This window comes from Xenopus laevis, chromosome 2S (genome assembly GCF_017654675.1).
Source record: "Xenopus laevis strain J_2021 chromosome 2S, Xenopus_laevis_v10.1, whole genome shotgun sequence".
Taxonomy (NCBI): Eukaryota; Metazoa; Chordata; class Amphibia; order Anura; family Pipidae; genus Xenopus; species Xenopus laevis.
In genome coordinates this window covers 59,265,517-59,553,874 of record NC_054374.1, presented here as the reverse complement: position 1 = coordinate 59,553,874, position 288,358 = coordinate 59,265,517, and the positions used below count along the sequence as shown (strand labels likewise).

General features: G+C 38.9%; 3 protein-coding genes across 13 annotated transcripts in view; 2 read left to right on the top strand and 1 right to left on the bottom strand.

The window, feature by feature from the left end:
* Positions 1-107,558, top strand: part of LOC108709452 (plasma membrane calcium-transporting ATPase 4) — a 118,266-nt gene extending 10,708 nt beyond the window's left edge. The window contains exons 2-22 of one of the 3 annotated variants that reach the window (XM_041583843.1): positions 47,168-47,633; positions 53,492-53,689; positions 58,732-58,989; positions 59,156-59,281; positions 59,645-59,773; positions 60,610-60,645; positions 70,458-70,619; positions 72,869-73,083; positions 74,197-74,439; positions 75,884-76,125; positions 77,293-77,527; positions 84,892-85,071; positions 85,662-85,749; positions 85,825-85,931; positions 86,070-86,261; positions 87,655-87,868; positions 89,898-90,109; positions 90,639-90,746; positions 92,457-92,639; positions 95,439-95,555; positions 102,418-107,558. In XM_041583843.1, the coding sequence (XP_041439777.1) occupies positions 47,438-47,633; positions 53,492-53,689; positions 58,732-58,989; positions 59,156-59,281; positions 59,645-59,773; positions 60,610-60,645; positions 70,458-70,619; positions 72,869-73,083; positions 74,197-74,439; positions 75,884-76,125; positions 77,293-77,527; positions 84,892-85,071; positions 85,662-85,749; positions 85,825-85,931; positions 86,070-86,261; positions 87,655-87,868; positions 89,898-90,109; positions 90,639-90,746; positions 92,457-92,639; positions 95,439-95,555; positions 102,418-102,723 (3,747 nt within the window). In that variant the 5' untranslated portion in view covers positions 47,168-47,437 and the 3' untranslated portion in view covers positions 102,724-107,558. Of the gene's footprint in view, positions 1-47,167; positions 47,634-53,491; positions 53,690-58,731; positions 58,990-59,155; positions 59,282-59,644; positions 59,774-60,609; positions 60,646-70,457; positions 70,620-72,868; positions 73,084-74,196; positions 74,440-75,883; positions 76,126-77,292; positions 77,528-84,891; positions 85,072-85,661; positions 85,750-85,824; positions 85,932-86,069; positions 86,262-87,654; positions 87,869-89,897; positions 90,110-90,638; positions 90,747-92,456; positions 92,640-95,438; positions 95,617-102,417 lie in introns of all 3 variants that reach the window. The other 2 variants (XM_018249303.2, XM_018249301.2) reach the window with 2 other exon arrangements.
* An 11,435-nt stretch (positions 107,559-118,993) lies between these two features.
* Positions 118,994-179,137, top strand: zc3h11a.S (zinc finger CCCH-type containing 11A S homeolog). Of its 8 annotated transcripts, none has more exons than XM_018247925.2 (21): positions 118,994-119,156; positions 121,727-121,804; positions 122,156-122,236; positions 122,533-122,561; positions 123,598-124,029; positions 128,014-128,144; positions 129,503-129,622; positions 132,542-132,665; positions 137,058-137,252; positions 137,659-137,784; positions 140,650-140,730; positions 142,732-142,809; positions 143,958-144,032; positions 144,577-144,678; positions 154,505-154,570; positions 161,732-162,406; positions 165,686-165,741; positions 165,830-166,013; positions 166,588-166,751; positions 176,400-176,467; positions 177,574-179,137. In XM_018247925.2, the coding sequence occupies exons 6-21, from the start codon at positions 128,091-128,093 to the stop codon at positions 177,788-177,790; spliced, it is 2,385 nt and encodes a 794-aa protein (XP_018103414.1). In that variant the 5' UTR covers positions 118,994-119,156; positions 121,727-121,804; positions 122,156-122,236; positions 122,533-122,561; positions 123,598-124,029; positions 128,014-128,090; the 3' UTR covers positions 177,791-179,137.
* Positions 179,138-184,490: 5,353 nt separating this feature from the next.
* mapk14.S (mitogen-activated protein kinase 14 S homeolog) lies at positions 184,491-280,792 on the bottom strand. 2 transcript variants are annotated; one of them, NM_001086831.1, is given in 12 exon segments: positions 184,491-185,898; positions 188,701-188,874; positions 195,358-195,436; positions 211,636-211,715; positions 220,089-220,160; positions 226,954-227,068; positions 241,079-241,126; positions 242,074-242,103; positions 243,932-244,043; positions 244,654-244,712; positions 252,033-252,162; positions 280,542-280,737. In NM_001086831.1, coding segments are annotated over 12 exon segments (1,086 nt in total). In that variant the 5' UTR covers positions 280,661-280,737; the 3' UTR covers positions 184,491-185,830.
* Between the last annotated feature and the right edge of the window lie 7,566 nt (positions 280,793-288,358).

Below are 288,358 nucleotides of genomic sequence, written 5' to 3'. Positions count from 1 at the left end.
CCCCTGTTTTAGAGGCAGTTGATCTTAAAAGATAAAAACATAAAGCAAGAAAGCAGATTAGTTTTGACTGGGTGGATCCCATAATAACAATGGTGTAATGCTTATGACTTTCTAAAGGCATTTGGAGAATTCTTGAAGTTGTAGTTCACTGTAGCAAAAGGGCAATATGTTTGACACTCCTAGTTTAATATGTAATGGAGGTCATTGCTTTGTGTTTGTGTTTACAAAGATGATAATACCTTCCTGTGTTGTTATGAACTGTGACTCACAGCTGGCTAATATTTTAAGAGCAGACTGAAATTCTAGCAGTAAAGATATAAGTAAATTGTCCAGTATCTAAAATGTTTGGGACCTAGAGTTTTCTGGATAAGCTGTCTTTATGTAACATATTGTCATAGTATATTAGGTTTAAAAAAAAACCAAAAAAAAACACGTCCATAACATACTAAAAGTTAGCGATATTCCTGCTCAATCTGACCTGACAGAAATATTTAAACATGCACAATTGACAAGCCTATCATGGTACATGGTATCCATGGTCGGGATTGTGTAGCCAACATGCATACCTAGTCAGCAATTTAGCACTTATGAATGTTGAAAAAAGAGATGGATACCAGGGCCGGAACTAGGGGTAGGCAGAGTAGGCATGTGCCTATGGCGCAAAGCTGGGGGGGGGGGTGCCAGGCACATACCTTCTCTGGCTCCTACCCCCAGTCCGTTCCTCTCTCTCCTGTCTGTACTGTCCGCTCACGTTGATTAGCGCATTCGATTCCGCGTCAATTGGTGCATGCGCACTCTAGCATCTGTTCAAGCATGCGCGCCATCTATTCGCCCATGCGTGCCTTTCGGCGCCACAGTCGGCCAGGTTGCCTAGGGAGCCTGCTCGCGCTGGCCCTGCTCTGATGGATACTGCTCACGGTAGGGCTGAAATCAGCTAGTTTTTTGTATAGCAGGAGTGTCTATACTGTACTTAGGAAAGGTCTATTCTTAGGGGCATATTTATCAAGGGTTGAATTGAATTTGCATAGTTTATAAAAACTATGCAAATAGAAGTAGTCCTGTATGTCTTGGTAACTCACCCAATAAAGGAAGAGGCCGTCCTGGGCCTTCAGCGAGGAGAGCCGTTCAAACCAGAGAATAGTAAAGCAGGCACTCAAGTAAAGACAATCTTCCACCAGGCAGTAGATATAGGTAAAATAGTTTATTGTCACATATAGATACACAGCCTTAAGCGTTTTGTGTTTCCAACACAACGACGAAGTAAGGTTGTGTATCTATATGTGACATAATAAACTATTTTACCTATATCTACTGCCTGGTGGAAGATTGTCTTTACTCTAGAGAGCCTGCTCTACTATTTCCTAGTTTATAAAAACTCCCATAAACTCGAAATTCGAAAAAAAAAACCAACCAATTGAAATCTATTTAAAAATTTGAATTTTTTACATTTGGGTGAATAGGATCAACCTGCAAACTCGAATCGAATTTGATTTGAGTTTTTTCACCAAAAGAAAAAAAAATTAGATTTTCAAAAGTCCACCAAACGACTCCAAATTGATTGTAGGAGGTCCCCCATAGGCTAAAACACCAATTTGGCAGGTTTTTGAATTCTAATTCTTAAAGGGACAGTACATTTCAAATTAATTAAATTTCAAATTTCAAAAAAATGTTAAACTCAAATCTAATTTTTATTCCCTAGTCGAATTACACTAAATTAAACTCGAAATTCAAATGATAAAATTAAAATTTTAAATTCGATCCTTGATAAACCTGCCCCTTAGTGTTGATGCCCCATTAGGATCTGAATCCATAAAAACATTGTTAGCATTCTGTTCCATGGAAAGTATTACTTAAAGGAGAGATTTTGTGTAAAAAATAAGAATGTACCAGTGGGTACAATAGAAGAATTGTGCTTTAAAAAGTAGTGTTTCAGGCTGATTTATTGAATATTTCTGCAAAAACCCTTATAATCCCCCCCTTCCACTTCCTGCTCCCTGAATTCCCAGGCTGTGCAGGGTAGCCGGCGGTGGTGCTCACTGTACTATAGGACATTAACCAATCAGCAGCTAGCAGGACCTGATAGGGAATTGAAGCCTGTCTGTGCTTGTGTGACTGTAGGGCTGTGATTGACTGTCGCCTTCCAACTGTGCTTCTGGCAGGGACCGTTAAGACACGCCAACCCCTCATTTGAAACAGGGACAGGGACCAGTGAAGATCTATAGGGAGCTCAAATAAAGGGGCTATTTTTTTTTTTAACATATCTTTTTTTTATTTCGTGAACAAAATGGTAACAGTACAATCTTGTCATTGCGTCATTTTTCACATTTGGTGCTTCATATGTAATAGACATTGAAAGACATTACAACAATATGAACTTGCAAAAGCATAAGGTAAGTATTACAACTTCACTTAAACAACAGGAAAAGGCAAAGAATATAAACCAAAACCAATAGTAAAATAATAAAAAAAAAAAAAAACAAAAAAAAAAAAAAAAGGGGGGGAAGAGTAAGGAAACCTGCATAGTTAAATAGGGCAGGGTAGGCAATAGCGCGACTACAAAGAGAATAAACGGGTGGCTCTCTAATTGCTAAGTTTTCCCTAACTGGGAGACCGGTGTGTTATGACAGGTTGTATTCTCAATGACTCTGAAAAAGTAGAATTACTCGTGGGAAGAAATTAAGTTAAGGAAACAAAAGCAAAAAACCAGAGGATTTCTTAAAGTTCTCCCAAGGTTGCCATATATCGTCAAAAACTTCTTTTTTGTTATCTGCAATGGCTGTTAATAAATGCATTTCCTGAATGTAGTTGAGTCTAGAAATGAATTGAGTTATTGAAAGCGTAGGGGAAACCCAGTTAAGTGCAACAACCCAGCGCGCCGCTGCCCATATCTGAAATAGCAAAGCATTGGTAACTTTATTAAAATCTGGATTAGGGTGATTCAGTAAAAGATGTTCAGGGGTTCGTGTAATAGGGGAATCAGTTAAGTCACCTGCAATTTGGACTACCCTATTCCAAAATTGCTCTACTACTGGGCAGGACCACCACGAATGTTTATAATCACCTAGTGCTCCACAGCCTCTAAAGCACAAAGGAGAAGAGGAAGGAGAAAAATTGTGTTTACGCATTGGTGTGTAATACCATCTTGAAATTACTTTGTAAGCCATTTCCCGTATGGCAACATTGGGAGAAAATTTATGAGAGAATTCCATTACTTTGGACCAATCCTCTGTAGTCCATAATAGGTTGAAATCCCTGTCCCAAGCTTTCATATACATAGGTAAAGAGGAAGGTGGAGCCTCAATTAATATGGAGTATATAGTGGAAATATGACCTTTAGCTCGTAGGGCATTTTTACAGAGATTTTCAAATAAGGATCCAGTTAATGTAGGTTTCTTTTGTAGTTGTGAGAAATAAAAGTGGGAAAGTTGAGAATAACGTAAAAACTCTCGTGGGTGGATTGTGAGCGACTCTTTTAATGAGTTCCAAGTTCTAAACCCATGCAGGGACAATAGATCATATAATTTATTGAAATTTTGAGAGGCCCACCATTGAAAATCGCTATGAACCATCCCTGGGGGGAAATCTGGATTTCCTACCAGAGCTTGCATGTAACTATTAGTAGCCACTGGTAACAATCTCGGTTTAAGCAATTTCCAAAGTTGCATATGAAATTTAACAATGGGGTTAGTAATAGGGTATTTTGTATATTGTTCGTAGTTAACCACAGTAGTGCTCTAACTTGCAAGGGATAAATTGAATCATTCTCAAATTCTACCCATCTGAGCATTCCTGAGTCATTATGCCACTGTATTATTTGTGCGATTCTAGCTGCCCAGTAATAATTTCTTATGTAGGGGACCTTAAGACCGCCTTGCAGTCGTGAGCGATACAATACATTTCTATTAATTCTATGGTATTTATGTTGCCATATAAATTGCCATATTTGCTTCTGTAGCAACATAAGATCCTGGGACTTTACAGCAATAGGAAGGGCTCTAAATAAATATAGTATCTTAGGGAGGACAATCATGCGCACCGCGGTTATGCGTCCAAACCATGAGATATGCAAAGCATTCCAATCTGTTAAGAAACGTTGTAATTTTTTATACATTGTAGGGAAATTAAGTGAATATAACGTTTGATATGTTTTCGTAATTTTAACCCCAAGATAGTCAACCGTAGTAGTTCGCCAGTGAAATGGAAAGTTCAGCTCCAATAATTTCAGGTGAGGTTTTGAGATATTAATCGGTAGGGCTTCTGTTTTTGAAACATTAACCCGGAGGCCTGAGATCTTGGCAAAAGTATCTAAGAGTGAGAATAAGTTAGGGAGACTCGTCAGGGGTTTGGTTAAAGTTAAACATAGGTCATCCGCATAAAGATTCAGCTTGTGGGGTTGATTATTTTTGACATATCCTGTAATGTTTACATCATTGCGGATAAGATGGGCTAATGGTTCCATTGCTAAAGCAAAAAGTAAAGGGGATAAAGGACACCCCTGACGAGTCCCCCTGTGAATTGGTACTTGTAAAGTTTGACGGTTCAAAAATTTAATGTATGCTATAGGGTGTTGATAGAGTACTCTAAGAGCCTCCAAAAAGGGACCAGAAATGTTAAATTTAGGGAGAATATGGAAAAGATATGGCCAAGTCACGCTATCAAAAGCCTTTTGTATGTCCAACATCAATACTAATAATTGAGAATGGGAAGTATTCGCATCTGCTATTATGTTGATTAACTTACGAATGCTATCAGTTGTTTGTCGGCCAGGAATAAAGCCTGTCTGATCTGGGTGTATCAAACTTGGTAAATATTGGTTTAAACGCGTGGCTAATATCTTGGAAAACAACTTAATATCCACATTAATCACTGATATAGGACGGTAGTTCTGGACTGATGAATGGTCTTTCCCAGGTTTAGGAATCAATGAAAGGTTGGCATGTACCATTTCTGGGGGAATTGAATGCCCTTGGAGCATATCATTAAACAATACAATTAAGTGTGGTAGAAGGAGAGCTTTGAATGATTTGTAATACCGAGCCGAAAAACCGTCTGGGCCTGGGCTAGACGAGTTTTTTAAAGATTTCAAGGACTCTTCAATTTCTAAGGCAGTAATAGGGGAGTTCAAGGTAGACTGCTCTTCCATTGTAAGTTTAGGGAGGGTTACATCCGAGAATAATACCTCTTTATTAATTGTGTGGTCGGGAATGGGTATCTCATATAATTTGGTGTAGAATTTCTGAAAGACCTTTATTATTTCTAGGGGGTTATGAACCACCTCTCCTGTATCTGACTGGATAGAATGAATAGGCTTAAAGCCTTTTTCAAGTTTAAGTTTTTTGGCCAGAAATTTGTCAGGTTTATCTTTAATTTGGAACAGTTTTTGCTGAAACCATTTAAGTTGTTTAGCAGCTTTACCTTGTGTCAGTGTATTTAACTGGTGTCTGGCTTCTGATAGCTGTAAATGAATTGCAGAGGATGGATTTTGTTTATGCAAGGCGTCCAGTTGTTGTATTGTGGATTCTAATGCGGATATCTGATCAGTAACCATTTTTTTATTCTGGGTAGCAAGTCTTATTATTTCCCCCCGGATGGTGCATTTATGTGCAGCCCATAGCGTGCCCATTGATAATTCTTCATCAAGATTCTCTTTCCAATAATTCTCAATAGATTGTGATATCTGATCTCGTATCATGGAATTAGCCAACAAAGAGTCGTTTAGACGCCAAGAGGGCCTGCCTGGTAAAGTAGAGGGCAGCCGAATCGAAATGGTTATAGAAGCGTGATCTGACCAAAATATTGGGTCTATTTCTGCCGCAGTTAGATGAGGTAAGTAACCTTGAGATAGGAAAATGTAATCGATTCGTGAATAAGAGTGGTGTACAGGAGAATAAAAGGTATAGTCTGTTTGATCTGGGTGAAGGTGTCTCCAAGTATCAATTAACGAATCCTCAATCAACATTCGTTTCAAAAATTTTGGGGAGGCCGCTGACGTATTGGCAAGTAGTCCCTTACGATCTATAGTGGGGTTCATTACTAAATTAAAGTCACCCAGTAAGACTACCATCCCTTTGGCGTGCTGTTGTAACAGCTTGAAAACCTTGGAGTAAAATGTCAATAAGCCAGAGAAAGGCGCATATACATTAACTATCGTGATGTCAAAGCCCAGTACTGTCCCTTGTAATAATATATATCTACTCTCTGGGTCCATTATAGACTTGTAGGGTATGAATGCTAAATGAGATCGAAAAGCAATGGCAACACCTCTCTTTTTTTCAGCATAAGATGTTGCATAAATTTGAGAATAAGATTTGTGTAAATAGGGAGAAGGTCCCGAGTGTTGCCAGTGCGTTTCTTGGAGTCCTATTATGTCAGCTTTATGGCGCAAATAGTATTGAGCTGCCATTTTTCGTTTTGTAGGGGAATTAAGGCCTTTAACATTATGCGAAAGGATAGTTATAGCCATCTTAAACACCAGATATTCAGGCCTATGTAAACAATCGTAACAATCATAGTGAAAATCACCCAAACATCATTAACGCTTAAGCAGTGTTTGAGACAAACTTCAAAGTCAACATGAAAAGGCAAAATCTCAGTGTCACAGTATACATAATGTTCGGGAAACCCGGTAAAAACTTACAAACTGCAGTATGAGTTATTAGCTTTATCGCCAATAGCTGGTCAGCCATATGCTCATGATAACCATATGAGTGTAAGGTGTAAAATAGGCCATGCTTGAACCAATCATTGAAGTCAATCATAGTACGTATAGCTTCAAGATCTCTAGGAACAGGATGCTGAACAGTAAACGAAAAAGTTTGAAGAAGTGCAGCTAAAACTATTAGCCAAATCGGGAATACAGGTACAGTTAATGTCTCATAGAAATTGTCCCTGAGCGTCGGTTTCATTGTAACAGCAATAAAAACAAGAATAAAAAATTTCAAATTGTCAAAAAAAGAAAAAAAAGGAGAAAAAAGAAAAACAAGAAAAAAGAAGAAAAATCGTGATAAAAGTATCAACAGTGCCTGAGGATACCTGATCCTCAAGTAGACCATAGACCTCGCTGTGTGGCTTCGCTGCAGCGATCCATGGTCGTGTAGGGGGGAGAAAAAAGCCAGCCAACCGGTATATATGAACAAAGATAGAACTTCCAGTAAGGTGAACCAATATTCACATTCCGAGATTAACATGTAGTGGGCCACACAGTGCTAGTAAAGCAAGGTGGAAAAACTATGTATTCCTGATGTCGATTTCAAATAAGCCATTTCTGGGGATTGCTGCGACTGTGGTTGTCGAGTAGCACAATCAAGAAATGAGCCAGTTCAGGAACTTCTCAGCTGTTTCGTTTCCCAAATAGGATGCAGTGTTGGAGGAAAATTTTTCTTCACAGGAGAAGAAAGTTCTGTATCAGCGAGACCAAGCCGAGTCAATAGCGATGGGCCTTCAACAGGATCAGTTATTGAAAAGAGCGATCCGTTTTTCAATACGGTAAGGCGAAAAGGGAATCCCCATCTATATTTGAGCCCTGACTGTTGCAGTAGCAGGGTAATAGGACGAAGCTCGCGGCGTTTCTGCAATGTAGACGGTGCTACATCTGGGAATAAATGGAGCGTCTCCCCTTCCAGTTCTACTGCTGGGTGTTTTCTAGCAGAAGCAAGCAAATCCTCCTTTGTTTCAAAGTAATGAAGTCTGGCGATAACATCTCGTGGGGGTTCGCCTTGTTGTGGCTTAGGGCGAAGGGCCCTGTGCACCCTGTCGAGAATAAGTAAATCTGGGCTATATTCTGGTAGCAGTTTAGAGAACAGTAAGTCAAAAACTTTGTGCAGGTCTGTAGCAGATTCTGGTACATTCCTAAGGCGAACATTATTACGCCTTGATCTGTTGTCTAGATCTTCTATGTGAAGATTAAGCGCTGTAACATTACGTTGTAAGGAGTGTACTTGCTCCTGAAGTGCGTCATGGGCCTGCACCATCGTGTCATGCTTCCCTTCTAGTGTGTCAATACGTGAACCCAATGAAGTAATTTCTTTGGTAAGATCAGTAACTGCTGACTTGAGCTCAGTATGAAACGTAGCTGATAATTTGGTAAATAAAGATTCCAAACCTGTGTCCAGGTCCTGCTTTTTCAGGCATGAGGCATGAGAAGTAGCCTTTTTCTGTTCCGGACTACTAGAAGGGGAGCCAGCGCCATCTTGGTTTTTATCCGGGCCAGGTGCTTGGCGTTTGAAAAAGTCTCTCTGTGACCCACGTTGCTTAGCACTGGACATGTTGCTATCTGCAGGGTCCTCTGGGGTCGCTGAAGATTTGTGGCGATGTTTGAAAGACAGGAGGCCCCGCAATTCACCGCGGTATGGCTTCGCTACACGGAGCGCTCAGATAGTGCGACCGATCAGCATGGCGGTTAGCTCCGCCCCCTAAAGGGGCTATTTTTAAAGACCATATTAATTTTTAGCAACATGTAAAAGCAACATCATATATTACTTATAATTGCCTACAAAATTAGGTTTTTTTTCATTTATCCTATATGTCATCTTTAAATCAGGGGTATGCGAAACGTAGATCATGATCTACCAGTAGACTTTTAGCTGATGATCAGTAGATCACAAGACACTGGCAACAAACAGCTTGTCTAAATCACGTTCCTATTTCATGCTATTCATTCAGAAATTTACAACATTATGGTTACAGAAGAAAGTTTTGTAAATATAACAATATACATTTTGTCATAAATCAATATTTAAGTCAGGAGTGCCCATACGTTACTAATGTGAGATCTATTTTTAGTCACGATTACCCTTTATGATCTACATCCATTAAAGCATTGTTAGCATTCTGTTCCATGGAAAATATTACTTAAATATTGCTTTATGAGAAAATGTATATTGCTATATTTAACAAAAAATTATTTCTTATGTAACCTTAACATAATAAATATCTGAATGAAAAGCATGAAATAGTACAGTGATGCTGATCATCAGCTAAAGGTATACTGGTAGATCCCGAACTACCTTTTGGGCACCCCTGATATAAACTGTCTGCTGTACTGTCTTATATTCTCCTTTCCTATATTTCCACCTATTAATTTAGAGACTAATAAATGGCTGTATTAAGGAACAGAGAATTGTGGCTACATTCACAAATAATGTATATATATGACTCAAGGTGTGTGCATACAGTCATGTGTATTTTGGTTGAAAAAAAGACACACGTCCTTCAAGTTCAACCTTTAATATCTATATATAACTTGCCCGATTGCTTGTTACAGTGCAAGTATGGGACCTGTTATCCAGAAATCTCCAAATTACAGAAAGGCCGTCTCCAATAGACCCAAATAATACAGATTTTAAAAAATTATTTCCTTTTTCTATGTAGTAATAAAACAGTACCTTGTACTTGATCCAAACTAGTATATAATTAATCCTTATTGGAAGCAAAGTCTGCCTATTGGGTGTATTTACTGTTTACATGATTTTCTATGAAGTTATGAAGATTCAATTTACTTAATCTATTATCTGGAAAACCCCAGGTCCCCAAGCATTCTGGTTAACAGGTCCCATACCTGTAAGATTTTGATGGGGGAAAAAAAAAGAAATGTAAAAGCATGCCGGATATGTTGGTGCTATAGAAAGAAAGGATAGTAATAAAAATGGAATAGATGATTCCGAATCGTGTTGGCACTGCGTTACCAAAACTGTTTCATGCACTGTTTGATAAAATCTACAGTAGCTTCTCTTTCTTGTCGTTCCCTCCTATTAATTTTTTCACTTTAAATCAGAACATTACTCTTGGATTCCCATATGCTCTTTCTGTTGCCCCCTCTAATTATGTGTTCCTCTGTTGTCCTTGGGGTCATGAATATATGAAGAATGGCACTTGTTTGGGACACATGTCCCCTCATCTGCCTACTTTTTTGCATTCCCACTCAAGAAAAAGAGAAGGAATGGTGAGAGATCCTGAGATTGTGAGCAGTACATATGGAACTGTGATGTACACTGCTTTACAATCTTAAAGTAAACACTTATGTCATGGGTCAAGTAATTCCTTTCCATGGCAGTATTTTATATCATGAATGTGCTCACAGCCACACAGTGTTTGTCATTTTGGTTACACCCACCCTTACACTTTGAACCCATCCCTCCCTCCCTCATTCAAGGAAGCACTGATTACTGTATATACTCGAGTATAAGCCGAGGTACCTAATTTTACCTACGAAAACTGGGAAAACTTATTGACTCGAGTATAAGCCTAGACACAACTACAGCCCTGTCTCCCAGCAGCGCACATTCCGCCAAAGCGACCCCCCAGTGATCAACCGGACTTCTTTGCAAAGTTGATGGTGACAGAGACCGGGGACCGCCATATGGGGTTTACCTTGACGTGGTATGGTGGCTTTTCAACTTTATGATCATAACTTTGCAACTAAAAACCCCTGTCTTTGTTAACACATGCATTTGCATATCTACTGAATTACTTAGACAGGGGCCCAGGGAATGTGCACTGACCCATTTGGATATGCCAGTAGCACTTTCCCTTATACTTATATATATTTTTACTTAGCAATGCGGGTGCTCCCACAACCCCCCTTGTGTATTTGCTTTTACAGCCTGTAGCTTTGGCTAAGCTTCTTGTGGCTTGTAGCAGCCCCCATACCCACCCCTATTAATTAATAGTGGCCCTATGCTTTTAACTGCACCATATTTATACATTTTTGTCAAAAATGGGCGTTGGTTTGGGCAATCACTCTCTCTTAAAAGCTGCAATTCAGCAGCGGGGAAGGATTTAGCCCTCCAGAAACCAAGGTTCAGCAGACTTTTACTTTTTACTTTACTATTGCTATTATGCAGAGAGACACAGGATCCTCAATACTATGACTGGTAGGTAAACAAGTTAGGGACCGCCATATGGGGTTTACCTTGACGTGGTATGGTGGCTTTTCAACTTTATGATCATAACTTTGCAACTAAAAACCCCTGTCTTTGTTAACACATGCATTTGCATATCTACTGAATTACTTAGACAGGGGCCCAGGGAATGTGCACTGACCCATTTGGATATGCCAGTAGCACTTTCCCTTATACTTATATATATTTTTACTTAGCAATGCGGGTGCTCCCACAACCCCCCTTGTGTATTTGGTGACAGAGAATTGCCAAACAGATTACTGTGTGCATTGTCCCACTGTCCCACTACCATGTGCAGAGGGTGCTGTGTGATATTGCCATCACTGTTAATCTTTCGTATAACCAACAGAGGGCGCTGTGTGATATTGCAGTCACTGTTATTCTTTCATATAACCAACAGAGGGCGCTGTGTGATATTGCAGTCACTGTTATTCTTTCATATAACCAACAGAGGGCGCTGTGTGATATTGCAGTCACTGTTAATCTTTCATATAACCAACAGAGGGCGCACTGTTATTCTTTCATATAACCAACAGATGGTGCTGTGTGATATTGCAGTCACTGTTATTCTTTCATATAACCAACAGAGGGCGCACTGTTATTCTTTCATACAACCAACAGATGGCCCTGTGTGATATTGCAGTCACTGTTATTCTTTCATATAACCAACAGAGGGCGCACTGTTATTCTTTCATATAACCAACAGAGGGCGCTGTGTGATATTGCAGTCTCTCCCCAAGCGAACTGTTGGTATAGGAATGATTAAAAGTGACTCTCGGCTACCCACTTACTCGAGTATAAGCCGAGGTAGACTTTTTCAGCACATTTTGGATGCTGAAAAACTCGGCTTATACTCGAGTATATACGGTATTCCTTTAGCAGAGGCCACCAAGGCTGGGCCTATGGTGGCAGGATTTTAGGGGGTGGCATGCTGCCCAATCACACCTACATTGGTTCAGAAACACCGGGGATGTGCAGGAGATATGATAGTTTTTTAAACTTTCTGTGTGCCAATCCCCATTGCTCTGGTTCCGATGAGGAAAATTTGAGCGAATAAAAGGGAGGCGACAGGGGCAACAAACAACAGCGAGCCTCGGAGTGCCTGCTATGTAAATCCAGCCCTGTCCTTTAGTCATTATCGGAAGGAAAGGATCCTCTTATTTGCAGATCATGTCGGCATATTTCCCTTATACCGATGCCAAGGTATTTGCAAAAGTATTGGTCTCCAGACTAAAACAGGTCATAGAGGAAATCATAAAACCAAATCAAACCAAATTCATGCCTTATTGGTCTACCAATGTGAATATCAGCAGATTATTTACAAATCTACTTGCAATGCATAGTAACCAGGGCTCACGATAGTAACATAGTAAGTTAGGTTGAAAAAAAGACATGTGTCCATCAAATTCAACCTTTGAAGTCTATATATAAACTGGCTAACTGCTAGTTGATCCAGAGGAAGGAACTGGGAAAACCCATTTGAAGCCTCTCCAATTTGCCTCAGGGGAGGGGGGAAATTCCTTCCTGTCTCCAAGATGGCAGTCGGACTAATCTCTGGATCAACTTGTACTACAAACTATCTTTCATAACCCTGTATTCCCTCCCTTGCTAAAAAACTATACGACCCATTCTTAATGGAGAAGGAAACCCTTTTGCAAAAAACCTGTACCCCCACCCCAGGTAGACTCACCTCCCTTCTCCCCCCAGGCTAACCACCCCTCCCGGGGAAATACTCCATAGTTACCCCTCTGTGCAGATTCTTCCAGCATCCATCTTCCGCGTCCTCTGTAAGCTGACTGGGAGATCGGTATTTCTGCGCATGAGCAGTTGGAGCAGTTTGCGACAACTGCGCATGTGTGGAATTACACGGAAATTGCAGATCTCTCAGTCAGCTTACTGGGGACGCGGAAGATGGATGCGTGGAACTCCGCTGGAAGAATCTGCGCCGAGGGGTAAGTATGGAGTATGAGGCATTTCCCAGGTGTAGTTAGCCTAGGGGGAGGAGGTAAGGGGGTCTACCTGGGGTGGGGGGTAAAGGGTATTTTTGCAAAAGGGGTTCCTTCTTCTTTAAAGGTATTCTCCTGCTTGAACATCCCCAAATTGGCAGGCTTTCGTGATAGCTAAGATTTTCCATAACTTTTACCAGCTTAGTTGCCCTTCTCTGTACCCTTTCTAATTCAATAATGTTTTGTTTGAGCGCTGGAGACCAAATCTGTACGGCATATTCTAGATGGGTCCTTACCAGTGCTCTGTACAGTGGAAGAATAACCCCACCTCCCTTGAATCTATGCCCTTTTTAATACAGCTTAAGACCTTATTTGCCCTTGATGCTGCTGACTGGCATTGCATGTTACAGCCAAGTTTATTATCTATAAGGACTCCAAGACCCTCTTCCACTATGGATTTGCCAAGTGCAATCACATTAAGGGTATAAGTGGCTTGGATATTTTTACATCTCAGGTGCATGAGTTTGAATTTATCAAGATTGAATTTCATCTGCCACTTAGCTGCCCTGATTGCCAGTTTGTCAAGTTCCTGTTGCAAGGATGCCACCTCCTATACTAGATGCACCATGACCTGGATGAATGAAAACCTTCATAGTCTCCTGGATGGAATTAATTGTCCTGCATAGATGCCATTCACTAGGACAAGCCTTCAAATAATTTGCCTACCACTGGCCTATAATTGCGAGGACAAGATTGTAATCCCTTTTTTAAATATTGGAATGACAGCTTTCCTCCAATCCATAGGTACCATGCCAGATGAAAGCAAATCTGAGAAAATCAAGAGGCCAGTCTAAAACTGAACTAAGTTCTCTTAGAACCTGGTGGTGTTTTCTACCTGGCCTTAGTGCCTTGTTCACATTCATTTTTATTAAAGCTTTATGTACCATATCCTAAATCAGCCACTGACTAGATTGAGCTGAGCCAACAGTGCAGCTATGTGGGCCTGGGACCTCTGACTCCTCTTTGCTTTCCAGATTGCGGTTTTACAACATTTATTATAGTAGCTGAGCAGGGAAAGGAGCAGTGCTGCCCTAGCAGCTGGGAAGGAAGGTGTGGGGGGTTGTTCCACATGGAGGTTAGCAGAGAATGGCAAAGGTTAGCCAGGTTAGACAAATAAAACTTAAAATAACCCTGAAAAATGCTTCCCTACCATTCCAAAGTGTGATTGTTTCCCTGTTCAGCAGTGGGCGACCATCTAGAGAACTGTGTCTGCAGAAGTCAGAGGGAGTACAGTGAAGGGGAATAGGACTGCATAAATTCAGCTTTTTTTTATAAAAACTGTACCTTTTTTTTATTGACAGTATATTAGAGACATATTTCTTTGCAACTAGGGAACACTATATAAAGGGTTTTATTTTTTGCCTTTACATGCCCTTTAGTGAAACTTGGGGATTATGCTTAGCAGGGCCAAAGATAAGAAATGCATCAACTAATGTATTCATTGAGGACAGTGTTCAGAGTTGGTGAGCCCCCCCCTCAAACTGCTTTAGAAACACTTTAGGCTAATGCCAGATGGGGCTGAAAATTGGCCTGCTGAAATATGCAGGCCATGAATCAGCCCCTACATTTGCATTAGCATGCTGTCCTGCCTGCACTCAGAACAAATGTTTTGGGCCAGGTGCAGACATGCGTAGCTGATTTCAGCGACAAAATGGGAGACTTTGCAAATAAGCTGCCGGATGCAGGCAGAACAGTATGCTAATGCCAACATAAGGATTGATTCTTGTATTTTAGCAGGCCGATTTTCAGCCCCATCGCCTAGGAATGTAAAAAATTTAATTTTGAGTATCAATATTAGAAAAACGGTCACAAATAGAGTTAATTGACAATGTATTTATTTCTGGTGAAAAAAGTTGGAAGATGAACAACTCCTTTAACCCCTAGCTCTTTAGTTTCTTGTCTCCAATGCTGTAAATTAAGAGTTAATATAGGAAACTAAAATGTTGTTGCTTGCCTTCTGTTTACAACTCAGAATTCAAACAATCAGTGTATTGGAAACCTATCCTCCTTGGTAATATATGTTAGGCTTTCTGTTGTACTAAACTAGAACCAAATGAGTCAGTGTAGGGATTCCATGTGATTCCTTTCTTAAATATAAATACAAGACACATGCACAGGGTTTGGGCTTTTTAGAATTTGCATGCACTGCCCAGGGCTGAAGGGGGGAGCAAAGAACCGTGTTATGTCCTCTAAATTCTAGAGCAGGGGTCCCCAACCTTTCATACTCGTGAGCCACAGTCAATTGTAAAAAGAGTTGGGGAGCAACACAACCATGATAAAAGTTCAGAGGGATGCCAAATAAGGGCTATAATTGGCTATTTGGTAGCCTCTATTTGGATTGTCAGCCTATCTGTTTGGCCGTACATCTTGTTTTTGTTCAACCAAAACATGCCACAGAGCGGAATCTAAAAATAAGCACCGGCTTTTGGGACACTGGGAGCAGCATCCAAGGGGTTGGTGAGCAACATGTGCTAGTGAACCACTGGTTGGGGATCACTATTCTAGAGGAATCCTTTTCAATTATACAACTTTTCAATTGGCCTTCATATTTTATTTTTATAGTTTAAAAAGTATTTGCCTTATTCTTCTGTCTTTCAAATAGGGGTCACTGCCTGGTTACTAGGGTAACATGGACCCTAGAAACTAGATAGATGCTGAAATTCCAAACTGCTGCTAAACAGATAGCTAAATAAAGGTGGCCATAATACATGGCAGGGCCGGTCTAAGATGACCGGTCGCCCCCCCCCCACGCGCACATGTGTGAAAGTTTCTTATTTCATTATGATGAAGCTTATATAAAATTTTCATTTTCGTGATATTTCCCCTTTAAGCTGATGAGATCATACAGTACACAGCGTCAACGAAGTCTACCTGTGTTTGGCCAGCTTAATTCAAAAACCATTAAAAATAAAGACCAATTCAAATAGATTTTTTATTTTATCCATCTTAACTTTAAATGCCTTTGTTCATATCTATCATACCACCTTGTGCCACCTCCTCTTTTTAGGTCCGTTTATTAAAATATTTTCAAACACTTTCATTTCTTTCCTTTTTTATTCTGCTCTCTCTCTCTCTCTTTTCGCTCACCAGACCTGCTTACAACATGGAACAGTTTATAAAAGGGTCTTGGCCTCTTATTCTTAGCAGCAGTGTATTCTGGGAGCTAATCTTTATGTTTTCCAGCCTGTGGTTTGGGTTTGTAACCCTTTCAAAGCAACAGGACAGGGTGTGGTACAAAGACATATGATACTAAATGAGAGTACACATTGAGTGTGTCTGTACTGCGTATGTATGTAACATGTTAACTCATTCTTTGCAAACGGATCTCCCTGTATATAACATGTCAACTTTTCTCTTTCTAGTATTTCTTTATATTTCTAATATAGGTAGGGGGACGGCACCCTTCCATTTCCTTTTCAACCTCTCTCTTTTTATTTTTTTTATGTACAGGGTCGGACTGGGCCGGCGGGACACCGGGGAAAAACCTGTTGGGCCCCCGCCAGCCCAGACACGATCTGCCCTCTAAAGTTTACATGCAGGGGGGCACAGTTAGAGTCCGGAGTTGGGAGGGTGCCCCGGTGCTGCCAGAGGGTGTTGCAGCCCCAGTGAGCCCCCCAATGCTTTGGTCCAACCCTGGTTTTGTAACTCGTCCCCCTGCAACTCTGTGGCCCTAAAGCGAGAGATGGGATGAAAGAATGTGGATTTATATGATGGTAAAATACTAAGTAACATAGTAAGTTAGGTTGAAAAAAAAAAATCACGCCCATCAAGTTCAACCTTTTTCATCTATATAAAACCTGCCTAACTGCTAGTTAATCCAGAGGAAGTTCTCCCTTATATACTTTTACATAGTTATATTTGCTTTTAAGCGCCTCTGTATCCTGTAACCAGCTTTCTATCCATGTGCAAACAACCAACCAGGAGACCTTAGTTTAGAAAGCAGTCATTTGTGGGGCACTGTATCAAATTTGTTTGACATGACCTATCCCTCATAAAAGACATGCTGAGTAATGCTCTTAATGGCATTTTCCAGAACATAATTCTGAATATGATTCCTTAAAGGAGTGGTTTGCCTTTAAATACATTTTAAGTATGTTATAGAATGGCTAATTATAAGCAACTTTACAACTGGTCTTCAGCACCCAGATTGCTTAAATTGCAAAGTGGAGAGTTGTTGAATAAAAAGCTTAATAAATCAAGAAAAAATAATACAAAATTAAGACGAATTGCAAATTTTTTCAGAATATCACTCTCTACATCGTACTAAAATTTAATTTAAAGGTGAACAACTCCTTTAACCAGCCTTCAAATAACTGACACTTAGATGGCAAATTCTCTGGCCTATAATTGCCAGTCTGAGATTGTAATCCTGTTTAAATTTAAATTTAGCAATTGTATCAGTTTTTCTCTAAACCATAGGTACCATACCAGATGAAAGTGAATCTGAAATCAGAAACAGAGGCCTGTCTAAAACTAAACCGTTTTGCTCTGGTGGCTTGTTCACATTAATTTTGAACCTTTATGTATCGTACAGAGATAAAATTCTACAATGGTCTATATTAACAAGCCACTTTGTAGCTATGGGGGTAGCCATTCATAGTTGAAAAAGGAGAAAAAGCACACAATGGGATTTTTCAAAATGTATGTTATCTACTGTGTAGCCCGCTTGAATAGCTGCACCCATGGCTACACAGCAGCTTGTTTACATTAACTATAGTTGTGCTTCTGAAACAAACACACCTGCTTTACCAGTGCAGAACAACAGTACATTATATTATAATTCCTTCAAAATACTCTCATTGTTTTGTGTTACTGTGCCTTTAAATGAAATTATGGTCACTATTACCTAGGGGTGGAAGTACATATGGTTTATTTCTGTATGGCATTTAAGCTAAACTTTCTGTGCTGTGTATGTGATCCAGAGCTTTTGGGACGAGGTAGAACCCTATTGCAAGAATAGCCTTCACATAGCTCCTTACAACCCAGAGGCACACATCAGACATCCCCAAAGCAGACAAAGGTTTTATCATGCATTAGAGATTAATTTATGCATACATGTATAGAGAACTGCAGCGCCAATCCTGAGGCTGCTGCCTGAGGCAGCAGCCCAGATGGCATTCCCTCCTTTCCCGCTCCCTGCTTAAAAATCAGCGCCGGAGCAGGTCAGAGGGGGGCAGCATCGCTAGTGCACTGAGCACAATAGCGCTCTCTGCACTAGTGCAGCCGAATTTCCGGGTTAAAACCCGGAAGTTCGGCTCTTAAAGTTACAAGAGGTGTCTTTCTTCCGCCCCTTGTAACTGCCCGCTCGCTGCCTCCTGAGTCAAGGCTCTCGCCTTGCCTCATCGCAGCAGCTGCCCTGGAGAACTGGCTAAAGGGTAGATTACAAAGAGTTGTGGTAAATGGAACATTTTCTAATTGGACCAGTGTTGTCAGTGGAGTACCGCAGGGCTCTGTACTTAGTCCTTTGCTTGGGCATTGAAAGCAGTATTTCCTATCTTTGCTTATGATACTAAATTGTGCAGAACTATAGGTTCCATGCAGGATGCTGCGACTTTGCAGAGTGATTTGTCTAAATTGGATAACTGGGCAGCAAACTGGAAAATGAGGTTCAATGTTGATAAATGCAAGGTTATGCACTTTGGACAAAATAATATAAATCCATTATATACTAAATGGCAGTGTTAGGGGTTTTCTCAATTGAGAAAGATCTAGTTGTTGTAGATAGCAAGTTGTCTTATTCCAGGTGGTATCACTCTGGCCACTAAAGTAAATAAAGTAGAGTCTTTCATAAAAAGTGCATAAACTCAAGGGATGAAAACATAATTTTGCCTCTTTATAGATCACTGGTAAGGCCTCATCTGCAGTATGCTGTGAAGTTTTGGACTCCGGTATATATATAATATATATATAGTATATATAAATGAGCTGGAGAGAGTGCAGACACATGACACTGAGCTCATATGTAAAACCCTGCTTCATGTAAATTAACTATTTTTATAATATACTTTTTAAGTAGTAGTAATCATAAATAGAAATTGCTATTTTAAAAAGGGATGGCCCTTGGGATCCTAGGATTCATGTTGCACACAAACAAACCATACATTTTAGGTCATGTGAGCCAATTAACAGTTCTCTCTTTGGCTTCCTTTTACAGTTAGAGTTGTAGTATTTCTCGGAATGTGATCTCTGAGGCAGCACACAGACCACCACAAAATGGTGGTTCAAGGCAAGAGATGTAAAATATATATATATATATATATATATATATATATACACACACACACACACACACACCAGTTTGGTAAGATTCTTTAATATACCACTTAGTTTGCTAAAAGGAACTGTAACACTATAAATTGTTTAAGTGAAAATCCTTTCTACCATCCTCCAATAATAGTTCTATCCAGAACAAAGTTTAGAATTCTTAATATTTTATTAAAAATACCATGCTTAAACATTGCTTCCAGTCTTCTCAGAAAAGGTGACAGGGCGACATTCACTCTGCAAAATCCAGCTTGCTTGTGGTACTCCATTTCTCCTCCTAGCCCGACTCCTGCAAAAAGTCAACTGTCAACCTCTGTATAGAGGATTTTTCATCCTGCCGTGTGTAATTTGTCAGATATATTTATGTCTGTAAGGGCCCTGAGCAGTACACAGCATGCTGGTGAGCCATAAATGAAGAACCACAGAAGATCTCAAGCCAGCGTGCTCTTCACCGCTTGCAGCTCTCACAGAAAAACTCAGAAGAAGTAACGCTTCCCACAAGCCCTCTCTCCCAGAACCTAAACTAAAGGAATTTAGAAGACAGAGAACTATTAGAAGGCAGTTAGAAATTCATCTGTACAGCGGCAACAATTGGCATCTGGCCGTGCAGGAGTCGTGCTAGGAGGAGAAATAGAGTACCATAACTTGGATTTTGTTGAATGACGCTTTTGCAAAAAGCTCTGAATTACTGGAATGCCATCTCCTACAGAGTCAGTTTTAAGCAAATAATTCTAAATTGTCTGTAATATTAAAACAGTAGCTTTTACTTGGCCCTACATAAGGATCCATATTTGTGGTAAAATAATCCTACTGGGTTAATTTAATGTTATAATTATTTTTAGCAGACTTAAGGCATTTCAGATAATAGGCAGTGGATGTGAATGGTGTGAAGAGAAGGTGGCTCTGAGAAGAGCGGAGAAGACGACCAGGAACGTATAGTGAGACGAGATTGCAATAGTCTAAGGGGGATAAGATATGGGCATGGATAAGTGTTTTGGAAAAAATTTCATCCGACAGTCGGATCAATGTAGTTGTAACATGCGATTTCTCCTTCACTTCCGTTTTCAGTAAACCATCCGACACGTCTCATGCGTTTAGTCGCATTGTGACATGTCGGGTCAGAACACATCATAGAGTCCTGCCCTTACATATGAACTTTAAAATGGGACAATTGTTTTTTCAAAGAAAATATAACCTAAAAAAGTCACCTAAATGACTAATAGGAGAGGCCTGTATAGAAAGGTCAGTAATAAAAAGTAGCAATATCAATACATTTGTAGCCTTACAAAGCATTTGTTTTTTAGATGGGGTCAGTGAGCCCCATTTGAAAGCTGACAAGAGTCAGAAGCAGAAGGCAAATAATTAAAAAACTATAAAAAATAAATAATGAAGACCAGCTGAAAAGTTATTTGGAATTGGCCATTCTATAGCATACTAAAAGTAAACTTAAAGGTGAACCACCCCTTTAATGTAAAATTGCTCCGGGTGATTTTACAAGCACGTTTGCAATTTACATTATTTATGTATTTCAGTTCCAGAGTTATTTAAAGGAATTATTCCGTATAAAATTAAAAACTGGGTAAATAAAAATATTTGCAAAATAAAAATATATTCAGTTATCCAAAAATCTAATGTAATCTAATAGGCTGGAGTGACTGGATGTCTAGCCTAATAGCCAGAACACTACTTCCTGCCTTGCAGCTCTCTTGGTTTCCACTGATTGTATACCTCCCAGCATTTTGTTAATAGAAAGGGGGACAAAAAGATTTGCTGTGTGGAGTGCAGCAAAAAAAAATATTTTTGACCATGCCAATTTTTGTGACCACACCCATTATTTACCATGTTTATTTTATAAAATTTGACAGGTTATGAAAGTTTGAACACATTTCTGTGTTTTTTTTTTCAGTTAAGACAGTTTTGCCAATGAAGGTGAATTGCTCTATAAGCTGTACGTCACAGTTTCCCCAAGAGATCTGCGTATCTTAAATTGTTACAATAGTTTCATTGCCTATCTTAAATTGTTACAAAAGTATCTATAAGAGCGCCTGCCACATATGCTGGGCTGTTTGCCAAAAGCCAATTTAATTAGAAACATTGTGGGGCCGATTGATCAATAGTCGAATATCGAGGGTTAATTAACCCTCGATATTCGACTGGGAACTAAAATCGTTCGACTTCGAATATCGAAGTCGAACGATTTTGCGCAAATCCTGCGATCGATCGATTAAACGATTAAATCCTTCGAATCGAACGATTCGAAGGATTTGAATCCAACGATCGAAGGAAAATCCTTCGAACAAAAAATCACAGGCAAGCCTATGGGGACCTTCCCCATAGGCTAACGTTGACTTCGGTAGGTTTTATCTACCGAAGTAGGTGGTCGAAGTATTTTTTAAAGAGACAGTACTTCGATTATCGAATGGTCGAATAGTCGAATGATTTTTACTTCGAATCGTTCGAATTCAAACGAATTTAACCAATTCGATGGTCGAAGTACCCAAAAAATACTTCGAAATTCGAAGTTTTTTACATTCGAATTCTTCACTCGAATTTTGTAAATCTGCCCCTGTATCTTTTTCTGTCTGTTCAGTGCAGGAGATCAAAGAGAACTGCGGGTTGAGCTGTCAAAATCGGAATTGTCCCGCAAAAAACGGGACAGTTGGGAGGTATGTGTTGGTTACCAGGCAGTAACCAATCAGTGACTTGACTGGGGCCCACATGGGTCAACTGTTTGCTTTTGAATCTGACCTGCATGCTAAGGATCAGTTGCAAATATGTCTCATGTGACCCCCCTTCAAGTCACTGACTAAGAGTTAGGGAGCTGAAAAGCAGGAAGTTGTGTTCTGTTATGTTAGACATACAGTCACTTTATAAATTATATTTTTGTCTAACTATATTAGAAAAAAAAAAATTTCACAGCCTATTTATCTATTCAATCTATTCACCCAGTTTTTATTTTTACACTGAATTGTTCCTTTAAGGTTTTAATTAACTGCCAAAGTGAATATTGTAACAACAGCACCACCTGCTGCTCCGTTTGTGTAACTGTACAGAAAAAGATATATACCTTCATGAGAAAAACAGAAAAGTATCCTGATTTGTCTTTCATCATCATCATCATCATCATTTATTTATATAGCGCTGTCAACATACGCAGTGCTTTACTGCAGTTATAGCAAACAGGGAATAAATGGTGGCTAACAGACAAGGATTACAGAGTACAATGGGGTTTACAAACTAAAAGGTTAGGGTACAATTGAGACATTAGGATTATATAAACACTTTGTCATTTTTGATACAGCAATGATTAATTAAGGTACAACGAATAGGCCTCTTTAAACAGATGGGTCTTTAAGGAGCGCTTGAAAGTTTGGAAGGAAGGAGAAAGTCTGACAGCTTGTGGCAGAGAGTTCCAGAGAAAAGCAGAAGCCCGAGAGAAGTCTTGTAGACGAGAATGGGCAGAAGTGACCAGAGGAGAAGTGAGGCGAAGATCAGAAGCAGAGCGTAGGTTTCGTGAAGGAGTGTATTTGGAGATTAGAGATGAAATATAGGGAGGGGTTTAATTATTAAGGGCCTTGAATGTGAGTGTAAGTAATTTGAATTTGATTCTAGAAGAGATTGGGAGCCAGTGAAGGGACATACAAATGGGAGCAGCTGATGTTGAGCGGCGAGCTAGATGAATGAGTCTAGCGGCCGCGTTTAGAACAGATTGGAGTTGTGAAAGGTGACTTGTTGGAATACCTGTGAGGAGTAAGTTGCAGTAATCAAGGCGGGAGATGATGAGAGACTGAATCAGTGTTTTAGTTGATTCTGAACTGAGATAGGGTCGTATTCGAGCAATGTTGCGCAGTTGAATACGGCAAGATTTTGCAAGTGTTTGAATGTGTGGTGAAAAAGACAGATGAGAGTCTAAGATAACTCCTAGGCAGCGTGCCTGTGTGGTGGAATGAAAGGTGGTGTTGTTTACGGTGAGTGATATCTGAGGGACAGGGGAAGATCTTGGAGGAAATATGATGAGTTCTGTTTTAGAAAGGTTCAGTTTCAGGTGGCGCTGTGACATCCAGGAGGAGACAGCAGAAAGACAGTCTGTGACTTGGGAAAGGACAGAATTAGAAAGATCAGGAGTAGACAAGTAGAGTTGGGTGTCATCAGCATAAAGGTGATACTGAAGTCCAAATGACTGAATGAGTTTTCCTAGTGAAGTTGTATAGAGCGAGAACAGCAGGGGGCCAAGAACAGAGCCTTGAGGAACTCCAACAGAGAGTGGGAAAGTAGTAGAAGTAGAGTTAGAGAAGGAAACTTTAAAGGAACGGTCAGACAGATAAGATGTAAACCATGAAAGAGCAGTGTCCCGAATGCCAGCTGAGTGTAGAATGTCAAGGAGGAGTGCGTGGTCAACTGTGTCAAAGGCTGCAGAGAGATCTAGTAGAATTAGAATGGAATAATGACCTTTAGACTTTGCCAATAGAAGATCATTGGTTACTTTGGTGAGGGCAGTTTCAGTCGAGTGTGATGGGCGGAAGCCAGATTGCAAGGGGTCGAGGAGGGAGTTGTGAGTGAGATGCTGGATCAGGCGTTTATAAACAAGCCTTTCTAGTAATTTGGAGGCGAATGGAAGAAGGGAGACCGGTCGATAGTTAGTGGGAGAGCTGGGATCAAGGGAAGGGTTTTTGAGGATAGGAGTGATTAGTGCTTGTTTGTATAATGATGGAAAGGTACCAGTAGAGAGTGAAAGATTGAATAGGTGGGTAAGTGCAGGAGAGAGTGTATCAGAGATTGGGTGGAGAAGGCGAGAGGGTATGGGGTCAAGGGAGCAGGTGGTGGGTTTTGAGCTGGCTAGAAGTTTGCTGACTTCCTCTAGAGTTGCAGGGGTGAAGGAGTGCAAAGTAGATGTGAGTGGACTGCACGTTGGTCTGAGATTGTTGTCGGACGGTATGCTCAGCCTAATGAGATCGATTTTTTCATTAAAGAAATGAGCAAGGTCTTGGGCAGTAACATTAATAGGTGGAGGAGGTGGAGGGGGGCATAGGAGTGAGTTAAATGTGGCAAACAGCTGCTGTGGTTTGGAGGACATAGTAGATATTAGATAAGAGAAGTATTGTTCTTTGGCTAATGATAGAGCTCGGTTATAGCAAGAGAGCATGAATTTGAAGTGGATGAAATCAGGATCAGTTCGTGACTTTCTCCATCGTCGCTCAGCTGATCTACTACATCTTCTGAGGTACCGTGTTACACTAGTGTGCCAGGGTTGGGGTTTAGCTGGCCGGCTGTGACGGGTGGTAGAAGGTGCAAGGGAGTCAAGTGCTGTTGAAAGGGCATCGTTGTAGAGAGAAGCTGCCATATTGGGACAGGAGAGAGTATTAATATGAGATATGGATTGTGCTGATACTGTTGATAATTGTTGTGGTTCAAAAGCATTAAGGTTTCTGTACGTATGGGTAGAGAGAGATGGTTGTGAAGGTGCAGGTGAAAGCAGTATCTGAAAGGAGAGTAGATGATGGTCAGACAGAGGGTAGGGAGAGTTTATTAAGTTGGATGGGCAGCATGAGTGGCAGAATATAAGGTCAAGAGCATGACCCTCGATGTGGGTAGGTGAGTCGGTCCACTGAGAGAGACCAAATGAAGCTGTTAGAGAGAGAAGTTTAGAGGTGGCAGCAGAAGCAGAGTTGTCAATGGGGATGTTGAAGTCCCCTAAAATGAGAGCAGGTGTCTCACTGGAGAGAAAGTATGGAAGCCAGGCAGCAAAGTGATCCAAGAAGGTGGAGTAGGGACCTGGGGGGCGATATATGACAGCAACACGCAGAGAGATTGGAGAAAACAAACGTATGCTGTGGACTTCAAAAGAAGTGAAGGAGAGAGAAGACGGTGTAGTTAGATTTTGAAACCTGCATTTGGGAGAGAGAAGAAATCCAACCCCACCGCCATGACGGCCATCCGGTCTAGGAGTGTGAGTAAGTGAGAAGCCTCCATAGCAGAGGGCAGCAGGTGAAGCAGTGTCTGAGGGTGAGAGCCATGTTTCAGTGATTGCAAGAAGGTGAAGGGATTTAGCTATAAAGAGGTCATGGACTGCTGTTAGTTTATTGCAGATTGACCGTGCATTCCAGAGGGCACATGAGAAAGGTATGGAGGGTGCTGGTTTTATGTGAATTAGGTTTGCAATATTAGAAGTACGTAAAGTCTGAGAGACTGGAAAAGACCTTGTTGAATGCCTGAGAGTAGGAATAAGTGAGGGTACAAATGAGTGAGTTGGACCAGGGTTTGGGGAGACGTCCCCAGCTGCAAGTAACAGTAATAATGAGAGTGAGACAAGGTGTGACCTAGATTTGACAGTGCGAGCAGTGTATTGTTTGATGGAATGAGAGGGGATAATAGATTTAACAATACAAGATAGTGTGCTTAGATTGAGAGAGGGTGATGGGAGCAGTGAAGAGGAGATTTCAATTTCAGGATAGTTTGATGGATGTTGGAGTGCAGAGGATATATGCAGAAGTATAGAGGAGAGAGAGAAAAAGAAAGCAATCAAATTAAACATAGTTAGACAGTATAATCCGGCTTATCTTGTTGATAGAAGAATTGATGAGCAGTGATGTCCAATGTTTGCTTGGAGATTCCAATTCAACTCTGATCCAACTGTTGTCCAACTCTGTCTAACTCTATGGGGCAGATTCATTAAGGGTCGAATTTCGAAGTTAAAAATACTTCGAAATTCGACCCTCCAATTGAAATCCTTCGACTTCGAATATCGAAGTCGAAGGATTTAGCGCTAATCCTGCGATCGATCGATCGAAGGATTTTTCATTCGATCGAACGATTAAATCCTTCGAATCGAACGATTCGAAGGATTTTAATCCAACGATCGAAGGAAAATCCTTCGATCAAAAAATCACAGGCAAGCCTATGGGGACCTTCCCCATAGGCTAACATTGACTTCGGTAGGTTTTACCTGCCGAAGTAAAGGGTCGAAGTTTTTTTTAAAGGGGAAGTACTTCGACTATCGAATGGTCGAATAGTCGAACGATTTTTCGTTCGATTCGTTCGATTTCGTTCGAATTCGAACGAATTTAACCAATTCGATGGTCGAAGTACCAAAAAAATACTTCGAAATTCGAATTTTTTTCATTCGAATCCTTCACTCGAGCTTCATGAATCGGCCCCTAAATGTTGTACTTAAACTTCTGTACTTTAACTTGATGGACTTAAGTTGTTAAATCTGCCATGGCTCTCCTGCCATGCTCACCCCTGCTATGCTTCCCCTAGAATGAATGTCCTGATATACAGCAAGAGGGTCACATGGGTGAGGGCCAGCAATTGATTAATTAAGACAAGTTAAAGACAGAAGAATCTCTGAGTCTGGTCATCTAACAGACATCGATAGCAATAAAATGGACATACCAAACTATTCACTAAAGCAAGCAACAAATTGCTAGATAAATGTTAACTGATGCATTTTAACACCTACCCCACAATTGAATAATTGGCAATGGTAATACAAAGATTTGCAGCAGAGTTGGATGGTGAGATGCAGAAAGCTAGGAGCAGTACGTTCAATTAGCAGGAATTAGACATACCTGGAAGAGATGAGAAGGAGAGGTGCAGTTCAGCAGGTATCCATATATGTAAGTTCTTAACTCTGTCTAACTCTATATGTTGTACTTAAACTTCTGTACTTTAACTTGATGGACTTAAGTTGTTAAATCTGCCATGGCTCTCCTGCCATGCTCACCCCTGCTATGCTTCCCCTAGAATGAATGTCCTGATATACAGCAAGAGGGTCACATGGGTGAGGGCCAGCAATTGATTAATTAAGACAAGTTAAAGACAGAAGAATCTCTGAGTCTGGTCATCTAACAGACATCGATAGCAATAAAATGGACATACCAAACTATTCACTAAAGCAAGCAACAAATTGCTAGATAAATGTTAACTGATGCATTTTAACACCTACCCCACAATTGAATAATTGGCAATGGTAATACAAAGATTTGCAGCAGAGTTGGATGGTGAGATGCAGAAAGCTAGGAGCAGTACGTTCAATTAGCAGGAATTAGACATACCTGGAAGAGATGAGAAGGAGAGATGCAGTTCAGCAGGTATCCATATATGTAAGTTCTTAACTCTGTCTAACTCTATATGTTGTACTTAAACTTCTGTACTTTAACTTGATGGACTTAAGTTGTTAAATCTGCCATGGCTCTCCTGCCATGCTCACCCCTGCTATGCTTCCCCTAGAATGAATGTCCTGATATACAGCAAGAGGGTCACATGGGTGAGGGCCAGCAATTGATTAATTAAGACAAGTTAAAGACAGAAGAATCTCTGAGTCTGGTCATCTAACAGACATCGATAGCAATAAAATGGACATACCAAACTATTCACTAAAGCAAGCAACAAATTGCTAGATAAATGTTAACTGATGCATTTTAACACCTACCCCACAATTGAATAATTGGCAATGGTAATACAAAGATTTGCAGCAGAGTTGGATGGTGAGATGCAGAAAGCTAGGAGCAGTAAGTTCAATTAGCAGGAATTAGACATACCCCACAATTGAATAATTGGCAATGGTAATACAAAGATTTGCAGCAGAGTTGGATGGTGAGATGCAGAAAGCTAGGAGCAGTAAGTTCAATTAGCAGGAATTAGACATACCCCACAATTGAATAATTGGCAATGGTAATACAAAGATTTGCAGCAGAGTTGGATGGTGAGATGCAGAAAGCTAGGAGCAGTAAGTTCAATTAGCAGGAATTAGACATACCACACAATTGAATAATTGGCAATGGTAATACAAAGATTTGCAGCAGAGTTGGATGGTGAGATGCAGAAAGCTAGGAGCAGTAAGTTCAATTAGCAGGAATTAGACATACCTGGAAGAGATGAGAAGGAGAGATGCAGTTCAGCAGGTATCCATATATGTAAGTTCTTAACTCTGTCTAACTCTATATGTTGTACTTAAACTTCTGTACTTTAACTTGATGGACTTAAGTTGTTAAATCTGCCATGGCTCTCCTGCCATGCTCACCCCTGCTATGCTTCCCCTAGAATGAATGTCCTGATATACAGCAAGAGGGTCACATGGGTGAGGGCCAGCAATTGATTAATTAAGACAAGTTAAAGACAGAAGAATCTCTGAGTCTGGTCATCTAACAGACATCGATAGCAATAAAATGGACATACCAAACTATTCACTAAAGCAAGCAACAAATTGCTAGATAAATGTTAACTGATGCATTTTAACACCTACCCCACAATTGAATAATTGGCAATGGTAATACAAAGATTTGCAGCAGAGTTGGATGGTGAGATGCAGAAAGCTAGGAGCAGTAAGTTCAATTAGCAGGAATTAGACATACCCCACAATTGAATAATTGGCAATGGTAATACAAAGATTTGCAGCAGAGTTGGATGGTGAGATGCAGAAAGCTAGGAGCAGTAAGTTCAATTAGCAGGAATTAGACATACCCCACAATTGAATAATTGGCAATGGTAATACAAAGATTTGCAGCAGAGTTGGATGGTGAGATGCAGAAAGCTAGGAGCAGTAAGTTCAATTAGCAGGAATTAGACATACCTGGAAGAGATGAGAAGGAGAGATGCAGTTCAGCAGGTATCCATATATGTAAGTTCTTAACTCTGTCTAACTCTATATGTTGTACTTAAACTTCTGTACTTTAACTTGATGGACTTAAGTTGTTAAATCTGCCATGGCTCTCCTGCCATGCTCACCCCTGCTATGCTTCCCCTAGAATGAATGTCCTGATATACAGCAAGAGGGTCACATGGGTGAGGGCCAGCAATTGATTAATTAAGACAAGATAAAGACAGAAGAATCTCTGAGTCTGGTCATCTAACAGACATCGATAGCAATAAAATGGACATACCAAACTATTCACTAAAGCAAGCAACAAATTGCTAGATAAATGTTAACTGATGCATTTTAACACCTACCCCACAATTGAATAATTGGCAATGGTAATACAAAGATTTGCAGCAGAGTTGGATGGTGAGATGCAGAAAGCTAGGAGCAGTAAGTTCAATTAGCAGGAATTAGACATACCCCACAATTGAATAATTGGCAATGGTAATACAAAGATTTGCAGCAGAGTTGGATGGTGAGATGCAGAAAGCTAGGAGCAGTAAGTTCAATTAGCAGGAATTAGACATACCCCACAATTGAATAATTGGCAATGGTAATACAAAGATTTGCAGCAGAGTTGGATGGTGAGATGCAGAAAGCTAGGAGCAGTAAGTTCAATTAGCAGGAATTAGACATACCTGGAAGAGATGAGAAGGAGAGATGCAGTTCAGCAGGTATCCATATATGTAAGTTCTTAACTCTGTCTAACTCTATATGTTGTACTTAAACTTCTGTACTTTAACTTGATGGACTTAAGTTGTTAAATCTGCCATGGCTCTCCTGCCATGCTCACCCCTGCTATGCTTCCCCTAGAATGAAAAAAAAAGAGATCAGAAGCACCAGATGCCCTTTCTCGTAAAAATATATATAATAAATATACATTTCGAAGCCTGAGCACTATTATATTCAGTTGTTAAGGTTCATGTGTCCTTTACAATTAAATATTTTTTTTAATAAATTACATTTTACACCTGCCTCTGGCTTTTTAAACAGTGTTGCAGAAGTCAGGTCCCCTCCAGCAAAGACAGGTATGTTTATCAGCTGCCTTTAGTTACATTGGTTCAAAAGTCAGCCACCAGGGCAGAGAATAAAAAAGGGATAAGGAAATCCTGCTTTCAACGGCAATTAAAATTACAAATAACTTTAAAACCATTCATGTTTTAATGAATGTACAGTGAAACCCTGGTTTTACTTAGCCACATTGTATGTATTCCCATATAATGCATTTCCTCTTGTATTTTCCTCTTTTGTCTTTCATAAGGCAAATTGTTATTTTTGGGTTGACATCCCCTTTAAAGATTTGTATTGGCAGAATATGTAGCTAGCCTTGATGGAGTTTCAGATCTATAGGCACCAGCCTAAGGCAAAAGAGTTTGTGTAATTCCAGGAAGACTATTATGAATATAAAGGAAATGCAAAATTATCAAGGGAAAAAAAAACGTATTGCAGAAAAAGACAATGTGTGTGTGAATTTGGATTTTGAGAGATAAAAATTATGCAGTTTACTAAAATGTTATAACCTTTCTGTCTAGATGCTAATTTTTTAATATTTATTTTATTTTAGGTACAGTAAGGGAGTGGTTATAAGTTCATGCAACATTATTGAATAACATCTTTATGCATCACATCTTTTTTGTTACATACATAAAAAGTAGGGTTCTCTTGCATAATACCGTCAGGAATATCTGTTTCAATAGGAGAAATAACATACATATTAGGTATACATGGAAAAACTTTATGAAAGAAGAAAAAGGGGGGGAAAAGAGAAAGGTCTGGGACCCTCATTGCTTACATCCTTTTAGTTTGTAGGCAGGTTAAGTATCGCATACCACAAAGTGGTGAGAAAACAATTGTGAATTTATGTTTTGTGTTTCAGTGGCAGCGTGTCAATGTAACTTTCCCATGTTAGCAAAGTGTACTAGTATAGGTTTACTTTTGTAAAGATGCATGAAATAGCTTTTTCTGAGAGGTGGGTTAGTATGTATCCACCATTGTACAGCCATGGGACCTGTTATTCAGAATGCTCAGGACCTGGCTCTTTTCAGATAACGGATCGTTTTCTTGATAATGGATCTTCATACCCCGAGTCTACTAGAAAATCATGTAAACATTGAATAAACCCGACAGGCTAGTTCGGTTACACTAAAGATTAACCCTTTAAGTGCCAGCAGAATTTCACATTTTGGTTACGCGAAATGCCAGCCGTTTTTAAGCATTTTGTGCTCTCTCACTTTAGGGGCATTTTCTGAGGGGAAACCTATAGTTTACCTAGGAAAATTATACATTGTTTTTTTCGGTAGAAACTGAGCTTTCTAAATCTGCCTGAGTTTTCATGTATTTCCACCTGTGCAAAAAAATTTATAGTGCTAAATAACAAAAAAAATGAAAAATTACCATTTTTCATTGTATATCAATTTATACCAGAAAAATATTTCATTTTACAGATGAAAATCCAACGTATTTGGAAAGCCTTATGTCTCTCGAACGTGCCAATACCAGATATGTATAGTTTTAGGGAGATTTAGGATTTCTGTACAGCAAAAACTCCCGGCAGTATATTACTGAATTTTGAAAGCACTAAGGCAGAAAACGGCATGCTTTAGATTCCAAGGCAAAAAATCCTGAAACCATAGGTTTACCCCAGAAAACCATACATTTTTGAAAAGTACACATTCTGCCGATTACAAAATGGGTAACTATGTCTCTCTACTCCCAACTACCAAACAGAAAAGCTTGTCTGAACATAGCGGTTTTTCAAAATAAAATTCAAAATTTTGAAAAATCATTTCAAAGGTTTTATTTTGCTGCTCCGCATATCCCAAACTATATTACGTACCAAGAAAAAGCACCTGAAATATGATTGCCAGGGGTCCACTGAACAGTTTGATACCCATTATGCATAGGTTTACCAATGTATCTGGCATTTAGAGACACAAATATGAAGTTAGCGCATCCAAATTGTTCAGGACTTTACTTCAGCTACTGAGAAATCAAAACATTGACTGCATTTTTTGTGGGGTAAAAACACAGAAATATATGTTTACCCCCCAAACCCATATATTTTTGGAAAGAACACATTCTACAGAATCTAAAATGGGTACCCATGCCTTTCTGCTCCAAACTACTGAGTCGCAAGGCTTTCCCAAAATTGTCGGTTTTGGTGAAATATCTGAAAATTGCCTCAAAGCTTCAACTTCCCAGCACCATATCACCCATGTATCATTACGTACTAAGAAAAAGCACCCTAAATATGATTGCCAGGGTTCCTCTGAACATTTTGGTGGCCATTGTTCATAAGTTTACCAAAGTATCTGGCATTTAGAGGCCCCAAAATGAAGTTAGCGCATACAAACAGTCCCGTGAGTAACTTCAGCTAATGAAAAATCAACACATTGACTGCATTTTTGTGGGGTAAAAACACAGAAATATATGTTTACCCCCCAAAACCCATATATTTTTGGAAAGTACACATTCTACCGAATCTAAAATGGGTACCCATGCCTTTCTGCTCCAAACTACTGAGTCGCAAGGCCTTCCCACAATTGTCGGTTTTGGTGAAATATCTGAAAATTGCCTCAAAGCTTCAACTTCTCAGCACCATATCAACCATGTATCGTTACGCACCAAGAAAAAACACCCTAAATATGATTGCCAGGGTTCCTCCAAACAGTTTGGTAGCCATTGTTCATAGGTTTACCAAAGTATCTGGCAGTTAGAGGCCTCAAAATGAAGTTAGCGCATACAAACAGTCCCGTGAGTAACTTCAGCTAATGAAAAATCAACACATTGACTGCATTTTTGTGGGGTAAAAACACAGAAATATATGTTTACCCCCCAAACCCATATATTTTTGGAAAGAACACATTCTACAGAATCTAAAATGGGTACCCATGCCTTTCTGCTCCAAACTACTGAGTCGCAAGGCTTTCCCACAATTGTCGGTTTTGGTGAAATATCTGAAAATTGCCTCAAAGCTTCAACTTCCCAGCACCATATCACCCATGTATCATTACGTACTAAGAAAAAGCACCCTAAATATGATTGCCAGGGTTCCTCTGAACATTTTGGTGGCCATTGTTCATAAGTTTACCAAAGTATCTGGCAGTTAGAGGCCTCAAAATGAAGTTAGCGCATACAAATAGTCCTGTGGGTAACTTCATCTAATGAAAAATCAACACATTGACTGCATTTTTGTGGAGTAAAAACACAGAAATATATGTTTACCCCCCCAAACCCATATATTTTTGGAAAGTACACATTCTACAGAATCTAAAATGGATACCCATGCCTTTCTGCTCCAAACTACTGAGTCGCAAGGCTTTCCCACAATTGTCGGTTTTGGTGAAATATCTGAAAATTGCCTCAAAGCTTCAACTTCTCAGCACCATATCACCCATGTATCGTTACGCACCAAAAAAAAACACCCTAAATATGATTGCCAGGGGTCCTCCAAACAGTTTGGTGCCCACTGTGCATAGGTTTACCAAAGTATATGGCAGTTAGAGGCCCCAAAATGAAGTTAGTGCATACAAAAAGTCCAGTGGGTAACTTCAGCTAATGAAAAATCAACACATTGACTGCATTTTTGTGGGGTAAAAACACAGAAATATATGTTTACCCCCCAAAACCCATATATTTTTGGAAAGTACACATTCTACCGGATCTAAAATGGGTACCCATGCCTTTCTGCTCCAAACTACTGAGTCGCAAGGCTTTCCCACAATTGTCGGTTTTGGTGAAATATCTGAAAATTGCCTCAAAGCTTCAACTTCTCAGCACCATATCACCCATGTATCGTTACGCACCAAAAAAAACACCCTAAATATGATTGCCAGGGGTCCTCCAAACAGTTTGGTGCCCACTGTGCATAGGTTTACCAAAGTATATGGCAGTTAGAGGCCCCAAAATGAAGTTAGCGCATACAAATAGTCCTGTGGGTAACTTCAGCTAATGAAAAATCAACACATTGACTGCATTTTTGTGGGGTAAAAACACAGAAATATATGTTTACCCCCCAAAACCCATATATTTTTGGAAAGTACACATTCTACCGGATCTAAAATGGGTACCCATGCCTTTCTGCTCCAAACTACTGAGTCGCAAGGCTTTCCCACAATTGTCGGTTTTGGTGAAATATCTGAAAATTGCCTCAAAGCTTCAACTTCTCAGCACCATATCACCCATGTATCGTTACGCACCAAAAAAAAACACCCTAAATATGATTGCCAGGGGTCCTCCAAACAGTTTGGTGCCCACTGTGCATAGGTTTACCAAAGTATATGGCAGTTAGAGGCCCCAAAATGAAGTTAGCGCATACAAATAGTCCTGTGGGTAACTTCAGCTAATGAAAATCAACACATTGACTGCATTTTTGTGGGGTAAAAACACAGAAATATATGTTTACCCCCCAAACCCATATATTTTTGGAAAGTACACATTATACAGAATCTAAAATGGGTACCCATGCCTTTCTGCCCCAAACTACTGAGTCGCAAGGCTTTGCCAAATTTGGCGGTTTTGGTAAAATATTCTGAAAATTGCCTCAAAGCTTCAACTTTCCAGCATCGTATTGTCCATGTATCATTACCAGCATAAAGCATCCTAAATATAAACATAGGGGTCTACTAAACAGTTTGATGCCCAATGTGCATAGATATACCAAACTATGTGGGGCACAGAGACCCCCAAATGACAATATGTATAGACATTTTCACGGCTGACGCGCTGGCTGCTGCAATATAACCACCCGGTGTGTGTATTATGCGACATTAGACCACCTAACAGTACAGAGACCCCAGAAAACCATATATTTTCAGAAAGTACACATTCTGACGAATCCAATATGGGTAAATAAGCGTTTCTACTGCAAACTGCCAAACTGCAAAGCAATGCTGAACATAACGGTTTTTATCAAATTTCTGAAAATCGTCACAAAGCTTGAATTTTACCCCATTATATGCCCCACATTTCGTAACTTATCAGCCTAAAACATCCTGAATATGAACGCCAGGGGTCTACTAAACACTTTGATGCCCAATATGCATAGATATACCAAACTATGTGGCGCACAGAGACCCCCAAATGACAATAGTGTATACATTTTCACGGCTGACGCGCGCTGGCTGCTGCAATATAAGCACCCGGTGTGTGTAATATGCGACATTAGACCCCCCTAACAGTACAGAGACCCCAGAAAACCATATATTTTCGGAAAGTACACATTCTGACGAATCCAATATGGGTAAATATGTGTTCCTACTGCAAACTGTCAAACTGCAAAGCAATGCTGAACGTAACGGTTTTTATCAAATTTCTGAAAATCGTCACAAAGCTTGAATTTTACCCCATTATATGCCCCACATTTCGTAACTTATCAGCATAAATCATCCTGAATATGAACGCCAGGGGTCTACTAAACACTTTGATGCCCAATATGCATAGATATACCAAACTATGTGGCGCACAGAGACCCCCAAATGACAATAGTGTATATACATTTTCACGGCTGACGCACGCTGGCTGCTGCAATATAAGCACCCGGTGTGTGTAATATGCGACATTAGACCCCCCTAACAGTACAGAGACCCCAGAAAACCATATATTTTCAGAAAGTATACATTCTGACGAATCGAATATGGGTAAATATGTGTTCCTACTGCAAACTGTCAAACTGCAAAGCAATGCTGAACGTAACAGTTTTTATCAAATTTCTGAAAATCGTCACAAAGCTTGAATTTTATCCCATTATATGCCCCACATTTCGTAACTTATCAGCATAAAACATCCTAAATATGAGCGCCAGGGGTCTACTGAACACTTTGATGCCCAAAATGCATAGATATACCAAACTATGTGGCGCACAGAGACCCCCAAATGACAATATGTATAGACATTTTCACGTCTGACACGCTGGCTGCAGCAATATAACCACCCGGTGTGTGTGTATTATGCGACATTAGACCACCTAACAGTACAGAGACCCCAGAAAACCATATATTTTCGGAAAGTACACATTCTGACGAATCCAATATGGGTAAATATGTGTTCCTACTGCAAACTGTCAAACTGCAAAGCAATGCTGAACGTAACGGTTTTTATCAAATTTCTGAAAATCGTCACAAAGCTTGAATTTTACCCCATTATATGCCCCACATTTCGTAACTTATCAGCATAAAACATCCTGAATATGAACGCCAGGGGTCTACTAAACACTTTGATGCCCAATATGCATAGATATACCAAACTATGTGGCGCACAGAGACCCCCAAATGACAATAGTGTATACATTTTCACGGCTGATGCGCGCTGGCTGCTGCAATACAAGCACCTGGTGTGTGTAATATGCGACAGACCCCCCTAACAGTACAGAGACCTCAGAAAACCATATATTTTCAGAAAGTACACATTTTGACGAATCCAATATGGGTAAATATGTGTTCCTACTGCAAACTGTCAAACTGCAAAGCAATGCTGAACGTAACGGTTTTTATCAAATTTCTGAACATCGTCACAAAGCTTGAATTTTACCCCATTATATGCCCCACATTTCGTAACTTATCAGCATAAAACATCCTAAATATGAGCGCATGGGGTCTACTGAACACTTTGATGCCCAATATGCATAGATATACCAAACTATGTGGCGCACAGAGACCCCCAAATGACAATATGTGACATTTTCACGGCTGACGCGCTGGCTGCTGCAATATAACCACCCGGTGTGTGTATTATGCGACATTAGACCACCTAACAGCACAGAGACCCCAGAAAACCATATATTTTCAGAAAGTACACATTTTGACGAATCCAATATGGGTAAATAAGTGTTTCTACTGCAAACTGCCAAACTGCAAAGCAATGCTGAACATAACGGTTTTTATCAAATTTCTGAAAATCGTCACAAAGCTTGAATTTTACCCCATTATATGCCCCACATTTCGTAGCTTATCAGCATAAAACATCCTAAATATGAGCGCCAGGGGTCTACTGAACACTTTGATGCCCAATATGCATAGATATACCAAAGTATGTGGCGCACAGAGACCCCCAAATGACAATATGTATAGACATTTTCACAGCTGACGCGCTGGCTGCTGCAATATAAGCACCTGGTGTGTGTAATATGCGACATTAGACCCCCCTAACAGTACAGAGACCCCAGAAAACCATATATTTTCAGAAAGTACACATTCTGACGAATCCAAAATGGGTAAATAAGTGTTTCTACTGCAAACTGCCAAACTGCAAAGCAATGCTGAACATAACGTTTTTTATCAAATTTCTGAAAATCGTCACAAAGCTTGAATTTTACCCCATTATGTGCCCCACATTTCGTAACGTATCAGCATAAAACATCCTAAATATGAACGACAGGGGTCTACTGAACACTTTGATGCCCAATATGCATAGATATACCAAACTATGTGGCGCACAGAGACCCACAAATGGATATATAGTAGATAAAATTTACATAGGCAAAACAAAATAACACAGAACAGTGTGAAATGCAAATAAATCACCAAAAACTAATAAAACCACAAAAATCAATGCTTTTTTTTTTCACACTAGTGTAATCGGCCACCAGAATTACCGTTTGAATATTTTAGCTGGGCCAAATCGATTATACGGACAGAAACAAGTGAACAACACAAATGCAGAGCTGAAAATGCAATAAAATGGCTAAAAATTCAATAAAATGGCTAAAAATGCACCAAAATACCCAAAATTGCAATATAACCACCAAAATAACATACAAATGCTATTGCACAGTACGGTTAGCGAATACGCTATTCGGAACGGCAATAAAACATTTTTTTTTAGCCCAAAAAGAGACGATGCGATAAGAAAAAAAAAAAAAAAAGCCACAAAGCCATATATGTACATATGCGTGTGCACAACGGGTAAATTGCATGTTATTTGCGCGTGTGCAAGTGTACATGGGTGCTGTGAGTGTGTGTGACCCCCCCAATCCCCAAAAATCTATGTGTGAGTGTGTGTAAGTGTGAATGTAAGTGTATATTACTGTAATAAGTGTGTGTTGGTGTGTTTGTGTGTTTTTGTGTGTGTAAATGTTACACTTACCTGGGGTAGATGCCTCAGATCGATGAGAGAGGGCTCCACGCAGCAGATCTGCAGCTCCAACGGTCATCAGCCATGTGGGGGCGGAGCTGGGCGGAAGTGCAGCGCAGGCAGCAGCAGGACGCATAGGAAACGCGTCCCTGCTGCTGCTTTGGGGCCCCTGGGCGATCGCGCCCCAGGGGCCACACGATCCCCTGCTCTGCTCGTTGTCTAGGGGCAGGGGATCGTGAAGGAGCGGAGCGAGCGGCTCTAACAGCCGCTCCTCCGCTCGCAAACCCGGAAGTGCTGCAGAACGTAGAATCTACGATCTGTGGCACTTTGGTCCTTTGATCCACAGAACGTAGATTCTACGTTCTGTGGCACTAAAAGGGTTAATTACAGTATATGTTAGTTCGGATCAAGGTACTGTTTTATTATTGTTACTGAGAAAAAGGAAATACTTTTTTAAAATTTGGATTCTTCTGATAAAATGGAGTCAATGGGAGACTGCCTTCCTGTAATTCAGATCTTTTGGTATAACGGGTTTCCGGATAACAGATCCCAGCATGCAAATGTCCCTTGGGGTGTGATTGGCTATTTGGTAGCCCCTGTGCGGACAGGCAGCCTACAGGAGGCTCTACTTGGCACTATACTTAGTTTTTATGCAATTAAAAATTGCTTCCAAGCCTGGAATTCAAAAATAAGCACCTGCTTTGAGGACACTGAGAGCAACATCCAAGGGGTTGGAGAACAACATGTTGCTCACAAGCTACTGGTTGGGGATAACTGGCATAGAGTGTATGAGTTAAATATTGCCAACTCAGGAGGCAATAGCCCATAATTCATTAGGATAGTTGTGGCCCACTCTCTTGTATACAAAAAAGGCTTTTATGTATGGACTATCCCACAGGCAATGAAACAAATCTGCTAGTGTATTGCACATTTTGGGCAAGCTGAAGTAACATTTGGATATATAAATACAGCATGGGGACATATAGCCTCTATGTCATTTCAGTAGCAGCATATAGAGAGGATATTGTATATTGTGCTGCTTATAAAATATCAATATTTTTAAAGGGACAGTAACACCCAAAAAAAATTAATTGTTTTAAAGTAATGACAATTTAATGTACTGGTGCGCTGTACGGGTAAAAAATAAAAATAAATAAATATATATATATATATATATATATATATATATATATATAATACACAAAAGCCGTGAATATCTTGTAAATTATATCCTTATAAACGGTGAGTAGTGATGTCATCAGTTATAAACGGTGAGTAGTGATGTAATTTCTGTCACATGACTCACTAAAATTTGTGTATTATAATTAATAAAGTACCCCCAGTTGTAAAATATGAGGATATTATAAGTTACCTCGGAGTTCCATGACCTGTATAAAAACACTCGGCCTTCGGCCTCGTGTTTTTATATGGCCATGAAACTCCTCGGTAACTTATAATATCCTTATATTTTACAAGAGGGGGTACTTTATTCACTATATATATATATATATATATATATATATATATATATATATATATATATATATATATATATATATATATATATATATATATATATATATATATCCTATAGGTCCTTTCTGAAGCGCAAACACAGTAGATAACATCTAAATTCTAATCATCTAAGAATACCATTGAATGCTACCTTGATTATCTGTTATATGCTGTGTATCCTGTGCCTGTCTTCTTTTTCAGCTTTGAATGGCTACCCCATTGGCTTCAAAGCAGCTTGTTTATATAAACTATAGTAGATTTTCTGAAGCAAACACACCAGTTGTACCAGGGCAGGGCAACAGTATTTTTCTGTGTTACTGTTCCTTTAAGGTTGAAAGATTAGTTCGCCATTGTGATATGCCCAATAAAAAAGTAATTTATGGTGGCCATAGATGTTAAGATTTTTAAAAGATCATTTAAGATTTAATGATTTAAAGATCTATTTCATACGATCAAGCTTAGATAGATTTGACTGATGAAAATCTTCTAACCTGAATAATTGATTTTCTGGCCGATGCCAGATGAAAAATTGTTAGATGCCCGCTAACATTAAGATCATTTGACGAATCGCACTAAAATCAGTTGTTAGGGAGACAAAAATCTTAATGTCTATGACCACATTAAAGGAACAGTAACACAAAAAAATGTATGTTTTGAATATAATGTACAGTTTCCTTGCACTGGTACAACTGGGGTGTTTGCTTCAAAAACACTACACTATAGTTTATATAATAAGCTACTGTGTAGTCATGGGGGCAGCCATTTGAAGCACAGGTTATATAGCAGATAACAGATGCACTCTGCAGAATACCATAGTGTTTTACTACAGCTTATCTTTTATCTGATTAAGTGTCCTGTGCCTTTTCTCCTTTTTTAGCTTGAATGGCTGCTCCCATGGCTACATAACTTTTAGCAATGTAGAGCAACAATACATTATATTTTAATTACTTGGAAATGATTGCATTTTTTGGTGTAACCGTTCGTTTATTTTTTGTCCCAGTTGAGATCCACTACGGCATGCTTAATTTTAAACACATAGCTCTTAGCCTTGTAATACGAGAATGTGTTTGTATTTGTTGTTGGGAATACAGTGATCGCCTCTTTTACATTCAATGTTTTTTCTAACTTTGGAGAGGAGTTGGCCTACATGAGTGATACTATTTCACTCCTACCATTGGAAAATTCTGTTAGCTGCACTGTGCATAAATTCTGGGTTGCCCACAAATGGGAGCTAAATTGAATGTGTGGTTTTGAGGCCCATATCGGTTCTGGATTGTCTCCATGTTTTCCATGCTGTGTGAAGGGATTATGCAGTGTTTCATCTGCCAAGTTGTGGGGTGGCATGTAAAGTAAGGTAACAAGATATATGTGTGGTATTAGTCGTTTGTCTAGCATTAAGTTGGTCAAGGTTTCACCTTTGTTTAGCCAGTCTATATATCTGATTGCGCTGCTAGGTTATATAGTTTCACATCTGGGAGATGGAAACCTCCATTTGTCTTAGGTTGACATAGATTCTGTAGGCCTATCTTCTCTGTTCCAAATGTAGAAAAGGAATTTTGCTCTAAGCCATTTCTCATCTTTAGGTTTTAGACGTAAGGGTTTAGCTTGAAGAAGATATAGCAGTTTTGGAAAAAGGGTCATTCTAATTATTACAGTGGTTTCCAGGTAAAATAATCAAAGCTGTTTATAATTTCTAAGTTCTGTGTGAATCTTAGAGAGAATTGGGGGGGGGGGTATATTAAAGGAAAACTATACCCCCCAAACAATGTAGGTCTCTTTTAAAAGATACTGAGTAAAACAGCTCATGTGTAAAACCCTGCTTCATGTAAATGAACCATTATCATAATAATATACTTTTTTAGTAGTATGTGCCATTGGGTAATCATAAATAGAAAATTGCCATTTTAAAAAATAAGGGCCGCCCCCTGAGATCGTAAGATTCACTGTGTACACATACAAACCACATGTAAGGTCACATGAGCCAATTAACAGACAGAGTTCTGCCTTTTGCTTCCTCACTTCTTCCTGTTACAGTTAGTGTTGTAGTATTTCTGGTCAGGTGATCTCTGAGGCAGCACAGATAGAGTCACGAAATGGTGGTTCAAGGCAAGAGATGTAAAAGGGCAATATTTATGTAAATATACCTGTTTGGTAAGATTCTTTAATATGTCATTCAATTTGATATAAACTATATGTTGCTTAAGTATTCATTTTGGGGGTATAGTTTTCCTTTAAGTCTGTATAATGTATGTGTGTTTTTTGGGAGGTGATTTCCCCTTTGAAAGTGCCCCATTTCAGAATGTATTCTGTGTAAGGTCATGGCCATGGATTTGGTCCAGTTAATGGAGTTACCTGATATTTTCATAAATTCTGAGAAAAGTTTCAGAATGGGGGGGGGGTCTACAGTTTATCTATGAAGACCAAAAGATTGCCAGCAAAGGCTCAGCTTTGATTCCTTAAAGTGAGTGGATGATTTCGGAATTCCAGCAATGGGTCCAGTGCTAGGTTAAATAGGAGTGGGCAGCCTTGACGAGTACCCTTTTGTTAAAAGATTGTGGGTTTGGGCAAGTCCATTTATGGAAACAATAATATTGTGTGAGGTGGTTTATATATTTGATAAAGTTTGTGAAATAGGTGCCAAATTGGTATTCCTGTGAAAGAAAGGTAAGATTTGGCCAAGTAATGCTTTCAAAGGCTGTTGCAGCATCTAAACTTAAGATTATAGCAGACATTGACAGAGATGTAATAATAATTGCTGTTCAAATGCCTTTGGTGTTGTCGGGTATGCGTAAGTGCTAGTTGGTGTGTTTCTAACCATGTTTCTATTATAGATGTTAAAAGTTTAAAATCAATGTTTAAAAGTGCATCTAAAATTGGTGGATCTTTGCCAGCCAGTGGCTATTGTTTCTGCAGTGGTTAACAGGTGGCCTGTTTTTGGATGTTTTATTTGTGTTATATTGGTATTTGGTTTAGGCAGTTTTGATAGGTTAGCTAGGAGTTCCCCATGCCTTTTACCTTATCTATGGGATTTCTGTTTTGTGTAACCGACTCACATTTTAGCTTTCACCTTCAGGAAAGGCCAAATAATTGTTTTGCATCTATGTATTGCTAGAGTGATTGCAGGGATTTCTGTTGTAAGTGGTTAAGGTGCGACTTCTGTACAGCTGTTGAGTGCGGTTTGTATTTAGTAAGGTATGCTTTTTTCCTAGTAACAGTGCAAGTGAATATGTGCTTCCAGTGGCAATGTTCCAACTCCACCTTAGACAGCAAATGAGTCACCAGGGGTAGCAAAAAGCAGCTCCTGGAAACTTAAAGAGCCCAAAAATTCCCATTTTTTAAACCAGTGATGCACCCCCACACTCCCTCTGGCACAGGAAAGGTAAGGGCTTGAAAAGGGGTGCAGCATTTCAGAAGCCTCAGGCCGGCACAATGTTAAAATTGTCCCTGTGTGCCCCCTCATCAATGCTATTCGAGGTTTGCCAAAGCGGTGGTATTGTAATCCCAGTGGTGTTGGTAATCATCCATTCATCCAAACCTGTTCTAGAAACATTTTAAACTCAACTGATTCTTTTAGATTTGTTCTATGTGGTTGGGTCAGTCCCAGTGTGAGCTGAATCAGGGCATGATGTTAGTATTGGGTGAACTGTATTCTCTGGAATAGGCCTTGTTACAGTTGAAAAGTTCTTGTTCTAAGAATGAATTGTGTACAAGAGTGAATTGTAAAATCTAGTTTTTTTGGCTTTAGTATTATTCACAGATCTATCACATCTAAGATTTCTTTAAAGGTACAGTAACACCAAAAAATTAAATTGTATTAAAATAATTAAAATGTACTGTTTCCTTGCACTGCTGGTCAAACTGGTGTTTTTGCTTTAGAAACACAACTATAGTTATTTATAAACAAGCTGTTGTGTAGCTATGGGGGCAGCCATTCAAGGTCCAGGTTACTCCGCAGATAACAGATACACTCGGCGGAATACCATTTCAGAGCTTTTAACCTGTGCCTTTTCTCCTTTTTCAGCATAAATGGCTGCTCCCATGGCTACACAGCCTAATCATATAAACTTTAGTAGACTTTCTAAAGCAAACACATAACTTTTACCAATGCGGGGCAACAGTACATTATAGTTTACTTGCACATTTATTTTTTAAATAAACACGTTTATTTTTTTGGTGTTACTGTTCAATCAAGCCGTAAGATCCAACTAGTCCCCTGTCGGCATCCTGTTTGTTGCAGTAATTTGGTGTTAGACGAAGGTGAGGCAGGCCTATCAGAGGGCTGGGATTTCTTATAATTTGTGTCTTCCCATCTTTGGGTTTGAGGTTTGTTCCAAGAATTTATCCATAAAGACCGGTAAAGAATTTTGTTTGTTTTGAGGAGGCGGCTTGGATGATGGCCCAGGCGAGACACAATGGTGATTGTTACATCTGCTAGTTCACATCCCACAGTGTTCACCACTAGTTTTTATACCTGAAAAGTAGTGTTGATGTTTTTATGTGACCCATGGAGAGGAAAAAATGGAGATAAAAAGGCAAAAAAAAACCTCCCCAATTTTTTTTCTTTCCTTCCTTTAAATTTTACTGTTCACTTCCTGAAGCAGAGGCAGTTTTGCTCTATTTTTGTGTAAAAGTTGATTTGTGGCTGTGAAATGTCTCCTTATTTGCGGTTATTAATAAGCAGCATCAAAATCTGTGGAGCCTCTTAGTAGCCACTGTATGGCTTTAAGGGTGTAGGCTACTTATGGCTCCTTTATTGAGCTATGTCAGAGGTGGCCACGGTGCTATGAAGTCTATCAGTATAACAGTGTTAAGGTTTATAAATATTACTGATGTAGTTTGTTGGTATAGATTTAGTTCAGTGGTAGTGAGCTTCAGTTCCCTCACAGCATTTGGAGGGTACAAAGGCATTTGGATGGTCACACACCACTATGCCTGGGTCTGATGGTGCTTGGAAGGAGGTATAGCATGTTGTTGGTTGTGAGGAAAGCAGATGCTAATTAATAAAACATAACATAAAGATCTAAAATGATTACCTGCAGTTCAACACTAGAATTATTCCCATCAAATACGTGTTGTTTATAATAGCTATAACACTGCTTGATATGTTTGATATTAATTTATTCTATATTTGATTATTTTCTATTTATGAAAAATGTGCTTGATTTTCTCCCCTATAGCATTATCCTTCTTGTACAAGGTATGGGGAAAGTCAGGAGCAGAATTTGCCTGTGCAGGGTTTAATATTCTGAGCAGGTTTATCTGCAGTGCTGTCTGAGGCCTCTCCATTAATCACCCCCACACCCTCCCTCTTTCTATCTTTTTTTTTTCCTCTCACTCTCTGGCCACCTACGCCCATTGTCTCTGTTTTCTCTTTTGCACTGACATTTTGTTACTTAACAGGAGTAATAAGTTGGGATTTGCCAACATTAAAAAGGCATAGACAGAATTGTTTGTTTTAGGGGCTAGTGTTAAAAAAGCATTTTAGACTTATTGACCATTTAAATGCTACATGATCACATTTCATTACAGATACAGAATACAGATTTTCTAAGCAACTGTCACAAGGCATAACGAAAATTACAAATGGAAATTTTAGGGCTGGGTGCACCCCCAAAACATCATATTACCTACATACCGTAAGTCTAAACATGAGGGAAATTAAAACTAAAAATTTTGTGTCTGTTCTCTTAATTGTCCCCTACTTTTTCAAGGAGGAGATTAAGCATGAATGAGAAAATGTCCCATGTTCCATAGCTTTAAAAGTAAAGTGAAACAAAATATTTTTTACAAAAAAGGCTACTGAATGCAAATGGAACATGACAATTAAAGGGTTAATTTGACTTCCCTTATTAAAACCCCCTGAACATTCAGACTTGAGACACTTTAAAGAGGCATACAGGCATTATACTGTTACATTCAAACCCTAATGTCTTCATAAGGAATCTCTGTGTCTGAATATGACAATTTCTCACAGCTCATACAGAGATGCCATGTAGGTCAGAAAGTACCTTGTTACCACAGAAGTTGGTGAGCACTGAGCTATGGCATACCACGCAAAAACTAGGAATTCGACAGGAATGCTTGCTGCAACCATGGGCTTAAAAATTAGCATTGGAGTGGGTCATAGGGGGGCTCCTTCTCACCTTGCCACATGGCAGAAGCGGCCCTAGCTGCAACTAAAAATATGAAGAACAGTAGTGACAAGGGATAAAAAGATCACAGATAAAGATTTTTAAAAGATAAATTAAAGGACAGCAAGTTGAATTTAATTATATATTAGGTTTGCCTACGCTAACATCACTAGCAAGATGCTACAGTGAGCATGCAATTTATTATACCATAGGTCTATACAATTTAGGCTTATCACAAAATTGGGCTAAATGGTATGTTAAAAATACAAAAAAAAATTGCATTTGCCTCTGTTATGATCCAGTTGTAGGTCCTGCACGTAAGTGGCCAAATAGGGCAGATCACTTTCTGTTCTATTCTTGAATTATTTGCCTTCCTCTTCTGACTCTTTCCAGCTTTGAAATGTGGGTCACTGACCCCAGCAGCCAAAAAACGTATTCTGTGAAGCTACAATTTTATTTTTATTGCTTTGTATTACTTATCTATCTAATTAGGCACTCCTCTGTTTTATATTCCTGTCTCTCTTTCAAACCACTGCCTGGCACAGACAGAGCAGTTTAGTAGACAGGGAAACTTATCATGACCATAATAATATGAATAGTACAAACTGTACTATGTTCAGTGGCACAATACCAATGCTGCTCCTACAGTCTGTCTGAGTGAACACTGTGGGTACTGAAAACATGAGTTGTGAACAATTTAGGGTTTTAGAGGTGTGAACAATAAAGGGGATTACAAGTGTGAGCAATGCAGGGTTTTTACATCTTAAATCTGAGGTGTGAACAATGCAGGGGCCAGTTCTGATACTTTTTGAAGTTTACACAATGGTAAGCAATCACAGCAGCCAGACTTCAATGGAGGGTTTGACAAAGGGGTGTTTACCCCGAAATGTTGCCCTGCTTGAACTTGCTGGGATTGCCGGTGTATTGCTTATTCTAGTATTCAATGGAGCATCGTGTAATATCTAGCTACTTTCTGTTGAATGAATCTTTTTAACTTAGGGCATATACTATGATACTCATAGACATTATGCATATGGTCAGCAAAAAATGATTTAACCTTGTACTTTTGTGCTTTGATTTGCACATCTTTCATTTTAGGCTGTATGTACCTAGCATGCACAGCCAAGCACAACCTAGCACACACTATGTAGATTTAATTTACTGTTTATAAAATGCTTTGTAATTTTACTTGCTGTCAGTACAACTACAGTGTACTACTGAACATACAGGTAACAAAGCCTGTTCCATTCAAATGACAATTCACAGTAATGCAGCAATACAGCAAAAATGCACTGATGCTTTTAGCCTGTCACACATGGGGCAGAGAAGGGAGCAAAATGCACTTGTGCCATTTGTCGTTAATTTAATGAAATCTACTTGTCAATAGCAGTGATCGGCAGAACTGGCCAAAAAGACAGTTTGGTGTTTTTAGTGAAATCTGCCTGTGACTGCTAGTAACAGACAAGTTTAACTGCATGTACATGTCTCTGTTGACTGGTAAATGGTTGCAAGAGAATACTCCATGTTTGGACCATAGGCCATAGACTTGTAGTCTAATGTTAACTGCCAAACCTGTATTTATGCTCTTTTTTGTGTATGTGTGTATAAAACTTTCACATGACACTCATCTTTTACTTCTTTTTGTAGTGCCTGCTGTGTTTCCAGGATTTTACCCACTCTTTTGCCAGTGTTGTACCTAGTAAGATGTGTACCTTGTTTACTCTTGGGGCCCCGACACGCTGGCAGGAGAAATCTGGAAGGAGATTGGAGTAGCAAGTGGCAACATCTTTGAGTTGGATTGGAAAGGTACAACACAGAATTCAAAGTAAAATAAAGGAACTAAAGGACATCAGTCAGCTGCAACCGAGTCAGAGAACAGAAAAGTGTTAAAAGAAGTGTGCAGAGCTTTATCCAAAAATGGCTAATAACTCTACAGACCACCATCCTGCTAACTCTGTAAATGAGGGCGGCTATGAAGGAGATTTTGGTTGCAGTGTTATGGATTTACGGGAGCTTATGGAACTACGCTGTGCAGAGGCTGTCGGCAGTATCAGGGATACTTTTGGAGGGGTACACAACATCTGTCGCAGGCTAAAGACATCACCAGTAGAAGGTAACTTTTCCAGGAGTCATCAGAGATATTGTACACCCTGATGAGTGATTTTGTTTGTGCTTACAAGTAAAATCAGAAATTTGACCATAAGCCTTATTTACGACCATAAGTGTAGTTGTAGTAAAATTTATACACATGTCGGCCATATTGGCAGCATTCTTTACAGGTACTATACAAAAATGGGCATGCACAATTGTGTTTGTTCGATGCATTGGACACAGTTGCAGCTGATCTGATCAGCTTTTTTATTGATGCTGGGATTTTTGGGAAAAATGCTACATTCTGTAACTGGAAATTGCACTTTGCACACTGCAATGCAGATGAGTTTTAGACAGTCTGCGGACAGAATTTGCAGATACACGTTTGTTGGCATGTAGAGTGTTTATAACCTATCACACAAAATTATACAGTGAATAACTTCAATAGTTCTTCTTCAATAGTTTGACATTGGTAGACATATAGGATGACCTGTGTATGGATGACTTTCAGGCTTCATACTTCTAAGCCAGCAATTGGCCTTAATGGTTCCTTGAATTTTCTGGCATTTGATGGGCTCCTACAAATGCTGTGCTTGCTAATATCTCTAAGATGGGAGTTGTAGTTCATCTTCAGTTTTGTTACAGAGTTGTTACAGAGTTTTGTTACAGAGTTGTGATTGGGACTGGTATTCCCTTCATTAAGGATAGGGCTACACAGGGCCGAAATCAGTCTGCTGAAATCCGCAGGCCGGTTTCAGCCCCTACTGCGGGCAGTTGTCCAACCATTTTGTCGGCTCCAGGACAAATACACTCTTTGGATTTAGTTTGGTTTTGTTGTTTCTTTGCTGAAATCTGCTAAGTCTTGTTTGCACCAGAGCCGACACAATGGTTTCAGGCACAAACAGAAGAGGGAGGCTACTGCCAGCGGTAGCGGCTGAAATCGGCCTTCAGATTTCAAGAGGCTGATTTTGGCCCAGTGTGGCCCTAGCATAAGAGGGGAGTTGCAGTTTATTTTTAATGTTGTTTATGGAGTCTGCATCTTAAATTTTTATATAGTCACCAGCATCTCTTGGAGTCAGCTTCTGTGTTGTTTTTATTTTTCATACAAGTTGTAATAGTAGTATAGCAGTAGTTCATAAACTGTTGGTCTTCCTCCCTCCCCAAGGCAGTGGCTGGTGGGCCTGACTGAATGTTAGTCATGGTTTGATTAGGGTAGAATTTCTCAGAGCTATGAAGTTGGAGTCTCGGTGTCGTTGAGTCTGAGCCAGAAGAAATTTTGGGTATCTGGAGTCCAGAGTCCTCCAACTCCTAATAATTTTAAATACAAGCACTGAAAATGATCAAATCAGATTTAAGGGCTTCTATGAAGGACAATACGGCAGAAGCAATTCTTCTTCTAAGAACAATACTTAATTTTGCATTTTATTTAACAGCTATTATACAACTATATACCAGGTTCAATTAAAATATATGTTGTTTTAGTTTTAAAAATTGTTTTTGGTTTATGTACTTTAGCTTTGATTTTGGTTTAGGATTACCAAAGGATGTTGTTTATATTTTTTACCTTGGGTAGTGATAAAATGCCTTTTATGTTGTGTACATAACTTCTTTCAATCGACATGTAGGGGCTGATTCACTAAGGGTCGAATATCGAGGGTTAATTAACCCTCGATATTCGACTGGGAATTGAAATCCTTCGACTTCGATATTCGAAGGATTATTCCTTCGATCGAACGATAAAATCCTTCGATTCGAAGGATTTAAATCCAACGATCGAAGGAATATCCTTCGATCAAAAAAAGTTAGCCAAGCCTATGGGGACCTTCCCCATAGGCTAACATTGACTTCGGTAGCTTTTAGATGGCGAACTAGGGGGTCGAAGTTTTTTTTAAAGAGACAGTACTTCGACTATCGAATGGTCGAATATTCGACAATTTTTAGTTCGAATCCTTAGATTCGAAGTCGTAGTCGATGGTCGAAGTAGTCCAAAAAAAACCTTCGAAATCCGAAGTTTTTTACCTTCGAATCCTTCACTCAAAGTTAGTGAATCGGCCCCCCAGTTTACATTAGGAATAGTAACACCAAAAAAGAAAGCATTTTAAAGTAATAAACGTATAGTTAGCATACACTGGTAAAAGCTGTGCTTTGCTTCAGAAAGACTACTATAGTTTATACAGGTATGGGACCTGCTATCCAGAATGCTCGGGATCTGGAGCTTTCCGGATAATGGATCTTTCCATGATTTTGGATCTTCATGCCTTAATGTCTACTAGAAAATCATGTAAACATTAATAAACCCAATAGGCTGGTTCTTCTTTTAAGGATTAATTATATCTTAATTTGGATCAAGTTCAATACAAGTATAAAGTACTGTTTTATTATTACAGAGAAAATGGAAATCATTTAAAATTGGATTATTTGGATGGAGATGGCCTTTACGTAATTCAGAGTTTTCTGGATTATGGTGTTTCGGATAACGGATCCCATACCTGTATGAATAAGCTGCTGTATAGCCATGGGGGCAGGCATTCGAGCTGCTGAGATAAAAGGAGAAAAGTCACAGGTTCTATAGCAGATAATAGATAAGCCCTGCCCAACACAATGGTGTTTTATGTGTTATCTGCTATGTAACCTGTGCCTTTTCTCCTTTTTTCTATCTTGAATTGTTGCCCCCATGGCTACACAGCAGCTTATTTATATAAACTATAGTTGTCTTTCTGAAGCAAACACACAGCTTTTACCAGAGCAGGACAGACCGTACATTATATTTTAATTACTTTGATACACTTTCAGGTTTTGGTTTCTACTTACACACTTGGATAATGAAGACTCAGATTTCCGTTCTTTAAAAAAATCAGGGCCTATCTCACTCGCATTTGATATCCCATTGATTGAAAGACCTGACCCAAATTTCCCATTCAGGTGAACTGAGTGCCAGAGTTTCACATACTTTTGTCACACACAAATATGTAACCTTGAATAATTCCCTTCCATAAATAAGCAAGCAATTATGTTTTTGATTCCTTTGTTTAACTGGGTTCTCATTATTTAGTTGTAGGTCTTTTTTATTTAGAATATTAAGAATTTAAGAACTAGGAAGTGCAGATTTTGAACATTAAAAGACGAGTCTGATTTATCAAAATGTGAGATAAGTATTACCTAAAAATAAGTGTTTACCAGTAGGGAACGTTTAAAAGTAAGGGACTGATTCATTAAAGGACCAGTAACATCAAAAAATGAAATTGATTTAAAGAAATAAATATATAATGCAGTTTTGCCTTGCACTGGGAAAACTGATCTGTTTGCTTCAGAAACTCTACTATAGTTCATATAAATAAACTGCTGTGTAGCCATGGGGAAAAGGCTCAGGTTACACAGCAGATAAGCTCTGTAGAACACAATGTTATCTATTATCCACTATTTAACCTGTACCATATAGCCTTTTTTCAATTTCCACCATTGCTATTCAGCAGCTTGTTTATATGAACTATAGTAGTGTTTTTGAAGCAAACACACCAGTTGTGTGTGGTGTGGGCAGGACCGGTGACGTCAGGGCGGGACTGTTGATGTGGCGATCAGTGATTGGTTGATCGCCATGTCATTATTTTCAGTGTCCTGTCTGGAATTCCTAATTTGGAAATCCGGAGAGGAAAGTTTCATCTGTACAGCCCTTCAAAATACCAGGCTGTCTGGGTGAAATCCAGACAGATGGCAACCCAAATTTGGTTAACTTTTTATTTTATTTGGTCACTAAACTGTGCAGGCCATTTAATTTCATCCAAGATATGTCAACTGAAGGGGGATCTGAACAAACTGGAAGTGTGGGCAGCTAAGCTAAATGGCCAGCCCTGTGGACGCAGACCCGCTCCGCACCTGACTTCCCAACTCACTCTCTTACCTCCCCTCATCATTGCAGCTGTGGATGGGGGGAGGTAACAGAGAGAGGTGGGAAGTTGGGTGCGGATCGGGTTTGGGTCTGCAGGGCCCACCAGGTTTTTTCCTGGTGTCCCACTGGCCCAGTCCGATTCTGTAAGTTGCAGATGAGATACAATGTTGTTGTGAATTTTTGCATTTGGGATTTAAAAATATGCAAGCCATGCATCTGTACAGGCACTACGTTTTTATCCCTACTGAGCCTAAAGCTGGCCATAGATGCAAAGATCTGAGGATTGGTACGATTTTCGCACAGTTTGTAGAGTCGGGGTGGCAGTTTGGGGCTATTAGAAGTCACCCCAAAGAAGAGGAGATTTATAGCCGGGCGACTAATCTCCCCCAATCTGCCCGTGTGTCCCTGCCATAAGAAATAAAAACTACATCATAAAAATCATGACATTATCCCTTTAAATACCTTTCTGGAGGGTTCATGCATAGAACACAATATTTCCCCAGTTTACCATTAATATCTGGAGCGTTATCAAGTTGACATACGTGACTAGAATGTGTGGCAGCCATTTCATGCTGCTATCTATTGTTCTAGAAAAGACTTAGAATAATGTCTCCTTGTACTTATTAAAGGAATTGTTCAGTATAAAAATAAAACTGGGTAAATGGATAAGCTGTGCAAAAAAAAAACGTTTCTAATATAGTTAGTCAAAAATGTAATGTATAAAGGCTGAAGTGACTGGATGTCTAACATACAGTAACAGAACACTAGTTCTAGCTAACTTAATTAGAAACATTTTTTATTTTGCACAGCCTATCTATTTATCCAGTTTCTATTTTTACACTAAACTGTTCCTTAAAAAGTATAGTTTCCCCACTTCTATTTAAAATGATGTTAAAGGGGTTGTTCACTAACTAAACCCAAAATAAATATGGCTAGAAATTCTGATACTAATCGTACTGGTTTCTGAGCTGTAATGTGCCAATAATTAATAATCAGCATTATCTTGTGATAAGGAGCTTAGGGAAAAAAATGTGTGGCTAAAGTCTTTAGGAAGGAAGGGTTTGGGTTCCTAGAGCACTGGGCTGATTTTTCCTTGGGGTACAATCTTATAGTCATGATGGATTGCACCTCAATGGAAGGGGTTCGGCTATGCTAGGGGAAAGAATGGCAAAGAGGCTGGAGGAGTGTTTAAACTAGGCAAGAATTGGGTGGGTGAGCCAGAGTATTATAAGGGGTCATGGGGGAGGAGTGAGGGCCATACAATTTACCAGTTGGGGAGAACCCTCTGTTACAAGAGGAACATACTAATGGTAACTTTTAATGTAATTCTCCATTAAATAATGTAAACATCAGAGGGAAAAGTAGTAACCTCCGCTGGATGCTGGCAAATGCACAGAGTTTGCAGGTAAAATGGGTGACCTGGTGGGATGAAACATGTGACTGGGCAGTGATTTTAGAGGGACTGGGGGATTAAAAAGGGTGTCTTTGTGTAAAACCTAAATTAAATAAATAAATGTTCTAGACGATCTCCAGCAAATCCAGCAAATGTTAGCATGGATTATTTGTCACTGAACTGACGAAAGCAACCCAAAGACAGTATTTGTTTTTATATTCTTACTGTTCTTTATTATTGACTAGTCATAAACTAGCTAATTATAATAATTTTAAGAAATTTAAACATCACATTAAACCATATAGTATAATAGCTTATGAAATGGTATGGTAGACTTATGGTACCTTATTCATTATTACATAGAAAAGAAGGTAGTTTTAAAGAGCTAATTTCCTAAAATCGATTTTTAATCCATTGCCTTCTCATGATTTGGAGCTTTTTAGATTTTTTTCCAGATAAAAGATTCAATACCTATGTCTTCTGGAGGGAAGTTAGACGTTCTACATAGAAATATAGTTTACTAAAAGGATTTACAATGCAGCTGTATTGTACTGGCAGATGATAATCAATATTGTACGTTGTTTTTTCTTTTTCTTTACAGGTTTGTCAGGGAACCCCTCAGACCTTGAGAGAAGGAGACAAGTATTTGGTAAAAACTTCATCCCTCCAAAAAAAGCCAAAACTTTCTTGCAGCTGGTGTGGGAAGCACTGCAGGACGTTACCTTAATTATCCTGGAAATTGCAGCCATAATATCTCTGGGTCTTTCTTTCTACCACCCACCAGGAGGAGATAATGAATGTAAGTATAGAGTGGAGGTGATAACTTTCTTTATTGTTTCACTGCATACCTGGATTCTATTTTTCTAAATATTAAGTGCATTTTTTTCAACATGAAAAATAATCCAAAAGCCTGAGACAAGCTTAAAGGAGTCATCTCAAGTTTAAAGAGTCATCTGTCAGTTAGCTTTTAGTATGTTAGAAAATGTCCTATTCCTTGCAACTTTGCATTTGGTCTCCATTATTTGTTTAATTTCCGAAAATGTTGTTGTCTTTTTCTTGCAGCTTTAAAGGGGGTGGGGGGGTGATGATCACTGACCCAGGCAGCCAGAAAACTGTTGCTCTGTAAGGCTGTAATTTTATTGGCAATTTTAATTTCTATTATTTAACTTCCTATTCTCCTCTCCTATTTATATTCCGGTCTCTCATTCAAACCACTGCCTTGTTGCCTGCATATAAGACCATAGCAACAATACAACTGCAGAAATATCAACCTAGAAAGCTGCAGAAGGCTAGATAACTGCAAAATAAACAAAAACATTAAATATATAGCAGAATGGCTTAGAATAGCAAAATAGCAATGTCTACATTGTACTAAAAGCAAATTGGTGAACAACCCTTCAAAAAAAATAAAAATAAAAAGTACAGCACACATGATTACTAGGAAGGTAGTTTAAACAATGATTTGTTTGTTTTATTTCTTTTTTTTTTAAATTAAGAAAGTGTGCAAAAAAAAAAGTATATGGCTGTGGTATGAAAGTCTGAAAAATACATTTATGAAGCATGTGGTGCTCTCTAGAACTGTTTATTTTTTAATTTCTACACTTCTTTTTCTTCAGTTCTTTTTTGCGTTGGTACTTTTTTTTTTTTTTTGGTTCAAGTGAGATTTATTGAGTAAAGAAAAAGACAGTTGTACAGACAATATCACCGTTCAGTAAACATAAAAAAAAAGGGACAAGATCCAATACGCAGATTGGACGCAAACCGTCTGCAAGCACAGAGTTTTGATTGAGTATATAAATACATTTCTGACGTATGCAATGTACCTCAAGACAATGTACCAGGATAGTAAAGTTATCTTTAAACACTGATCATCTGAGCATTGTAAACACACATCTTTATTGACAGTAGTGACATAGAGAAATGGCAATGCCGTGGACCACACTGTACCTAATAATTCAATCATAAGGCCGTTAGGTACTGAAAATTTTCTGCATTAACTAGTAGCGTAGGAGAAATGATATGTACCCTAATCTTGTATTAGCTAATTCCCACCGATGCCCCAGGCTGTTCAAACCTGCTCCAGAATCCATAGCTGCCAAATAGCGGTGTTAGCCTTAGTAGACCCCCGTCTCCTGGCAATCAGATCCTCCATTTTTTGTAAGACCTGAACCGACTTCAGCCACATCTGATAGGTAGGGGGATCTGTGGCCTTCCAGTGCTGGGCTATCAGTTTACGAGCTAAGAAAAGTAACTTGTGTACCATAGTGTGGGCTGGCTTCGTTAGAGGAGTCGGGGGGTCCATGCCTAGTAAGTACCATTTGGGATCTAACTGTATTTCAAACCCCAGCATCCCTGTGATACGGGTCTGTACCATTTCCCAAAAAGGCACAATTTCCGAGCAAGCCCAGAAAGTGTGCAAAAGTGTGCCCTCCGCCACACCACATCTCAGGCAGGCAGGTGAGATCCCTGGGTTGATTTTGTGTAGAACTGTTCTGGAATAATAGGCCCTATGCACAAAGTAAAGTTGCAATATCCTATATTTATAGCGTTGGTACTTTTTTAGTTTATAGGGAAAAAAAATCCACACAATTGATCATGTTCTTATTTACAGTGACCCTTCAGTTTAAAAAGTTAAAAGGGATTCTGTCATGATTTTTATAGTGTAGTTTTTATTTCTAATTTACACTGTTTACACTGCAAATAATTCACTCTACCATGTAAAATTTAAATTCTAACCCAACACGTGTATTTTTTGTTGTTTTAATATTGGTGTGTAGTAGGGTTGCCACCTTTTGGCCCATTTAACTCTGGGTAGGGGGCAGAGCAGTGGCGTAATGGGGGTGAGGTGGTGACGTGTAGGGTGCTGGGTCATGATGTCAGGGGCGGGGCTCTGATGCGGAGTTGAGACAGTTTTTTCATAATTTAGAAAACCAGGAAGCTAGTTTTGACCCGGACAGCCCTTCGTAAAACGGGTCAGCTGGCAACCGTAGTGTGTAGGCAGCCACTTCAGGTCATTTTGCTTGGTCATGTGCTTTCAGAAAGAGCCAATGCTGCATTATGGAACTGCTTTTTGACAGGCCATTGTTTCTCCTGTAACTTAAGAAGTCGCAGTGGGACATGGATTTTTACTATTAAATGCTTTTCTTCTATCTACCAGGGAGGTGTTATCTGGTTACCTTCCCATTGTTCTACTGATGGGCTGCTGGGGGGGGGGGGGTTGTGATATCACTACAACTTTCAGTAGAGTAACTGAAGTTTGTCAGAGCACAAGTCACATGAATGGAGGCACATGGGAAACTGGCAATATGTCTAGCCCATGTTAGATTTCAAAATGAAATATTAAAAAAATCAGTTTGCTCTTTTGAAAAATGGATTTCAGTGCAGAAATCTGCTAAAAGTATGTACAGGTATAGAATTTATTGCATTCTTGCATTGTATTTATCTGTATGTAAAAGTTTTTGTTATTTGTACCTCTCCTTAAGGGCAATGGCACAGAATGCGCTTTGTGCATACTGGAAGACATGCTCCCTGCAGGCAACAAATCCAGGTCCAAGACACATGAACATGGTGCTTTGTCACCAGTTGGGGACCCGCAACTCTCTACGGGCAACAAAGTTTCAGAGTGCTATTAAAGATTATTGACACTGATAGTATCGGCATAATCATGTACTGCAATCTTTATTCAAAAGCAAATCGTTGTATTTAGTGGCATAATTAGATATTCCTGGGCCCCACAGCAAATCATTTTTCAGGCCCCCCAGATGATTAGAGGTTAACCTTTTTTTACCAATATTTATTGAAATTGTATATGAATTAGGGCTTCATGGGGACCCTATACCTCCTGGGCCCCTATGTAGCTGCAGGGACAGCTTGCTCTGTAGTTACACCCCTGATTGTTTTCATGTTTTACTTTAAAATCCAGGCATTAGGGCAAGCCTGCACTTTCATAAACTGTAATATTTCTTTATTCTTGCTCTTCAAATTGATGCCAGTACTCCCCTCCCACATCAGATGTGATACCTTGCCTCAAAACAATGGACAGATGACAAGATAACAACTCCAAAGCATTCAGCTGCTTGAAGTGATAGGGACTCCGTGTTTATATGCTACCACTCTACTTTGAGCCAAAACTGTGCAATATCAGAGAAACTGTACAGTACTTTAGTCCGTATAGAAACACCCACACTACACACGCTGCCTTCCATTTGCTTTGGACTACAGATGTAGGAGATTTGAGTGCTGCTAGAGACACCCCTGAAAGCAGAGTTGTAAAGGAGCCATATGCCAGTGCACTTTACTCTTTTAAATATTAAATGAAGTGTTGATATATATAGTGTTTTGGGTTAATTTATTTAAATATCTTCAAAAATCCTACTAGTCCCACCCATCTGTTCCACTTTCTGCTGCCTCTATTACCAGGCTGTGTAGGGCAGCAGGCGGTACTTAGCATGCTGCTCTGTAGGATGGGAACCTAGAAACTAGTATGACTTATACGGAACTGAAGCCTGTCTTTGCATATTTGACTGCAGGGCTGTGATTGGCTATACCTCCCCTACTGTGCTTCTGGCATGGACCATTAGGACCCCCCCCTCATTTGAACAAAGGGGCATTTTTTTTAAACATATTTATTTTTAGCCAAAAGTAAAACCAGCACTAATTATTATTTAGCCAAAAGTAAAACCTGCAGGGGGGGGAGCAGGTGGTGTCACATATCCTATGTGTGTCATTTACAAACTACACCATCCACACCTTCTGGGATAGAGATTTTTATAGTAAGGATTAAATGGTATACAGCTGTGGAAAGGATTAGGCTGTGCATTTATAACAGATCCTATAATGAAAAAATGGAATGGTACCCGTGGACATAATACCTTGTCATCCCTGCTTTCAAAATTCTCAGCTAATACTAATTAGGCTAACACCCCACGGAGAACTACACCCTCCTCTTCCGTCTCCTTCCATAGGTAGAGGAGCGCAATGGCACCATTCTTAGTCTTACTTTTGTTTATTCTCAAAAATGTTACATTATGGTAGTAACTGAAAAGCAGAACCCACGTTTGTGGGGGGTTCGGTGATAGCTGGACCGCAGGGTATGCTTCCTCTATAGCAGTGATCCCCAACCAGTAGCTCGCGAGCAACATGTTGCTCACCAACCCCTCAGATGTTGCTCCCAGTGGCCTCAAAGCAGGTGCTTATTTTTGAATTCAAGGCTTGGAGGCAAGTTTTGGTTGTTTAAAAACCAGGTGTTCTGCCAAATAGAGCCTCCTGTATGCTACCAGTCCATATAAGGGCTACCAAACAGACAATAACAGCCCTTATGTGACATCCCCATGGAGTTTTTCATGCTTGTGTTGCTCCCCAACTCTTTTACATTCAAATGTTGCTCACGAGTAAAAGAAGGTTGGGGACCCTTGCTCTATAGCATTGAAATGGGGGGGGGGGTGTTATGGGTGTCACAGACAAGGGAACGTTGGGCTCACAAATAACTCTTAAACCATTCATACAGACAAATACTTGCACTCTTACACCAATGAACATGGAAGTAGTACTGCAGCTAATAAGTAGAAATAAATAATATTAGTTTTATAAATGTTGTATTCCTTTATAGATTTAAAAGTACATTTTTAAAATTGTATTAACCATGCTAAAAAAACAGAAATTAAAAAGCACAGAGCAGCCATTATTAATATTATCTATATAAAAAAAGTTGTATTTTAAGAAGATCAGTGAAATGTGGCACTTGTTTACTAAAGAGGGAGATTTCTTGATAAAATTTATGATCTCCAGAAATCTTCTGAATCTTAAACCTTTGGAAACTTCTTACTACTTTCCTTTTTGCAGTATGTGGTGAAGTTGCCGCAGGAGTGGAGGATGAAGGTGAGGCTCAAGCTGGATGGATTGAAGGAGCAGCCATCTTGTTCTCGGTCATCATAGTTGTTCTTGTAACAGCCTTCAATGACTGGAGCAAAGAGAAGCAATTTCGGGGCCTACAGAGTCGAATTGAGCAGGAGCAGAAATTCACTGTTATCCGTAAAGGGCAGGTTATCCAGATCCCTGTAGCAGAGCTAGTGGTGGGTGATATCGCACAGATTAAGTATGGTATGTGTAAGAAAATTTGTTATATAATATCACTGTACAGAAATGCAGTAATAATGTTGTTTTCCAAACATTCCATTCCACTGTGAATCTGTTTTTCAGATTACAGTATGTAACTACCCTGTTTTTAGGTTACAGTATGTATCAAATGCTCTTGTTTGTTACACAGGTGACCTCCTTCCTGCTGATGGGATATTGATTCAAGGCAATGATTTAAAAATTGATGAAAGCTCTCTAACTGGGGAGAGCGATCAGGTGAAAAAATCATTAGAGAAGGACCCCATGCTTTTGTCTGGTAAGAACAGTTTCTTTACCCATAGAACTAATTCTCAGTAAAACTGCTGTCCACATTTGAATTTGATTTTTTTTTTTTTGTATGCAAAATTTGTGCCAGCATCCCTGAAAGTATTTCGCGTTTTGGCAGGCAGGCTACATGGAGTACTATAGGTACAGTAAAAATGGGCTTAAAGGTGCAATGATATGTCACAAGTACTATGGGATTGGCATTGAATTATTTGCACATCATAAAGTTTTAGATTAAATTGATATATAAATAAACTTCATGAAGGTTCTTGGAGTTATTTCTTATTTCTGTGAGAGTGGCACAAAACCTTATCACCAGATAGCTTCAATACTAGCTTCTGCCTTTTATCCTCAGGAACGCATGTAATGGAAGGATCTGGACGTATTGTAGTCACAGCAGTAGGTGTCAACTCTCAAACTGGCATAATATTCACCTTGCTAGGTGCTAACGAGGGAGGTGAAGACGAGAAGAAATCCAAAAAAGGTAATAATCCTTTGTCAGCCGTTTTCAATCGATTTTGGTTTGTATCAGATTATGTTTACATGGGCATCAGTAATTAGAGCAGTCTTCAGTTAAGTTAAATACACAGAATAGAGATATTTTTTTTTATGGTGTACACACGTGTACATAACTAACTTAGTAAACTATGATTGCCAACTTTACTTTAAACTATAAAGGGTTGGAAGGGAAATGTTTTCGATGCTTACAGCTGACAAGGAGGACTGGTTTTTACTTTGACTTTCATATATGTACCTGTTGAATATTTTTACTTGCAACTGAAATTCTCACAAATATGTCTTACTTTCCTTTTGTTTTAGAAACCTTCCTTTACCTTTCCACATCATTGCTTTATCAACAGATCATTAATATTCATTTTGTCCTATTCACAAACTAGTGTTTGTGACTCTTATCATCCTAATTTTTTTTATCCTCTTCTGCACTGTTTTTTTTTTTTTAGTTTTACTTCCGTAAGTTGTGTTGTTATTTTCTTTGTGATTCTATTGGCTATTTTTTAATCCATCTCACTTCCTGACATTCTGCCACTCTTTCTGTTATCATTTCCTCTGTTGCACACTTTTTAAAAGCTCTGTCTTCTCCAGTAACGTAACTAAACGTAACATATCTTTCCTGTTTTTTTCAGTCACCTATTATACTCATCCCTTATGTTTATGCATTTTTTTACTTCTTGAGCTCATCTTCAAGTGAGAGGGTATTTTGTCTCCCTTACTTTCACCTCTTCTATTAAGGGATTTCTCCTACATTTTCTGTCAATACAGAGTGATCAGATATCCTCCCCTTTTTGTTTTTTATCTGAACAGGTAAAAAAACAGGACCCTCAGAAAATCGCAACAAAGGTAATCAGCTACTGATATATGTTTTTGAGATTTTTTTTGCCACGATACCCACGTCTATCTCTTACACACCTGTGTGTGAGCTTTAGAGCCTTGCTTTTCACTTTTCCATCCAGCAGTGTGAGCCAATACATTCTTAACAACATTCCTAATAAGGAGGTTTCACTGCCAGTCTTTGAAGAGGCTAGTGAGGTCCTTACTGTTGGAACACAAAAAACCTGAAACAGCAAATTTGGCTTCTCTAAGACTTGGGATTCTAAACCCAAGTTTTCTTTTTACAATGACTGTTGACTCTTCAAAATTTTTTATAAAAAACTTTTTGTCTCGTCAATACCAATTTTTCCCATGTCCCTTATCCTTCCTACCACTATTAGTACTTTCTATTCTGTAATACACTATAATAGAGTGATTGAGTGTATGTGTGGCCAATACCTTTGTTAAATGTAATTCTATATATATTTGTTTCTTAAAACCAGTTGTAATTGCCTTTAAACCCCTCCCTAATATATTAATGCCAAAACTATATGGCAATGATCAGGCCACATAATTATTTATAGAGAATATACAAAAAAAAACTTCAAGTCATATTGAGAATATTGAGAGCTAAAGACAGATCATAAAAACAAGTCTAATGATAACATAGTAACACAATTATACAAGTACATTTGCAGACTTTCAATTTCAAGAAAATATAATGTTTGCAATAAATAATTGCAAATATGTAAGTTATTGTTGCTGGGTGGTGTAAAAATATCCTTTGCTTGGAATGTTCAATACTGGGTTAACAGGAAAATGTTCACAGAAACAAATCACATCATGTTCCATAAACAAGGCTTTGAATGGAGCAGAAGTGCAGGTGCAATCATGGTCAAACACATCGGCACCTTTTAACGAACAATGCACCAGTTCTGCTAGAAGATTGTTGAATATAACAATGCAGAAATTCTAAAATGAAATGGACCAAAATACTTCAGAGAAGTCGTAAAAAATATTTGGATTTCATACATGTGATTCTGCTCCAAATTGAAAGTAAACCTGTGATTAGTTTAAGATGCCTGCAATATAAGAAGCAAATTATTTGAATTGCCTGTCTGAACCATACTAAGTATGGAGGAGTAGGTAAGACAAAATGTTTTGTGAAAGCATGGACAAGGTTTGGGGCTGCATTATCTCCAGAAACCATTTACTGTAAGTTTTATTATTTACAACCGTGTTCAACTAGTGCCTCACAAGCAACATATTACTCACCAACCCCTTGGGTGTTGCTCCCAGGGGCCCTAAAACAGGTGCTTATTTTTGACCCACCTGTAGGTTACCAGTTCCTATAGAGACTACCAAAATAGCTAACCACACCCTTGGAACTATTTTCATGCTTGTGTTGCTCTCCCAACTCTTTTTTACATTTGAAAGTGACTCATGGGTTACATTATGCAATGTATTCAAGGAGTTTAATAACCCACAACTCTGTAGCTATCCTACCTCAACATAGATGCAAGAAAAAAATTGCAGAGGACTGTTTGATTGTGAACCTCAATCATCTGTCTGACTTTCAGACAAAAAGCACTTTAAATTTGCACCATCTGTTGCTGACTCAATGAAGGTGGGATGTAATGTAACTATAGATGAGGTTGAAAAAAATTACACAAAATTCTAAGTTCAACTTTTTTTTCAGTTGAAAGTTACCAAACTGCTAGTCGATTCAGAAGAAAGAGGAAAAAAATCTTCTGTTTTCCTCATTGGGCATGAAAAATGCCTACTAGCTTCTTATATATCTTCCAATATAACAGCGTCAGGGAGAGATTTCCACAACTTCACAGTCATCACTGTAAAAAAACAGTAAATATCTACTCTATGTACACATTCATAAGGACAGTTTTCTATCCATATACTAGAATGTGATCTTTTAACAAACCTTGCCCTTAGTTTGCCCAGAAAACTACTTGTACCTAGTATAAACAAATTAGAGAAAAATAGCTTGTCCTCAACAGATAGACTTACAGATGAGGTTGAGTTAGAAGTTCCTTTTTATTCGAATAACAGGTGAAAGCGAATCTGAGAAAATGGGAAAAAGTGGCCTGGCTAAAACGTAACTAAGCACATTTACTAAGTAGGTACTAATTTGGACTTTGTATTGCATAAATAGTATACACTGAGGAAAATAGCAAATTAAGTCCATTTATTTTTTCAATATCCCTCCATAGCTCCATGTTCACAAAATAAAAACTTTCTGGGATTAATTTTTCTTGTGATGCAGTCAGTTCCTTATTTTCTTTTTTTGCCTTCTTGATTGTTGTTTACAACAGTTGTTGAAGTACTGTAAATCTATTAATTAATTGCACTGGTAGTTTTAATCCCCTATTAATAAGACATGCTCTAATTCTGCAGCCTTTTTTATTTGCAACTGGAGCTGAACCTCTTTAATTGTAGCCTACAAATATTTTGCCTGTCCCTTAAAACCTGAGAAAAGTTAAACCCATAAGACTTTAACCCGCTTATTACTCTAGGCAACTTCTTCCTTAATTTTGCTTTTGGATTTTAAATCATGCTTAGCATATTGAAAAGAAGAGATGTGGCTATTTACCTCATCCCTCCAAAACAAGACATTGTCTTATTTATATACTGTCCAGTTGTGTGACTTCATAAGCCATATTTCAGCAATTTCAAATAGATCATACATCTTATCCAGAGCCATTAATTCCAGCTCTCCAATTGCATAAATACATAAATTACAAGATGTAAATTGCATACAGGTATCAGTAATTCTATTTAATATATATGGTCTTCCCTGCCATGTATAATATCACCATTCATCTCCACATGTAACCTATCATTCACATAACTTTTCCAGCTTCCTACCCCTGCACCGCACTGTGCCTAGTTTTAAATCTTCTCCAACCTTTTAGCCATGCTCTCCCTAAAAAAAGCTGCTATATCATCCGGTGCAAAACCTTTCTGGCAAAAAGCCTGTAACTGATGTGAAAAATCAACCCAGTTCTCCATAGCCACCCTGCCTACACCAATCTCTTCGCTTCTAATTAACCTCCCTTATGTAGCATTTAGCTTTGATAGTATCTCTCAGATACTAGTACTCAGAAAGTTGTCACCCGACAACCTTTCACCTAGTAGTACCATGATAACTTGTTTTTACCAGTCCTACCCAATAACCTATCCATTTGCTTCAAGACATGCTGACGCCTAGCACCAGCCAAGCAACAAACAGTTCAGTATGTTGGGTCCTAGCAACCAATTACCCTGTCCATCTTTCTAATGATTGAATCCTCTTTTACTACAACCTGCCTTTCCTTTATATCACTCCCCGCCCCGCCTCTTTTAATACAGTGGCTTCAAAATGGCAAATCTGTATAGTGGGAATACCCCACTGCTGACAAAGAAATGATAGCCTGACTGGATTTCACCAAAACACACGTGACCAAGACAAAAGCCCAATAGGAAAATGGCTTGTGGCTTCAAGACACCTCCTGTATGGAGAAACTAGTTGCATACATTGCTCAGGTGTGATTTTGGCCCATTCTTCCACAAATCTTGAAGGTTCCAGGGCCTCTTCTATGGACTCTGATCTTCAGTTCTTTCCATATATTTTCATTTGGAGTCAAGAGGGGTGATTGCCTGGGCCATTCTAGCAGCTTTTTTTCCTTTCTCTAATACCAATTGAGAGTTTCCTTGGCTGAGTGTTTGGGATCAATGTCCACCCTTGTTTCATCATGGTAGATGACAGCAGATTATTCCATTCATCCTTCTGTATATATATTTAAATGAAGTCTGCCGGTTCCATATGCTGAAAACCAGTCCCACAACATGATGTTCCCACCTCCAAACTTCAATGTTGGTATGGTGTTTTTGGGGTGATGTGCAGTGCCATTTCTCCTCCAAACATGGTGTGTGCAATGACATCCAAAGAGTTCAAATTTGGTCTCATCTGACCAGACTATGTTCCCCAAGAATTTCATTGGCTTGTGCAGCAAACTTTAAACAAGCTTCAACATGCCTTTTCTTCAACACAGGAGTCTTGCGCAGTGAGAGTTACAATTGATATTAATTTGTACTGAAAGGGGGTATAATTGCAAGGTCTTGCAAAAAGCCCCCTCTAATACAGGTTTTCTCTGTAAACCTTAATTTTTGTGAAATCTTTGGTAATTTGGTAAAACTGTTTTTTTATGAGTGCTATGCTCTCATTTGATTTTTTTTTATCATAATTTTTATTAAAGGTTTTCAGTAAATAGAAAGGGATACCAAAAAAAAAGAAAAGGGGAAGGGGGGTTATACGCCATCATCACACAGTGAAAGTTCAATATGTAGAATACATTCTGTCAGATTCTCAAGTATACACTGATGCCACATTAATACTTTGCAGGGACATCCTTACACCTTTCATTTAAACAAAACTAAAAAAGCCTATATTGTTGCGTACCCTGCAAACTACCACATACCCAAAAAGGCCATGCTTGACACCTAGGTTGCTCATTGAGTTTAACACCTAAGGTCAGTTTATATCCTTCTGTTTCTTTGAAAACTAACCACCTAAGCCAGGTATCCTAAAATCTTTCCTTTGCTGGGATGTATATGCAGAAAGTTCCTTAAATCTTGCCAATTCGTTGACCTAGAAAAATCTTTGAGAGAAGGGGGAGTGACAATTTTCAACTTAAGTGGAATATGGAGTTTGGCTACATTTTGTAAATGCCTTTCTAAGACCCGGTCTGAAATATTATCTGTGTCCCAAAAGAGTAAGACCTGGGCTGGGGAATCTGATATTTCACGACCCAAAACCAATGTGCATAGCTGGAGGACTGTTGTCAAGTATGGTCGTATGTAGTTAAATTTCCTGTTCCCACTGAATGTATCCTAGACCTTCAAGGTGTATTCAACATCAGATGGGTATTGTGAAGAAATTTTCTATGTACTATGTAATATATCTATGTAATATATCTATCCACGAGGCATCACATTCATCTTTATGACATTGACTCTGCCCAGCCAGGAAAGAGGCCACTTAGTCCATTTTTTTAGCTCTTTTTTTAATTTAGCTAGCAATGCCTTGCTGTTATTCACTGCCCATTCTTCATAATCATTAGTGCTTAATATCCCTAAATAGAAAAAATCCTTTTTCAACCAACTGTATGGGAAATTCTGTGACAGCCCATGTATTGTAAAACTCAATAGGGATATATTCAATGCTGCTGATTTGCCATAATTTATTCTGAAATTGTTGATTTTATTAAAGTCTTTAAAGAGACCATTCAAATCGGTATGGTGATAAGGATATTTTTTCAGGGAGATTAGTCGCCCAGCGACAAATCACCTCTTCTTCGGGCAAATAATCTCCCCAAACTGCCTTCCCGCCGGCTAGAATGTAAATCGCCCGCGGGATGGCACTTGGAGTCCTTCAAAGTCATCTGAAGTTTCCTAATGAGGCGACTTTGGGCGACTTCACCGGGCGACTAAATCTCCACGTGTGTCTGCCCTAAATGTTGTTGCAGCCTAGTTGCTATCACTTTATATCTGAGTCGATAAGGGAAATCGGCCTATGAACTACCTGGCTCCTCTGAATTTTAGTTTGCCTTCAAATGGAAAGGAATGCTGTGTGAACTGTGAACCATGATGTATTGCATTGGAAGGAGAGAATCTGAACATTCTTTGTAGTATTGTATTGTGAACCCATCCGGGCCGGGACTTTTGCTGGAGGGGGGAGGACCGAATAGCCTGCAAAACCTCCTCACAAGTAATCTCTTCCTCCAGCAACTAACTTTGTGCCCTTGTTAGCTAGGGAAGAGGAGTGGATTATAGTCTTGATTTTCTTTTGCAATGGCTGTCAGGTTCGAAGCTGCTTTTGATTGGAGCTGATATAAATATTGGAGCTTGTTGTGCCTAAGTGCAACATCTAGAGTTATCAGGGAGTGATCTAAACAAGTACGGGTAGGATTGTTTGCATTTTGGATGCCTTCTAAAAAATATTGGGAAAGGAACAGGTAGTCAGTTCTAGTATACAGAGTGTGGAAAGAGGAGTAAAATGTATAATCTCATTCTAGAGGCTTAAGATGCCAAGCATCAACCAATTGTAGGTGCGGCAATGTTTGAGTGATTCTTCATATCATATATGGGGTGTTCGATTTTCTGGTGGAGCCATCTAAATTAGGTTGTAATGGGACATTAAAGTCCCCCCCAATATTAAAGTTCCTTCTGAAAACTCACTCAAGATTTTAGCAATTCAGTTAAACTCTGCATCTTGATTTTCATTAGGAAGATACACTGTGGCAAAGGTAATCTATTGAGTATCCAGGGTACCTTTTACAAAGACAGATCTATGGGTCTCACTTAGTTGAAATCACCTTGAAATTGAAACTCTTAGCAAAAACAATAGCAACACCCTTAGTTTTGTTTAGCTGCTGTTGGCTGCAAAAAAATGTACAGTATGCTTATTGTTAGCCTTAAAATGGGTCTCTTGAGGGAAAGGTACTTGAGTTTGCCTTAATGCTGCAAAGAGAAGAATTCTCTTATGTGTAGAGTTATTGCAGTTCACATTAAGGCTCAATATTCTAAGCGGGGTGTATTCTTCTGGGTTCTTAAAGGTAAAGTAACACCAAAAAATGAAAGTGTTTTAAAGTAATGAAAATACAATGTATTGTTGCCCTGCACTGGTAAAACTGCTGTGTTTTCTTCAGAAACATTACTATTGTTCATATAAATAAACTGCTGTGTAGCGATGGGGCAGCCATTCAAAGGAGAAAAGGCTCAGATTACACAGCAGATAAGCTCTGTAGAACATAATGGTGTTATCTGTTATCCACTATTTAACCTGTATCATATAGCCTTTTTTAAATTTCCGCCATTGCTATTCAGCAGCTTGTTTAAAATAATTTAAATTGAGTGAACAATATGAAAACAACTGAACTGAAAAAAGTTTTTAAAAGGTAAACAACCTCCTTAAAGTGAAAGCTGAACTTAGAGGCAAAAAGCCACCTTTCCACACTACTGAGCATGCACCTGCCTGGGTCCGAAGAAAAGAATACAGAAGAGGAAGAAGATCACAGCAAATGAGCTTCTACAGAAGTATTGTGGGCTGGTGAATTTTCTACAGGAAAGCTGGCCCAGGTATTAGATAATAATTATTGGGGAATTCATAACATTTGGCATACCCCAGCAAAGTTATGTTCAATTCACATCAACCACACATTTTCACTAAGGTTAATTAACTTAAAAACACTCTGCCATCAGCCAAATGGTTAATTCTCATATAAACTGGTAAACCTTTCCTTTCAGCACACAGAGGGTTGAAGTACACAATTTTCAGGCTATGGGTTCTGTTGGAGCAACAGGGATTTGATATTACATTTTATATTTAGTATAACAAAAATGTAATAAATACGAAACCATATATGTTACTGAGTAGGAATTCACTTAAGGCAAGGTAAAAATGGCAATACAATCTGATAATTACAACCTCAACTTTATTTGGTGATCTGCCCAGTATATCCTGCGACATTCCCTCATCACCTATGCATGAGGTAGGAGTGCACAAGTTTTCTAGGCCAATTTTTTGGGTATGGTGAAGTGTTTTGATTATATGCTGCATAAATGATTCCTTTCTGAAGTAAGGTAATTTAGTCTTAGTAATGTTGTTTGTAAACAGAAAGGAAAATGGCTAAAAGATTTTGTACAAAGGGTGGTTGTCAATGGTTCATTTTCTACTTGGAGCAAAGTTCTTGGTGGAATCCCACAGGGTAGGATGATTTAGGGGAGGTCATTTTAAGTAATGTATCCATGCAGCTCAATTAGCTTGATTCAGGATTGTATTCTGATGTTGACAATCTGGACAGCTAAGTGGCAGATGAGATTCAGTGTTTATAGATGAAAGGCATTACTCGTGTGATGTAAACATATGAAAGCCATGTATATTATCAGTACTGTGTTGGGCAAATCCATAAAAGAGAATGGTCTAAGGGTACTTGTGGATAATAAACCTGGCTGTAGCAAGCAATGTCAGTCAGCAGCAGGAAAGGCAAACAAGGTTTTGAGCTGTATTAAAAGGGGTATATATTCGCAGGAGGAGAGGGTCATTCTTCCTCTTTACAGAACATTGGTAAGGCCCTATCTAGAATATTGCAATGCAGTTTTGGTAATTAGTGCTCTAACAGGATGTTAAATTAAATGAAATTAGAAAGTCCAAGTTGTGATTTTTTTATGCTGGAGAAGATGCACTGCAGTGGAGACATGATAACTGTATAAATGTAAATAATGAGACCATATAATACACCCTTTAATGCTTTACTAGTATATAATTCCAACAAAGACAAGGGCATCTATTCAGATTACATCTTGATGTTCAGAAAATATTTTTTTACTTGTGAGCTGTGAAATTGTTGAAGTCGCTCCTTGAAGAGGTTGTACTGGCAGATACATTGGCTAGCTTCAAGGAGTGGTTGGATGGCTTTTTAGCAAGTGAGAAAATGCAGCGTTACTGAAAATAGTTGATCAGAGCACTTGTTTAACTTTCCAGGAACTTTTAGATGAAAAAAAGTTGACCATAGTGGGCATGTGTCTTTTTTTTCTTTAACCTGAACTTTTGCAGTTGTCAAATATTTTGATAAAAATTTGGGCACAATATGTTTCATAGATGATATCAGACCTGAGGGGGTCTGAAAATCCAATCCTTCAAAAACATTTCCCAGACTCGTGGGTATAAAAATGTCCTGTTTGGTATTATAGTTAGAAAATCTCATCATTACTTATATGTGATATATGAGGGTGTGAACCCCAACTCAGATGGAGGGGTTAATTTCTGTAATCCATATATTTCTCATAACTGACCCCCTCATATCTTTGTTTACCAGCTCTTTCATTTGATTATCTTTTTGACTATACTATACAAATTGTACAAAGTTTTACCAACTACATTGGTTTATGAGCAGCTTTACTAAACTGTCTGTAATTTTTCATGTGTTAAATCATTTTTCATTAATTCATAGTATATTTTAAATTTCTTTTTCAATTTAGTGAAGTGCTGAAAATCCTAATTTGGATGCATAAATCAACTATGCTAGAATTGGTGGCTTTTAGCTTGTTTTTTAAGCTTTGCATAACTTCCTAATGATGTGTCCTTACTGAATTATTTTAATATAATTACAGTGTCCTCCATAATGTTTGGGTTAAAGACACATTTTCTTTGATTTACCTCTCTGAATAGCAGTGTGTAAAATTTTAAATCAGACATGCACATTCCAGACATAGATTTAAAGTTATTTGCATACATTTCAGTTTCACTATGTCAAAACTACATGGACTGGCACATTTCTCTTTTTTTAAACTGTATTCTTTAAATTAATGCAAGAGCAAAGTAAAAGCAGGAAGAAAAGGAAATAAAACAGTAGAATGAACAAGGCATGGAACAAAAAGGGTATTTTTATGCCCCTGCCCCACATGAAGAAATATTTTACCTCCCTTGTAAATTGTATATATTTGCAGGACATATCACATATACCACATGGAATTTCTACTAGTATATGTTTTTGAAGGAGACGGCACACATTTATTGTTTCTTCATTTGGCCAAAAATTCTCTCTTACTTTTTTTTATGCTTTGCTTTTTCGTGTAGGTAATTTGCTACCAATTCATTTCATTTGGCTTTTCTTCATTGCTTAGTATCTCTTTTGCTCACATCTTTCCTGGTTCATTCTTTGAACACATCATTTGTTTTGTCATTTTGTACTTTGTCATTTTGGCTTTGTGTAACTGTGACTTCCTTTTTCCCTGTCCTTACCATATACTGCCCTAACCCTCTTTTATTTTATAACAATTTGTAGCCAAAGCTCAGGATGGGGTTGCACTGGAGATCCAACCACTGAAAAGTGAAGATGGTGTAGAGAGTGAAGAGAAAGAGAAAAAGGTTGTAAAAGTGCCAAAGAAAGAGAAGTCTGTCCTTCAAGGGAAGCTAACCCGTCTGGCAGTGCAAATTGGAAAAGCAGGTAATGATTGTGCTAAAGTGAAGGTCTATCTTTCTCCTACCATAGTAGCATGAAGTAATCTCCGTTATAAACACAGTAGATAATATGAAAAATCAGTTGTGTTTCAGCTTTCAGAAATCCCACTAATACTACGCTCAGCACTAGAACTAATGAAACCAGCTAGTTTCTAGATTTCTACCATTGACTTGTTCAGAAATTCACTTTTACAGTGTTGGACTGACTCACCAGGTAAACTCCCAGTTGGCCCCTTTGCTCAGCCAGTACTATAGTAGAAAGCAGCCAACCATTTTGCCTAGTATGCCTATACCATTGTCATTCATCTTTTCTGCATGAGAAAGGATAAATTTAACCATCTTTCACCACATTCCCTGATCATTCCAAATTATATGGGGACACTGCACAAACCAAAAACAATTGTATATACAACGTGTCAAGCCATCAAGGCTTACATAGCTTAAATATAAACCTTGGTGGCTTGAAATGTTGCTGTAAGGAACCCCATCGGTCAGGCTTGTTTTCTTATCTGTAGGTGAGCTGGCCTGTGGGTCCACTGTGCAGGTCTGGTGCTCACATGCGCAGGTCTGGTGCTCACATGCGCATTGTGTCAATCGCAGCGCAATGTTGCAGCATCACGTGGTACATGATGATGTCACAAGCGCATTTATTGTTTATAAACAAAGCCCATATTTACTGTTGATTGGTCCCCCACCCTGTCAATCATATGTATGCCTCTGCAGATTGGTTCCCTAACCCTTTAAAGGAACTGTAACACTACAAATACATTTTATTAAAAAATCTATTCTACCCACACTAATAATAGAACTACCCTGCATGAAGTTTATAACAGCTCAGTTATCCAATTGTGTGTATTCTTATGCATCAGTGCCCTAAATGTGCCTCTTTGCCCACCGGTCTATTCTACCACACCAGTGATGTCTGCTATCACCCAACGTTTGCACATCATTCAATATTACTGTTCGACTTTCAAGTAAATTTCAAATACCCAGCTTGGTAGACTCAACGGCCGAGTACTCTGCCAGTCTCTCTCTGGATAATAACTATTAATTCTTGCCGGGCCTGGACAGTATTAGCCTATGACGGGGAAGATGCTGAGAGGCGGTGCGCTGATTCGTATGCTGCTCCAATATCAAATAGTGCTAAGCAGCTTTCTACCAGGGGATCGGGATGTCTGGCGTGTAGGTGGTTGGCCAAAGGTAGGAATTATAGAGAAGAACATGTTGTCAGTGATTTAAAGGACGCAGAAATGGCTGTAAAGCGCACATCTGCTTTGCGCTATTTGATATTGTTGCATCGCTGATGCGTAAGAATACACAAAATCGGGAAAATGATTTGTCAGCAGTCTTCCTGACGCTGCCAAAGCCGTATCGCTTACCTTTTCGGTTTTGGCAGAAGTCGGGTTTGGGGTAAGATAAGGAGCGCAGATCTACAGAGTGAGTCGCCCTATCACCGTTTGTCAGTAGACACGAAGCAGTATTTTTAAACAGTATTTTTTTTAATAAAGCATTGATATTACTAAACTTTAATCAGGGTAGTTCTATTATTTGTGTGGGTAGAATTGATTTTTTAATAAAACATTTTTAGTGTTACAGTTCCTGAAAGCCTGCTCTCTCCCACTGCACTTTGTACAAGCTGTCTTCTTATTTCCCAGATCTTGCTCAACCCTGTGTTTATGCTAAATCTTTTATTTAATGCTTTGCTAGGTTACTGGTGGTGCCTGGTCTAACTTTGGTTTTTACTGATTATGCCTCAGTCTTCTTCTTCTTCTCTGTACTGCATTGCTCCTGAAGTGTGCAGGTTCCCTGTCTGTCCCCCGGAGAAAGTACCTGGGCCCCAAAAGTGCATCAGCAAAACCGGAGTTAGAAGAGGTTCTCCTGTACACAGAAGGGTATATCACTCCAGCTGTCTCTCAAGGTTTCTTGCTAAACCGACCGTTACAGTTGATCTGTACAATATACTGCAAATATAGGCATTTTTCTTTAAATTGGAGCACATACAGCTTTATAAAAACGAATATCACTAAGCTTATCACTTTCTATCAGCAAATATTATATTTTTATACCTGAAACTTTTTGGACTAGTTGAATGTCATGTGCTGTGTTACAATGGGAAATTGTTGTGTGAGTTTTTATTTTAATGTTCCTGGGTGTAAACACTACATTACCTCACAATTTCTGAACTTGTGTTTTTGTGGCTATTTAATTTATTGCATCATTACTTTTCTTTTACAGGTCTCATTATGTCGGCTATCACAGTGATCATCTTGGTGCTCTATTTTGTCATTTATACATTTGGAGTTTTAGGCCGCCCATGGTTGGCGGAATGCACTCCTATCTACATCCAGTACTTTGTCAAATTTTTCATTATTGGTGTCACTGTGTTGGTGGTGGCTGTCCCTGAGGGATTGCCTCTTGCTGTGACAATATCTTTGGCCTACTCTGTAAAGGTACGATATGGATAATGGAGGTGATTTAGCAACAAGTGGCTGTCTGCCCATTAACAATTTTTTTCAGATTTTTAAATGGAATGTCAACCCAAAAATAATGTACAATTCTGAGCAACTTTGCAACAAACATTCTTTACAACATTTCTATGGTTTTTTAAGTTATTTATATATGTATTCATCCATCTATTCTTTGCCCTGGTGGCTGAGACTTTGAAACAATGTCGGACAAGGCAGCTGATTAATAGACCTGTCTTTGCTGGAGAACTAAGACTTTTGTAACATTGTTTAAAAAGTAACAAGCAGGAATTAAGCAAATGCTGTTTTCAATGGCAAGTGTTTTTGCAAATAACTTTTATAACACTAAGGGGCCAATTTACTTAGCTCGAGTGAATGAATAAAAGAAAAAAACTTCGAATTTCGAATTATTTTTTTGGCTACTTCGACCATCGAATTGGCTACTTCGACCATCGAATTGGCTACTTCGACCTTCGACTACGACTTTGAATCGAACGATTCGAACTAAAAATCGTTCGACTATTCGATAGTCGAAGTACTGTCTCTTTAAAAAAAAACTTTGACGCCCTACTTAGCCACCTAAAACCTACCAAGGTGTCATATTCGCTTATGGGGAAGGTCCCCATAGGCTTTCTAACAATTTTTAGGTCGAAGAAAAATCATTCGATGGATTAAAATCCTTTGACTCGAACTATATGAAGGATTTAATCGTTCGATCGAACGATTTTTCGTTAGATCGGACCATTTGCGGTAAATCCTTCGACTTCGAAGTTGAAGGATTTACAATCGGCAGTCGAATATCGTGGGTTAATTAACCCTCAATATTCGACCCTATGTAAATCTGCCCCTAAATATGTTTAATAAATGTAGATTGGAAAGTTACTTAGAATTATGTTTTCTTTTTTTTGGTTGATTTTGCCCTTTAATGGGCTCTCTCTCGTTAGATTTTAGAAACAGTTTGTTTGGTTTATAGTAGATGCAGAATATGAGAAACTTTTTTTTTTACATAAAATACATTTAGATACTGGCAGAAAAATGTGTATACAAGTTATATTCTTCAAATATCTTCTTCCTCAATTAATTTAACTTTTCTTGCAGAAAATGATGAAAGACAATAATCTTGTACGTCACCTGGATGCCTGTGAAACTATGGGCAATGCAACCGCAATATGCTCTGATAAAACTGGAACTCTCACTATGAACCGAATGACTGTAGTACAGGCATTTGTGGGTGGCACTCATTATAGGCAGATTCCTGATCCGGAGGCACTGAACACAAAAACTCTTGAGCTTATAGTCAATGGGATTTCAGTCAACTCTGCATACACCTCCAAGATCCTGGTAAGTAGTGGAATATATTGGTAGAAATGTTTAAAAGCAAAATATACCCCCTGCACATTGGTCTTAATAAAATATATTGTATTAACAACCCATATTTTCAATTATATTTTTAATAATAAGTGCCTTTACATTATCCCAAAATATGGAAAATATATATATATATATATATATATATATATATATATATATATATATATATATATATTTATATAACAGGAAATTTACATCAGATGTCTGTAACAACCCAGGTAATCGACACATACTAAGAACTCAAAAAAGTCCATAAATTAAGTTAAATGTAATAAAGTGGAATGACAGAGGGAATAAGTATTGAACACACTTACTAAAATGTATTTAAAACTTAGTAGAAAAGCCTTTCTTGGTAATGACAGCTTCAAGACGCCTTCTGTATTGTGAAACTAGTTGCATGCATTGCTCAGGTGTGATTTTGGCCCATTCTTCTGTACAAACTTGTCTTCAAATCTTGAAGGTTCTGGGGGCCTCTTCTATGATCTCTGATCTTCCGTTCTTTCCATTTTATTATTATATTATTTCATAATTATTAATTATTTATGTAGCACTGACTCATTTATACAGTGGTTTACAAATATTGTTCCCTGCCCTGATGGAACTTCCAAATAATTTCATCATGAGATAGTTTACCTGCCTGTATGTTTTTGAAAAAAATGGAATACGGGAGGAAAGCACACAGACAGGAAGAATTGCAGTGGCAAAAAAGTCAAAAATAATATAAGGACCACAGCTTTGCAAAGCAGCAATATGACCACTGAGCACTATGCTGTCTATTTTAACAATTCACTCTCTCTTGGAATACCTAAACAAGGAATTTTCAAGTTCAACTACTTAATGAGGTAGTACTGTGGAATTCGTTACCACAACATTTTTATTATATATATATATATACCTCTTTTCTGCTCATCTGCTGAAGGAAATTATTACTAATGGATTATTGACTCCAAATTTGTGGAGTGACTGGCCACAGTAGAGAAGTTCTGGCAAATTATGGAACCAAATTATCTTTAGGAACTGTCACAACTTGTCACACTAAACTGTTGTCACTGTTTATACTATTAACTGTGGTGTCAGTCAAGTCTGCAATGATATACAGGTATGAGTCTGTTTTACAGAATGTTTGGTACCTGTGTTTTTGTTCAATAAGGCAGATTTCTGTAATTTGGAGCATAATGTCTTTAGTTTACTGGAAATGACAACAATATTTGTTCATAAATAAGTTAAAAAGTCTGTCATTATACAGTAGAATTCCCATTTTACATTTATGGGGAACCAGTAAATTTCAATGTAGGTGTAAAATAAACACAATTCAGGCTAGAAAGTTTGTGTTTTCCTGTTTATTACATATCATTTGTTTAAATGAATATGTTTAATGTTTTATAATTGCTCATTTTTCTACATAAAACATTAGCCCCCTGAAAAGGAAGGAGGTCTCCCCAGGCAGGTGGGTAACAAGACGGAATGTGCACTACTGGGATTTGTTTTGGACCTGAAACAAGATTATCAGGCAGTACGAAATGAAATTCCTGAAGAGAACCTCTACAAAGTTTATACATTCAACTCAGTGCGAAAATCTATGAGCACAGTGCTGAGTGAACCTTCTGGAAAATTCCACATGTACAGCAAAGGGGCATCTGAAATCATTCTGCGCAAGTAAGTGCTGGCCAGAGGAACACTGATGAAAATCTGTAACATATGGGTATCATTTACACAGATAAGAAAAACACAAGAAAGAAGGAAGGTATTGGATGATGATATGCCTTGGTCACTATGTAATTTCCTGCTCTGTTCCCTGGCCTTTATAGTCCCCCATTTATACATTTAATAGTAGGATTCTATAGTTGCATTGGGCTTCCAACCTGATAAGTTTAATGTTATTGTGATAGGGTAAGCTATAAAACCGATTGTCCTTATTTTACTTCTTTGGGTTTGTTTTGCATTGTTATACCCAGAAGGGGGGGGGGGGGTTGTTGCCATTGCTTGCACTTATATCTACAAAAGTAGTTTCTTTGGAATTGTTCATTAGTGATCGCTTTGCCGAAAATTTGTGAAAATCTGAATATTTGCCGAAACACATTGAAGTCTATGGGCGTAAATATTTTTTGAAGTGGGACATTTTTTTTCTCCCATTGAGTCTATGGGCATCATTTTCATGGCGATACTTGACGAAAAATGTGTTGGCCAGACATTTCATGATAACATTATGTCCTATGGAATTAATATTTGATGGTGGAGCAGTTAGGCTGCTGTAGTGACATCTGCCTCTATTGGGTGATTCCTAGTTTAGTTGGGTGAAAAATTGTATAAGTAGTACTTGTTTCTCAAAGTCATCTTTTGGTGGTTTTAAATTGACCTGTTTGCTGTTTTGTTTAGTTTATTGTTATTATTCAGGTTATGATTTTGGGTAGTTGTGCCGTTTCCCATCCGGGGGACCAACAAATTCCATGTTTTTGTATGTCATAAAGCTGTGAGACAGGTCTTTTCTTAAAATAAACAGCAGAATCTCCACATGCAGAAATAATGCTGCTGTAATGCTTCCTGCAGCTCAGCTAGGCTTTTGATTGTGTTTTGTAGAAAGCTGCTAAATATATATAATATGCATGCATGAGTCCTTCGGCTGGAAAAATATATACATTTTGCAAAATTGGAAGTGTTAAGATTATATAGCTGTAATCCCTTTCTAGATGAAGATATCACATATGGTGTTACCATATGTAGAGTGTATCGGCATGGTGGAATGTTCTCAATGTGTGTATGAAAAAGGGCTATTTGTAAAATCAACAGATACATTCTGAAAAATCCTTCCTGTTTGTATCATAGGTGTACCCGAATCCTGGACCAAGGAGGAGATGTATGCCCATTTAAATCAAAGGACCGGGATGAGATGGTAAAGAAAGTAATAGAGCCTATGGCATGTGATGGCTTGCGCACAATCTGTCTGGCATATCGTGAATTCCCTGCAGATAGAGTGCCTGATTGGGACAATGAGGCAGAAGTCCTCTCTGACCTGATTTGCATTGCTGTGGTAGGAATAGAAGATCCTGTTCGACCAGAGGTACAATGCACCACTTTTACTATATTAAGATTAAGCAATGATTTTCTGTTATTAACTTCCTTTACCATTTCTTACACAATCAAGTTAATCTTCACTATCTTCCCTCTCAGCAATAACAACGCAATTTTTTTCTGATAAAGCATACGGGGACTCTGCCTCTCTAGGATTCATTTGCAGACTGTGAGGCTTCACAAGTCATGACACTGTAGGTAGGGGGCTCTTTTTGTATGTCACACCAGGAAACCTAAAAATACACCACCCCCTCCAGTGTCAAGTTGGAAGTGTTTGTCCATGTATGCTTCTACACGTACTTATTATCAAAAAACTTTTCTCTTAAAGCAACATCAACATCTCTGTCTCTGAGGGGTCTGGTAAAAACTCTACAGTACATACAGGTGTAAAGACAACTCTAAGGGTCAGGACACACAGGCAGATTCAGGGAAATTAGTCGCACAGGGACAAATCTCCTTCTTCGGGGCTAAACTGTAAATGCTGGCGGGATGGCACTTGGCGCGATTCGTATTCCGAAGTCGCCCGAAGTTATCTCACGAGGAAACTTCGGGGAACTTCAGAAAATTTATCGCGATGATTGCCATTGCAGTTCGGGGGGATTAGTTGCCCCGAAGAAGAGGAGATTTGTTGCCGGGCGACTAATCTCCCTGAATCTGCCTGTGTGCCCTGAACCTTAGGGTAAGGGCACACCGGCAGATTCAGGGAGATTAGTCGCCCCGGCAACAAATCGGCTCTTCAGGGCGACAATCTCCCCAAACTGCCTTCCATCCGGCTATAATGAAAAATCGCCAGCTGCTAAAACAGACATACAGACTGTTATCAGCATTGTTTATCTTTGTTGCCATGACAAGTAGCTGCTAGGAATAGCTCTGTGTCTTCACCCTAATGCATTGTTTAGGACAGTGCTATCCAACTGGTGACCTGTGGCCCCCCATTGTGTGAACCTCCATTAAAGTCTTGCAGCTGTGACTGTTTACCTTTGTGTAAAAAAATAAAAGGTATCAGAACTGAGATTAACTGGCCCCTGCATTGTTTACACCTCAGATTCAGGCTGTAACAGACTTGTATTGTTCACAACTGTAATCCTATGAATCATTTATACCTATAGGATTTTGTATTGTTCACACCTGTTAAACCCTGCATTGTTCACACCTCAGACTGTAAATGCCTGTATTGCTCGCCTGTTCACACCTCAGTCAGACTGTAGGAGCTACACTGTTGTGTCACAGTACAGTACATTATGTTCATTTTAGTGTGGTCATGATTGGTAACTTGCATGAACTATAACAAACAAGGGAAAGTTGTGCTTACCACTAATTTTTAAAACCATTAGGCAGGGGTGCAATGAGGCTGTGACCACCAAATACATATAGACAAATACAAGGAGTCCTCTACACTCAACCCATTATCAATATATTTAAGACATTTTGTGCATTCAGCTACTGAAAATGCTGCACCTTTAAACAAACAATTTGGACAAACTATCCCTGTGTTGTTTAAAGGGTAAGGCATTTTCAGTAGCTGTATGCACAAAATGTCTTAATATATTTATAATGGGTTGAGTGCAGAGGACCTCTTGTTTTTATCAGTTACTTGCATGGTCCTGATAGGTTTCCCTGACTCCTGCTATGCTCTGCCTATGAGGTATATTTATCAAAGAGTGAAGTTAGAGATCGCTAAAGTCCGCTAGAGTGAAATTTCGCCACTCCATTTCTATGGGATTTTAAAAGAGTATTTATCAATGGGTGAAAGTGAAAATACACCCTTTCATAAATACGCCTTTCAAAATCCCATAGAAATGAACGGACACTGGCAGAATTTTACTCTAGTGCACTGTGGCAGTCTCTAACTTCACTCTTTGATAAATATACCCCAATGTGTGCTATATTCTGCTTGCTCTACTCTTCCGGTGTGTGCCATACTCTGCCTGCCCTTTGCAATCTGTGTGTGCCATACTCGGTCTGCCCTATGCTCCCTGTGTGTGTCATAGTCTGCCTGTGTGTACCATATTCTGTCTGCCCTATGCTCTCTGTTTGTGTCATACTCTGCCTGTGTGTACCATATTCTGCCTTCCCTGTGCTTCTGTGTGTGCCATACTCTGCGTGCCCTATGCTCCCTGTGTGTGCCATACTCTGCTTGCAGTATGCTCCCTGTGTGTGCCATACTCTGCTTGCCGTATGCTCCATGTGTGTGCCATACTCTGCTTGCCATATGCTCCCTGTGTGTGCCATACTCTGCTTGCCGTATGCTCCCTGTGTGCCATACTCTGCTTGCAGTATGCTCCCTGTGTGTGCCATACTCTGCTTGCTGTATGCTCCCTGTGTGTGCCATACTCTGCTTTCCGTATGCTGTCGACTCACCCAGACTTAGCGATACTGACACCAGAAAACAAACTTTTTTTTATATTTATCATAATATTATCTTTGAATGCTATTTATAATTTTGCCATAAAAGTATCTGCCTGATTCTTTTAGATTACCTTTCTTACCCCCTTTTTTCCCTGTGAGGGGGCTGACATATTTGTGCAGCAGTAGTCTGTTAGCATTAGAACTGCTAACTGACAGGCTGAAAAGGGAGGTTGGCAGGTTAAGGAACTTCTAATAACAATTACTTACAAAAGCCGAACTATCAGCGAAAAATGATCAACATGACCTATAGGTAAGTTTTCATGTAGCTTAATATTTTGAAAATAAAATTTTGAGTGTCAGTATCACTGTAAGCCAACCTTTTTATGGGTTAGTGGGAGGTAAATGGAATCTACACAGATGATATGATAGTTTACACACAACACATTCAGATTTTGTACCACTATATAGACAATTTAAAATGTGCTATTTAGGAGTAATGGTAAGTATAATCCACAAAAAGAGAAACAAGATTAGAGCAGATTTATTTGTACATATTTGAATCAGGAGACATATTATTAAAATATTGTCCTGTTCTAACAAAGAACACTTTTTTGGCACAACATATAGCATCTCTTTAAGAAGGGCTATCAATTTGAGAGATATTCTTGTAAATAGCTATTACATCCAAAGACATACAATAATTAAGTCCTGGCACTGAAACTTGCCCTTAAGGAAACAGGATGTGATTTTTGATAATTTTTTTAAAAGGTAATTTTTATTGTTTTAACATGTAAAAACAACACTAACCCCAACAAACAACCCATGTGCATTGCATGGTATCAAGCATAAGTCGACACATAGGGGCAGATTTACATAGGGTCGAATATCGAGGGTTAATTAACTGAGCTGAATGTAAATCCTTAGACTTCGAATATCGAAGTCGAAGGATTTACCGCAAATAGTTCTAAAAATTAATTCTTCAACCAAAAAATTGCCAGGAAGCCTATGGGGACCTTCCCCATAGGCTAACATTGCACCTCGGTAGGTTTTAGGTGGCGAAGTAGGGGGTGGAAGTTTTTTTTTAAAGAGACAGTACTTCGATTATCGAATGGTTGAATATTCGAACGATTCTTAGTTCGAATCGTTTGATTCTAAGTCGTAGTCGATGGTCGAAGTAGCCAAAAAAAACATTCGAAATTCAAAGTTTTTTTTATTCTATTCCTTCACTCGAGCTAAGTAAATGGGCCCCATAGTGTAGTGTTACAGTAAAAACCATGGGGGGGGGGGTTGATTGGACACACCAAGAAGTAGTCTTTGTGCTTTGGGATGTAAATTACAGTTAGCACCCACCAGGCTGGGTAGAGAGATGGCATAGCTACCTTGTGTGGGGGTGTATGTAAATGACCCCAATTCAGACCTCACCAGAGAGTGACGATACCGGATTAGTATCACACCATGGCCCCCAGACCTTGTCAAATTTGGTAGGTGAACCTCTAATTTCATATGTAAGTTTGAAAAGTGGAACAGCATTGTTAACCAACTGCATCCAGGCCCTAAGGGAAGGAGGAGCGTTACCCATCCAGTGCATTGCCTATTGTTGATAGATTTGAAGTTAAAATGAATATTAAACAAAGTTTCAATTGCAACACAGAAAGGGTTAATTTTGTTATTAAATGTCCCTGTGATAAATTATATGTAGGGGAAAATAAACGGAAGGTGAAAGAACATTTCCTGGAACATATTCAGAATATAAAAAGAGCTGGTTCGGACATACAAGATGAGAAGAAGTTGACCTCGTGCCCAGACATTTTTGGGAGGCACTTAAAGGGCTACGTGTGATAGGTTCATCTTCTGAGGTGGGGATAGCTAGACCTTACTGAAATGGGAATGTGAATAGATATTCTCACTGAATAATTTGGCCCCTTTTGGACTAAATAAGAGCATTACCCTTCATTTTTATAATGATTAGTTTTCCATAGTAGCAATTTTCCCCAGCCACATAAGAAAATCTTGATTTTTTTAACTGATATATGATTGGCTAAGCTCATCTTCCATATTCAACCCGTAATAAAAGAAATACCTCCCTCCTCCCCCCCAGCCTACCTGCCCCCCGGGCAATTGCCCCTAATTTTTTACTCACCCCTCCGTGCAGATTCAGTTCACGACAGCCATATTCTTTCTTCTGTCTTTTTTGGAAGTTTCGGCACATGCGCAGTTGGAGTAAATTTCCACTGCGCATGCACTGAAAGTCACGAAAATTTCCTAAAAAAATTTCTGAAATTTTCACGACTTTCGGCTCATGCGCAGTTGTTTGGGACCGGAAATCTCCTCCAACTGCGCACACGCCAAAAATGCTGTCAAGACACGAAGATTACCGGAGTAGAAGAAGATGCCTGCCATGAACTCCGAGACCAGAATTTGCACGGAGGGGTGAGTAAAAAATTAGGGGCATTTGCCTGGGGGGCGAGGAGGGTCTACCCAGGGTTTGGGGGGAGAGGTTTTTTTAATTACAGGTTGAATTCTCCTTTAAGGGTATACAGGTATCCAGACCATAGGTAAAATCATTATACTTTATTTAAACATCCAATTAATTATAAACATCGTCTGAGGTCTGGAGCGTTTCGTGTTTGAACACTTCCTCAGAGACGAAGATCCAAATTATGGAAAGACCTATTATTCAGAAAGCTCCAGGTCCTGAGCATTCTAGATAATGGGTTCCATACCTGTGCCTAAATAACTTTTTCATACATCCTCTGGTTATCTGCCAGTTATATTTTGATACACACTCAATATATACATGTAATAACACAATAATGCCCTTTTCCCAATGTATGTGCACCTTTGACATTTTGATAATTTATTATGCTGTAAACATGCTTCTATGAATAATATGAGCAGGTATGTGCTGCTAACATCGGTGCGGTATGGTAAGCAGAGTTTCCTTATGATTTGATTTTGATTTGGGAGGGTATAATTGACACAATTAAGGAGTGAGGTACAGCGCTGCGAAATATGCTGGTGCTATATAAATAAATGTTAATAATAATAATCATTGGGCAAAATGACACAGTACGTAAGACGTGACATCAGTACGCACTGAACTTTTAGTAAAAGACGGCACAATGGTCTTTTGCCTTTGACAAAGCTTCCAATGAAGCGAAATGCACATCAGGTGGTCATATAGACTGAACTTTTCAGTTGTTTTATACTTGCTTGGCTTTCGTTTTTGTTGGCAAGTTAGTACTTCATGGTTGTTTAGACAGCAATTGGGGTGGGTTGTAAGCAATGGGTAGTCTTTTGGGATAACCTAGGGGTACCGATTTCTGAGCATTCAATAATTGTTTGATATATGGCTGTTTACACTCTTTTCCACATATCTGTGAACAGGCCTGGACTGGGAGTCAAAATAGGCCCTGTCATTCCAAGTACACAGAGGCCCAAACTGCCTCCTACCAGCCCAAACAGCCTCCTACCAGCCCACTATATGGTAACTTTTATGGAGCCGTACAGCAGCCCCTCTGGCATTTGCCAGAACCCACAGATTGCCAGTCCGGGCCTGTCTGTGAAGGTGGATCCTGATTTGCCATACCTTCTTTTCTTCTCTTTTTGGAATGTACTAATTAACCAACTGATTTTCCAAGTTTTCCAGTGCACACCTTGGTGACTTTTTAATATTTTAAATCACAACAATTTTAAAGTATTTATTAAAGGTTTTCAGTTTTAGGGTGGTGGTACATGGGGAGATTTAGTCGCCTGAGATAAATCTTTGCTACTGCAGACGACTAATCTCCCTGAAATGCCTTCCCACCGGCAATGGCATGGCATACATGTGGCTCTGGTTTTCAAAATTCGCCTGAAGTTTCCGTGTGAGGCAATTTTGGCCGACTTCGGAAAACAAAGCAGTGCTTATGCCATTCCACCGGCGATTCACATTTCAGGAAAATTAGTTGCCCTCAGTAGCTAAGATTTATAGCAGGCAACTAAATCTCCCTGTGTGCCACCACCCTTTACTATAACGAGATTTACTCATACAGTGGGAAGGTGCAAAAAATGGAATTATCTTGATGTTTTCTTTTTCCATTACTGTGTTTCTGCCCTACTTTGCCTGACCCTATGCTGCACGTGTGCCATACTCTGCCCGAATGAATGATTAATGTTTTTGGCTTGCTACCACCCTTAACATCTGGTCTTAACAGTTCTTATGCTAACATGGGTGTGGTTTAAAGAGGGCGAGTGACCATCACTGGCTTCCATTATCTGCCCTCCACCCCGTAGGTCAGAAAAATTCCAGCCCTTGGTACCACAGAAGTTGTACGGTACTGGTCTAGGGAAATTAAGAACATGCCAGTTATGTGTGTGACCTAACTGTCAATCAAGGTTTGCTTCTGACTCCAGCTTTAAAGGAATTGTATTGTATTGTACCCATAAAAACTGGGTAAATAGATAGACAGTGCAAAATAAAAAATATTTCTAAAAGTGAGTTAGCCAAAAATGTAATCTATAAAGGCTGGAGTGACTTCATGTCTAACATAACAGCCAAAACACTACTTCCTGCTTTGCAGCTCTTTTGGTTTCCACTGATTGTTTACCAGGCAGTAACCAATCAGTGATTTGTGGGGAGCCACATGGGTCATAACTGTTTGCCTTTGAATCTGAGCTGAATGCTAATAATCAATTGCAAATTCACTTAACAATTATGTCCCATGTGGCTCCCCTTCAAGTTGCTGGCTAACTCAGCATTAGAGAGCTGAAAGCAGGGCGTAGTATTCTGTTCTGTTAGACATCTGCTCACTCTAGCCTTTATAGATTACATTTTTGGTTAACTAACTATATTAGAAATATTTTTTTTATTTTGCACAGCCTATATATTTATCCAGCTTTTGTTTTTGAACTGTTCCTTTAAGAGACAGGTTATTGAGAGGGGTTACTGAAGAAACAAAACAGAATATTTTATTCATTATATTTAATTTTGTTTTTTCCCCTCATATTTACATCATCTCCCAGGTGCCTGAAGCTATTCTAAAGTGCCAGCGAGCAGGTATCACAGTGCGCATGGTTACAGGTGACAATATAAACACAGCTCGTGCAATAGCTACAAAGTGTGGTATCCTGCAGCCAGGAGAAGACTTCTTGTGCTTGGAAGGAAAAGAATTCAACACATTGATCCGAAATGAAAAGGGAGAGGTAAACAGTCTGTGAAGGATTTTAAAGGTTGAACAAAACAGTGGGTTGAGCCGTTGCACACTATTCATTTACAAGATGTTAATTTACAGGCTGTTCTGTATCCTAAATGAGTATTTATAAACTTGCAAATCTTTCAGAATTTTAATTTCTGCAAACTAGCGCTGGGCCGACAGGGTACATTGAACAAGACAAGCGGCCACCCTCCACCTTGTTTGTGTCTTTACTAAAGGGCACCTAAAATTGTTTCCCCACCAGAGGCGCAGCTAACAGAGCCCACACTCCAGATGGGACAATAGTTTTTTGGGGAGGGAACCCTTGCAAGCACTGTGCCATCCCATTTCCGGGGGGCATGCATATAATATAATGTGGTGGTGTTTGCAAAAAGTACGGTTTCCCCCAGTCTGAGTTTGGGCTCTGTTAGCCTGCACCTCGAGTGGGGGAGACAATTTAAAAAACTTCAAAACTATTTCAAAAAGATATATACTGTATAACTAATTCCTTTCAGAAAAATACTCAAGGCAGCACATAAGTACCTAGAATATAATTTAGAAATTGCAGGTTACATCTTTTTTATGTGTTGTATTTTGCAGGTAGAACAGGACAAATTGGACAAGGTTTGGCCAAGACTTCGTGTTTTGGCTCGGTCATCACCTACTGATAAGCACACACTGGTGAAAGGTAAGTCAGAAAAACTTGACCATTTATTTCAGTATATATTGTTTTGAAACACTGAATATCATATCTACCGTACAGGCATCATTGACAGCACAGTATTAGAGCGAAGACAAGTGGTGGCTGTGACTGGAGATGGAACAAACGATGGACCTGCCCTAAAGAAAGCAGATGTGGGCTTTGCTATGGTGAGTTTAAATACTATATTTTTACCTCTTCACACGTTGTGATGTCTAAATATATGCTGCAATTATAACCCTACGGAAGACTATTTATCATATTATTGCTGTTCAATATAGACATTCACGATGTCCTCTTTGTAACAGGGCATAGCTGGCACAGACGTGGCAAAGGAGGCTTCTGATATTATCTTGACAGACGACAATTTCACCAGCATTGTAAAGGCTGTTATGTGGGGCCGCAATGTATACGACAGTATTTCAAAATTCCTGCAGTTCCAGCTCACAGTTAATGTTGTGGCAGTAATTGTGGCATTTACAGGAGCCTGCATCACCCAGGCATGTATTTTTACACATCTTTGTTTTTATATATTGTAAATTCATTTTTTGGTAATATCTTCACATTAAGACTGTGAGGTGTTAACTATCTTAAATTAATCTGTTATTTACCAACAATATAGACTTAATAGCACTTACCATTTTTCTTGAAAGCACTTATTTTGTTTATGGATCTGATCATTATATTCAGACCATGTAATTAGACTAACAGTAATACAAAAATTGCTTCATGAGTCTAGAACAAGTAGTGAGCCCCCATTTTTGGTCTAAAAAGCAGTGCCGACTCCTGATTTGAAATCCTTTCAATACACTGTTTTATTATACTTCATATTTTGTCAACGTATTCCACAACATTTTTCTTCTCTGGAAGAGCTTGGAAGTATACTTAGCATCATTATCCTGATGAATCACAGATTTCATAATTCTCATACGACAGGGTATGTCATAGAGCTGAGGAATACTGTGCAAGCTCCTTTGTTGAGATTTTCCTTGCCAATATGCAGCTCCTCAGTTTTTGTGTGTGAACAATTTACAACTCTGTTCTCTCTTCTTCTTAAAAAAAAATAAAACCTGCAGGTCCCATATTAAAGTGACAGTGTATCCCTTTGTTTGAATTGGCCTTCAAAAATGAACTGGGCAAATATGGAAATTTAAGATTCTCCATATTTGGTCCTTGCAAGGAAGATAATTAGATTACCAGTGTACAGATAAACCCCCTGCATTAGGGTTTTGGAAGTTTTCGGCACAATCGCAGCGTGGATCAGACGTGACACTGCATCCGACAATGCATTTACTTACCTTATTTCCGTTGCATGCGATTTGACGCCGGTGTTTTGTTGCAGCGCGTCGGATTGTGCCGAAAACGTCCATGTAGTCCTACCCTTATAGATCACTTTTTACAAAATAGTGGCAACAAGGTCAAGGGATTGGGTTTTTTTTTTACTGATAATCTGATTCCCTCACAAGGACCAAACATAGAGTAGCTGCAGTTTCCCTGTGCATTACTATTTACTTAAAAAAAAAACATAGCTTTTTCATGATTAAAACATATCGGCTACTTATACTTATATGCCGCATGCCATTAGTAAATACATTAAAATACATTGAAAGCTATATTGCTGTTCACATTTTGGCTGGTAAAGTTTAACAACATAAGCAATTTTCATGCAGATCAGTCAGAGGAGTCAGGATTAAACTGTCTCTTGGGTTTACTTCAACAGTTTCCTTTGTGTCCGTAGTGTACTGTATGTCTTCCCTTTTGTTTGGCTAACAGTAAGTACTTGGCTGCTGTTAGATGGAAATAGGTATTGAATATATGAAAAGAATTGGAAATATTTCATTACTTTTAGAATTTCATGTGCCCAGGATATTTACATTACCTATTTTACTACAGGATTCGCCACTGAAAGCTGTGCAGATGCTCTGGGTCAACCTTATCATGGACACATTTGCATCTTTAGCTTTGGCAACTGAACCTCCCACTGATTCGTTACTTCTACGCAAACCATATGGGCGCAACAAACCCCTGATCTCGCGCACCATGATGAAGAACATATTGGGACATGCTGTTTATCAGCTTACCATCATATTCACTTTGCTTTTTGCAGGTCAGGAATATTCCTTGCTTTTATTAAAAACACTCACATGAGGTTTTACCTTTACAGTTCAGATGTGGTTTAGCTTGTATAATGTACAAGTGTATTGTCCCCACAGCTCTATAGATAGGAGACAAAACTGTCAAGATCAATATATATATATTGACCAGCTGGTATTGAGGACCCTGACTCTTTGTTTTTACATTTATCAAAGTAGAGTTGACTATCCATTGAACTACCAATCAAAACTCATTTAATTAGAGTCCATTAAAGGGGAAGTAAAGTCTAAAATAGAATAATGATGGAAATGCTATATTTTGTATACTAAACATAAACATGAACTTACTGCACCACAATCCTAATAAAACACATGATTTATGCTTTCCAAATTGCCCACAGGGGGGTCACCATTTTGTAACTTTGCTAAACTTCTTTGCAAGAACAATACTATGCACATGCTCAGTGGTCTGGGCTGCTGCTTAGGGATTGTCATAAATTATCAAAACAGTACACGTCAAATAATATCTGCCATAGAAGCAGATACAACAAGACTGATTATTAATCAGAATATACAGACTGCACTGGGTCTTGTGTTGTCATGTATTCTAATTTGGATTTCATAGTTTTTGTATTCTTTAACTTTCTCCAACTCTGCAGAACCAGTTACTGCAGCAAAATAATCCTCCAATGAGAATCCCATTTTATCTGTTTAAATCTGGCTCCATGATCTTTGTCTCTGCCACTGGAGTTGGAAACATTAAAGGGGATGTAATGGCAAAAATCATATCCATGAATATCTATGAATCTACACAGTCGCCGACTGCTCTACAGGGAAACGAACAAAGCTGCTTGAGTTCTGCACTGCTGGGAAGTAAGGTGGGGGGTTGCCCCTGCTGTTCATGATTGTTTCCTTGCAAAGCAGCTAGGGATCATCTGAAGTTTCCTATCCACAGCAGTCAGAGCAAGTAAAACAAAGGGGGAATTTCACTGCATATAATCAGGTTTCTTATAAAAATGGTAGGCATTTTTTAATCTAAGTATATTGGAGATGGGTTTCTCCTTCATTAAAGAAAGTAAAAATTATTTTATTTTTTTTTGCCTTTACATCCCCTTTAAGTTAACGGTTTCATAGTGGCACAAAATCTTGGTGACAAGTATGGATTCTCACGTTGCAAATTTGTGCCAATTATAACTTGCTGAACAAAAAATGTTGCTACTGTCTTTGTCAACCATGGTTAAAAAGAAACTGCTGTCTCTTTAGAGACCAAAAGTAAGTACTGGATATGTGTACATATCAATAATTGATCTTCAGTTAAACCGTATATAAACGTAGTTGACAAAAACAAAAAACAAACATCAAAATGAACTTTTAATATCAATTATTTAACAAAAAAATGTTCTTTTGAAAAAAGAAAGTATACCTTTGGTAAAAATATCTTGCACCACCCCCTTTGGCAGAAACAACACCACTTAAGCATTTCTTATAACTCTCTGACATTGACATGGGAGAAGTTTTTGTGCCCCCCCCCCCAGCATCTCAAGTCCTGATGGTGAAATGGTGTCTATGGTTTTTGCCAAGATATTTTTAAAATCTTTGTCTCGACTGTCCAGAGCACATTGTTCTAGAAGTCCTGGTGATTGCCTGGGTATTCATGGGTAAGCTTTCATCTTCCGTGATGGTCTTTCTGGATAGCAAAGGTTTCTTCCTGGTACACCTACCATGTCGATCTCATTTGTGCAGCATCGAATGGTAGACAAATGCACTTAAATATATATATATATATTTATATATTGGTTATATCACCTTTATAATTATAAGATCAAATATCTGTATACTGGAAATGTCAGATTGCCATGTGGTGTACACGCTTCTACATGTAAATCGTGTTTAAAAGTTTGAATGCAGTATTGATTGTTGTGTTCTCTGTTTAGTGGGAAAAATATAACTTCTTCCACAAATCCAATATTCTATTGTGAAATACTTTGCTGTTTGTTACACTTGCATCTTCAGTTTAACTTTGTACCTTTCTTTCCCTTACAGGTGAAAAGTTTTTTGACATTGACAGTGGTAGAAATGCCCCCCTTCATTCTCCACCTTCTGAACACTATACAATTGTCTTCAACACCTTTGTCATGATGCAGCTTTTTAATGAGATCAATGCCCGCAAAATCCATGGCGAACGTAATGTCTTTGAGAACATCTACCGGAACCCCATCTTTTGTGCAGTTGTGTTGGGCACTTTTGGAGCTCAGGTTAAAAATAAACTGTGCTTTCTCTGTGTAATAAGTCTGAATAACATCTGACCTTAATACAGCACTTCACCGTATACCTGTTGCCTTTTTATCTAACGTGATCTTTTCTCTTCCTCCTGATTTTAAATTTTTCATGATTTTTTTTTTTGGTTTCTCACATTGTTCATGAAATTTCTTTATTACGTTCATACATTTACTCAAAGTTTTATAATTAACTATAGTTGGGTATTTTTCCAATAGTCAATGGTGGATTTGCCTTTCTTTTGATCTGAACTGGAGGCCCTCAGACCAAGGCAGTTTTACAGTGCATATACTCTCCATGGACTACATAAAGTTTTTTTCAGATTAAGAGCCCACATCATGGAAGATGTTAGATAGTTCTGCACTAGATTAGCAATATAATTACTGTGAACAGCCTGAATTTAATGGCTTGCTTAATTTAGACATTTCAGTTTTAAATTTACATATCTTTCTTACTACTCTGCAAACATATGTTTCCCTCACTAAGCCTTTATATCTTTCCCTTCAGATAATAATTGTGGAGTTTGGAGGAAAGCCATTCAGTTGTTCTGGCCTTACTTTGTCACACTGGTTCTGGTGTATCTTCATTGGGGTTGGAGAGCTGCTGTGGGGACAGGTTGGTGTGTTTTTAATGTGTATTTCTAGTATGCCATTCTTCCAAGCTATTTTATGCTAGGTGTCACTACATCATACTGTGACATTCTGGCCAATTGCAAGCATCCTACTCTGATAAAGGCCCTTTCCTGATCAGAATAATAACACTTTGCACAAAGTATAGTCCGTACAGAATCGGTTTGCTGAGATGGAGGGGATGCAAGCCAAGCCTGATCTTTCTACATTGCTTCCCAGCAGCTTACATATAAATTTAACAAATTCTCTAGTAGAGGATAAAGGTTGTTTTGACCTCAAACACATACAAGAGTCCTCTGCACTCAACCCATTATCAATATATTTAAGACAGCGACATTTTGTGCATACTGCTACTAAAAAATGCCTTACCCTTTAAACAAAACAGGGATTGTTTGTCCATATATTGCAATATATTTAAGCTGGCCAACTACGTCAAAGTCATCCCATATCTGGCCAGTCCTACGCTTAATTTTCATCTGATTCATTAAGAATTCTATTGCTTCATTATACATTTTACAAAGGGACTAGGTTTTACCTGCAACTTAACTTGCTGCTTTCAAAGTAAACCTCCATACTTGGCTGCCCTTTTATTAGACACCAGTGGGATCACCTGACTATAGCTGGGAAGGGTGGGAGCTACAACATAGAGCTGGTCACTGCTCTTGTATAACTATAACAAACAAGGGAAAGTTGTGCTCACCACTATTTTTTAAAAACATTAGGCGGGGGTGCAATGAGGCTGTGACCACAAAATACATATAGACACATACAAGAGTCCTCTGCACTCAACCCATTATCAATATATTTAAGACAGCGACATTTTGTGCATACTGCTACTAAAAAATGCCTTACCCTTTAAACAAAACAGGGATTGTTTGTCCATATATTGCAATATATTTAAGCTGGCCAACTACGTCAAAGTCATCCCATATCTGGCCAGTCCTACGCTTAATTTTCATCTGATTCATTAAGAATTCTATTGCTTCATTATACATTTTACAAAGGGACTAGGTTTTTTTTATAGTTATACAAGAGCAGTGACCAGCTCTATGTTGTAGCTCCCACCCTTCCCAGCTATAGTCAGGTGATCCCACTGGTGTCTAATAAAAGGGCAGCCAAGTATGGAGGTTTACTTTGAAAGCAGCAAGTTAAGTTGCAGGTAAAACCTAGTCCCTTTGTAAAATGTATAATGAAGCAATAGAATTCTTAATGAATCAGATGAAAATTAAGCGTAGGACTGGCCAGATATGGGATGACTTTGACGTAGTTGGCCAGCTTAAATATATTGCAATATATGGACAAACAATCCCTGTTTTGTTTAAAGGGTAAGGCATTTTTTAGTAGCAGTATGCACAAAATGTCGCTGTCTTAAATATATTGATAATGGGTTGAGTGCAGAGGACTCTTGTATGTGTCTATATGTATTTTGTGGTCACAGCCTCATTGCACCCCCGCCTAATGTTTTTAAAAAATAGTGGTGAGCACAACTTTCCCTTGTTTGTTTTGACCTCAAATACAGGACCAATTTCATATTACTATCATTTGTTTTGGATTGAGATGTCGGACAGGCAGGTATCCATATACTTTTTACCATCTAGTGTACCCTTATATCTTTCATATAGCTTTTTTATTTGTGCCTTATTTTTGTTTTGTTTTTTCTCTGCTTAAGCTATTTATGACTTCTTTCATTTTACAGCTAATTTGCACAGTACCCACCAGCAGACTCAAGTTCCTGAAGGAGGCTGGCCATGGGCCATTGAAAGAGGACATTCAGAAGGAAGAACTTACAGAGGACCGGGATGAGATTGATCATGCAGAAATGGAGCTTAGGAGAGGCCAGATTTTGTGGTTCAGAGGCTTAAACCGAATACAGACTCAGGTATGTACATTTTATGACCTATATATTTTGTTATGAATGTTACAGCACAAAGTTGTTACAACTACAATAAATTCACAAAGCCTACAGACAGGGTAAGGACCAAATGTTAAAAAGCACTCGGCACATCTACTAAATGCTCTCTTTTATTATTGTTTTTTTACTGTGGTGAGTACAGGTATGGGATCTTCTGTCATCCAGAATGCTTGGGACATGGGGTTTTCCTGATACTGGATCTTTCCGTAATTTGGATCTTCATACCTTAAAGGGACAGTAACACCAAAACAGGAAAGTTATTTTAAGTGTTGAAAATATAATTTGCTGTTTTGCTGCGTTGATAAAACTTGTGTGTTTGCTTCAGAAAGCACAAAAGTTTAAAAAAAGAAGCTGCTGTGTAGCCAGGGGTGAAGCCATTCAAGGCTAAAGAAGGAGAAAAGGCACAGGATACACAACAGATAACAAATAAGCTCTGTAGTACACAATAGGATTCTTCAGAACTTATCTGTTATCTACTGTGTATCCTGTGCATGAATGTCTGCCCCAATGTCTACATATCAACTTGTTTATATAAACTATAGTTGTTTTTCTGAAGCAAACACACCAATCTTACCAGTGCAGGGCAACAGCACAGTATATTGCCATTCCTTTAAATCACTTTTATTTTTTTGGTCTTCCTGTTCCTTTAAGTCTACTAGAAAATAATTTTAACATTAAATAACCCAAAAGGCTGGTTTTGCTTCCAATAAGGATTAATTATATCTTAATTTGGATCAAGTACAAGGTACTGTTTTATTATTACAGATAAAAAGGAAATCATTTTTAAAAATCTGGATTATTTGGATAAAATGGAGTCTATGGGAGACGGCCTTTCCATAATTCTGAGCTTTCTGGAATAACAGGTTTTTAGATAACGGATTCCCATATCTGTACATTGAGTCAGTATCAGCGCCAAATGTCACATAAAGCCACAAAACAATAAATGTAAAAGATAGAGGGAACAATAGCCATTATTTGTAATCATCCCAAGAAGCAAATGTGTTATGGACTGATGCTTTGCTTATTGCCTATTTTCACTGTTTGTGCAACATAAATGCATATCCCCACAGCACTCAGCAACAATAGATAGGAGAATGTAAATCTGCTTCAGGTAGATCAACATTATTGTGTTAACAATTTTAACAACTTCAGTATACAGTATATGTGCTTTTAAAAAGAAAATATAAAAGTAAGCTATTTCAGTTAATATTTGTAGTAGTAGTACTTATAAATACACTTACCCCTAAAACTGCTCTTGCAACTTGAAGGCAGAATAAACTTTTCCAAAACTTTACCAAAACTTTTTTACAAATGCAGAAACATGCACAATTATCTGGTCAGACCTAAAGTTGTCTTTATTAGTGGTATTTCTCAAAATTACTCCTTTTCTAATAACCTGTTTGTTTTATCTGACATTTTTGCAATCAATTTAGAATTTATTTTCCCTGTTTGCTGGGACTTTTTCTCAACAATCAATGTGTGTGATACAGATCAAATACCCCTGCATCTGTATGTCACTGGTTTAAAAAAATGATTGCTTTTTATAGAATTTTTCCCAAAAAGATATGTTGTAGATCTCTTCCAGCTGACTAAATCAAGGGGTTGTGTCGTGTAATGGAAAATGCTTTATTCAAAAAGATATTAGGGTTCAACGCTAGTAGTATTTTTTGTCACTTGCAGCTGCTTATTGTACCACTTCTCACCAGTTTTACCAGGAGCAACATCTTTTTTACAGAGTGTCCGAAAATAGCCTTGCAGGCTTTGATTTGTGTATAAGCAGGGCTGAATTTACATAGCAGGCGGCTCTACGCTCGCTGACGTTCGCCACCCTGTCCCCTTCCTTTTATTCAATAAAAATTTCATCATTGGGACCAGAGCATTGTGGATTGGCATACAGGAAATTCTAAAAACTATCATATCTCCTGCGCCTCCCCAGTGTTTCCGAACCAATGTGAGTGTGGTTTGGCAGCATGCCGCCCCCTAAAGTCCTGCCACCCTAGGCCCAGGCCTTGGTGGCCTCTCCACAAATCCGGGCCTGTGGATAAGAACATGTTGCTGGAAATGGATTACTGTTGTTTCTGCATCTTACAGAAATAAAAGACCTCACATATTCATCTGGAAGAGCTGTTTGCTTTTTCATTAGAAGGGCACAATTATTTTAAAGTTAATATAATATGAATGTATTTAGGGTGTAATGGGTTGCGATAAACACAGATCTCAGATTAATGCACTTGATGTTGTGTTGGTTGTAGACTTTTATATAAGGTGCCCTCCAACTGGATATTTTTTTTTATTGACCTTCAGCCATTTCACTGTACAATAAATGTTAACTTTCATCTTGAAATAACAAGTTTTCCTTCTGTGAGCTGCCTTTCTAATAACAATTGTTTCTCTTCCAAAATGCTGTTTTTTCTTCCTTTGAAAATTACCTATTTTACAACTTATTTATTTCTCTGCTACTATTTTTTTTTCTTCCTTTTGTTGTTCAGAACTATTCTCCTATCTTGTACTTTGATGTCCTGTCTTTTATTTTGGTCCTTATATCATAGTTTTATTTTTATAAAACTTTTATTTTATTTTTAAAATAAGAGTTTCATTTTTCCTTTTTTATAAAATTGATATAATGTCTTTCTACTGTGTTGATCTGTTCATTTGTTTCCTTTTATCATTCCTTTTTCCATTTACTTTTTTCTTCTACCACCACCACATCCTTTTTCACTCTCCTCCTCCTCTGACTTTTGTGTGTCTCCCTCTGATTCCTTACAGATGGACGTAGTTTATACATTCCAGACGGGAGGTACCTCTTTACAAGGGGCTCTGAGGCGCCAGCCTTCCACCATTAGCCAGCACCTTGATGCTAAACATGCCTCTAGCCCAACACACGTAGCTCTGTCCTCTACTACCTCTCCCCCAGCCACTTCTGCTGCTGCTGCTTCTGTGGGCAGTGAGTTCAACACTATTACAATGCATGCTGTACATTTCGGCTGCTGGTCACTGCTCTTTGTCTCTAATGCTATTACTTTTTAAATAATCCATTCAACTAACAAGGTAACAGATGCAACCTACATTAGGTAATAATGTGGGTTCCCTTTCCTTTTTTTCTCTTATTATTTTGAAATCCTTTTTCTCACAGGTGGCAGACCTCTCTCACACATACTGAGATGAAAACCCTGATTTGGGTGGGTGCCTAAATATTAAAGGAGAATAGTGGATAATTATAGTTCTTGGCATCATGTGCCTTCACACACACACATTATATAGTTGCAAGGATGCTGCACTTGTTAAAGAAAAAGAAAAGTTTCTTTTCTTTTTAAAGAGATTTGTTTTGTTTTTTTAACACAGACTTTGTAGCAGAGGAGGCGGCCAGTATATACCTGAACAATCACAGGTGCTAAATGCTGAATAACTTCCTTTAACAACAAGTAAATAAAAACAGCTTCAAATAGGCCAGTCTGTTCTTGGCTTTAAAGATTAACTGTTTAATTTCTTTATCACCATGGACACAAACAAACGCCAGCTAGTTAAGTACCAGTGAAAGGGGAAAGACAATTTTATCCAGACATCACTCTGCACGGTAAAGTGAGAAGGTATAAAAAAAAAAAAATACAGACATTAAGGGCAGATTTATCAAATTGTGAGATTAGAACTCGCCACAGAAAAACTCACTCACTTTCTATTAATTTCTATGGGATTTTTAGAATCTTATTTATCAATGGAGTTCCCCATTTGATAAATATGCTTTTAAAAATACCATAGGAATGAATAGAAAGCGAGTGAGTTTTTCTGTGGTGATTTCTAATCTCACAATTTGATTAATCTGCCCCTAAGGGTAAAGCCACACGAGGAGATTCGGGGAGATTTTGTCGCCTGGCGACTTATCGCCTCGTCTCCCCTCTCAGGCAACTTTGGGCGACTATTGAAAACACATCGCCGCGTGTGCATTAGCGCAGGCGACTTTTCATTTTAGCCTATGGGGAAAAAAGCTGAGGCAGTTCGGGGAGATAGTCGCGCAAAAGACGAGGCGATTAGTCACCAGGCGACAAAATCTCCCCGAATCTCCTCGTGTGGCCTTACCCTAATAGCCTTAGAAAGACCCAAACACAAACCTCTTTTAGAAGCACTTCAATTATATCTGATATATATATATATATATATAAATATATATATATATATCTGTAGGCAAATAAAATACAGTGATACATAAGTCAGTTTAGATAGTGGGGAGCAAAATAATTTCTGTATGACCCCCAATATGCAAGTCACCAGTTCTCTGAATAGATGACCTTGGATAGACTAAATTTGTTCACAGAATCATATATTACATTTTCCATTGGAAGGCATTCCATAACTTTTATTTAAATTACAATAGAACCCCCATTTTACTATTTTCAGGGGACCAGAAAAAAATGGTGTAAAATCCAGGAAAATGTAAAATCAGGGAAATGTATTATGCATAATATATAGGTGGGACCACAAAACAACTATGTAAAATGGGGAAATTTAAAATCAGAGGATGTAAAATCGAGGTTCCACTTTATGTTGAATAAAACTGTTCTTTGTTTCATTTTATCTCTCTTCTGCACTCAACTCTGTACAGACCTTGCATGTATTTATGCAAACTAATAACATCTACTCACACTTCACTAATGAAACTGAATGTTGCTGCCATCTCTAATTAATTAAAGGCTTTTATCCCCCTAGTAAATTTATACTGCTCTGAATTCTTCCCAGTTCAATTTACATATTCAAGGAACAGCATAGATTGAGATTTATGTATAGACAATAATAAATATATAATACACAAGCCATGATCAACCTGTAAATTATATCCTTATAAACTGAGCTTATAATAATTTGTCATCATCTATAAATGGTAATTAGTGATTTTTGTCACATTGTTCACTAAAACTTGTATATTGTAAAAACATAAATACCCCCTGTTCTACATCTTCAGTAATTTATAATATCTTTATATTTTGCAATAGAGGAGGTACACTATTCATTGTAAATTTAGTTTGGCTATTACCTATGGCAGAAAGAGACAGGGCAGAAAGAGACAGGGGAGGAACTTTGGGGAGTAGGATAAGGAGAAGGAAATGAGGAGAAGGGAAAATGACAGGTAACAGAAGAGGAAGAGAACAAAATAAAGGATATAGCATAACTATACTCCCACAGTGCCCCCTATGCCACCCACAACTTCCCCCCTCACACCCAGTGGGTCCCTCATTGCTAGAGAAACAAAATAGAGGTAGCAGCAACACTATTCCACCCATGAGGTGGGGAAACATAATGAAGGAAGGGGATAACTATACACCTCAGTGCCTTGCATAATTCATACACCACTGCTACTACACATGTGGAAGGTAAATTAGGTCATTCTGATAGGTATTTGGCATTTTACTAAATACCTTAAATACAATTATTTTAATTGTATTTTAATTAAAAAATGGGGTGTCTTTTCTGTTTTCCTATAGATTTGTGGCTGCTATTTTAGTCATCCTTTTTCTTATTTCCCTCTGTCTCTCCTTAATACTGCAGATTTAAAAACTCTCCCAATTACCTCATGATGTACTATATTCTGTAATGAATTTAAACATTACATTGTACACTGCAAGGGGAGGTGCTGATCATTTTTCCTGTTGCAGTCACTGCTCACCCACATTTTCCAATAAAGAATAGAGCAAACGTAGTAGGGAATGGCTTAAACACCCATCATCTCTGGCAATGGGATGCTGGGATTCCTGTTGTACAGGTGTACACTTTAGGTGGCACATCGGAGCCCTCAATGATGCGCAAGCTTACCAAATGACCCACACATCATCATTAACATGAGGCATGTACAGGGCTTGGGGTATACTGTGAATGTTCTCGTTCTGAGCAGGGGGACAATCCAGAAAAGCAGGTGTGGTGTGGTGATGTAGCAAATCTACATAATAGAGAGTAGGAATTAATTGATTTGGGAAGCTCAAAATCCTTATTATAGCTTTTATTTCCGTACATGCAAATGTATTAGGAACACTGCACATTCTATTCCAAATCAAAACAAGAAGTAAAAATTATTATGTTTGTGTTATTCCTTTACAGAAAGTAAAGAAAAGGGAATATTAGGTTGTTCAAAAAAAAAAATAGCACTGTCTGCATTCTTTTTTACAAACTCAAACATTCACTGTATAAACTGAAAATAGTTTTGCTTTCCTTTGAATCGCTGAACTAATACTTGGTTGTTGTCACGTATGGTTTCCTAAAACCCAGAACAAATGCCAAGGTTCCAGTCACAGCTCACGATTCAACAGCCGCCTTTTGCTTCGGGAGTGGCCCTCCCCTACTTGGATGCCGCCAGGTCTTAAAGTGAGAGAACCAAGGCAAGGGAATCATAACGTACAACAGGAGGAACAAGAATAGGGCAAAGCAAAGTCATAGATCAGGCCGGGGTCAAAACCAGTCAGACGGTGCAGTACAGAATCAGGATGCAAAAGCGTAGTCAAGGACACAGGCCGGGGTCAAACCAATCAGTAATGCAGTACCAAGTCAGGAGAAAGAGAAAAATTTAAGTTTGCCTTTAAAAATGATTATTACAAAAAATTAGGTGTTTGTGCCACACTCATGTGCCACGTCAAGGCCCCTCTTTTGTACGTGAGTCCTACACTATCTGTGAACATTCTATGTTTGTAGTGCATTTACAATCAAGTCCCCCAGCAAACAGTGTGATTGAGTAGTAAGACCAACAGTGCACTTACCCTTAACTCAGAAGCTCTAGTGAGAAAGCAGGGAGCTTTTAAGCCCCAGTCCATTAACATACAACTGTAAATCATTGCCTGTTTTAAAGGCTGAATGGCAGCAATATAGGAGTAGTCAAGAAAAGATAGGGGTCAAGGAACAAAGAAACAAGAGGCGCACCCAGGAACTTTCAGAAATAGACCTACACTGGGCAATGAGTAAATGGCAATGGCCACTTTAAATATTTGAATTTCACTCCAACAATGACATCACGGCAAGGCAGAGGAGGCAACAGCTGCGGGCGTCCCTGCAGCCCCAATAGTCCACCAGGTACCATTACATTTCCCCCCAGAGGGGACCATCGACATCAAGGCAGGGACCCAAGATCTCTCCTCAGGACCAGGACCATAACCTTTCCAGTGTACCAGATATTGTAATTTACCTCTATAAAGGCAAGAATACACTAACCTCTGAACCATATAATCAGGCTGACCAACAACAGAAATTGTAGGATGAGGAGAAGAATGCTGTCGAACAGTTTTAGCAGGCTTTAACAAAGAAACATGAAAAGAGTTAGAAATTTTGAGTTCAGGAGGAAGTTCTAAGCAGACAGTGCTGGGATTAATAAATTCAGATACAGAAAAAAGGTCTAATGAATTTGGGGACTTTCAAAGGAATCTTAGAAGACAACCAGACCCTATGACCAATCTGATACTCAGGTGACACTTTATGATGTCTATCAGCTAGTCTCTTTTGGACAGTAACTGCTGAAGACTTGGACCCCTTGCCAAATCTTAGAAAGTAGTCAACCAACAAGTTGGCAGCAGGAACATCTGAAGAATGGTCAGAAAATGAAAAGGCTCTAGGATGATATCCAAAAACAGTAGAAACTTAAGATTCTCCAGTGGACAAGTGGCATTATTGAATGTAAACTCAGCCCACAGAAGAAAATCTGCCCAAAGTGATTGATTATTGGAGACATAAAATCTGAGATATTGCTCCAGTGATTGATTTGTCCTTTCTGTCTGAGCGTAAGTCTGTGGATGGTACGCAGAGGTAAAAGACAAATCAGTACCCATAAGGGCACGGGTCATGCAACAAACATTGACCATAAAATTTAGAGTTTAAATGTGTCTGTTAAATGGTAAGTACAACTAGTAAGGGAGAAGCATAATTTATACAAGAAATAAAGGTTTTACATTTTAGAAATGGTGCAAGAAGGAAGACATTCTGCTAAAGGGATAGATATAATGCCTTTATAATGCATTGTGTAAAAACTAACTTATGATTCTCAAAGGTAGATTTACCTCTTCTGCATTTATTTAGTTATTTATTGAGTAGTAAGTATGGTTAGAACTTTAAAAAAATACCATTCCTGGATTTAATCTCTTTTCAAAGTTGTTTCAGAGGTGTTAGAGATTAGTCCTGTTGCTGAACTCAAACACTCATAGCACAGACATTGTTAATATCTATGATAAAATCCAAACAACTGGAAATATCTCTAGACTCCCCAGTTTGAAGTTTAATAAATCTAACCGTCCAGTTTTAGAAAACAGTTTTAGAAAGACTCCTGTAAGGTGCTGAAAAGTGGGTTGGGGCAACATAAAATAAATGAAAAGAGACAAATGAACATGTGAAATGTAGAAATAAAAGTCAAAGAAAGTCAGAAAAGTAAAAGAATGGATGAGAAAAGCAGATGAAGATGAGAGAACTTTGAGGGGTTAAAGGGTGGAGGAAGGAGAAAATAAAAGTTGGGAGAAGGGGTAAAGCAGTTAGAAGATAATGACAAAGTTAGTGATGTAATCTTGTGATCCTATTTATGCAGGCATGAATAAATGCTGATGGTCTTTATGTATATTTTAAAAAATGCACCTTGAAAAAGGTGTTAAAGTGACAGACATAAATGTACAGTGATGTTTTACAATGCAATAAAAATGTGTCATAATCCAAATTAACAGTCATTTAAAATTTACATTAGTTATTAGGCTTTCAAACCTTCTTTTGGGCTTTTGGCAGAATGTCTGCATGTAATGTCACAATGCCTGCAGTGGATGCATGCATGTCTGAGTGTGCATGCCTGTTTCTCTGAATTATGATTATTGATGGAAAATATGACATTTGGATTAAAGGTGCAGACCCTCTTAGGACCAAACTGAAAAGAACCAAAAGGCCTGAACTCTCATGATTTTTTTAAATAACAAAGCATCACTGATATTGGATTGCTGTTGTGTTTATTAAAATTAGTGAGGTGATATGGCCTTTTTCAGGTACGAATATATGATTTGCATCTTGGCATAACCACGTTAAGTGTATGAATCTCAGATATTAAATTATTCTACTTCTTTTTTTAAACTAAGACGGATAGTCACATGCAGCATTATGGGAAAAATATACATTTTATAGCTGAGGGGGGCTGCAACTTTAAAGAGTGTATTATTATGACATGTTCTGGAATTTCTTATACCAAAGATGTTTGTGTGATATGCCTTGTGTTTTCAGTGCACAGAAGATATATATTAATATTAGGGTACAAAGAGTGAGATCTGGCATCTATATATATTGTTTTGGTATTCTTTGTTGTTGTATTTATTTTTTTTTATTAAGTTACCTAACGGATTTTGTTTTACAAGGTTTCTGTTTTTGCTCTGAGACGATCCATTTTTGTAGTAGAAAAATTGAAAGGAGTAATTTGATATATAGTTTTCTTCAAAACATCTTCATATTCAGCTTTTGTTTAAGGGGAGCAAAAATCAGCCTGTGTAATTACATTTTTGGATCGCATTCTCAGAACAAAGAAGCTATGAATGCAAATATTATTCAGTTCTGTATTACATTTATCTTGTGACCTCTAGTTTCTGTCATACTTCCTTATATATCTTTTCTTCTAGTTTCTTGTCACACAATACTGGCTCTTCACGTTGTATATAAATGTAGTCTTCAAGTTTCCTCTCTTACTTTCTTTTCCTTCAAGTAATATCACACACTTCTACTTCCAAAATCCTCACTATTTCTGTTTCTTTTGGAACAGATTAAAGTGGTGAATGCGTTCCGAAGCTCCCTCTACGAGGGGCTAGAGAAGCCACAGATCCGCAGTGCCATCCATAGCTTCATGACCCATCCAGAGTTCACTCCACGGGAGGCAGGACCTGCCACCGATTTCGAAGACAGCAACAGCGACAGTGACAGCGAGGGTGAGGAATCTAAGGGTGTCTCAAACAGGCACAAAGATCAGACACACAATCACAACAATAATTCTTCTGTTGACCCACATGCATTGGATATCACAGTGTCTCCATCTGAAAGCTCACTTCACAGCATGGAAACCTCCATCTGATGCCAATGTTAAATGATATTCCTGAAGAAGGGCATCACCCCTCCTTCCTCAGCTGTCCTGTTTTTTTCCTACTCCCTCCAATCTTATTCCAACAATCGCCACTTCATTAAACACATAAAAATTCACTTTTACAAAATACACTTAATAAACCCACTGACAAATAAACTCATTAAAAATGAACAATTACAGAGTAATGCAAACTATTCATAAAGCCATAAGCACATAGTTTCCATGAATGACACTTTTTAGATCCATACTATTATAGCTGTAACATCCTTTACTGTGTATTTGTCCATATACCTATTGACACAATTCTGTGTGTAGCAATATGATATGATAATTTTACCGCCACAGATAATGGTCATCCAAAGATCAAATCTCAGTCTGTATACAGCCATAAGCAGAGTAGAGCTGTTCATTCATTAAAGGCATGGTCAAAGTCTCTGCCAATTAAAACACTACGTTAAATACACAGCCATAAATGCATTCACAAAAATATATTGCAATTCTCACTTAATGTCTTAATCACACATTTACATGCTGCATATATATAAACGCAAAATATGTCCCTTTCTGCGCTACATAAATATTTTCATCATATAGTAAGGTTTTTATCATAAGCAAAGATGCTTGTTATTATGGTAAAAAATGCAGGGAATATGTTCTCTGTCCCTTTTACCTCAACCTGTTCCCCTTGTCTTCTGTGTTTGCATGTTTAAGAACAGAATTTCACTTACCAACTATTTTAAACTCTATGATCTGCTTGTTCATCCAAAACCAACAACCCCCATGCCTCATCTTCTGCCTCCCAACATCTACAAGTGCCACCACGAAGGGAATGGTTTTATTAACCAAAGTGTGCCACCCCTACTGCTTCACCCAGGCGCCTATGCCTGCTGAACTTGTCTTCCACCTGTAAGACTACTTCTTCAGCTGAGCTGTGAACTTGTGGAGCTATACAAATGCCGGATTTCTCCTAATACCAAGGAATAAAAGCTGTGCCATTTTGATAGCCTGCTGGCATCTCTGCCTTTTGGAAGCTGTTGTTCACTGACATTGGAGAAAGGACATTAGAAAGGGAGGGGGGCATATGTGTGTTTACTGAATGGAGGGCTACAATGCCATATTAAATGCATGTATGAAGAATTATATATATATTATATTATATATGTATGGGATCTGTTATCCTACAGAAAAGGTACTTATGTAATTTTGATCATCATTCCTCAAGTCTACTAAAAAAAATAGCAATTAAAAAAACAAATATAATTGTTTTCCAGCCAGCATGCTTTTATTTGCTTACTATCAAGTTATTATCTTATTATTACTGAGAAAACAGAATTCAGTTAATATTTTATTACTGTGCTTAAAATGGATGCTATTGAAGAAGGCCTGTCCAGATTTGAGAGCTTTCTGGATAATAGGTTTCCATATAATAGATCCCATACCTGTAAGTTAATATATATAATAGTTTATAATCACTGATTTTGAAAGAGGGCTAATGAATATGAGATTTTTTTCATGTTTGGGTGGGAGTACTGTATTGCGTTTTTTTGTCCTTAATTAGCCTATTCTTGGAAGCATTGGTAGGTCAAATTGTTGTGCTATTTTTTCTGTTTACACTCTTTTCAGTAATAGTTAGGGCAGATGAAACCGTTAAATCACACCTTTGCTTTCTAGTCTTCTTAATTTTCAACTATTGAGCTTATTGTACATACCATGTGTTTGTACTTTGCACAGAACATAGCATACAACTTTTTTAGAGCTATACAGAGCTCTTCATATTAGCATGAATTTGTAAGTTGAAATATTTTTCTTCTTTATTTGGCTTCCAAAAGCAATTTGTTTTTTTAGATTGCAGATAGCTTGTCATGCTAGTGGCTGGTACTACTGCTACTGTGTTTTTGCTTAGCCATGTATAAAGCTTGGTTTCAACAAACAGTTGTGGTGGTGGCCCTTGGAGTTTATGGTTGGTGCCTTTTTACTATCCCAGCACACCTATTTTTAAGTGTTCCTTAATACAGGGGCCAAAAAGTGCTGCCGCTTTCAGTTATCTTGATCCAGAAGGAGCTTAACCCACTAAGTACTCATGCTAGTGGCCATACCGTTGTTTCCAGAGGCAAAATTCATCTCCAAAAAAGAAATTTAAATTAAAGTTGCTCTCAAAAATATTTTAGATGCAAAAATTGAGCACAAGCTGTTTTTAAATATAAAGAAACTTGCCTGTGGTTTTTTAAAGATATATATAATTGTGTAGATTTCACTAGGCTGTTTAGTGTTAAATAGGAGGAGTAATTTTACAAGCCACGCCCTATGCAACATATTTATCATTCCAGGCTTTAACTTAATGTTAGTGTCTTTGTTTGCTCACAGAATACAACAAAGTTCATTGTTAGATGGTGCAGAAAATTTGGACATTTGGGTCTTATAAGTTTTTAGTAATTTGGATTTACTAATACAAATTTCAAATACAATTTGATCATATTTATTGCAGCAAGAGAATTAACCGGTGCAGTTTCCTATAAAATTTGCAATGTAAAGGCAAAATACTGCTTTAGGCATTAAGGGGGAGTTTCAGATAACCTTTAAAGCAAATCATTGCAGAAGTTGCTTAATTGCATTTAATATTTTAAGTGAAGGTGACATATTTAAATGATTTTGGCAAGAATAACAGATGTCCTTTGCCCTTTTGTTTTTTTTTTAATATTTAAGCTTTTGGCATAACACCAGCTGTATCATGAATGCTGAGTTGCTCATGACAATCATCCTGGCAATATATTTTTTCGATTTCACACACCTGACAGCTCTATGCTAATATAGGAGGAGTCACAACAAAATATTCTATGCGGAGTGCTCACCCAAACAAAGAAGCCAGGCTAAAAATATTGTGTTGGTTGGGATTGAAAAATAAATGTGTCTCCCTAACTCCCACACTGTTTTTTTACAAATTCTAACAGGACTGTGTGCTTCAACAAACAGTATACAGTCCTACAGGCTTCAGAATAGAGCCAGCAGAGAGGAGCTGAGCGCAGGTAAAATCAGCCAGGTAATGGGCCCAGTCAAAACAGCTTGGGGAGCACTCTGCTGTGAGTCTGTGTTTGACCTGTACAAGTAAACATATGAATGTCATATAAGGCCTGCCTGCAGTATATGCTTTAACCTTGCAGATTTTGTTTAATTTAAGATTTAAATCTGTTTCATTCTGGTGTTGCATAAACAATTGCTTTTGAGGGGAGTTCAAAAGAATAATATAATTTTGTGAAGTTATTTGATTTTTGATATGCTTAAATGCTTGAAACACTTTTATTCTAAATGTCAAACAACATCTAGAGAGTGCTTTTAAATTGACTTAGGCAAACAAGAGTTAGTCTTACATATATGTGCCATGTTCATCCAGAAGTATGTTGTGATCTCCTGTGCATTTTACTTGCCTTATAATAATGCACATGGAGTAATTCTGACGAAGCTTTGTGTATTGTATAGAATCACCAACAACCCGCCCCTCAGTCTTTCAACATTCCAATGCCAAGCCTTCCAACAGAAATAACCTGGCATTTGGAAGAGTAAGGGTAGGGGCACATGTGGCAGATGATTTGGTTTTTGCAGCCTGCATTTTGCACACAGGATGAGAAAAGCAGATCCACTCCCATCCACAGCTCTATTTAACTCCACAGACAGGTACTGGGTCAGCCTGTGTGCAGCTGCACTAAGCGTACTTCATCCTGAAATACGTGAATGCATACTTTCTCAGGCCAAAATCCACTAGGTGAAGCCACACAGAGCTGTGGGTGGGTGTGGATCTGCTTTTCTCAGCCTGCGTACAAAACTCAGGCTAAGAAAATTGGATTATGTGCTCCAACCCAACATTATGTTCAATTAATAGTGCTGCTGCTGAACATACTTTTTACGATTTTTTAGGAAGGAAAAAATAGCTTAAATGTATGTTTAGCACAAGCCCTATTCACTGGATTTATTTTGAAGAAAGGGTGGACTGCCTCTTTAAGGGTTTTGCCATACACAAGAGATTTGTGTTGTGTTGCCTGCAGTGCCATATACCTAAAAACAAGATTAAAATTAATATGTAATTGATTGTAGTGGTATCAGTATGGATTACATTTACATTCAGTTAGAAGTATTGTAGTCTATCAAAAATAACAAAATATATCAAAAGATAACAGGAGGCGGGGCTGTACACTTATATCCCCTCACATGTACTGTTTTGCGTTTATATTCAATATTTAGGATGCAAGATAGTCTATAAAATTGTGATCTATGATTCGTACATTAAAGCCGAATGGCTGCTAATACTGGTTCAGTGGTATAAAATCCCAAGCAAATATTGAACCTTCCATGTGAAACTGACTATATTAGCTTATTTATAATGTGTGAGTCATGTTAGTAGCCCAAAAAACGTGTTTTTTTTCTTGATTCTGTCACAAAGGCTAACATATTTGATGCAGCATTGGTGGATCAAATCAGATATACCTGTTTCAGTGGAGATAAAAATAATGGATTTCCAAAATTTTGCTAAAACTGTAAACCGCATTACCCAGTATAAAATCCTTAAAATTTCAGAGCCATTGGCACGCATTTTATAGTGTGGCTGTGTCTGTTATCATTACCTATACCATAAATTACCTTAAATATAGACATTCATCATTATCCATAAGCCTGTATACTGTCATCTTTTCCCTAGAGAGAGCATGCCTTATTAAACTTGGGTTTCAAACTTGTCTCTGCTTAACTGGTAAAATAAGCACTGTTATTTTTGTATAAAGTGCAAAAATTACATTTCTGTTGTGCATGATATTAAAGAAATGGTGGTTTTATTTTTATTCAATTAAATATTTAAGCACTATGTACTGACAAAAGAAAATGCCCTTAATAGTGGGGCTGCCATAGGTTATACTGTGTATTTGCATTATGCAATGTAAATGTTTCCCTTTAACACAGCCTGTGCATGTTACTCGTGTTACTCTGGATAGTTGGAGAAAAAAAATACAAAACAAAAAAAAAGTATTGGAATTGAAAGATTCTGCTTTTTAGAGATTTAGGAATCATATAGATATATAATGTGGGATGAAGATGCGAGCGTCAGGAAGCAGAGTGATGTAAATGGATGAGACTGTAAGTGATGATGCTTCTGGGACACTGAGAATAAAATGAATAACCACTGCCATCCTGTAATTTGGTCATCTTAAGTGTCCTCAATGATCACTGTATCATGTGTTTTTCTTCTTATGCTTTACAGAAAACAAAAGGCACTCATTGAAGAGATGATTGTAGAATGTATATTGGGGTACACAAATATCTTATTAGTGTACAGTTACAAATAATACTTTGACAGATGAACAAAACAATATTATGTAATCGTTTCGTCAACTCTATGAAGTCATATTTGCCTTTCTGCATTTTATAAGATATAATCTCAGAAGTTTGTACAAATGAGGCCATAGATAAGGTTGCCACCTGTATTTTGATACTAACCGTGATTTTTTTATAGCACAGTTTTTTTTTTTATTATTCCAGAAAGATAAAGCAAACCAATCAAAGATGAAGAAGTGGCATTACTATATTTAGGAGCTTTTTGGATAACTGGTTTCTGTATAGTAGATCCCATACTTTGAATTAAAACATTGGACTTACTCATCAGACAGAGTATCGACAAAGCTAGGAATACCACCTGTTCAGCTTTGGACTGGACATCCCAGTTTTTCAAAAATGTAGGCCGATTTAAAACATGGAGAAAAGTAGACAGAAATCCAGCCACTTGCATCAAAGTGATACAATAATCCTAGCATCATAACCCCGCCCACAATTGTTGTGCCTGCCCTTGACGTCATCATGCTCATCCCAACATCACTGCCCCACTCCTGATGCCATCAACCCTGCCCTCCTTTGTTCGGGTTTAGCCACTGGAAAATGTGGCATAAAATCCAATGCACAGAAATGCTTTGAAACAATTTCTGCATGGTTTTAAACAATAAGTATTTCTTTTAAAAATCACAAGCCATGGCAACAGATAGATGTATACCTATTTTACAGGGCTCGCGAGTGCGCCCATACGCAGGAACATTGGGGATTGCGCATAAAGGAGTACATGTCCCCAGTGCTTTTGAGATTGCTGCTGAGGGCCTAGTCGCAGGCCACAAATCCGTGCCAGTGTGTGCTCGTGTGCTTGCTCTGGTTTAGAAAAGTTTTGTGTTCATCTCATCAATAGAACAAATTAACTACCAGAGATACATCTAATTTTTTAAATTAAAGTAGTCAGGGGTGATTCTGGCCTTTCTGCTGCCTGAGACGAAGCATGGGACTCAATTCTCTTCATATTGGGTTGTTCTTGAATTGAACACCATTAAAACAATAAGAGAAGGCAAACAGCATACGTTTTAAATTATCCCCCAGCAGTGACAGATGGTGTTCTGTACCTGAAAAATAGTCCTCCATTACTTGCTAACTAAACCCTGGCCAGGTGACTCCACACAATATTACAAGCTGAGGAACTGAGGATGATTTCAGCCAAGCAAGTGTGACTGTAACTTAAAAGAGGCCAATGCCCTGCGCTGCAATCCATCCCTCTTTTTGTAATGTGTGCGGAGCTGGAGCTGAAGCTGACTTAATCAGCGGAGCGATGTGGTGCGATCAGGCCCCCTGGAGGGGACAGGGGCGATGAAAGGCAGTGGGCCTAGGGGCGCCCACTATGTAAATGTGGCCCTGGGTGCGATATGCAGGCACACACACTTGAAACTTGTCACTCTGACTGGCTCATTCACTCCTATGCCCACAAACTGACAGTAGTACAGGAGTACAGGCAGGACGGACGGTAACCCCTGGAGGCTCACTCTCAAGCAGTAACAGTGACAAATAAAAGCTAGTTTGTTTCTTTTACCGCATGCTATGTTTGTTTGCTTTAATTTACAGATAGTACATCGGCTCAACTGCCACCCCTTCTGATCACTAAGATTTTGCCGCCTGAGACGAAATTCTCAGGTCACCTCATAATAGAAGCGCCCTGGAAAGTACTGTAAGGGTGTTGTTTACTAAAACTCTACTTTTCCTCACTAAATTAAAAATTTTTTTTACCTAACTTCCAAACCAAAAGTCAATTCTTATCATGCAACTTTTTTGAATTGTCTCTCTAGTTTCCCTAATTTTAGTAATTTAACATAAAGCAAAGTTATATCTGTGGAAGGGCAAATGTTTGCATGCATTAGTGCTCTTGGGGTTAAAAGAGAAGTCAACCTGTACGGGGAAAAAACCCTCCCCCCTTCCCTGTGTAGGCCCCCCTCCCTCCTGGCCTACCTGCCCCCCCCAGGCAAATGCCCCTAACTTGTTACCCCTCGGTGGAGGTCCTCTGCTGCCAAGTTCACGGGCGCCATCTTCTCCCGAGCGCTCTTCTTCCTGCTTTGACCGGCGTTTTCTGGTGCATGCACAGTACGAGGCATTTACCGGTAAGGATCTTCTGTGCATGCACCGAAAGTCACAACGTTTCCGGAAAAAAAAAATCTGAAACTTCGTGACTTTCGGGTGCATGAGCAGTTGGGAGGCATTTGCCGGTACGGAGCTACTACGCATGCACCCGAAAGTTACGAAGTTTCCGATCCTTACCGGTAAATGCCTCGTACTGTGCATGCGCCAAAAAACGCTGGTCAAAGCAAGAGTGATCGGGAGAAAATGTCACCCGTGAACTCGGCAGCAGAGGACCGGCGCAGAGGGGTGAGTAACTAGTTAGGGGCATTTGTCTGGGGGGGGCGGTTGGCCGTGGGAGGGGGCCTACACAGGGGGGAGGGTTTTTTTCCCCGTACAGGTTGACTTTTCCTTTAAATAAATGGCCCCTATAGTCTGATCTCAAGCAGTCTGTAGAAGTAATTTTCTCCCATCAATAAAAGGTAAAAAAAAGTATTTGTAAATAAAGTATATACTTTTTCAAACACTTTACAAAACAAAGTAAAATCTAAAACTTATTTGTTTACTTATTTTGAAATTGGTATAAACATTAACACACACAAGCATTTTGCTTCATGGCAGAATTAGTATTAATATTGGCTATTGTTTTTTATTTTCCCTTAAAATGTCACAATGTGGCCCAGATTGCCTTGAATGAGAGTCATGTGTTTACACATTTACAAGCAAGAATCACTGGGAAATTGTTAGCATCATTTTTCTGTAGTCCACACAAACCAGACGGCTACAGGCCATAAAAGCTGTTTAAAAGTAGGATGGCTACAGTTAAAAGAATAAATAAATATAGTTTGGTTTTGTAGCCAGCTTTACAAGCATTGGCACTGAAATCTACAGACTTATGCTTCCTTTTTCATCAATCTCCTTTATTACCACCTTGCTAAAGAGTGTAGGGTTATGTAACTTATCCCCGCGGGGCCGGGGCACAGGCCGTGCAGCCACTGTTCCGCCACTGATAAACATGTTTCTGTTGCTATAATTTTAAATATAAAGTACCTGTTTCAGAGACACGTTTTCCCAGGCCATGGGAATGTGCTGTGTCTAGTTCTGTCTTCAAAACTTTATGATTTGTCAAGCATTTCATTTTCCTCATTAAGAGGTATTGATTGGTGTACTATTTACCGGTAAGTTTATATTGTGAAAAAGCTTATCTTAACAAGATTTTGCAGTGGGCCCACTAGCTTTTTGTTACATTTCACGTGCTGGTGCTTTCCTTGGGCAGCTTGATATTTAAGAATTGCTAAGACATCAGTAGTTCATTTATTATTAATCATTCTTAAATCCTAGTTTCTGTGCTGTGGTTGTAATTGAGTTCTACATTTCTTTTGGCAACCTCAACGTCTTATTTTTCATTTGTAGCCTTGTCAAAAGTCTTCATATTGGTTTAGGCTCTCTGCCTTTAAAAACAAAAGGAAGGGCAAAGTCTGATTTCTAAAATCCCATGATTTTAATTTGTTTGGAAATGGAAGGCTTTTAACTTACCTTGGAATAGTAAAATATTGTGTTTAAGACAGCTGCTCTATAATCAATTTGCTCAACATTATAATAATATATAATTTTATATATTTTTGCCTAATTTCTCTTTTCATCTAATATCCAATCAGCTTATCGTATCACCTATTTTCAAACTAGAAATGAAAATTCAATAAAATAACAGTTTATATTTCAATACAGGAGGGGCAGTGGCTTTTGCATTTGAATCTGAAGTCAGGTGGTATAGGACAGAATGAAAAGCATGCATGCTTGTGTGTGTGTGTGTTGTATATTTATATTTAAAGGTATAATAACTATACACTCATAATAGTATCATGAAAACAGGTTTAGTTGATAAAATGATTATTCTGCTAGGGAATAAGAAGTGTCCCAAAGCATTCATTGCATTGGCTGACTTCCTCATACCAATCCCACCATACACTTGCAAACTATGGAGTAAATTTTTCGTCCACACTTTGCTCCACTTTGTCAGACGTTAATTTGCACCGCATAACCTAATTCATCAAAATGCAAAGTAGCATCTCGCCAGCCGACCACTGGCGAAGTTTCACTAGCGTAAATTCTTCAGCACGACCATTTCCTAGTGAACTTACGCTAGCGTTCATTACTGCCAAGTGAAACTTTGTACACTTACGGTTAGGTCAGTTTGAATAGGGCGGGTACGTATAGGTTATACTGTATATATGTCTTTATTAGTGATGTTGGGGAAATTGCTTGAAGTGGCTATTATTATTAAAAATTCCAGGGAAGCAAAATAAAGACAAGATTTCCTATAATGTTCTAGACATGAGCCCACCCTAAAACAAATGTGGCATAACCCTCAAATGGTTGCATTTTATTTATTTTTTTAAATATATTTAACAGTTGCAACTTTTAAACACAATCCCAAATATGACAAAAACACAATGGTTTCTCCTTGTTTTATAACTTTTTGGCATACAGGATATGATGTCGCTGACACAAGATTGAGGAGGATGTAGCTTCATATATAACCCGGTGAAGGAAACTCTGGCGAAAGGGGTAACGTAATGGAAAATTCACACTTTAGTGAATTTGTGGAGTAATTATCGTTTGCCTGAGCAAAAATTCGATTGGTGATAGAGAGCAAAATGTTGTTAGTGATGTACTGTTTCGCTAGCAAATTGTCCTCACCTGTTAGTAAACTGGCTATGTCCCTGCGGATTGGATTTCTGGTGAATTTTTGTTAGCGATGGCCACTTGGCCCACTTTGCCCCTATATATATATCAATATCTATATTAATTATAGATTTTTGTATCATAACAGTCTATGATATTATGCTTGTCCAAGAAATCATCCAAGCCGCTCTTATAAATATTAAGAGAATCGGCCATCACAACATCACCTGGTAGGGCATTCCACAACCTCACTGTAAAGAATCACCTATACTGGTGGCCTCTGGTGCGGTGATCCTCTTTATGGAAAAAAGAATCTCCGTGTTTCTTGTATTTTTCAAGCCATTTAAGCAATCACAACTGCATTTTTGTGGGAAAAAAACCCCAAAATTCTGAAGATGCATTATCCCCATTGACGTCTATGGCATGTTGATGGTGTAATTTAATTTGTTTGTGTGATTGTTTTTTGTTAAATTGTAAAAAATGTGGAATGGAATCAACCTGCCATATGTGACTAGATCGGATGCTATTGCTACTCTCAAAATGTTATGTGCAGCTTAGTCCTGATTCATTGCAATGTGCAAGGTAAAACTAGTGCACATTGTGTCACTGTGTGAGCAACTGAATTGGGCACAGCTCTGTTTGTGGTTGCAACATTGGCATAACTACAACTGCAGGATGTGCACCTGGGCCCCACCCCTCAAGAAGTGCAGGCAATCTTATATTGGGCAACTTTCTGAAAGGTTCTCTCACAATGAGATGCAGACATGTCTCCTTCGGCCCCCAAGGCAGTGCAGGCCTGGTTACAGTCGAACCCCTTATAGTTAAGACACTGGGCTGCAAGGAGCCTGGAACTGTAGGAAAAAAATGCTGCATTGTGAAGAAACAAAAAGGCGAATAGAATCCAAAAACTATACCTTTTGTTCTGTATTTGTAAATGAGCCTTTTTTTTTTAAATCCAGAAAAATGTTATACCAGAGAAAATGTATTAAAGTAGCTGAAAGGATACCTGTCGCCCCTAATTTGTTTCTAATAGCGCATGCAGTTTTTTTTGTTTTTTAAATGGCCCCCCACAAGCAATAAGCCCCTCACACAGGGATGGCGCTCCCAGTGCATATGCATGCAATGTCACAAGCATTTCCACAATGGGTGCACCAGGAGACATTCTTGTTATGCATATGCACACAACAAGGCCAGTTTTTAAAATGATGCACTTCCTGTTTCCCAATTGGCTATAGCAGGATAACTATATAATGGTGGTGTCCCTTAAATTCTTCCAAGAAAGTTACAGTATACATTGTGACCTGTGCTAAAAGTGGTATAACAGTTACAAAGTTCTCACACTAACAGAGCATTGGCCCTTTATATTTAAGCCCCCCTGTAGTCTCAGAGTCAGCCTGCTCTATTGTTACACCTCTGGCCAACCACAACTGCAGTACTTGGGAAAACAGCAAAACTCATTGCACTCTCTCGCTACAAAAGGGGTCCAAAAGATGGTGTTTCCTATGCTCAAGTACTGGACCATGATGGTAGGAACTGGGGAAGCAAAATAATCAAGAGAATAAGTACACAGAATAGTAGAAATACCATGTGATTTATAAATTCTAGTTCCTTACACGTACCTGGATATACAATATATGGACTTCATCAGTTTAATCACTACAGGTTACAAACTCTCTACCATATTATATATATATATTTCCACGTTATTAGGCTGCTTCTTACATTTTGTCTGGAACAGCATTTCTCAAACAAGTAAATTAGTGGTTATTTAGCTGGGTTGGAAGATTATTATTATAAAAAAAATGAAATTCCAAGCACCTGGCAGCTTTTATACTTGTTAAATGAGATTATATTATTTGCCTTCATATTTCCATAAAATTAGGATATGTGAGTATCTCATAGATCCACTTGGCTCAGCATGACCTAATTTGCTGCAAGTAATCCGAACTGTAGCTAATGACAGAGGAGCAGATGTCTGTATAAGCAGGGTTAGTGCCAGGTTCCCCTCATTAATACCACTCAGTTTGGCTGATGGTGGCTCCACTCACTCTTTCTAACCTTCAACCACAGTTACCGGGTGACTAACTCTGCAAAGTTTGGGAATGAAAATTATATGGCAACTAAACATTGTGTAGCATTAGTGATGTGAGGGCCGACCACGCACGCTTCTTCGCCCGCCACTGTCAAATTCCGGGTTTGTATAGACGCTTTTATAGACACTGCTCCTGCTCACCCCACCCCTTTTGTGACATCATTGGCAGGGCGGCTCGGGTCTATAAAAGCAACCTGGAAGTGCGGATTAGGGTTGGACGGGGAAATCCCGACCCGCACACCACGAACACCTTTGTATACCAAAGTGCCAAACTGCAAAGCTATGCTAAATAAACAATAAGAAACATAAGAAACATAATAATAAACATAAGAAACAATAATGCAGGGATAAAATTGCAATAAAACCACAAAAATTGAGCAAACCAAAGAAACAACAAAATAACATATCAGTGAGTGTAATTAGTAATTTAATTAGTAAATAACCCCCGCTCCAATGCCTTCCCGCCGGAAAGAATACGGATTGCTGGCAGGATGGCATATGAATCTCTTTGTATTTCCAAAGCTGCCTGAAGTTTCTTCGTGAGGTAACGTCGGAAAACTGAAACGATTCATATTTCATCCCGCCAGCGATTCATATTCTTGCCGGCGGGAAGGCATTTCTGGGAGATTAGTCGCCCGCAGGGGCGATCCTGGCCCCTCCGCCGCCTGAGGCAGCAGCAGTTGCTGCCGCCCCCCTCTCCCCTGTGCGCTTACCTTTTTGCGCCTGAGGGGGTCCAGGGAGGTCCACGAGGGCGGCAGAGAGGGCCAGGACGCTAGCGCAGAGAACCTAACTGCGCTCTCTGCGCTAGAAGAGCTGACTTTCCAGTTTGAAAACTGGAAATTTGGCTCTTAAAGTACCAGGAGCAGCATTTTTTGCCGCCCCTGGTACATAGTGGGGCACTGCCGCCTGAGGCGACAGCCTCAACTCACCTCATTGGCGAAGCGCCCCTGGTCACCCGACATAGAAAAGATTTGTAGCTGGACTAATCTCCCCGTCAGGGGTGCTTCACCAATGAGGCAAGTTGAGGCTGTCACCTCAGGTGGCAGCGCCCCACTAGGTACCAGGGGCAGCAAAAATGCTGCTCCTGGTACTTTAATAAATATCAAAGACATGCACAGTTTCTCGCTTAAAAACATTTATTGGTGCATATAAACCACAAAAAATAACATATCAATATTCAATTCACACACACCACAAAGCAGTGTCTCCCCCCCAGTCTGCCTACCTGTTGTTAGCCACACCCTCCTGACGCGTTTCGCGCTATTGGGCGCTTCATCAGAGGAGGTGTGGCTAGTGCTGGTCATGTCCCTTAAGTACCTGCTAGATTACTTAATGCAGGTTCTAGGGTTAGATACGTGCACATTAATTACCTGCAGAATTATTTTCTACAGGTTCAGGGGTGACATATGTGTTACATACAAATCAGAAGATCTATTCAACTTGCCACTGTGTACCCATTAACCCCAGTTTTCTACTTATATTATATTCCATTTCAATCCGCATTGTAACATTATCTTTATCCAAATCACTTAAAAGTTCACTAATATCGGAGACATGACCATATAATTGCAGTGACTAAATGACTAAAGTGCAATTGTGCAAAAAATTAATTAATAATAAATCAATAAACAATATATTGTCAAAATACAGTAAAACTTTTTTATATAAAAATTCATTCACTTTAATCCCATACTGATGTAAGAAACGGTTTTAGTTCAAAATGGCTATTCATTCCCTCAGGTATAATTGTCCCTAACTTAAAAATCCAGTTAGATTCTAATCTTAGTAATTTTGTAGTTAAATTGCCCCCACTATTTTCGTTTATTTTGTCTATACCAAACATCCTTATTTTTTGGGGTATGCCATCATGGGCCATTATAAAATGTTTCAGAATGGGATTGTCAACATCTTTATTGTCAATACCTCTTAGATGTTCTCCCAGTCTGACCCGTAGCTGTCTGATTGTACGACCAATGTATAAAGCACCACATTCGCACTGCACTGCATATACTACATATCTAGTACCACAAGTAATCATTTTTCCTATTTTTAACTCCTGGCTTTTATTTTTATCACTGAATTCTATTACTTTTTTACTTTTATTATTTTTACAGACCACACATTTTTTACAAGGAAAAAAACCTTTCAGATCAAGCCACGTCTTTTTCTCTGCTTTTTTATTATTTAGACGGTTAGGAGCTACTTGATTTGCTATGGACTTGGCTTTCCTACTAATTACCATTGGGGTTAAATTTAATGCTTTTATTGTAGGGTCAGTATTCAAAATATTCCAATTTTTGACTATACTTTTTTTAACAGCTTTGTATTGTAGTCCGTACTCTAAAATACATCTAACTCCTTTTTCTTGCTTATTCATTATTTTCATACTGCCCTTAGTCTTTTTTGAAATTTTCCATTTCTCTAGTTTTTCCAATGCTTCTGATATGTCTCTTTTGCTATATCCCCTACTTTTTAACCTATTACATTCTTCCTTAGCCTGTTGAGCAAAGATTTCCTTGTCTGTACAGTTCCGATAGATTCTCACCAATTGAGCATAAGGAATAGATTTAACTGTATGTAAAGGATGATAGGAGTCTTTTCTCAAAATAGTGTTTCCTGCTATCTTTTTTCTATATAATTTAGACATTATTGTATTATTTTCTACATAGAAGGTCAGATCAAGGAAATCGATCTGATTGGCATGACATTGCATAGTGAATTTGATATCATATGGATTATCATTCACATAATTAAGGAAGCCCTTTAAGTCATCTTCCGGGCCACTCCATACCATGATGACATCATCTATAAAACGATGCCACCCTACTATGTCATCATCGTTCACCAATGAGGCAAGTTGAGGCTGTCACCTCAGGTGGCAGCGCCCCACTAGGTACCAGGGGCAGCAAAAATGCTGCTCCTGGTACTTTAAGAGCGAATTTCTGGGGGAGGGGGGGCAGCAGCAACTGCCTCAGGCGGCGGAGGGGCCAGGATCGCCCCTGCTCCCCGTGTGCAACCACCCTAATTGTGTGTGTGTGTGTGTATATACGTCTCCACTTGCAATAGGGTTTCCACCTGTTTGGTTTTGACCAGAACAGTTCTGTTTTTCTAAGGGCTGTTTAGGTCTCAACTTTCTGTTCTGTTTTCACCCTTGTGAAACCCGAACAATAATTTGGCCAATGCATAAAAACATTTAAATACTGAGATACTCACCTTAACATGGCTTAGTTATTATTAAGTACAGTTCATTTCTTATTATTACAGAAATAAAAGCAAATAATAGTTACATAGTTAAGTTGGGTTGAAAAAAGACCAATGTCCAATCGATCAAAAATAAGAAATTGTATTTCTAAATTGGCATATCTGCATTTCAGAGCTTTCTTGATGACGATTTCTGTATAATAGATCCCATACCTGTAATTAGAGGTTGGGGCTTACTCATCAGGCAAAATATAGATAAAGATAGAGTTGCAACCCTGTGGTTTTGAACTGGACATCTCAGTTTATCAAAGGGCTGCCTGTTTAATACTATGTCCGGTTTCAAACATTCAGAAAACTGAACACATCTAAGTGATGCACTAACCCCACTCTGACATCATTGTGCCTTCCTCTGATGTCATCATGCCCACCCCATCACTACCCCACCCCCTATTCTATTTGCCCCGCCCCTTTTGTTTGGGGGTAGCTTTGATATAAATAGCAGCTAATTAAATGTTCATTTATTAGTCAGATATTGTTTGGGTTTCACAAGGCCTTTTGTAAGGCCAAACGAACTGTTAAGGTCAAAACCAAACAGGTACTAACCCTAGTCAGAAATCGGGGTAATGCGTTAATGTGAGACCACTGGACAGAACACAACTCAGGCCTGGGGGGGGTTACGTGACAGCTCTGTCATTTGGACGATACAAGTCAATAAACTCGGAATAAACAGGAAAAAGACTAGATAAAGGTGACAGTTTCACTCGGCCCTAGTTTGCACAACACATATTTCCTTTTTTTTAATCAACTAAGAACTCTGGTGGCAGCAAGAACATTTGACAACCAGAACAACAGATTTGTGGGGGATCTAGAACGGCTTACTAACAGCCTTTGGAACACTGAGTTACGTCAACTAGTCACGCCCGCAAGGCATTACGGAACACGTCACTGCGCTCGCGCGTAAGCGGGACGCTAGTCTCGCGTGAGAAGACTTGTCGGAATTTCTCTACGTCTAGAATCGTGCTAGGAACCTGCAGTTAACAGCTTTTCGGTAGGTGTAAGTAGTGAATTGTGAGTGCGGGTTGTGTTAGGAAAGGCTAGACTGTTGGGCATTATACTTTACTTGGATTACCGGGACCCCAGTTGTCTTTCAGCCGCAGACTTCGGAAGAGAGGGCGGGAGCTAAAGTGCCTGCATATTCGTTCCCTTACACAATTTCCGTACTACTCATTTTGTCACGGAAGCCGACGGGAAGGCCTTTATTACTCTGTAGTTCACTGACAACAGGGGGCGGTAATCCAAGGAAGTACAACATAGCTGGGCCCTAAAACCCACCGGACTCCGGGTAGTTGTTCTCCCCGACCCCGATGGCGGTCCTGGCGAGTTGTGTCAAATTAAAGGGTAACCTTTATAGAACACTGTTTTTTTGTCCGCTGTTGGATGGCATTGGCTATCACTGGGCAGCTTGTTTAAACGTTCCGCATTCTGATCTCTCATTCTGGCTAGATAAGAAAAGTCTGTCCGACTTAATCGCCATGCCTTTCCAGAAAGCCATGTATGCACTGGGTACGTTTTCTAAATCGCAGAGGAGCTTTCTTTGTTCTCAAAGAAATGTTACAGAATGTTTAAAGTACAAATAAAAGACTCCTTTTAAGTTTTTCATAGGGTTCAAGTATCACAGATTGTCCTTATGCATTGAATCATTATTTTGTTATCCAAAAACTTCTGCTTAGTAAAATACTTTTGTAGATACAACAGGTATCTTTAAATTGCTCCAAGCTGGCAGCAGACATTTTTGTTTGTGGATGAAGGGAAACATTTCAGCAGTGTTGAACTTGAAGCAAAAAGTAATGGTAACTTGTTACTAACAATGCAGTGTTTTTGCCATGGAATTAGAAGTTAACATTAAAGTGAACATATAGCCTTAGGGCTAAACACCCTGAGTGCTTTTGTTGGAAGGTGTCTGATCGCCAAAACACATCCAACAAGTCTGATAGTAGTCGCGTGGGTCAAAATATAAAGGGACTGATACAAAAATCTGATGGGTAAACTACATGAAACATTTTCCATTTGACACAACACACCTGTAGGATGGGAACGCAGCATGCTTCATCTTCATCCGACAAGATAACTGATGGTGTCAGACTTTTTTCTCATCGAAATACATTAACTGTCAATTGAACAAGGGACTCCATATATCTTCATCTGATCCGACTTTACATTCTAAGCTATAGGGGATCAGATGTCCTAGCATCCTACAAAATCTTGGTGTGTTTCATGGCATGATCAGATAAAATATGACCCATAAAATCTGATCAAAATCTCCCGTGGAGTTTTATCCTGAAAACTTATTACCAATTTTGTGCCATTTTCAAGAAAGAAAGGTCATTCAGTGACAACCTCAGTTTTTCCTTTATTGGACAGCAACCTTAGGCAAAGCAGGCACTTCACAATGTCTAAAGCTGGCCACAGACGGAAAGATCTGATCGTGCGAATCAATCTACGATTGGACTTTCCCATCTCCTGATCTGCCACTAACCATTAAGATCAAGGTCTTACCATTCAGATCAAATAAAGTAGTTAAAGAACAGATCAGCCAATGTTCTGCCCCTGACAGCAATCGTACGATAGTTATGTCCGACAAAGCTAGTGACAGTCTCCCACTGAAAATCGTACGATCGGCAATACATGCAGAGATATTATCGTCAGTTGACAGAAATTTTCTAACCTGTCTGATCGACCGATCTCCGCCGGACGAAAAATGTCGGGACTCTCCACACACAGTCCTAAAATCGTACGAATTCTCGATTCGTACGATCGGATCTTTGTGTCTCTGGCCAGCTTTACACAGGAACAGACATGGGGACTTCTGTTTTATTGCCTGAGCAGAAGCGCAGAGGATTTCTCCTGGCTTAGGACTTCACAGGAGTTATAAAGGAAATCTCCTTCCAGCCATTATCAGTATATCACTTTTACAATTTGAAGAAGGAAAATTATTTAAGACCTTATCAGTGCTTTTAAAGGGATCTAGATCCCTCCTGCTGCTGAATGACATTGCTGTTACTTGCTTTAGTTTATTACCCGTAGGGGTAACTTGTATAGGCATGATAAGAGGCACCTGGTTTCCATGACACAAGCTCGACACGATTATGTGGTCAACAAGGCTAGGTTAAGTGGCTCTTCACATTTATACAGTTGTTCTTTGCAACCACAAGACCTGTGGAGGTATGACATTTGATGTTCTCCATCCTACATCGCTGCCATGTGGCTATTAGGTGTGAAATCAGGTTTACCTCCAGACCAAGCCCTATTGAAAATACTGTAGTCTTCAACAGGTTGGCATGAGTTTTTAATCCAGGGAATGCTGGCCTACAGGGGTTCATAACCAAACCTACTCAGGTCATGGAGACAGGAAAAGATTCTAAGGTCTTCTAGTGGTCTAAGGCCTTCTATAGTGGAATGATTTATCCTAACTTCATTTATAGGAAACTATAACTTTTGTAAACAAATATGCTACTCTCTGGATGCATAATAATTTGTTTTCACAGATTTGGTTTTTCGTATTGTTTGGAGAGATTAATTTTTTTACCTTATGCAAACAGTCATGTTGTTTCTCAGCAGGACATTAAAAACTTGAGCTGGATTCTGACCAGGTGAAACCTGTCACTGATTCACACCATTACTGTACTGTTTCAAGTGGTAGGTCACCTTTAAATTAATTTTTAGTATAATGTAGGACCGATATACTGAGGAATTTTCAAAATTGGTCTTTATTTTTTGAATTAGCATTTCGTTCAGCAGCTCTCCAGTTCCTAGGGCCATTTAACCCTAACAGCTACTAAGTGGCGTGAATGAGAGGCTGGAATATCAATAGTAGGGGTCCTAAATAAAGATAGAAGTAGAAGTAACAATAACATTGTAGCCTCACTGAGTATCATTTTTAAGCTGCCGTGTCAGTGACCCCAATTTGAGAGCTTGAAAGTCAGAAACTGAAAAAATGAGGACCATTTGAAAAGTTGTTAAAAATAGAATATTTTATGACTCATGCAGGTACAGGAATGAAAAAGAATATGAAGATATTGAACTACATGCATCTTTTTACTGTCACAGTATTGTAACGTCTCTGAGCAGGTAAGCGTTTTTGAATCAGCCAAATTATTTTTTTTTAAGTTGTACTGGCCTCATTTTTAGGAAGATTAAAGACATGTCATGTAATGAATATGACTGTGAGAAAATATATATTTGAAAAGTCAGGAAATAGTAAAAGTATATTTCAATTTTAAATTTTATTTACCTAAGATGCAGTTTTATTTTGTTTTGCTTTTGTTACCTGACACTTATCAATTTGTAAATTCACATCTGGAAAGTGAACTTTTATAAACTAAAACCTTAAAGCATTCCATTCACTCCTATATTTTGTCTTTTAGCTTTGAAGACATCAAGGGACAAGTTTTATGTGAGTATTGGACTAGTGATTGTATTTCAAGTGGCCATTGCGTAGCAGAAAGTTGGCTGCATTATCCCCAGCTTGGGAAACACATTGGAAGTACTTTTCTGCTATGGCAAAGGGCTGCTCAAGACATTGCCCTGGAAAAGTAACATTAGCTTTACTAATTTCAACAGACTAGCATAAGCAGATGCTTAGGTTTGTTTAATGTATTGTATTAATATTAAGAAAAAAAGTTCAACAGCTTTTCTCAGGGGCACACATTTCTGGGGAACTGATATCCATATTTATCATTGTATAAAGCCCTAGTAAAAAAAAAAAGTAGATTTCTGAAAGTGTTCTTGACAAACCTGCTTTATTCTCCAAATATTTTAACAATTAGACGGCTAACACCCTATTAAGATTGACATCCACGTAAAATGTCTTATGCCAACTACCTTAAGCACAGTTTTGAAACCTCTCCAAAGAGAGAGCCTATTTCTAATATATGTCTCTTGTTCTATGGACTATTAAACAGACCTAACCAGTACCTGCTTAATATTGGTTTGTGGGATGGGTGAGCATCAGTTTATACAAAATTACACAAAACATAATTTTGAGAAAAATGCATAAAACTGTACATTTACCAAAACTGTATGTGTTCAGAAAAGTGTGTATTCCAGCAATATATTGCATTCTGTAGTGGCATAGATGTTGCAGGCAAATACATCCTAACATATCAGGGATTGTTATGAAATCCATAGTTGTTTCCAAAGTTGTTTTTGAATACAAATCCTATGTGGATCATAGCACCTGCATTTTTTCCTTTATAAAAACAAAGAAAAAAAATACTAAGTGCACAACTAGTTTCGATGGAGGATGTAAAATGATATGCTATGTTAACTTGCATCCCCATACACCATAAATTTAGCTTGACAGCACAATTTTATGGATGATATTATGCAAGAAATGCTTAGGGGCACTAGGCACAATTATTTAGAACTGTTTCAAGATTTATGAGCAAATGCTTATAATACACTGTTATCTACCTCCACATATCTTTAAGAAAGGGGGAGTTTTTTTGTTTTATAGGTGAAGAATATCTGACTTCTTGGATTGGAACGTTCATAGTTATTAATTTTTTCTTTTATTAACGTATATTTTTCATGTGAGAATCCACACTTTTTATGTTGTGAATGGATGTCCAAGAAGCTGGGCTGAACTTATTTTTCATTCATAGTAACAATACAGCATAGCTGTCAAGCAGCATTTTTAGCTGCCAAGCCTCCTTCTTTTTTTTTTTTTTTTTTTTTAAAAAAAACTTCATCCAACGGACTGCTGTCATTTTGTGTGGTATATTTCACTGTGCAAAGCCAGGCCTTGTTCTTCAGTTTGATTGCTTCCTGCTTCTACAAATTAATTCTCCGAATTACTGGTTCGTTTGGCAAACAGGAGGAAGCACAGGTTGACGGCTGAATGATTCATTAAGGCTGCTAAGGTATTGTGTACATATTGCAATGTTATTTCTTCATTACAATGTATTGCCTTTGTAAGGTACCGCATTTCAGTTAAACAATTTTACTGCATTTTTTACTAGTTTCACATTTGTCTGAACAAATTAGGTGATTTCTGATATCTATTGATTGTTGAGGACTTTTGCGCACATCAAATTTGATCTAGATAGTATTGCTTCTTAAGCATTAAAGTTGTTTGGGTTTTAATGTGCTTAAAGGGGACCTGTCACCTTAAGAAATAATATTAATTCCTATTTTATGATGTTAGTCAAGCAAAATAAACTTCACTTGCACTAAAAAAAACATTTAAATCTTTTTATAGTCTTGGAATTCACAATCACAGCAAGCAGGCAGGCATCATTTTGTAGACACTGTTATTAAGGCAAGCTTTGCGTCATGCCAAAATCTTGTTTATGTGTGTGGCACTGGCTACAATTAGATGGAGAAGAGGGAGGGGTAATGTGGAGAGTGCAATGAAATCTAGGAAGGGCAGAATGGAAAGTGAAAATAATTGATTACCCTGACCTTATGCCTAAGGCATAGAGGAGGAGTATGCAATATATGATTGACAGCTGAGAGTTTTAAATGAGTTGAATAACAAAAAATTATTTTTAAAGGGTAACCATCATGAAATTAAAAATGTAATATAAGCTTCAGCATACTGAAATAAGAAACTTTCTAAATACAATCAATTAAAAATTCTGTACCGTCTCATTTGGGGCTATCTGGATTCGCCAAGCCCCGGTTAATAAAAGGGGGCTAGCCCTCCCAAGCTTTTTACTATACTTTTATGCAAGTCAGCTGGTGTATGCTAGGTGGTGGCTCAATCCTGACCCGAACAATCAGGCCACAGTGGTAAAAGTGGCAGTACTTTCCTCCTTTGAAGCCCTGGCCAACCAGCTGCACAGGGGGCTCCCATCAATATACCAGTTGGCACCCCCCCATGAAGACTGTAGTTACCTTTCAGAATCAAATTCAAATTAATGACACTGACTTTCAAAGCACTTCATAACTGTGCCCCACCCTACATCTCTGAACTCATCTCTATATACTCACCCACACGCTTACTACGCTCCTCTACTGACCTGCTACTCAACTCTTCTCTCATTACCTCCTCACATGCTCGCATTCAAGACTTTGCAAGGGCTGCACCCCTCCTCTGGAACGCTCTCCCACGGTCTGTCCGACTTTCTCCCAACCTTTCTGCTTTCAAGAAATCTCTGAAAACGCATTTCTTTCGAGAAGCCTACCCTCACTCTGCTTAACTACCAAACGCAACACCACATACAATACCACATTTCTCACCCACTTAATTTGATCTTGCCCACTCCCACACCTTGTGTATTACTCCCTTCCCTTTAGACTGTATGCCTATGCATAGGGCCTTCCTCACCTTTTTGTACCTGTATTGATTGTGATGTTTGTTACTCCATATATTCTATGTATGTAATTCATGTGATGTAGTTGTATAATCACATTTACTTTACAGTGCTACGCAATATGTTGGCGCTATATAAATACATGTTAATAATAATAATAATAATAATAATAATAACCCAGGTGTTCAAAAAAACATTAATTACAGCATATGAAAAGGCATATAGCTTGTCCAAATTTACTCCACTATGGGGAAATAAAGCCCTTTAGGACTATTCCCAACGTAAGTGAGTAGGCAGCTGCAGGGATCAAACATTTAAATGATATAGTAAAGCCTGATGGACATAAACAGTTTGACCAGTTAAAACAGGAATTCGATCTAACCAATCCTATGCTGTTTATACAACTGAGACATGCTTTTCTTGCCCAGTTTCCAGAGGGAACCTTCACTGCTACCGAATCCAGTCTAGAACGATATCTCCATAGTCCGCTTCTCCTCAAACCCCTTGGTTGGTTTTATACTACCCTGTTACAGAAAAACTTTGACTCTATTAAGCATATCTGTCACAAATGGGCACAGGATTTCCCCGATCTTGATGAGGGAACCTGGAAAGATTTACTCCAACAGATCCCTAAAAGTAACATTTCAAGCAGAGACAGGTTTAGCAATACTACATTTATTAACAGTCTATTTAACACCACACAGGCTTGCATGAATATACCAGGGATATCCAGACATTTGTGTAAAGTATAACATTGACCAAGGTAATTGCATGCACATGATCTGAGAATGCCCAAAAATACAGAGATTCTGGTTGTCAATACTTAACCACATTGGCACTACACTAGGACTGCCTAATATCCGGACTCCAGAGTTCTGTCTTCTGGGGCACACAGAAGGCCTAAACCTTTCTCCTAACGACATATTGTGCCTTCAACAACTTCTTCACTTCGCAAAGAAAGCCATCTTTCTGACCTGGAAAGCCATTGAGGCCCAACCATTGGCTACTGGACCAAACTAATAAATTACATGATTTCAAATGAAAACTTACCAATATGGCGAAGGGCTGTCCAGCCAAGTTTGAAAAAGTGTGGAACTGCTGGTTGATTGACATTTGGTGTTATGACCCTTATTTTTTCTATGTGGATTTAAAATATATATGTAATTGTATATGAGCAGCCCATCCAGCTGTCTTCTATCTTCCTTTCTTCAATCTTTCTGTCTTTTCACCACTCAGTTTAAAACTCAATAAAAAAAAACTCTCAAAAAAATTCTGTACTGTTTCTGAAATAATCAAGTTTATCTTCACTTTTCCTCTCTCAGCATCTGTTTCTCCTCATTATGTCTTCATTCAGGAGTTGGGTGTCAGATGAATGATCCAATATATCTTATAGGGGGGCTCCTTTTGCCTAGAAGATGTGTTAGAGCTCACTCTATTAAATTCAAAAGACATCCTGTCTCTCTACATGCAGAATTTGTGCAAAAGGCAGATTTGTTTATACTGGAATCAGTTATTTGCGCCAGCTCTAATTCATCTGTTAGGAAAGGATATGATATATTGGATCTAACGGTCAATGATTATCTGACACCCAACTGTTGTATGAAGAGATTGAAGAGAAACAGATGCTGAGAAAGGGGTGAAGATAAACTTGATTATTTCAGAAACAATGCAGAATTTTTAATTGAATGTATTTAGAAAGTTTCTTATTTCAGTATAAGGAAGCTTATATTCGTGATAGTTCCCCTTTAATTTGAAAAAAACTTTTATTATACAGCTTTTTATGTCTGTGTGGCCGGTCCCCTTTAAATGGGCAGTATGCTCTCCAGGTTACAGCATAACTAGATAGACAAACTTTAAGCCCTAACAGCTAATCCTTTTTATTTTACATCATAAGGGAATATTTAACGGAACAATAACACCAAAATTATTTCTTAACAATTAATTAAAATATAATGTACTGTTGCCGTGCAACTGATCTGTTTGCTTCAGAGACACTACTATTTTGTATATAAACAAGGTGCTGTGTAGCAATGGAGGCGATTGAAATAAGGCTATGTAGATCCGCATATAAATCTACAAAGATTATCTGCTGTGTAAACTAAGCCTTTTCTTCTTTGCATGTCTGTCCCTTGGCTACACAGCAGTTTGCTTATATACTTCTATATAACTATAGTAGTGTTTTTACATTAGTACAAGAGTATGTTATATTTTAATTACTTTAAAACACTTAATTTTTTTATGTTAGTGGGAAACACTAGCATTTAAGCAATATAAGAAAGTCACCTGCAGCATCTCCTAATAGCTGCAGCAATGCATTTTTGAAGATAAGAAAACCAATGTTGTCAGATACTATTTAATGGGTAATGATTTGACGGCACTCTAGTTATTTTACATGTCTGCTACAGATACTAAATGCACTGCATGTACCTTTTTTGTTGCTGAATGAAACAGTGTTTCTCAATTTGAAGTAGTGGTGTTTGTTAAGAATTGCTGCTGCTTGGCAGCATTGCATATTTCGTCCAACTCAAATTATCTATGGAATGTGAATTAAAGAGTTTCATGTTTCATAGTTTTTTCTTTGCTTACAAGCTGTTGGAAAAACAAGCAGCTTTTGGCAACCAAAAAGGTCCAAGTCCTGTTACCAGTGAATCCAACTGCACGCCAGTATGTCTAATCAAGGGGAAGACTGCTACTTTTACTTCTACTCCACCTGCACCAAGGTAACTTGCCGTTGTGTAGAGCTTTATTTAGGGAATTGCATTTTTTTATATAACCTCATTTTATGAACGTAGAACCTGGTCTGGTGATGGACCTGTTACGTTGGTTCTTGACAAAACAGTGGCATCATATGATAGATCAATTGAGTCAATTCTAAACTGCCCGTGTATTGGTTATTACATCTGCAGGGAATAGCATTTACATAAACTGCACAAGCTCTATCATATAACTGTTTTTATCTATTTCTTGGGTCAAGCTTGTAATACAACACATTTGTTTTAGATGCTTTGTGAGGACCATCTGAATTTATCTTTGTGCTGGGCCTACATCTGCTAGAAAAGCAGCCCTGGCCCTATGTCTTTAATTCCATAACCTGCAAATGTTGCACATAATCCAAGTCAGGCTTTTTATGTATGTTTAGAATGTCTAATATAGAATATTGAACCCCCCTGTTGTAATATATAAGAAGTCACTGATGAGTTCCAAGTACAAATTGTAATAAAAAAGTATATAATGTCACTGAGGAGCACTAAATATGTACATAAGGTTGAAGGTCTCCTCATAATTTACAGCACATTTTTTAGAATGTACATGGCTCTGTGAATCATGTGACTCAAAATAGATCACAAAGACCTGAGATAAGACATCTCTAAGCATGTATGTATTATGATATATTTAACAGGATAGTCACGTCTCTTGTGTATGTATTTATACAATGCTACTTGTATACAGTTTTAAGTCTGTTTTATTTTTCTGTTAGGTTGCCGCACAGAACAGGCAGAGTTTCAAGGGTTGCTTACCCTTACTGATATACACTTATTTTTCCTAAATTAGGCATAGCACTTTGCCATCATCTCTAAATCCATGTCATTATTTAGAATATATTATGCTACATCACTCTTGCCTTTTGTTGAGGCAAGCCAATGTCAAAACATTGCTGTAAAATGTATGGAAAGAATTCAATGATGTTGGCAGAATATTCTGCCAAACCAAGTATCTAAGGGACTGTTGGTACTCTTGAAACTTAGATTCTTTCATTCCTTCTTGGTTGGCATGTTTGGTTCTCAGAGTACTTGAGACACAATATAAGCATAAGCTAGAATATATTGAGTAAATGATCGTCATGATTAGTCAGATCATGCACTACCTTACTGTGGAAAACTTAACTAGCCCAATATCATATAAGATATCCATGGTCTGTCAGAAGGCCCCATACATGAGAAAATAAGCTGCCAAATCGGTCTAAGGAACCCAAATCAGCATCTTAAATCTGCCCATGTATGCCCACTTTTAGACATTCTCTCTATTGAAAACACATACAAAAGACTTAAATTGTAAATCTAATTTTGGTTTTTAAAAGGGAGATGACTGTCCGTTTCGGCACTGTGAGGCTGCTGTTGGGAGTGAAACTGTATGTACTTTGTGGAAAGAAGGACAATGCTTTCGGCAAATCTGCAAGTTTCGCCACATGGAAATGAATGTAGGTATACAGTCCTGTGTATGTATTACACAATATATGCAGTTAATTTTATAAGTGAAAAGTAGTAAGCTACTTAAGGATTTCATTTGGATGTAAAAAAAAAAAAGGACAACAGTTCATCAACGGGGCAATGTAATATAGGTCTCTAATGGAAAAATTGTTTGCGATGCGAATAAATACTCAAATTGCAAAAATGTTGACTTTGCACAAATGTAACAAACATACACAAAATGCACAAACTATTTACAAATGTTAATACACAGTTAAATTTTGTTTTACAAACTTTTAAACATAAGAACAAAGAAAATAGTAATTGTGGCATGTGCAGTAGTTTGGATACCATAGTACGTGTAGTCAGTATTTAGCAACACTGCCTTTGGAGCAGACAACGGCTTGTAAACGCCTTTTGTATCCAGCTAAGTGTCTTACAGTTTTTGTTCTGGGGATTTTTCTTCACTTTGCCTTGCCAATGATTTCTTATTGTAAAATCTTCCTGGGTCATTTTGCACAGATAAGATCTACCCACAGAGTTTTAGTAATGTTTAGATTAGGAGACGGTGAGGTCCACTCCAAAACCTTCAATTTGCTTTTCTTTCCTAGCTATACCTAATACAGTAATTATGGCCAAAGACTTTGCAAAAACAGTGTTGATCTCTATACTAGGCATTTTTTTTGCCAACAGCATGATTAGTGTTTAATGTCGTCACTTGTCTCATGGGTTAGATAGATACCTGGTATGCGATTATGGCCGATAAGTTCCCACGGGCACTATAATACGTTTCTCTACTTAGCAATGCAGTGCGTTGTTATGGACGAAGTTTACTATGACAACCACAAAACTATTCTGGATTATTGGGTTTAGGCAATATTCAACTGCTTTGCTAGGTGTTCCTATTATCCTTTCCTCCTTTTACACTTCTCTTGGCAATTGTGATCTCTCTTTTCTTTCAAGTGTCCGTTCCCTCAATGCAGATTCTAGTAAGTATTGCTTGACCTCTGGAGACAGGACAGAAAGCATTGCACCTTTCCCCTCTACAGAATACTGTACTCGGTGCTGGATCTAAACTTGGTGTATCTCTAGGCCACATGCACCGTAGACACACCCCCAGCGGGTGCACACCCTGACCTGTTTGCACCCAAGCCAAAATAGAAAGACTCTGGCATTTGCCTTCCTGGTTGTAGTTCTGCTTGCGGCAAAGTAGTATAAATGCTGCAATAGCCAGATAAGATCTTTGGCTAAAATTCACAGGAAATTCCCTCCTAGGGCCAGATCATTTCTGACGTTACCGGAGGAAAGAGTACTTCCTTACCATTTGTCAAAAAACCAAGGCAAGATACTCCATGTAAATATTACATTCAACACTCATGGACCTGTCATAACGGGCCTTTTCGAGGCTCCTCCTAAAAGGCAACTCAGTTGACTCGAAAATCCATTAGGGCAGATCCACATGGCAACCCCAACATAAACCTAATGAGAGACCAAACGTGAACAAGCCCACTTCAGCATGACGACCAATGGACCACACAGATCCCAAGAGTTGGGGGAAGGCTTGTAAAGTTTTCTCGGTGAGACATATGTACAGGACGGCATGCACATCCACTCCTGGTCACACTTTTTGGCATGCCTACCTTTACATGTCTAATCAGACAACACCATGGCAGTGGCCTGTCAACAGATGGAGGAACCAAGAATGCCTGGGCAATACAAGAGATAACAGTTCTTCAATGGGCAGAACTTCATGTATCAGCAGTGTATATTCCAGGGTTCAAACCTGGGAAGTCAACTATCCTAGCTGACACTCTTGACCAGGGAAAGTGGTCCCTACACACACAGCTTCCATCAACTAATACATGGGGGACATGGTGGCTCCAACAGCTACTGGTTGGGGAACACTGATCTATATTCTAAATATTCAGCCAGAAAAAAGCAAACTCTGAAAACATGAATGTTGCAAATAAGTTCATTCCCCTACAAGTAGTTGTAAGGCAATCATATATATTGCTTCAGGAAACTGGTTACTCTTAAAGAGTAGTTTTATACAGGTATGGAACCTGTTATCCAGAATGCTCAGGATATGGGGTTTCCTGATAACAGATCTTTTCGTAATTTGGATCTTCATACCTTAAATGTACTGTGTTATTATTACAGAGAAAAATAAATCATTTTTAAAGATTTGGATTATTTGGATAAAATGGAGTCTGTTGGAGACAGCCTTTCCATAATACAGAGCTTTCCGTGTAGTAGCTTTCCAGATCACTGATAACATACCTGTACCAATTTAATAATTTTGTAGAATATTGCACTAATATGAACAACTTTAAAAAGTGCATCTAAAAACTGAATTGCTAGACAGAGTCTTAGTGGTTGTTTGGTAAGCCGTCGGTGGTTTCCGATTTCCATCCACTCCCGCACAGTGTCCTCATGGTTGAAATAGATTATTCCTCATAAGGGAATAAATTCCTGACTCCATTATTCAGACTTGTTCCTGGATCATTACTGCATTATATGCATTAAAGTTGACATACCGTATGTATAAGTATAAGCTTAATTATCTATTTTTTAAAAATATATTTTTTTTAAATAATGCATGACTAATGTGTTTTGGGTGCACTTGTGACTTCTGCCACATACATGTAAGTGTGCATGCAGGCTGATTTTGGACTGAAAATTTGCAACATTAATGTAATGGAAGATTTGTTTTACATATACTTTTCCTAGGAGAGCTATATGCAACGTTCCATAACTGCAACCACAAATGCATGCATACAGTATAACGGGGTTGTCGGCTAGGAAAAATTAATACAGTTCAAATCTGCCCTGAAATTGTGCACATTGACAGGAATTCTGCAGGATAATCTGCATGTCAGTGCTCAAATATAAGCACTTTTATTAACAATTTATTTTCATGCTGTTTGTAGAAGAAGCGCAGTGAGATACCTTGTTATTGGGAAAACCAGCCCTCCGGTTGTCAGAAAGGAAATTGTGCTTTTCATCACACCAAGGGTCGATTTGTGGATGGTGTTTTTATGCCTCCAAGCAATTGTAAGTAATAGATGTTTATTTATATTGTGACTTTACCTGATAAATATTTCATTCAAGCACTTGTTTATCAGAGTTGGAATTATGGTCCATTATATCCACCTTAATATTTATATTAAAATGTGATTAGAATTACATTAGTACATTTAGCTGAAGCCCCAGAGTAATGTAGCCTAAATACAGTTGAAACATTTTATCTTTTTGAAATGATTAAGATTATTGGTCAGTATAAAACATAGTCCTTTATTTAGCAAAGGCCTGTTTGCCATTAATGAGAATTTGTGGGGACAGTTAAAAATGTACACTCTTGCTTTCCGCTGTCTTTTGTTGTATCACCTGTTTTTGTTCTCCTACTGATTATTGTGATTGTGTGGTGATGCTTGAAAAAGAGGTAATTGATGTTGATGTAGTGGGGGTACACACACACACACACACACGGGTCAGATATTATAGATATAAATATGTTTGGACACCAGGAATCGCCACGAGAGTTGAACAGGGATTTTAGCATGAGATCCCACATCAAGGCTGATAATACTCCTAGACCACCTTGAAGCTAAGAATAAGAGCTTGTATGTATTAGTGATGTGGGGGCTGGCCCTATAACCGTGGGTTTACCCACGAGTTGGTTGGGTTCCGGGCCAACCTCGCCCCCACCATTTGCGGGTCGAGCTCTTCTTCCTGCTCTCCCTGTCCGCCACCTTACAGTGCTGGCTTCCAACAACCGGTTTCCGGTTCTATAGCCTTTATTCGGCAGGGCGGCGCGGGTCTATAAAAGGAACCCGAAAGTTAGGCTCGAGTGAGCGTGGCTGGTGGGAGGTTGGATATCGGGCGGGTGCGGGACCCACACATGACTAAAATATATGTAGTTTACTTAACAATTTTCCACTGAACATACTTGAATACCAGTAGGTTTAGATTACCCTTTTGATGTGTCTTGTTGTTCATAATTTATTCAAAAGCTTGAGTGTTATTGATAGTTGCTTGACCTTAAAGGGGACCTGTTGCCCAGACATAAAAAGCTGTATAATAAAAGTCCTTTTCAAATTAAACATGAAACACAAATTATTTTTGTTATTGAAATATCTATATCTGTTAAACTTCATTAAAAATCTCAGCTGCCAATCATAAATTGCCTGCCCCTCCTCTTAGGTATAGGGGCGGGGCAGGCAATTATTTTCACTTTCTATTCTGCACTTCCTAGATTTCAATGCCCTCTCACATTCCTCCTCCCTTTTCACCATCTAATTGTGTAGCCAGTGCATGGGGGTATCAGGTCCCCCATTCTGGAACACAAACAAGATTTTGGCATGATGCAAAGCTTGCCCTAATATCAGTGTCAACAAAATGGCACCTTCCTGCTTGCTGTGATCATGAATTCCAAGACTAAAAAAAACAAGATTTGAAGAATTTCTTTATTTAAGTGAAGTATATTTTGATTGACTAACATTATAAAATAGTATTTGGAATTATCCCTTAAGGTGACAGGTCCCCTTTAAAGAAAATTTACTATATACTTTGTAACATGATACTCTGTATGTTAGCAGTGATATCATAATCTCTATGTTGTGTATATTAAATACGTTCTAGAGAAAGTGTAAAATAGTCAGCATGGCCTCCTGGCTTTTTTCTTAATCATGGTGCAAGTTTTCCCAGTGGCCACTATCCACAGGTATAGACTTTCAGCTTACAAGATGAAACCGCACTACTCCTTCATAAAATAAAAATGCCTTTATTGGAACCCTTTAGGGCATTACAGCAACGTTTCAGGTCGCATCTGACTCTTTGTCAAGCTTAACTGACAATTTACAACACACTTTTTAAACCCCCACCTCTCCATCTAGTGGTTAATGCACGTCATGTGATAATTATCATTGTAACCTTTTATAGAAGTGTCCAATAATGCTTCCAATAGTGAAAAAAGACAACACGATTCAAGTGTAGCAAATCTGTAAAAGATACAAAATGGATATGATGTATAAAACTGCCATTAAAATTTATTATTTATCTAAAAATTGGTTTCAGGTCGTATTCTTTATTTAAACTCAAGGGAGTGAATGTTTCAAGTTTCCTGATCAAGGAGGCTTCTCTTAAAGGGATACTGTCATGGGAAAAAAAAATTTTTTCAAAATGAATCAGTTAATAGTGCTGCTCCAGCAGAATTCTGCACTGAAATCCATTTCTCAAAAGAGCAAACAGATTTTTTTATATTCAATTTTGAAATCTGACATGGGGCTAGACATTTTGTCAATTTCCCAGCTGCCCCATGTCATGTGACTTGTGCTCTGATAAACTTCAATCACTCTTTACTGCTGTACTGCAAGTTGGAGTGATATCACCCCCTCCCTTTTCCCACCCAGCAGCTTAATAACAGAACAATGGGAAGGTAACCAGATAACAGCTCCCTAACATAAGATAACAGCTGCCTGGTAGATCTAAGAACATCACTCAATAGTAAAAACCCATGTCCCACTGGGACACATTCAGTTACATTGAGAAGGAAAAACAGCAGCCTGCCAAAAATCATTTCTCTCCTGAAGTGCAGGCACAAGTCACATGACATGGGGCAGCTGGGAAATTGACAAAATGTCTAGCCCCATGTCAGATTTCAAAATTGAATATAAAAAAATCTGTTTGCTCTTTTGAGAAATGGATTTCAGTGCAGAATTCTGCTGGAGCAGAACTATTAACTGATTCATTTGGAAAAAATTTTTTTTTCCCATGACAGTATCCCTTTAATAACAACTCTTTAAGTCTATCACCCCCTCTACATTTTGGTTCTACCACTTCAGTGACCTGAAACCGCAATTGGTTTACACTATGACCAAGTGCAATAAAATAACCTGCAACTGCCTGTTCTTTTTTGCCAGTTCTGATGGCAGACTTATGTTCCCGAATTCGCTCCCGGACGGTTCTAGTTGTTTGGCCCACATGGGCATATTTAATATGTTCTATACAGCTTCAATTATTTTTAGAGTATGGCAATGATGTAATTGTTTGTCGCTGGTCTTCATTTAATAGGGTTGGGACCTTGTGTTAAAGCAGCCTGTTGCCTGAAATATTTGATACCTATAATAATATTGAAAAGTTCAATTACAGATGCACACCCTGGTCCTCCAATCACAAAGTCCTGGTGCACAGTGAGATAGGTATCGGCCACCTATCAAATGTATACAGCAAAAGATTCACTGGCACACGGATAATGCTGGCAGGGTGATACCCTTGCTTTAAATTTATTTAATGCAGCATGCAATGTTTCGGGGATGTCCCTTGATAAAGGGGGACATCCCTGAAACGTTGCATGCTGCATTAAATAAATTTAAAGCAAGGGTATCACCCTGCCAGCATTACCTGTATGCCAGTGAATCTTTTGCTGTATACCTATAATAATAATCATAAATACATAAATTCTTTTTACTTTTGCATTTTGATAATTTATTGGGACTTCCTTCAAAAATGTTATAGTACACGCACTCTTAAGTATTAATTCTCAACATTAAAGTTGTGAAAGATATGCAGTATTATATCACTGGCACATCAGGGAATTTTGTGACACTAAAACTCACCCCAATTAAATATGAACCACTGCATTTTTTTAAGTAGCTTTTGCATGAACATGTTTGAACAAGAACTTTGAGGCAGTATACATGGTGGCAGTTTTTGGTTCTGGCCTGCACCCTGACCTAGTAAACACAGCTGGCTTGGTTTGCTTGTATTCTTACAATGAAAAAATAAAAAAATACATTCTAAAACACAAAGTCCACTTTTTAAAATTCTAAAACAAAGTCCACTTTTTAAAAGTGTCATTTTGTACAAGGTACACTCCTGAGATATACAAGGCTACTACAATGCTATAATGACTGAAGCGTCTAAGAGGCACATTTATCAAAGGTCGAATTTCAAATTCACGTGAGTTTTTAAAAACTCCCATAAACTCCTATAAATTCAAAACATTGAAATTTATTAATAAAATCAAATTTTTTAAACTTGAATGAATTAAATCGGCCCGAAAACTCGAATCGAATTTGATTCAAGTTTTTTCTCCAAAAAAAACTCGAATGTCAGAAGGTCTTCAAACAACTCCCATTGACTTAAAGAGCAATTCTGCAGGTTTTAGGTGGCGAATAGTGAAATCCGAGTTCTTAAAGGTCCAGAGTATGATGAATCTCGAAAATCGAATTTGAATTTTTTAAAAAAACCTCAAATTAAATTTGAATAACTCCCCAGTCGAATTTGACAGTTTTGACCATTAAAAAATTTGAATTTTCAATTCGACCCTTGATAAAACTGCCCCTAAGTGTAATATAAGTTTTATTATAATGTAATATTTTATCATATTTTCTTTTATAATATTTGAATACATTTTTTATTATTATTGATTGTGTTCTGTCACAGCAAGCTTACCAAAACCTGAACCATCCACAGTGGAACCACCTACTTCCCAGCTCTCACTGACCCAAGTCAAGCTTTCAGTGGCCTCCGCACCACAGATACGTGGGGTAAAGAAGATTGAGGCAAATGAAAATATACCAAGTCCCACCCACCCACCTGTGGTAATCAATGCTGCGGATGATGATGAGGATGATGATGGTAAGTAAAGTGGTATCATTTCTGATTGGTGTCTTAGTTGCTAGAAATTTATATTGCTGCCACACTGAGAGCGAGAAGTTAAATATTAGGTGAAGTTCAAGAAAGACACATCAGTCATACCAGCCTTTTGTGTGTATATATATATTCTTCCTAACATAAAGCTGATGCAGGGGAAGCAGCCCCAGAATCACTGCTGAGTAGACGACAAGAACTGAAGCTGGCTCCAGTTTGTTTCTGAAGGGGGGGAAATTGTTTTCCTAACTCCAAAAGAGCAACAAGACCAGTCCATTTATCCATGCCTAAGTTGTTGGCCACAAAGAAACAAGTTCTCTTTATTTAAATTGATATTTTTTTTGGAACAATTACTTTATAATAATATCTGTTCTTGACCCTACTTATGGATCAGATCTGATTTCTGAGGAAGGAGATGAGATGAAAAACACAGGTCAACTTCACTCCTCTTCCATTGCTCATCAAGGGACTCGTATTATATCGACACGGAATTCTGCAACCCCCCAAAAAATTATCAAAGGTATGTAGCACAGAACTACATTATGTGAAAGAATTAAGTTCATAAAAGGCACAAGGGTAGTAATATAAATAATTCTCCCATGTGCAGTTAATTTATTTTCATTTATGAATAAAAGTACATGTTCCATTACTCACTTTAAAAGAACAGTAATTCCAAAACATTCAAGTGATGTAAAGTAATGAAAATATAATATACTGCTGCACTTCACTGGTACAAATATAGTTTATTTAAACAAGCTGCTGTTTAGCCATGGGGGCAGCCATTTAAAGCTGAAAAAAGGATACACAGCGGATAAAATAATCTCTGAAGTATACAGAATTTATCTGTTCATCTAATGTGTATACTGTACTTGAACGGCTGCCCCCCATGGCTACACAGCAGCTTGTTTATATAAACTATAGTAGAGTTTCTGAACAAATACACTAGTTTTACCAGTGCAGGCCAACAGTACATTATATTGTCATTCCTTATTGTTTCTTTAAGACAGGCATGTCCAAAGTCTGGCCCGGGGCCAGACGTGGCCCGTTTTCAAATATATATATACCGGCCCTCAGCCTCCATCATGAAATTAATAATAATGCGGCCCGCCAGCATAGTGCGATCAGGAATCACGTAGCCAAAGCAGTAATATTTGGGCAAATTAGTGAAATGATCTGCCACTTGGTCTATACTGCTGCCTGTGTGCTGAAGGTGTTAGCAATAGACATACTGGCACGTATTGACTCGCCACTCTTGCATGCTTCTTTAGGGCTTAAAGGAATTGTACTGTGTAAAAATAAAAACTGGGTAAATACATAGGCTGTGCAAAATAAAAAATGTTTCTAATATTGTTAGTTAGCCAAAAATGTAATGTATAAAGGCTGGAGTGATTTGAGGTATAACATGTCAGTCAGATCACTACTTCCAGCTTTTCAGCTCTCTTGGTTTACACTGACTGGCTACCAGGCAGTAACCAATCAGAGACTTGAGGGGGTGCACATGGGTCATATTTGTTGCTGTTGAATTTGAGCTGAATGCTGAGGATCTACTTCCAGCTTTTCAGCTCTCTTGGTTTACACTGACTGGCTACCAGGCAGTAACCAATCAGAGACTTGAGGGGGGGCACATGGGTCATATTTGTTGCTGTTGAATTTGAGCTGAATGCTGAGGATCGATTGCAAACTCACTGAACAGAAATGTACCATGTGGCCCCCCTTCAAGTCGCTGACTAACTCAGAGTTATAGAGCTGAAATGCAGGAAGTTGGATTCTGGCTGTTTTATTAGACATCTGTTCACTCCAGCCTTTATACATTACATTTTTGGCTAACTAACTATATTGGAAACATTTTTTATTTTGCACAGCCTATCTATTTACACAGTTTTTATTTTCACACTGAACTATTCCTTTAAGGTGTCAATAGATATGCTGACGCACCAGTATAGTAAACTAAAGAATTATGCGAGAGCGTCGCGCCACCTGTGCCAGTAGGTGTCTATTGCCAACACCTTCAGCACACAGGCAGCAGTATAGATCAAGTGGCAGATCATTTCACTAATTTGCCCAAATATTAATGCTACTGCTACTCGATTCCTTGTTTAAACGAGTTAAATGATGTTAATGGTTCAAAGAATGTCAGGCTGAATGGTCGGCCCTCACACATTTTCACCTCACCAAATCTGACCCTCGTTGCAAAAAGTTTTGACACCCCTGCTTTAAGAGAAGTAATGCATAAATACTAATTTCCACATTTTAAAAGTCAAGAGTCCGGAAAGGCAGGTATATTAAAACGACATACAGATCAGTCATTAATTTAGCACTTTAATAAAAAGTTCCAAGAATGAGGAGATCAATCAAGGCACATTCCTTCCCTGGCCTCAACTTTTATTAGTAATATATTCTATACAATGGCATACTTTTTTTTCCCATTTTTTTTTTTTAAGTGTAGTTATTTACAAGTTGTTAAATCTACAATATAAGGTTTTATTTTATGTGGTATGGTGGCTTGGCAGTATCATGATCACAAACTTATAACTAAACTCTCTAATCTTGTTTTGAAAATGCACGCACTATGTTTAATAAAAGGTTGCTATATTTAAGACAAATTGCCAGTAAAACTAAGCTAATAGAATACCTTTTGTGCTGGAGCTAGCAGCTACAGTTTCATTGCAGTAAATAAATGAGATTTAACTACGGTAGTTACTTTTAGTGCACAAGTGCTGCTTCTGGGGCTGTTGACTCCTTACTTAGCAAGTGATACCATAGATGTTAATAAGGAAACTTGCTTCTTGTGGCAACATATACAGCCAATTGCAGTAAAATGATTTCCAATTTTTATGTTTTCCTTATTAACACTATATTTCAGGCTTCTTAATGGAGTGGCCTACATGATTTGAATGGCTAGCCAGGGGCTTTATCATAAGGGCAAATAGCAGAGGTGACCGAGGCAACCCTGGTGCTTTCCCTTGCTTAAGGAGAAGGTTGCCGTAATAAAGTCATTAACCTTTCATTTGGACTGCAGGGTTCTTTACAATATTTATATTTTCTGAACCAAAATGGCCATTTATTGAAATTAAAGGCTCTGTCTTTGGCAACTACCACACTGGACCCAGGGTTATCATGGAATACCTGCAGGTTCAATCACAAAGCGTGAAATCACTTGGTCGGAGCTCTTCTGCCTAAGGCCCAATAAATCTCAAGTGACAAAGGGTAGGTGTTCTGCATCGTGCTGTGACCTTCACAATTTTCACCTTCACAATAAAGATACCTGCATGTTGTAATATAGGCGCCTAAGTTAACACCAATGGCTAGCCAGGCATAAAGCCTGTATGATCTGAGTTAAATAAATGATTGGATGTTTAACCCTTTGTTATTCTTTTCTGTACAGATACTTCTTTGAACTTTGGTATTAAAACTTTGGAAGAAATAAAACTGAAAAGACAAAAGGGAGAACAAAATTCCCAAGCAGGTAAAGTGGCCTAACTCTGTGTGGAAATAGTGAGCTTTTTGTCTATAAAGATAAATCACCTGATGTGGCATTCCAGAGATTGAGAGTTTAAAAATACATTTTGGGCTTTGAAGAATTGGTATCAATTATTTTAGAATTAAATTTAATGTTTCAACAGGAAATTTGTCAGAATCACTTACAAAATATTCCTACACTAGTCTAAACATTTTAAATCTAAGACCTTGCCTCCAACTCCCACCCTCTTACATGCCACTGTCATGTCACTGTCATGTAGTAAGGATATGACTAAGTGTACTGGAAGAAGGAAACACCGGCACATCATGGGTAATGCTAGCAGGAAAAGCCTTGCTCGTTTATTACGGATGCAACGTTTCGGGGCGTAACCCTGAAACATTGGTGCCCTTTAACCGAGCACCTGGAACTCGCAGTTATTCAGACGGCCAGGGTGTGCGAGGGTAATTCTCTTTTTCTCCATTAGTGGACTGTAACACTGACAGAAATAGTGGGATTCATTTATGAACCGTGGACAAGTTTGCATCTGGGCAGTAACCAAGAACATTCAGTAGTTCCCCCCCCCTCAATTTTTCTGCAGAGAGATCAGTGAAAGGAACCATTGGTTGCCATAGCTTACTGCATTGTTGCAAATTTGCCTATTGTAAGTAAAAGCCCCACAGTCTCCAGTCTGGCCTCATGCATTCCTACTGCTGTTATATGCATTAATGATTTATCTTTCCAAAAATTCTGCACTCCTCAACATTTAGCACAATTGTTGTTGGGTGCTATAAACTTCTCACAATTGTGTGATGTTTATATGCTATAAGCAGGCAAGCACACCAATTTCAAACGGAGACATTATAGCGCTTCAATTAAATCTTTTCTTTTTAGCTGCAATGTGCATGTACTATGGTTCATCTACTAGGATCACTACAGCACGAAATATGTGATAAGGAAATAGACTACATATATTCAAGAGTTTATAAAACCTGTAGCAGCAGGAGGATTTGAGGATAAATGCTCTTTCTGGTATGGCTGTACTGTGGGGACACTGACTATATTAGTACAGATCTCCAAGGTTTTTAAGCAACTTACCCCTCAACAACAATAATTTTGTTTATTTAATAAATTCTAATTCCGTGTCTGTGTTGTGATATAAACAAACAAAGCGGTTTGTTTATATCACAACGCAGACACGGTACAAAAGACCTTCTGGCTTAGGTGCACAGGTGCAGTTTAATTCAGGATAAATCCACAGTATAAAAGGAATCTGCACTCTCTGGGCTTAAGGTGAAACTATAAGTAGTTTATTGGATGGAGACTAATAATGGAAACTAGCCTTTGTCAAAAAAAAAAAAAAACACAACACACACACACACTCTCTCTCTCATATGCAGCATATGCACACATAAATACAAAAAAAAAACTACAAAAAATACACTGGACCAAGAATAGCACTCCTGGGATTTAATGAATTAGCAAACAAAAAATATAAATACTAAACGTATTTGGAGTGTTTTTCAGTCCAGATAAAGGTCTGTGTGAGACCGAAATGTCGAGTAATAAACCTTCCTTTTTGTGCATTTATATTTTTTGTAAATCCTATGGGTGCTGGCCTTGGTCTGGTGTGTGTATGTTTATTTATTTCCAACCATGTAGTTTGCACTTTGTTTGTATAAGCTAATTGCCTGGCTGCCAGAATAAAAAAAAAACTATATACAGTTAGGCCCATAAACTTTTTTTATTATTTGTTTTTTTATTACAACTGCATCTGAATTGTTTTATTTAAAATTTATTGTGATAATGTACAGAACCAAAATTAGAAAACGTTCTCTCTCGACTTTACATTTATGCTTTTTTTTATAAGTAGACAAGCATTTTGTCATGATTTTTCCACAAAAAATCATCTACAAAAATCAATCCGATTGCTAAGTTATAAATTTAATAGCTTTCTAGGAATAATGACATTTTGCAGTCTGCTTAATAATGAGTTTCTTATCCCTGCAGATGCTATGGATGGTTCCTCCATTCAGACAGCTCCAGGAGAGGATATGATTGTGCGCACTGTTTCATTCTATGCAAAAGGTGGTAATTTTTTTTCTTTTTTTTTAAAGTTTTTGTTTAGCATTTATTTTAAAAAGTACATAGCAGATCAAGTAGAAGTGGAAAGAGAAAAAGCAAGGAAGTAGTAAATCCAATCCAGAGAGGTCTAGCTAGGTGTAGGTAACCTGTTTAGACCCTGGAGTATTATGTTCCAGTCAGTGACCCCATATCCCTTCAAATTTTCCAGGGCACCCACATGCTTTGTACACCAGTTTTTGTTTGGCCAAGGAATCGTTCACTAGTTTTTACAAGAAACCCGGGGGGGGGGGGCAATTTCCACTGAAGTCGTTTTGCTTTCTTAGCAAAGTAAAACAGCTGCAGGTAGCAAAGTTTGGTGGTTATATTTTTTAACAACATTACTGTTATTTCTCTGTGGATTTTTGTATAGTATGTGACAACTAGCTTTTTTGTGCTTAGTAAAATATTACAATGTTGGAGTTTCTTAATAATTTAGGAACTTTTATAGTGTCAGATGCATTTGCAACAACTCTCAACCTGTTTGGGGTAAAATTGTACACAAGAGAATATTTCCATACACTGATGTTGAAAAGATTTAAACAGTGGATTTTATTGTCTCAAACCACACAATTAATAAGCAATATTTTCTTATCAAAGGGTAGGAGTGACTTGAAACACACATTATTTTGCATATAAGAGCACAAGTTCATACACAGAGTGCATATATGACAGCCTTGCAAATGTTGGCTTTATCAGTCATTTGACCCTCTGGTGACTAGCCAGCATAGCTGCTCAGAGGTGCTGTGCTAAAAGTAGAATATTAGCAATGTTCAACTAGAAAATTAATATAAAATTCAAAAGTGCTGAGAAGATCAGGTTTACGTTTTCAGGGGTTTACATCCCCAAAGACAATGCTTTTGTGATAATCTCATTTTTGTTATGCCGCAAGGTTGGTATATAATTTTTTCTGACAGCACTGAACACAGATGATGGTGATGTAGCTTGCTAAAGGGAGATTTATATTTAGAGGGATATACATTTTGTATAATTCTATAATTATTTGTATACAACTTTTATAATTTTATTTCTAAAAATAGACCTTTCAGTACCACTGTTAGATGATCTACAAGTTCACTGTGACTGAATGTCTGCTTTGTTCAATTTATAAACAGATAAATCCAGTATGTGCCTTAGCTTGGCTCAACGTCTTGGAAAGCGTACTGCACCTACAGAGGAAAACCCATTGGGTAATGAAAAACTTGAAATAGGGATTTCTACATAAGCCAAATATAGTTTCTGTTGAAATAATGTTCATCCAGTTGTCTTATGTTTTTATTTAAAATTTTCATTTTAAGGGATTGTCATGGGAAAACATGTTTTTTACAAAATCAGTGCAACTCCAGTAGAAAACATTGAAATCCATTTTTTAAAAGAATACGCATCAATATGGAAAGTTCACAAGTGCTTTCTACTGTTGGATTATATAGTGAATAAAGTACCCCCTCTTGTAAAATATAAGGATATTATAAGTTACCGAGGAGTTTCATGGCCATATAAAAACACGAGGCCTAAAATACCATTGTAAAACACATGTAGCACACGTGATAACAATGGATATTCACATGTAAATATTTTTACAAGTGTCTTTCAGTTAATTGAAAGGTATCTTCAGAAGATTTGTTGCAGTGAGTAGTTCAGATTCCCAGGGGACAACAAATCTCCTTGTGTGCCATTATGCTATTATGCTTATAGTCTTTTTTTTTTTTTTAAATAGTCTTTTTCTTTTATAAGCTGATTCTGTTGGAGAATGTGTTCCTTCTGCAAAGAAAAGCCTCCATCAAAGACTGGGAAGGAGAATAACACCACATGGAATAGGCATTGACGCAAAGAAAGGTACTTCAGAGATTTCATTATGATTAAAACTACAGTATTCTGTGCCATCTAAAGTCAAGTGTTGCATGCATTATCAGTATCGTGATAACTTTTTGATATATCTATGTAGATTTTCAATCTGGCAGGTCATAATATATAGGGGCAAATTCACTAACCGGCGAAAATTCGCCAGCAATGGCTTTGCGCACATCGCAACACTTCACCAGGCGTAAATTCGCCTGGACATCGCTAATTCACGAAGATCCGAAGTTGCGCACAGGGTACCGAATGCTGGCAAAATGACACCTGCGAAATTACTCTCAGCAGTTTGAAGTTACGCTAGCATTGGCTAATTAGCATACGGCGTGCAGTTAAAGTACAATGGACGTATATGCTGCAGCAAATACATTAAACCACATAAGGCCAGGGAACCAAAATAAAATAAAATATAGTTGTTATAATACCCTACACATGTGCCCACAGTATAGTTTAGGTTCCATATGTTAGCAAATGTAGGGTGAAGGAGGGTACCCCAAAATAGAATTTACAATCTTTTTCAGTCTATCACCCTTTAAATAGGAAAAAACGCCAGCGTTTTTTGTGACTTAGAAAGATTTTCAACTTTTTTTTGAGGAACTCCTATCTACTCTATTGCATTTCGCCTGGTCTGAGTTGGCGAAGGCAAGTCTGGCGATAGAGGTAATGTTTAGTAAAATCAAAAACGTAGTGAATTTGCGTAGTAACGCTCTTTCGCCAGACCGAAAAGTTGCCTGGCATTAGAGTGTGAAGTTGCGGGAGATAATTAGTAAATCGGCGAAGTGCCGAAATGACGTTAGCCACTTCGTCCTTTAGTAAATTTCCCCCATAGTTTCTAGTAGTGTTAAATCTAAAGCAACTGAACTTGAAAAGGTGTAACCACTCATCCAGGGGGCTACTTTCAGTTCAGGAATTCCCCAACGTTTCAAAAGCTTAAGAGTAATACATTCGCCAATATCCATCACAAAGTTTCATTGTACTTATTCAAGTATGTGTTAGCTGAATTGTGGTAAAATAGCTACGGTAAGCATGTTAAAGCAGTGTTGCAGACTCCATCACTGCAAGCACTTTTTGGTGTATATTTCCTTGTCCATGCCTCACAAAAGATCAGTTTCTACAGCCTTTTCCCAAGTAGACACTTTTCTTAAAGTGGACCTGTATAATAAAAGTCCTTTTAAAATTAAAAATGAAATCCAATTTCTATTTTTTATTAAAGCATTCATAGCTGTTGTAAGCTCATTTACAAATCTCAGCTGTAAATCAAATATTGTTTGCCCCTCCTCTATGCCACGGGCATAGAGGTGGGGCAGACAATCACTTTCCATTCAGCACTTCGTAGATGTCACTGCTCTCCACACATTCCCCCGTTCTCTTTACCATTTAATTGTGTAGCCAGTGCATGGGGATGGACATCAGGTCCCCCATTCTGGTGCACAAACAAGATTCTGAGATGATGCAAGGCTTTCCTTAAAAACAGTGTCCACGAAATGGCTGCTGCCTGCTTTTTATCATTTTGAATTCCCAGACTGAAGGAAACAAGATCCAAATAATTTATACAGAGTAATTAAAGTTCATTTTGCTTGACTAATGTAATAAAATAGGATTTTGCATAATTGTTTTGGGTGACGGGTCCCCTTTAAGCAGCAGGGTTGAATAATTTGACTTTGATGTTCGTTTGTTTAGTTTGTTAGTAGCATTGCTTTAATTTTCTAATGTTTATTAGAGAAAGGGTACTTGAATATAAGTGTTTGTAGTGGATAGTGTACCCTCTGTAGTAATTTATACGTAATATATGGCATTATCTTGCTGAAATAAACATGGCCTTCTCTGAAAAAAAGTGGCAGCATATGTTGATCCAAAACCTGTATCTATCGTTTAGCATTAATGGTACCTTCCCAGATGTGCAATCTAACCATGCCATGTCCACCAATGTACCTTCATGGATGCTGGCTTTTAAACTCTGTGCTGATAACAAGCCAGATGGTCCCTATAATCTTTAACTCGAGGACATGGCATTCATGATTTCCAAAAAAGTCAAATTTTGATTTGTTAGGCCACAGGACAGTTTTCACTTGGTATTCATAATAACATAGTAAAATAGTAAGTTAGGTTGAAAAAAGACACAAGCCCATCAAGTTCAGCCTGTTAACTTTTTTTTTTAACCTGCCTAACTGCCAGTTGATTTAAATTTGTTAGTTAAATTTGGACCCCACACCAGTGGACATCAAATCTGATCCTTTGTATGAGATTGATGAGATTCTTATAATTTGGAAAGCTTCCATATAACTGGAAGAATATTTATCCTATGTTGATGCTAATTCCATTGGAATAAGATTCACATCTGTCATAAACTCCAATGAAATACATTTTTTGACTGAACTCTAAAAGCAGTTGGGTGGTCTATTAAAACCATACTTATTAAAGATGTATCTGTCAATAGTTATTTAGAGAAATCCATATAGTAAATTCCTTAGAATCGTAAGGAAGGAGTATTATGAGAGAGAGAAGCAATGCCTGGAAAAGGGACATGAAAAAAATATAGTTTCTAAAGCAAGGAGACAAAGCTTACTTAGAGAAAGAGAGTGTCTGTTTCTCTAAGCAAGGTTCGTCGCCTTGCTTTAGAAACATAAAAGAGAATATGAATTCAATTGAGGGGGTTCCTGAAGGTCCAAATATTGAAAATAAAAATAAATGGGATAAACCATATTTTTTAATACAACAATTGGAAAATTTTGACATTTAACCCAGTACTAAACTGTGATAGGAGAGCATGCTCAAGTATCTTTCCAGAGAACCTGGAATTTGACAATATATATTGACCCCTAGCAGAATGGAAACATTTTCTAAACCTAATCTCCTAAAATTCCCAAACCACACTGAAGTTGTGTTCAAATGCAGAAGGAGCCGCTGTATCACCTGTAAGTTTGTTTCACACAATACCAATGAATTTATTTATTTTACCACAGGTGAAGTTTTTCAGATCAAACAACACATTACCTGTTCATTTTGGGGTGTTATTTATTTATTAACCTGTATTTGTGGATTTCAATAAACAGAACAAAGAGGAAACTCAAGGATAGATTTAAAGGGGTTGTTCACCTTCCAAACACTTTTTTCAATTCAGTTGTTTTTAGATTGTTTACCAGAAATAAAGACCTTTTCCATGACTTTCCATTATTTATTTTTACTGTTTTTCCAAAATCTAAGTTTAAAATTGAACGTTCCTGTCTGTGGTGTTTGAGCCTGGCAGTTCAGTAATTCAGGTGCAGATTCTGAACTGTTACAATTTTGCAACATTTAGTTGATACATTTCTCAGCAGCATCTCTGGAGTTTTAGCAACTATTGTATCAATTCTAACAGCGGCCTGTAATGAAACCCAGAGATTCTGCTCAGCAGGGACAAAAATAAGAAATGTATCAACTAATTATATCCATTTAGAACAGTTTACAGGGTCGACGACCCCCCCCCCCCAGGGCTGCTTCAGAAGGTGAAAAAAGACACTTGATAACTTCAATATTAGAAAAACGGTCACACATAGATAATAGCAAGTCATTGGAAAAAGTCATTATTTCTGGTGATCCATATCCCCTTTAAGGAGCATAGGATAAATATTTTGAACAAGGATAAAACATATGGACTCTTCAATCACTATCTTGACTGCCACGGAGTGGATCCTCTGATAACGAATGATTTTTTATTTTTTTTTGGTTCAGATAAGTTTATTAGAACAAAGAATACACAGGTAGTTAGCAGTTGTACAGCGGTAGATGAGCATATATGCATAACAGTCAGACATGCAAAACAGTCCAAACATGAGGTTAAATTACAGAAAAAAGATCAAACAGACAGTTATACATCTTCCAAAATCCATAATTGCCAAATCTTAAGATACTGTTTGGAAGTACCATTCCTCCTAGCTATGAGATCTTCTACCTTTTGCAAGTCTTGGACCGCTTTTTCCCATGCCTGATATGTAGGGGGGAGAGATGCCCTCCAATGAAGCGCTATGAGCTTTCGGGCCAGGAAAAGTAGCTTGTTAACCATTTTACGGGCTGGGGATGCCAGTGAGTTAGGTGGGTCCATACATAATAAGTACCATTTAGGGTCAAGTGGGATCTCAAACCCTAGTAGTTTCGTTATCCGAGCCTGAATGGCCACCCAGAAGGAATGCAGTTTGCAACAAGACCAAAACGTGTGCATGAAAGTACCCTCTTCCCTCTCACACCGCAAACATGTATTCGGGAGCATCGGATTAAGCCTGTGAAGGAGTGTTCTAGTATAATAGGCCCTATGTACAAAATATAACTGTTGAATTCTAAACTTGTATACAGGGGAAATAACCAGCGGGGACTGGAGAACTAGTTGCCATTGGTCATCAGTCAGTAGGGCCACATCCTGTTCCCACCTGTCCCTGGCCTTCAGAGAGGTCTTTTGATAAATACTGCGCTGTAGTGCCTTATAAAAGAGAGATATTTTGCGCCCGGGTTGTGTTTGTGTAAACACCTCTGATACAGGTGTGCAAGGCAATTGATAATTAGTAGACCTAAGAGCCTTCCGTACAGCCCCCATGATTTTATGATAGGTAAGCCATTGAGAGGAGGGGATGGCATACCTTTCCCTAAGGGTAGAAAACGAGACCCCTTCGCAATCATCCCAAATTTGGCCCAGGGTAAATATCCCCGCGTCTAGCCATGCTTTGGGGACACTCAACTTATCCAAAGGCGGTAGTTTACTATTATACCATAGGGGAGTAAGGGGATCCAGTCCTGCCCGATTCGTAAGATGGTTAACCCTGTTAAGTATACCTTTTTGATGGATCAACAACGGATTATGAGCGGGCCTGGAATTTTTAGGGGCAACGGTTAGAATGGCATGCATTGGGGGGAGTTCTGTGTGTAGTACAGCTTGCCACAACTGATAAAGTGCCTCTCCCTCTGAGGAATGCAGTAGAGTCCACAACTGCGAGAGCTGTGCCGCCAAAAAATACATCTGCATATCAGGTAAAGCCATGCCACCCAAATCCTTTGGCCGATAGAGTGTTGCCAAGGCCAATCTGTTCCTGGAGGACCCCCATACAAAGCGCCTAAACGCCGACGCTAGCTCTACGAAAAAAGAGCCCTGTACCCTGGTTGTCGCATGCCAAAGTAGATACAGGAGCTTTGGGGCTATGATCATCTTAATAATCTGGATGCGACCTGTAGGACCTAATGGCAGCCTCTCCCAGATTTGAAATTTGGACCTTACCCATTGCAACAGAGGGGCAATGTTAAGAGTGTAATAGGTAGTGATCGGCAGAGCAACTTTAACCCCTAAGTAAGTGAACTGAGAGGATCTTTGTAGCAGAATGGCGTCAGGGATGGCAGCCCCTGCATTCGGATCAATAAGGAACAGAGTAGATTTAGCCTGGTTAGTTTTCAGTCCCGAGATATCCCCAAACTCTTTGGTCAGGTCAAGGAGTGCAACTAGTGAGCCCTGTGTATCGCCCAAGTACACAAGTGTGTCATCCGCATACAGTTGTATTTTCTCCTCTCTGGTCCGGAGTTGGAAGCCTATAATCTGGGTATTTTGGCGGACTGCAAGTGCCAGGGGCTCAATGGCCAAGGCAAATAGGAGAGGGGATAGGGGGCACCCTTGTCTCGTACCTCTAGAAAGGGGGAAGGTATCAGTGAGAGAGGCGTTAGGTCTCAGCGAGGCTATTGGGTTTTTGTACAGCAATTGGACCAACTTAATGAAATGAGGACCTATGCCAAAGGCTTCCAGGACTTTCCATGGGTAAACCCACTCTACGGTATCGAAGGCTTTTGCCACATCTAACGCCGCTATTGCCCTATGTCCCACATTAGTGTGTTCAACAGTAAGATTGAGCATGAGCCGCCTAATATTATGGGCAGTGGTTTTACCAGGGATGAACCCTGTTTGGTCCTCAGTGACCAGATGGGTGACCACTCTCCCTAGCCTTTCCGATAGGATCTTTGCCAGAATTTTTACGTCCGCTGTCAGCAAAGATATAGGGCGATACGCCTCGGGGCAAGCGGGGTCCTTACCCTGCTTCGGTAACAGAATAATGGTGGCTTCATACATAGATGCAGGGAGTAGCACGTGATCAAGAGCATAAGTATACGTTTTTAACAGGTGAGGGGCTAACAGTGCCGCATGAGTTTTATACATCTCAATAGGAATGCCGTCCACTCCCGGTGCCTTCCCCACTGGAAAAGACCCAATCGCCTCTAGAATTTCATCAATGGAAATGGGCTGATCGAGATAATCTCTAAACTCTGCACCCAGCGTAGGTAATGTCAGTTTATCTAAGAAAGCATCTATTGCCCTCCCCCCTGGGTCTAGCCCAGAGCGGTATAGATCTGTGTAAAAACCGACCATAGTTTGCCGAATTTCCTCAGCATCCGTAGTAAAGCTGGTGTCTCCTGTTTTAAGTTTAGTAATTGAAGGGGGGGCCACCAGTTCTCTTGTGAGCAGAGCTAGCATTCTCCCCGCCTTCTCCCCTTGTTCCAAAATCCTAGCTTTAGCAAACATATGTTTATATTGTGACCGTTCCCAGACAAGGTGGGCATATTTCTCCTGTAAAAGCTTCAATTGAGAGCAGTGCTGGGGAGAGGGGGTGTGAGTAACCAGGTATTCGGCTTGCGATACCTCCAGTTCAAGGGCCGTGATTGCCTGTCTCGACTGGGTTTTATGCATGTTAATTTCCTGGTTCATGTAACCTCGGAGGTAAGCCTTAAAGGTGTCCCATAATATATTACTGTCTGTAGTGGCGTTATTAAGCTCGAAGAATTCCCTTATTTTGGCTTCATGTTCCTTGTTATTATTTAGTATTGTCAGCCAGATCGGGTTTAGCGCCCACCTGGCCCTCCTCCTGGGCTGTACAAAGTTAAGGGTAAGCACTAAGGGGGCGTGGTCAGTGATACCTCTAGGCAGGTATTCCGCCTGCTGTATGAGGGGGATGGCGTGGTCGTTAACAAATGCCATATCAATGCGGGAAAGGACGGAGTGGGAGGTGGAGAAGCATGAATATTGGCGAGTTTGTGGATGGAGATGTCTCCAAATCTCTGTCAACCCCACCCCGGTTGTTAAGTCTGCCAGGTTAGAGCAAGAGTCGGCACCCCCATATGGTCTAATCCTCAGCCTGTCAAGTGTTACGTCCAACAGACTGTTAAAGTCACCGGCAGCGATGACCCTTGTAACACAGGCTCAGGCTCATAAGGAGGTGGAATATAGATATTTCCTATAACACATTCATGGTGATGGATCATGGCACGCAAGAAAAGGAATCTGCCCCTCTGGTCAGATTGCAAGTTCAGCAGCTGAAAGGGAATCTGCTTGGACACCACTATAGCTACCCCAGAAGAGTATGTACTATACGTGGCATGGTAATGCCAGCCTACCCAGGGTTTCCGCAAAGCTAGAATTTTGCTCCCGGTTAAGTGGGTTTCCTGAAATAGGGCTATGTCAATATTCTTGCGTTTAACCAGATCCATAACCAGCCTACGTTTGATAGGGTGGTTAAGGCCCCTGACATTCCAACTCATAATTTTCAACATCATGGAGGTCTGTGTTTCAATGGTGACCGTACATGCATATACCAATAGCCAACAATATTACCTGTTTTAAGCATTCTGAACCTAATATTTAGCATCTTAGCAACAAAGAGTTTAAACTTCCCCTGACCCTGCCCTCCCCTTCTACCTATCTCCCAAACATTAGGTAGAACTGTACCCATAACACAAAAAATGGTTACACTGGGGTGGCCAGTGCAGTAACTCCTGAGGAGCTGTAAACAATAGCACAAGTTGCTGAGCACCACGTGGCACCCTCCTTCCGTAGCCCTTGTCAAAGTCCTGAGTGAGATAATGAACCAGGGTGTAGCCCCCACACAAACCAGGTCACACAGGTAGGGTTAAGGTAATATCCATAGCTGGTTCCAAAAGCAAAGTGTCAGTGTAAGCTAAAAACCGTCCTTCCCCAGGGAATCAACATTGGCAACATATAACAACAGTACTCACGGGGAGAGATGCAGAAGACCCGGTGAGGCAGGAAAAGAAAACCGGTAACTGCGGAGTTTAATGGGCAGCTTACTGGGGAGCTGGTTGCGCGCCACCATCCCGTTGCCGTCTGCCGTCCAGCCAAGAGGACAGCTCTGCAGGTGAAACAAAAAAAAGTGTAGCGCCGTCGGCAATAACCCGCATCCTCGCCGGGTAAAGCATGGCGTATTGGAGGCCCAGCGCCCTCATGCGCTTCTTGCAATCCAGGAATTGGGCCCGATGCTTCTGCACCTCTGCGGAGAAGTCCGCATAGATGGATATTCGTCCAGTTTGGTATGGGATGTCGCCTTTCTGCCTTGCGAGCACCAAAATCTTGTCACGATCCCGTGCGTTTAAAAGCCTGGCAATCAGCGGCCTCGGGGGGGCCCCTGGCGGCCCGCGTCTCGTGGGGACCCTATGGGCCCTTTCGATGGCAAAGGTAGTGGAGAGGGACTGCCTGCCGAACAACTCCGTCAACCAGGCCTCAAGAAATTGCTCCGGGTTGTCCCCTTCTGCGTTTTCAGGGAAACCGACGAATCTGAGGTTGTTCCGACGGAGCCTATTTTCCAGGTCATCGGCCTTCTGGTGAGCCTCCTGCATCGCATGTTGCAGTTGTTGCATACGATCAGGTAAGGGAAGGCAGGCGTCCTCCAACTCACTAATCCTATGTTCAGCAGCCGTCGCCCGCTCTCTGATTTTCTGCATATCATGCTTGATTATCGACAGGTCCACCTTTATTTCCTCTGTTTTTGAGGTAATAAGTGCCGCACAGGTATCTTTGGTGGATCGAATCTCCATCAGAAGGTCAGCAAGGGTAGGCTCCGGAACTTCAGAGTGTGATGCTGGATCATCAGCGCACGGAGAGCTGGGCCCTGAGGATGAGGCGCCATCTTGGGTTGCCTTTCCTTCCCGGGCAAATTTTCCCAGCTTGGCAGCGGCCTCCGAGGCTCGCTTTTGCGCCCGATTTTGCCCCATCAGCTGTCTAGGTGGTAACTGCTCCCAGTTGCTCTCCACTTTACCAGCAAAGATACCCTCCACACAGTAAAATCAGGATGATTCAGGACTACAGGCTCCGGAGCTCAGTGCAAGTGCGTCTGTTCACATCTAGCTGGTAGCCACGCCCTGATAACGAATGATTTTACTGTGTACCGTGCATGTTTGGATTAATACCCATTTGAAAGACAGATTGGCTACTTACCCCTCCCCTATAATGCCATTGACTAATATTTTGGACTTTCTACCTGGATTTATCCGACACCAAATCCAGGATTTGGTTCGGGATTCTGCCGAATTCAGCCGAATCCTTCTGCCTGGCCGAACTGAATCCGCATACTAATTTGCATATGCAAATTAGGAGATGGGAGGGAAATCGAGTGACTTTTTGTCACAAAACAAGGAGCAAAACATGTTTTCCCATCCCTAATTTTGCATATGCAAATTCGATTCGGTATTCGGCCAGATCTTTCGTGAAGGATTTGGGGGTTTGGCCGAATCCAAAATAGTGGATTCGGTGCATCCCTACACCAAATCCCTGCTTAAAAAGAATCTTGGGTGAATCCCAAACCAAAACTTGAATCCCTATTTTAAAGGCAACGTAGCTCTTCAAAACCTATAAGTGCTGTCTCTGATCTGTGACCCTTAATACCCTCTTTATGCAAATTTTAGAGTAAAAATGCAACAGTTCTATGATTTGTGTCGCTAAATGGATTTAAATAACTTGAAGCTTAGCACTTTGATTATTTGTGGTACCTAACTGCTATTATCTGTTTTGTAGTTCGGAGCCCCCGACCTTTAAAAGAGCGATTGGGTTTACCCACAGAACAAAACAGCGTGGAAACAGGTATACAAATCTTTATACTTATTTTATTAAAGTAATTGTCATTTTTTTAAAACACAAAACTTTATTTAGTTCATAATGTACGCCCTATTCTTCTACATTCAAAAATGTAGATTTTATGTGTAAATCAGACACGTGGTTGTGGAACTTCAAGAACCAGAGACCACTTGAGGTGAAAATATAAAGCTTCATGGATTCTGAACTCGCAAAGAGTCACAACAAAAGTCTGAACAAAGTGGGAACGTATTACTTAAGAACTTACAGGTGTAAATGGGTTTTCCCATTTGGAGAGCATAGATATCTCTTCACAGCACAGAAAAACTGCCCATATAACCAACAGGATGGTTCATCCTCAGGGTGATAATGACCAAGCTTGAACAAAAGGCGTCCAAGTCAGAGTGGCTCCCGGGGAAATCTACATACATAGAATACTATTTTGATTATAGTACATAAATCAGAAATGCAGAAGTTCATGTCTTTATATTCATTACTAGTGTTGTTAAGCAATATTGCAAAATGTGACCTAGGGCTAAAGGCCTTCCTAATGCAACACCTATTAACCCATGGGATGTCAAACAGAGCTTTAGTGCTGCCTTTGCTTGCAGCTGTCTAATAAGTGGTGTGCGAGAACATGTTTGAGATTTTACGTTATACCAGGTGGCAGAGAGTGATCTCAGAATTATACATGTACCTTGAGAATCCATAGGCTCTTTTCCACAGATACAACAGAGGAAAATAGAAAAACATAGTTTCCTTATTTGTTTTCCCTGAGTATCATGATTATGGTACTTCCAACTTTTAACATTATTATTTATTTATATAGCACATTTACTGTAAAGTAAATGTGTTCAACTACAACTACACGTGACTGCAGGGGTCACACACCTTGCACACGGGTTAGACTAACACACCAGCACCCCAAAGACCAACCAACATCCACAAAACTCATACAAAACATGTTGCCCCAATCTCAGGAGAGATACCTTAATTTGTCATACAACTTACACACTTGATTCCACAGCCACAAAAGGTATTTACTAACATACATACAAACTAGCATTTCCATTCAGCATGCAGATGGCTAAGACTCACAGGTACACATTTCTGGGCTAGGGTCATTTATAGCATCAAAGACAAATGTATTCAATTTGATATTTATAAAAGGTACAAGTGCAAATTAACAAACAGATGTTACAAAAAGAGACGTACATTAAAAATACAAATAGTTTATGAAATAAAAATGAAAAACAGAAATCCTATACTTGGCTCTAAATATAGAATGTCCTGGTCCTGGAGGCAAGGGGGAACAAACCAAAAATTGGTCCTCCTAAGTAAGTCCAAGACTATTTATCAATGAGTTCAGGGTATCAGGTAATTGGACACTCCCCCCTCCCTCAGGATTGCAAGGAGCTATGGCCTAGCAGGACACAGATTAAGATTTTTATGACCTCCTGTGAGTAGGAACTGGACCAAGCATATAATAACCATAACTCCTTACAGGAACACTGTAGAGAAATTATATAATATGTAGTGGTCATATTTCTTCCTATTGGGCCCATAGATACCAAAAATCAATACTGTGGGACCTGACCATGCCCAGACATTCACATCTGATAAACCAAGGGCCAAACCTAGTCATGTTTGGACTCTTTTGAAATCTAATGTGGCATTTAACCCATTACCCTCTGTTGGTTATATGAAAGAATAACAGTGACTGCAATATCACACAGCGCCCTCTGTTGGTTATACGAAAGATTAACAGTGATGGCAATATCACACAGCACCCTCTGCACATGGTAGTTGGACAGTGGGACAATGCACACAGTAATCCGTTTGGCAATTCTCTGTCACCATCAACTTTGCAAAGAAGTCCGGTTGATTGCTGGGGGGGTCGCTTTGGCGGAATGTGCGCTGCTGGGAGACGGCTGTATTTGTGTCTAGGCTTATACTCGAGTCAATACGTTTTCCCAGTTTTCGTAGGTAAAATTAGGTACCTCGGCTTATACTTGGGTCGGCTTATACTCGAATATATACGGTACAAAACAGATAGTAGCTGAATGTTATAGCACTGGGCTGCTGTCCTTTCAAATACAGCTGAAGAGCCTTGGCAATGTGCCATTGGGCAAGGAATCAATCATCTATAGCAAGAGCATGAGTTCCTGTTGCATCTGGCGAATCTAGCATGGAAAAGTAAACTCGTGAATGCAATTTGGTCAGTTCATTGCATAACTGAAATGCTATATTGTGATATACTTCCATAGGTAGTCCATAGTTCATGCATAGCCAATCCGCAGGTGAAAAAGTGCAGGTCTCTCAAAGAGAGTCTTGTGTAGTTAGAGCATAGTTTGCCTTTGCAGTGTGCTTCACAGACAAACACGTTTTGTCTCTGTACCCATTTACTGAGTCTATTTTAATGGCACAGTTTAAGCTTCACATGTCCAACTTGCTTAAAGATGGTATGGCATATGAAGATATTGATGGCTTTGCAGATTAATTTAGAATAAAGAAATGTGGTATAAAGGTGATGCCTTTATTGGCTAAATAAGATAACCATAGCAAGCTTTCAGAATGTTGTACTTCCTTTTTCAAGCAGAATATATCATATAGATATCAAATAGCTATAGTCAGCTTGAAAAAGGATCTAAAGTGTTCTGAAAGCTTGGTATGATTGTACTATGAGTATCACCTTTATTCCACCTTTTTATTTTTTTGCCCTGTGACTAACACAATACAACAACTTTACCCAGATTGATTTCATTATGTGCAAATGTGAAATGTCTACCTTGTTCTGAGGACAATAGAGACAGTCCATACCTGCATACAGTCTCTGCAATTAGCTTTTTTTTTTTTTTTTTTTTTTTTAAGCTGTAGATTCTGCTGAAGTCCTGAACACTGGCCATCCTTTTGGACAACCAGAGCATTAATTAAAACAAACAAGTACATATTCATGGAACCCAGAGCAATATTGCCTTAGGGAGGTTGTTGAAACAGTCTTAGAAGACTTGGGTTTGGATGCATCAGAGTTTGGGACATTGTTCCTTCTCTTTAGGTGCAGCTTGGTCCTGGCTGATGAAACAGCACTAATGGGACAGGTAGGGCAGTTTAATTTACAATAGTTATGTAGATTATGCAAAGTGCATTACCTTAGTGCAGTAAGGTCAGAACATCCAGTGTGTACCCGATACTTACTGACAGCAATTGCAGATGGAAGCTAATAACTTCTTAAAGGTGATAATTCATACAAAAAATCAAACCCCTAAAAAAGCCAGTACAGTATATGCATACAGTCTGACTGTTGACAATATACGATATCTGACTGTAGGCACATATAATTACAATACATTCCTTAGTCTCAACAGAAAAGACTGAAAATGTAAAGAGCTTTCCTCTACTATTACTGTAGCTTATGATATATGGGAGAGAGTACTTAAAAGGAAGGTATTGAAACAAAACTGTGAGCTTAATAGAGCAAGGCTAAAATAGTATTTAGTCTACCACAGAATGATTTCAGCATTGTAGCAGTAAAAGGCATTAGCATTAATACAATGGCAATATATCTTACAAGGGCCAAATGTCTGAAATAATTATAGATACAGTGGCCAAACTGAATAACTCCTAATGTTAATGGCCAACAGGACTAAACTGTGTATAAGGAATAAAGAACAACTTGCAGATAAGAGTTCCGTTAATAATAGGTATTTGTTGCACAAATTTACTTTTCTCCCTAATGGTAAGAAACTTTCCAATTGAATGAAGAATTTCAGAGATATTTTAAGCTACTACTCATCACATAGCTGCTGTCTTGTAAGACGAGACTAAAGAGACATAGAGTTGCAAAATAATACATAAATAGCAATCTATGGATATAAGCACACAACAATACACCAGAATTATAAAGTGCAGAAAAACATTCTGTGAAATGTCTGATTGTATCACATCAAATTTTACACTCCTGCAATATCCTAATGCAATCATTGCCCTAATAGCACAGGTATAGTAAATATGTGGTGAACCGTTCCTGTTAATTCAGGGGTGTAACTCTAGAGAAAGCAGACCCTGCGGCTGCAGGGGGGCACAGGAGGTATAGCTGCCCCATGAGGCTCTAATTCATATACAATTTCAATAAATATTGGTAAAACAGGTCAACATTTAGACCAGGCAGCCCAGAACTGGGCCGTGGACACTCCTGAACTGGGCGCGCCTGAATTTGACGCCGGTGACCAGAATTGGACGCCGACCCCCCCTTTCCTTGCCACAACACCGGTCCCCCGGGCCAAAAAAGGCTGGGGAGCCCTGCTCTAGAAATTTTGGGGGCCTGTAAATCTAATACACCACTGAAAGAATTGGAATCTTTTTAGGAAATGTACACGAAATTACCTTGTTATGGGGGCAGAAACTATTCGGTTTTCCATACCCTTCACCATCACAACAAACACACTTAACACACACACTAGCATTTCCATTCAGCTTGGGTTAAGGCTCACACTACACACTTTCGGGCTAGGGTGGTTTAGAGCATCAAAGACAAACTTATTCAATTTTATATTTAATATTATAAAAGGTACAACAGTGCATTTGTACAAAAGATGTTACAAATAATATGTTCATTAAAATATGACATACAAACAGAGAATGTATACTTGGCTCCAAATATAGAATTTCCTGGTCCTGGAGGCAAGGGGAATCAAACAAGCTAAATCCCCGCGGCAATGGGTTCGACTAAATAAATCCAAAGTTTAGAAGAGCTGACTATCTTTGCTTTTCAGGGGCATCAGGTAACTGTCATTAGGAACTAGGCCAATAATATAACGATCATAACTCCTAACAGGGACATGCTGGAGAAATAGTCTTATATTCATAGGTTAATTATTATTGTATGGATTCCACACATACTAAACAATCAATAATGTGCGACCTGCCACTGCCCAGATATTCCCATCTGGTGACCCAAATGCCAAACCTAGTCAGGTTTGGACTCCTTTGAAAACTAATATTGTACTGACCCCCATAACCAGTTTTTTTATAACGTTGGAATAAAATGTATGGGTTCTGTGTTTGAGTTAGGTTATAGTGTGACCTCCAAATCACCTATGAGGGACCTCCATGGGCTTCCACTCCCCCACATGGCAGGACCCAGTAAGTTATCAGCAATGACTTAGGGTAGGGCAGTTTGTTAGTTTCAGAATATTTTTTTCATGATAACTTGGCCTGTTTTATTATTCTTAGTGGCCTGTATCATGACACCAGGTATCCAACCTCTTCCTTGCGACTATAATTAACCCATTCACACACATAATTTAATTTTTTTTCTTGCATTTGCACACAGTACTTTTAGTCAAATAATATCACTTCCTATGAGAGAATAGGATCTCATATACCTTTTTATCACCACATTATGCTGCACATTAGTAGATATAACATTAGCGGACAACTGAAACTTTTTATTCAAACTAGTATGTTCAAAAGGAATTTCAGAAATAATTTAAGAAAGGCTGGATTGAGTGAAGGGGCGGCAGTGAGAAGGAGCAACAGGCTGTGAAACGCATTGAAAAGTTTAGTTTATCAGTTTCTGCTTTGGTATATACACATTAACTATGTCTGTTACTTTTAAGTCTCATGTAGTTAGGTTTGTAGCACAAGATTTTCTTTTTCCCCCTCAGCATATCTATGGTGTACATTAATTTATCTGCTGCTTTTAATCCTATTCCTTTATTCAAATTTCAGAAGGAATTCCTCATGGCAGGTTAAGCAAGTTCCACTTGCTTAAACATATTCTCAGCCTTCACCTCTACAGATGACCGGGCTGGAAAAGGTCCTGGATCTTTAGCAGATTCCTTTTTATTGGGCTTAATTCCAATTAGAGTCTTACTCCATAAATACTGTAGACAGACTATCTTGGAGTATCCAGTGATACCTAATGGGATTGGTTAGAACAGATGTTATAAACAGCACGAAATAAGCAGTGGCCAGCCACTTGCCTAAATAATCTGCTGGTCCTGTGCACTTCTCCCTTTAGTTTTAACACACACGTGTTAGGGACATGGTTAGGACTAAACACAAATACCTTAAGTGGCCTCCCGGGTCAGGCTGCTTGTCACAGTTCATCCACATCCTTTCCTTGATAAAATCGAGGAAAGAAAGATTAACAGAGTCAAGGATATCTTTTCTTGGCAGCCACTTCTGTCTTGTTGGTCATTGGCTATCAATCTGGATGGATGACAATGCGATATTGAGCCTGCCCGCATTCTCTGCCAATTGTTGTGGAACTCAACCAGAGACCACTTGAGGTGAAAAGATGTTTATTTGACATGAGCTCAGTGGATTCTGAACTCACAAAGAGTCAGAACCCTGAACAAAGAAATCAGAGTTTTTATAAACTTGGGAACATATGATACTGCTTCACAGCACAGAAAAACAAAAAACTTGATGGTTCTTCCTCAAGGTCAAGGTGATAATGACAAAGCTATCTTGAGATCATAATCCGTAGAAATCAGGGGGATCCCGAGGGAATCTGCATACACAGATTTTTATTCTTTCTCATTGTCAACTCTATGGGAATCATTAACCAGAGAGGACCATGTGTGGTCAGTGCTTACATAATGTCAAATAGTGGTTTTGGTTTTCCAAGAGCATCATGGTTCTCACTGAATGCTTCAGAAGGCTGTGCAAAGTGGTGATTGCAAACTGATGAGAGCCCTTTGCTTCAGTTTGTAGCATATTTATTTTACACTACAGATTACGCCTATGACATTTACAAGTACACTGATGACCTAATTTTGCAATATCGGCTTAACTGTGTGAATAAAGATATGTATATACTGTATAACAAATATATATATTTTTTGTTTTATGTTATAAAGGTGACACCAGAAATTAAACCTTTTTTTAACATCTATTATAACAGTTGCATGCTATTTATAATTTTTCCACAAAAGCATTTACAGAATGTTTTTACATTACCTATCTTATCCCCCATAAATGTGCAACAGTAGTCCATTAGCATTAGAAATGCTGACTGGTTAGAAGGGACTGTCAGGTTGGCAAAACAGGTTTAGTAACTTCAGGTAACAATCAGTGTGACCAATAGGTAACTTTTAATGTATATCAATATTTTGAAGAGAAGTTTTTGTAGTGTCGGTATGACTGAGTCTTTTGTTTTCCCAGAGAAGGCAGCCAGACCAGCTCCTGAGTTTCATATTAAGACACTGCAAGAAATTCAGCAAGAGAAAGCCAATCAGAAACAACAGCAGAAATCTGAACTCTTGCCATGCAAAAGCAAAGTGACTTTGAATGCAGAAACAGGAGTTGCACCTAAAATGCAGCCCAGTCTGCACATTAAGACATTTTCTGAAAAAGATGCAGAGAAAAGGCATAGGCAGCTGAAAGTAAAGACACATGTAAGCCAAGAGGAAAAAAAATACAAGCTTGGAAGTCATAGAGATGAGATACACAAGAATGATCATGGCACCAAGAGACCAAGGACTGAAGAGCAACAAGGTGAAGCTGGAAAGGAAGTAAATCCAGTAAAGACCACACTGACTGAGAATGTTCATAATAAAAAGGAGATGAAGTCAGAATTAAAAGGGAATTATGTTGCTGGCCCAGTTAACTTAAAAAGGCCACATTCCAGTCTGTCCCCACCCCGTAGCAGTGCACAGGAAGCTAAAGGCACATCCCAATCCATAGAACAAGTGCGAGTCAAAACTCTAGAAGAGATTAGGCGTGAGAAGGCACAGAGACTGCAGCAAGTCAGCAAGCAAGAAAAAACACAAAGTGAAGAGTCTCAGCCACAACCACTATCCAAACATAAGAGAATTCTACGAATCTCTAAACCAGCAGGTAAGATACTTGTCATCACTGAATCCTTTTTATTTATTTTTTTACTTTTAAATGGAATTTATTGCTTAAAATGCATTAGCAAATTAGCCATCACAACATCACCTGGCAGGGCATTTCGCAACTGTAAAGAACCACCTAAGCTGCTTCAAATAAAAGTTATGTTCCTCTAGTTTAAAGGGGTACCCATTTTATGGAAAAAATATTCCCTGCTATATGTCTATAATGCTTTCTAATGTACTTGTAAAGGGTCACCATGTCTCATTGCAAGCATCTTTTTTTTCCACAGAAAACAACCCCAATCTTCCCTCATAATTTAAATCTTCCATCCCTTCAACTTGTTTACACATCTCCCCACTTTGTCCAGGTTATTAATATCCTTCTTAACGACTGGAGCCTAAAACTGCACTGTATACTCAAGATGAGGCCTTATGAGGGACCTATAAAATTATGTTTTCATCCCATTAATTAATGCCTTTTTTTTGCTTTAGTAGCCACAGAATGACAATGCCTGGAATTAGACAACTAGATATCTACAAAAATCCCCAGATCCTTCTCAATTAATGATACCCCCAATACACTGTCATTTAGTGTATAACTAGTGTTTATATTAGTTCTACCAAAGTGCATAAACTTGCATTTATCAACTTTGAACCTCATTTTCCAGTTTGCTGCCCAGTTTTTGAATTCAGTCAGTTACTCTGAAAAGTAGCAGCATCCTGCAACAAGCTTATAGTTCTGTACAATTTAGTATCATCAGCAAAACTAGAAACAGTATTAATAAACAAGTTAATAAGCAATGGACCAAGGACAAAACCCTCTGGTACTTCAATAATAACACTGGTCCAATTAGAAAATATTCCATTTACCACCACTCTTTGTAATCTTTTCATCAGCCAGTTCCAAATACAAATACTATCTCCCAGGCCAATACTGATTAATTTAACAATTAACCTTCTGTGCTGGTACCAGGGATGCCATCAGAAATCACAGGGCCCCGCACAGCAAAATTTTCTGGGTCCCCCTCCCTTACCCATCAGTATGAAGGCCACACAAGACATAAGTGTTAAAACATTGAGTGCCCCCCTACTTAAAAAAAAAAAAAAGAACTTTGGTGCCCAGGGCCCCCCTACAAGTTTTGATGGTCAGGGCCTCCTACAAATTAAAGAAAAAAATTGGTGGCCAAGGACACCCTGCAAGTTTAAGAAAAAACATATTATTAAAAAAAAATTTGGCCAGGGCCCCTACAAGTTATTATAAAGAAACATTTGGCCAGGGCCCCTACAAGTTATTAAAAAAAATATTTGTGAGGACCCCTACAAGTTATTTAAAAAAAAAAAAACATTTGGCCAGAGCCCCTACAAGTTATTAAAAAATATATATTTGGCCAGGGCCCCTACAAGTTAAAAAACAAAACAAAAAAAACTTCACTTACCTTAGCCAGGGAGCTCAGATGCCAGTATCATCAGTTTCCTGTGCTCTGATTCGCCAGTGAAATGTAAGTCCCGGTAAAGCTGCATGGCGATTGGATAAAATAGAGGGGAGGTTCAAACTTCACCCATCCAAACCCATGCGGCTTTACCTTGACTTACACTTCATGGCGAATTAGAGCACAGGAAGGAAGATGCAGCTCCAGCCCTCCCTCCGTTCCGAAATCTGCAGCTCAGTGATGGCAGGGGCGGTTCTGCAAGTAAGTGCAGCATGGCCAGGCCCCCCTTAACTGCCCAAATCATCCGGGCCCGGGACAGTAGTCCCCCCCTGTCCCCCCCCTGATGGCGTCCCTGGCTTGTACTATATCAAGTGCTTAAGCAAAGTCTAAGTAGATCACATCTACTGCCTTCCCAGAATCACCTTCTCATAAAAGGAAATTAAATGAGTCTGCAAGATCTATTATGCATAAAACCATTCTGGCACAAACTTACAGTATTATGATTTGCAATGAAATCCAGTATCCTGTCTTAAAAGAGAACTAAACCCTAAAGATGAAAATGGCTAAAAATGTCATATTTTAGATAACGAACTTATTGCAGCAGCCTTAAGTTTCAGCTTCTCAATAGCAGCAATGATCCAGGAATTGAAACTTGTCAAAGGGGGTCACCACCTTAGAAAGTTTCTGTGACACTCACATGCTCAGTGTGATTTGAGCAGCTGTTGAGAAGCTAAGCTTAGGGGTTGTCGCAAATTATCAAGCAGAAAATTAGGTTGGCCTGTAATAAAAGCAGATGCTATGGGGCAAAATATTAAATGCTGATGCTAGTTGCACTGATCTAGGTGCTGCCATGTAGCAATATCTGTATTAATTATTAACCAGCCTTATAATGTGATATTTATATTTTATGTTTAGTGCATATTTTAGTTTATTTTTAGTAAAGTGTGTTTTTAGTATGGAAAAAGCCATAAGTAAGTGGTTGTAAAGAAATTGAGTATTGGATGAGTTAGGATGTTTGCCAGATAGTAATCTGTACTAGTAGGTCTTTCCAGCAGACATAAGAGAGATTTAGATTAGAAGAATGGAGGTTCCATCCTAATATTTGGAAAGGTTTTTTTTTTTTTTTTTACAGTGAGAGTTGTGAAGTTGTGGAATTCTCTCTCTAAATCGGTTGTACTTGGATAGCTTCAAGAAGAGTTTGGGAAAATACAGGGTTAAAATATAGCTTTTAGTACAAAAATAATCCAGGAAATGTTCTAATTGCCATGTTGGAGTCTGGAATCATTTTTTCCCTTGCTAAGGCAAATTGCAGGGGCCTCAGATTGGGGGCCTCTGGATCAATTAAGAGTTAACAAAAGGTTGAATTCAATGAACCTGTGTCTTGTCGCAAGAAATTAATAAGTTATTCTAAGCACTTGAGCAGTTTACTTTTTTTAACAAGATTTTTTATGCTGGTAATATAATGATATTGAAATAATCATGTCATCTGCTGTTCAGAGTATAAATTGTCAGATTACTCTTCTATTTTGTAAGCAGACCAACATCAGTCTTTTCCCCTTTTGAATTTTCTCCCCTCAGGCTGAAGAATCAACCAGCAGAGGTGGCAAGGTTGTTTGAATTTCATTATACTAGCCATTTAAAAATTGAAATTTAGAAAAAAAAAGTGATAGAACAATTAAAAAATTTCTGTTCAGAGGCTTTACATTTCCTTTAAAGTTAAATTGTTTTCCTAAATGCATTGCTGTCTAGATCTTGTATTATTTCATAAGCGAAAACGTTTATTCCTTCCTGTCAGTCTCAGGTACAAGTTTTAGTTCAAAATGTTACTGACTGTGTGATTTACTTAATCATAGGCAACAGAGAAAAAATAAAGAATGAAACAGAATCAAATTCTGGCAATTCTTTGAAGGTAAGAGTAAACACTATCCTCTCTCTCACTTTTTTTACCTGTTTATTATGTATATACTGCCTATAACATTGTTTACTGTCACATCCAGGTAACATGTGTCAAGCCATCCCCAAAGAAGCTTGAGGAGGAGATGGACAAATCATATTTACATCCCCTAGAATCGCAGAGATTAAAAAAAACAAGTGTTAAATCTAGTCTGGACGTATCCAATACAGAACATACTAAACTATCTGGGACAGATCTAGAGCAAACTCATGAAGGCAAAACAAAAGGTACATCAACAGTGTAAAAGTAATAGACAGAGTTCTAACAGATTTTTAAATTAATTTAAACAAATTTTTTTTTTTTATCTATATCTATCTATCTATCATATCTTTTATTAAATAAAGTAAGCTATTTTAAATGAAAAATCCTTGTGTGCATCAGCATTCAGTCTCTATATGTATTTTTTTCTGTTTTGCACCCAGGTATAAGCTTATATAAGTGTGAGCTGAAGCCCTTTTGTGTATGTGTGTGTATATGTATGTATATATATATCTATATATCTATATATCTATATATATCTATATAATGCCCACCACCAGGTGTGCATTGAAAGCAAAAAACCAAGGAGAGACCCCTGCAGTACTCCAACAACACTGGTCCAATTAGAAAATGTTCCATTCACCACCACTCTTTGTAATCTATCTTTTAGCCAGTTCTCTATCCAAGTACAAATATAATGTTCCAGGCCAATATTCCTTAATTTTACCCTTGACCCATCTGTGTAGCACTGTATCAAATGCAAGATGATTAGAAATGTGTTTTGTAATTCAAATAACTATGAGCTATTTGATCTGATTACAGAAAAGCCAAAAGTGAACATCGAACCACATGTGGTTAAAAAAAATTTACCGTCCAAAAGTACAATAAAAGTGAAAGTACAAGAAATCCCTGCAGTTGCTGCTGTGCAGCCATTGAGTCCTGTAACCGTGTCTGCTATGTCAGAGCATGAATCGACAATATCTGTAGTAAGTGCCCACTTGTTCTTTTTTTATCTCTAGTTTTGGACTATGTACAGCTGTGTTCAGAATAATAGCAGTCTGATAATCACTGTTTTTGGAAAAAAAATTATATTTCCACATGGCAAATAATTTACTAGTAGGCGCATGCTGCTGATTCTGTGTAATTGAATCATTAATTGAGGCTTGTTCAAAATAATAGTTCAATTAGTGAGGTCGTTCATTCTGTGAAAAAAACAGGTGTTCATTACGGCCCTTATTTAAGGAAGCAAGGCAGCAAATGTTGTTCATGCTGTTTATAGTACATTTCTCTCTGAAAATCTCCGAGTAAAATGGGTGGTTCCAGACATTGTTCTGAAGAACAGCTTACTTTGATTAAAAAGTTGATTGGAGAGGGGAAACATATAAAGAAGTGCAGAAAATGTTAGGCTGCTCAACTAAAATGATCTCAAATGCTTTAACCCTTTCCCTGCCAAGAACGTAGCTCCTACGTTATTTTAAAAAAAGGCTGCAAGTGCCAAGAACATAGGAGCTACGTTCTTTCTTTAATCAGCTGCCTCTCTGCACTCCTGCAAAAATCAAAGTGCAGAGAGGTTCTCCTGGCCCCTCCACCCCCTAAACAACTAGCCTAGGGGGCTGCCAGTCGGGTCCTGTGCTGCGATTGTCGCAGGACCCGACTTCTTACCTGATCCTGTGTGCTGAATGCTGCTCCCACTGTGCTGCTTCTTCCTGGACCGACCTCGTGTGAAGCTCCGCCCACGCACTTCCTGCTGTTGATCTCTGCGATCCTGGAGTGTGCAGATCTGCTTCTGATCCCTTCTTCTCCAAAAAACTGTAAGTGCCCTTCTATTTACACAGTTACACACACACATACATGCAATCACACATACATACATGCATTTACACATACACAGCACACATATAACTAAAGGTATATATTTTTTTTTAATTTACTGGCTTTTTATGTATTTTACAGAGTCACATACAGATATACACACACTTATACACTTGTCAGAGCTGTACACACATGTATACACAAACACACACTTATAGAATCTTTGTTAGTTTTTTTTTTTTTTTTATTTCTTCAGTTTACCAGTTTCCTTCTTGTTATTCCCTAAATAACTGTTGCTTTACCAGTGTGACTAGTGGATCAAGCATTTTGACCACTAACCACACCGTTGGATCAGTTATTTTGTTATTTTATTGATTTGCCTAATTGTATTTGATTTTTGGGATTTTTATGCTTTCATTGTTGTTCCTTACATTTTTTTAGCGTCATTTGCTCTTTGATCATTTGGAGTACAAACACATTTTTAGCAAATTTGGGTTAGTCAGAATGTGTACTTTCCAAATATATATGGTTTTGGGGGTCCATGTGCCGTTAGGAGGGTCTTGTGGCACACAATGCGCAGTCAAAGGTCTTTGTTCACAGAAGGCGAATCGGCAGCCGAGAAAATTCATATGCACTATTTGTATTTGGGGTCCGCACATGCCAGCTGCTTTGGTATATCTATGCATATTGGGCATCAAACTGTTCAGTAGACCCTTGGCATCAATATTTAGGGTGTTTTACAATTGTATGTAAGAAATTGGGTGAGAAAAATGCAGCCAATTACAATATTTTTAGGTGATTTTTTAGAAATGTCATAAAAACCACAGCATTTAGCGTAGCTTTGCAGTATGGTACTTTGGAGTACAAAGACATGCATACCCAATTTGTATTCGGGGGAATGTGTACCGAAAAATATATGTTGTTCTCGGGTGAAATTACTCTTTTCTAACTTTGCCCCTCTCAAAATGATGTGAATGGGTTGCTTTTGCGGTACCTGAAATGACAGACCATATGGGGGGGGTCTTCGTTTTGGGGCCCCTGTATGCCACGTGCTTGGGTACACCAATATATATTGGGCATCAAACTGTTCAGAGGACCCCATGCTTTCATATTCGGGGTGATTTCTCTTGATACCTAAAAGTATGTGGGTAATACGATGCTGCAAGGTAGAAATTTTGAGGTGATTTTTGGAAATGTCAGCAAAATCACCAAATTTAGGAATGGTTTGCGGCTTGGTACTTTGGAGTACAAAGACATGCATACCCAATTTAGATTCGTGGGAATGTGTACTTTCTGAAAATATATGGTTTTCTGGGATGAACCTACTTTTTTCTACTTTGGGCCCCCCGAAACAATATAAATGTGTTGATTTTGCCATACCTGAAATGACAGACCATATGGGGGTCTTCCTTTTGGGGCCCCTGTATGCCACGTGCTTGTGTACACCTATACATATTGGGCATCAAACTGTTCAGAGGACCCTAGGCTTTCATATTTGGGGTGATTTATCTTGATACCTAAAAGTATGTGGGTAATACGATGCTGCAGGGTAGAAATTTTTAGGTGATTTTTGGAAATGTCAGCAAAATCACCAAATTTAGGAATGGTTTGCAGCTTGGTACTTTGGAGTACAAAGACGTGCATACCCAATTTAGATTCGTGGGAATGTGTACTTTCCGAAAATATATGGTTTTCTGGGGTGAACCTACTGTTTTCTACTTTTGCCCCCCACAAAACTGTAAATGTGTTGATTTTGCAGTATCTGAAATGACAGACCATATGGGGGGGTCTTCCTTTTGGGGCCCCTGTATGCCACGTGCTTGGGTCCACCTATACATATTTGGCATCAAACTGTTCAGAGGACCATAGGCTTTCATATTTGGGGTGATTTCTCTTGATACCTAAAAGTATGTGGGTTATATGATGCTGCAGGGTAGAATTTTGATGTGATTTTTGGAAATGTCAGCAAAATTACCAAATTTAGGAATGGTTTGCGGCTTGGTACTTTGGAGTACAAAGACATGTATACCCAATTTAGATTTGTGGGAATGTGTACTTTCCAAAAATATATGGCTTTCTGTGGTGAACTTATTTTTTTCTAACTTTGCCGCCCCCAAAACGATGCAAATGTATTGATTTTGCAGTACCTGAAATGACAGACCATATGAGGGGGGGTCTTCATTTTAGGCTCCTATATGCCACATGCTAAGTACACCTATACATATTTGGCATCAAACTGTTCAGAGGACCCTAAGCTTTCATATTTGGGGTGATTTTTCTTGATACCTAAAAGTATGTGGGTAATATGATGCTGCAGGGTAGAAATTTTGAGGTGATTTTTGGAAAAGTTGCCAAAATCACCAAATTTAGGAATGGTTTGCGGCTTGGTACTTTGGAGTACAAAGACATGCATACCCAATTTAGATTCGTGGGAATGTGTACTTTCCGAAAATATATGGTTTTCTGGGGTGAACTTACTTTTTTCTACTTTTGACCCCCCAAAAACAATGTAAATGTGTTGATTTTGCTGTACCTGAAATGACAGACCATATGGGAGTCTTCCTTTTGGGGCCCCTGTATGCCACATGCTTGGGTACACCTATACATATTGGGCATCAAACTGTTCAGAGGACCCTAGGCTTTCATATTTGGGGTGATTTCTCTTGATACCTAAAGTATGTGGGTAATACGATGCTGCAGGGTAGAAATTTTGAGGTGATTTTTGGAAATGTCGCCAAAATCACCAAATTTAGGAATAGTTTGCGGCTTGGTACTTTGGATTACAAAGACATGCATACCCAATTTAGATTCGTGGGAATGTGTACTTTCCGAAAATATATGGTTTTCTGGGGTGAACTTACTTTTTTCTACTTTTGACCCCCCCAAAACAATGTAAATATGTTGATTTTGCTGTACCTGAAATGACAGACCATATGGGAGTCTTCTTTTAGGGCCCCTGTATGCCACATGCTTGGGTACACCTATACATATTGGGCATCAAACTGTTCAGAGGACCATAGGCTTTCATATTTGGGGTGATTTCTCTTGATACCTAAAAGTTTGTGGGTAATACGATGCTGCTGGGTAGAAATTTTTAGGTGATTTTTGGAAATGTTGCCAAAATCACCAAATTTAGGAATGGTTTGTGGCTTGGTACTTTGGAGTATAAAGACATGCATACCCAATTTAGATTCGTGGGAATGTGTACTTTCCGAAAATATATGGTTTTCTGGGGTGAACTTACTTTTTTCTGCTTTTGACCCCCCCCCAAAACAATGTAAATGTGTTGATTTTGCTGTACCTGAAATGACAGACCATATGGGGGTCTTCCTTTTGGGGCCCCTGTATGCCATGTGCTTGGGTACACCTATACATATTGGGCATCAAACTGTTCAGAGGACCCTAGGCTTTCATATTTGGGGTGATTTCTCTTGATACCTAAAAGTATGTGGGTAATACAATGCTGCAGGGTAGAAATTTTGAGGTGATTTTTGGAAATGTTGCCAAAATCACCAAATTTAGGAATGGTTTGCGGCTTGGTACTTTGGAGTACAAAGACATGCATACCCAATTTAGATTCGTGGGAATGTGTACTTTACGAAAATATATGGATTTCTGGGGTGAACTTACTTTTTTCTACTTTTGACCCCCCCAAAATGATGTAAATGTGTTGATTTTGCAGTATCTGAAATGCCAGACCATATGGGGGTCTTCCTTTTGGGGCCCCTGTATGCCATGTGCTTGGGTACACCTATACATATTGGGCATCAAACTGTTCAGAGGACCCTAGGCTTTCATATTTGGGGTGATTTCTCTTGATACCTAAAAGTATGTGGGTAATACAATGCTGCAGGCTAGAAATTTTGAGGTGATTTTTGTAAATTTCGGCAAAATCACCAAATTTAGGCATGGTTTGCGGCTTGGTACTTTGGAGTACAAAGACATGCATACCCAATTTAGATTCGTGGGAATGTGTAATTTCCGAAAATATATGGATTTCTGGGGTGAACTTACTTTTTTCTACTTTTACACCCCCCCAAAACGATGCAAATGTGTTGATTTTGCAGTATCTGGAATTACAGAACCGATAGCTCAAATGAGGTGTCTACATTTTAGGGTCCCTATATGCCACATGCTTGGGTACACCTATACATATTGGGCATCAAACTGTTCAGTGGACCCCAGGCTTTCATATTTGGGGTGCTTTACATTGATACCTAATGATGTGTGGGAGATATGATTCTGTAGATTGGAAGCTTTGAGGTCATTTTTCAAAAAATTCACCAATTTCTATAAAACATTATAACTTTAGGAAACAATTGCAACTTGGTAGTTTGGAGTACAACGATATATTTACCCATTTTTGATTCACCAGAATCTGTTCTTTCTAATAATGGGTAGTTTTCTAGGGTAAACCTACTGTTAGTGGAATGTTTGGCCTTGAAATCAGAAGTATGCCGTTTGGGGAGCGGCGCTTTGGAAATTTGGTAGTGTACTGCTTCTAGATTTTGATCTATACAAGTGAGAAATCTCCATAAAACTATATATATTTGGTATTGCCGCGTTCAGGAGACATAGACCTTTCCAAATTGGCTGTGTTCTCGTACATAAAATAAATGATGCCTATATTTTTACAGAAGTAGAATTACACCAAAATTCTTGCATATTTTGAAAGTTCAGGTTGTCCTGAAAAAAACAATATATTGTTTTCCTGGGTAAACTAAAAGACCGCCCCAAGAAAGGCCCTTAAAGTGAAAGAGTGCAAAATATCTAAAAACTGCTTGGCAGTAGATGTTCGCATCTAGGACAAAACGGCTGGCAGGGAAAGGGTTAAAATAGCAACCAAAGCCTGAAAGATGTGGAATAAATCTAAGAACTACCATTCGAATGGATAGAAGAATAGCCAAAATGGTAAAGAATCAGCCAATGAACAGCTCCAGGAAGGTCTAAAGTTACCTGAGTACTGTTACAATTAGAAAACACCTATGTGAAGCCAAGCTATCGGCAAGAAGCCCTTGCAAAGTCCCTTTGTTGAAAAAAAAAGATGTAATGAAGAGGTTACAATTTGCCCAAGAACACCTTGACTGGCCAAAAGAGAAATGGTGCAACATTTGTAGGTGTAAGGGCCGCAGACAATTTGTCAGATGACAAACTGAATTTAAGCCACAGTACAGTGTGAAGACAGTGAAGCATGGTGGCACAAGAATAATGATATGGGGATGTTTCTCATACAATGGTGTTGGGCCTATTTATCGCATACCAGGGTTCAGTGTCAAGAAATGAATGAGAAAGAATTGCCTTATGCCAAAGAGGAAACGCCCATGAAATGGGTGTTTCAACCAGACAACGACTGCAAACACACCAGTAAACGAGCAACATCTTGGTTCCAGACCAACAAGATTGATGTTATGAAGTGGCCAGCCCCATCCCCGGACTTTGGTTTTGTTTCTGAGGCAAAACCAAGAAATGCAGAAGAATTGTGGAATATAACAGATGCCAAAATTTGGTTGACTCCATGCAACATACTAGATGGAATATTAGTTTCAAAGGAAAGCAAAATATTGAAACTTTTTTTCAGTTTATATAGTGAATGTTTGACTTTGTAAAGAAGAATGCAGACACTACTTTTTGTACAAATACAGTAAGTTGAAAAAGATAAAATAGACATTCAGCCTACCAAACGGAAGTAAATAGGTTAATAAACTTACAGAGAAACAGAGGAAGGAAGACCATGGGGAAGCGTAGGTGGACGGTGGGAGATCTAGCTCCCATCTGTTTCCCCACGTAGACAGGTAGAATTGACCACAGGGGAGTGGGGCTTTTTGGGGGAAAAAAATTAAATGGGAATTCATCCAGGATACTTATCTAGCCCATGCTATTTGACATGGACAATTTGGCAATGCACAAATTTAGTCTGCCAAAAGGCAATCCCCCACTGGCCACCTATTGTTTTTCTTTTAAAGTGTTGATTTTAAGGAAAATGTCCTGCACTGCCTATATTAGTGAACCAACAGACTCACTGCCAGTCTCTACGTTTTTTGGTTTGCTGTGTGGGCTTGGCCCACTGTTTTTTGGCTCTACAATTATTTTAATCTTAAATTATTAAAGGTGACGTTTTATGTGTAATCTTCTTATATTCAAGTATACTGGACCTTGTTGGTCAGCCTGACTGGTTTGCAAGTGGATAAGGGGAGGGGGTGGCAATACGCTGAATCTCCTCTACCCCCCCTTTTCCCACCGTCTTCCTTCCTAAGTATATATAGTTAATTCAAACCTACGGGCTTCATCAAACTATTTTTCATTACTAATAAGGCTCCAATGTTGGTCATTTACAGAGAAACAGAACCTAAACACAATCATCTTAACCATAACCTGTTATAAGGAATTATAGTTATTTGTTAAATGCTAAAAAGGGCAGTTGGGCTGTCATGAAAAGGCCGAGGACTGGAGGCTGGGTGGGAAAAGGATAACCCGGTAATGGAGCTGTTGTAAGAAGGTATGATTTAAGACCAAATCACAGAGTCCCATACCTTCAGAGTGTATTGTAGGCAAGTCCTAACTATCTTAGATCTTTTCCTAGTAGGGCACCAAACCAGAAGAAATGATTTTACGATTTTAAAAAATACTTCAACATTTTTAGCCAGAATTCTCCATGTCCTTTGTCTAAAATGACACTTCTCTAGTCTGAGTTTCAAACTGTCTCAGGAAGCAACGTCTATACAATGGAGTTTTTATGGGTGAAAAATTGCACTGAAGCTTAAAGGAGACATACTGTATAGTCTACTAAATACTCTTTGAGTCTTATGGGCATTAATCAATAAATATGCTGCTGGTTTTACTTTGGGCTAAAAATTAATATTTTCTTTAAAAATGGCCCCCATTTTGGAGCTCCCTATAGATCTGCTATGGTCCCTGTCCTTCTTTTAAATGAGTAATGGGCTTATCCTAATGTTCCCTCACAGAGGCATTGTTGGATGGGTATAGCCAATCACTGCCCTGCAGTCACACAAGCAAGGGTAGGCTTCAGTTTCCTATCAGGACAGCCAATGTGCTGAGTCTGCTCCCCCGCACAACCTGGTAAAGGAGGAAGTGGAAGAGATGGGCTAGACTAGTTTGGTTTTTGCAGAAACAAAATTTTTTAAGCAAATTCCTTCTATATTTAACCCTTTAACTACCAAGCACATAGGTACTACGTGCTGGCAGGAAAATGCTCTGAACAGTAAAGCGTTCCCTCACAGCACAAGCAGCTTTTGCCGTCATGTAAGCGAGTCTGATGCTCCCCTCAATGCAACAAACCAAGGGGGCTGCCACCTCGGTCCTGCAACACAATAGTTCAACCTTTAAATCTATATATAACCTGCCTAACTGCTAGTTTATGCAGAGGAAGGCAAAAAAAAAAACAGTTTGAAGCCTCTCTAATTTACCTCAGAGGGGGAAAAATTCCTTCCTGACTCCAAGAGGGACTCCAATCGGACTAGTCCCTGGATCAACTTGTACTATGAGAGATCTACCATAACCCTGTATTCCCTCCCTTGTTAAAAAGCCATCCAACCCCTTCTTAAAACTCTAATCTAATGTATCAGCCTGTACAACTGGTTCAGGGAGAGAATTCCACATCTTCACAGCTCTCACTGTAAAAAACCCCTTCCGAATATTTAGGCGGAACCTCTTTTCTTCTAATCGGAATGGGTGACCTTGTGTCAGCTGGAAAGACCTACTGGTAAATAAAGCATTAGAGCTATTATTATATGATCCCCCATATATATTTATACATAGTTATCACCCCTTAAGTTACTCTTCTCCAGCATGAACAACCCCAACTTGGCCAGTCTTTCCTTTTTAGAGCTGTTCACAAATGCATACACAAGCACTCATTTTTACTTTTTTTTTACCTTTTCTAGTTCTTCATTTTATAATTTGCCCTTGTTATTCCCCTAAAAACTATTGAACTCACAGCATGACTATTGCATAAAGCATTCCAGCCACTAAACATGCTGTTGGATCAGTTATTTTATTGATATACCTAATTGTATTTGTTTTTTTTTATCTTATTGCGGTTTTAAGCTTGCATTGTTGTACCTTGTGTTTTTTAGCGTTGCTTTGCAGTTTGACCATTTGTAGTAGAAACACTTTTTTAGTAATTTTGTATTCGTTAGAATGTGTAATTTCCAAAAATATATGTTTTTTGGTGGTCTTGGAGTAGAAAGACATTCCTACCCAAATTATATTCAGGGGATGTATACTTTCCAAAAATATGGTTTTTGTAGCGCACCTACTTTTTTGTACTTTTGCCCACCATAAAATGCTGTAAATGTGTGATTTTGGAATTACCCAACTGATAGCTTGTATCGGGTGTCATTATTTAGGGGCCCCTTTATGCCATATACTTAAGTAAACCTATTTACATTGGACATCAAATATTTTTTTAAAAATCTGAATTATTTGATTATAATGGAGTCTATGGGAGACGACCTTTCTGGATAATGGGTTTCCGGATAATGGATCCTATACCTGTACTTGCTGGATGAGTTTGAGCATTGACTGCAAGCCAGGTGTGTGAACTTAATATCATTGCCTGACCTCACTAATGATCTTGTGGCAGAAGGGAATCCAATCCTAGCAATGGTGTTTTCATATCTAACTGGACAGTTTCTTCCCCAAAAACAATTTAATATAAATACTATTGGTTTTAGAATGCGGTTTTGGAAAGGCAGGTGTCTGTGTAATATAGTGTTTTTTTTACAAATTATATCCTGTGTAGCTTTTCCTCTTTGCACCAATCTTTAGCCTGTCCTAACTCTTTTTTTTTTTTTATTGTACAGGTTCCTGAGGCATCTCTCCCAGTGGACCATCCAATTGTCAGCTTGTCGAGCAAGCATCTTAATGAAAGGTACAGCCCTTACACACAAGAAATAGAATGCGGCACTGAAACTGATTCATGTTTATTCTATAACAATTCATAGATAGAAAATAGTCTGCACATACCCTTGTAAAATATGCAGTAAAAAATCCAGGTGTTCTATGAGAGTCTCCTGTAGCTGCCAATCTACATAAGGGCTACCAAATAGCCAATCACAGCCCTTATTTGGCATCCCTAGAAACATTTTCCTGCTTGTGTTGCATCCCTACTCTTTTTTTAAAAAAGGTTGGGGACCCCTGGACTAGCGTTTCCATTCAACATGTAGAGGGCTGAGGCTCACAGTTCCACACATTCGAGCTAGGTTCGTTTAGAGCATCAAAGACAAACTTATTAAATCTTATATTTAATATTATAAAAGGTATTATAGAACAGATTAACAAAAAGATGTTACAAAAAGAGACAAACGTTAAAAAACAGTTTATAAAATAAAAAGGAAAAACGCAGAAAACGTATGCTTAGCTTTAAATATAGAATTTTACTGTAGCACCTTCAAGAATGTAGAAAGGGCGTATTAGCAGGACACGTTTTTTTTTTTACCTGAGTGTATAAACCAGACCAAGAATATAATGGCCATAATCCCTCATTGGAACATAGGAGAAAAATGATGTTATTTTCAGTGGTCCTAGATTTTTTTTACTGTTTTCATAGAGACCAAATATCACTGTTGTGTGACCTGCCCCTGCCCACATATTGCCATTTACTAGACCAAGAGCCAAACATAGTCATGTTCAGACTCTTTTGAAACCTAATGTGGCATTGAATCTATAACCATAGTTATAGTGTTGGTGCAACAGATAAATATGCTTGAGAATAGGTTATAGTGTGACCTCCACTCCACCTATGGGGGGTGGGGCCTTGCTGTTAACTTTAAGTTCCCCCTACGTGGGCTTTCACCCCTTCACTGGAATGGCTCTTATGAGCCAGGGCTTGGAGCAGGGCATCACAGGCTGTGACCTCTTTACACATTTTCTTTATCAGGGCCTGTTTTATTAACTCTTACAGGCCTGTATCATGAGACACACAAACACTTTTTTTCAACTGTAAAATGACTGTTTTATGTATCTTTTGTTTTGCAGTGAGCCTGCTACACCTGCGCCATTTGTACCCAACATTGCGAAATCCCGAAGAACAAGCACTGCGTCAGCAGGGAAATCAAATTTATCTACAGAGGATGAATTTGATAAACTTATCTGGGAGATCTCCGAGGGGAAATTGGAGGCTGAAATCGATCTTGACCCAAGTAAAGATGAAGATGATCTCCTGTTAGAACTATCAGAAATGATTGACAGTTGAGAGCAAATGGGAGAGGCATATGAATCCAGGGAAGGAAGAAAAGTTCCTGAATTTTATGCCACCCTGTATTATTATTTGCACCATAACTGGCCTAGGCCTATGGTTAATGGCTTGAGAAGAACATGTGCGCTGTATATAATGCTTTGTGGCAGCTACATTTCCTGCCAGACCACTCTCTGTGCTCCTTCATTTGAAATCCTGGCCTGCAGGTCCCAGCAAGAGCATGGGCTTACCATTACTTTGGTCAGATAAAAATTTTTTTTATTTTCTTCTTCTGAAAGAGCTCCTTATTTACATACCAATATATACTTGTAGATGAATAGGCAAAAAATTGTTTCTCGATGTTTTGGAAGTGTCCGTCTCAATCAGCCACTTTATGTTGTGTATATTCATGTTGTGGTTTCTGCTTTCAGAATGTAAATTTTTTTGTTTTTATGCTCCAGTCACTGCCCTCGTGTAAAACCATCATCCAATTTGTTTTAACTCTATTTTGCTGAGGAGGGAGCATTGTTTTAACTGTATGGATTAAAAGTTTTGATTTTTTAATGATTGTGTTATCCCTGAATACAAATTTTCAGCAGTTGTGTAGGTTCTGTTAATGGTCGTGGATACGGACCTCTTTTTTTGTTGGATGGATCTGCAGGTCCATATACGCAAATTCATGTTAAATATGAGATACACTTTAAGTGTCTGAAAGTGAACCTATAGCTAAAATATATATATATATCTGTGTATTGTCTAGATTCGGAACCTGTTCTAGTCTACTTTGCAATTCTCTGTCAAGTGCTAGCAACAACAAAAAATTCCTGTATATTTGCAATGAAAAAAATGTTGCATATTTGTGAATTATTTGGTATTTAGCTAGAAAATAATTGTTCATGTTTTACTTTTTATTTTCAATCATTTTATTGTTACGTTTCAATACTAACATTTTCACCTAATATACATTTACACAGTACAAGGTTTCTAATGTTACTATTTCACAATTGGGTTTTAAATTAAGGTAAATGAAAATGAAACATACAAACAAAAAACCCGTTCAGCTTTCTGCTTTTGAAGGGGAGGTTATTTTTTTGTGGCTGACTGATAGAATGTCAAAGGTATGTCTGAATGCCTGAACCAAATAAGGAATGAAATGAAAACATTAGAAGCAGAAGTCGTCTGGGTTTGCGGTTCCAATTTATGCGATTTCTCAACTGAAGCATATGATATATTATATAGAAGTGGCATCTCTGCAAAGTAATTTCTTAATTCAAGTGTGTTGTATATTGCTCTTCCTGTTAAGGGGGGGGGGCCCGTCTCCCCCAACACAAAAAGCTGTACAATAAAATTGATTTTCAATTTAAACATGAAACAAATTTTTTTAATTAACAAATTCTCAGCCGTCATATTGCCTGCCAGCCTCTGTGCCTAGATGTGGGGTAGACAATTACTTTCACTTTCCATTCAGCACTTCCTAGATGTCACTGCCCTCCCCACAGACCCTCTCCCTCCTCACCATCTAATTTTGTAGATAGGATGTGTGACAGGTCCTTCTTTCTGGCACATAAACAAGATTTTGCTATGATTGATTAAAGAATTAAGTGTTGCCTACATATTGTAGAAAGGCAGGGTGGTCAAAAAGGGCAATTGTGTTATGTATCATGTTCTGCAGGCGATGACAATATATTATCAAGGGAAAATGTAAGAGCGGCTAAGGCTACTGAGGGACAATCATACTACAAATATCGCAAATCTGTGCAATGGGTAAAAACACTCATGTCTTGGAATTTGAGAGGTTTGAACTCCAAGTTTAAAAGTGCCCTAGTATTCGATTATATCAGTAGATACAAACCTGATCTCTTTATGTTACAGGAAACTCACCTTACGGGCCAGAAGTTACTCGCCCTAAAAAAGCGCTGGGTTAACCAGGCACCATACTCCACATAGTCCAGAGGAGTGCCGATTTTAGTGCGAAAAATATACAATTTGAACTATTACATACACTGATTACTAAGGCAGATTCATAATTATACATTGTAAGCTAAACAACCAAATAATGGTTCTGGTCAATAAATATATATATATATATATATATATCTATATATCCCCTCCTTTATAGCTGAGATAAAGCGTATCTTCACTAAAGTTTCAGCATACTTACCTTGCCCACTATGTCTAATGGGTGACTTTAATACAGTATTAGACCCTACATCAGACAGACTACAGTCCTCCATATCGCAACCTTCTTCCCTCAACCAATGGCTCTTGGCCCTAGGGTTATCGGGTATATGGAGACATAAATACCCCAATGAAAAGCAGTTCTGCCACTTGACAGGTAAAGGAACCCTGTCCCGAATAGACATGGCCCTGGGTTGCCCAGACTTTATCCAAAGGGTTCAAGAAGTTGCGTATCACCCAAGAGCCCTGTCTGATCATGCCCTGCTGTTATTGAAAATATGCACACAGCCCCGACACTTCCAATGGAGACTCTCTCCGCTTTGGCTCAACAATGTGGAGGTACAGGGAACTTTGCATACCGAATACGTGACATACTGGGAGACAAACAAAGACGTGGCTCATAGCAATGTAGTATGGGAGGCCTCTAAGGTGGTTGCTCGAGGCTCCTTAATCTCGGCAATTGCGAGAGCACGCATAACCGCTAAACAAGATTTCACTGAAGCAGCAGAAAAACTATTACAGACGGAAAAAAACTATTGAGTTCCCCAAACTGAGCCAAATTGAATCCTTAGATAATACTCATACTTAAAGAGGGGAAAAACCCTGAAGTGTGCGACTCCTATCGACCCATATGCCTAATTAATACAGATGTAAAAATATTGGCACAAAGATTGAATAAAGTACCGTATATAGTAGAGTATAAGCAGAGTTTTTCAGCACCCAAAATGTGCTGAAAAAGTCTACCTCGGCTTATACTCGAGTCAGCTGATTGCTCCTGCATGCACTCTGCTAGGGAAGAACTAAAACGTATAGCGGTATGTTAAAGTTGCTGCTTACTCACTGATCCGAAGCATGCAGTGACTCCTCCGTGCTGCCCATACTTCTCCCTCCTTGTGGCTTGATCCTCCCCTCTCAGCTCTCGTCACTCAGTCCTCCCTCCTCAGCCATTCCCCTCTTAAGCCTCCGTGCTCTGTGTTCAAGTTTGTGAGCTAGCGTTGTCATTTCAGCTTTGAGCTCGGAGGGGAAGGGCCCAATATAGGTTATTAGGTAAGTCAGCCCAATATACAGTTATACCGATATCTCCAACTCCACCACGCATTTACTTCCCAGTTTTGATCCTTAACAATTAATACCCTGTCTTACGAGAACAGTCTTTGGGACCCAAACCCAAGCAAACTAATCTCTGTACTGTACAAATCCCTGATTCCTATCTAAGGGAAACCCTTTGACAAGGCAACGAGCAAGTGGGCTGGAGACATACCCCAACTAGATGACGTGATGTGGGCAGAAATAGAAGGTTTATATAAATACATAATCTCTACTAAAGACAAAATGGTGCAATACAGAATAATCCACAGGACATATATTACTCCGATAAGGTTAAAAGTAATGGGCCCCAAATGTCAATCTCCAGAGGCCAGGATTTTCCACTTACTATGGGAATGCCCAATTGTGTATAAGTACTGGTCAGAAGTAGTGAAGTACATTAATGAACAAGTCCTACTCCTACTACCTGGAATTCTAGCCCCTGAGGTGTGCTTGCTGGGAATAGTAGAGGACATAGTTCCCCTAAATAAGACCAGAACCCTACGTTATATTTGTATACCAAGAAGCATGTTGCAATGAAGTGGATGAGCCCCTTCCTCCACAGGTACAACAATGCGTCCAATTAATAAACAGTACTCTGCTGGTTATAAAATTAACTGATGTGGCGAGACGTTGCCCTCTAAAGTTTGAAAAGGTCTGGGACCCTTGGCTGGAGATCAATTCAGTGGCAACTCCCTAACATTGGCAAGCACCAAATAAAACTAATTTCCTGAGGTTCCATTGGCTTCTGATGTGTGTCCCATTCTAATCCCTGCTGCTCACAATTTACTAGTACTCCGTAAATATGCAACCTTGATTTTGTTTGGTCATAGCAAAGCAAGTTTGTGTATGTATTGTTGTGTTGTGAAAATGTTAAATAAAATCCTTTAAAAAATAAAAAAAAGAGAATTAAGTGTAATTCCATCCCTGAATTATCCTTTAACTATGGCAGCGTTTACTTCTTTTTAATGATAGCTTCGTTTACCGTATCATATTCATAAGATGAAAAAGTAAACTGCCCATATTGTCCAACCCTTGTGTAATTAGCCGAATGTACTGAACATAGTGCCTCACTCCCTATATACGGTCATATGAAAAAGTTTGGAATCCCCTCTTAGTCCACTTTCAACAAAAAAGATAACAGTGGCATGTCTTCATTTCCCAGGAACATCTGAGTACTGGAGTGTTTTCTGAACAAAGATTTTTTTAGCGAAGCAGTATTCTGTTGTATGAAATTAAATCAAATGTGAAAAACTGGCTGTGCAAAATTTTGGGTACGCTTGTAATTTTGCTAATTTGAATTCATGAAACTGCTCAATACGGATTACTGGCAACACCAAATTGGTTGGATTAGCTCGTTAAGCCTTGAACTTCATAGGTAGGTGTGTCCAATCATGTGCTGCGTCTGCATCTGACAGTTGTGTCACGTTGGATCAACGCTGCGACACCATACGACAATTCTATCTCTTATCTTGAGCCGGAATCGTTCATGTAGTCCTACCCTAAAGGTGGCCCAATTGCAAGTTGTGCTTCTATTTGACTCTCCTCTGAAGAGTGACAGCATGGGATCCTCAAAGCAACTCTCAAAAGATCTTCAAACAAAAACTGTTCAGTATCATGGTTTAGGGGAAGGCTACAAAAAGCGGTCTCATAGGTTTAAACTGTCAAGTTTCAGCTGTAATTAATGTAACCACGAAATGGAAGGCCAAAGGTACAGTTGTTGTAAAGCCCAGGTCTGGCAGGCCAAGAAAAATACAGGAGCGGCATATACGGAGGATTGTGAGAATGGTTACAGACAACCCAAAGATCACCTCCAAAGACCTGCAAGAACATCTTGCTGCAGATGGTTTATCTGTACATCATTCTACAGTTCAGCACAATTTGCACACAGAACATCTGTATGGCAGGGCGATGAGAAAGAAGCTCTTTCTGCATTCACACCACAAACAGTCGCTTGTTGTATGTAAAAGCTCATTTGACAAGCCACAGTCAATTTGGAACAAAGTGCTGATGAGACAAAAATTTAGTTATTTGGTCATAACAAAAATCGCTGTGCATGGTGGAAGAAGAACACCGCATTCCAAGAAAAACACCTGTTACCTACTGTCAAATTTGGTGGAGGTTCCATCATGCTGTGGGGCTGTATGGCTAGTTCAGGGACTGGGGTCCTTGTTAAAGTCGAGGGTCGGATGAATTCAACCCAATATCAACAAATTCTTCAGGATAATGTTCAAGTATCAGTCACAAAGTTGAAGTTACGCAGGGGCTGGATATTCCAACAAGACAATGACCCTAAACACACTTGGAAATCTACAAAGACATTTATGCAGAGGGAGAAGTACAATATTCTTGAATGGCCATCACAGTCCCCCAACATGAATATCATCGAAAATCTATGGGATGATTTAAATCAGGCTGTCCATGCTTAGCAGCCATCAAATTTAACTGAACTGGAGAGATTTTGTTTGGACGAATGGTCAAAAATACCGCCATCCAGAATCCAGACACTCATCAAAGGCTATAGGAGGCGTCCAGAGGCTGTTACATTTGCAAAAGGAGACTCAGCTAAGTATTGATGTAATATTTCTGTTGGGTGCCCACATTTATGCACCTGTCTAATTTTATGATGCATATTGCATATTTTCTGTTAATCCAATAAACTTTATGACACTGCTGAAATGTTATATATTAAAAGGAAGTTGCTACTTTGAAAGCTCAGCCAATGATAAACAAAACTCCAAAGAGGGTTCCTAAACTTTTTCATATGACTGTATATTGATATTTTCCTTGTTTGTCGGTAAGCTGTGATTTTACTTTTGTTTGATGTATTTAGTTTTTTGTATTTTTATCTTTAGTTAACTGAAGACTGCAACAACATGTAAAAAAAAAAAAACTAGATTGCAATTTTTATTTAAAATTCAATTATAAATACAGGTATGGGATACGTTAACGGAAACCCACAATCCAGAAAGCTCATAATTACAGAAAGGCTCCCATAGACTCCATTTTATCGAAATAACACATTTTTAAAAATGATTTCCTTTTTCTCTGTAATAATAAAACAGTAGCTTATACTTGATCCAAACTAAGCTATAATTAATCCTTATTGGAAGCAGAACCAGCCTATTTGGTATATTTAATGTTTGCAGGATTTTTTAGTAGACTTAAGGTATGAAAATCCAAATTACACAAAGATCTGTTATCTGGAAAACCCCAGGTCCTTAGCATTCTGGATAACAGATCCCATACCTGTATACAGCTTTCTTTGGATATATTAAGGTTTTAATGTTTTTGTTCATACCACATGATCCTGATAAAAACACCTTTATTACTTCAATATATATATATATATATATATATATATATATATATATATATATTAAAACCCAGCATGATAAATTGAATTCCCTCAGACATTCACCCACTACAAAACACATTCAGCCTTGTTTTCATGTACAAATTATTTATAAAAACAGAAAAGGCAGATACAAGAATTGTTTAAAGAGTTGCGATTTTATGGAGATTTTAAATGCGACATGTAAGATTCATTTAAAAAATTAGTCCCACACACACTGTTTAAATGTAATACATGCAGAGCATCAAAGTGGATTAGAGTATGTTTTTAAAAATAATGGATATATCTGACCAGTGCTTGGTTACCGTTGAGTCCATCACAGAAGAGTCTGTGCTGTAACATTAAATACGCAGAAGTCTACCTACGAAGCACTATTTTGCAGCTCCCATTCAGGAATGGCTTTTTTTTTAATGAGCAGTGCAGCAGTGAAATACATTGTAAACTTCTTAATTAATGTTATGAAGGAGAGGGGGGGGCACCAGCATAAGTCATCCAGAGGGTTAAAGAAAGCAGCAGCTTGAGTGTGGCAATAGCAATCATATACAATGAAGGAAAAATGTGGCACTTTGTACAATGTATGAAAAAATAAACAATCTAGTCTTCTTGCTTGTTATTTTAGAATACCATATCACTGGAACTATAATTATATTACAACACCAATTAATACTAGGCTCTGACCCGATAAAATATTTTAGTGTGTTGGATGTGGGTTTCACATTTAGATCACTATACACCAAGAAATATTAAACCTCCTTTCCACACCATGTAAAGCGAGAGCAAACCATAATAAGTATGCCTTTAGAGCTCATATATAAAAGCCTTTTGAATCTTTATTCAGACAAAATATGTATCTATATATTTATATATATATATATATATATATGCAGATGAATGCTGGTACACATAGGGAAATTCTCATTCAAACCTAACACTATTAAAGGTGTATCCTGTTTGCACCAGCATCTATCTGCATATATTGTTGGATTCTCTGGTAGCACTAGGGCATGTGACTAAGAAAGGAGTGTGTGTATATGTGTATATATTATATATATATACATACACAGAGGAAAATAACCAGAATAACAGGGCAATACCCTCCAACTACTTAAGTGTGCCATCAGCCCTCATGTCCACATATTAAATGATTCTGATGTTTTAAACAGTATAGAGTTTGAGATAAAGTGACAATACGGACACCACTGTAGCGGATTCTGTAAAATGTGAAAAAGGACAAAGTTGAGGAGTGTATGCAACAAGAATTACGCATAGATTGTATATAAATAATTCACCCAGCATAGGGAATTTAAAAATATGTATGAAAAAAAGAAAGATAGAGGTGTGGAATTCCCCCACAGCAAGATAGGCACTTTGTATGATGGCAGGGGTTACCCTTTGCCTTCACAGTGATTGAGAACACTGAAAACAGCGAAGAAACAGTTTCAAGATTCCATCTCTTCAGAGTCCAAGGGAGGAGGCACAAAGCAGGTCACTTCCTCATAGGTTAGACCTGTAGGGGGAAATTCATCACATTACTGATGGTATATACAACCTTACAAATTGATTTTGAGATTTCAGAATTTCTTGCAGTATATCTGCAAGAAATAGCGTGATTAGCATCAACTAAAGAAATCAGCAATTCAGTATAGAGCAGATTAAAGGGGCAAGTCTGAAGCATTGCTCGGGCCTCCAAAAACGAGATAATTGCAATAATAAATACAAATTAATACAAAGTACAGTTTATATAGGTGGTTGACCTTTAAAGGGCATGTAAAGGCAACAAAAAAATCCAATTTTTACTTTCTTTAATGAAAAAGAAACCTATCTCCAATATACTTTAATTAAAAAATGTGTACCGTTTTTATAAGAAACCTGACTGTATGCAGTGAAATTCTCCCTTCATTTACTGCTGTGGATAGGAATTGTCAGATGGTCCCTAACTGCTGAGCAGGGAAACAATTATACTTATCAACAGGGGAGCCCCCCACCTTACTTCCCAGCCATGCAGAACTCAAGCAGCTTTGTTTCTGACGATCCCTAAGCAACCCAGACCACACTGAGCATGTGCAGGGTCAGGGTCAGGCAAAGATGTTTAACAAAGTTAAAAGATGGTGACCCCCTGTAGCCAACTTTGAAAGTATAAATTATTTGTTTGATTAAGCTTGTGGTGCAGTAAGTTCATGTTTATATTTAGTATACAAAATACAGCATTTCTAGCCTTATTCTATTTTAGACTTTACATGCCCTTTAAGTTAATTTTTAGTGTTATCAAATGGTCAATTCTAAGAAACTTTTCAATTGCTCTTCATTATTAGTTTTGTTTTTATTAGTTTATTAGTTTTTTTTTTTTTTAACTGTGATTTTTTCTTTTGTCTCTTTCCAGCTTTCAAATGGAGGTCACTGACCCCATCTAAAAAACAAATGATCTGTAAGGTTACAAATGTATTGTTATTGCTACTTTTTATTAATCATCTTTCTATTCAGGCCTCTCTTATTCATATGCCAGTCTTTTATTCAAATCGGTGCATGGTTGCTAGTATAATCTGGACCATAGCAACCAGGTTGTTGACAAAAAGGGAAGAAATGCATAAAAAAAAATCACCCAAAAACAAATAATAGTCTCTGATTTGTTTCCCAGGTAATAGAGGTCATAGTTCAAAGGGAAAGTATCTGAACTCAATATTTAATGTGTAGCAAACAATTGTAACAAAGTGCAGTACCTATAACACAAACACATGAATACAAAAATGGCTACAATGTAACTTAATATTCTTAACCTGTCTCTGAAGGAAAAAAAGGGCAATACCTGTCCCTGCATCAGGATTTTGTATATAGTTTTCCTTCAGAGACAGGGTAAGAATATTAAGTTACAAATTGTAACCATTTTTGTGTCCATGTGTTTGCACTTTGTTGCAATTGTTTGCTACACATTAAATATTGCATTCAGATACCTTCCCTTTAGACTATGAACTCTATTACCTGGGAAACAAATCAGAGACTATTATTTGTTTTTGGGTGTTTTTTTATGCATTTTTTCACTTTTTGTTCCTTATTATTGGACTTTGGACTAATCAATAGCTGCGCTTTCAGGTGTTCTCAATACCACTAATTAATGTACATTTGAATTGATTGTTGCACCTATACATGTACCATTTCACAGTGATCCATTATGCTTGACAAAGGGGCATGCTCCGAAACGTTGCACTTCCAGTATTAAAAATTTAGCAAGGTTTTCACCTGCAATCACAGACTTGTGTGCCAGTGTGCTTTCCTCTCATGAATACTTGAGGTTGCCGGTTTGCTCTATCACTGGGCACCAAGCAACTTTGATTTTATCTAGAAGGACGGGTGTGCGGGAGCTCCGTTTACTATTGACTACACCTTGAAGGCACAGAATTGTTCTCCCTCTTAAAAGGGTATTGATGTTTTCTCTTTTTGTATCCAGGATAAACTAGCAGGTAGGCAGGTTTCATTTAGAATTTGGTCTGTGTTAGCCTTGTTGCTCACACACAAAGGGGATTTTGGTGCATACCCAAGCATTTTCACAGTGAAAACCAATTATTATGGAATTTAACATGTGCCAAAAGTTGGTCAACTCCATATAACACAGATGTGCAGCAGTGGTTATACAACTAAATATTAGTTCAGTGATTCAAAGGAAAGCAAAATCTTTAAACATTTTTCAGTTAATACAGTGAATGTTTGAGTTTGTAAAGAAGAATGCAGAAACTGCTATTTTTTGAACAGTCTAATATTCCATTTTCTTCACTTTTTGTAATGGAATAACACAAATGTGATAATTTTTTTCTTCATGTTTTGATTTGAAATAGAATGTGCAGTGTTCCAATGCATTTGTTTGTGTGTGGAAATAAAAGCTATTAAAAGGATTTTGAGTTTTGTTCACATTTTTAAACACACTGCTATTATTCTGAACACAACTGTAGGTATGGGAACCATTTGAATAACAGGAAGGTTATCTCCTATAGGTTTAATTTAATAATTCAAAATTTTGATTTCCTTTTTCTCTATAGAAACAAAACAGTATCTTGTACTTGATCTGTATTAAGATAGAATAAATCATTATTAGGGTCAAAGCAATTCTATTAGGTTTAATATTTAAATTATTTTTTAGCAGAATTAAGAATTAAGCAGAATTAAGGCATGGAGATTCAAATTAGGAAAAGTCTTCTAATTTGAAAAGCCTGAGGTACTACACATTTCTGGGTAACAGGTCCCATACATGTACATAAGACAATGTTTTAAGGATTACAATTATTTTTATTCTATTTTTGTTATAATACATAAAACTCACGTTTCCACTCTTCTATGTCCAACTCACGACTCTCAAAGCTCTGATCATAAGGCTCAGCTATCGGCTCATCATCAGGGTCATGGTACTGAGCAAAATAAGAGTGTGCTAGAGCCTCTGCTGCTGTAATCCGCTTGTCTGTATCCAAAACCAACATTTTCTCCAGTAAATCTACAGCTGAGGTAAATGGAAAAAAAAAGGATAAATTATTTTGTAAGTTATATATAATAATCTTTTTACAAGTAATTACCTTATTGTCCTTATGTGTAGCCCCATGGACATATAACCTGTCTAGCTGTATCAATTAGTATGCTTGTATACTCTGACATTTTTTCCGTATGCGCGGAAAAAATAATGGCTGGCAGAAGTAAAAACTTTTAACTTGCTCCCTGATAATTTAAAAAGTTCTAAAAAAAGATTAGATTAAATAATCTCTTCATATCTGCTGGAAGTGGTTTTCATTCTTTTTGGATCCAGATAAATAATTATATATTGGTTGAACTTGATGGACGTGTGTCTTTTTTCAACCTAATTTACTATGTGTATGTATGTATGTATGTATGTATGTATGTATGTATGTATGTATGTATGTATGTATGTATATATATGTGTGTATATATATATATATATATATATATATATATATATATATATATATATATATATATATATATATATATATATAGAGCAGTCCTAGTCAGGTGCACTCTTATCCAAAAAACATCCGCCTGGGTGCTGGTAAAATATTACTATCAAACCCTCTCACAAACCGCACTCCAAGGACTTGTAAGGTGTCAAAAATCAAAATAGCCTTTATTTCAACGTTTCGGCTCTCACTCGTGAGCCGTCTTCAGGAAAACCGCCGTCTTCAGGAAAAAGTTTTCCTGAAGACGGCTCACGAGTGAGAGCCGAAACGTTGAAATAAAGGCTATTTTGATTTTTGACACCTTACAAGTCCTTGGAGTGCGGTTTGTGAGAGCGTTATATATATATATATATATATATATATATATATATATATATATATATATATATATATATATATATATATATATATATATATATATTTTATTATATTATTATATTATTATATTATATGCCAACATTGCTTTAGCAATCATCATTCAAAGAATATATAAGAAAACTCTTATCCTAACTGAACTTCAAGCTGATGTTATTGAAGTATATATTTTTCATTCCGTTACCCCCTTGAGAACAAACTTTTATTCAGCACCCACAAACTTAGTCCATAGCAGGGTAAGACATATAGGAAAACACTGCTGTATCAAATGCATTATTATTCACTAAAGGAGGACCCAATGATAAAACCCCCATCTACTACCCTAGATTGTCCCCCCCCCTCCCTGCTTCCTACTCGGATAGTGCTTTATTCCAGAAAGTGTCCCTGGACAGCATGCTCACTTATTTATACAGAGTAGTGCAGCGGAGCTCATGGGTGCCATCATCCGGGTCTTTGTCTTCGGATCCTCTACCTTCCCTTCAGCAATTCACATAACTTTTCAGCGCATGCCCAGTTGGTACGAATAACAGACTGCTACAAATACGGAGCATAAGTGAGCATGCTGTCCAAGGACCTTTTCTGGAATAATGCAGGGAGGGGTAACCATCTAGGGTAATAGGTGGGGCTTTTCTGATTGGGGGGTAGTTCCACTTTAAAGTAGAACTTAAAGCGTAACATAGACAGGCTAGAACTGCTGCATCTGTGAAGATGACAAATAGCTCTCAGCCTTCTTTTCTGCTCTGTGCTCCTGTCAGTTGTCTGAGATTAAGGGGCAACTCACAAAATACTGCACATGTAGACAATAGTAATTCATTAAATGGAAGCTCAATAACTAGTACAATTTGCATCCAAATGATCGGCACTGTATCATCAGATTCTATGACAGGCGAAACTAATTTTTTGCTTGATAATTTGCAACAACTTCTAAGCTTTGCTTCTCAGCAACACATTAAAGCACACTGAGCAGATGAGTGTCAATGACACTCCTAACACAATCAAAGATGGTGACTCCACTGTGCACAACATCAAATGTCTGACCCATTATGGTTTTAGAGATTCAGAAAATATAGGCAAGTGCAGTAAGTTAAGTATATATGTATAGCATTTTAACCCAATATTTGTTTTTAGGTTTTAGTTCTGCTTTAACCCAGTAAGTTGGGTTGATGATCCAGAGCAAGGGGGAAAAAACTGTAACCCCCACCCCCCCTCGAATATTCCCGAACATCCTTTCTTCTCATGGTAATGGATGCCCCTGTGTCAGCTACAAGGACCTACTGGTAAATAAAGCATTAGAGAGACTATTATATGATCACCTTATATATTTATACAGTGCTATCATACCCCCCCCCCCTTAAGAGTCTTTTCACCAACGCAAAAACCCAACTTAGCCAGTCTTTCCTCGTTCCTGAGATTTTCCATACCTTTTACCAGCTTGCCCTTCTCTGGACCCTCTCCAATTCAATAAGATCCCTTTTGAGCAATGGAGACCAAAACTATACAGCATATTCTAGATAGGGCCTTTACCAGCGCTCTGTCTAGTGAAACTAGAAGTCCCTTGCCCAACTAATCTATTCCCCTTTTAATACAGCTCAAGACCTTGTTTGCCCTTGTAGCTGCTGAGGAAGCCTTTTCTATTATGTGTTTGCCTAGTGCAGTCCCATTAATGGTATAAGTAGCTTACATATTTTTACATCCCATGTGTATGACTTTACATTTATCAACATCTGACACTTAGCTGCCCAGAATGCCAGTTTGTCAAGTTCCTGTTTCAAGTATGCCCCATCCTGGATGGGATTAAATGGGCTGCTTAGTTTTGTTTCATCTGCAAACACTGATACAATACCTACAATACCCTCCCCGAACTCAGTAAAGGATTCTGTCGTGATTTTTATGATGTTGTTTTTATTTCCAAATTACACTGTTTATACAGCAAATAATTCACTCTACAATATAAAATTTCATTCCTGAACCAGCAAGTATATATATATTTTTTTGTTATAGAAATGAAAAGAAGTAAAACCCCTCTCTATTCAATTGACCACCAATTAAAGAAAATTCAAGTATTAGTGCAGCAGTGTCAGAGTTTATTAACAGTTTCGTTAACGGTTACTAACCCAGTGTTGCTTCAATTATTGGGCAGCCATTGCTGGGTTACCCAATAAAGTGCTATGTGCTAGGTGCTAATAATTCATTAGCAATTAAAAATCATGTAACAGGATTAATTAATATTGTGCTATAAAGTGCTAGTGCTTCAAATGAAATTAAGAAGTTAACTTAAATAACCAGGATTAAATTGACCCAGGTGAGATTAAAGTTAATTCATTATTATATATCACACATTAAAATCCATTCATTATAGAAGATTGTAAATAACTGATTAACTGTTAAAAAGTAAACTTTACTAAATTCATTAAAATTGCTGCAAATCAATTAAGGTAATCTTTGAAGACTGCATAAAAATTGGTGAGTAATAATTAATCCATACACCCCCGTTAAAGTTATAGGGTGTTAAAAAACGTTTGCACCCTATAACTTTAACGGGGGTGTATGGATTAATTATTACTCACCAATTTTTATGCAGTCTTCAAAGATTACCTTAATTGATTTGCAGCAATTTTAATGAATTTAGTAAAGGTTACTTTTTAACAGTTAATCAGTTATTTACAATCTTCTATAATGAATGGATTTTAATGTGTGATATATAATAATGAATTAACTTTAATCTCACCTGGGTCAATTTAATCCTGGTTATTTAAGTTAACTTCTTAATTTCATTTGAAGCACTAGCACTTTATAGCACAATATTAATTAATCCTGTTACATGATTTTTAATTGCTAATGAATTATTAGCACCTAGCACATAGCACTTTATTGGGTAACCCAGCAATGGCTGCCCAATAATTGAAGCAACACTGGGTTAGTAACCGTTAACGAAACTGTTAATAAACTCTGACACTGCTGCACTAATACTTGAATTTTCTTTAATTGGTGGTCAATTGAATAGAGAGGGGTTTTACTTCTTTTCATTTCTATAACACATTATTTTGGTAATCACACCTCTTTCGTTCGGAAAACGTATTGCTTTTTTAGGAAGGTACACTGAACAATTCTTTCTTTATATATATATTTTTTGTAATATTGGTGTGTAAGCAGGCATCTCTGGTCATTTTGCCTGGTGAGAAAGAGCCAGCACTTTAGGATGGAACTGCTTTCTGGCAGGCTGTTGTTTCTCCTACTCAATGTAACTGAATGTGTCGCAGTGGGACCTCAATTTTACCATTGAGTTGTGCATTTATATCTACAGGCAGCTGTTATCTTGTGTTGGGGAGATTCTATCTTACCTTATCTTACTCTAGTTACCTTCCCGTTGTTCTGTTGTTAAGCTGCTAGGGGGGGTTGATATCACTCCAACTTGCAGTAAAGCAGTAAAGAGTGACTGAAGTTTATCAAGTCACATGACTGGGGGCAGCTGGGAAACTGACAATATGTCTAGCCCCATGTCAGATTTTAAAATTAAATATAAAAAATCTGTTTGCTATTTTGAGTAATGGATTTCAGTGCAGAATTCTGCTGGAGCAGCAATATTAACTAATTTTTTTACAGTATCCCTTTAATGAACAAGTTAAAGGTATACTGTCATGGGAAATTTTTTTTTTTCAAAATTAGTCAGTTAATAGTGCTACTCCAGCAGAATTCTGCACTTGAATCCATTTCTCAAAAGAACAAACAGATTTTTTTATATTCAATTTTGAAATCTGACATGGGGCTAGACATTTTGTCAATTTCCCAGCTGCCCCATGTCATGTGACTTGTGCCTGCACTTTAGGAGAAAAATGCTTTCTGGCAGGCTGCTGTTTTTCCTTCTCAATGTAACTGAATGTGTCTCAGTGAGACATGGGTTTTTACTATTGAGTGTTGTTCTTAGATCTACCAAGCAGCTGTTATCTTGTGTTAGTGAGCTGCTATCTGTTACCTTCCCATTGTTCTTTTGTTTGGCTGCTGGGGGGAAAAGGGAGGAGTGATATCACTCCAACTTACAGTACAGCAGTAATGAGTAATCGAAGTTTATCAGAGCACAAGTCACGTGACTTGGGACAGCGCGGAAATTAACAATATGTCTAGCCCCATGTCAAATTTCAAAATTGAATATAAAAAAATCTGTAACGGATTAATTTTGAAAAAAAAATTTTTTTCCCATGACAGTATCCCTTTAAATAAAAGTGGATCCAATACAAACAACTTAATTAAGCCCAACAGTCCTTAGTTTAGAAAGCAGTCATTTGTGAGGCACGGCACCGGTAATGCTTCATTACACTTTTTACACAGCATGATAAATAGACCCCTACGTTTACTATTATAAGCACCTTGCCAAATTTGATATTTTGACTTCTATATCTGAAAATAAACATGAAGGTAAAGCCAGAGATAGCTATAGCTGAATTATTGTCTTTACTTTCAATAGTCAACATGTGCTCTAAAATCCTTACTTCAGCTTTTCTTTTAGTCTTACCCACATATTGGATTTCAGAGTAACAGGTGCTGTGAGAACCAAAATTAATATATTGCTTAATCTGACTTCTGTATTGTAAGTGTACTTTCTATAGGTTTTAAGACATGTTTACCCTCATATGTTTTAAAAGACACTACGTTTGCCCAGGAGCAGTAAGCCATGGCAATCAATAAGATGTTTGCTTTTAAACAGGTGACCAGTAAATGCTACTTACCGATTGGTTGCTATGTGTTACTGCTTCTGGACAAGCTTAGTGCTATTTATGACATAAATCCCTAAGAGCATTACACAATTTGCATCTACTTCTGCCACATTGGAAAATATAGTACTTTACAACTAGGAAGCTAGGTAAACATTGAAGGAGTATAAACTTGGTGATAACCTTTAAAATTCAGGTTTCTACCTCTTTTAAAGGGCCTATTCACCTTTAAATTAACTTTTAGTATGATGTAGAGTGATACCATTAGACAATTTGCAATCTTTTATTAATTGTGTTTTTTTTAGTTAGTTAGCCTTTATTCTGAATCTTTCCAGTTTTAATTTTTTAGAAATCTGATTGCTAGAGTCCAAATTACCCAAGCAACCATGCACTGACTTTAATTAAGAGACTGGAATATGAATAAGAAGGCTTGAACAGAAGGAGGAATAATAATGAAGAGCAATAACAATACATTTGTAGCCTTATAGAGCAACTGAATTTAGATGGCGTCAGTGACCTCAATCTGAAGGCTGGAAAGAAGCAAAATAGCAAGGCAAATAACTCATTTGTATATGTGGATTATTTGGGTTGCTACCGGCATCTGGTGTTAATTTTATGTCAATAGCCCCATTAGAGAGTAGTTTGGTTTTAGTTCCCCTTAAAATGTCAATATTAGAGCAAGAACTCCCTTCCCGAACAGTGGCACTGAAAATATAATTTTTTTTTTAAGAAAATGTTGGATAGATGTTTTAGCATTGGAGAAAATAACTGGATTTCACACTAAAAGCTATTAAATTAATCCAGAGAATAGTCCTGTTGCCTTTTTGAAGAGAAATTGGATAAAGGTTTTTATTTTACCTATCAAGTTAAACTTGATTGATGTGTCTTTTATTAACCTCATCTTTTGAGTAATTATGTCATCTTACAAACCTTGTGGATTGGCGCCTAGAAAAACATCCTCAAAATTCATCTTTGGCATATATGGCAAGGACTGTATGTAGTTACGAGCCTGAGGAAAGAAAGAAGGAGACCATTTAATAATGGAGTCAGCAGCAATGACACAGTTTTGTATATTATGTGAACACCAAATACCAGGATGGAAATATTTTTATTTAAACAGCTCAAAAAGGATTTGATTCTTCTAAATTAAACAAAGCCTAGTAGTCAACTAGAATGCTTAAAACAACAGTTCAGTGTTAAAATAAAAACGAGGTAAATAGATAGGCTGTGCAAAATAGTTACTTGCCAAAAAAGTAATCTAGAAAGGCTGGAGTGACCAGAAGTCTAACATAATAACCAGAATGCAACTTCCTGCTTTTCAGCTCCCTAACTCCGAGTTAGTCAGCGACTTTAAGGGAGGCACATGGGACATAACTGTTCAGCGAGTTTGCAATTGATCCTTAGCATGCAGATCAGATTCAAAAGCAAACGGGATAAGGGTATCCAAAGCAGAGATTTGTCGCTGGGCAACCAATCTCCCCCAAATCTTACCATGTGCCACAAGCCTTATCGCACATAGGGAGCTTTGACCCTTCAAATTTAAAAATTAAATACAAAAAATATGTAGTCATATGAAAAAGTTTGGGAACCCCTCTTAATTCTTTGGAGTTTTGTTTATTATTTGGCAGTAGCAACTTACTTTTAATATATAACATGCCTTATGGAAACAGTAGTATTTCAGCAGTGACAAAGTTTATTGGATTAATAGAAAATGCAATATGCATCATAACAAAATTAGACAGGTGCATACATTTAGGCACCCCAACAGAGATGTTACATCACTACTTAGTTTAGTCTCCTTTTGCAAATGTAACAGCCTCTTGACGCCTCCTATAGCCTTTGATGAGTGTCTGGATTCTGGATGGCGGTATTTTTGACCATTCGTCCACACAAAATCCCTCCAGTTAAATTTGATGGCTGCCGAGCATGGACTGCCTGCTTAGGCTCTGTGCCTATGATTAAGTGTTTGAAGACATGAAACGTGTAAGGGTGTGGAAACAGATGTTCTTTGTGCAAATAGCACTGAATTGTTGTAGAACGATGTACAGATAAACCATCTACAGCAAGATGTTCTTGCAGGTCTTTGGAGGTGATCTTTGGGTTGTCTGTAACTATTCTCACAATCCACTTCATATGCGGTTCCTGTATTATTCTTGGCCTGTCAGACCTGGGTTTTACAGCAACTGTGCCTGTGGCCTTCCATTTCGTGATCACATTCCTTATAAATGAAACAGACAGTTTATACCTCTAAGTTAGCTTTTTGTAGCCTTCCCCTAAACCATGATACTGAACTATCTTTGTTTTTAGATCTTTTGAGAGTTGCTTTGAGGATCCTATGCTGTCACTCTTCAGAGGAGAGTCAAACAGAAGCATAACTTGTAATTGGCCACCTTAAATACCTTTTCTTATGATTGTACACACCTGCCTATGAAAATTCAAGGCTTAACAAGCCAATCCAACCCATTTGGGGTTGCCAGAAATCAGTATTAAGCAGTTACATGCATTCAAATTAGCAAAATTACAAGAGTACCCACATTTTTGCACAGCCAGTTTTTCACATTTGATTTAATTATATACAACTGAATACTGCTTCACTAAAAATCTTCGTTCAGAAAACACCCCAGATGTTCCTGGGAAATGAAAGACATACAACGGTTATCTTTTTTGTTGAAAGTGGAGTAAATTATTATGCAGGCTGAGAGGGGTACCCAAACTTTTTCATATGACTGTATTTCAGTACATGATTCTGCTGGAGGAATACGATTAACTATTGCGCTTTTTAAAAAAAAATAAAAAAAATGTTTCCCCATGACAGAATATTATTACAAAGAAAAATAAAAGCATTAAAACATAACTGCATGCCTATCTAGTATAGGTCAATCTAAAAACAACTGGACTTGCTGATTAATCAATGAAGACGTTTCACTACTCATCCGAGCAGCTTCTTCAGTTCAACTGACTGGTGTGGGAAATTCTCGGCATATAAACTCTTCCACTAATCCATTTACAATGGCACATTGTAACTCTTCAAAGAGGTGACATCTGAAGAAACTCACAGAGGTGTTGATTCTGTGTAGTTGTGATAGGATTATCCAATGTGTCATGCAACTCCTAGATACAGGTGTTACTTGTGAGAGTTGCATGAATGGATGTGTGAAGTGTTCTGAATCCGCCGGGGTACAGATGTTAGAACAGCATTGTATGTAGCAGACAGGTGGTGTCGAAGGCCCCCACCTCTGTTCAGAGATGGTCTCTCCACCTTGACATGAATCGCCTCTTTCACGCCTCGTTCAAACCAGCGGTCTCCTTTATCCAAGATTTGGACCTTGCTGTCTTCAAAGGAGTGTCCCTTGTCTTTTAAGTGTAGAAAGACAGCTGAGTTTTGCCCTGTAGAGTTCTCCCTCCTGTGCTGAGCCATTCGCTTGGAGAGCAGTTGTTTTGTCTCCCCGATGTATAGATCTGTGCACTCCTCGCTACACTGGACTCCGTATACCACATTGCTTTGTTTTTCTTTTGCTGTTTGATCCTTTGGGTGTACCAGTTTTTGTCTCAGTGTGTTGCTAGGTTTGAAAAACACAGGGACATGGTGTTTGTTGAAAATCCTCCTGAGTTTCTCTGACACTCCAGCTACATATGGGATGACCATGTTTCGCCTACTATGTGTCTCCGGGCGGTTATTTATATTGGTGTTCCTGTTGGGCTTGGTTGCTGCTGTTTTGACAAAGGCCCAGTCTGGGTAGCCACATGCTTTCAAAGCTCCTCTGAGATGTTTTTGCTCTTTGTCTTTGGACTCTGTATCAGTTGCCACACATTCCGCCCGGTGGTGCAGGGTTCGAATGACACCCAGTTTGTGTTCCAGTGGATGGTGGGAATCAAACAACAGATATTGATCCGTATGAGTGGGTTTCCTGTATACTTCCGTCTTCAAGTTACCGCCCTCTTGGATACATATCAAACAGTCCAAAAAAGCAAGTTTGTTCTCATGGACATCTTCCCTTGTGAACTTGATGTTATTGTCCACTGAGTTAATGTGTTCTGTGAAGGCCGCCACTTCATTGGATCTGATTTTAACCCAAGTATCATCCACATACCTGAACCAGTGAGTCGGTGTAGTTCCCTGGAAAGTAAGTAAGGCCCTCCTTTCCACTTCCTCCATATACAAATTTGCTACAATGGGAGAGACTGGAGAACCCATTGCACAGCCATGTTTCTGTCTATAAAAAAGGTTCTTGTACTTGAAGTATGTGGTGTTAAGGCACAAATCTAGCAACAAACAAACTTGGTTGGGACTGAGCTTCGTTCTGCTGCTGAGGGTGTTATCATGTTGCAGTCGATTTCTTACAGTCTCAATCGCCTCTGTAGTAGGTATACATGTGAACAAAGAAGTGACATCATATGATACCATTGTTTCTCCTGCCTCTAGTGTAACGCCGTGAATCTTGGTTACAAACTCTTTGGCATTCTGGATATGATGCACTGTATTGCCTACCAACGGGGCTAAGATGTTAGCCAAGAATTTTGCAATGCTGTATGTCACTGAATTTATGCTGCTGACAATGGGTCTTAGTGGGGCATAAGCATGGTGTGGCTTCCCTGGGATACAGACGGTGGTATAAAATTTGATCAATGGCTTTCTCCTTTTCAAGTTGTTGTAGGCAACCGATCACCTTTTTCTTGTAACCACTGGTTACTCAGCAAGTCCAGTTGTTTTTAGATTGACCTATACTAGATATACTATGACCTGGATGAATGAAAATCTTCATAGTCATAACTGCATGCCTGAAATAAAAATTTATGGAAAGTGTATAGATATACTTTAAGGAAGTATATACACTGCAAGCCAACATCTTGTCTTTTTTCCTCTTTTTTGATAGAATTTCAACCAAAGCACCCTTACATTTAAAAAAGTACTACAGGAATATGTTAGCTGAGAAGTGTTTGTGACTTTTATTCAAGACAATCTACCGTATATCTGCACCTTGTAATTAAAACGGATATGTTTATCTTTAACTTGATGCTGACACTAACTTTTTAGGTTCTTACACAATGGTTGCTTTTTATTTGTTTGAATGCATTAGATAATGGATTCAGTTTTATTCTACTATGTTGTACACAGGAGCGTTCAATGCTGCATTTCATTGCATTTTTAATGCAACTGGATAAACAGGATTGTTCTGTCTCCAGTTGGGATTAGTTGTGTCTTAGTTGGGATCAAGTACAAGGTATTGTTGCCAAACTATATGTCATGAAATACAAACATTTAGGCCCGTCATGGCACTATCTAAGGCTAGTGGCACATAGTCGGGTACTGGGCTGGCAGTATACCGTGTAAAAACCCGGTGGGCCCCACTGACTTAGACCCGCACCTATTTACAGCCCACTCTGCCCCCTGATCTTGCCCCCCAGGCATCGGGGCTTCAATCACTCCCCACCATGCCCCAACCCCCACCAACAGGCTCCCGCCTCAGTCACAATCACCTTCGAGGACCCTCCACATACCTCTTCTGTGGTCGATCTGCTATCAGGGGTTGTGACTGAAGCGGGGGGGGGGGGGAGTATTGTGTCAGTGGCATGGGGGGCCCAGGGGGTGAGTGGGGGCCCACGTGGTGGAAATTTTAATGCTGCACATGGTACATTTTCTAGACTGACTGAAAAAAAAGTGATTTGCGGTCTTCCATCCTATGTTTGCAACTGCACTGACAGGCGTAGCATCAGCCTGTCAGTACACACACATAAAATGCATTCTTTCATATTTTCCACAAATGTTATGGCATTTATTAAAAGATCAGAGTATAAAAACCAAGAAAGCAAGCAATGAGCGAAGCACTAAAAAAATATGAATACCGCTAAAAATGTGAGTCTTCTTGGAACAATTTCTAGTGGAAATAAACGAAAACCTCTAAGAGTCTGAATTGATGAAAAACGTTCCAATAAGAACTTTTACAAAAAAAAATCTTGTATTAAAGGTTATAGTGTTTTTTACACTTAATAAATCTCAAATGTTTAGAGCTTTGAAGAAATATTGGAAAACCCCAATTTTTTAGAGATTGTTGGAATAAAAACCACAAAATTTGATTGTTAGTAAATAGGCCCCATTTTTAGAATGAAGGGTGTGGTAAGGCTTGTCAAGAGTCACTGCCTCTCACAATGTATTTGGGATGTAACTGTCCTTTACCTTTCACAATATAATGTATTTAAGATCTGGTGACAGTTACTGGTTGCTGTACTATTATTATTAACAACTGTATTCTGTGTGTATATACGTTCACTGCAAAAGCGCTATTAGGGCTGTGGCACAAAGGACATTTTGCCTTCCAGTATGTACGGCAGCTAAAATGCCCCATGACCACTTGATGAGCGAATTTATTCGGCAGGCATGGATTCGCTGTGAGATTCCGCCCTTTGACACATGTGAAACTGCAGTAAGAATTGGCAGCAGAAAATTTTACCGCAACAAAATTGTCACAGAGACAAAAAAAGTCTCCATAAAAAAATGCCCATTGACTAATGCATGTAGGAAAAAAGTCAAAGTGACAAAAAAAGTCACCAAGACAAAAAAGTCACCATAAGTAAATAGCCCATTGACTTTACAGCATTTTGAGTGAGAAAGAATTGTCACGCACTTAAAAAAAATTGTACCGCGGCAGAATTTTTTTAACTTTTATTGCGTTTCACAAACTTTTCACTGTTTTGCAAATTTTTCAGGAATTTCAAATTTTCTCGACAAAGTGAAACAGGACAGATTCACTCATCACTACTTCTGATATTTAATGAAGAGCACTTGCATTGAAAATGAATAACTAATTAAGTTAGACCTTTGTCTGTCACAATATTTCATATCATCAGAAGTCATGACAGACAGTCATTTTAACCACAACTGTTTTTCCCTGACAGCAGCACACATGACCCTCCCCACAACGTGATATGGCCCCTTAGGGCAAAGACCGAATAACTGTTTTGTTGCCTAAAGGAAATCACACTTCTGATTGGCAACAATGCACAAAATGTCAATTGACCCTGGTAAACCTAACTTTTTTAATAACTACACAGAAATGCTCCATTTTTCACAATTACATTAGAAGTCAATTTTATCTATAGTGATTCACAGTAAAAATTCACCAGTAAAATCCAGGAAAATTGAAATCAGGGAAATGTACTTATTCTTCAAGTGCTCAAAGAATATAAGAACGGGTATCTACTTTACTTTGAAATACCATAGTTACAGTGTTAATGACAAGGGTTAAGCATTTCAGCATTCATTTTAGATGGGAGGGGTCAATTGTAAGACTTCTCTGACACAGGCACAACCTGCAAAGCAGTAAGTGAATTGTGCATGGCTGTATGAGGTGCAGACTAACTGAATCTGACTATTTACAGACAGAACGATGCAGAAATATGAATCTTTATAGTATTTTAAACCATGTAATTTCACAAATAAAAAAATCACAGCTATTTTTGGGAACATCAGGACAACATTTTTGTGTAAAATCCAGGAAAACATGTAAAACAAGGAAATACCCCAATGAAATTCATTATAAATTGGCAGGACCACAAAAAGAGTGTAAAATTCAGGAAAATTTAAAATCAAGGTATTTAAAATTTAGGTTTTTACAAATGAGTCCAAAACATAACGCTTGTCCATTTATTTATTGATTACACATTTGTGTGTGGTTCAATTATGTGAATCTCTAGGGGTATTTACTTTCTGAATCTGGCCTTTGTAAAAGTCATACCTCAAATAAAGGATATTTTTGAGGACCTGTTATTAATACTAGCCAGACTACATGAAGCCGCTGTCAAGGTTAAAGATCAATCCAAAATAAGGGCATTTAATAGTCTGGGAGATCTCAAAGAAACACAGGCTAATGTCCAAGAAACCAAAAGCATCTCTTGCTTATGCAATGGATGGCAGGGTTGAGGATGGATGAGAGCAAAATCAAACTTTCATAAAAATTATGTTTGGCGAAAGACAAACACTGCATTCCCCTAATCCAATATGTGAAGCATGGAGGTGGCGTATCATGCTTTAAACTGTTTTGCTGCTTTTGGACAAGAACAGATTTCCATCAATGATGGAACTATAAATTCTGAATTGCACCAGTAAATTCTGCAGGAAAAAGTTAGGATATCCATCCATGAACTGAAGCATAAATGTAAAAACAAAACTGAGATACCAAAAGATAGTTAAAGCTCAAAAAAGTTAATCTTTTGGAATGGTCTGATCAAAGTTTTGATATAAATCATATACAAATTTTGCAGAAGGACCTGAAATAATACTTGCTTAAGTACTAGTGGATTCAGAATAACATGAAAATTCCCCTCTGCAGCCTATCCAATTTGCCTCAGAAGGGGAAAATGCCTTCCTGACTCCCAAGAGGGCAATAAAACTAGTCCTTGGACGAGCTTCATTTGAGGAAGCCCACCATCATGCACAAATGAAATGCATTCTGTAAGAAGAAATGGGCTAAACTTCCTCCAAGCTGATGTGCATTAGTTATGGGAAATGTTTAATTGCAGTTATTGGGGGCCACATCAGTAAAGGTTCACATACTCCCACACACGATTTGTTTACCCAAGAAGAGAGAAGAAAAAAAAGACAGGACACTATGTTGCACATTGGAAATCGCCTCTCAAGTGAGTGGCAAAGCACCAGAAAATACCTGCCCCTCTGCATGCATTTGAATCGGCACATTTTACATGTGTTGCTTCTGGGTAATTGTGCAAAAATGCCCCGATACCTTCCGCATTTTCAGCAGATTTACATGGTTTCTCGCAACGTCTATTACATGTGATGATTTAAATGACTGCAGAGGGCAGGTATTTTTGGGCACCTTGTAGCTTCCGGAGGAGGAAATTCCCCACAAAGTGTTTTTTCATCATCTGTCTTTATTCTCTCGATACAGGAGTCAGGTGTCAGATTTTCATTTACAGATAAGGTGGGAATACACAGGCTGATTTGAACTGCCACTTTCCCTGATATATCCGAGAAAGCTTAAAGTCTAATATATTTTTTCCTTTTCCTAGCAGATGTATTAGAAGTAACCTAAATAACTCACAACTAAATAATGGACTTATTTATTGGTGATTTCAAAAGAGTGAGTATATCTTCTAGGCAAAAGGATCCCCACCTAACACCAAGAAAATATTAGACCTAACTGTCAATCAAAATTAAACTCCTGTATGGAAAGAGAATGAAGAGAGACTGGAATGAAGAGAAACTTGATTATTCACAGAATGTGTAATTGAAAACAATTTATTTCAGTATGGTGAAGTTTATATTAAATTGATTATATTTAGAAAATGACTAATTTCAGTATGGTGAAGCTTATATAAAATTTTCATTTTCGCAATAGTCCCCCTTTTTAATGGATGCCTTACAACAATCAAGCATTGGTCAAGACCAATTAAGGAAACAATTAAAATGTATTGTTATTGATGGAAGAGGCCAAACACAGACATCTGGGGTCACTATGTTTCCCTGACCATTTATATGTCCTGCCTTCTCACCTCGTGGCTGGGCATCCTGTTAATGAGATAGGAGGGAGGAGTCCCCGTCAGTCGCATGATCTGCTGCAGCTGATTAATATCTTTGGAGCCTTGTCAAGGGCTTTATTAACATTGCACAACACAGTAAAAGCGAGCAATCAGTCTTGCACATAAGAATTACAAATACAGACGCAAAGCCATAATTTATCAGGGAGAGTGAGTCTACATGCATTAAAGTAAGTAGGTAGCATATGCCAATATAAACATCCAAAATTTTTGAAAATATGCTTTGGTCATGAGTCATAAACATTGATTAAAGGAATTCATATGTGCTTGTTAAGCAACATTTAAAAGGACAATGGTATAATAATTTGGCTTGTTACACAGCACAGATTTTAAATCACTTAAATTTTGAACATGCATAAATTAAGGATTAAAAAAAAACAAGCAATTTATTCTTTTGGGGATTGAAAATTAGAGGATAGTCTACACTGCAAATCTCAAAATAAATAATTTAAAACGATACAAGTTGATGAAATGGCAACATTAAAATAAATATTGCTTTTTTACAAAGAAGCAAACAGTTATATTTAAAGATCTTTGGATCAATTTTTCTATATCTGAAATATGTTATAGAGAACTGTTCCCCTGAACACTGTAGGCCTATACAAAATATATCACAAAGTCCGCCTTCTCGCTCATTTGAGGCACTGTGTTCACATGCAAACAAAGGGCATATATGCATGCTAGGTTATATCAGCCAGAGAATGGGGACAGCTGTGTCTTACTCCCTTTATTTTTTACAGTTACAGTAATACCCAATTTTTTTGTGAAGCAGAGATCATCACAAAATGGTGGCTCAAGATAAAGAAGGAAATATTTGATACATATAAGATAATTTGATAAGATTATTTGGTTGAATATTAAAGGCATTCTGTCATGATTTTTATGGTGTCATTTTTGTTCCTAAATTACACTGTTTACACAAATAATTCACTCTACCATGTAAAATTTAATTCCTTACCCTCTAGTGTATATTTTTTTTTTTTAGTTGTTATATTGGTGTGTCGGCAGTCATCTCAGGTCATTTTGCTTGGTCATGAGCTTTCAGAAAGAGCCAGTGCTGCACTATGGAACCGCTTTTTGACAGACTGTTTCTCCCACTCAATGTATCTGAAGGAGTCGCAGTGGGACATGGATTTTTACTAGAAGGCTGTTCTTATATCTACCAGTGAGCAGGGTGATATCACTCAAACTTGCAGTGCAGCAGTAAAGAGTGACTGCAGTTTATCAATGCACACTGGAAACTTGACGATATGTCTAGCCCCATGTCAGATTTCAAAATTAAAAATATATGTTCTTTTAAATAACGGATTTCAGGTCAGAAGTCTGCCGGAGCAGCACCGTTAACTGATGCATTTAAAAAAAATGTTCAGGAAGTGGTCCAAAGATAGTTTTTCTTTAAGATATTCACACTTTTTCAACAAGCTGAGTAAAGCGATGATACTGAAAACACTGAAAACATGTGAGGTTCTATGAAGATATTGAAATATTTACTTCTACAATAATGAAAACACACAACTTGGGTCATGCATGCTAATAAAAGCATGTCACTTGTTTTTGATTAAAAATAAAAAAACAAATAAAAAAACACCAACTTGGACATGCCTCAAATGGTGATAATTTTTAAAAAGTATTCTGGTTGCTAATAAACAATTTCATCCTGACCCCAAGATGGCACACAGCAATCCCTGTTTCGACTTTGTTCTAAAAGCTCATTTCAGTAACACTATATTTTCTCACCAACCCAACCCATTCCTAAAGCTAGCTAATGTATCTGCTAACACAATCATTTTAGAGAGAGAATTCCTCAACTTTACAGCTCTCGCTCTGAAAAACCTTTATAGAATATTATTATGGAAACTCCTCTTTTCTAATTTGAATGGATTTCCTTGCATCTGATGAAAAGACCTGCTGGTTGATGAGCCATCAGTGATTTTATTGTATGGTCCTCATATTTTTAACAGTTATCATATCGCCTTAAATCTTCTAGAATAAACTACGTCTCTTCTAGACTAAACTACCCAACTTTTTTCATATTTAAAACTTTCCATACCCTTAACCAACTTAGTTCCAAACACACGAACCCCCCCCCCCCCCCGTGTCACACTTTAGGGGGCAATATTTTCACTAATAGGTTCAGTACACACCGCATAGTTTTGTAGTTTGGTGATCTATATGATGGGATAAAATCCAAGCTTTTAGATGAACATTTCATTAAAGTGCAGCTTTGCAGTTTGGAGAAAAGTTATATATTTACCTATTTTAGATTTTCCAAAAAGTGTACTTTCCAAAGATACATGAGGTTTCTGGAGTTTTAATAATGTTAAGAGGATCTTACAAAACGTAATCTCCCCATTCTAAGATTCTAAGGGCCAATTTTGCCAGCGACGATTTTGCTCACAGTGCAACACTTCGCCAGGTGTAGATTCGCCAGGACGCTTATTCACTAAAATCCGAAGTTGCGTCCAGGGCCAAACGATGGTGAAGTTGCGCTTGCGTTACTGCGCCAAGTGAAGTTGCGCTAGCGTTGGCTAATTTGCATATGGCGGGAAGTTAAAGTTCAATGGACGTATATGTTGCAGCAAATACATTTCACTACACAACCCCAGGAAACTTTAATAAAATAAAGTTGTTATATTACCCTACACGAGACCAGCGTGTAGTTTATGTGCCATGTTAGGAAGTGTAGGGGCGAAGCGGGTTACCCCCAAAAAATTTTACACACTTTTTCAGCCTATCACCCTGAAAAGGGAAAAGACTAGCGTTTTTTGGAATAGTTTTCAACTATTTTTTTAGGAACTCCTATCTACTCTATTGTACTTGGTCTGAGGTGGCGAAGGCAAGTCTGGCGCAAGAGGTAACGTTCAGTAAAATCAGCATCTTAGTGAATTTGCGTAGTTACGTCCATTTGCCAGAGAGCAAATTTGCCTGCCATTAGGGAGCGAAGTACTGCTAGAATCTCCTTTGCTAGCGAAGTTACATCAGCGGCCATTAGTAAATCTGCGAAGTACCAAAGTGCCCGCTTTAGTCACTTCGCCCTTTTGTAAATTTGCCCCTAATGCTGCAGCATCTCTTTAATCAATTAGAAATCCTTCTCCTCCTCAAACCCACTCTGCCCCCTCCCTCATTAATTTACTTTGGCTGTTGGCTCATGAGCATGCTCAGTTCTTCTCAGCTCACATTACTAAACACACCCTCCAGTCCAACAGCCAATGAGGAGATAGCATTGCTGGTTCCCATATAAACTCTAGCTTTCTGATCCTATTTTTTTCTCCTAACTACCTCTCCTTAGCACAGCTTAACAGTGCTCAACCCCAGCTGAACTTTTATCTAAGTATGTTGTGCCTGGGTAAAGTTGCATTCTGCATTTCATGAACTTTACAGCTTACATGTCCTGTTTGCAGATGTCAGTGTTACTGATGATGTGTCCGATGGAAAATGGACACCGGGTGAAAACTGCTATTTGTTTTAGGAAAATGTGATGGCAATGGCAAATGGAGGGGGTATATGCAGTACAAATTATGCGGCTTGGGTGGTGAAGATATGCTCAACTTATATGCATGGTAGGAGAATGTAGGCTTTACATGTCCTTTAAGATACAATATGCATATGGCATGCTTATTTTGTAGCTGCCAGTAGTTTTAGCCACAAAATATATATGGCAGTCTTTGGTAATCCTATGCATAATGGGCATCAAACTGTTCAGTGGATCCCTGTTGTTCATATTTTAGTGTCTTATCTTAAACCTAATAAAAGGTGGAAAATACAATGCTATAAAATGCAATCTTTGAGGCAATTTTCAGATAGATCATGAAAACCACTTTTCAGCAAAGATCTGCAACGTTTTGGTGTTTTGCAGTACAAAGACATGTTTATGCATTTAGCCAAATGACTGAAACTGGGCACCAAACTTATCAGAAATTAAAAAAGCATTATAGTATGAAAAAGACTCACTTGGTTCATCAGAATGTATACATTCTAAAAAAAGCCTAAAAAGTTTTTTTTGGGCCTTGGCCAAAAGTGTGCATATTTCTGGAGTTTACCTTTGAAAATTTGGTAGTGTATTGCTGGGAGTTTTTGGCCAAAAGTGTGCATATTTCTGGAGTTTACCTTTGAAAATTTGGTAGTGTATTGCTGGGAGTTTTTGATCATCACAAGTCAGAAATCTTCATAATTATACATATTTATTATTGGCACATTCGAGAGACAGGGGTCTTCAAATTAGTTGTATTTTCACACAGAAAATACATTTCTGATTTATATTTTTTTTTCACAGGTGCATCATGCACAAGATGGCAGGTCACCTGTGATTTTTCAAGTGACGCTGACCCCTGTTCCTCCCTCCATGAGGCATGCATCCCTCCTCCCTCTAGTTATGCCACAGATGATTAGGGAACTGAACTATAAATCTCTTTCATGCACACACGGTATTGCACTTCTGTAACTTATCATGGTAACATTCAAGGACACAAGTTTCTCAGAAGATATGACATAAGCCCTAATAGGACACTTGTTAAGATAATCCAAAAAAGAAAAAACATACTTTGAAGTAGAAGGAAAGGTTAAAACTAAGTAAGCCTTATCAAAGAGGTCCACCTAAATATATCAATAAACCCTCAAAGTAGTGCTGCTCTGAGTCCTCTATCAAAAGAAACACTGCATTTCTTTCCTTCTATTGCGTACACATGGGTTTCTTTATATGACTTCTTGCCTTTAGCTTAAACCTCAATGCCCAGGGCAAGAGCATGCTCAGTTTGCTCCTCTCCCCCTCCCTTCTCTGCTGTAATCTGAGCCCAGAGCTATAAGTGAGCAAGGAGAGACGGACAGGAAGTGATGTCACACCAAGCTAATACTGCAGCTGCTACCCTAAACAGACAGAGAGCTTCTAGAACTTTTTACTCAGGTGTGGTAAAACATTCTACAGAATAAATATAGCATTCTAGCTTGCATTATTGCAGTTAATCTATTGGCAATAAAAAGCCTCTGTAGCTTTCCTTCTCTTTTAAAGGAGAAATAACCCCTCCCCAATAAGAAAACCCCTACCTACTACCCTAGGTTATCCCCCTCCCTGCTTCCCCTCCCTGCATAATTTGTTACCCCCTGAAAGTGCCTGTAAGAGTTTGCTCACTTATTGGTGCAGAGTAAGTGCAGTGGAGCTCATGAGTGCCATCTACCAGAACTAAGTCTTCTTTGGGTCCTGCATGTACAGTTGCTACGAACTGGAACACTGCTCCAACTGCGCATGCGCCAATACGACGCTTACTTACAGAAGAAGACAGGAGATCTAAAGGTGGCTTCCTTGAGCGATGCTGCTCTTACTTTGTACCAATATGCGAGTAAACTCTTAGGGGCAATTGTAGGGGTAACTAACTATGCAGGGGGAAGCAGGGAGGGGACTTCCTAGGGAAGTAGGTAGGTGGTTTTCTTATTGGGGGAAGTTTAGCTCTTCTTTAAGCGGTCTATTGAACTTTTCATTGTATGCTTGTCTGTGTCAAATGTCCCATTCCATTACAATGTGCAAATAGCAGAAACAACTAATCAATGTAAAAGTGTAAACACTGGAGAGCTGCTGTAGAGTTAAAGGAATCCTTCAATGTAAAAATAAAAACTGGGTAAATTGAAAGGCAGTGCAAACTAAAAAAATATTTAAATTTTGTTTATTAGGCAAAAAAGTTATCTATAAAGGAGTGACTGGATTTCTAACATAATAGCCAGAACATCATCTCTCATTTGTTACCAGTTTGTATCAGTGGCTTGAGTGGATACCATCAGGGTCAAAACTGTTTGCTTTTGAATCTGACCATGCTGAGAATCAAAAGCAATCTAACGGATCAAATATGTCCAGTGTGGTCACCCTTAATGTTGCTGACTAATTTAAAGAGATGTAAAGCAGGAAGTTGGGTTCAGGCTATTATGTTAGACATCCAGTCACTCCAGCCTTTACAAATTACATTTTTTGTAAACTACCTATATTAAAGGAGTGGTTCATCTTTAAGGTAACTTTTAGTATGTTACAGAACGGCCAATTCTATGCAATTTTTCAATTGGTTTTCATTATTTATTTTTTATAGTTATTTGCCTTTTTCTTTGGAGCTTTCAAATGGGCGTTGCTGCCTCCCTTCTAAAAAAACAAATGCTCTATAAGCCCACAAATTTATTGTTATTGTTACTTATTACTGTTATTTATTACAGACCCTTCTATTTAGGCCCCCTCCTATTTATTTTCCAGTCTCTTATTCAAATCAATGCATGGTTGCTAGGGTAATTCAAACCCTAGTTACCAGATTGCTTAAGATGCAAATTGAAGAGCTGCTAAATAACTCAAAAACATTCAATAATATAATTGCAAATTGTCTCAGAATATCTCTTTCTACATCATACTAAAAGTTATCTCAAAGGTGAACACCACCTATAAAAAGTTTTTTTGCACAGCCTATCAATTTACCCAGTTTTTATTTTTACACTGAACTGTTCCTTTAAAATAAAGTAAGGGTAAACTATAAGATGTGACATAATTCTGCACCCATGTAATCTGCATAACTGCAGAAAAAGATGCTCCTCCCTCTCGTATCTTTTTGAGGAAGCTTGCCTGCCAACTGAGTTTATGCATAACTAATGTACCTATTTTTCATGGGAAAACTTTTAGAATAGTCTGGTGAGCATACCAATACCAGAAGTGTACTGTGCACAGGCAAAGCATACCTTTAAAGGATTAATACTTTCATGCAGTACTTTCAATTTCTTAACTTCAATGGAGTTGTACAAAATGTAGAGAAGGCCACCCTCACTTGAAGATGACACATATTATGCTTCCAAAAAATTGCAACTTCTTCTGCGACTTCAACATAGAATCAACATAGATAACAAGCCATAATACTGCATTCCAGCTGTTTTGGTTACCATTTTCATGAAGGCATCATAGATCGTACAAAACAACTGTATTTCTGGCAAATGGCCTTTAAACCTAATTTGGAAGTAATGTCTAATAAGAGTTATTGATGAAAAATAGTGAGAACTAATATACCAGAAATTATGAATCACAAATCCACTAGCAGTTTGGCAGGTTAAAAGGTTGAACTTGATGGACGTGTGTTGTTTTTTTTTTTTTTTAACTTACTATGTAACAAATGTAAACAGCAAATGATGCACACATGAACTCAACATATAGGGCTGGGTGCTCTAAGGGACATGAGTTGCAGAAAATTTTACATGGGAAATGAGTGATTTTAGTATGTCAATATTTACTTCATTTATTTAACATTTGGTGTGCTTTTAGTAGATATATTTATATGTCCTAACAAATGTGCTGCTAGCTAAAATGTTGTTTGAACAGAAAATTTGTTGGAAGTTTTGTGTTCTAGTCATTGCTTTCTAGAAAACACATGAATACACATAGCAGCACAACTTGGTACTTGGGTGTATAGATGCAATTTTTTAATGTACAATATATTGTACATTAATTATACAGTAATGCATATCTATATGTAACCTGACTGCAACAGAGTGGATTTCCTGTAGCACGGTTTGGTATATTGTTAAGTTATTTATGTGCAATGACATACAGTTGATATTGTTTTACTCCTGAGAAGATATTCTGAGAAGCTCAGGTGAGATGCTGGTGTGTGAATAATAGGGACACACAATGACACACAGACTCACAGCCTCCGAAGAGATTTTCTGCAGGAGCTCTGGTTCTGGGGTTCCGACCAGTCTCAAAATTAGCTTCAATTGATCAATATCTAAAGCAGGAGTATGAAGGAAAATGTGACAGGTGACAGCATTCCCAAAAATGACCAGGTTGTAGGTGAAAGACACCCTCTGTTATAGGAATACCTTAATGCACAAAATATGACAAAATCACACACAAACAAAAAGCAGAACTGAATGTACTATGGGAGACTTTACATGTTTGCTGCAATGGAATGAAAAAGTAAAACAAATTTGTGCTTCACAAACAGTTGCAATAATCAAAAGGCATACAACAACATCAACAAATCAATCTTAATGAAGGTAACAAAAACTAGGATTATTTCACATTAGGCTAGAATAACCAAGACCAGTGACACATTACAGCATGTACTGAAGGTTACATACGCCTACGCTAAAGGTGTTAGAACTGAATTTTTTACTTCACTCTATCATGTAAACTTAAATTGCCTGTGTTGAAAAAAAAAAAAACTAAACCCAAAATATGTACTTAAATTGCTGTATTTCAGATATTGAACTTTATGCTCCAGCCTAAAGGTTCAGTGTCTTTATAACACTAATGATCAAGCCAGTGACACAGCAAATTTGCATTGTGATCTGGCAGTTGTTGAGAACCTCAGGGGCAGAGCACCCTAGGTAATCTGGGCGGCTAACTCGCCCCCCCTGAATCCGCTTGCATGACAGCACATTGAAGGCGAGACCGGGGGAAGGGGGTGTGCTACCAAAAGAGCCTGCAGTGATAGAACAACGGTTACGATTAGGGGTAAGTGAAAGCTTTAAGGAATGAAAATCCTGGCCGACCTGTCTGTTCCGTTTGGTGCCCTCTTATTCACTGTGCATGTTTTTTAAACATCTAAACCCTAGGTTATAGGGTCTGGGGCAGGATCTCTCAGGCCATTTGTTTTTTCTCATGCTCTTCTTCTTCATTAGAGAGGTACGTGCCTAATGCCCCCCACTGATGAGCCCTAGGCACATGCCTCTTTTGCCAACCCCTGCTCAGGGGTCATCAAAATAAACAAGCACAAATTGTGGTTCAGCTGTCAAAGAATGCAAAATGAACAGGTTCCTGAGCTGCCATGTAATGAGGATCTGAGTTAATACTAATCAGCCTCATATAGTGAAGTGATGCTTATATTCTATATACTGCCTAGGTATCTGACAAAAGCATAGATTATGCGTTCTGAATCTGCACAAAAGAACATGGGGATCATCTTGTTGATCTTCACTGCTAAAGGCCTGAGGTTATACAGAATCCCAAAAAATAAATTGCAGCCTTCTTTGTTAAGCTTTAATTCATCTTTTATCCTGTAATTTATATCTTTATTTACCATTTTCTGTTGGTCAAAAGTTTATGTAAACTTTGCTAGTATTTTGTGAAATTGCTAAGATTAAATCAAATGAGCTTGGGCTTTCTTGCTCTGACACACTTAGATTCACAGAAGGAGGGGGTCATTCTTCCATTTTATAGAGCACTGGTAAGGCCCCATCTAGAATATGCCGTACAGTTTTGGTCTCCTGTGCTCAAACAGGACATTATTGAATTAGAGAGGGTACAGAGAAGGGCAACTAAGCTGGTAAAAGGTATGAAAAATCTTAGCTATGAGGAAAGACTGGCCAAATTGGGGATGTTCACGCTGGAGAAAGGGCACTTAAGCGGTGATATGATAACTATTTTTAAATATATAAGGGGATCATAAACAGTTAGGTCCATAAACATTTGGACAGAGACAACTTTTTCTAATTTTGGTTCACCACAATGATTTTTAAATGAAATAACTCAGATGCAGTTGAACTGCAGACTTTCAGCTTTAATTCAGTGGGTTGAACAAAAAGATTGTATAAAATTGTGAGGAACTAAAGCCTTTTTTTAATCACTTAATTTCAGGGGCTCAAAAGTAATTGGACAAATTAAAAAACTGAAAATAAAATGTTCATTTATAATACTTGGTGGAAAACCCTTTGCAGGCAATGACAGCCTGAAGTCTTGAACTCATGGACATCACCAGATTCTGGGCTTCCTTCTTTTTAATGCTTTGCCAGGCCTTTACTGTAGCGGCTTTCAGTTGCTGTTTGTTTGTAGGCCTTTCTGTCCAATGTTTAGTCTTCAACATGTGACATGCATGCTCAATTGGGTTCAGATCAGGTGACTGACTTGGCCATTCAAGAATATTCCACTTCTTTGCTTTAATAAACTCCTGGGTTGCTTTGGCTTTTTTTTTTGTTTTGGGTCATTTTCCACATACAATCACCCCTCCTCAAATAAACTCCAGGTTTTTCTGCTTAATTGATAATGACATAACAAAGGAATTGTCCACACCTGCCCAAGATATAACCTTTGAGTCAATTGTCCAATTACTTTTGAGCCCCTGAAATGAAATGATTGCATAAAAATGTGAGGAACTAAAGCCTTTTTTTAACACATTCATTTTGTTCAACCCACTGAATTAAAGCTGAAAGTCTGCACTTCAACTGCATCTGAGTTGTTTCATTTAAAATTCATTGTAGTAATGTACACAACAAAAATGAGATAAAAGTTGTCTCTGTACAAATGTTTATGGACCTAACTGTGAAAATCTCTCTAAAAGGTTGAACTTGGTGGACGTGTGTCTTATCAACCTAACTTACTATGTATTAAGTTTTTCAGTTTCTGGCTGATGCCTCAAGGTGTTGATTCAGAATTTAAACAAGTGATGTCATCTATTTTCTGAAGTGTACTGGCTCCTTTTCCAGCATGATGTTGCCACCCACGTACTTCAAAGCTGGCATGGCGTTATTTGGATTAAACTCCACCCTTCTTTCTCTATAGATAATGATGATCATCATGGCCAACCAGTTTTTGTTTATCTGACCAGAGAACTTACCAGCAACCAGAACTTCCACAAGTTTAAAGATACAGAAAAGACTGTCCTAAACGAATTAAGACAATCGGGTAACCAGAAACTTCTACAAGTCATTAAACAATCTTGATGGTTTCAGACTGTAATGTAAAGTGTCAGCTTGGTGTATGTAAACTTTTGAACCAAAGGAAGTCAGCTATGACAAATAGAAGCTGCAATAAATAAGTCTCTATGCTATTACTTTGAAATAACTGAAAGGGTGAGTTGCTTATCGTGTTTACGATAAGCAATAACCTCACCCAGAAAGAAAGCAGAAAAAAACATTTGACTTAATGTAGGCAATGTATGTTAAAATTTCAAGAGTGAGTTGTAAAAAAAACAAGTTTATACATCTTTAGCATAAGTGTATGTAAACTGATTAAACAGATTTAACAGTCAATTTATAATCTTTCATTATATAATCATATATTTTATATAATAAAAAAATATAATGAATATATTAAAATAAAGAATATTTTTCATTCAATTAAGCTTAATACAATCACCAGAATTATCTAGTTAATATACCAAAGGGGATATTAAGCAAGATTCAATTAATTGAGAAAAACAAAAAAAATTCTGTTTCTAAATGTATAATCTTTATGTAAATTTATACAGTCATATAATATTTTATATAATAAAATAATGATATAATTAAATAAATAAATTTCATTCAATTCAGCTTAATACAAGTATCAGAATTATCCAGTCAATATACCAAAGGGGCTGTTAAGCCAAATTCAACTAAATGAAAAAAACTAATCTCATGTTTTATCTTGTAAAAACTAAACTTAAGTCCAAGGGTATATTTGGAACTGAACTTGGAGATAGATAGAAAAAAATTCTTGTTTCTAAACTGAACTTTGGTCATTGTGTGGCAAACGTTAAAGGACCAGTAACATCAAAAAAAAAACCTTTAAAATAGCAAAGCCTTTATTAAGAAATAACCATCCATCCAGCAGCGCTCGATTTCTCCTCCCTGGCTTGCCTTTCCCTCACTCCTCCAGCTCATGCCGCTCTCAGACGTGGCCACACTGACACTGCAGGTCTGGGACTGAGCCAACAGCCTCTCCTCCCGGCCCGTGCTGAACCTGTTGCTGCCCAGCTCCTCCACCACTTCGGCTCCAGCCTGCAGTACTGGAAGAACGATTCATACTTGGAGAAGGAGCTGATGTAGGACTGGGATTGTTGCAGGCAGCTTCTGGAGCAGGAGTCCGCTCTTTCCTTCCCCGGGAAAAGCCTTTCCGAGGGTCAGGGGATGCTGTCGTCATGGGGCTGCAGGATGACACCTCCAGGGGGCTTTTCTTTCAAAAACAGTCTTCACACTAATCCTACCCCGGCCGGCTCTGGCTGCTGCTGCCCTTCACCTCAGTTCTTGAGCTGGTAGTGTCTCATACTGCTGCCCCAGCACACTGGAACCATGCTCTTCTGGCCCAGTCACCCCTCTTGCTGGCTGCCCCGGGAACTGCCACTGCTGCTGTTGAGCACCCTCGGGTTCCCCGGCTGCCCCATGCGCTGCTACCACCGCCCCCATAAACAGGCTGCCCCCTGGAAACTTTCTCCTAACTTCCTTGCGAGTCAGACCCCTGCACTGTTCCTGCTCCACTGCGGTCACAGAGTGCTTCTCTGGTGGGGTCGCTGCGGGGACTGAGCAGGGAAAAGTCTGCGCACCCCTTGTCTGCCAGACACTGGCATGAAAAATGATTGTGCACGCTGTGATCGGATATCTGACCTGGGGACTGAGGATAAAAAAAACTGTTTTAGTCAAATAAATTGCCATGGTAACCCAGACAACTACATCAGGCACTGTGCATCCTCGCAGTCCCCGGGTCAGATATCCAATCACAGCGCGCACAATCATTTTTCATGCCAGTGTCTGGCAGACAAGGGGTGCGCAGACTTTCCTCTGCCTATTCCCTGCTCAGTCCCCTCAGCGACCCCACCAGAGAAGCGCTCAGTGACCGCAGTGGAGCAGGAACAGTGCAGGGGTCTGACTCGGGAGGAAGTTGGGAGAAAAGTTTCCAGGGGGCAGCCTGTTTATGGGGGTGGCGGTAGCAGTGCAGGGGGCAGCCGGGAACCCCCAAAAGTGCTTAACAGCAGCAGAGGCAGTTCCTGGGGCAGCCAGCAAGAGGGGAGACTGGGCCAGGAGGGCACGGTGCCGGTGTGCAGGGGCAGCAGTACGAGACTCTACCAGCTCAAGAACTGAGATGAAGGGCAGCAGCAGCCAGAGCCGGCCGGGTAGGATTAGTGTGAAGACTGTTTCTGAAAGAAAGGTGTCATCCCGCAGCCCCATGACAACAGCATCCCCTACCCCTCGGAAAGGCTTTTCCCGGGGAAGGAAAGAGCAGACTCCTGCTCCAGAAGCTGCCTGCAATGATCCCAGTCCAACATCAGCTCCCGCTCCTTCTCCAAGTTCGAATTATTCTTCCAGTACTGCAGGCTGGAGCCGTGGTGGTGGAGGAGCTGGGCAGTGACAGGTTCAGCCTGGGCGGGAGGAGAGGCTGTTGACTCAGTCCCAGAACCGCAGTGTCGGAGAGCGGCATGAGCTGGAGGAGCGAGAGAGAGGCAAGCCAGGGAGGAGAAATCGAGCGCCGCTGGATGGAGTTTCTGTAAGTTATTTCTTAATAAAGGCTTTGCTATTTTAAAGTTTAATTTGTGTTGGTGTTTTTTTTCCGTTGTATAGGAACAAATTTTTTTTTAATTTTTTTTTGATGTTACTGGTCCTTTAAGGCTTATGCACATTTATGTTTCAAGCGTCACTCCGCAGTCTTCATGTCAAACTGATCAGCCAAATTACATCCCATTATTTGCAATAAGTGCCTACTTAATGACACTTCTGTAAAGCAAAATTTAGAGCCTTTAAAATAAATATCCATTAGATCAATTCAACAAATCACAAGTCTACATGAATTCCGGGAGACTAAGGGACTGAACAAAAATAAATAAAACTGCTAATGTATATAAGGACTTAAGGCTAATTTGTAATAGTTAATGAAACCTAAAGTTTTTTTGGATTTGGTTGTTAACAAGTAACTAAGAGTGGTTCTTAGTTTTTTGGATATGGTGATCTGTGTTCAAAAACAGATTGCCTCTTTCATTTAAAGAGCATAACGCAGCCTTTCATTATCTAAAAATATATATTATATAGGGCTTTGTTTCACTGAATACATCTTTAGGAGTGGATGAGGAAAATAATTACGCTGTTAGTGAAAAAAAGGAAAAAGCCACAGAAAGCACTGACTGGCACCGTGGCATTTTTCTTCCTCCATGTACTATCATGATTATCTTCTATACTTTAAAGACCCAACATAAGGTTAACTGGCTCCACATAAAACATATTACAATATCAGGGTCACGCAGTTTTGAACCTGACAAGGGGAAATTTTAGGAAAGCTATTACATCAGTAGTGTTTGAATATAGAATATGTTGCTAATCTTGGGGGCAAACCTAACATTTACAATATAGATATCGGACTATAAACCAAAAATTATGAAGAGAAAAATCTAAGAAGATGATGTTGATTATCATGTAACACCCAACTATGTTCGGATCGTACCTGTGCTGCACAAGGCTATGTACATTTTAGCAGGTTTGCAAGCAATAAAAATAATAATAGCTAGAATGATAAAAGATACTTAAAACAATGTCTAATTTCCATTACGTTTAGTACTGTTGCAAAACAAACAAAATGTATTAATTTTTAAGCGATATACTAAAATAGATAATATGGGCTGAAAAAAAGGCATTACTCCATCAAGGTTAACTTGTCCAAATTATCCCCAGACCTTACAGACCAACACTACACACATATAGACCTAATGATACACTCACACAGATATCAATCTATCGATCAATCTAAAGCTGGCAATACACGGAGAGATCCGCTCGTTTGGCGATGTCACCAAACACGCGGATCTCTCCGCGATATGCCCACCTTGAGCTGGGCAATATCGGGCTGATCCGATCGTTGGCCCTAGGGCCCAACTATCGGATCCTAACGAATGGGAACGGGCGGTCGGATCGCGGGACCGCATCAACGAACAGATGCGGCCGCGATCCGACTGGATTTTTAGTCCCATCCGATCGAGATCTGGCCGACTTTCGGCCAGATCTCGATCGGGGAAGCCCCTCGGGGGCCCCCTACACGGGCCAATAAGCTGCCGACTCGGTCTGTCGGCAGCTTTTATCGGCCCGTGTATGGCCACCTTAAATCGAACTGAAGATCTTTAGATATTGAGATTACTGTAGCCCTTAGTGATTATGAATTTGACAGCCTCACTTCCCTCATTGTAAAGAACCATATGAGTTGCTTGAAGTGAAAGTTTAAATCAAATGGGGTGGCTTCATTTTTTTTTTTTTTTTACTTACGTGGGGGCGTATTTATCAAAAGTCGGATTATAGTGATTTCAGAGGTTTTTGAAATTACAACTAAACTCACAAACACTAATAATACAAATGTTTATTTAAAAATCTGAATAAAAAAAGTACAAGCGGAAAATTACACTGTACAATGTGATAAAATATGAATAACTGAATTGATTAAGAACTGTGCTATAGGATCAGGGCAGTTCCTATTGACTCCTATGGGAATTCAACATCTTTTACCTAGCTATGTTTTGTATTAGTGATTTCCGTGGGTTTTACAAATTTTTTTAGCTTTTTTTTTAAAAAAAGAAAACCACAAATTTTTAGATTCATGAAAAAAAAATTCAATTGTTAGTAATTGAACCCATAACTCGCTGTTTCCCCAGAGAAAACAACTTGAGTGTTTTCTTGCAGTTTTATTGTTCCATTTCTTTTACCAGTTTAGTTGTTTGTCTCTGTACTTTTTCTAGCACATGAATATGCTACTTAAGACATAAAAGGAATTGCAAAAGGTAAATTTAGACATTTTATAACTTGGAATAATTTAAAAAATAAATAAAAAAAAAGCGAGAGATTATAATAAAAAAATTAAGACCATTAAAACCACCACATTATACTGTCCAGTTACAGTTTCCGAATATGTAAAATAGAAACGTTTTTTTGTACGCCTCTCAGAATGTGCAACACTTATATATACAAACATAAATGAACAAACAAAATTTATACATAAATATGGCTCCCTGTGCAGCATAATCTCTGCTAATTTGCCCGCTTACACACCGGACCCAGGTCTAGGCTGACCAACTGCCTCTTGCAGCAGGTGGTGGGCCATATTCACATACGGACCAGTTGCTCTCTGACCCTCCTCTCCATGTCCCAACCCAAATTCTGACAGTGGACATAGCTTTCCACTGTGATTTAAAATCTCATGCCTGTCCTGTCCACTCCAGTAACGTCAGAGATGGGAGGGTATATAAATTAGTGCGGTAGGCTTGCATTGGGTTAAGGAGGGTTAGGCACACTGCAGGATAAATACATTTCTACCTGCACATAATTACATATTTATTATAATGCACACATAGACAAAATACAACAAAAGTAAAAAACAAAAAAAAAACAGCAGAAATGGGTCCCATACAAGGACAATTTATTTTAAAGGATACGGTCTGTGCCTGGAAACAAGGTCCTTCCTGTGAGAAGCTCTGCCATTATGCAGCCCACCGACCAGATGTCAACTGAGAGAAGAAAAAATTAGTTAATTATGTGGTTTTTTTTTAAGATTAAAGTTATAGTTCTATTCACTTTAACCCATTATAGACTACAAAGACTGCTTCCATCATGAAGCATACTACTGAGTGAGGTAAAGTCTAAGGCCAGCAGAGAATAGGTATTTTCTCTACCTGCATAGAAACTCACTTTTTTTTCAGGAATCTTCTGTACAAACACGGATGCGCAAATATTAATACATTTGCCAATTGAAAGATTCGGAGTAAGTCTGCGCTAGAGCGGTGCGACGTTAGTTTTTTCCCCCCTAGGTTGCTGCTCTCAGGATTGTTTTGTTAACTCACAATTTAATGTATACATATAATAATGTCCCTTTTATTATGTCCTGATAATAACAATTCATTCTCTGTAAATGTAACCCTTCAGTTTCAAAGGAACGTATATCGGCCTCTTCACAGCATATAGGGAACAGCAGAGTTTTAAAAGACATAAAAATCCAAAATCACTGGAGGGTGCCAATTTCTTTCTTTAATTGTTTCTCCCAACTAGTTATTTTTCCAAAGTAATACCTATTTAGGGAAGGCATATATCAGATTAATGCAAAAGGGAAAAAATGGCACAAGAGAAATAAAAGGGGATAGAAAAGTGAGGGAAAGGAAAAGGTGAAATGTGAGACATGTTAGTGTGAAAAAGATTTTTAAAAAGGAAGAAATAAACTTTATAGAAGAAGATTTGAAATGCAGAAGACATTTGTGTTTACAATATATCCAGCACATTGTATTAAAGATTAAAGGGTATTTACAGTTGTGGACTGTACTAGGGGTAGTTTATTTGGGACCACTGTGAGCAGACATTAAGGGGGGTATTTATCAAGGGTCGAATTTTGAGGGGTTAAAACCCTCTAATTCAACCATCGAATTGAAATCCTTCGAATTTGAATATCGAATTCTAAGGATTTAGCGATAAAATAAGCATTCAATCGATCGAATAAAAAACGTTAGATCGAACGATTGTCAGCGATCGATCGAAGGATTTTTATTCGATGCCAAAAGCTTAGAAAATGCTTGTAGAAGGTCCCAATAGGCTTATAATGCAATTCGGTAGGTTTAACTTGACGAAGTATTGAATTCGAAAGGATTTTTAAAGAGACGGTACTTTGATTATCGAATGGTCTAATAGTCGAAAGATTTTTTATTTGAATCGTTCGAAGTCGAAGTACAATTCGATGGTCGAAGTATCCAAAAATGCACTTTGAAATTCGAACTTTTTGAAATTCGAATTTTCACCCGAGGTTTAGTAAATCTGCCCCAAAATTTAATTTAATATATTACTACTAGTTCCGAATGCTTTACATTAGTTAAGCAGTATCTTTTATCATTTTCATCTCAGGTGTTAGTCAATGATTGGAGATTGTTTACATCATCAATACATCACATGGCCATACAGTATTTGTTTACATCATAACAAAGCAAGTGCATCAGTCATGTGATCATTTTAAAGGGATGCACCTCCTTTGCTTCATAGAAACACACTTAGGAGCCAGTGTCAGATTATACAAAGCTGGAAACATTTCACTTTATCTAAAAACTTCACTAACATTTACAACATATACATGCAATTGTCAAGAACAAAATAAATAGGCATACAAGCAGATTACATGCAAGGAATATTGTTTTCTTCCTACCACAATCAAACTTATTTATATATGCATATTGGAAATGGTTTTGATGATGGTTTTTGTTATTTATTGCACAGGGTGATATGACTGAAACTAACATCACATTCCATTGTCTGACCCCCTACATTGGGATTCAGTCATGAATGTGGTTTACTTTGTATTTCTACATTGCATTGTTAAAAGGAGTGGTTCACTTCAGGTTAACTTTTAGTATGTTATAGAATGGCTAATTCTAAGCAACTTTTCATTCGTCTTCATTATTTATTTTATATAGTTTATGAATTATTTGCCTTCTTTTCCTGACTTTTTCTAGCTTTCACTGACCCCCTCTAAAAACAAATCCTCTCTAAAGCTACACATTTATTGTTATTGCTACTTTTAACTACTCATCTTTCTGTTCTGACCCTCCCCTATTAATATTCCATATTCTCATTCAAATCAATGTATGGTTGCTAGGGTAATTTTGACGCTAGCAACCAGATTGCAGACAAGAGCTGCTGAATAAAAATCTAAATAACTCAAACCACAAATAGTAAAAAAAATTGCAAATTGTCTCAGAATATTGCTCCCTACATCATATTAACAGTTAATACATAGGTGAACAACCCCTTTAATATTGCAAATAATTCACTCTTCCGCGTAAAATATGGAATTATATAAATGTATTTTATTAATTGTAATAATGTTGTAATAATGTTTTGGAGGCAGCCATCTCAGCACTTTGTGCCGATTCTGAGCTTGGAGAAGGAGCCAGCACTTGAGGATGGAACTGCTTTGAGACAGCTATTGTTTCTGCCCATCTCATCTGTTTCTGCCCTTTTCAACTGTATTTCATCATAGCTTTCATGCATGGGTGCTATCCTCATGTCTCTGTGTTTCACTTTAAAATATAAGGGTTTTGAAACAAGGAGATAATTTTAATGTTTGTTAAAATTTGCATTCCAAAGAGTTCACCTCTGTGGTGGATATAAATGAATTACCAAGACAAATTATGGTTATAGGGGATTTAACTAGCAGAAAAGTGGCTGGGTAATCTGTCATTCTGATCACTAAATCTGCACAGTTTGCAGTATCTCTGGTCAGGCCCGGATTTGAGGCCAAATTTCAGGGGTGGCATACCACTCAGCCGCATACTTAGTGAAGTAGCGCGTGGGCTCTCGCGGGTAGATGAAAGACCTTAAAGTGAAACAGACACTAAAAACTACTTTTTAAAATATGAATGTACATTAAAAGTTACCTATAGGTCATGCTGATTGTTGTTTGCTGAGAGGTTTGTTTTTGTAAGTAATTGTTAATTGAAGTTCCTAAACCTGACTGTTTTGCCGACCGGACTGTCCCACCTCAGCCTGTCAATTAAAATTTCTAATGCTAACTGACTCCTGCTGCACAAATATGGCAGCCCCCTCATAGACAAAAACAGGAGGGTAATGTAAAAGGATTGGGCAAATACTTTACGACAATATTATTATTAAGTAGCATGCAAAGCCAATTATATGGTAGATATAAAAAAAAAGGTTTAATTTCTGGTGTCAGTATCTCTTTAAAGTGTGAGTTTAGGAATCTAGAATCTAAGATTAAGGAAAGGTTTTCCAATGTTAATTTTTTCAGAAATTTTACCTGTGCCACATGCAACTTGGTGTAGAATTTGGGGTTCTAGAAGATGGTCGGTCCTTTGGGTACAATTTATATAAACAGGACAGACTGCACTTCAATAGAAGGTGGTCCAATGTGCTAGGCTAGGGAAAGACTGGTATTAAAACTAGGCAATGGGGGTCAGTGAGTTAGAGCATTATGGAAAATTTAACGGGGTTATTCAACTTTGAGTTAACTTTTAGTATGATGTAGTGAGGGATATTCTGAGACAATTTGCAACTGGTTTTCAATTTTTATTTTTTGTGTTTTTTTAGTTATTTGGCTTTTTTTCAGCAGATCTGGTAGCAACCATGCATTGATATGAGTAAGACTGGAATATGAATAGGAGATGGCCTGAATAGAAAGACTAGTAATAAAAAGTACCAATAACAATAAATGTGTAGCCTGATGGGATCAGTGACACTCATTTGAAAGCTGGAAAGATTCAGAAGGCAAAAAATTAAAAAAACAATAGAAACCAAATAATGAAGACCAATTGAAACATTGCTTAGAATTGGCCATTCTATAATATACTAAAAGTTAATTTAAAGGTGAACCACCCCATTAATGTAAATAGGGCTGTGGGATTAGAGTCTTAGGGAAGGAGTTAGACAGGCAAACAGTATGATCCTATTGTTACAAAGTACTCCTTTAATTGAGGATGTGGGGATTTTTGTGGAGCAGTGTCCCTTAATGACTACTTAAGCAAATAAAGTGTTGTCTAGCATACAAAAGAGCATTAACTTCTGGGATGAAAACATAATTTTGCCTCTGTATATTACTGGTAAGGCCACACCTCGAGTATAATGTGCAGTTTTGGGCCATAGTATAATAATGAGCTAGATTAAGTGCAGAGACAAGCAACTAAACTAGTAAAAGGAATAGAAAATGTAACTATGGATAAAGACTATCAAGGCTGGGGTTGAGCTTTCTGGAGAAAAAGCACTTGTGAGAGGACATGGTTACATAATGCTATTTGGCCTACAAAAAAAAAAACAAAAGTATATGAAGTGTAGCTCAAATAAGAGTTTTTTCACAAGAATTCAAAAAGCAGATTGTATTAAAGTATAAAGTTATTTATTAGGGATGCACCGAATCCACTATTTTTGATTCGGCCGAACCCCTGAATAACGAACCAAATCCTAATTTGCATATGCAAATTAAGGTTGGGAAGGGGAAATGATTTTTTACTTCCTTGTTTTGGTTCCCTCCCTGGCCCCAATTTGCATATGCAAATTAGGATTCGGTTCGCCAGGCAGAAGGATTCGGCCGAATCCTACTGAAAAAGGCCAAATCCCAAACTGAATCCTGGATTCGGTGCATCCCTATTATTTATTAGGACAAAAAAAGTGGGCTAACGCATTTCATGCCTGTTGGGGCACTTACTCATTATGCAACATTTGTCAGTGTTTCTATCAAGTGTAACTCCGCAAAACAAATCCCAGTGCACATATATATATATATACACATATCTATACATTCACATATATACACCAATACCTTAGACAAGTGCTGTCCAATTTATATGGTACAGAGGGTCGGAATTGTTCTAATCTACATGGTGGAGGGCCGATAATGGAAGCCAGAGTTAGACACTGCCTGTTTTTAGACAACCCCGACTTTAAAACACACCCGTTACCGCAAGACCATGCCCACATTAATAGCACACCAAAAAAAACAGATGGGTAGTGCTCACTGCAGGGATCAGGGCCGGAACTAGGGGTAGGCAGAGTAGGCGGCTGTCTAGTACGCCATCATTGAGGGGCGCACTTTTAATGGGTTTTTTTCCATGTTTTCAAGCGTTTATTTAAGAATTTGTTTCAGTAAACATGGTCACTCAGTCGGGTGGAATCTCCCTCCTTCACCTTCTCCCTCTTGCCAGCAAGTAATAGTAATAATAATGGGTGGCAGAGAGCTGGCGGCCTGTTTGGTGTGGCTCGTGCTTGCTGCTCTCAGCCTTGCACAGTTGCACTGAACTGAAGACATTCTTTTTATTACTGAAAGTGTGAAGCTTCCTGCTGGCACAGCCAGGTACAGATTTGGGCCAGGGGCCATATGTTTGCTGTTGGGCACTGGCACAAATACTTGGGGGCAATATGATGTGATCCGATTTATTTTTGCCTGCTGCTGGCACAGGTAAAAATTGGGGGCAATATGATGACTGCTGGAGGGCTGTATGATGGATGGCTGCTGAGCTTGCTGGTACAGGTATGGGGGGGCAGTATAATGAATGGCTACTGGCACAGGTATGGGGTGCAGTATAATGGATGGCTACTGGCACAGGTATGGGGGGCAGTATTATGGATGGCTGTTGGGCTTGCTGGTACAGCGGCAGTAATACAAATGAAAAAGTGTTGTACATTTTCTTGCTTTCTTTATTTAAAAACCATCATGGTAAGGAGGGAAATGGTAATGCAGGAAAGGGGGGGGCACTGATTGAAGCTCTTGCCTAGAGTGCCAAACTACCTTGGCCCGGCACTGGCAGGGATGTCAAGACATACCCTTAAATCCATATGCCTCCTCCCCTGTGTATAATACAGTACCCCAGCATATGATTAAACACCTTAGGGGCCCACTTACAATAATTTTCAAATGCTAACAAACCCCCAGAACAAATACCAGGCTTATGTTCCATAAAAAAAATTTAATAATCAGCTTTGTAGCATCAGCTTACATGACAGGCCGAACTCATTTTCTGCTTGATGATTTGTAATGAGCCCTGAGCTTAGCTTCTCAACAGCTGTTCAAAGCACACTAAGCATGTGGGTATCACATACATTCTTGACAAAATCCAAATGGGAACCACTTGTGACTTTGAAGGCCAGGATCATTACTGCTATAGAGATGCTAAACGTTTAGGCTGGTATGTAAGTATGTAAAATATGGTATTTCCAGCCATATTGGTTTTTAGGGTTTAGTTCTCCTTTAAGTACTAAGCTCAGCCATTTGACTCATAAAAGGCACTTATCTTACACATAAACCCAGGCCAGGATTAAAACTTTGGGGCCCCTAGGCCACAGGATCCTCTCACACACTTGCCCTTGCAAGAGTATAATGCTGCTGGGTTGTAATGTGCCCCTAAAATCATGCTGCCCTAGGCCTGGGTCTATGTGTATCTTTAAAAAACCTACCTGATACAGCAGTTTCCTTTACTCTCACATTGTTAGAACATGCATTATTTTCTGATCTGAGGCAAATGATCTGAGGCAAATGAAGGCTCAAATAAAACATGTAAAAGGGCAATGTATATTAATGTTTATGCCTATTGTGTTATGATATAAATTACATGTTGGTTGAGTATTCATTTTGAATGTATAGTTTTCCCTTAATGTGTTTTTCCATTCCTTGGGCATCTTTGTCTTAGCAGCCTTTACTTATTGTAGAAGTACACCAAGCAAAGGGTAACAGTTCCCCACATCATTCCCCAAAATACACTGGTGTAACAACATGCAACTAAACACAAAGTGTCCTATAATTGCTTAAAAATGTGTCACCTGTCTGATTGTAATGCATCCAATTCAGCATGATTTCTGGTGCTCTGTACCAGCGAGTAGCAACATATCCAGTCATTTCCTCATCTGTATGCCGTGCCAAACCAAAATCAAGAATCTACAAGAAGGGAAGGAGAATTAAACAAAAATGGATTGGAAGAGGTTCCTTTGGCATTCATATGTAGTGTACAAAATATGACAATTATAAAAGTGGTAAGGAACTGGTGGTCCATGCTTTCCCTACTACATTCTTATTTAAGGGTTTTTAGAGACTTTTGGCATCTTGCGTTCGGCACTCTGGCTAAACTTATGACAGCTGGACTTGGGGAGGATGGTAGTTGTTTAAATTGTTTGTGAAGGGATTAAAAAAAAAAAAACAGATTACCAGACTTTCTTTTAATCTATATTAAAGGGGACCTGTCGCCCACACCTGAAAATCTTTTTTTTATTAAACAACCATACTGGTCATAAACTTGTTTAAAACTCTCAGCTGTCAATCATATATTGCCTGCCCTTCCTCTATGCCTTAGGCAACGAACGAAAAATCGCTCGATCGAACGATTAAATCCTTCGATTCGAAGGATTTTAATCCATTAATCGAACGATTTTTGTTCGACCAAAAAAAGCTAGCAAAGCCTATGGGGACCTTCCCCATAGGCTAAAATTGACTTCGGTAGCTTTTAGGTGGCGAACTAGGGGGTCGAAGTTTTTTCTTAAAGAGACAGTACTTCGACTATCGAATGGTCGAACGATTTAGTTCGAATCGTTCGATTCAAAGTCGAAGGTCGAAGTAGCCAAAAAAAACATTCGAAATTCTCTTTTTCCTCTATTCCTTCACTCGAGCCAAGTAAATGGGCCCCATAGTGTGATGCATAAGTTGAGCTATTTTCACTTGCTCCTTTTAATGCTGTGGATTGTATCTAACTGAGTAACACTGAGTGTCGTGGGAGTTGTACCCTATTGTGGGAGGTGGCTAGGTAGGGCTTGTTTACCACTTCCTCAACACACGTATTAAGAAAATGTTATTACACAAGTGTGCAGGCTTGATAAAGGGCACAAGTCTGAAACGTATATATGTATGTGGTCATGGCAACTGTCTTTTACACAGAGTATATGGTTAATGGAGGCTTACTACAAAACCATTTGTACAGGAAATTTACAGTGAAACTCAGATTATGCATAACAAAGGGTTTCCTGTGGCTAGTAAATCCTATTTCTGCTGTGGGGACCATAAATCGAATTACTGTATGCGAGAAATACTTTATCAGCAAGATAGGAACAAACGGCTAGGTGTGGTTATTAGCATATCAAACCCCATTTGGCAACTTGGGCTGGTTAGGTGGCGGTAATAATGTAGAATATAAATGTAGGGGAAAAGAGAAATCCTTTCCTGCTTTTCTGTCTGTGACATCATTCAGCCCAGTAACAGGCTGGAGAGCGACCTGATTGGCTGGACACCGCAGTGCATCCTGGGAGGAGAGGGTGTGCCAGACTGTGAAGCTGTGTGTGTAGGCCCTGCTGGATCTGTGTGTGTAGGCCGTGTGATTGAGTCTAACACGTGCTGTGGAGAAAGGATCAAAAGGGAGAAAAGTCCTGCAAGAGCTGCTGGATCTGTGAGGTCTGCAGGAGTGCAGAAAGAGGCTGTCTGACCCTGCCACGCTGCTGAAGCTTCAGAGGAGGAAAGTGCCATTGGTGAGAGTGATTCTGGAGAAGAGTTATTTGTGATTCCAATGTGATCTGCCTCTGAGAGAAATCGCTGAGTAAATCCCTTGAAGAGAGGATTTGCCACAGTACTGAGCCTAACAGGAAGACAGGCCTTGTGTAATTTTGCCTGCTACGTGGGAAGCTGCTATTTTCCAAGGGAAAAGGTACTCTGGGAAAGGTAGCGCTACCGGGGGAATAAGAGCTCTGGGGAAAGGGACATTGCATTTTGAACTGTGTGCTTTTTAACCCTACCAGACAAGTGGGACTATACGAACTGTGTTTGAACAGATAGTTAAAACCTAATAGGGATTTAGGTAGTGTCCTTTATATTCCCATACAGGCGTGACTTTTGTATTAGTTACTACTTTACAGTTTATATAAAGTTAAATATTGTTATCTGCAAAGTGTGTGTGTTTATTATTTCCTAGGGGATTCCTCTGAGGTAAGTTCCTCAGTGCTCCCTAGGTGGAGGCACTGCGCTGTGATTCCTAGTTCCCAGTACTTTTCGACTTGCAAAAGGGACTCAGGGCCCCTGAATTGCCAAGGAAGCTATTATTTAAAGGGACAGTAACCAAATTAGCGTTACATTTTGGAGGCACTGCTGAGATGTCGACTGGGAAGCTGGGGATGTTTGATGAAAATATGTCTGCCTTTGAAACTCCACAAAGTGTTCGCCAATGGTGTACTGCATTGGGACTTAACCCCCGAAAGGTTGCCGCTGTTGGGCCCATGGTGCCCAGAGTGAAGGAAGAATTTATTTATCAAGTTCTGGATGGGGAACAGATTTTTTACCGCCCAAGGGTGGCTGCGTCACGGCGGGATTCTGCCGTGGGTCCTGTTGAATGTTCTTATAGACAGCCCCAGAGAGATAGATCGTGACCGTGTTCCCCCTGATATTGATGCTGAAAGTGAAGGGCCCTGGAAGTGTAATGGAAAATGGAGAACTTACCCAACGGGACATCCAAGATGGCGACCTCCTGCTCCACCATGCGGTTCTTCCTGGTCGTAATATGACTGCGTCTGAAACGTGTCGCCCCAGGATTGGTCGCCAGCGACGGAATGGACGCCGGCGTCAGAATGTGCGTCGGCGTCAGGACGCCAACGTGAGGACGCCGGCGTCGGCGTCATGACGTCACCGCGTCAAGTTTTGGCGCCAACTTTGGACTATTTAATCCTAATTGCCCTTTTCATCCTTGCCCAATTATAGGTCTATCTTGTATAGTTCCTGGGTGTGATTTACTGCTTTTCTGATTATCCGTGTACCGACTTCTTGCCTGTTTTACGACTCTGATCCTTGCTGCCTGTATTTGACCATTTGCCTGTTTATGACTATTCTCTTGATAAATCCTTTTGTACCGTGAACTTGGTGTTACAGCCTCCTCCTTGGTCCACACTACAACAGACAGTATAATTGGGCCATGGACCCCTCTGAGGAGCCTCAAGTTCCAACTGATGTCGGCAGAGCCGTTCGTGGATTGGCTTCCCGTATGCACTCCTATGAAGCCCAGCAAACCCACTTCGGCCAGGCACTTGAAGCAATCCTGGAGAAACTGTCTGCTTTATCTCCTGTGGCTCCACGCTTCCAAAGACCCCTACTCCCCAGTCCGGCTTCCAATCTTCTTCTTCTTCCTCCTCCTCCTGTGGCACCTGCTACTTCTTCCTTGCCATCTGAAGAACCAATGCAGATCGGACGGGCACACCTTTCCGAACAGGAGAAGCTCCGGAGAAGGGCTGCTGGGTTATGCCTCTACTGTGGGGGAAAAGCCCACTTCGCCCAGGAATGCCCAGTGAAGCCGGGAAACTCCAAAACCTAGGTAAGCTTGGGGAGACTTACCTGGGTGGAATTTGTTCTCCTCCCCATTCTTCTGCTCAACGTTTTCTTCTTCCTGTTCAAATCCAGTTCGGCTCCAAGAAGATCTCTTCTCAGGCCTTCCTCGATTCTGGTGCTGCAGGCAACTTCATGGATCGTGCCTTTGCTGATAACCATGTCATTCCGCTTCAACCCTTGGCAACCCCTCTTCGAGTCCTGGCGATTGATGATCGTCCTCTTTCTTCTGCCATCATCTCGCAGTCTACTCAGGAACTTTCCTTCAAGGTGGGCACTATGCATTTGGAAAGACTGTCTTTTCTTCTTATTGATTGCCCTTCAATTCCTGTGGTCTTGGGACTACCTTGGCTGTGTGTTCATAATCCGGTCATTGACTGGTCCTTCTCACAAATTTCCCGTTGGAGTCCATTTTGTGTACACAACTGTTTACCTGCTGTTCCTGTTGTCAAAGTTTCTTCAGTGTCTTCAAGTTCTTCTCTCCCTCCTGTGTACCAAGCCTTTTCCGAGGTCTTTGATAAGAAGTCCGCTGAGACTCTCCCACCTCATCGTCCCTATGATTGTCCTATCGAACTTTTACCCGGCTCAATGCCTCCCCGAGGCCGCACTTATCCGCTTTCTCCCTCCGAAACTTCTGCTATGAAGTCCTATATCCAGGAGAATCTTCAAAGAGGTTTTATTCGTCCTTCTACCTCCCCTGCTGGAGCAGGGTTCTTCTTTGTTGAAAAGAAAGACGGTAGTTTGCGGCCCTGCATTGACTACAGGGGGTTAAATAAAATCACCGTAAAGAACAGATATCCTCTTCCTCTCATCTCTGAACTTTTCGATCAGCTCAAGGGAGCTAGTTTCTTTACTAAGTTGGATCTACGTGGGGCCTACAATCTCATTCGGATCCGTGAGGGAGATGAATGGAAGACCGCTTTCAATACTCGTGATGGCCATTACGAGTATCTCGTCATGCCATTCGGTCTTTGCAATGCTCCTGCGGTCTTCCAAGAATTAGTCAATGACATTTTTCGTGATCTCTTGGGACAGTGTGTGGTCGTGTACTTAGACGACATTCTTATTTTTTCCAAAAACCTTTTTGATCATCGTTGTCAAGTACGTGAAGTTCTTTCCAGGTTGAGGAAAAACAATCTCTTCGCCAAATTGGAAAAATGCACCTTCGAAGTTTCTTCCATTCCTTTTCTTGGCTACATCATTTCTCCTCAAGGTTTTAAGATGGATCCCGCCAAAGTTTCTGCAATTTTGGATTGGCCTCTTCCTACCAGCGTTAAGGCAGTCCAGAGGTTTATTGGCTTCGCCAACTATTATAGACAATTTATCAAAAACTTTTCTTCCAAGATCCATTGTAACGTTCACAGCGTGGAACCGCTGTAACGGAGGATAGCCACTCCAAGGGGAGTGGATATGGTGGGAGCCCAGGGGTGTAGCCATAGGTAATTGTAGGCAAAGACATGATGATGATGAAGTAATAGTAGGTTTATTGCAGTCGGAACACAGAAACACAAAAGGCAGGAACAGGCAAAAAGGCTAATCCAGGTATCCAGATGGTGAGGGAAAAATGGGGAACACATGAACAAACTCAGGAAACAAGGTAACAAGGTTTTCAGGAACTAGGCATACAAGGTTTTCAAGATTCAGGTTCAGGTTCAGGTTCAGATTCAGATTCAGATTCAGATTCGCAGGTCAGGAACAAACAGAATACAATCAATGACTCAGCCCTGAGCAAAGCTCAGGGCGGGGTTTATAAAGGGAAGGTGATTAGGAAATGGGAAACACATGAGGGTAAACGAGGCGAGTGGAAAACAGGCAGATTACCAGAAACAATAGACACAATAGTTCAGGACCAGTCCCGAGAGCCCCCAGTGGCTCATGAGGTAAGTGCTACAATGAGCAGAACAGCACCACCAGAGTTCAAGTCCCGGGCTGATCCTGACATCCATCCAATTCTTGCCCTGATCCGTAAAGGGAGTAAACCTCAACTCTGGCCCCCTCTAGCTCTCGAAGCCTTCAAGACCCTCAAGGAAGCCTTCTCTTCTGCTCCTATTCTTCGACACCCTGAACCCCTACAACCCTTCTTCATTGAAGTTGATGCCTCCGATATAGGAGCTGGAGCAGTTCTGTCTCAAAGATCTTCTTCTGACGGAAAACTCCACCCTTGTGCTTTTTTCTCCAAGAAATTTTCTTCCCCTGAGCAGAATTACGATGTGGGCAATCGGGAGCTACTTGCCGTGAAGTTGGCCTTGGAAGAGTGGAGACATTTGCTTGAAGGTTCTTCTATTCCGGTGACAATCTTTACCGACCACAAGAACCTTGAGTTTATTCAATCCCTCAAGCGCCTCAATCCCCGGCAAGCCAGGTAGGCACTTTTCTTTTCTCGTTTTAATTTTATTATCACCTTTCGTCCTGGCTCCAGAAACAGGAAGGCTGACGCTCTGTCCAGAAGCTTTTCTCCTGAAGATTCCTGTCCCGAAGATCCTGTACCCATTGTGCCCTCTACCAAGATTATTGCCGCCTTGTTTCCCTCCTGTGCCTCTCAGTTACTTTCTGCTCAGTCTTCGGCTCCTGTAGAGACCCCTCTTGGTGTTGCCTTTGTCCCTCCCTCTGCGCCCGTGCGGCGGACCACCGAAGACGCCTTTTTTCGTATTGACTTTGACAGGGAAAATTTTCAAATCGCTGCCGCTCGTACAGTTTTGAAGCTACACTCCCCAAACTCGGACCGCATATTGTTGGTGCCACCCCGAATAAAAATATGTATTTTTGGGGGGCACCCCAAAGTGGGCGGAGCTACCAACAGCCAATGAAATTTTAGCAATTTTCTAAACGCTACTCCTCCCAGAGTTTTAGGAGTACAAATATGAAACTTTGCACACTTGTTCGGCTCATACCAGAATAGGTTGCTTGTGCTCTGTTAAGCAATCCCACCCTCCGTGGCCCTGTGGCGGCCCCCCAAAGACCCCATTTTTTCCCATAGACTTTCATTGGCAAATTTGAAACTTTTGCCACTCGTACAGCATTAAAGTTACACTCACCAAACTTGGGTCACTTAGTCATGGGGTCAACCTGAAAAGTTCAGTCACATTTTGGGGACTCCAAAAAGTGGGCGGAGCAACAAACAGCCAATCAGATTTTCCCTATTGACTTCAATGAGAAAATGTTAAACACTGTCATTCCCACAGTGTTAAAGCCAGAGACCCCAAACTTGGCACCATGGGTCACTGGGGTTAGAATTTGGAAAAGTGGGCGGAGTCTACCACAGCCAATCAAATATTAGCCATTTGTTTCAATGGGAAAAGTTAAAACTGTCGCCGCTCTTAGATTGTTCATGGGAGGGTCCTCAAACTTGGCACAGTTGGTCACTGGAAGACCGGGATCAAAATCTGGAAAAGTGGGTGGAGCCAAAAACAACCAATCAGATTTCTTTGATGATTTCAATGGGAAAAATTAAAATTGCTGCCATTTGCACATTATTGCTGTCATGGACCTCGAATATCACAAATGTGGTCACTGGGTGTTTGCACTTCAAAGTTAGGAAAAGTGGGTGGAGCCACCAACAACCAATCAAATGTCATTCATTGATTTTCAAGAGAAAAACATAAAACTGCTGCCATTTTTACAGGTTTAATGTCATGATTCCGAAACCTTAAAGTGTTAGTCACTTGGTGACTCTGGTTCAGAATTAGGAAAAAAAGGGGGCGGGGCAACAACAACCAATGAAATTTTAGCAATTTTCTAAACGCTACTCCTCCCAGAGTTTTAGGAGTACAAATATGAAACTTTGCACACTTGTTCGGCTCATACCAGAATAGGTTGCTTGTGCTCTGTTAAGCAATCCCACCCTCCGTGGCCCTGTGGCGGCCCCCCAAAGACCCCATTTTTTCCCATAGACTTTCATTGGCAAATTTGAAACTTTTGCCACTCGTACAGCATTAAAGTTACACTCACCAAACTTGGGTCACTTAGTCATGGGGTCAACCTGAAAAGTTCGGTCACATTTTGGGGACTCCAAAAAGTGGGCGGAGCAACAAACAGCCAATCAGATTTTCCCTATTGAATTCAATGAGAAAATGTTAAACACTGTCATTCCCACAGTGTTAAAGCCAGAGACCCCAAACTTGGCACCATGGGTCACTGGGGTTAGAATTTGGAAAAGTGGGCGGAGTCTACCACAGCCAATCAAATATTAGCCATTTGCTTCAATGGGAAAAGTTAAAACTGTCGCCGCTCTTAGATTGTTCATGGGAGGGTCCTCAAACTTGGCACAGTTGGTCACTGGAGGACCGGGATCAAAATCTGGAAAAGTGGGTGGAGCCAAAAACAACCAATCAGATTTCTTTGAGGATTTCAATGGGAAAAATTTAAATTGCTGCCATTTGCACATTATTGCTGTCATGGACCTCGAATATCACAAATGTGCTCACTGGGTGTTTGCACTTCAAAGTTAGGAAAAGTGGGTGGAGCCACCAACAACCAATCAAATGTCATTCATTGATTTTCAAGAGAAAAACATAAAACTGCTGCCATTTTTACAGGTTTAATGTCATGATTCCGAAACCTTAAAGTGTTAGTCACTTGGAGACTCTGGTTCAGAATTAGGAAAAAAAGGGGGCGGGGCAACAACAGCCAATCGGACTTCAGCCATTGACCTTAATGAAAAACGCCAAATTGCTGCTATTATTATGGCGTCCACGCCAAGTGTCCCAAACTCAGCACAATTACTCACTGGGTGACTGTGGTCAAAATTTAGGAAAAGTGGGCGGAGCCAATAACAGCCAATCAGATTTTACCTATTGACTTCAATGTAAAAGTTTCAAATACTACCATTCTCACAGTTTTAAAGCCAGAGGCCCCAAACTTGGTACAGACCATGACTGGGTGACTGGGGTTAAAATTCGGAAAACTGGGTGCAGCTTAAAACAGCCAATCAAATGTTACCTATTGCTAATCAATGTCAATATATAAGTTGCTGCCATTCTTTCACAGTTAATGGCAGGGACATCAAACTTGGCACAGTCGGTCACAGGGGGACTGGGATTCAAATTTTAAAAGTGGGTGGAGCCAAAAACAGCCAATCAGGTTTTTTGGATTGATTTTAATGGTACAATTTGATCTGCTTCAATTTTCACCGTTTTAAACCAGATTCTACCAACTTTGTGTACTCTCTATGCACCAGGGGCGACACCTCTTGCGTTTCAAAGCCAACATCTTGTGGTTTCTTCAGAAACGACACCATCTAGTTGTAATTGTTGTAACATTCTTTTGATTCATAAGGCAATGGTGTGGATTATTTGCTGTAAACCCAGTAATAGGGGTGAATACAGTGGTGTGAAAAACTATTTGCCCCCTTCCTGATTTCTTATTCTTTTGCATGTTTGTCACACAAAATGTTTCTGATCATCAAACACATTTAACTATTAGTCAAAGATAACACAAAACAAACACAAAGTAAACACAAAATGCAGTTTTTAAATGAGGGTTTTTATTATTTAGGGAGAAAAGAAATCCAAACCTGTGTGAAAAAGTAATTGCCCCCTGAACCTAATAACTGGTTGGGCCACCCTTAGCAGCAATAACTGCAATCAAGCGTTTGCGATAACTTGCAACGAGTCTTTTACAGCGCTCTGGAGGAATTTTGGCCCACTCATCTTTGCAGAATTGTTGTAATTCAGCTTTATTTGAGGGTTTTCTAGCATGAACCGCCTTTTTAAGGTCATGCCACAACATCTCAATAGGATTCAGGTCAGGACTTTGACTAGGCCACTCCAAAGTCTTCATTTTGTTTTTCTTCAGCCATTCAGAGGTGGATTTGCTGGTGTGTTTTGGGTCATTGTCCTGCTGCAGCACCCAAGATCGCTTCAGCTTGAGTTGACGAACAGATGGCCGGACATTCTCCTTCAGGATTTTTTGGTAGACAGTAGAATTCATGGTTCCATCTATCACAGCAAGTCTTCCAGGTCCTGAAGCAGCAAAACAACCCCAGACCATCACACTACCACCACCATATTTTACTGTTGGTATGATGTTCTTTTTCTGAAATGCTGTGTTACTTTTACGCCAGATGTAACGGGACGCGCACCTTCCAAAAAGTTCAACTTTTGTCTCGTCGGTCCACAAGGTATTTTCCCAAAAGTCTTGGCAATCATTGAGATTTTTTTTGCAAAATTGAGACGAGCCTTAATATTCTTTTTGCTTAAAAGTGGTTTGCGCCTGGGAAATCTGCCATGCAGGCCGTTTTTGCCCAGTCTCTTTCTTATGGTGGAGTCGTGAACACTGACCTTAATTGAGGCAAGTGAGGCCTGCAGTTCTTTAGATGTTGTCCTGGGGTCTTTTGTGGCCTCTCGGATGAGTTGTCTCTGCGCTCTTGGTGTAATTTTGGTCGGCCGGCCACTCCTGGGAAGGTTCACCACTGTTCCATGTTTTTGCCATTTGTGGATAATGGCTCTCACTGTGGTTCGCTGGAGTCCCAAAGCTTTAGAAATGGCTTTATAACCTTTGAAATTGAACTCAGGTGTGATAAACCGCAGTTAAGTTATTTTTTAACAAGGGGGGCAATCACTTTTTCACACAGGCCCATGTAGATTTGGAGTTTTTTTTCTCCATTAATAATGTAAACCTTCATTTAAAAACTGCATTTTGTGTTCAATTATGTTATCTTTGACTAATAGTTAACGGTTTTTGATGAGCAGAAACATTTAAGTGTGACAAACATGCAAAAGAATAAGAAATCAGGAAGGGGGCAAATAGTTTTTCACACCACTGTATAATAATATTATATATTAAAAGTTTACACAGCTAAATGTAATGACCAGCGAGAATTGCATCATTTGGTGGGCGGCAGCCCGGTGGGAACCTGCACCCACTAGTCCATTTTAGCTTGGTGGGTTTTATTGAAAAAATCTTGATTTTTTTGTCGGGCCCCAAGGATATGTTCAAATAATTTTTGGAAACTCGATATGACAATGATCTAATTATGTTTTCCTCCAGTCAACTAATTTCTTGGATACTACCCTGACAATTAACGGGGAAGGTGAAATCCTAAAAGATCTATAATTTAAATCAACTTTAGCTAGTTCTCTCCTTTATTCTGAAATCTTAAAGGAAAACTATACCCCCAAAATGAATACTTAAGCAACAGATAGTTTATATCAAATTGAATGACATATTAAAGAATCTTACCAAACTGGAATATATATTTACATAAATATTGCCCTTTTACATCTCTTGCCTTGAACCACCATTTCGTGACTCTATCTGTGCTGCCTCAGAGATCACCTGACCAGAAATACTACAACACTAACTGTAACAGGAAGAAGTGAGGAAGCAAAAGGCAGAACTCTGTCTGTTAATTGGCTCATGTGACCTTACATGTGGTTTGTATGTGTGCACAGTGAATCTTACGATCTCAGGGGGCGGCCCTTATTTTTTAAAATGGCAATTTTCTATTTATGATTACCCAATGGCACATACTACTAAAAAAGTATATTATTATGATAATGGTTCATTTACATGAAGCTGGGTTTTACACATGAGCTGTTTTACTCAGTATCTTTTAATAGAGACCTACATTGTTTGGGGGGTATAGTTTTCCTTTAAACACAGAAAATGTTTATGGAATAACCACAGGTACATTTCTGAGGTGCAAATACTCTGAGGATGCCAAGTTTGGACAATGACCTAAAGCTGGCCACAGACGAAAAGATAAAATCGCAAGAAAAGTAGCTTTGTAAGAATTTCGGACCGTGTGTGGCTTGTCCTGATCGGTCGTTGATTGGATTAGGTTTGATTTCTGACAGCTAACGATAATATCTCTGCATGTATTGCCTATCTTACTATATGAATGGGGGACTGTCACTACTAGTTGGACATACCTTTTGTCCAATTGCTGTCATGGTCTGATTTGTTCTTCAGTATATACAATAGAGGAGTTCACTACATAGCTGCACTGTTGGCTCAGATCAATCTAGTCAGTGGCTCAATCTAGTCAGTGGCTCAATCTAGTCAGTGGCTCAATCTAGTCAGTGGCTCAATCTAGTCAGTGGCTCAATCTAGTCAGTGGCTCAATCTAGTCAGTGGCTCAATCTAGTCAGTGGTTCATAAAGCTTTAATAAAAATGAATGTAAACAAAGTGCCAGGGCCAGATGGAATACACCCTTGGGTACTAAGAGAGCTTAGTTCAACTTTTACATCTGAAAGGCAACATAAAAAAATACAGCCCTGGAGTGAAGGTCCGTGTTACTTAGTATCATTTGTAAGTAGCTGTGTGAAGTGTGTGTAAGAAGCTTAGGTTTCAGCGTGTGCCAGATCATTAATTGGAATGTAATCGCCGAGTTCTTGATATTGTGTTTTGAGATATTGGAAAGTAAAGCACTTTAAGGGCACATAGGTGAACTAGTAAGCAATGGCAGTCAGCAGCATCAAGGGCAAACAAGGTCTTGAGCTGTATTAAAAGGGGCATTGATTCGCAAGAGGAGGGGAGGAGTGGCTCATGTTAGTTATGTGCGGGTCGAGAGTTTCTCGACCTGCACCGGACCCTAACCCGCCCGCTCCCTACCCGCATCTGACCCGGGCGGCTGCTCCCCTTTATTTACAGACCCGCACCTGCCTGCAGAGACATCACAAAAGGGGCGGGGCATGCGGAAAGGCTATAAATTTCTGGAAATTGGAAGCCGGCAGTACTACCTCGGGTCAGCCCGCACATCACTAGATCATGTATCCACTGTACAGTGATGTTAAGGACCCATCTAAAATACGCTGTACAGATTTTGTCTCTAGTGCTGAAACGGGAAATTATTGAATTAGAAAGGGTTCAGAGAAGGACAAATAAGCTGCTTAAAGGTATGGAAAGACTGGTCAAGTTGGATTTGTTCACGCTGGAGAAGAGGCGCTTAAGGGGTGACATGAGAACTATGTATACATATATAAGGGGATCATATATTAACCTCTCTAATGCTTTATTTAACAGTAGGTGGGCACCCATTCCAAAAAATGGAGGTTCTGGCTAAATAATCAGAAGGGTTTATTTTTATTTTTTTAACAATAAGAGTTGTGAAGATGTAGAATTCTCTACCTGAATCAGTTCTGATGGGTGCCTGTAATATAAGCTGATGCTACAAGGCTGATTATTAAATTCTGATGCTAGTTGCACTGGTTTCTGTGCTGCCATGTAGTAATCTGTATTAATTACTAATCAGCCTTATACTGTGACATTTAAATTCTATGTGTACTTTTTATTTTGAGTTGGTCCCTAAACTCAGTACCTGACAGAAGCCCAGAGCATGTGCAGTGAATCAGCAGAAATACGACAAGGAGCACCTCTAGATGCACAGATTTTACCTGAAAAACAGCTGCAGTTGCCTTGGGCTGATACAAAAGCCCAAAACAAAATGCACAACATTTCTAGCCTACTACGAAGACTGTGAAAACAGTTAAAAAGGTGTCAAATTTACATGCTTTTGCCTCTTATTTTTTGTACTTTTAAACCTTGGGGTTACTGTTTCAAAGTCAAAGGGGCAAATTCACTAACCTGCGGAGTTGCGCTAGCGCAGGCTTTGCCGCACTTCGCCAGGGCGCCGCTAATTCACTAAAATCCGAAGTTGCGCTCAGGGAGGCGAAAGGTAGCGAAGTTGCGCTAGCGTTAATTCGTCAAGCAAATCGAAGTTACGCTAGCGATGCCTAATTTGCATCCAAGTTAAAATATATTACACTACACAAGCCTGGGAAACCTTCATAAAATAAAATAGAGTTGTTATTTTGCCCTATACATGTGTCCGCTGTATAGTTTAGGTGCCATATATTAGGATATGTAGGGGGGAAGGAGGGTATCCCCCAAAGCAAAAAGTCTACATATCCTTACAGTAGATTGCATTGTTTATGTTTATTGTTCTCCAATCTACCTCTTAAATTAATGACCTTAGGATGCTAAAATTTGCTTTCTTTAAATTTATCCTTTACTGACCCAATCCAAGTTTTTTGCAATACACATTAAATTACATAATACTATAATTAGTATATTTTAGTGATTGACTTTGGGCTGTTAAAGATCACTAAATCCAATACAGCATGGTTAGGTCCTTCACAATCATGAAACTGTAATGCAGCACATTTATGAACTCATCATGTCAACACAACACACAAACAGTTATGTCTACAAAACCCCTGGCTATTTTAACCAGGTTAACACAGCTTGAAACATTTCCAAGTAGATATGAGATTTTAAAGATAAAATGTGTGCTCTCCGGGTATTATTCATATCTTTATTTGCAGAAAATGGCGCACTACAGGTTTCAGCTACATCAGCCTTCATCAGTTGCATGCACCTGATGAAGGCTGATGTAGCCGAAACATGTAGTGCGCCATTTTCTGCAAATAAAGATATGAGATTTTAAAGTTAAAGTGTGCTCTCCGGGTACTATTCATATCTACTTGGAAATTTCTTGCACTCCGGCACGAGGATTTCAGCCTGTTGAGAAGCACATACACACGGATTTACACACCAAGTACAACTTTGTATTGATTGTGTCCTATGATATCAGCTGGAGACTACTAAACAGTCTTCAAACATTTATCAATCATACTTCTTAAATAATTAATTCTTACCTTTAACTCACAGTCTTCATTCACTGCAAGATTGCTAGGTTTTAGGTCCTAAATAATAAAACAATTTATGAATTAGAAACCATACTTTTGGTAAAATTCCCAGATTTCTGTGTCACACACATTTAGTGTTACCAGCAACTAAACTAAATTAATTTATCATATAATGTACGTCTACAAGATGGATCCAGCGATGTTAACGCTGGTACCTCTAAAGCCCTAAGTTTACACTATCTAGTAATGTCAGAAAAGAGTTAAGATTGGACAGAGGGATTTGTACTCTTCCCATAAAGTTCCAGAGAGGAATAACCACGTTTTTGGCAGATTGGTCAGTCCCAGGCCCACTTCTCCTTTTGAAACAGGTTACAAAACAAGCCTGGGAGGAGTAGGGCAGCAAGGAAGAGAACATGGGTCAAAAAGTAAAGGAAAACCTAAGTAGAGAATGCAAAATGAAAACATTAAAATGAGTTAACAGAAAGGAGGGCAGTGGCGGATTAATGCACAGGCTACCCTAGGCTATAGCATTGGGGCGCAGCGTGATCAGGGGCCCAATCTAGCTTTTTTGGCCTAAAGAGAAATGGCTCACCATTTAGTGGATTAATGAAAGTAAGATTGTTCTTTTTAGGTTTATGTGCCACAGACAGTTTGTCAGGCGACCTCAAACACGGAATTCAAGCCACAGTACAGTGTGAAGACAGTAAAGCATGGTGGCACAAGCATCATGATATGGGGATGTTTTTCATACTCTTAAGTATACAATAGGATTCTTCAGAAGGTATCAGTTATCTGCTGTGTATCCTGTGCTTGAATGGCTGCCCCCACAAGTGCATTAAATTGCCAGAAATCATAGTAAGTCTCCAGTTACAGCCTGCAAGTTTTTAGGAGTATTAGAAGTTAAAAGTACAAATTAAGTTACATATTATGCTCAACTAAATATGAAAAAGCCCATACATATTGCTGTACACACAAATAGCAGATTCACTAGAAAAAGTACTTACTCTGTGGATAATGCCTGCAGAATGAATATACTGCAAGATAAAAAGGCGAGTGTTAATATTTTTCAACTGCAGGCTAAGTTTTTTTTCTTGCTCTATTTTATGGACCAAGATATTAATGTGATACTGAAAAAAATTCAAAATATTAATCTACATTAAAAGTTACCTATAGGCCACGTTGATCGTTTTTTGCTGATAGTTCTGCTTTTGTAAGTAATTGTCACTTGAAGTTTCTAAACCTGGCTGTTTTGCCACCCTGACTGTCCCTTCTTAACCTGTAACTTAGAGTTTCTAATGCTAACGGACTACTGCTGCACAAATATAGCAGCCCCCTAGAGGAACATGGGTGTAAGAAAGGTAATGTAAAAACATCAGGCAAATACTTTTATGGCAAAATTATAAATAGCATTAAAAGACAATGTTATGATAGATATTAAACAAGGTTATTTTCTGATGTCAGTATCTCTATTATTTTCGCTATTTGACAATTTTTGGAAACTTCACATCTTGCACAGCCAACTAAATTAACTTATTTCAGAACAATAAAAACTCCCTGGATATTATTAGCTTCCCAATAGTCTGATTAACTGTCTAACGGGTTAAGGTTTACGGTCACACTAGATGCAAGTATACATTTTTGAACAAACTTAGGACAAATTTTCAATTGGTCTTAATTTTTATGGTTTCTGAATTATTTTGCTTTTTGTCAGTAGCAAAATATTTTGGGATTCGAGTTGTTTGATAGGGTCCAGTTTACCATAGCAACCAGGAAGAAGTTGGAACTGGAGACCAAAACATACGTAAGAGAGGGCATGCATGGAAAGATACGCAATAGTATATAGTAACACATTAAAATTGTAGTCCCACAGGGTAACAAATTTTTTTTTGGCTACTAGTGTCTCCCATTTTAAAGCTGGAAATAGACAGAAGAGGAAGACAAATAATTAAAAAACTATAAATAATACAAAATGAAGACCAATTTAAAAACTGGTAAGAATATGACATTCCAATTGTTAAGGCAAATAGCCCAAACAATGGGAACAGCAGAAGTCCTTATATGTCTCAATACCATACAGTGGTTGAAATGGGGTATTGGCAAATTTAAAAGTTTCTAAAGTTTTTTTAGTTTCAATCTAGCTTGATTCTAAACTAACCAATATCTATAGTACAGATCAGCTAGGGATCTGTGAGTCACAAAACAAGCACATAAACATTATCTGTACATGTTAAGCCAGCTTTACTTCTGAGCAGTTTTGCAATAGACATTTACATTATTTTTTTTTTTTTGTTAGTGGTTTGTGAGATTTAAAGTGATCCGGACACATTCCTATAAAAAATTATAGTAACATGTCAGTATGAAGTAAATGATGCCCAAGAAATATTTCCCCTCAAAGCCGCCCCCAGCTCCTGCAAACCCGCACTCACCCGACCTTCCGACCCTCCTAAAAGATCTTGTCAACCGTTTCGTACATCTTCCGGTTGCTTCACTGATGCAGGGCTGGGGGCAGTGAGATCCTTCCATAGGCTGATTACGAATCAAAACAGGACTTCAGCCTATGGAAGGATCGCTCCACCCCCAGCCAAGCGTCAGTGAGGCAACCCGGAAGAACAGTCAGTAGTGTTAGCGAGTCAGTTGCGAAAGGGCTGGGGGCGGCTTTGATTTATTCCTTGCAGCATTTTCTTCATGCTGACACGTTCCTATGATTTTTATAGGAACACATCAGAATCGCTTTAAGCTGTTTTACACTGCTAATACCAGGTTTTTGGCTCAACAGCTTTGACATTCACTTTCAAACATGGAACATTAAACTGACTCTTTTGAAACTATACTTTGCATTAATGGTATCATTTTGTACTATACCTTCAAGCCACGCAAGATTTGATAGATAAGAAACTGTACATGGTCATCTGTAAGCTTTTGACACTTAACAATATTATTGAGATCAGCTCCCATTAGATGTGTAACAAGATATCTGAAAAACAAAGAAAAACAAGAATATCTCTCTCTCTCTCTCTCTCTCTCTGACAGTCCCAAAGGTGCACACCATTTACAGGATAGAGTAGCATGTTTGTATACTCTTGAGAAAGAACCCTGTGACGGATCAAAACGTCGAGTTAAATAAAAAGTTTTTCTTTATTTCACCTGAAAATCCTGTGAGTGCCGCCATTCTTCACACACATATACATTTATATATATATATATATATATATATATATATATATATATATATATATATATATATATATATATATATATATATATATATATATATATATATATATATATATCATACTTCACGAAGGATCAGCACTCTCAGAACTTATAAAATAATCATTTATTAATAGAACTTCAATCTGATGTTTCGGCCCTATCGAAGGCCTTTCTCAAAGTGAGTAGGTATAGATTCATACTTTGAACTCGTACCTGATACACTATCAAAGTTAGGCAGGCAAAACCGAATGAATCTATTTCTTTTTCCAACGTTCTCTACTGTATAACTATGCATTTCTGTAATTTATTACATATTTGTTGCATTTTATCTACAAAAAACAAAACAAGAAATTATACAAAATAATACTTACACATCATTGAATTCCTCAAATGATTTTGCAGGTGAGAAAACATCTAGGAGTCCAATGACCTGGAGGGGTGGGGGGAGAATGCATTACAGTGTGTAACTAATTGTTAATCTCTTAAATCTTACAGTACGATGACAGAAGTTTAAGATTTATTAATTGAAGGTTAATAAAAATGATGCACAAATGATATCCTAAACCAAAAGTAATAATCTATTCATCAATGCAATACAGCATGAATTGAAGAACAAAACCCCCATAGAGACAAAAGCCCCCATGCACTGCACTCAATTGTCCCCCTCCCTCCTTGTATCCCCCCGTCAGAGTTTATTACTTGAAAAAGTATCCATGGATGTTACCGATCAAGCAGGGTAGCTTGAGTTCAGAGGTGTCATCTTATGTATCTTTGGGGTTTTTTCTAAGGTTTCTCTGACACTGAGATTTTTGTTGCATGCGCCTTTGGAGCAAGTTCAGTATTAGCGGCAACTGCACATGTGCCAGAAAGCTCCATAAATCCCCAAAAGGAAAGAAGAGGATCCAAAGACATAAAAGATGGCACCTTGGCCAGTGCTTCTATTAGCAGAAAACTGCAACGTCCTGGGGGACTAGCGAGCGTGCTATATTTTAACTCTACTGGGCATGTGCACCACGCAAAGAAAGGAAAAAAAAAACTTAAAGACAAACAGATGAGGCAGCTTTTTCATTCTACTGAGCATACGTTGCTTGCTGGATTCTGAAGAAAGACGAAGGGTGGCAGAAGATCTCTCAATAGTGCCCCGTCATTGCCAGATCATCACCTCTCCAGTGTCCAAAATACCCTTTGATCCAGATTGCTGCTTGTAAAGCACTACATGTGGTGATATTGCTTAATTCCTGGAAAATGTATGTTCCGCATTAGTCCCCCTTCCTTCTTTGCTATGTGCCCAGGAATCCTGTCTGCATTGAATTTTGGTGAAATCCCTTCCTATGGCAGATGCGGTCTGCTATCAAATGTGGATCAAAATGTGTAAGTTCAGCAACCTACAGATCAACTGTTTCTTGGCAGCTAATGCAGGGCTCCCCAAGCTTTTTAACGTACAAATGTAAAAAGAGTTAATCAGCAACACAAGCATGCAAAAAAAATCCTGGGTGATACCAAATAAGGGCTGTGATTGGCCATTTGGTAGCTCCTATGTGTTCTCGAAGCCTTCGGGAGGCTCTATTTGGCAGTACATTGGTTGTAATGCAACCAGGCCAGGAATTAAAAAATAAGCAATATTTAAGTGGCTGGTGAGCAAAATGTAGATAAGACACTAATTGGGGATTACTTTTCTAATGTATATAATCAAATCTGACATAAAACCATGAACCAAACACACACTCTGTGCAAGGAACAGTAATTATGTTGGCTTTGAAGAAGCCAACATACTGTTCTACTAGTTCAGCTCGTTCTTATTCTTATTATGTTGGCTTTGAAAAAGCCAACATCTTGATCTACTAGTTCAGCTCGTTCTTATTATGTTGGCTTTGAAAAAGCCAACATCTTGATCTACTAGTTCAGCTCGTTCTTATTATGTTGGCTTTGAAGAAGCCAACATACTGTTCTACTAGTTCAGCTCGTTCTTATTATGTTGGCTTTGAAAAAGCCAACATCTTGATCTACTAGTTCAGCTCGTTCTTATTATGTTGGCTTTGAAGAAGCCAACATACTGTTCTACTAGTTCAGCTCGTTCTTCTTATTCTTATTATTCTTAGCGCCCCCCGGTTTTCTAAACGCTACTCCTCCTACAGTTTTCGGGGTACAAGCGCCAAACTTTCCACACCTATTCGCCTTATAGCAAAGTACGTTGCTTGTGCTTTAGTAAGCGATCCCACCCACTGCGCCCGTGCGGCGGACCACCGAAGACGCCTTTTTTCGTATTGACTTTGACAGGGAAAATTTTCAAATCGCTGCCGCTCGTACAGTTTTGAAGCTACACTCCCCAAACTCGGACCGCATATTGTTGGTGCCACCCCGAATAAAAATATGTATTTTTGGGGGGCACCCCAAAGTGTGTGGAGCTACCAACAGCCAATGAAATTTTAGCAATTTTCTAAACGCTACTCCTCCCAGAGTTTTAGGAGTACAATTATGAAACTTTGCACACTTGTTGGGCTCATACCCGAATAGGTTGCTTGTGCTCTGTTAAGCAATCCCACCCTCCGTGGCCCTGTGGCGGCCCCCCAAAGACCCCATTTTTTCCCATAGACTTTCATTGGCAAATTTGAAACTTTTGCCACTCGTACAGCATTAAAGTTACACTCACCAAACTTGGGTCACTTAGTCATGGGGTCAACCTGAAAAGTTCTGTCACATTTTGGGGACTCCAAAAAGTGGAAGGAGCAACAAATAGCCAATCAGATTTTCCCTATTGACTTCAATGAGAAAATGTCAAACACTGTCATTCCCACAGTGTTAAAGCCAGAGACCCCAAACTTGGCACCATGGGTCACTGGGGTTAGAATTTGGAAAAGTGGGCGGAGTCTACCACAGCCAATCAAATATTAGCCATTTGTTTCAATGGGAAAAGCTTAAAACTGTCGCCGCTCTTAGATTGTTCATGGGAAGGTCCTCAAACTTGGCCACAGTTGGTCACTGGAGGACCGGGATCAAAATCTGGAAAAGTGGGTGGAGCCAAAAACAACCAATCAGATTTCTTTGATGATTTCAATGGGAAAAATTAAAATTGCTGCCATTTGCACATTATTGCTGTCATGGACCTCGAATATCACAAATGTGGTCACTGGGGGTTTGCACTTCAAAGTTAGGAAAAGTGGGTGGAGCCACCAACAACCAATCAAATGTCATTCATTGATTTTCAAGAGAAAAACATAAAACTGCTGCCATTTTTACAGGTTTAATGTCATGATTCCGAAACCTTAAAGTGTTAGTCACTTGGTGACTCTGGTTCAGAATTAGGAAAAAAAGGGGGCGGGGCAACAACAGCCAATCGGACTTCAGCCATTGACCTTAATGAAAAACGCCAAATTGCTGCTATTATTATGGCGTCCATGCCAAGTGTCCCAAACTCAGCACAATTACTCACTGGGTGACTGTGGTCAAAATTTAGGAAAAGTGGGCGGAGCCAATAACAGCCAATCAGATTTTACCTATTGACTTCAATGTAAAAGTTTCAAATACTACCATTCTCACAGTTTTAAAGCCAGAGGCCCCAAACTTGGTACAGACCATGACTGGGTGACTGGGGTTAAAATTCGGAAAACTGGGTGGAGCTTAAAACAGCCAATCAAATGTTACCTATTGCTAATCAATGTCAATATATAAGTTGCTGCCATTCTTTCACAGTTAATGGCAGGGACATCAAACTTGGCACAGTCGGTCACAGGGGGACTGGGATTCAAATTTTAAAAGTGGGTGGAGCCAAAAACAGCCAATCAGGTTTTTTGGATTGATTTAAATGGTACAATTTGATCTGCTTCAATTTTCACCGTTTTAAACCAGATTCTACCAACTTTGTGTACTCTCTATGCACCAGGGGCGACTGGCCCCAACACCTCTTGCGTTTCAAAGCCAACATCTTGTGGTTTCTTCAGAAACGACACCATCTAGTTATTCTTCTTATTATTATTATTAGCTCCCCCCGGTTTTCTAAACGCTACTCCTCCTACAGTTTTAGGGGTACAAGCACCAAACTTTCCACACCTATTCGCCTTATAGCAAAGTACGTTGCTTGTGCTTTAGTAAGCGATCCCACCCACTGCGCCCGTGCGGCGGACCACCGAAGACGCCTTTTTTCGTATTGACTTTGACAGGGAAAATTTTCAAATCGCTGCCGCTCGTACAGTTTTGAAGCTACACTCCCCAAACTCGGACCGCATATTGTTGGTGCCACTCCGAATAAAAATATGTATTTTTGGGGGGCACCCCAAAGTGGGCGGAGCTACCAACAGCCAATGAAATTTTAGCAATTTTCTAAACGCTACTCCTCCCAGAGTTTTAGGAGTACAATTATGAAACTTTGCACACTTGTTGGGCTCATACCCGAATAGGTTGCTTGTGCTCTGTTAAGCAATCCCACCCTCCGTGGCCCTGTGGCGGCCCCCCAAAGACCCCATTTTTTCCCATAGACTTTCATTGGAAAATGTGAAACTTTTGCCACTTGTACAGCATTAAAGTTACACTCACCAAACTTGGGTCACTTAGTCATGGGGTCAACCTGAAAAGTTCTGTCACATTTTGGGGACTCCAAAAAGTGGGCGGAGCAACAAACAGCCAATCAGATTTTCCCTATTGACTTCAATGAGAAAATGGCCAACACTGTCATTCCCACAATGTTAAAGCCAGAGACCCAAAACTTGGCACCATGGGTCACTGGGGTTAGAATTTGGAAAAGTGGGCGGAGTCTACCACAGCCAATCAAATATTAGCCATTTGTTTCAATGGGAAAAGTTAAAACTGTCGCCACTCTTAGATTGTTCATGGGAGGGTCCTCAAACTTGGCACAGTTGGTCCCTGGAGGACCGGGATCAAAATCTGGAAAAGTGGGTGGAGCCAAAAACAACCAATCAGATTTCTTTGATGATTTCAATGGGAAAAATTAAAATTGCTGCCATTTGCACATTATTGCTGTCATGGACCTCGAATATCACAAATGTGGTCACTGGGTGTTTGGTTCAGAATAAGGAAAAAAAGGGGGGCGGGGCAACAACAGCCAATCGGACTTCAGCCATTGACCTTAATGAAAAACGCCAAATTGCTGCTATTATTATGGCGTCCATGCCAAGTGTCCCAAACTCAGCACAATTACTCACTGGGTGACTGTGGTCAAAATTTAGGAAAAGTGGGCGGAGCCAATAACAGCCAATCAGATTTTACCTATTGACTTCAATGTAAAAGTTTCAAATACTACCATTCTCACAGTTTTAAAGCCAGAGGCCCCAAACTTGGTACAGACCATGACTGGGTGACTGGGGTTAAAATTCGGAAAACTGGGTGGAGCTTAAAACAGCCAATCAAATGTTACCTATTGCTAATCAATGTCAATATATAAGTTGCTGCCATTCTTTCACAGTTAATGGCAGGGACATCAAACTTGGCACAGTCGGTCACAGGGGGACTGGGATTCAAATTTTAAAAGTGGGTGGAGCCAAAAACAGCCAATCAGGTTTTTTGGATTGATTTTAATGGTACAATTTGATCTGCTTCAATTTTCACCGTTTTAAACCAGATTCTACCAACTTTGTGTACTCTCTATGCACTCTCTATGTGTTGGGACACCTCTTGCGTTTCAAAGCCAACATCTTGTGGTTTCTTCGGAAACGACACCCTCTAGTTCTTATTCTTATTATTATTAGCGCCCCCCGGTTTTCTAAACGCTACTCCTCCTACAGTTTTAGGGGTACAAGCGCCAAACTTTCCACACCTATTCGCCTTATAGCAAAGTACGTTGCTTGTGCTTTAATAAGCGATCCCACCCACTGCGCCCGTGCGGCGGACCACCGAAGACGCCGTTTTTCGTATTGACTTTGACAGGGAAAATTTTCAAATCGCTGCCGCTCGTACAGTTTTGAAGCGACACTCCCCAAACTCGGACCGCATATTGTTGGTGCCACCCCGAATAAAAATATGTATTTTGGGGGGGGCACCCCAAAGTGGGCGGAGCTACCAACAGCCAATGAAATTTTAGCAATTTTCTAAACGCTACTCCTCCCAGAGTTTTAGGAGTACAATTATGAAACTTTGCACACTTGTTCGGTTCATACCCGAATAGGTTGCTTGTGCTCTGTTAAGCAATCCCACCCTCCGTGGCCCTGTGGCGGCCCCCCAAACAAATGTCATTCATTGATTTTCGATAGAAAAACATAAAATTGCTGCTATTTGCACGTTATTGATGTCATGGACCTCGAATATCACAAATGTGCTCACTGGGTGTTTGCACTTCAAAGTTAGGAAAAGTGGGTGGAGCCACCAACAACCAATCAAATGTCATTCATTGATTTTCAAGAGAAAAACATAAAACTGCTGCCATTTTTACAGGTTAAATGTCATGATTCCGAAACCTTAAAGTGTTAGTCACTTGGTGACTCTGGTTCAGAATTAGGAAAAAAAGGGGGCGGGGCAACAACAGCCAATCATATTTCAGACATTGACCTTAATGAAAAACGCCAAATTGCTGCTATTATTACGGCGTCCATGCCAAGTGTCCCAAACTCAGCACAACTACTCACTGGGTGACTGTGGTCAAAATTTAGGAAAAGTGGGTGGAGCCAATAACAGCCAATCAGATTTTACCTATTGACTTCAATGTAAAAGTTTCAAATACTGCCATTCTCACAGTTTTAAAGCCAGAGGCCCCAAACTTGGTACAGACCATGACTGGGTGACTGGGGTTAAAATTCGGAAAACTGGGTGGAGCTTAAAACAGCCAATCAAATGTTACCTATTGCTAATCAATGTCAATGTATAAGTTGCTGCCATTCTTTCACAGTTAATGACAGGGACATCAAACTTGGCACAGTCGGTCACAGGGGGACTGGGATTCAAATTTTAAAAGTGGATGGAGCCAAAAACAGCCAATCAGGTTTTTGGATTGATTTTAATGGTACAATTTGATCTGCTTCCATTTTCACCGTTTTAAACCAGATTCTACCAACTTTTGTGTACTCTCTATGCACCAGGGGCGACTGGCCCCAACACCTCTTGCGTTTCAAAGCCAACATCTTGTGTTTTCTTCAGAAACGACACCATCTAGTTTATATATTTAAATTCATATAAAATCCTTTTATGATGTAACCGGTCCCTTAAAAAGGAAGGTGCTTAATAGAGTTTAATGGATTTGAAAAACACATGAGATAATCTGGAGAGATTTGTTTAAATGCTTTGGTCTGAAATATGTAGCAAATATATAAATGTACCTCACTGAAATTAAGCTTTCAACCTATATTGTACCAGTAAGTTCTGCAGTGATTTATAACAATATTGTAAGGAACAGGTAATTTATAAATTACCAATAAATTAACAAAAGGATACAGAACACAATATAAATATTAGAATGCCTTGCACAAAAATGGAATAGAAGGCAATTTGTTTTCTTAATAGTACATAAGTTATGTAACAATGTTGCAGAACAAGAACAATATAGGCCCTTGTGTGGAGCTAAGTGTTATTGTGTGACAGATGAAGAGTGATCTAATTACAGTAGCACATCAGGAGCTAGTCCACCAGTTGTCATTAAATAGGTTGTTCACTTTCCAAACACTGTTTTTACTTCAATTTTCAGATTGTTCACCAGAAATAAGACAGTTAAATAAAACATTTTAAATGGTAAAGCATCACTGCTTTATGGTGGTGTGGAAAAGTGTTGTATAGATCGAAGAGGGTCAGAAAAAGAGCAATAAACACTCACATTTTCATGTTTCATATGCTTAAGCAGACGGAGTTCTCTATATGTTCGCTTGGCATGAATGATGGACTGAAACGGCCTAGAGAGTTTTTTTACAGCAATACGCAATGCTGTCCTAGTGTCAAATGATGAGCTGTATGAAAGAAAAAAAAAATTAAAAACAGTATTTTATTACAATTCATTTCAAGAAGAAAACTGCAAACATGTTATTATACAAAACATTAACCTATAAACCTGGCAAGTTTAGTGACTTCCTAGGGGTGTAGAATTTAAGAGCTAAGAGGAGTGTGGGACATGCGATCTTTGATTAATTTAACAGGGGTTACATGGCCTGGACATGTGCCCTACTATGCTTCCCTTGCATCTGTTTTGGTGGTTTGGGGCCAGCACACATACAGTTGGCCCATATATCTTCGGACAGAGAACTTTTTCCTAAATTTGGTTCCATACATTACCACAATGAATTTTAAATGAAACAACTCAGATGCAGTTGACCTGCAGACTTTCAGCTTTAATTCAGTGGGTTAAACAAAAAGATTGCATAAAATGTGAGAAACTAAAGCCTTTTTTTCACTTCATTTTAGGGGCTCAAAAGTAATTGGACCATTGACACAAAGGCTATTTCATGGGATTCCGTCATTATTTCATTATCAATGAAAAACAACCATCACAGAAATTGCTACAATATTAGGAGTGGCAACATCTACCGTTTGCCACATCCTGAGAAAGAAAGCACTGGTGAATTTAGCAATGCAAAAAGACCTGGACGTCCACGGTGGATGATCGCAAAATCATTACCATGGTGAAGAGAAACCCCTTCACAAAAGCAAGTGAACACCACTCTCCAGGAGGTAGGCGTATTGATATCTACCATAATGAGAAGACTGCATGAAAGTTAATACAGAGGGTGCACTGTAAGGTGCAAGCCACTCATAAGCATCAAGAATAGAAAGGCTAGATTGGACTTTGCTAAAAAAAAAAAACAAAAAAAAAAAACATCTAAAAAAGCCGGCACAGTTCTGGAAACAAATTCTTTGGACAGATGAAACCAAGCTCAACCATCAACCTCTACCAGAATGATGGCAAGAAAAAAGTATGGAGAAGGCGTGGAAAAGCTCATGATCCAAAGCATACCACATTGGTGGAGGCAATGTGATGGCTTGGGCGTGCATCGCTGCCAGTGGCACTGGGACACTAGTGTGATGTGACACAGGACAGAAGCAGCCGAATGAATTCTGAGGTGTTCAGAGACACTGTCTGCTCAAATCCAGCTAAATGCAGTCAAATTGATTGGGAGGTGTTTCATAATGCAGATGTACAATGACCCAAAACATACAGCCAAAGCAACCCAGGAGTTTATTAAAGCAAAGAAGTGGAATATTATTGAAAGGCCAAGTCAGTCACCTGATCTGAACCCAATTGAGCATGCATTTCCTTGTTGAAGACTAAATTTCGGACAAAAAGGCCCACAAACAAACAGCAACTGAAAGTCGCTGCAGTAAAGGCCTGGCAGAGCAATAAAAAGGAGGAAACCCAGAATCTGGTGATGTCCACGAGTTCAAGACTTCTGGCTGTCATTGCCAGCAAATGGTTTTCAACCAAGTATTAGAAATGAACATTTTCTTTTCATTTTTTTTTTAATTTGTCCAATTACTTTTGAGCCCCTGAAATGAAATTCTTTTGTTAAAAAAAAGGTTTTAGTTCCTCACATTTTCATGCAATCTTTTTGTTCAACCCACTAAATTAAAGCTGAAAGTCTGCAGTTCAACTGCATCAGAGTTATTTCATTTAAAATTAATTGTGGTAATGTACAGAACCAAAATTAGAAAAAAAGTTGTCTCTGTCCAAAGATTTATGGGCCTAACTGTACAGTACAGTAAAATGTCCAAACCTATTCTACTGCACATACACCACTCCTAGATATAGCACTAAATGATCTCATACAGAAGGTACCCAAGCCGGAATGTTTTTTCAACAAAAAGGGGAGCATTAGCTTAACGAGTACATGTACAAAAGCAATGTGTCAAACTTGTGGAAGGTGTATTACATCTTAAATAGCTGACAATCAGAAGAAGGTATATATTTTTTTTTTATCTCCTTTGGGGGGGTGTGATATGATTTATGCAATATTTGTAGTGTCATTTGCTGCCAGTGTGTTCATCATGTGCTTATGAAGTTTTAAAGTATCTTGGATTGTGGTTAAGGTTTTCTATCAAGTTTTTTAAAAATTAAAAGCTATATCAGTATCTATACGCGGTCTGATTATGTTATAGATCTGTACAGTCAAAGTAATCAAATGTGTAATGTAATTTTTTGGTAAGCCTGTCTTCACCAAAGCACACCACTTGCTTTAAAGGAACAGTTCAGTGTGAAAATAAAAACTGGGTAAATAGCCTGTGCAAAATAAAAAATGTCTCTAATAAAACAGGAAATTGTTTATAACTCACTGTAATTTCTGTTTCCTGGTCACCTTCCACAGCAGCATTCACTCATGGGTTAATCCCTTCCAGGTCAGCTGGACAGGACCTCCTCCCAAAGATTAAATAGTGAGCACCTCCTCTACTCACCCATCTTAGTTATAAGATTGTCCACATAGGGTGGGAATTCTCTAATGAATGCTGCCATGGAATGTGACCAGGAAACAGAAATTACTGTGAGTAATAAACAATTTCCCGTTTTCCTAGTCACCCATGGACGGCATTCACTCATGTGAACAACCAAAGCTAGACTCAGGGAAGGACTAAAACACAAATTGCAGAAATAATATATGCTTTATTCAGCAGAATGTACTATCAGTTGCAAGACTTTTCTTCTAAATCTTGCTTCTTGCAAGGCAAATACATCCAATTTATAATGCTTTATAAGGTATAAAGACCATCTTGCAAATCTGCAAATTGCTTCTGGTGATGCTCTGGCTTCCATCGCCCAGGAACTCACCAATGCTCTCGTGGAATGGGCTTTAAGACCCCGGGGAACTTTCCTGCCTGCTGTATTGTACGCTTTAACAATAGCCGATACAATCCATGAACTTATCGTTCTTTTCGATGGGGCTTGACCTTTTCGAAATCCACAAGGAATGACAAACAAATGGTCTGACTTTCTCCATGTGCTTGTTCTTTGCAAATGGCACTTTATTGCTTGGACTAAATCTAAACTGTGCCAACTGACTTCTTCTTCCATTTTGGAATTGGACAAAATGAGGGTAGAATCACCTCACTAAATCCATGTGAAACTTGGAAACCACTTTCGGAAGAAACTTGAAAGCAGGTCGCAGTACTACCTTGTCCTTAAAGACTGTCAAGAACAGCTCTGAAGCACATAAAGCCACTAATTTTCCCACCAACAAAATAACCTTCAACGTAAGATTCCAAAGAGAGACCTCCTGTATTGGCTCAAAGAGAGCTTGTGTTTAATGCATTCAGCACAAAAGGTAGATCCCAAGGTGGAGATATTCTTTTAATGCAGGGTCTTATTCTCACTAGCGCATTAAAAAAATCTTTGGATTAATGGGTCTAGGGCCCAAATCATCCCTGTTAACGCTGATGCTGCGGACACTTGTACTTTAAGTGTATTCAGATGAAGTCCTTTTTTTGTATCCTTCGAACAGGAAGTCAACCAGGAGAGATGCTGTAATAGAATTGGGGTTCTGCCTCTCAGCAAGTATGAATTGCACAAACTTGTCCCAGATTTTATAATACTGATTTGACGTTGAGTGTTTTCTTGACTCCTACCTTCAAATTCAGCTTTTTAAGCCTCTCCCTCTCAATCTCCAGGCCATCAAGGACAGGCGCTGGAACATACCCTGAGATAACCAACCTGGAAATTTGTGAATCTTCCTGGATTCCATTAAGGTTAGCCTTCTCAGCTATGGAAACTATGGCCTCCTCGGCCAAAAAGGAATCACAACTATTGCTTCCGCTGCTTCCTTGTCTATTTTTCTCAGTACCTTCCATATAAGAGGGAATGGGAGGAAAACATAAATTAGCCCTACGGACCAATCTTGGCCATCTATAGCTACTGCACGGATATCTTGCAAAGAATTTTTGACATTTCCTGTTTTTTTCTTGATGCCATAGCATCTATATTTGGGAGCCCCTAGACACTTACTAGATCTTGAAAAATTTCCTCGTGCAGACTTCATTCTCCAGGATCTATCATAACTTGACTTAGAAAATCTGCCTTCAGATTCTCTGTTCCTGGCAGATGAACAGCTGCTTGATTTTCTAGTCATAACTCTGCCAACTGAAATATCTCTTCTGCTTGTTTTAGCAACAGCATACTTCTGGTGCCACCTTGTTTTTGAATATAGGCCACAGCCGTAATGTTGTCTGACATTACTTTTATGCTTTTTCCCCTCAACAAGTCTTCAAAGGCGAACAGAGCTCTTTTTATTTCTTCTAACTCTAAGTAGTTTGACAACATCGGATTCATGGTCCACGTACCTTGAGTGCACTTGTCTTCTACGTGAGCTCCCCACCTGAACGTGACGCGTCGGTAGTTAGGCTTGTCCAAACTGGTTCTTCTAAATACAAACATCTTCCTAAATTTTCTTGGTTGCACCACTTTAATTTGTTAACTCTTGAGGCAGCACCAACTTCTTGTGTAGATTCAACTGTGGATTCTTTACTTTCCTTAGTAGAAAGTTTTGCAGAAACCTTGAATGCCATCTTGCCCACTTTACTACTTGAATTATTGATGACATTAGGCCCAATATTTTTAGACAATGGTGCACTGTTACTACTGAATGACATTTTTTACTGCATGAACCATCTTTTGCTGTTTTCCGGATGGAAGACTTAATAAGTTCTCCTCTGTCTGTAAATATGCTCCAAGGAACGTCAGGACCTTGTTGGACAAAAATTGCTATTTTCTACATTGACGATCCATCCATGTATCTGTATAAATGTTATTATTCTCCCTATATAGTGACTTGCCTTTTTTTTTCTGACCTTGCTATCACCAAGATCGTGTCCAAGTAATGGAACACAGCTATCCCTTCCTTCCTTAACTCAGCTATGAGTGCAACTAGGATTTTTGAAAAGATCCTTGATGATTGGGACAATCCGAAAAGAAGGCATTTGAACTGGACATGTATGTCTCCGACTGCAAATCTTAGAAATTTTCCGTGTCCCTTTCAAATCTAGCCAATCTCCGACTGAAATGGGTTGAATGATTGACCCCAATGACTCCATCCTGAAACTTTTTTTCCAGAAATTTGTTCAGCTTCCTCATATCTAGCACTGGATACAGTGCTCCCGAAGCCTTTTTCACTAAAAATTGCTTTGAATAGAACCCTTTTGTTCTTTCAGCCCAACTGCTCCTGATACGAATAGCTGATCCATATATTCCTGCACCAGACAAACTTTCTTCTGATTTCCGGAAACAAGAACTTAAAAATTGGCCATGTTGCAAATTCGAGGCGAAAACCTTCTTGAACTGTGTCGCATACCCAACGATGCTGCAAATTTTCGGCCAAGACTTGAGCGAAGAGAATTAATCTGCTCCTGTCTGAGCCAAGACACCTTCATTGTCTTTGTGATGTAGAGGAGGAGAAAACACCAGCTCTTCTGGTATTTCCTCTTTAATTCTGACGGGCAGATCTCCATGTAGTCGGTCTGGAATATTCTCTACCAGGTCTATATTGTTTAGATGATCTAATGATCTCTCTCTATCTCTGGAAAATGGAGGTTCGAATCTTCCCTGCTTAATACATATTTCTTGCTGAAGGAACACACTCTTCCCTCCAGAAACTTTTTTTTTTTTTTATGATTGCATCAAGTTTCTCTCCCAAGAGCATCTCTTATTCAAAAGGAAGTTGACACAGATTATATTTTGAAGTGTTATTTGCAGCCCAAGGTTTCAGCCATAAAGCTCTTCTTGCCGCCACGGACAGTGCCATAGACCTGGCTGTAAAATGTATTATATCCACCGAAGCTTCTGACAAAAAATCAACCTCTGTTTTGCAATCTGCCAGTATTTCTAGTAACTTCTGCCTTTTCACATTTGAGGACACTGCTTCTTCTATATCTGATAGCCAGACTTTAAGAGCCCTGGACACCGATGCGATTGCCACTGCCAGTCTACATGCAGCTCCATATGACTTTTTTAGATTAAACTCCATGCGCTTTTCCATAGGCTCTTTGAACACTGATGCTTCATCCACCGGTAGAGTGGTTCTTCTAGCTAATTTCACTACTGCCGCGTCTCAGTAGAGTCCCAGAATTTTGCATCATTTTCTTCAAAGGGATATTTTTTTTTTAAGAATTTCCCTGTTTGAGGTCTCCTCTCTGTCTTTTTCCACTCTGCCATAATAATTTCTTTAATTAAGGTATGCACTGGAAAAGAGGCTGACCTTTTCTTTAATGACGGGAACAGTTTATCCGCTGACGTCAACTGACTGTCACACTGCTTTTATCAACGGCTCTACAATAGCCACATCAAAATTCGACTTTTCCTCTGAATCAATTTCACCCTCTTCAGAAGCGAAGGGAGAATGTATCTCTGATGATCCCCTTCTGAGACTTCCGATAAGGAATCTGTTTGTCTTTAGTATGAATATCTCGATCTTTTCTTGGCACTTGCAACTTCCTGGAAACCTTGCACTACTGCTTGTTTAATAACAGATGCCAAAGATTCTGCAAAAGCTTGGTTCCCTTGTGAAGGCTTTGTGCACTGCCCTTCCTGGCTTTGTACCACAGGAGTAGACTTTTCCGGAGTCTTGTCTTTTTTCTCAGTGGCAGGAAGGCTGCATAATGATAAATAATTAGCCATGAGTGAATTACATCTCTCTCTCTTTTAAAAAAAAAATTCTCACCTTTTCCCCTTGGGGTGAGGCGGTTTACCCGGCATTCCCTAATCCATAAGCGTGCTGTATAAAGAATACAAAGCTATGAGCTAAAACCAATAAGGTAATTTGGTGAAAAGGCATAACCTTCACATACCCAATTCCAGAGTTCTGAGCCTGCATTAAGTTCAGCAAAGTGGCAGGCGCCTGAGCATCACCTTTCCTTTAAAATGGATGTCTGAACCCAGCTTTCCAAAGTAAAATTCCTTGTCTGGCTCCTTGCATTATTACCAATGCCTGATACATGCCAGAACGCAAATGCTCAATTATCTTAGGCGCCAAATCATCTGGACTCCGACCTATGCTTTCCCTACACAAAAATGCCATGTCTTACACCCTCAGCACTTACTTTTAAAAGTGTCTGGAAAATCAAACAGCCTCTCCGGCTTGTCACTCTGCCTTCTTGTTAGTTTCAGCGTTAGTGAATTTCGCTACCTGTGACATCATCCCGGTGTGGCTGCCAACGTCACTTGTGGCAGACCCTACATGGAATGGTTGCGTCTCCTGTACACTCCGACTTCGCCTACCTAGCCCACATCATGGGAGATAAAGGCTGGCCTCCCTGGCATGGTTCTACCAGATCCGGGCCCCCCTTGCTAACCCCACTCACGGGGAGCATCGGGACTTCCAGCTCTGACAGGGGGAAAGAGAGAGTCAGAGAAACCCCCTACTGCTGTGAATATCGGTCAAGCCTGCTGACCTACATCTATCCGCTGGCCTCCAGACAGGACAAAAAAGATGGGTAGAGGAGGGGCTCACTATTTAATCTTTGTGAGGAGGTCCTGTCCAGCTGGCCCTGAAGGGATTTACCCATGAGTGAATGCTGTCCATGGGTGACTAGGAAAGTTAGTTAGCCAAAAATGTAATCTATAAAAGCTGGAGACTAACATAACATAACAGAACACTACTTCCTGCTTTTCATCTAACTTTGAGTTAGTCAGCGACTTAAAGGGGGGCCCGCATGGGACATAACTGTTGCGTGAGTTTGCTTTTGAATCTGAGCTGAATGCTGAGGATCAATTGCAAACAGTTATGAACCATGTGCCCCCCCTCAAGTCTGATTGGTTATTGCCTGGTAACCGATCAGTGGAAACCAAGAGAGCTGCAAAGCAGGAAGTAGTGTTTTGGCTATTATGTTAGACATCCTGTCACTCCAGCCTTTATACGGTACATGTTTGCCTATCTACATTAGAAACATTTTTTATTTTGTACAGCATGTTTACCTAGTTTTTATTTTTACACTGAACAATTGTTTGGTAAAGTGATTGTCAACCTTTAGCTGTTGCAATTTAAAGGGGTTGTTTGCCTTCAAATTAACTTTTAGTATGATTTAGAGAGGATATTTTGAGATGCTTTGCAATTGGGTTTCATTTATTATATTTTATTCAGCAGCTCTCTAGTTTGCAATTTCAGCAATATAGTTGCTAGGGTCCAAATTACCCAAGCAGCCATGCACTGATTTGAATAAGAGACTGGAATATGAATACAGGAAAGCCTGAACAGAAAGATGACTAGTAAAAAGTAGCAATAGATATATAGCCTTACAGAGCATTTGTTTTTTATTGTTGGGGTCCATTTGAAAGAAAAGTCAGAGAAGGTAGACTACCATTTGAAAGAAAAGTCAGAGAAGGTAGTGGCAAATAGACTAGTTAGACTACCATTTGAAAGAAAAGTCAGAGAAGGTAGTGGCAAATAGTTAAACTATACAATAGGAAAAATTAGCACCAATTGAAAAGTTGCTTAGAATTAGCCATTCTATAACATACCAAAAGTTAACCTAAAGGTGAGCCACTCATTTATATAAGGATCTACCTCTGTTCCATATAAGGTAAAAAATAGAAAAATATCTTAATGTCTTTAGGACAAATAAAATATGATGACACTTATAATTTGTATAAAATGAATGGGAAAAATCATTTTTATTCAATACGCTTAGCCTAAAAAGGAAATTTAGCTAAAATGTTGCGATTCCTGATGCAGGGTAACTATGGTGTCTTTGGCGCTTCATTTATATAAGCTTTCAAGCGGAGATGGAAGATTGATTCCTAAATAAATGATACAGTTAGGCCCATAAATCTTTGGACAGAGACAACTTTTTTATAATTTAGTTTTTTTTTTTTATTCTGTACAGTACCACAATGAATTTCGATTGAAACAACTCAGATGCAGTTGAACTGCAGACTTTCAGCTTTAATTCAGTGGGTTGAACAAAAAGATTGCATAAAAATATGAGGAACTAAAGCCTTTTTAAACACAATCAGGGGCTCAAAAGCAATTGGACATTTGACTCAAAGGCTATTTCATGGGCAGGTGTGGGCAATTCCTTCGTTATGTCTTTCAATGAAGCATATAAAAGCCCTGGAGTTGATTTGAGGGGGGGTGCTTGTATGTGGAAGATTTTGCTGTGAACAGACAACATGCAGGTGAAACAAGCCATCCTTAAGCTGCAAAAACAGAAAACCCATCCGAGAAATTGCTACAATGTTAGGTGAAGCAAAATCTACAGTTTGGTACATCCAGAGAAAGAAAGCACTGGTGAACTCAGCAACGCAAAAAGAACTGGACGTCCACGGAAGATGGTGGATGATCGCAGAATCAGAAGAGAAACCCCTCCACAACAGCCAAACAAGTGAACACCACTCTCCAGGAGGTAGGTGTATCGATATTGAAGTCTACCATAAAGAGAAGACTGCATGAAAGTAAATACAGAGGGTGCACTTCAAGGTGCAAGCCACTCATAAGCATCAAGAATAGAAAGGCTAGAGTGGACTTTGCTAATAAAAAAAACATCCAGCCAGCACAGTTCTGGAAAAACATTCTTCGGACAGATGAAACCAAGATCAACCTCTTCCGGAATGATGGCAAGAAAAAAGTATGGAGAAGGTGTGGAACAGCTCATGATCCAAAGCATACCACATGGCGGAGGCAGTGTGATGGCTTAGGCATGCATGGCTGCCAGTGGCACAGGGACACTAATGTTTATCCATGATGTGACACAGGACAGAAGCAGCCAAAAGAATTCTGAGGTGTTCAGAGACATACTGTCTGCTCAAATACAGCTAAATGCAGTCAAATTGATTGGGAGGCGTTTCATAATGACCCAAAACATACAGCCAAAGCAACCCAGGAGTTTACATAAGCAAAAAAGTGGAATATTCTTGAATGACCAAGTCAGTCACCTGATCTGAACCCAATTGATCATGCATTTCACTTGTTGAAGACTAAACTTCAGACAGAAAGGCCCAAAAAACAAACAGCAACTGAAAGCCGTTGCAGTAAAGGCCTGACAGAGCATTAAAAAGGAGGAAACCCAAAACCTGGTGATGTCCATGAGTTCAAGACTTCAGGCTGTCATTGCCAGCAAAGGGTTTTCAACCAAGTATTAGAAATGAACATTTTATTTTCAGTTTTTTTAATTTGTCCAATTGCTTTTGAGCCCCTGAAATGAAGTGATTGTGTTAAAAAAGGCTTTAGTACCTCACATTTTTATGTAATCGTTTTGTTCAACCCACTGAATTAAAGCTGAAAGTCTGCAGTTCAACGGCATCGGAGTGTTTCATTTAAAATTCATTGTGGTAATGTACAGAACCAAAATTAGAAAAAAGTTGTCTGTCCAAAAGATTTATGGGCCTAACTGTATATCGTGGTTCTGTTGATTATGAAGCCTGTAATATTTGGAAACCGTTGTATAGTATCTATAATAACTGGAATTTCACATTGTGAATGACACAAGAAAGATATCTGCAATATTAATTTTTGATGATTTTGTGTCCCTATAGTGATACTTTTAAAGACTCTGTAATATATGTTGTAATAAAGGGTCTATAGTTAGGTTTAAAAGCAAATGAGAAAGTTGCTGTCCTATTTGGGGAAAGTTGGGGAGTCTTAATTATTATTTTTATATAGTTATATCTCCCAAGTATAGCATATTAGACTCCAGTATGGGGTCATGAACCATATAAACCACTTGCATGTATAAATATAAATGCCAGCATCCTTTTATACATATAGTATAAGTTTTTATATATTTTTATATATTTTTTCGCAATACAGGAGTGCACTCAAATTCAAAAAAAAGCAACAACAGAACATGTCAGCAGTTTATTGGCCCATGTAAGGCCCTCCTCAACCGATATCTGCCCAAAAATCTGCCAGATGTCAATTGGGCAGGCTTAAAATATTGTCTTGGTAAGGAATGCATTGGCGTTATTGGTGGGCATATTGGTAAAAGTTCTGCTTGATTGGCGACCTTGGCCAATAAACGGATATTTTAATTTATAGCCAGCTTTAGAACATTTTATCTCCTTCTAAGGCTAATGGCACAGAGCATTTTTTACCTCCATTTCAGTAAAAATGCCCTTTCCCTCATTAAGCCACTTTGTATTCAGATTAACAGAAAGGTAAGAGTTTAAATGCTTGTGTGTCAACACCTTCTGGTTTCCTTTTTTTTTTAATCATTTACTGGCAGACATTTGCCATATTTGGAGATAAGTAGTCAGCGTGACAATTACAAATTCTTCGTAGAGCTGTGCACATTCACTAATGGCACTTCCCACCAGCAAATAGGGTTGCCACTTGACCGGTACATTACCAGCTTGGCAGGTAAAAATTAAGCTTGATCCCAATGTAATTAATAGGCAAATTGCCTTAAAATATAGGAAGGCTGGTATTTTTTTTTCAAAAAAAGGTGGCAACCCTATGCAGGATAGTTAGAACAACACCACATGGCCTGCAAAGTTGCTGTAATGCCCAGTAAAGAAAGTAACCAATGTGTGACCCTTGCACTCCTCGCTTTTGTTTGCGACATCCAAGTTAGAGGAGAGTGGTCCGTACTGAGCACAAAATCACGGCCCAATAAATCATATCGCAGAGATTCCAGTGCTCATTTAAGTGCCAGGCACTCCTGCTCAGGAGGCAGTCTTTGATTGCCTCCACCTTGTTAACTTGAGGCTTTATGACACCCCACCCTATAGTATAACAAAGATAACTGGCCTTTTCCAGGCCTATGGCACATTTCTTAGTATTCGCTGTTAAAGGAACAGTAACAGCAAAAAGCTATTACAATATAATGTACTATTGCCCTGCACTGGTTAAAATGGTGTGTTTGCTTCAATATGACACTATAGTTTATATAAACAAGCTGCAGTGTTTCAATGGGAGCAGCTATTCAAGGCTCAGGTTACACAACAGGTAAGAGCAGAATCCCTATCTGCTAAGTAACCGGTGTCTTTTCTCCTTTTTCAGCTGCCCTCGTGGCTACAAAGCAGTGTGTTAATATATGCTATAGTAGTCTTTATAAAGCAAACACACAACTTTTACCAGTGCAGGTCAACAGTACATTATATTTTAAATGCTTCAAAACGCTTTTGTTTTTTTTGGTGCTACTGTTTCTTTAAGCCTGCATCTCTAAAGGAATTTAGGACAGCCTGGACCCCGGGAAGGTGACTTTGCCAATCTCTACTAAAATCACCACATCATCCAAATAAGCAGATGTCTAAGAATGTGGTCCATGATCCTTTGAAATGTGACTGGGCCCCAAATGGCATTCTTACATACTAAAAGAGCTCCTGGAGTAGAAAATACTGTTTACGCCTTAGCTTACTTCATACAGGCCCTGCCACTTAGCCAGAAACATTCTCTCCACCGTTGGGACAAGAATCAATACTCAGTCATCCAGGGTCGAAAGTTGAAACCTTAGCAGATCAGTTGTACACTCAACTTTGGGCCTCCTGTGCTTGTTGCATGTGCCCTAACAATGGGCATGACTGCAGCAATCCTGTCTTGCATACGTGTAATATGCTCCACTAGACTCTTGTGAGGGGGGGTTACCTCTTGTGACACACGGTAAGATTCGGGGAGATTTAGTAGCCTGGCGACTAATCACCTCTTTGTCTGGGTGACAATCTCCCCGAAATGCCTTTGCGTATCATCCCGTTCGCTAAAGCACACACGGCGCTTCGTTTTCAGAAGTTGCCCGAAGTCGCCTCACGAGGAAACTTTGGGCGACTTCGGAAAATTAAGCGCCACATGTGCTTTAGCCCAAACGCAGAGGCGATTAGTCGCCAGGCGACTAAATCTCTTCGAATCTGCCCGTGTGTCTCAACCCTTAAAGGAATGACAATATAACGTAATGTTGCCCTGCACTGGCAAAACTAGGGTTCAGAAACACTACTCTCATTTATATATAAATAAGCTGCTGTGTAGCCAAGGGGGGGTAGTCATTCATGCACAGGTTACGCAGTAGATAACAGATAAGTTCTAAATAATTCCACTGTATACTATAGAGCTTATCTGTTATCTTCTGAGTATCCTGTGCCTTTTCTTCCTTTAATTACTTTAACATTTTGCCAGGCCTTGGACAATGTAGGCACAAAATGTGTCTTAAAAATATTGGTAATGGGTTGACTGCAGGTCTTATTGTATTTGTCTGTATGAATTATTTTTTTTAAAAATTAGTGGTGAGCACAACTTTCCATTGTTTGTTACAATGTAGGATCTCTCATCTGGGCTGTTCCAAAGTTAAACCCAGAGACCTAAAAATTTGGCATATTGGACTTTTCAGAAGGCTCTGAGGACAACTTTGTTTTACCTGCTCATACCTGTAGTGGAAAATTATCTGCTTCAAGTATCTACACGAGGCTTCAGTTCTCAAGCCCCAGGTGCATCCTTAGGAAGCCCTTTCTAAAGCTGGCCATAGATGCAAAGATCCGATCGTACGAATCATCGTACGATCGGACTTTCCCATCTCTTGACCCGCACTAACCATTCAGATCAAAGTCTTACCAGTCAGATTAGTTAAAGAACAGATCAGCAATGTTCTGCCCCTGACAGCAATCGTACGATATCTATGTCCAACCAAAGCTAGTGACAGTCTCCCACTGAAAATCGTACGATCGGCAATACACGCAGAGATATTTCTAACCTGTCCGATCGACCAAACGACCGATCGCCGGACGAAAGATGCCGCGACTCTCCACACACGGTTCGAAAATCGTACGAATCCTCGATTCGTACGATCAGATCTTTGCGTCTATGGCCAGCTTAAGACCCCTGTGAAGAAACTTACTTTCCCCAGAGCTTCCAAAAAAAGAGTATTCCCAAGATTACACTATGCAACAAGAAACAAGACAGGGGAGACACTAACTTCATGACAGACATCATCAGTTTCAAATGTCACCATGACAGTGGGATAACATTTAGTGTCTCCATGAATATAGAGCACCCAAAGACTACGGTCATATGGTCTGGTCTCACCAGACTGGCATGCACCAATGTCACAAAGCTCCCAGAATCCAACAGAGCTTGAAGTCTTTCTGCCAACCTTTACAACCGCCATTTGAAATTCAGTATCTCTGGTACACACGGTGTGAGCAAACAATGACACCTCCTAAGCAGAGTTACAATCAATAGCCTCAACAGGTAGTAGACATCTAGCAGCAACATGTACCCACTCACTGCACCAGCACTATACTTAGCTCACTATACTTAGCTACAATGAAGAGTCAAGGCCGTGTTTATTTTGCTCCTTTTGGCCATTCTAATGCCTTTTGGTCAGCCCTGGTCTCCCAAGCCAACAACTCACTGGCTCTTCCTGGGGAACTAGCTGAAGGATGTTTTGCAGTTGATTTACGCGGTAGTGAATGTGACACGAAGTTATCCTAAGCGGCAATATATCGTTCCACCATTTGCACCAGGTGATCAACTGACTGAGGATCTGCATGACTCCTCAAGTTTGGCAGAAGAGCTCTCAGAAAGTGGTCCACTAAGACCCTTTCCACTATTTGAGGAGCAGACAGGTTTTCTGGCTGTAGTCACTTTTTCACAAGATAAATTAAGTCATATCTGGGCACGGTTGACCTTTCCTGCTAGTGTGTCCTCCCATTAACCTTGCACAGCTGATGTGACACCCAGACGTCAGAGTAACTCAGCTTTTAAACTTGTCATAGTCTTTGGCATCCACCAAGGCCAAATCAATATATGCCATTTGAGAGTCTCCAGTCAGAAAAGGCTTGTTTTCTGCAGTTTGGGAAGTCACAATCACAGGAAGCAGGCAGGAGTGGTTTTGTACATACTTATTATGCAAATTTTGTATCACTCAAGAATGGGGTGCTCATGTTGTCAATTTATGATTGACAGTTCATATTGTAAATACATTTAGAAAAGGTATAGATATTTTAATAAAAAAAAAAAGTATTTGATTTTCATATTTAATTTGCAAAGAACTTGTTTGGGTGACAGGTTCCCTTTTAAGTACCAGCACGCTGTTAAATTTGTGAATTCAACCCAATATCAACAAACTCTTCAGTATAATGTTCAAGCATCAGTCACAAAGTTGAAGTTATTATTATTATTATTAACATGTATTTATATAGCGCCAACATATTGCGTAGCACTGTAAAGTAACTGTGATTATACAACTACATCACATGAATTACATACATAGAATATATGGAGTAACAAACATCACAATCAATACAGGTACAAAGAGGTGAGGAAGGCCCTATGCATAGGCATACAGTCTAAAGGGAAGGGAGTAATACACAAGGTGTGGGAGTGGGCAAGATCGAAGTAAGTGGGTGAGAAATGTGGTGTTGTATGTGGTGTTGCGTTTGGTAGTTAAGCAGAGTGAGGGTAGGCTTCTCGAAAGAAGTGCGTTTTCAGAGATTTTTTGAAAGCAGAAAGGTTGGGAGAAAGTCGGACAGATCGTGGGAGAGCGTTCCAGAGGAGGGGTGCAGCCCTTCCAAAGTCTTGAATGCGAGCATGTGAGGAGGTAATGAGAGAAGAGTTGAGTAGCAGGTCAGTAGAGGAGCGAAGTAAGCGAGTGGGTGAGTATATAGAGATGAGTTCAGAGATGTAGGGTGGAGCAGAGTTGTGAAGTGCTTTGAAAGTCAGTGTCATTAATTTGAATTTGATTCTGAAAGGTTATGGAAGCCAGTGCAGGGATTGACAGAATGGCGAGGCAGAGGATGAGCGGTTGCTGAGGTGTATGAGCCTCGCAGCAGTGTTCATTATGGACTGGAGAGGTGACAGTCTCTGGAGGGGGAGGCCGATTAAAAGAGAGTTACAGTAGTCTAGACGCGATATGATGAGAGAGTGAATAAGAATTTTGGCAGCGTCTTGGGTGATAAATGATCGTATTTTGGATATGTTCCTTAGGTGGAAGTGACATGATTTAATAAGTGACTGAATATGAGGAGTGAATGACAGGGCAGAATCTAGGATAACCCCAAGGCACCGGGCCTGGGGAGAGGGGGTGATAGTGGAATTGTTAACTATGATGGATACTTCGGGGATGCTACTGGTGTTTCTTGGAGGAAAGAGAACCATTTCAGTTTTAGAGAGGTTTAATTTAAGGTAGCGTTGCGACATCCAGGTAGAGATAGCGGACAGGCAGGAGGAGACGCGAGTTAGGAGTTCTGGGTTGAGATCAGGAGATGAGAGATAGATTTGAGTATCGTCAGCATAGAGGTGGTAGTGGAAACCATACGAATTTATTAATTTGCCAAGGGAGGAAGTATAGAGGGAGAATAGTAATGGTCCCAGGACAGAGCCTTGAGGAACTCCAACAGAAAGAGGTAGGGGAGAAGATGATACTCCATTGTAGGAGACACTGAAGGAACGATTGGTGATGTAAGAAGAGAACCAGGACAGGGCTGTGTCACGAAGGCCAAGCGACTGGAGGGACTGGAGGAGGAGAGGGTGATCTACAGTGTCAAATGCGGCTGAGAGGTCAAGCAGTATTAGTAGTGAGAAATGATTGTTGGCTTTAGCGGTTAAAAGGTCATTAGTTAGTCGAGTCAGGGCAGTTTCTGTTGAGTGTTGTGGCTTAAAACCAGATTGTAGGGGGTCCAGCAGGTTATTGTCAGAGAGGAATGAGGTAAGTCGGTTGTAGACTAGGCGCTCAAGTAGTTTAGAGATGAAAGGTAGCAGAGAGATAGGTCGGAGGTTGTCAAGATTGGAGGGATCAAGAGAGGGTTTTTTCAGAATGGGGGTGACAAGAGCATGTTTTAGTTGAGAAGGAAACAGTCCAGTTGAGAGCGAAAGATTAAATAGGTGAGTTAAGGCTTTGATTAGACAAGGATTGGTATTGCGGAGACGTTTCGAGGGAATTGGATCAAGCGGGCAGGTGGTAAGGTGAGAAGAGGCCAGAAGCTTTGAGACTTCCTCATCAGTGACAGGGGTGAAGGAGCACAGGAGAGACTGGGCAGTGTGCAGGGAGGGTGGTGGAAGTCTAGGGGGGTTGAGTAGTGTAATGTCCCTTCTGATAGTGTCAATTTTGTTTTTGAAGTGCTCAGCAATATCTTGAGCAGAGACAGATGTGCATGGAGGGGGTGGAGAAGGGGAAAGGAGAGTGTTAAAGGTGGAGAAAAGTTGTGCTGGTTTTTTAGAAAGGGAGTTAATGAGTGAAGTAAAGTATGTTTGTTTGGCTTGGAAGAGGCTGGTGTTAAAGGAGCGCAGGGCGGATTTGTAGCTCCAAAAGTCTGATTCTGAACGGGATTTGCGCCAGCGACGCTCAAGTGCACGTGAGTGTCTTTGGAGCGCTTTTGTATGAGCAGTATGCCAAGGTTGAAGTGGTTTGGGTCGAGAACGTTTAGTTTTTATAGGAGCAAGTTACCAAGGGCTTGGATATTCCAACAAGACAATGACCCTAAACACACTTCAAAATCTACAAATGCATTTCTGCAGAGGGAGAAGTACAATATCCTGGAATGGTTGTCACTGTCCCCCGACTTGAATATCATTTAAACTCTATGGGATGGTTTGAAGCAGGCTGTCCATGCTCTGCAGCCATCACATTTAACACTCATCAAAGGCTATAGAAGGCGTCTAGAGGCTGTTACATTTGCAAAAGGAGGCTCAACTAAGTATTGATGTAATATTTCTGTTGGGATGCCCAAATTTATGCACCTGTCTAATTTTGTTATGATGCATGTTGCATATTTTCTGTTAATCCAATAAACTTTATGTCACTGCTGAAATACTGATTTCATAAGGCATGTTATATATTAAAAGGAAGTTGCTACTTTGAAAGCTCAGTCAATGATAAATAAAACTAAAAAAATTAAGAGGGGTTCCCCAACTTTTGCTATGACTGTATATAAATACAATTTTTTATTATACCATTGTGATTATAACATGATGACATTTTTGCTGCAATAAATATCCTATGGAATTAAGATATTCTGTTCTTCCCATATAATTGAAACTGGGAATATACGGGGATTAATTTATGGCATAAAAAATGATGTACATGGGATATTCGCATGAAGAGTATATTGTAGATAGCAAGCTGCTGTAGTGGCTGCTATAGCTCTATCTATATTGTGGTAGACTTTGGCAATGCAACGTTTTTACACCAAAACTTTTCACACTCACATAAGTACATTTTTAATGTTGTGGCAAATATTTGTTATACTGAAAATAACTCAAAATTGACATTTTGCACTTAGTAAATATGCTCCTATACTCTGGTTAGATCCTGTCACTGATGAGTCCCATTTGTCTTTTTTTTTTCTTAAAGGTAAACCCTTTGGTATAATTCAAAATCCTATTTAGTTGTGTAAGTCAAAATTAACTTTATCTACACTATATAAATTATTTTGGAATCCACAATTAGGGCGTATACCAGAAAAATTAAGTCTGGAGATGTGTAGAAGCAATATTTGCAGCTGTAACGCCACAGAACGCTAGAAAGAGCTACATGGGCAGATATCAGGCTGTGTGGGCAATATTGGGCCGATCCGATCATGGGCCCCATCAACAAACCAATGCAGTCCTCAGACTGATGGAATTTTTAAAACCTGTCCATTTACGGTCAGATATTGATTAGGGAAGCCTGGGGGCCCCCATACACTGGACAATAAGTTGCCGACTTGGTCTGTTGGCAGCTTTTATCTGCTTCTGTATGGCCACCTTTACTTATTAGGGGGCAGTAGCAAAAGGAAATGCTGTAGATTTTTGGAAGAAGACTGTTGCTGTTAAAGACTGTTGAGTTAAACAAGGTGATTGGTTACTCAGCACATCAGCCCCTATCATGATACTTAACAGGATAGCAACTCAGGACGGGACAGGAACTCAGCTGGCTTGGTCTCAGCAGAAGACATTAAAAGTAGGGATGCACTGAATCCAGGATTCGGTTCGGGATTCAGCAAGGATTCAGCCTTTTTCAGCAGGATTCGGATTCAGCCGAATCCTTTTGCCTGGCCGAACCAAATCCTAATTTGCATATGCAAATTAGGGGAAGGAGGGAAATTGCGTGACATTTGTCACAAAGCAAGGAAGTAAAAACTGTTTTCCCCTTCCCACCCCTAATTTGCATATGCAAATTAGGATTCGGATTGGGTTCGGTATTCGGCCAAATCTTTCTTAAGGTTCGGCCGAATCCAAAAAAGTGGATTCGGTGCATCCCTAATTAAAAGGGAACTATAATGAAATTAATAATTCATATAAAACATCCTTATGATGGGCTCTATATAAAATACATGAGAAATTTTACACTGTTTTTTTAAAAGATCACCGATCTTTCTCCATCTCCAGATTCCGAGAGTCTCTTTTCCTTCAGCCTCTGACAAAATATTCTTCAGAGTCAAACTTAGAAGACAGACAAGTGTGCTACTGTCTGATTGGCTGTTGTCCTGTCACTCAACCCCTATGTAGCTAAGCTGCCTAACATTTTATTCAGTCTGAATTTTTTTAACTTTTGAGATTGCATTGCCAAGAGTTTCTATACATATATTTATTACACAGGGTTTCATAGAGACACTTGAAACATGTTGTGAATAAAGAACTTTTGTAGCAGCAAGTACTACTTCAGTTGGTTTCTCTCCGTAATCTATAACGCAAATTTGTCTGCCTTTTTTACCTGGGGTGTGGGTGCATACCGAGATTAAAAGCCTATTATAATTCCCCACATATGCAGTCACCTTCACTAATTGAGGGTTTTACAGAGATTATACATCGGTGCCTGCCCCTGCGGAGTTTACAGGTTCCTTATCACATTCACACACATAAAGGCAATTACTCATGCAGGACAGGCTGCAAGTACAAAATATGACAGACTGCATTTTGTCTTGCATGTTGTACATTGCTGCTATATAACTATATACAGTGATGCTTTTTGTGCCTTTCATGTGACACATTTAACACATTTCCTAGTAAAGAATGAGTTCCACCTGTTTAAACCACTGTGAACAGTGTCTTTGTAAACAGTGTTATAATTACGGGTTCTCAGGCCCCCCTGCAAATTCCTCCCCTGGAGCAAAGAAGGTTTACCCACAAATTGATAAAAGTGCTGATCGCCAAAACGCAGAAATGTTTTTAACAGTCTTTGGTTCTGCTCCCCCTCTACTTGTACCACTCAATTATACAGTATGCTTTCCTCCACACTGAAAATAACTGGCATGGAGAGACATCAAAATTAAACCAGTGAATATGAATATTCATGAAATATTAATGGATCTGCTCTAAATTACCAAAATGCAACACTTTGGTACATAAATTTCTCCGTAGTGTAAACCACCAACATGAATATCCAAACTATTACTGGGAGTCTTGCTGGGGTTGCATGAAGGTGGCAACATGGAATAAGTAATAATAAAAGTGGTGGTGGGGGTGTGTAGCAAGTCTAGTAGGAGTAATTTGAGCAGTAAAATATGGTGCTGGCAGTTGAGACTAGGGGGTGATTCACAGCAACTTCACATCATCTGCATGCTGTGGAAGCTCCTTCGGAAAATTGCAAGGATGTCCTCCTTTTATATATGACTTGCTGATTATAATGGAGATCAGGTCTGCTCACTATGAATCTGTATATGCACAGTATAATGATATCAGATATTTTACTATATTACCTGTACAAACAGATAGCCACAAGGATCTTGGGAAGTAACAACGATGAGTGAAATTAGAGCTCACCACAATAAAATTCTATCGCTCTCTATTCATTTCTATAAGATGTTTTAAAGTCATATTTATCAATGGGTGATATAGTTCACCATTTGATAAATATGCCAACTCACTACAGATTGGGAGGCCTCCATTGTGTCCCACCTGCTCCAAGAAACAGTTAGACAAGCATTTACACACAACACATTTTACTAAACACATTAATCATGCACATACATGCATACTTTTTTATTCATTTTTATTCATTTATTTTACTCCTACAAACAATGTATTATGTAGCTTGCATAGCGAATCAGATATTTTGACCATTAAAGGAATTGTTCAGTGTAAAAATAAAAACTGGGTAAATAGATAGGCTGTACAAAATAAAAAATGTTTCTAATATAGTTAGTTAGCCAAAAATGTTATGTATAAAGGCTGGAGTGATTTGATGTATAACATGTCAGTCAGATCACTACTTCCTGCTTTTCAGCTCTCTTGGTTTACACTGACTGGTTACCCTGGCTACCAGGCAGTAACCAATCAGAGACTTGAGGGGGGGCCACATGGATCATTTCTGTTGCTTTTGAATCTGAGCTGAATGCTGAAGATCAATTACAAACTCACTGAACAGAAATGTACCATGTGGCCCCCTCTAAGTCGCTGACTAACTCAGTTATAGAGCTGAAAAGTAGGAAGTTGGATTCTGGCTGTTTTATTAGACATCTGTTCACTCCAGCCTTTATACATTACATTTTTGGCTAACTAACTATATTAGAAACATTTTTTATTTTGCACAGCCTATCTATATACACAGTTTTTATTTTCACACTGAACTATTCCTTTAAAGGGGTTGTTCACCTTCAAAATCAACTTTTTGTGTGATGTAGAGAGTGATATTCTGAGACAATTGGCTATTGGTTTTCATTTATTATTTGTGGTTTCTGAATTATTTAGCTTTTTATTCTGCAGCTCTCCAGTTTGTAATTTTAGCAATCAGGTTGCTAGGGTGCAAATAACCCTAGCAACCATGCACTGATTTGAATAGCAGACTGAAATATGAATAGAAGAGGACCTGAATAGAAAGATGAGTAATAAAAAGTAGCAACAATAATAAATGCATAGCTTTACAGAGCATTGGTTTTTAGATGGTTCAGTGACCCCCATTTGAAATCGGAGAAGAATCCAAAGAAAGAGGCTAATAACTAAAAAACTATATATATAAAAAAAAAAAAAAATCGAAAAGTGGCTTAGTATTGGCCATTCAATAACATACTAAAAGTTAATTTAAAGGTGAACCACCCCTTTAATCACACTCAATTCATTTAATTTGATGATTTCTGTGATTTTAATGCATTGGTATCCGTATCCCTGCTTTATTGATTGTTACTTGATTGTTACTGAACAATCCTCTTGTGAATGGAATGGATTACTGCTTGCAGCTTTCTTGACCTTCTAATTGGGCTCAATAAAGATACTATCAAGATTTGATTGATATATGCATTGACATTTACTAGATGTTTGGTAGTATCCCGAATTGACCAGGGGGATTTTGTTTTAGTAAATGTTATTACACGGTGTTTTTTTCTCTTTTATGAATTGTAGTGAATATTGGCTGTAAATATCTACTTCCTGGTTGCAGTTTTTTGTTTGGCATTTTTCTCTTATTGGTCTGGTGAGTAGGCATATCATGTGTCGGGTGGAAAAGATTTTACTATTATATGCACTGTGCATTTTATTTGGGAGTAAAAAACACATTAAATAGTATGTCCACCTTTTGCAAAGCCATACTTTGCTTGGGAAAAACAAGTAATGTAAGTAAAATGGCTAAAGATGCAAAAAAACACAAATAAAATCTAAAAGCTATTGGGTGGTGGTGCAAATAGTCAATAAGCTATTTACACTGCAGACTTTTTTTTTACTGCAAATAAAAGACATTAAACAGTAAAAAGCTAAAAAAAAAAAAAAAAAAAATAATTGTGTAAGCTTTTGTACAAATTGTTCTTAAGCGTGTATTGCCAGACCTGCCACAATAAGTCCTCATACCCTCTCTTCACTGTAGATCTTTCTTTTTTTCAAAAGAGAGCAACTCTTCCTCTATGATGTCAGCGGCAAGCCCCTAACCCTTGGAGACATCATCAATGGGTTGAGGGAAATTTAAGGGTACATGTGCACAGGTCCTGTAAGGGCAGGTTGGGCCTGAGTTCAGGTCACAGATATTGTGAACCATGCATCACTACTCTCCAACATTCTGGGTTTCTGTTAAATTTTAAGTTTAAGTACGGTTAAATGAGGCAAAGATGGGAAAGTATGACAGCATCAAACTGTCACACATTTTCGATCTCTGCCTCAGAGAACAGAAGACTACGAGTAAGAAAGAACATGAATGTTTGAAAGTAATATTGTAAATGTTTGAGACATTGATAGTGAACGTGTGAAAGAATGCACATTACAGCATCTCAGTATATACCTAAAGGGGCCTATTTATTAAACCTTGAATTTTCCAAGTTGAGTTTTTAGATGGGAAAAATTCAATTTCTAGGGGGGGGGAATAGAATTTTTCAAGATTTATTATATTCAAAAGCTGCTAAAATTAGAAGCTGAAAATACTCCAGTTAAAACTGGTTTAAATGATGTAGAAGTAAATGGAAGATAATTCCTCTAACAACTGGAACATGTTTTTTACCTTTATAATTCTCAATAGTTCTGAGCTGTTTGAGCCGAGACAATTTGAAAAAGTCGCATGATTTGACTTGATGCTCGATTTCGTCTCACCGTTTTTTTTCAACAATACCTATTGATAAATTATGGGGAATCGGGTTTGGGAAAAAACATTTTTTTATAACTGTGACAAAAAGTCGAGTTTAAGTAAATAGGCATCAACGTTTATATTTAGTCTATGTTTAGAACATGGCAAATTTCTATTTATAAGTAAAAGGAATCTTAGGGCAGTGACAGCACAGATCAAAATGTGATTGGGTATTTTCCTTATTATAAAATGTTATTCATATTTTGTATTGGAGGGGAAGGAGTGCAAAAAATGACTACTAACAAAAGTAGTACAACAATATGAGCTAGGGATAGGGAGAAAATGAAAACAGTCAGCTTATTTACTTGTATTGATTCAAAATAATTTGTTGCCTTTACTATACGTGTCACGTAAAAGTGCAATGAATTACGAGAGTGGAGTTCTTATGTAGTAGGTGCACACAGTAAGAGAGAGCTTTCCAGGATTAGTGTTGATGTCCTAAAATAGAAAATCTCACCTATGCAAGAGATTCAAAAGAATACAAGCAGAGATGGACAAACGTGACTAAAACAAGGACATTTAAATGCGGTTTCATATTCTGTTTATTGTTTAATTTCTAGTGTGCTCTTGCCTTAAAAAAACAAATGATCTACCTCACATGGAGCAAACGTGTAATAGCTTAAATTGAATATTAACCAAGGGTTTATTTGAAACAAGAGTGCAAGCACTACTTGTTTTGCAACAGCTGGGGAGCTAATTGCTCACAAACAGGGACAAGATTTGGTCATTATCTAAAAGCACATATCCCAAGTCGTCCCTTCAGCTGTCCATAAATATCTACCTCCAGTCAAGGGGGTATGCAGTTCTTGTTACAGCTGGTGCTCCACCTGATATGTGCGGGTTTGATAATGACAAGAAAGCATGTTCCTGGAAGGTTGGTGGCCTTCCAGCTGTTACAGAACAAGAACTGACTGCACCCTTGGATGAAGGTTTTTGTTTAGGGACAGCTGGAGGGACAATGATTTAATGGAAATAGAATATGAGGAAATAAAGTTATGGAGATTAAATATAATAGTGGACACAAGGGACAAAACAGAACTTTACTTTTTGGGAGAAAGAGAATATGTTACATAGAAAACTTTATAAGGAAGTAACATGCAATCTCTGCAATATATTAACTAGGAAATGCATTTCACAGGGTTAACAAAGAAAAAAAGGTAATGTCTTTAAAATGCTGCTAATAAATATACATGTCAATTTATTTCCCTTGTTAGTTATGAAAGACTGGAAAGCAAAAGCTTAATGATTCAATAGACATGAAAGTGTATAGTTGCTATAATACAAAATATGCTTTTACAGTATTTAAGTTAACAAAGACTTTTATTGAATACAAGGAAGCCAAAAAAGCATGGAAAAATCAGGCAAGAGATGGAAAATGGTACTGCAGATTCTGAATGGTTATTTTTTGTCTTGTCTACACAACTAAAGAAATCAGAAGAAGGCGGCTTTCTTTTTAATAGACCCGATTCTAATAATATAACTATATTAATTAAAAGTTTTTTCATGTTTTAATGTGAAAAAAATGCTGCAAAATATTATTAAGGCTACATTCAGTTTTTCAGCAGCCCGCCTTTAACCATAACCATTCTTTGGGGTTAGGTTTACAAACCAGATGCCTTTTTAGTGGAGTTCCACGCATCCATCTTCCTCGCTAAACTGACTGGGAGATCAACAATTTCCGTGTAATTCAACGCATGCAAGGTTGTCGCAAACTGCTCCAACTGCGCATGTGCCGAAATACTGATCTCCCAGTCATCTTACCGAGGACACAGAAGATGGATGCGTGGAACTCCGCTGGCAGAATCTGTGCCGAGGGGTAAGTATTAGGGATGCACCGAATCCAGGATTCGGTTCGGGATTCGGCCTTTTTCAACAGGATTCGGATGAATCCTTCTGTCTGGCCGAACCGAATCCGAATTTGCATATGCAAATTAGGGGCGGGGAGGGAAATTGCGTGACTTTTTGTCACAAAACAAGGAAGTAAAAAATGTTTCCCCTTCCCACCCCTAATTTACATATGCAAATTGGGATTCGGATTCGGTTCGGTATTTGGCCGAATCTTTCGAGAAGGATTCGGGGGTTCGGCCGAATCCAAAATAGTGGATTCGGTGCATCCCTAGTAAGTATGAAGTATGGGTCATTTCCCCAGGGGGGGGGCCAGTTAGCATGGGGGGAGGAGGGAGGGAGGTCTACCTGGGGTGGGGGTACTCAGTTTTTTACAAATGGGTTGAATTCTCCTTTAAAGGAACAGTACATTACATGACTGCACAAAATAAAAAATGGTTGTCACATAGTTAGGCAAAAGTGTCATCTATAAAGGCTGGAATGAACGGATGTCTGAGGTAATAGCCAGAACACTACTTCCTGCTTTTTGTTTCTCTAACTCTGCGTTAGTCAGAGATATTAAGGGGGGGGGGGGCACATGGGACATAACTGTTCATTGAGTTTGCAATTGATCCTTAGTATGCAGGTCAGATGCAAAAGCAAACAGTTATGACTCATATGGCCTCCCCTCAGGTCACTGATGGTAACCAATCAGTGGAAACCAAGAAAGCTGCAAAGTAGGAAGTGTTCTGGCTATTATGTTAGACATCAGTCACTCCAGCATTTATAGATTACATTTCTGGCTAACTAATTATATTAAAAACATTTTTTATTTTGCACAGCCTATTTATTTACACAGTTTTTTATTTTTATACTGAACAATTCATTTAACATCAGTGGTATGAAAGCATTTGGGAGGTAATAAAGGATTATATCCTTGAATCAATTGTCAATGAGTTTGAACCAGCATGGTTATATTATTATGTTAGTTACACATTAAATGGTAGTGGCTTGGTGGGTATCAATGAGGTATTTTTAATATAAATTAAAGATTTTCCGTGAATATGGAAATGTATAGATAGAACTGTGTAAATATTTGGTCTCTTTTCACCACAAATAAACTATGTAACTATGTCTGGGGAAAAGGACCAGCTCCATTAAAGGGCATGTAAACGCAAAAAAATAAAATCCCATTTTTACTTTCTTTAATGAAAACGAAAATCTATCTCCAATATACTTTGATTAAAAAATGTGTACCATTTTTATAAGAAACCTGACTGTATGCAGTGAAATTCTGCCTTCATGTACTGCTGTGGATATGAATTGTCAGATGGTCCCTAACTGCTGAGCAGGGAAACAATCATGGGAGCCCCCACCTTACTTCCCAGCCATGCAGAACTCAAGCAGCTTTGTTTATGATGATCCCTAAGCAGCCCAGACCACACTGAACATGTGCACAGTCTTAAGGTGGCCATACACGGATAGATCCGCTCGTTTGGCGATGTCGCCAAACGAGCGGATCTCCCTCCGATATGCCCACCTTGAGGTGGGCAATATCGGGCTGATCCGATCGTGGGCCCTAGGGCCCAACGATCGGATCCTAGCGTTCGCCAAACGGGCGGTCGGATCGCGGGACCGTATCAACGAACAGATGCGGCAGCGATCCGACGGGATTTTTAACCCCATCCGATCGAGATCTGGCCGACTTTCGGCCAGATCTCGATCGGGGAAGCCCGTCGGGGGCCCCCATACACGGGCCAATAAGCTGCCGACTTGGTCTGTCGGCAGCTTTTATCGGCCCGTGTATGGCCACCTTTAGTCTTGCAAAGATGTTTAACAACGTTACAAGATGGTGACCCCCTGTAGCCAACTTTGAAAGCATAAATTATTTGTTTGATTAACCACCATAAACAGTTTGTTCTGGCTGTAAGCAGAGAGTAATGGTGTGGGACATAGGCTGCTATTTAAGTTACTGTGACACATGCACACTTTGACAAAGTGTTACTGACACAAAAAAACTATTCTTCAAAATATTAATGTACATGAAAAGTTACATATAGGTCTGGGTGATCATTTTTTTGCAGAAAAGTTTAGTTTTGAAGGAAATAATTACTGGAAGTTCGCAAACATGATTATTTTGAGGACCTGACTGTCCCATCTCAAACTGTCTGAATTTCTAACACAAACAGATTACCGCTGCACAAAATATGGAAGCCCTATCAGGGACATGGGAGATGAGAAGGGTAATGTCAAAGCTTTAGGCAAATACTTTTATGGCAATACTGTAAAAAGAATGCAGAGACAATGTTATGAAAAAAAAATTAGGGAACCACTGAATCCAGGATGCGGTTCAGGATTCTGCCTTTTTCAGCAGGATTCGGCCGAATCCTTCTGCCCGGCTGATTAGGGGTGGGGAGGGAAATCTCGTGCCTTTTTTTCACAAAACAAGGAAGTAAAAAATGTTTCCCCTTCCCACCCCTAATTTGCATATGCTAATTAGGGTTTGGATTCGGTTAGGTATTCGGCCGAATCTTTCACAAAGGATTTGTAGGTTCGGCCGAATCCAAAATAGTGGATTCGGTGCATCCCTAAAAAAATATATATATATATATATATATATTTAATTTCTGGTATCAGTATCTCTTTTAACACACACACAGCGGTATAAATAAAAACATGTCAATTCTTCCAATTCCTTATCAAAGGGTTTGAGAAATTATTACTTGCAGGTTTTTTTTCTTTTTAATTCCATATTATGCCATATGTAACAGTTACAAACAAGCATTCAAAAAAAGAAAGTTTTTCCAAGCTGGGAGCAATCATTTCTCAAGGAGTAGATGTTGTGTTAAATAAAATCCAATACCACGTGCAAACTATATTATGTGTCACTGTGAGTGAAATCTAAAAAACGAAATCATTCTTTAGAGAAGCAGTATATGATATGGAAAACAAAGTCTGCAAACGTAGCCATGTCAGAATGTTTTACAAGAGCAACCATGTTACCCCACCAATGGAAATGGACACGAAAATGAATTACAACAACGTGCCGTCAGACGTATATGCATGCGTGTGTGTGAGTATGTGACTCAGCCAGACCAGATTCAAAAAAAAAAAACGAGAGTTGCATTAGTTTAATCGGCTAATTGTTACTTACCACACGGAACCGTAGGCCCCAGAACCCACTGGTGTCAGGTTTTGGTACCTATCAGGCACCTCCCACAATGTTTTGTTTAGTTCTTGTCTGTAGAAGACGTAAGATTGATTGGATGACATATTTTCCTCTGCACCCTAAGAAGGGCGGAGCTGGAAGGGCGTCTGCAGCCTCACTTAATCCGAAACTCTCCGGTAACCGGTAGCCCAAAGATTACATTAAAAAATCCCGCGAGACTTCCTTACATTCGTTCTTTCGAACGTTACACTGCGCATGTGTGAAGGTCTCGCGGTTTTGGGCGCTGTAAGAATTGCGCAAGAAGTAGAGCATTACCTAACAACTGTAAGAAATCCGTTGTGCTGCTGGGTGCCGAGCTTGCTCCTTCAATTTAAAACTATAAACAATGTTTCCTCGATACTATTTATTTGCAGGTATTCAGTATGGTTGTTAGGGGCTCAATGGAAAAGCAGCCCCGATCCTTGTTGCATTCTTTGATTTACTACTATTATCATTATTAATAGAGATTGGTGAGATCCCTGCTACTGAGTTAGAACAGTTCTCAGATAGCGCTGGGGTAACCCCTGTCCCAGCGCCGGAATCATATTTAGTAGTGAATGTACAGCAGTGACCAGTAAGAGATTATGTATTTAAAAAGTGGTTTGATTGATTGATATTATATAATCACTGAAGGGCCACCTCCTTAATCCCTACATATGCTCCCCCCCCCAACTGGCCCAAACTCCTCAATCTCCTGTTCCACCATAGCCAGGATTTTGTAGAACATTTACCATGTATTTTTAGTGACATCCATGGACAGTTGCAAAATGTTATTAAAGGGGTTGTTCACCTTTAAATAAAATTTTTGCATACTTAAAATGTAGAGTGGTATTATTAGGCAATTTGCAACTGGTTTTAATTTTTTTATTAATTGTGTTTTTTTTAATTATTTAGAGGAAATGCAGTACCATTTTATTTACAGTATGCAGTACCAGCTTCATTACCCTTGCAACCATGCACTGATTTGAATTAGAGATTGGGATATGAATAGAAGAGGGCCTTACTAGATAGATGCGTAATAAGAAGGAGCAATAATAGCATTTGTTTTTAGAGGGGGTTTGTGACCCCCATTTGAAAGCTGGAAAGAGTCAGAAGAAGGCAAATAATGCAAAAACTATAACAAAGAATAAATGAAGGTCAATGGATTAGATTGTAAACTCTTTTACACAGGGCCTTCTCACCTTTTGTACCAGCCCTCATTGATATGTATGTAACTCTTTGTGGGGCAAATTTACTTACCTTCGAAGTTGCGCCAGTGTTGAGTTCGCCGCACTTTGCCGGGCGTAGATTCGACAGGGCTGTGCAAATTCACAAAGATCAGAAGTTGCGCGCAAGTTACCGATCGTTTGCGAAGTTGCGCTAGCGATGTTACGATCAGCGGTTCGATCAGCGATCTGAAATTTGCATACGGCGTGCAGTTAAAGTACAATGGCGGTATATGCAGCAGAAAACACATTACACTACACAAGGTTAGGGAATCTTAATATAATGCCCTGCACATGTGCCCACAGTATAGTATAGGAAGGAGGGTACCCTAAAAAATTTTTGATCTTTTTCAGCCTATCACCCTAAATAAAAACGTCAATTCTTCCAATTCCTTATCAAAGGGTTTGAGAAATTATTACTTGCAGGTTTTTTTTCTTTTTAATTCCATATTATGCCATATGTAACAGTTACAAACAAGCATTCAAAAAAAGAAAGTTTTTCCAAGCTGGGAGCAATCATTTCTCAAGGAGTAGATGTTGTGTTAAATAAAATCCAATACCACGTGCAAACTATATTATGTGTCACTGTGAGTGAAATCTAAAAAACGAAATCATTCTTTAGAGAAGCAGTATATGATTTGGAAAACAAAGTCTGCAAACGTAGCCATGTCAGAATGTTTTACAAGAGCAACCATGTATAGGAAGGAGGGTACCCTAAAAAATTTTTGATCTTTTTCAGCCTATCACCCTATAAAAAGTAAAAGACGCCAGCATTTTTTTGGGACTTAGGAAAAATGTAAACTTTTTTTGAACCATCCCTATCTACTCTATTGCACTTCGCCTGGTCTGAGGTGGTGAAGTAAAGTCTGGCGCAAGAGGTAACGTTCATGAAAATCTGCAAGTTAATGAATTAGCTTAGTTACGTCCCTTCGCCATAGCTCAACATAGTCTGGCGTAAGGGTGCGAACTAGCGCTAGAGTAGGTCCACTTCGCCAGCGAATTTACGCCAGTACCCGTTAGTAAATCGGCAAAGTGTCAAAATAGCGTCACGCTGGCGAATTTTCGCTACTGTTAGCCACTGCGCCCTTTAGTAAATTTGCCCCTGTATGTTCTATGTATGCAGTTCATGTGATTTCTTGTATAAACACATTTATCTTACAACGCTGCGCAATATGTTGGTGCTCTAAGAATACATGTTAATAATAATAATACTTTTTGGTAGCTTGTCATCACCACACCCCTCCTTTGGGGTTATATATACAAACCAGATATATCAGTAGAAATGCAGTACCAGCTTCATGCTGCTCTCAGAATATGTGGCAGCATAAATGCAGTGCCAACTTTATGTTTGTCTTTATGTTTTATTCCCTTTAGAACATAGAGTAATATAAATGCAGTAGTGACATAACTAGTAGTTACTAGGCCCCAAAGCAAAATCATTTTAGGGCTTCTCTTGGTATCTCAAAATAAAGGTTTTAAGTTTTGTATTAATGGGTGTGTTCTCATACAGATCTCATACTGATACAGTGTCATGTGACATGATCTTTGTCTGCTAATGCTGACGTGTTAATAAAGTTTTGAACTTCTTGAAGCAAGAGACGCATGTGTCTGAGGTTTCTCCTCTGTCTAAAAGAAAGCTGCAAACTCATGTAAAATTGAGCTTCCTGTTATCCCTTTTTTAAAGGGATCCTGTCATCCCTTTTTTAAAGGGATCCTGTCATCGGAAAACATGTTTTTTTCAAAACGCATCAGTTAATAGTGCTACTCCAGCAGACTTCTGTACTGAAATCTATTTCTCAAAAGAACAAACAGATTTTTTTTATATTCAATTTTGAAATCTGACATGGGGCTAGACATTTTGTCAATTTCCCAGCTGCCCCTGGTCATGTGACTTGTGCCTGCACTTTAGGAGAGAAATGCTTTCTGGCAGGCTGCTGTTTCTCCTTCTCAATGTAACTGAATGTGTCTCAGTGGGACATGGATTTTTACTATTGAGTGCTGTTCTTAGATCTACCAGGCAGCTGTTCTGGTTACTTTCCCATTGTTCTTTTGTTTGGTTGCTGGGGGGGGGGAAAGGGAGGGGGGTGATATCACTCCAACTTGCAGTACAGCAGTAAAGAGTGATTGAAGTTTATCAGAGCACAAGTCACATGACTTGGGGCAGCTGGGAAATTGACAATATGTCTAGCCCCATGTCAGATTTCAAAATTAAAAATAAAAAAATCAGTTTGCTCTTTTGAGAAATGGATTTCAGTGCAGAATTCTGCTGGAGCAGCACTATTAACTGATTCATTTTGAAAAAAATGTTTTTTCCCATGACAGTATCCCTTTAAGAAGAATGGCAACACAGGGTTTCTCTATAGTTAAGCCAACTTGTATTAATGCCCTCAGAACACATAGACATAATGCAGTGCCAAATCCTAAAGCAGAAGATCTTCCACTGCCAGAAATTGATGCTTATGATTTGATAATGTGAACTGATCCAGTAATCTGTGTATTAAAATGTTTCTATAATGTTAAAAGCTATGTAAGAGTTAAGAAAACCAGACAAAGGTGTTCAAAAAGGATAATGCTTTTAAAAGAAGCATCTAATATCTAACATAAATCCTTATATAACAGAAGTTTCCTTGTGAGGCAACTTTGGCAGATTTTGGAAAACGAAGCGACACGCATGACATCCCATTGGTGATTCACATTCTTGCCGATGGGAAGGCATTTCAGGGAGATTAGTTGCCCACAGTAGCGAAGATTTATCGCTTACCAACTAATCTCCCTGTGTGCCACCACCATAATAAGGCTCCAGAACCATAAAACAATTAAAGGAACAGTTCAGTGTAAAAATAAAAACTGGGTAAATATAAATACTTCCTGCTTTTCAGCTCTCTAACTCTCAGTCAGCGATTTTAAGGGGGGCCACAAACGATCAGTGAGTTTGCAATTGAACCTTAGCATGCAGCTCAGATTCAAAAGCAAACAGTTGACAGTTGTGGCCCCCCTCAAGTCTCTGATTGGTTACTGCCTGGTAACCAATCAGTGGAAACCAAGAGAGCTGCAAAGCAGGAAGTAGTGTTCTGGCTATTATGCTATACATCCAGTCACTCCAGCCTTTAAAGGAGAAGGAAAGGTCATTTTTAATACCTATCTGTAACTGTTGCTCGGGCGCTCCCCTCCTGAACCGCTATACTTGCGCTGCCCAATTCGGTCTCCCGCACTGACACCGTGCCGTTGAAATTTTAGTCCTCTACTGATGTTGTGGCCGCCATGTTGGCCGTTTGCACGTCACATCCTGTGTTTCCCTCTGTGAAGTACGCAACAATGTTGTTGTCTTGTACCACCTGACCTGATTATCACCGCTCACATGGGGGTAAAAAAAAAGTAAAGGATCTGGTATGCATGTGCAGGGCTTACAAAATTTCTACTGCGCATGTGTGAGCCCTATTAGAGCCGATTTGGATAGCAAGAGGGATGGCTTTTTTATTATATGCACCTTGCAAAAAATTTTAATACGGTCTTGGATTACAGCAACAGGGAAAAACATATAGAGGAATGATTCCTGTAAGTATCTCTCCACTTTGTGGCCAATGTACTTTACTTAAACTTGAAAAGAGAGAAAAAGAAGGCTAACCCTAAAGATTGCACCTCCCCATCATAGGATCCGATAACTCAAAGAACAAATTGAAACTTAACTTTTACAAATAAATTACATAGAAACCGTAAGTCCAGGAAACCGTTAAAATGATTGTTAAGACCAGGGAGATAAACGGACTAAAATTAGGTTATGCAATGTATACAAGCGGTGAGGTAGAAATTAGACCAAGTTGGGTGGCATCAAAAGTTGACCCACTGTATACTAAGACAGGACACGTTGTGGTACACGTAATATGCTCACAAGTATAGTACAGTAAATTCTACCCCAGAAAAGGCTCCGTTGATCGCCCTCCTCTTCACCCACAGAGCTTCCCTCCCGGTACAGCTGTAGAGCGAAGGCCTATAGTAAGCCGTATTTGTTTAGTCTCCCTGCCTAACTAATCTAAAAAGCGCTGACGGCTGAAAAGTGCGCCGTAGATGGACTGTGTGGGTGGGTCTGAGACCCTTGTTTGTAGTATATGTGTGGTTTAATGGCACTGTACTCAATCGTCTCTCTTTCCATTAAACTGGGAGGGTTAAACTGAGGGTGAAGGGGTGGCTGTTTGACTGAGGGAGTAAACCAGCAAGGATTGGGGCAGATGGGTTTGACACCCACATTTTCCTAGGTTACTGGTTAATTGCCCTTATTCCTACCCCGTGATTATTCCATTGCTCCATCACAGACCTAATCGATTGGTCTAATTTCTACCTCACGGCTTGTATTCATCTCATAACCTAATTTTAGTCTGTTTATCTCCCTGGTCTTAACACTAGTTTTAACGGTTTCCTGGACTTACGGTTTTTATGTAATTTATTAGTAAAAGTTAAGTTTTAATTTGTTCTTTGAGTTATCGGATCCTATGATGGGGAGGTGCAATCTTTAGGGTTAGCCTTCTTTTTCTCTCTTTTCAATTACCATTTATATCTTAACCCTGCACACCATCTTACTGTTTCTGTAATGGGTGATGGGTGGTGCTCCCTAACCTGCATTCATTCTTTACTTAAACTTACTTTTCCCTCTTCTTTAACAATATTAGAAATATTTTTTATTTTGCAAAGCCTAGGATGACCAATGTATCTGGCATGTGGAAACCCCAAAATGTACACTGTGCTTTGATGAAAATTGCCTGGAAGATTGCAATTTCCAGCATCATGGCATTAGGTCACAAGATTAAACAACCCAAATATGAATGTCATGGGTCCAGCAAACAGTTTGCTGCCCATTGTTCATAATCATAACTAGCAAGTAGAGACCCCAGAATGAAATTAATGCATACAAATTGTCCTGGCAGTCACTTCAGCTACTGCACTTTATGTGGCGTAAATCCACAAAAAAAATAATAACACTCAAATATTTGCATTTTTTTCATCTAGTGTATTTGGAAGTCAGAATCACAGTTCAAATAGTTCCACTTGGCTAATTAAGTTTTATGGCCCTGGATGATTGTGCCCAAGGGCCAGCTTGTTCACTGCTGGTGTTTGTTGCCTAAGAGCTGGGGAATGAAGGACCATCTTTAAAAGTCGCTTCCTGCCTAGAAGTGCTGCAGGTAATGGAATCTACAATCTGTGGCACTTAGAATCTTTTATACACAGAATCTACAATCTGTGGCAATTAAAGGGTTAATAGCTAGAAAAAAAGAAAACAAGACAACCCTCTTCCTTATATGTAAACAAATTAAAATCAAAACAAAACCCAAATAAAAACACATATAATAAATAGTTAGTAAACAAGTAAATATGCTACCGGTATATACTATATGGCAACAGTACACTATATCCACAGTCTGATAGCTGTATCTAATTTCAAAGGAGCCCCTTAAAATACAGGGAACATAACATCAGCCAATGAAGATGTAGAGCCTTTCATAAAAGGGGTTAGAGCAAGTGGCGCATGAAATTTACAAAGGAGAGAATCTAGGCACCCATGCCTTGCATATTACACAGAGTTATACAGTCTCTATTAATGCAACCATGGGTAAGAAATTATAGCATTGAGGAGCCATTATACATACATTATCAAAATTTGAGAACATAGCCAAATTATACAAATAACGTGCTACTGTTATGAGACATCGCCTGCACATTTGTAAATAGCGCTACTTAAAGAGGACCTGTCAACCTAAGAATTAATTCCAAATTCTTATCTAATGTGTTTGATAAGCAAAACAATATTTACTTAAACTATATAAATTATTTAAATCTTGGTTGCAGTCATCCTTGGAATTCACCACCACTGCAAGCAGGCAGCAGGTATTTTGTGAACACTGTTATTAAGACAAGTATTGTAACACCTCAAAATCTTGTTTATGCACCAGAATGGGGGGCCTGGTGCCTTTGCCTATAGACAAAGAGGGGGCAATGTGGGAAATGCAGAATGGAAAGTGAAAGTAATTGCTTGCCCCGTCTCTATGCCGAAGTGCAGTAGCACTTGATTCAGAAGAAGAAGAAAGAACTGAGAGGTGCCTAAGTTTGCCACCTAACCCCTTTAAAACCGAACACATATGGAATCCACAGCCTGCATGGCTAATTAGCATACGTCCCAGCATTTTGGAAATAAAAACAGGGACAAAATAGTTGCCGCACAAAGTGCGGCCAAAATTTATTTGACCACTCCCATTTTGTGGTCACACCCCCTAATTACCATGATACTTTTAAAAAAATTGTCAGGTTATTAAAGTTTGAACATATTAATGTCTTTTTTTTCAGTTATTACAGTTTTGCTAATGAAGGTGAATTGACCTTTAAGCCTTGAGTCTAACTTTTCCCAAGGGACCTGCTATCTTATATTGTTACAATTACTTATTTGATTATCTCGAAATTGTTACAAAAGTATCTTATATGCAGCTATGGCTGTTCTTGGCTCTCTGCTAAAGCCAATTAAGATAGAAACTTTGTTTCTTTTTCTGGCTGTTCAGTGCAGAGAAAAACTGG

Excerpts from the sequence above, each read along its gene's own strand:
- zc3h11a.S (XM_018247928.2), top strand. The coding sequence starts at position 128,091 with ATGTCTAATCAAGGGGAAGACTGCTACTTTTACTTCTACTCCACCTGC. Across the intron at positions 142,810-143,957 it reads TGTTTCATTCTATGCAAAAG|ATAAATCCAGTATGTGCCTT; the intron begins GTGGTAATTTTT and ends ATTTATAAACAG. Across the intron at positions 165,742-165,829 it reads ATTCTGGCAATTCTTTGAAG|GTAACATGTGTCAAGCCATC; the intron begins GTAAGAGTAAAC and ends TGTCACATCCAG.
- mapk14.S (XM_018248048.2), bottom strand. The coding sequence starts at position 280,660 with ATGTCATCCAATCAATCTTACGTCTTCTACAGACAAGAACTAAACAAA. Across the intron at positions 227,069-241,078 it reads ATGAAGACTGTGAGTTAAAG|ATTCTTGATTTTGGTTTGGC; the intron begins GTAAGAATTAAT and ends CCCTTCTTGTAG. Across the intron at positions 185,899-188,700 it reads GGACATAGAAGAGTGGAAAC|GTCTAACCTATGAGGAAGTG; the intron begins GTGAGTTTTATG and ends TTCCCCCTACAG.